The sequence below is a fragment of the Patella vulgata genome, chromosome 3 (genome assembly GCF_932274485.2).
Source record: "Patella vulgata chromosome 3, xgPatVulg1.2, whole genome shotgun sequence".
Taxonomy (NCBI): domain Eukaryota; kingdom Metazoa; phylum Mollusca; class Gastropoda; family Patellidae; genus Patella; species Patella vulgata.
Window position 1 is genome coordinate 64,260,216 of NC_065881.2, and position 262,083 is coordinate 64,522,298.

The window sequence follows — 262,083 nt, forward strand, 5'->3', positions numbered from 1 at the left end:
CTTGAAGGATCAACCCTATAGTTTTTGGTGCATGGCCCACCCCAGGGGCAAAACTACGCCCGTTTTTTCTTTGTGTGTCTGTGTGTCGCCTACAGGCCGCAATTCCTAATGGATTGCCTTGGAACTTGGCATATAGAACTTCCTTATAGTCTAAGGACGGCAACTATTGATTTTGGTGCATGTGCCGGACCTCTATTATTTTTAGTGCATATCAGATCCCATGGGACAGAGCCACGCCCAATTTTTGCGTGTGTCTTTGTGTCGCCTACATGCCGCAATTGTTAACAGATCCTTTTGAAACTTTGGAAAACTATTTGGCTGCAATTTTTAATGGATCGCCTTGAAAACTTTTCATACTTATTCCTTATACCCTAGGGATGACCTCTTTTATTTTTGGTGCATGTCCGACCCTCTGTTTGTGTCTGTGTGTCGCCTACAGACCACAATTCTTAACAGATCCTTTTGAAACTTTGCATTCCTAAACCTTATACCCCAAGGATGGTCCCTATTGTGTTTGGTGTATGCCCGATCTCAGTGGGCAGAGCCACACCCTTAGTGTGTCTGTGTGTTACCTTTTTTTTGTTATTTATTTGTCTACAAATATTCTAGAGGTTGCAATTATGAACAGATTTTGTTCAAATGCAGCATATCAATCATTTCAATAATAGAATTGTATATTATTCCATCTCCAACACTCAGGGGCAGAGCCACGCCTAATTTTTGTGTTCTGAATGGAACACCTTGGAACTTTGCATATTTATTCTTTATACTTATGTCTTTATAAAGACAGCAACTATTTATTTTCGTGTATGCTCCGACCCCCTCCAGTGGTGTCACGCCCACTATTTTGTTAATAATTAGTCTGTAAATTTTGGCAAAACAAACCCAACACCTCGCCTTCTTTGCCTCTTGTCATATTGCAGTCAGGGGGGGTGGATGGCTGAATGGCTGAATGGCTGAATGGTTAGCGTGCGCGCGCTGTATCATAAAGTCTGTCATTGAGACGACTGGCGTGGTTTCGAATCCCCGGTTGTACGTGACAAGGAGTAGGGTCGCCTGTCCAACCTCGTGGGTTTTCTCCGGGTCCTCCTGTTTCCTCCCACTGCTAAAGACCCCTACGCGCAAGCGAATTATTGAAATAAAATTAAACCATATGTTGGTCCCGGAGTGGCATATAGTTTGTGTCGAGTGGACGTTAAACCCCATTTCTCTCTCTCTCATATTGCAATCGTTGCAGCCATTTCATATTTCATTTTACAAAATACCATATCAATCAAAGCAAGAATGTGGACTTATATTGCAACGGTAGTGTTGCTCATGTCTCTATACTTTCTCACTATTCCTTTAATGGCGGAGTATCAACTACAATGTATTGAATTTACAAATTTTGTCAAGTTTTGTTGAATATTCATTATTTTGAAGTGAAATGACGATATAGTTTACAGGCTGGTTAAGCTAGTCTCTCATTGGGCCGCGACCATAGCAAACGGCATTCTCAATTCCTCCACCTTAGTCACAGGGGGGACACTGTACTTAGAGCGACTTGCCCTGGACTAAAAGGTTTCGGAGTTTGGCACAATTTTTGGAGAAAACGACGCAGCCTATAATATTTATAGAGATTTTTAAATTGTATTTCGGGATCCAACATCCAATGCATTTCCACCAGACGCAGATTAAGCCGGGTGCTGACCTGGCTACTTCAAGGGACCTCCGTATTAAAGAACCTGAATTGCCCCCCCCCCCCAAAAAAATAAAATATAAAAATAATAATTACGGGTCACAGATGGTAGTGCCGGTCGTCTGCGAGAGGCGAAGGATCAGTGCTAAACATGTAGGAACTCCTCCCCCCCCCCCCCTCCTGAGCTTAAAGATGATTTGGAAAATTTGAGAGTCGCAGACATGTTTTCCTGACGCGAATCGTGATAGTGGGAACCTTGCATTAAGACGGTTGTATTAACATCTTCTATTTCTGAGTAACACCTCACTGGTTTGCGCAAATAAAGTTAATTGTCAGATCGTTTATGCCCCTATGTTTAAAAATACAATAGATATTTGAGTAACGTCCTTGTTGAATAAGTATGTCAATACTTATATATCTACAATATAAAGAAGACGATGAGTGAATGTGTATAACATTATGGATAAATAAATTCATTATTTATACATTTGGAGCATGATGTAATTTTTTATTTTTTTAATAATCAGAAGCCTTTTATGAAGGGTGTTTCACATTTCGACGGTGTCTTTTTATCAAGATAAATATAGAAATAGAGAGAGAGAGAGAGAGAGAGAGAGAGAGAGAGAGGGAGATGGGGTTTAACGTCCACTCGACACAAACTAGGCCATTTCGGGACTAAAATATGGTTTAATTTTATTTCAATAATTCGCTTGCGCGTAGGGGTCTTTAGCAGTGGGAGGAAACCGGAGGACCCGGAGAAAACCCACGAGGTAAATATAGAAATATTAGATACATCTATACATGAAATGATCCCGTGATGCATAGGCGTACGAGCTCGATGAATGTTTAAAAATTTATCTGCAGCAAACGCTTTTTCCTGCTAGATCATCCCAGGAATACAGATACTTCAATGTGGTCCAGTATAGCCAGCTTAGGTGACTTACCTAAATCCCAAATCCCAAAGCCAAAGCGCTCCCCGAGAAAATTTAACCGCCGCAAATGCGTTTTTTTTTGCTTTTCTAACCCGTGAATTTTAAAAAGCAACTTCAAAGTTTTCAATTGATTTTTAACCGAAATCCCACTCTATGGGAGCGCGTACGTGCTAACCATTCGGCCACTCCCCGACAGTTAGAAGGGCAGCTTGGCTTGTAAATATGATTTATAAAAAATACCTAATTAAAAATTTATCGCCAAATGAGTCATGACAGATAAGATGATGTCAACTTGAAAGTAAATTACGCAATCGGAGTTAGAAATCATAGTCTGGATAATCTGGGATATATTTAGGCGCCTCAAACAAGTTGTACCGCGATTAACCAAATACTGAACAAGAATTTCGACAAAAATAGCTTTGGGGAATGGCCTTCGATCACAATAAGGATAAAAAGCCTCAGTTTTTCTACAGGTCAGGGTGCTGTTTCACGAAATTTTCACTAATGATAAAATCCAAATTTTTGTAGATACTTCAATTTTGATTGGCTAAGCTGACTAAGCACTACAATCAGTCTAATATTATCAAATCAAATTACTAAAATTTGGATTTTATCTTGATTAAAATTTCGTGAAACAGGCCCCAGGTAACTCGGCTGGTTTGGCATAATCATGTGGTGCAGGACTGAGGACCTGGCAAGGAACAGTGTTAATCGTTCGGGTGGAATGAACCATTAAAGAGAGAGAGAGAGAGAAATGGGGTTTAACGTCCACTCGACACAAACTAGGTCATTTCGGGACTAACATATGGTTTAATTTTATTTACATAATTCGCTTGCGCGTAGGGGTCTTTTAGCAGTGGGAGGAAACCGGAGGACCCGGAGAAAACCCACGAGGTTGGACAGGCGACCCTACTCATTGCCACGTACAACCGGGGATTCGAAACCACGCCAGTCGACTCAATGACAGACTTTATGATACAGCGCGCGCACGCTAACCATTCAGCCATCCAACCCCCCAGTGAACCATTAAAAGTTAGAATTACATGTGTATATGGCACGCTGTATGGTGTATGCCCGTCTTCATTATCCCTGTTGATGCAGAAAAGTTGGGATGTCAAACCCCATTTCATTACATTTTGATATTTTTAGACCCGTAGCATGTTCTACCCCTCCGCCCCCCCCCCCCCCCGTCATCCCAGCGTCTTACTCGTAACACACGGATTTTCAATATGCACCTGCCCAATAGACTTATTACATTCTGGAATGTGTCTCACCCACCTACTTTATAATTAGCTATCTATGTATCGGTATTTGTACTGACTGGCCTTAAATGTAAACCGGCTTGGATTTCTTTTTACTTGCATCGCTGAACAGTTAATCATGGAACGTTTAATATCTGTATAACCGGCATATAACCTAAATGCCCAGATATTATCACTATAATCTGAAAATCAAAGAGAAATCGTTTATTAAGAAACGATTGTTGATAAACTTAGCTTGAAGCGATTCTAATTTAACGGTTGGTGTATTTTAAGCTTGTTATATACGTGGAATACTTAATAAGTCACAGTCAACATATACCTACGGAGACAGACATTTTATATATTTTTTTAATATTTACTTAGCGGGAGTTTATTGCTTATATCTATATGTCCACTGATATACATTATCTTCTGTATGTAAGTATCAAAAGTTTTTTATATACAGTTAGCTGATTTGATATCTATTAATATATCCTAAATGCACAGATATTATCACTATAATCTGAAAATCAAAGAGAAATCGTTTATTAAGAAACGATTGTTGATACACTTTGCTTGAAGCGATTCTTGTGTAACGATTGGTGTATTTTAAGCTTGTTATATACGTGGTATACTTCATAAGTCACAGTCAGCATATACCTACGAAGACAGATATTTTATTTTTTTTTAAAATATAAACTTAGCTGGAGTTCATTGTTTATATATCTATATGTCTACTGATATACGTTATCTTCTGTATGTAAGTATCAAAAGTTTTTTTGGTTTTTTTTCTATAAAGTTAGCTGATTTACTGTCTATTAATATATCGATTATTAATGTATTGTTCTGTGTTTCTGGTTTACGGAGCTAAGTCTCTAACTCAATATTTTCCATAATGTTGAAAATTAAAAACACAATCAGTCATTATTGGTGTTGTTTTCTTGCCGTGAAACTAAAATATCCAATATCCAATATTTAAGACAGAATTAACATTTTAATAATCAGTACAAAAGTCGTGTACCCTATGGTTTCGGGTGCCATTTTGTAATGACAACAAAGAACAGCATATCCTACAACACAATGTGGAAGTTATTAGTAAAGGCTGATTCACAAATGAAAAAACAATAATTTTAAAAACGTGTAAAATACACCAAGCAGGCCTAAACGACTACCGTTCAGTTTGAACTGTTCACGTATTTCACCGAACATAGCTGATTAGAAAAAATATTATTTCTTTCAAAAATTGAATATAAATCACTTTACATACATTCATATTACGTTAATATGTGCTTTTAGAATCATTTTTTGTCTATTTCAAGGTTCCAAAAAATAGAGACATTATGCCCTTTAAGGTGTTAGTGCGAAACTGTCTATTCGATGACGCTTAATAATAATTTTGTATTACAAAAGGGTTGGAAATCCCCCCCGCCCCCCCCCCACACACACCACCACCACAGATCACTGTTTCAGACTCAGTCACACCACCTTCATTTAAATAATTCTATTTCTGTTGGGAATCTAATTTAATTTTATAAAAAAAAAACCCAAGATTTTTTAATTTTCTTATATAGACATTAAGATATTATTATAGAGAATCTGCGACGAGTCTTTTTTGATATAAAAAAAATATCAACACAAGTGGACAATAAAAAAGAACGAGGTTTATATCTGACCTATTTTCTTTGAAGACAGTGCTCAAATCATAGGAATTTATTAGCCAATCTGTAATTAGATTTCATTGGTTTGCAATAACAGTCGTGGGGTTCCCTTTTCCATTGGGTCTTTATGAAATTTGAATGGGTCGTTCAAGTTGATAACATAGACACCGTTTAATTGTCGAAACTTTATGAGAATAAATTTCCGAGTTATGCGCCTTGATTACCAAACATTATTCACCTTGGTTGTGATAAAACGATTCTCAACGATTTTGATAATAACTCATAAAGTTTCGCTAAGCCCCATGATTTTGAATTTTTGCAATGATTTACAACAGTAACTCCTAGAGTTATGCCCCTTTATTGTTGGATCTGTTAAAGTTGTGCAGATCGCACAACAAAACTATTATTAGTGGGCAATGTTTCGTTGCATGGTAAAAAAAGATCAAACAATCCCGATTACCATTAAATTTCTGAATGCAAATTTAGTTATAGGTGCATCTCCTGATTAATTTTTATGCATTTATATTTTAAAGCAAGTTCAATCAAATTTGTTTCCACATGGCCTTCCTTTAAACATTTGTAACACATTCAAATTCTTGAATCTGTTTTGTAGTTATGAATACAGCGTTGTAGCAATTTGTTAAAGACATTTACATGTCTTAGAACAAATCAGCTTTTTTCAAATATAGTATGTAGACAAATGGTCTCCAAATCTTTAAATAATTTCTATAATTTGCTATTTATTCGGAGGAAGCTTTACTTAATCTATGCGTTTTGTGAGATTATTAAATACCGCCTGCGGGTTTTTCAAGGAATTGTATAATTGATCAGTTCAGATAATGCTTAACGGTTCTTCACAATGTTTAATTCGCAAAGTACAATAAATTTATTAAAGGAGCTAAACCGCTAACACAATATTATCCCAGTAGACAATGTGGAAGTAATTAAAATGGCTGATTCCCAAACGACCAAAAAACGAAACCCTCGTATATAATTACTACTTCTATCAATCCGGACTGTTCGCGTATTTCACCGCGCATACTTGATTAGAAATGACTATAAAAAAAAATTGGATAAAAATACACTCATATTATATGGTTTTAGAACCATTTTCATCTATTTTAAGGTCCCGAAGAATAGAGCTATTCGCCCTTTAAATATAACATTATATTAATAATACACCCTCCGAGATTACTGTACAACGAAACAAAAAATCAGGACAAACGATAAAGAGAGGGTATAATTAGATATACGAGATCAAATTCAAGCAATAGACCGGAAAAGTCCGGGAAAAAATATTTAGGGATAATGTGTGTGGTCGTTGTTCCGGTCCACGAGTAAAGGAAACAATTTGTGTGAAACGGATATTAGTGCGGATATGTTTTTGCGGGTTTGGGAATTCGCTATACGTTGTTTTTCTGTACTTATACCAATAAAAGCTATTTAAAGGGGCTAAATCTCTAATCTTTGACACCTAGAAATGGACACAAATGGATCGCAACGCATTTAATATATGAATGCATATAAACTGATTTACATTCAATCGTTTTTATTGCAATTTCTAATCGGTTATTTTCGGCGAAATACACAAAAAGTCCAAATTGAATGGCAGTCTTTGGCGTCTGGTTATTCCGGTCTACACCGGTAATATTCTCCTGTGGGATATGTTTAGCCTCGTCCAGCGAGTCGCTTCAGTACAAATGGCACTCGAAAGCATTCTGACACACCATTCATCTGCCAATTTTATAATTTTTATTTTGGTTTAAATATTGGATATCCGAATCTCGTCTTTTCACTTTAAGATAACATCATCAATGTTGATTTAAATTGACCAATAAGTCGAGTTTGCAATGTCAAAGACTGTGGATGATATTGAGTTAGCGACTTGCCTCCTTTAAATAGTCGACATTTTAACTAATATATGAAACCAGTAATTTGTCAACAGACGTAATTTATACTAATAAGCCAAATCATGCCTATTGGACAATAAGTATAGTATTTACCTACTCTATATGGAATGGAAGCAACGTTGGTTCAACGAGAAGGCGATTGCTCACTAACCATGGGGTGTTCGTCGAGAAGGTTTCTAGGGATATTTCCTCGTAGTTTCCCATTGTCAGTGGTACGGGGCGGAGTGAGTGGCGAAGAACGGCATCTAGTCCTTCGAATGAAACGAAAAACTGTTGGAATGTACGTAACCGAACACTTGACCGTTGGAATGCAACGGATGTGGGAACACTGCTGTCCGTCGTCATTATTCCGATAGATACAAAATAACAGAACAATTAATCCCCAATTTCATTTCTTACACGAATTTCTACATTATTCTTAAGTGGTGGATACACTAGCCGTATGATTCGGCCGACTGAATCAATCGGCGTCCAAATTCGCCTATAATGTGTGCACTGACATGTTTGATATATTCGTCCGAATTATATTCGCCTATTGTAACAGCTTCGCCGAAGCATTCGCCCGATTGTGGAGTTCATTAGCCAATCATCACTCATATCGAAAAGTCAAGTGATAGTTTAAAGTACTAACATTTTTAACTATTTATATATGTAAAAGATTTGTTATATTTATTTTTAATTAATATATTTTCTGTGATATTTGTTTTTATTTACATGTATAAATTCAGTTATGTGATATTGTTTTAATTTGTCTCGATAGATTCACCATATGTTTGGCGCAATATAGCCCGGTTGGAGCTGACGTGCCTTTAAACAACCTTTCATTCATTTGAAGACATGGTCGCTGGCATGTTTAATCATGTGACCTAAAAGGTGATTCAATTGACTGAAGAATCGTGCGAAGGATTCGATTAGTGTGTCCACTCATTCGGCCGAAGCTCATTCGGCTGCAATTCTGCGCCGATTGATTCGACCGAATCATTTGGCTAGTGTGTCCACCGCTTTATGAAGAGATAGTCAAAATACTTGTTGGCATGATTGTGTCAAGTTCACTGCAGAATGAAAGAAAAAAGCACTTCTTGATTCGTGCACTATGTCCATCAGCTTGATCATAAGCCAGATGACTATTTTCTGCTTACTTGTTAAACAGGCATGTAAGAGTTGAATCTGCCTATTGCCTTCTTTCTTTGGGCCTTAAATTTTATATAAATGATTAATTAGACATTTATTAACATGACAAGACCGTAATCAACTGTCGATGCCACCGGATGGCTCCGATTTTAAGTAGATTAGAACGGTTAGACCATTTAATGATTTAATTTTAAAATTGGGAAGCGATGCTAAGACTCGAATGCCAGCACGGAGGTTACGATTTGCACACATCTTGTCAAAACTACAACTATTGATAACTTCGCTCAAAATAACGTAATTTGAATGAAATTTTCAAAATATTCAGTTTGCCTTATCTATTTTTGAAATATTATAGCGAAAAAGAGCAGCTCTTTATATAAATCTTACATAATGCATATTTAATAAGATGTGTTTTTCTAGGGTAGGAAAGGTGTAGTTTACAAATATTTTGGAGCAAAGAAATAATATACGAAAACGAATATTAAAACATATTTAATATCTTTGTTTTATTTTAATACTGCTAAAAGATATAAAATATACCGGGATATTGCCTTAAAAAATACAATTTGACTATAAAACAAAATTTATTACTATTTTATGGTTAGAAATACATATATTAAACTTTATAGGTCATGATTTATATCAAGTTATGATATCCGTTAACCTTCGATCATCTATGTAGTATTTTCTGACCCAAATCTTAAAAACATGTCATAATACGTGTACAGAGGCAAAATTCGAAGAAGAAATTATAAGTCTGGTTTTTGATTGATAAGAATGATAGTAATTAGAGTTGTCTTATACGTGCCGTGCTTTAATATTATTATAGCAATTGTTATATAAATTGGTAATCGATACCATCGTAAACGAACCTGTATGTTTTTTATATGCCACAGACGACTTTGATATACTTTGCGTGACTACAAGATATACAATTTTGTTACCAAATGCCAAGAAGTTGTAACAATCGTTTGAAAATAAATTGAATTTGTTTGAAGGTAAGTTCTTTACGGATATAAATAAGCTTTATTTCCTCGAAACTACTACTACTTGTTAGTTGTGTTTTACGTCCGCTTCCACCGAGGTGATATCGAAAGTCGGGGTGCTAAATACATTACTTTCTATTAGAAAACTAATAGAAGAATCAGGGGCGCACAACAAGTGGATTTTAGGGAGGGGGCGACCTCTTGAGCTTAGTCCAGATAGGTAAATGGGCCGATTTTTTGCTTTTGCCGAGTGGGCCAGTTTTTATGGGAAAATGGGCCGGTTTGCCAGAGTCTCTTACACATTCAATCAAACCAAAAGTATTGTCAAGTACTGGCCGGGTGAAATTACTCCGTGCTCATGAGGAAACTCCTGCACACCGTAGCTACCTTGCACACTACATATAAGTAGAAAGTGAACATGTAAATGATGATGATCACTGTTTGTCTTTTTGTACTTTGTTTTGGAAATACGAATTTTGAGATTATGCGGGGAGAATTTTCCTTTGTTGTTGTGTCGAATATCGCTTCAAGAGTGGGTGGCGTTTTATTTATATGGTGGGCCGATTTGATTTTCTAATGCTGAGTGGGTCGATTTTTTGATGGCGTCCCCGGGAAAATATGTTTTTCCACCCCCCTTAGAGAAGTATTAACGAAAAATCACCATTGTGATCCAAACAATGGATGACACTGTAATACGCATCTAATTTAATATATTGTGGCCGATTTGCTTTCTCCTTGTCATAAAATGTTTCAGAGAAAAATATAAAGCTAACTACAGTAATTTAAACAGCAGGAACACATCTTTAAATAGAGATAATAAAATCTTTATTCCGGATATAGATAATATTCTCAAAGTCGAAACCATCTATTTAGTTTGTAATGTTTGTTAGAGACAAATAAGGCTTCGCACTTTTTTTTCGTTTAAAATATCAAAAACGCCATCAAGACATATGTTAACGTACGTAATACTAGTATACATCTGCTCGTTGCATTGATTTTATTACAATCATTACTACAGTCCAAGAATAGAATCTGTAATTACATCTTATAAATCTTATATATAGGTAGGTGTATAAAGGTTACGATTAACATTTAAAGAGAGAGAGAAAGGGAGGGGGGGGGGGGGTAACGTCCACTCGACACAAACTAACACATGGTTCAATTTTATTTCAATAATTCGCTTGCGCGTAGGGGTCTTTAGCAGTGGGAGGACATCGGAGGACCCGGAGAAAACCCACGAGGTTGGTCAGGCAACCTTACTCCTTGTCACGTACAACCGGGAAATCGAAACCACGCCAGTTGACTCAATGATAGACCTTATGATACAGCGCGCACGTGCTTACCATTCGGCCATCCAATCCCGCAACTAGGACGAAACTTTTCCCTTACTCTTATATCGAATTCCAACTGCCAAGGGTTCTTGTACGTGCACAGCAATGTGTACACGGGAGCTCTGGTTTTTGTTCCACCCAAACGACTTTATGTTGTCCCTTGACAAGTTCCCCGTCCTGGCAAGGGGTGCCGCGTCACGAGCCTCTTTCTCGGTCAACACAGGAAACAAACTGGGGACCTGCAAGTGGCTCTCTGTTATAGTAGTAGCTCTAGTCACCACTATTCACCGGAATTCAATTGAAAACTACTACTACTCGGATCCAGAGATCTTGGATTATAAGGGGGCCGTAGGCACTAAGCGCTCAACACTGGGGTATAAGATAACAATTATTGGTTGCATGACTTACTTAGACCATATCTTTATACCAGATGAATAACAATATGTATCATTTGATGTAACACCAAAATAACAGGACGAGCAGATAAAGAGAATAGAGGAATATTTACGAAAATAACTGAACTCCAACTCAGTCAAATTTTCATAACCACAATGAAACCATATACCACAACAATCGAACAAGATTTTTCACAATCTCGCCTGCACACACCGCAAGGCCAAAAAGGGCCTACTGGGGCTAATCTTTCTACGAGCAGCCATGACTGTTGATAAATATATCAAAAGCAAAGATTCGCAATGATTATAGAAATAATTGCAAGTGAGGTGTAGGTTATATGTGAAATAGCTTTACTTAACGTCCGCTTCCACCGAGGTTAAGGGTGTAGGTAAATGTGATCGAACCATTTTTATCTTTTATGCCCGGGAGTCGCCCACAGACGAGCGTTCCTTGCATGTTTGTCTGTATTTTATGTGTAATGTGGTAGTTTCCTGTCTCTGATTAGAGACAATCAACAAACCGGGCCTGTCAACAAACAGGTTGAACATAAATCTGAACTTCATATCCACTGCAGATTAATTAATGCCCCCCGCCTTTAGAAGAAAGCAGGGGACTATTAAAATGGGTTCGTCCGTCTGTCTGTCCGTCCGTCCATCTGTCCGTCACATTTTTGGGGACACAATAACTCTCCTTCTAATTGAGCTAGAATGTTCAAACTTGGTGTATGTGTTTATTCGGTCAATGCTTTGGTGGAGTTCGAAGATGAGCATAACTTTAGTTCGAATTAAATGAAAGTGATGAAACTTGGTGTATCGTTTCATCACAACGATACCTTGACTAAGTTCGACAATGAACATTTTCTGCTGAGGGTAAGCAGAGCGATAAGCAATCTGATTGGTCGAGACTTTATACACAATAACTCTCCTTCCAATTGAGGTAGAATGCTCAAACTTGGTGCAGGCGTTCATTAGGTGAATGCATTGATGGAATTCGATGATGAACATTGTCTGCTTACGGTAAGCATAGATAGGCAGTTTTATTGGTTGAAGCTTTTGGGCATGATAACTTTGGTTATAATTAAGTGAGAGCGACGAGTATAGGTTCAATATATCATTACCTTGACTAAGTATGATGATGGAAATTTTCTGCTTAGGCTAAGGAGCGATAAGCCATTTGATTGGTCAAGACTTTGGAACATAACAACTCTGCTTTTAATTGAGATAGAATGTTTAAATTTGTCCTGACCCGACTGAGTTCGATAATTAACATTTCCCGCTAAAGCTAAGCAGAGCTAAGCAATTTCTTTGACTTTGATTCTAACTGATAGAGTGATGAAACTTAGTGTATAGTTGATTGCACGATACCTTTGAAAAAGATCAATGTGCAATTAGTTAATATGTGTCATCTATTTATTTCGGGATTTCGGCGGTAGACATCAGCCTCACTGTTGAAAGTGAATTCCGGTGTTTCTATTTTTTTTAAAATGTGAATTCCGGTGTTTTAAAGTAATTTATTATTTATGCAAAATATTAGTGAATAGGAATTAGTATAGCACTCTTGAGCAACTCGTTTGTTGGATATTCAGAGCTTTATAAAAAGATTATTATAATTATTATTATTATTATTATTATTAAAGTCTTAAGTGCGAATTCAGATATTTTGAAAGTAAATTCCGGTGTTTTCAAGGTGAATTTCGGGGATTTTCGGTGTTTACAAATAGTTCAATATTAATATTAATGCAAAATATAAGTAAATAGGAAGGCTTTCCGGGCGAATTCTGATATCTTCAAAGTGAATTCCGGTGTTTATAAGTGAATTCCGGGGTTTGTAAGTGAATTCCGGTGTTTATAAGTGACTTTCGGTGCATAAATATATCATGGAGCACGGAAGGATAGGAGTAACTTCTCACTCTCACAACCCGACAATCTTATTAACATCAGATGTTAACTTCGTTCCTTTTATTCGGATCTGACTCCGTCAAATAAAATGGAAGGAGCTGGTATAATATTAATTAAAATTAGACTGGGTGGTGCGACATGTGGTATAATATTAATTAAACTGGGTGGTGCGACATGCGGTATAATATTAATTAAACTGGGTGATGCGACAAGTGGTATAATATTGATTAGGCTGTCGCGACAAGTGGTATAATATGAATTAAACTGGGTGGAGCGATAGTTTGGAGAAGGGATTTAGACGACAAACGTAATTTGTATACAAAGTCTAATTCGAGATATCCAGTTTATATGTTTTAATTTGTGAGAGAGAAATGGCATTTAACGTCCACTCGACACAAACTATGTCATTTCGAGACTAACACATGGTTCAATTTGATTTCAATCATTCGCTTGCGTGTAGGGTTATTTAGCAGTGGGAGGAAACCGGAGGACCCGGAGAAAACCCACGTTGTTGGCTTTTAATTTGTTCAATTGTTTAAGAACGAAACGCGCCCTGCTCCTAGGGGATACCAGACTGGAAAATCCCGGGCTCCATCCGATACATTCTGGTTAGTAAGCCAGCTTAGCTACCATGGCTCCCCGCTTGAAAATACTGTTATTTTTCTGGTCTCACTAAGCTGATTAAAAGGTCGGTTTATGGTTAAGAATGTTACTTGAGATATAAATCGGTTAAATATAAATACATACCAACTTTAAAACCATTTTGCGTTAGAAAATTCATAATTTATGAGATTTTTCCCATCGAGGTGAGGCTTTTAGCCGCTGTTACTAGATTTTGCTGATTGATCCATAGACTCTGTGTTATCGACGTGGCTTGATTAAAGTATGTAGTTAATCGTCAAGGGTTTTCAAATCCTTCGCACGTAAACTTAGGGCCGAACTAACAGGAGGATAGGCTTGTGCTAAAAGGGTCAAAACTGGAAGAACCAAGTGTCCAACTCCCTTACAGCATGAATGAATTTAAAAGTTTGGGCTACGCGTCAGCTCTGAATGGGAAAATTCCCTTGCGGGGCCCAACACATCCTGATTCAGATCCGATGAGTCCTTTAATGCTAAGTTATCTGTAAATCATCCCAGCAGGAAAATCTGCCAGTTAACAATAAAGCTGACAGTGATAGAAACGCTCAGGCATCGCACCTTTAAGCCTATAAGGTGCAATTGCGGCACAGACGTATCTCCAGTTCATATTTTGTGGCTTCCTCTGGCAGCGGTGGCTGGTCCCTTGTTCGATCTCGTAAGTTGGTCGAGAAATTACGTCAGGATTTCCCGACGTGGTTCAATGGTGCAGGACGGTGGGTCTGGCAAGTGAAAGCGCCCAATCGTTCGAATTGTTTCGTGCACGCGTTTGAGTGCAATTATATAACTCCTGACACATGAAATTCGAAGAGTAGCTCGTTGTGCCGTTGCCCAGGCAAAATTATTCCCCTTAGTCTTCATTAGCCCGCCTTAAGCAGAAAAGTAAGAAGTTAAACCTCATTTTAATTCATTTCAGAAAATTTTCATTATTTATGTGTTTTCTCCACTCGGCATAGTTTTCTCTCTTCTTTAATCTTATTTATTAGCATAACTTGAGTTTTCTATGTAACCAGTTAAAAGATTCTCCCGTTTCTCTCTTTACTCAAACACTTTTACTTCTTCATAAATTATTCATAGCTAATGACAGGGCTAACTAAGGTCATGTTTTATTGAGCCGCGTGCTTTCCATTACTTTTTGAATAAAAGTAGCACACAACTATTTTGTGTCCCACAAATGGCTTAAATGAGCTTATGGGTACTTATACATTTAGGGGTGTATATCAATTAAGAAATAGATGTGACGTGAGCAAAACAAAAACAAATAAAAAACTACCCTGTCTAGATATTTAAACGGCAGAGTGTGTTTTGTGTGATTTTATATATTTGATCTACGTGAATTTAAAAGTCGCGACGCTCTCATATGGACAGGATTATGGGAATAGGACGGAAGAACATTCAAGATGTCGTAAGTTTATTAGTATCCATTAGTGAGTTCATTTAAGTAAAAGTGATACGGTATTTGCCTGGGGTCGATATTGTGTCCTGATTTCTGTCGTTCTGAATATGACACTTTAATGTTAGTTCTCTGGGCAAGAAGTTATAAAGGTCTATGGTAAATAGGTCTACGTGCATGTGTAATAGCATGCATTATGTAAATATCATTGGGTTTAAATAAATGTTCTTTAAAGTCTCGTAAACAGTAAATGTAGCTAATTTATCTTACAAATAGGCAATTTTTTTTATAAAGCTGACATGAGTTCCCAATACATCTAGTCAATAACTACAATTCATCACAAACTAGGTCATTCCGGGATTAAAATATATCGTACCTTTAACAACTGAAAGAATCCGGAGCACCCAGGTATAACTTACGAAGCTATCAGTAAAGTTGTCAATTAGAAGTACGGAATACCTATCTCATTATTGTGACAGTTAGCCAGTTTTGGACACTCGTTTATTAAAAGTACAATTTTAACTATTAATCCGAGTTATCGTAGTTAGTTTAGGAATAAGCCATATCCCCCCAGAAAACAGCACTACGACAAAAACAAGAAAGGACTTAAGTTATATTTATAGCTATGTCTAGTTATTGCACGGTTAAGCTCCACCCAATCTACTAGAGAGAAAACAATCTGCTTATTCAACGAAAAGAACAAAGGAAGATTTCCCGTCCATGTTACAAGTTTTTTTTTCTGACTACTCAGGGCAGCTAATTGATCTATTTACTAGCATGGACTCGGACAAAAAATAAAAAATTGAATAGTGCTGGGTTAATCAGTCATGTTCTTTTATTATGTTGTATTGAAATGTTCATATGAGTAGAACATGCACTTATTAAAGTATGGTTAGAAAAACCCAGGTATAAAATAATAATAGCAATTAATAAAAGCTAATGTCTTAGATGTTTATTTTTATCATTGATCAACACTGGATTTAGGAAACTTTACAACAGCTAGTTTGTCTTATTCAGTGTTTGCTCACCCATTTAAACATCTAATATGAGATAGTTTCTAATATTTTTTCCAGAATATTACATGGGGCTTTTTGGTATGGATATATTTCCAGATTCCAGATAAGTTGCCCCCCCCCCCTACTGTTGTATTTAAAGATGCATTATGTAAGAATTGGAGAAAAGAGCTGGTCGTTATTGGTATAACAGTACAAAAATAGATCATGAAAATATGAATATGTTGAAAATTTCTGTCAAATTACTTTAGTATGGGTGTTTGAAGCTTTGACAAAATGTAGCGTAGATTGTTTATAATACATCTACTTAAAATTGGAGCCATTCCATGGCCCAAAGAGCTAATTATGGGCTTGACATGTTAATAAATGTTTGAATAATATATTTTTTTTATCACATTTGAAGGCCCAGAAAAACCCGCAATAGGCAGCTCTTACATAATGCATCTTTAAACAAAGGTGAACAGCTAAGCGGGGGAAAGAACAATATTATTCCAAATCTGAAATAAAACTAAAGTTGCTGAAAAACAGCTAAAAAAACACTGCTAATTTATCAGAACTCCAATTTATATTTTCACACCTTCCGGAAGGGCCGAAAAAATATGTGATATTGTTTTGTTATTCATAGAAGTACAGGGCGGTTACAGCTACAGGGACGATTTTTAGCTCGGTGATAATTTCTCTGATTATGAAGTTTTGTTTGAGGATATCTGTTCAAACTGGAATAGCCGTCTGAATGCCACGAGATCTAAACGACGGTTTAGATCTAAAATTGTTTTAATTTTTTTAAAAACTGTAATAAAATAATAAATGCATATTTACTACTGGACACAAAACATTTTAGGCTTAATTACAGTATACTGCCACGGGTACGTTAAATACGTTTAAATAATATTGATGATTGAGACAAAATGAAATGAAATGGGGTTTAACGTCCTACTGTTCTACTCCTATGCTGGGCTAATGAAGACGGGCATACGCCATACAGTGTGCTATGAGGGAAATTTTGCCCGGGCAGCGGCACTATCGCCTACTCTTATATCGAATTCCAACTGCCAAGAGATCTTTTACGTGCATTCCAATGTATACACGAGACCTCTGGCTCGCTAACCTGGAGGTCGGGTGTTCGATCCCTGCATTGGCCGAGAAAGTTCATCCCGATTTTCCGGCGTGGTTTCCCCTTGTCAGTGATGCAGGACGGAGGGCCTGACAAGGACAGCTGTCTAATCGTTAGGACGAAAAACCGAGGTCCCGTGTACACATTGGCGTGCACGTAAAAGATCCCTTGGCAGTTGGAATTAGATATAAGCGTAGGCCGTAGCGCCGCTGCCCGGGCAAAATTTCCCTCATAGCACACTGTATGACGTATGCCCATCTTCATTAGCCCAGGTTAGGAGCAGAACAGTAGGACGTTAAACCCCATTTCATTTCATTTCATTTCCTATCGGTTCTTGCATAAGATTTACTGTTTAGCGTATCTTTGCTTTAGTGTGTTTCGGTTAATTTGATCGGGAGACGTGTTCGTCAACGTCAACCGACAAATTGCCCCAAATCGTGATTGAACGGCTGATTAGGAGCATGCCACGACGAATTGCTGAATGTCTGAGGTTTGGTGGGGCAATTACTCATTATTAAGACAAAAATCCAAGACGTCCATTTTCACATTTGTCAGTGTATCTCTTTGCGGTTGAAATGGGGCCGTCAGATAAGCCGCCTATATGAACTGTTTATGTTCATGTGTAGGCAATTGGCTTGTTACTAACATACACTGGTTACCTCTAATAAAAACAGCAGTGCATTTCCGCAGTTTTGTATTGTTTCTGAATACCCCCTTCTTTTTTTGAAGAGTATATATTAGTATAATATATAATACCCCCGTTTGTTAATATAAGTCTATCCATACAAACAATTTCTAGGCTAAATATAGGCCATTCTCAGCTACAATTCAACTCGCCGAAGCCCCTTTAATTCAGAAATGGGTCTGTTATTTCATTTCGAAGTTTGATCTTCATCTTAGAGATTTCCGTAATGACATTTTTGGCCATTATTAAGCGAAAATAATGAAGGTCCCTACTTTGAGGACCCAGTTGTGTATATTTAAGAAGGTTGTGGGTCTGTGCAAGTACATGTTTGGGGTTTTAATACAACTCCCTATAACTATAATTTACTTGTTAGCTACATTAAACTGTTTACAAATATAACAATATGTATATCTCAATATTACTTTTGAAGATCGATATTATTAATTGTTAATACTATACTTCAATGCCGACACAGAGATCAATTTACAGCCCACATTTGATAATTGCATTTCACATATATTAAATTGCCAATTAAATTACACACGACTTTTTTTTTTTTATTCTAGGTGACAATATCTAAACAGCTGTATATATCTGGTATTAGTCTGCATGTAGAGAGCATGATGGCCACCTATATTATATAGATTTTCACAGTAGCGAGATACACAGGCAGCTGTTTCATTGTTGTAGTCCGTGTTGCTGACTAACATCTATAGAATCTGAGATATTGATCAACATAACTACAATAGGTCTAATCAAATGTGATTTCATATATCGCTTGTGAAAGCAGGAATTCGTAATCTGTTGTTTTATTTGAACCATAACAGAGGAAAACAACTATGGCGGAAATATACATTATAGAGAAGTTCCACGTTAATTTGAATCCGATTTTAACCAATATGACTTCATATGATATTTTAAATGTGGCGATTCGAAGTGTTTTTATTTTGACGGGATGTTCCTACTTATATCATCTTTTAATGACATCACGACATGGATTGATGACGTCATTGCCAGCTTTGGCAACTCTTGGCGCTGGCATCGTCTTCAACTGTTTAGCCATTATAGACGTATTTTTAAAAACAAATCCGCTGGCAGCATCGATAGGATTTCAAATTAACCAGATAGGAGAGGTGTTAGTTGCGTTTATTATCGGTGCCTTGCTGTTAAGTTACTTGAAAAATCCAAACATTGACATCGGAAACATTTGGAAATGGAATTTATTTTTGGTACTTCTCTTAACCACTGTGTTAACGATATTACGATGTATACTGAATATTTCCACTGCCTTGGTGGTACTGAAAGACAACAATATGGTAGTGATAACCCACAGATCGTCAGATTGGGCTGTGTATATATGTGTTTATATGCCCCAGTACATCATATTATTAAGCCTTTTATGTTATGCGAACTCCCAAAATAACGAAGGTAAGCGTTTAGATGTGAATATAGAATGTTTTAAGATAGCCAACGGTAATTCCGACTAGTGTCGTGCAAATGTCAGGGTATGTCGAATCTACTTCGACCGTCGTCTTCGTCATTTCGAATAGCTCTGCTCGGATACATGTAGCTCGTTTCGGTCGGAATAAAGGACATCTGTTGAAAAATCGTATCCGTATTTTTGAGTAATTCCAACTCTCCACTGGCATGGTGTCACAAGGAGTCACGATGGCTCGCTAACCTGGGGGTCCCGTTATTTGATCCCTGTGGTTCCACCTTGTCATTGCAGCGTATAGTCGTTCGGATGGGACGAAACCCGAGATCCCGTGTACACATTGGCATGCACGATACATAAGAACCCCTGGTGGTTGAAATTTCCTTACTAGCACACTGTATAGCGTATGCCCGTCTTCAATAGCCAAGTTGGAGCAGGACAGTAGGGCGGTAAACCCCATTTCATTTCTTGTTGTCAAAAGACAACACAGATGTGGTCTGAGCTCATCTTGGACATTCAAACAATCTGATTAAAACGCAGATCCTATTTCATTTCGTTTTTTATTGTTCCAAATTTCGTTTTACTCGTTTGTACTACGATAGGATCTGGAAGAGTTGTTATACAACTCGCGTTCTCATTAATACAAGGGATTAACCAATGAAACGGCCCGTTCTTGGCGTGCAATGTTCGGAACTGTGGGTATCCTACTAGAAACATCGACGCTGATTGGTTAATCAAATGTCTGACGTCATAACGTCAAAAGCCGCTCGTGTGACCCCTAACGCGACCTCCCATTACAATTGGTCAGATCGCCATGTAGTAGAGGCTATCGAAAGTATAAAAAAAAACGGAACGAAACGAAATATAGATCTGTATTTTAATCAGATAGACATTCAAACAACACTGACATTTGGATGTCTGAGAAATGTGTATATAAATATGTACTGACTAGGAACAAAAAATATATGTCTAGGTGGTCAGCTTTGTTCTCGTGTTTTACAATCTTTTCATCCGGTCAGTCCGTTCAACTTGTATTCGCGTAGTTTAGTTCAGTGTTTGTCAGGTGTTAATCAGTTATTTACCTGTCGAGATCTTGTCAGTCTGATTTGTTAATAATTTTATCAGGACTTCGAAGCTTAAAATGTCAGTTGTTTTCTCTGGACCTTCTCAGCTATTGTCTGTGATGTACAATATTTATCAAATCAAATGTTAGGTACAATTGGTTACTTGTCTTTGTACGTAGGGAGGGGCCACGATGGCTCAGTGAGTCAGACACTGGTTCACTAGCCAAGATGTGCGGATTTCAATCCCGGTGTTGGGAGAGAGAGAGAGAGAGAGAGAGAGGGGGGGGGGGGGTAACGTCCACTCGACCAATCTAAGTTATTTCGGGACTAGCACATGGTTCAATTTTATTTCAATAATTCGCTGGCGCGTTTGCGTCTTTATCAGAGGGAGGAAACCGGGGGACCCGGAGAAACCCACGAGATTGGGCAGGCAACCTTGCTCGTTGTCACGTACAAGCGGGGAATCGAAACCTTGTGATTTCACGCGCACGCATTAAACCACTAGACCCTCCCCCATCATGTTGGCCGAGAAAGCGTTCGGGAGGATTAAAAGCCGAGGTCCCTTATACACTTTGATGTGCATATAGTCATCCAAAACTTAGGCTGCCTATCTACAGCTAGCTCCGGCTGAGAATAGGCCCTAAGCTAATTAACCGACATTTTAATTCCTACATCGACGATTTTAGTCGAAAACACTGAGTATGCTTTTAGAAATTTTTAAAAGTATTTATTTTTCTTCTATTGTCATATTGAATGAAATTAAATATGTTTATTTAGCCGCTGTGTGTATGAAAGATGTCAAACTAATCAAAGCCGAATCACAAAATAGTCCTCTAATTATTCAATATGGCGGCGCCCATGAAACATAATTTCACAGAGGCGGTTTTGTTTGCGAAAACAAATTTAGGAGTATCTAACCTTGTTTTGAAAGATAAACAGATTGAGATTCTAAAGACAGTTTACAATGGTACAGCATTTATTGCAATATTACCCATAGCACATATTATATATCGCTTTTACGCGAGTGTCAGCGACATGGCGTGTTTACATAAAACACACGTGCGTGGGTTATTTTTACTCTGTTGTCTAAACAAATCGGTGTTTAGTCGATAAGTCCCGCCCCCAATGGTCACGTGGGCGTTTTAAATGGCGGCTAATCGGGGCAGTGTCACATTCTGGGAAGTATGACGTAGATGGGTCGCTGCGTGCAGTATGGCATATAGTAGAACACTTGCCAGTGGTAATTCGGTATAAGATTAAGAGTAAGCCATGGACAAAAAAACTTGCATGACGTATGCCCTTCTTCATTAGTCTTAATTAGGACATTAAACCAAATTTCATTTATTACTATACGTTTTGTACAGTGTTTCATATAGGGGAAATATGTGTTTATTTTCATTATTAATCAATTATGAGTTATCGGTATATGTGGATATAATTTAGTTTAATAACACTAGGACATCTGTCACATAACAATATAACTGTTATTTATACACGTGCGCTTTAACCTACTATAACTGTATTTGCAGCGTGTTTCCCCTGGCAAGGAACAGCGTCTAGTCGTTTGGATGGAACCAGAAACCGCGGTCCCGTGTGTACGTTGGTATACATAAAATAACCCTTGGTATTTGGTATTCAAATAAGAATACGCCGTAGCCCAACTATACGGGCAAAATTTCCCACATAGAGAGAGATTTGGTTTAATTCCCAGTCACCCACTCGAATTGTATTCATTTTATTTCGAAAAAAAAGAATCCATGCGTTGAATCCATTAAGGAGACAATAACATGTTCAAACATTTTACCTTGAAAGAAAAAAAAAAGAAAAGAAATAGGGCTGAAAGATCGAAAGAATAGTTTTTTCAAGGGTTATGGTTAGGCATAAGCTTTTTTTTAATAGTAGTAAAGTTGTTTATTTCAGTGACGTGTTATACAAAGAAGACATGTGAAAATCAATATAAAATACTAACACCCGGCCCATTGGACCTATATGTCACTATTTAACATACACAAATAAGTCTAATATAATAAGAATTCATACGAATGATCGCTAAGTTGAGGATTTACAATAATTACAATGTCTATTCGAGCTCTGGCTAGGCAGTCCTTCTAATATCAATTGAGAAGTTTTTTCCTACGCCTTAGGTAAGCTCGAGTCAAAATTTGGCACATCGACGCGGTAACTTAATCATGGGGTATATTAATTTATGATTATCTTGCATTCGTGAGAATTGTAAATCTGATATGGCTTCATTAAACCAGTATTGTCGCATATCGCTATATAAGGAACAGTATAAAATAAAATATTTTTCATCTTCTGTACAGTTAATGCACACATTAATTAGTAGGTTCGATCTTCGAGCTTTTCACCTATTAACCGCCCTGTCTCAACACGAAGGGGTAAAACACCACATCTAAACGGTTCACTCCCATTTCGACTACACCCCATATCGACTACGCTGTAGCCTAAATGGGATGTTTTATGGAAGAATCTATTTTAGTTATAGAGAGGGTAAATAAGTAGGGATAATAAAACCAACAGATCATATAATCTGTTGTTATAAGCTGTAGTCGAAATGGGACGTAGTCGAAATGGGAGGGTACCATCTAAACTGCGCCAGAATTGACCGTTCATTTCTGGGCAGATTAAGAACTAAGTAATTCTAGGCTTTAAACTCGTTTTTTAAAGACGACATAGCTTCTGAGTTCGAGGGAGTTGCCTAATTTGACCTGCCATGACTACATTTGTCCACGTCTTTGATTTTATTACGTTGATATTTATCGTCAGTTTATTGGTATAGTATTCAGACAGACTGAGTTTCTCGAATAAGACTTTCATATCAGCACACCAGTTTTTATTAGAGGTAGCACAGCGGAAATCGTTTTCAAACACTTTCTTTGTCAGGAGGGGGGGGGGGGGAGGTGGCTGAATGGTTAGTACGTGCGCGCCGTATCATAAGGCCTGTCGTTGAGACAACTGGCGTGGTTTCGAATCCCCGGTTGTACGTGACAAGGAGTAGAGTCGCCTGTCCAACATCGTGGGTTTTCTCCGGGTCCCCCGGTTTCCTCCCACTGCGCATGCGAATTATTGAATAAAATTAAAAGCCATATATCTTTGTCTCGAACTGACCTAGTTTGTGTTTCGAGTGTATGTTAGAACCCATTTCTCGCTCTCTGTTTCGGTGTCAGCCTATCGTCTAGAATTAATAGTCTGTGCCAGAGTTGAAACATTTTAATCCATCTTCTTTGTGTGCAAGGCATCCACCCAATATCGCAACTTATTCCTAGCAAAGTAGTGAATCGGTGAACTCCTATAGTAGAAATCGCATAGCCCTGTTTTGTATCATTTCAAACGATTTATAGATTTATATCCCCATATTGCAGCTCCATATGTCGGTAATAGGTACGACACATACCTCGTATTATTTCGTAATGGTTTTAAAACCAAACTCTTTCAGTGTGTAAAATTTTGATATAACCGAACCAAGGGCTCGACCAGCAGCAGTGCTTATAGAGTATTGGCTGTGTTATCAAACTTAGAGTGTTCTTGAAATATAACACCCAAATATTTGTAACTTTCAACAGTATCGATTTCTTCCCGACCAAGATTAAATTTAAAGTCACTTCTTGTTTGTCGTGAAGTGAATCCATTTGGATTTCGATGTGTTGATGAGGACTTTCCGTCGCATGCACCATTCGTTAACCTTGTCAAGCAATGCAGACTCTTTTCGTTATCCGCGAGAAGCACTGTGTCATTTGCGTAGAGTAATATATTATATATTATATTTATGTAATTCCGTGCTAAAGCACTTTTCAACCATCCCAAATGTTTATTAATACAAATCTTGCTTCCTATATATTTACCGCGCACTAAAAATTTAGTGAAGGCAGAACGGGTCCTGTTTCACAAAAACTGAAACTAAAATCACTAAAATAGATTTTGACTAAAATCAAATTGAAATTTTAAAATTCTATGCGTTTCACGAAGATCGATTGTAATTTTAATGGATTTTAGTGAAAATTGCTTGCGCCCGCGCAGTGCACATTTCCAGTGCCTTCACTTAGGGTGTAAGCGAATAAGCTTCAAAACTGAAAACTGGTGATATATATGTTGAACGGTTACAATATCAATGGGGAGAGTTCCGTACGGTGTAGCAGTGTTTGCAAATGGTCAGACAGACTTAGAGAGATGAATAAATGAGTTTATAGATAAGATTGCTCTTTTTTCCATGACATTAGATATGAAGTTATTTTCTTTTCTTTTGGCCCCCGCCTTTCGTCTGTCTGTCTGTCCGTCACACTTTTTGGGACACAATAACTCTCCTTCTAACTGAGCTAGAATGTTCACATTTGGTGAAGGTGTTTATTAGGCGAATTCCTTGATGTAGTTCGAAGATGAGAATTGTCTGCTTAGGGTAATCAGAGATATTCAGTTTGATTCGTTGATGCTTTGGAACACGATAACTTTAGTTCTAATTAAGCGAGATTTGGTGTATAGTTTCATTACATCAATACCTTGACTACGTTTGATTATGAAACCAGAGTCACGGTAGAAATTATTAAAACTACAGGGAAGACAGTCGTTCTACTATATAACACAGAAACTAAACAAATTTGGGTCCATGAAAAGTAGATCTTGTTGTCATAATCATAAGGTCCATGTCATAATGTATTGTTTATAATAATAATTATGGTTATCTTGTTTTTTCAGTTAAAAAGAAAACGATGCCTGGGAATTGTGATATCTGTAAAGTCGTCAACCTTTATTATACACTAAATATTATTTATATAGGTATAATATTATTCATCGTAAAACCGCTGTCTCTTGTTAACGAAACATGTAGTAATGTGTCCCTGTGCGATAAAAACACAGAATATTTGATAGTGCCGCCTTTTTTCGCCGTGTCTTGTGTTTACTTGGGACGCAGTATCTGTGTAATGCGTCACAAAAAGTCTCCAGCCAGTGATCAAAAGATATTCCTTGTTTGAATTTAGATAAATGAGTTGGACCAACGGGGTGATTTTCCCGTGTGGAATTTTAAGTTTGTGTCGGAAACAAAGTGAGAGTGGGCCACGATGTGCTGATATGCCACACAACAGTTAACCAAAAGGAAAATCCTAGATTTATTTCAGTGAATAAAACTACTTAGTTCTGCGTGGAAGAGTACCTGTTATTCTAGCTGTCATTGATATTCAGTTGTCAACTGGAGCTTCTTGACCAGCAAACACCTGTGCCCGGATAAACATGTCTATAAGCTGGACGCATGTGCAGTAAAAGCTTCCAGGTACATTTCGTTTTGTGTGTTGTTTCCCAGCAAACAATAGAATTCACAGGATATTGATCGTTTTAATTATCTTTTTTTTGCAAAAATTAGAGTTATGTAGGGCAACATTACATATAAAATGTTTTGGTGATCAGATTTTGGGCTGAAAACTTTACGTGAAAAATTTGTGAATGTGCGGTTATGGTTTTTTACAGTTTCAGTGTACTGAATATTTATGGGACTGCAGTGGAATTGTATATTGTTATTAAAATAAATTTATTTTTAAATGTGTATTATACTGTTAACACGCAACTGAATAAAGACTTTATTATGGGTTTCATTTGTCGTTATGTATATTACCGAATATGAGTGCAATTATAATCTGTTTTCTAGCTTATCCAGTGGCGCAGCTTGAGCTTGCGCAAAGAACATTAATTGTAACACATGAAAATCCAATGACGAGTAATAACCCATGAAGTAATTATCAAAAAACATTAGAATTTGTTTCGATTGTTTGTCTCATGACCTTAAACAATTTATAGACTCTAGAGTGAATGAATGAATAAAATGGAGTTTTAGCCTCTAGTCCTAGAGCGGCCACAAGATTTTTCAAAGTGATCAAGGGCTTTAACTCTGGCAGTAATTATCTGAAATTGTAACATGCTTAAAGGTGAATCTTGCGTTTTGATTGGTCGATTAGACACTGTCTTTTGGACAATAACACCCCTCTAAATTAGAAAAATCACTGTGTATTAATATTATGCGTACTACTACTGGAGACACTCAATTTTGATTGTGTTGAAAATTAATAGGTTTCTTTGTCTCATGACCTTAAACACTGTGTATAAATTTAAAGTCCATCAGATATTAACATTAGCGTCAATAGCTTCTACAAGATATTTCAGAGATCAAGGGCCATAACTCTGGCAGTAACTATCGGAAATTGCTGAAGGATTCTTCGTCTTATGACCTCAAACACTGTGTATAAATTTAAAGTCAATTGGATATTAACTTTAGCCTCTAGAGCGTCAACAAGATTTTTCAAAGTGATCAAGGGCCATAACTCTGGCAGTAATTAATGGAAATCGCTGAAAATCAATAGGCTCCTTTCTCTCATGACCTCAAACACTGTATAAATTTCAAGTCAATCCGATATTAACTTTAGCCTCTAGAGCGTCCACAACCGGACCAACGACAATATACGACCACATAATAAGATTATCATCAAACATAGGTTTAAGTTAAAACCTGTTTTCGTGGTGCCTTATATATTGATGAGGTACATCCAAAAGTGCTGCCATTACCAACTGCAGAATAGCCAGCGAACAACCCACAAGGTTATTCATTATGGAATAGGACCCGTACCCTAATTCACTCCCGAATGTTAAATCCATAACCTATATTGGCCTATAACAATTTTTATAGCCAACATTTTCATGTCCACGTATTATCCCGTCACCACTCTATGTCTGTGTGTCCATTGACATTTTGTTTGTGAACCCTCTACAGGTCACAATTGTAATCCAAATTTGACCAAACTTGAAATATAGGTTAATATCCCAAAGATCTCTGTTTCTTTCGATGATCGTAACTTCATTGATTATGGACCCTGATTAAAATACAACAATACTCCAATATGGTGATTCAAAATTCTCTTTTTTTCAGTTGTTGTTAATCAATATATATTATATACACATGCTTGAATACAGACTAGGAAGAGATGAATATCTAAGTTATAATTAATACCATGGGAATAATATACAATGTAGGATGATACAATAATAATAATGTGATCAATAATCTAATTAGTTTTCACCTTAGACGAAACCCAAAAGTCAAAATCTTTGGTAAAGCTTTATTTTTTTTGTCTTGAAACTATTGTAATACCTAAATTAATCGAAACTTCAAAGGTGAAAACATAGTCAAATGTGCTCTTAATGAAAATATACCGGTAGTCCAGTGGGCTCTTAATTTTTTTGACTATATATAGCTGGAGTGTACAAGAATTCAAAGTTGTGTCCTTAATTCAAAACTAAACACTTTCATGAGAGACACTGATCATCTTGGAGGATAATTTTTAAGGCAAATATGGCTGAAATAAAAGTTCTGCTAGGGAACACAACTGACTATTTAATTATTAATAAAAATATGCAACTCTTGAAAAACACACAAAATAAAGTTTTACATTTTTTACTTAAATAATACTGATGATAAATCAACAAAAAATGAGAATTTAATTAAAGAGGTTTAAACAAAAAAATAAATCTATAGTAATAAGAACAAAAACACCTACTTATGGAAAACAGCTACTACTGTTTTCCATAAGTATGTGTTTTTGTTATTACTCTATCCAGTTACTAAATGCCCTTTTCAATAAAAGTAGATTGTAAACTGATATGTAACTAAAATTGTAGTTAAAATATTTATGGTAAAGTTACAGTTTAAATTAATCAATATCCCAGCTGTTTTAGCAGGGCTGTTTTTTTTATATCCTTGTATTGCAAAATATATCAAAGTTTACTGGATATTTTATTAATTATGGTCGCCTGTCACAGTATGAAATTATTATGTGAATATTATTAACAATATTCATTAAATAGAATCAATATAATGGATGATCACAATGCATAGTTTTATGGACAAAATTAGGGGTGTTATGATACAATGACAATACATGTTAAGTTTATAACGTCTTGTGTTTTCCATTTAAGCCAATGGCTTCATGTTTTGTAAGGGCTTCAGATAGGAAAATCATACTAACACTTTTCTTGGAAAAGAATGGAATGGGGTTCAACACAATGTGTGAAATGCAAGATGGGGAATTTTGACAGGAAAGCAGCATTTCTCCCCACTCTTCCTTGAATTTTATCTGCAAAGGTTACATTAACATGACCGCTAATGTGTACATGGTGTCCCTCAATTTTGTACCATCGGAATGACTAGGCATAATTTCTATAGCCACCTCTGACAACTGGGCTTGACCAATGCAAGGAATTGAACCCTGGCTGCCTGACTATGTGAACCCCACTTGAAAAAGACAGAAATATCAAAATTGATAAGAAAATCTATGATGAATAGTGCCTCTAGATCATATATTAATTGATGTAATATCTTGTACATGTATCTATTGTGGAGTAGAATATTGTGTTACAATATGTATCAGTTGATAGAAAGCAGTGAAGAATGAACTAAATTACTCTGAGAACATTTTGAGAATTGCGGTTTATACGAAAAATGTACAAACTATTATATACATGTATAAAGAGTGCTGGAATATAATTATTTGAAATAAACATTAATAATAAGTATGTGTAATGCATAGTTTTGTTTAATGATATAATTATTATTTTGGTGATTCACATTAAAACAAAATAATCTACTATAATATATTCTCTATAATATTATATACATGTATATTATCTTTATTTACAAGTTTAACGGGCACCATAAAACAATACTAAAAGAAAACAGAACCCAAATTAAACGTGGCGATCTGACCACTTTCACGAAACTTCCCAATCTAATTAAAACTTTAGAAAGTTTCTACTTTCTTTCCAATGATTTGGATCGTCGCTCAACAACCTCATGTTTAAGAAAAAAAACAACGCATTTTGGGCCCCAAGATGACGGCTAATATCATTTAATAGTACATATAAACGTTATTAAACAGCTAATAAAATGTCTGGATAATCCAAGCCATTCGAAACATTTCATAGAATTTTCTGTTTCGCAGGTTTTGATTGCTAGAACCACAATCAGTGCAAACATAAGATTTTAGAGATGAAATTGAGTAAAAAACCAAACAATAAAAGAGATCGAACTGCTGGTATAATTTTAATTAGACTGGAGACTTATTAGGTCTTTGTCGAGTCTCTACCCAAAGAATTGAGTTTTTTAATCATATCTTCATTCTGCAAAGCAAATTGTGTTAAAAGGGAGCAAATATGCAGGCTTGGAGTAACAGTTTTAGATTACCTGACAAAATGTCAGGAACTAATGAAATAGTTCCTGACATTTTCAACTTAGTGCTGGACATGTATTAATAATATCAATAAAAAAGGCAAATCAGTGCCAGACAAAATGACAGGCACCAGAGGTTTAGTGCCTGTCAAAGCCTGAATCTGTGTCTAACATTGTCTGTGACAGGTGCCTTATTTCCAGGCTTGCAAATATGAGTTTGAAATTAAGCAATTCAAACTTGAGTATGTGTCCCGATGAAAAGTTTCATAGTTTCTCAGTTAGATCTATTAGTGTCCTTAAGATCTATATGTTTTTATCACATCTTTAATAGTCTGTCTACAGATAGGGCATAGTCCACCTTTTTCTCGTTTAACAACAATGGCACAATCATAACACATGCACATATGTCCACAAGTATAAAGTACACAATTGACTTGTCTTTCACAACAAACAGAACACTCCTGTATACTGTCGTCCGAAAACAGAGTGTCCATGGATGTATCGGGTGTAGAGGGTATTGAAGAAGATGGGAGGGAAGGGGTTAATGGTTGAGATGGCGAAGGGGAGACAACCGATAATTGTGACTGATAGTTATTAATAGGACTTGCAGATTGTGAGGTGGCTGCTGGCACACTAAGGCTTCGTAGAACTTGCGGCTGTAGTGGCAGCATAGGATACGAAATTCCAGAGGAGGGTAACGTCGCTGTTGATTGAGCGAGCGATGCTGGTGGCGGTGGTCGAGGCGGTAAGGCCACCGTTAATGATGAATAACTAGAAGCTGATCGTGACCTGGGTAATCTAGACTGGGCACCAGGTACTGTTGATCCTGAAGAAATAGAAACATTTAAAAATCAATTAGACTTATTTTAAGATTTACACTTACACAGTAAGTAATGTATGTGCCATACTGTCATGGTGGCATGATATTTTATACCATTCTAATTTTAAAGCTTACTATAAGAATGGAGGTAATTTAATAGGTTTACATCCTTGTCTTCCATTCTAGGGATTAAAACTTGTATGTTCCCCAACAAGATATCATCTTAATTGTATGCTGAAGTTTTCTTGAAACAATAATAACAAAATGACACAATGAATACAAAAGATTACATCAACACACAAAATTATGCCTAGTACCAAAAGGGTTACACTACTATAAGACTGGAAAATGAAATGAATGGGTTTAACATCCTACTGTTCTGCACCGACCAGGCTAATGAAAACGGGTATTTGTCATGCAGTGTGCTAATACTGCTATGAGGTTTTACTAGGTTCTACAAACTGAAACAAGGGTCTTAACTCTGGAAATAATTGTTGAAATTCGACAGATTTTTTTTGTTTTACTAATTTAAATAATGCTATAAATTTCATACAGATCGGATGTTAAATTTTGTTGTTCAAGCGTTTACAAGGTTCAACAAAGTGAAACAAGTTATAACTCTAGATGTAATAAATAATAAATGCAAATTGCTGAAATTTATTAGGCTACTTCGTTTCACCAATTTAAATGAGGCATATAAATTTCATACAGATCGGATAATATCTTTTGTCGTTATAGCGTTCAGAAGGTTCAACAAAGTGAAACAAGGACTATAACTATAGACGTAATTAACAGAAATTTAATAGCCATCTTCGTTTCACTAATTCAAATGACGCATATAAATTTCATACAGATCGGATTATTACTTTTATCATTAGAGTGTTGACAAGGTTCAACAAAGTAAAACAAGGGCCATGACTCTAGATTTAATTAATGGAAATTACTGAAATTTAATAAGGGTCTTCGTTTCACTATAATTTAAATAATGCATATAAATTTGATACAGATCGGATCATAACTTTTGTCATTGGAGCGTTTACAAGGTTCAACAAAGATGATAAATGTTGTCTGTGTTCACAAGAAATTATGGACGACTGACGAACGGGGGCGACAACAATATACAACCACATTTCCATATAGGAGTATAAAAATTCTTACCAAGTAATCTGATTTTCTGAACATTGCCATAGACATCAAAGAATGCCCAGAGTGGTAGATTTCTATCAACATGCATCAAGGTTGCCACTTTATGATTATTTCTGGAATATCGTACTTCCCCTATAAAAGATGAGAAAATAAACAATCAAAATATAATCCTGGAGTGGTATTTAGTGACTGAGCACAATAAAAAGACAATCATTTATATGGAATACAATCACTTGTTTGAAAACAAAAAGAGAACATTTAAACATACATTATGCAAGAGCTAAATCTGATTATTGCAAGTCTTAATTTAGGCTTCAGATGTTATAGAGATCATAAATTAGATCTTTATTTAAACAACAAGCCCAAAATCAACTCTGTAGACCCATGGATGGCTCGGCTACAGCTTGGATTTAAATAAGATTTCACTGATTGATTAAATCATAAATGGCACCTCATGCGGAGATTATTAACCGTTACGTTGACGTCATGAGTTAGATCGAGGCTAAATGATAGAGTGTACGAAGATTGAAAGTTCGATATATACGGCCTTGATATTATGTTCAGTTGTGGTTAAAATGAGAGTTTGGATGTCGGTATTATATGCTCTTTTGTCACTTGCGTTTACAGAAACATTATGGAAATTGATAAACATCGCAGCTACATGTAACATCACCCCAGTTGAATTGCAGCCCCATTGGATCACTGTAGTGTTTCCTATTTGTCTGCTTCGGGAGTCACGTGGTCACCTTACAGTACAAGAGTACACGCAGGCTAACAAGAAGTCGGCTATAATTATGCCTCATTGATTTGGTCCATTCCTTTCAAACTTTCGCTTCTTATCTATATAATAAAAGTCTTATTTTTATTTTGTAGTAAAAATAAATGTGATACGAATTGAACTGCAACCCTGTCTCAATCCATTGAAAACGTTACTTGATAATCAAGATTATGTAGGTGGAGTTAACGCCTGTCAAACGATCGGCCAAGGTGAAGATACATTTGACTACCATTTCTAGTCAAATATTACAACGATGATAACTTTGTTCAGAATAAAGTAATTTGACTGAAATTTTCATTATATTCTTCTTTCATCGTCTACTTTTGAACTGTTATAGCAAGAATGGCCAACTCTCTATAAAAATCTCCCATAATGTATCTTTAATAAAGCTATTTCATTGAAATATTTGGAAAGAACTAGTTCTAAATGAAACATTAACAAACGACAAGGTGTTAGATTAAGTACGAATTATAAACGATGACGAACCCAGAGCATAATTTCATATTTGAAATAAGAGCAAATATCTATAGAGCTTGTTCAAGATGTAACATCTTGACCATAATATCATATTAAAATCGCAATATCATTATTAATTTATAAAAAAACAACCTCGTTCATCTATATTTTGTACAACCCCACAAGATGATACAAGCATAAGATTAATTTACAAAAGTGTTTCCCAACTGTTCATTTATAACAAATCAATAACAAAGAATAAAGTAGGTTGAAAGCATGAACTGTGCAGCTGGGCGAGGTGGCTGACTACAGTACAAGCACAAATGGGTGATTACCAGTATGGAAGGGCAGGGTTCCTCAGATATTTTAATGACTTTTGGGAATTGGTCAACTATCTACACTATTCACAAACTTTCTGATCAGACAAGTGAACTGGGACATGATGATATCCAATACACTATAAATATCATACCACTATATATATATTTTACATCATGCAATCTTTAAAACAGCTTATAAACATTCTCAGACTTCAGAATGAATAGTTTTGCTGTTTCCAAAGAAACAAGAGATATGTGTAGTAAGGAATGCACAACATTGATAACAGTTAAAAGAAGAAGAAAAAAAACAGTGTTATATTTGAAGCACTAAAAGCTAAAAATATACTGTTATCACTGATATAACACAGGTCATGGTTCAATTCGTACAATCTATATGTAAATAGTTTTGTTCTGGTAACTATATTGAGCATAAAGTTTAGAAATTTAACTTTTGATTAAAATTGAGTCTATTTCAACAGTTATACAAAATAAGCATTCTGGATAAAACTCATAAGTTTTTAATGTTAATTATTTTCCAAGGTTCTTAAAATAAAAGGCCTTTAACTGAATAAATATAAGCAAAATTAACATACATTTGAATTAAATGATTTTTCAGTTGGCCTTCTTTATGGTACATGTATAAGTTGACTTGTTGGATTATAAATGTTTGTTTTTATGAGGCTTTAATTTCATGGCACAAATATTTATATGTTTACAAACAAACTGCTTTACTACAGTATGTTACATTATTTTATTATGTACAAACATGTATTATATACATGTATAATGTTGTTTATATAGATGTTTGTTTTAGTAATATCTGGATCTGAAGATCATCTTACAAGCCTCAATAAACCAGAAAAAAAACGCTATAAAGTGTATAGTGTGTAAGACCACAAACAGTTAAAAGCATGCGTATTTAAAAAAAGAAGGACTAAAAATTGTAAACTAAGTTACAACAATTTTAATTATACATTGGTTTCTATGATTTCTTTATGTGTTACTAGCGGATGACCCAGTGCTGCACAGGTTGAAAGTAGTGTACATGTAACTCCGAAACCGGAAGGGATAGTCCAACGTCACCTGGCCCATGTTACTTCCCGGTCCTAGCTACATGTACTCATATTAACCAGTATGGCAGTATATTAGATTCAAAAATTCTAACATGCTATCGTCTAATTTCTAACTTCTATTCATGCAATTTTTAAATTAAGACAATGTGTAATCCAACTTCTTTATTTGTTCAGCACCAATTTTAAGTCTATTTCATCTTCATCTTATTGGTACATGTATTATTAAGACGGAAAATGTCTACTTCATTTTCGCTTTACATTGAATGTCAAACAAATTTAGGTTTAGATGATAGCACGTTAGAATTTTGAATCTAATATACATTGTACCACCATAAACCAGTGGTTTATTTCCCTTGTCTTTACGTTCAGATAACAAAGTTAGGCTAGCATCTTAAGACCACTGTTAACTTATCGCATAAATGACATATTGGAGAGCAAAAATGACAACTTTTGAGGAAATACAAGTGGGCCATTCCATATGAACTGGACCAATGGTGGGAACATGACCAACTCCTAAAATATTAAAAAAATATGTTATAGTATTATGGTCTTAAACTAACAAATCTGCAATTTTACATCTCTGGGTCAAAATTTCGCTGAGATATGGCCATTTGAAACGGTCCTTTACTTCAGTATATTTTTTTCAGTTTTTCAGGCGCCATAAACTCACATTTCTAATAAGAATGGAACGCTCTGACTTTGTAATCTAAGATAACTTTTGGTGTAGATTTCGAATTTTGCATCAAACTCAATCTGTGATGCATAATTTTTACGCCAACAGGTGGCAAAAGTTGAATAAATGAACTATTCAATTCTTTTTTTTTTCAGGATTTCCATAGCCTCTGGCAGAGTCACTATTGTATACACAACCTCCAAAATTGGTAGAGTTAATTTCAGTTTGTCTTATATCAATTTACAAAAGATTCTGCATCTATGTGATATATACTTTTCAAAATATTCAGTCCCGAAATTCATTGCAGACTGAAAACGTACAAATTTACCCATTTTCTTCTTCAATTTTGGTCATGTAGGACATGGGGTAAAATTCTGAAAAGGATTGATAATGAAACTTCATTTACCCTGCTATAACTACATTAAAGTCCATCGTGTGTATTTGATGGCTTATATTTTTAATTGGCACTTGAAATCTGTGTGGTGATGGAGTTTTAATGGCTTGTCATGTTAATTTTAAATGACCTACGTTGTATACCCCTCAAACATGTCTATTTAGTAGAGTGACTTATTGCGTAGATTACAAATATGGAATCATTTTGGATGCACATGGTTAATATGGTTCACGAATTGGAATATTGGGTTTTGACGATCAGATTAAAATTATTTCTGAAAGACTTAGATTAGACCCCTTATATTTGTCATTTAAGAGCAACTCTTAACATAGAATAATGACTCTTTTAGGCTCCTGGTAGTATCGTTTCTATTGAGTTTTGTTTTAAAAACTGGGGAAAACTTGTTTTGTCTGCTTAGAAAGTTGAAGTACAGTAGTGTTTCACTATCACTAGATGCCTGAAAACTACAGACCACAAGGCTACTAAGATATGTAGTAAGAAAACTTGCATGGGTCATACGCCGGAGGTGACGACCGGTTTGGCGTCCTCCACTCTCCAAGTCTGACAGAAGACCCATGGTGCTACAATAACCATTTTTTACTCATTTGTGAGGCAAAACAAATTTAGATCTAAAATGATTCCACTTGACACAAACTAGGTCATTTCGGGAATAACATGGTTCAATTTTTTTTCAAACATTCGCTTGCGCGTAGGGGTCTTCAGCAGTGGGAGGAAACCAGAGGACTTGGAGAAAACCCATGAGATTGGACAGGCGACCCTACTCCTTGTCACATACAAACAGGTGAATCGAAACCACGCCAGTTGACTCAATGACAGACCTTATGATAAAGTGCGCACATGCTAACCACTCGGCCATCCAACCCCTCATATAAGATGGACTTTAATATATGTTATAGTGGGATAAATGAAGTTTAATTTTCAACCCGTTTCAGAATATGACCCCCTGTCCCACATGGCCAAAATCAATCTGATTAAAACACAGACCCTATTTTGTTTCTTTTTTTATTGTTCAAAATTTCGCTTTATTTGTTTGTACTACACTAGGATATGGAAGAGTTGTTATATAACAGGCGTTTTGGATGGCGTGGGGGATTAGTCAATGAAAACATCTATTACGGCAACTTCATGGCGTGCCATGCACGGAACTGTGGGTAAACCACTAGAAATGTTGATGCTGATTGGTTAATCAATATCTGAAGTCATAGGGTCAAAAACTGCTTACACTACCCCTGATGCGACCTTCCAGTATAACTGGTCAGATCTCCATGTATAGTAGTGTAGGCCATGGAAAGTATAAAAAAACGAAATGAAATATAGATCTGTATTTTACTCAATTTATGATCCATTTCAGTACCCTAATTTCAAATCGCAGCGTGTTTTTCACTTAAAGGGTATAAGTTAGCTTAAGGCCATATACTATAAAATATATTTTTTATAATTTATTTGAAGTGGGTCATGTTCCCAACTTTCCGAAATTTGGTCCATTTGACATGGAATGACAAGTAGATTTATTGTGCTACAATTTCTTCCAAAAAACCTGGTGAGTGAAGCTCATAAAAGTCTATAAAAATTTTACTCCATCATGGTACATGTATGTACCAAGTGTCCCTGCTTTCAAAAATCATGTAGTCAGCTAGCTGGACATTGAAGTTTTAACAGAATTTGTTGAAACTTGCAACAATATACATGTATTTATATATGAGCTCTTACATTGTACTGGATTTTTCCCTAAAAGTTTAGTGACCAACACATTTTTGACCGAAATCACTAAGTCCATTAAAATAGTACATATATCCAAGATAAATGTAAACAATTTGGCTTGTTGTGCATTGAAGTAAACCTGTTAATAAACATATTACAGTTTGCTTCATATTTACAACTGTCATAAATTAATGAAACAATCCAGGTTCAATCATTTAAATTTTCTACAAATATATTTGACCTTACGTCTATTTACGACATTCAAAAAAATTACTTATCATAGAAAAAATACATGGAAAGTTTTTACACTTCAATGTCTAAATTTCAGGAATCTCACTGACATTAACATCTACATGTATGGGCAAAAAGCCAATTCACCTTATCCTACAATACACACTAATAGTAGCAGGTGTATTATTATTACTATTACAAATTACAGTGCTTCAATTAGATATTAGCAGATATAATTATAAATTATGAATAAAAAGAAATGGTATCTTTTTCATTTAATAAGACGTTAATTTAATACTTTTTGATTTAGGTGAAAATCAGGTGTTGATTTGATGTATGGTAATTTAACATCTATGATTAAATTTTCTTTTCCAAGACGATTACTAATATTATCAATATTACTTATGAATGATAAAATCAAATCATATGTCCTTAACTGACTTTGAAAAAATAAATTCGCACATAAAATACATCTAACAAATTCAATATTTCCATTTAGCACGGAAAATTAGAATAAAAATTTTCAATGAAATAAGAAAGTCATGTACTATTGTAGACTTTTCAATATATTATGTTGTCTCTTTATTGAGAAATAAAAAATGAAACACAAGGTAATTAAAGTCAAAACAAGAAAAAACACTTGTCAATGATTGCAATGGACTACATGTACATTTTAAACAATCTATGACTATATATTGTATGTTAATGCAATCTTCTTGAGGCTGTAATATTTGTGTTAATTTCGGTCATACACAGAACTAACATACAAGTAACTACATGTACTTAGATCCCTGGATGTCACAATCATACATTTTGTATTTCAAGTTAATTACGGTCATTTTACTGCAAGCCCAAAAAATTCACAATAACCTGAGAATATGATCTGTGTAAAATGAAAAGACTCTAGTAGATCATGAATTCTCTGAACCCGTGAAGACTAACAAAATACATTGCCAATTTTCAGAAATTCTCTTTTTTTTTGTTAGTCAATATCTCATCAATGATCAGTAATAAACTTAATCATGTGAAAAAAAGTTTCCTCAGTTACCTAAAAAATAAACTCATATTCTCTACAACAGAGTTCAAGTGGAATTTAGACTTGAACTACTGAGTTCAAGTAGAATTTAGACTTGAACTATTGAGTTCAAGTAGAATTTAGACTTGAACTGAGTCAAGAAAAATTACGGGTACCAGGTAGATTAATTCTCATGGATATTTTAAATGTACCAGAAATTTCTAACACACTCATCTGCAACTATACATTGTATGAATTTTAGATATTTTAGTATCAATTCCTTAGAAAGCTAATTTCTTTACATAACTTCTAAATATCCTTGAAACAAGTAAATCTGTTTATGTTTAACATAGATAGCAGTTTTCAACATAACAATAAACCTATTCACTTAACATAGAAAAAAAACCACAATGTGTAAACAATACAACATTTACCGGTTAATAATTCTTACCAGAACTACTAATATCTTCATGATGTACATGACACTCTTTAACCGTACTGTGATTCCATTCCATTTTGATATGAAAACAGTCTAGAATCTAATTACACCAATTAAAACAAATTACACTTTCAGGAACTACACATTTTGTGGCCATTGTAATCTTTCAACGTCTTAAAAGATTATAAATCTTTGTCTGGCTTCAGCAGACCTGGCAATGATTTATTTAGGCTAAAACCAGAACCATCTTTTTTGTGCCAAATATCATCTGAATGGAAGTCCTAAAATAGCTGAAAACCCAAGCCTGGTGTGGAGTTGTACTCTTGCCAAGAAAGCTGTTTTTAAACCTAAATCACAACTATTAGATGTAAGCAATATCTTACATGGTGAAGTAATATAAACAAAACCAAGAAGTTACCAATTGCAGCTGTCCAAGAAATACAGAGTTATCCCCCTTTACAGTAATTCACCCTACATGTAATTTTATTCTTTGAAGTTTACTGTAGCTGGCCTACATAGATTAACATTAACTATAAATTACTGAGAAGATGATAATTGAAACAAAATTGAAGAGACTTAAATGACTACTTCATCTCCTAGTGCCCCAGTACCGATACCCAATTTTCAAATCCAATATTGCCTGAACGGTTTTCTCTCTTTGAATCTTATAATTACTTAATTTTAGCACCATATAATAATATTAATTTAACACCTTAATTACACATATAGAGAGAGAAAAAGAGAGAGAGAGAGAGAGAAATGGGGTTTATCGTCCACTCGACACAAACATTGGTCATGTTGGGACCAACATATGGTTTATTTTTTTTATTTCAATAATTCGCTTGCACGTAGGGGTCCTTAGCAGTGGGAGGAAACCGGAGTACTCAGAGAAAACCAACGAGGTTGGACAGGCGACACTACTCCTTGTCACGTAAATTACGCATAGAACTGTTATGTGTTTTAATGTGTTCAATTACATAATGCCATTTAAATGGTGTGTGTTGTTTGAAATACTGTGACTGCATGAAATTCAATATTAACATTACATGTCTACTTTGTCCCTTTGGCATTGGTTTTGAGTTCAGTCATAAAGAATAGACTTTGAAAGAATTAGAATTTAGACAGGTAAACTAATTTAGTAATATTACTGGGCGATGTTTCGACTAGGCTTCTCTAGTCATTATCAAGCAATGATAAAATATGAAAATATACATGTACATGTAACAAGACAATATAGACATGTACACAACAATACTTGGTTAATGCTGATCAACCAGAGATTCCCTTCTAATTACCTTAAAGGTAACCTAACTTATTGTCTGATTAATTGTTTTCCATAGAACTGTTGTGTTTATTTTACTACACAGTTTCATGATTTGTACTAGTATTTTACTGATTAACTACAGTCCTGGAATACAATTTTCTTTATTAATGCACAACAATTCTGATGTATTTCATCATAATGCAAGAGCAACAAGGTGAACTCTATTATTATGCAATCCAAGATCTAAATCTAATGTTTGTTTTGTTTTATATATCACATGATTTGACTACATGTAAATATAAACTTTATGGTAATGTCAGTTCTTCAAAGACATGTACATGTTTACAACAAACAAAAGATTAACTTTGTGCAATCAACATACATAATAAAGCAATGTACTGTTTCTACTGAATATACTGTATATTATTAGATGCTTACATGTATGTTTACATATATATATGGACTTACTGATTTCGGTCAAAAGTGTGTTGGTCACTAGACTTTTGGGGGAAATCCAGTAGCATGTAACAGCTCATAAATACATGCATATTGTTGCAAGTTTCTATTAACCAGCAGTTGCCAGGCAAGATATGCCCACATTTTACATGAGATGAATAGAGAACAAGCTAAAAACAAAAGCATTTTTTCATACAATCAGTGGCCATTTTTCAGAAAGTTATGGTCTGAAATGAACAAATATCGAAAGGGACTGATCTTTGTGATGTAAAGATATAGGCCTATTTTAAGTTTCATAAAAATTGAATAAAAAATTGTGACCTTTGGGTTATAAACACACATTTCAAACAATTTAGGGGCCATAATCAAAAAGTGCAAATATCGAAAGGAACCGATATATTTGGGTTATAAACACACATTATATGATGTACACAGTTTTGCTCTCCAATATGCCGTTTATGCGATAATTTAACAGTGGTCTTGAGATTATTAAGCTAGCTTAACTTTGTAGTCTGACTGTTATTGTTAAGATGAGGCAAATAAACCAAATAAACAAGCCCCCCTCCTCTCTCCCCCCCCCCCATCACTTTCAAAATAAATAGCAGAAAATGTTCCTGATGGAACTCAGTCAAGGCTTTGAAGTACATGTACCTGGTAGTTAAAATCAAAATTATCTTGTCCCAAAGCATCGACCAATGAAATTGCTTAGCTCTGCTTAGCTTTAGCGGAAAATGTTAATCATTGAACTCTGTCAAGACATTCACCTAATAAACATCTACACTAAATTTAACCATTCTACCTCAATTAAAAGCAGAGTTGTTATGTTCCAAAGTCTTGACCAATCAAATTGCTTATCGCTACTTAGCCTACGCATAAAATTCTCATCATCGAGCTTACTTAAGGTATTGTGGCAAAGAAACTATACATTAAGTTTCACCATTCTCACTCAATTAGAATTAAAGTTATGGATCTCCAAAGTCTTGACCAACCAAATTGCTTAATTTGGACAGAGGATGCTTCATTATCAAATTTACTCAAGGTATTAATGTAATGAACCTATACACCATATTTCATCACTGTCACTTAATTAGAACCAAAGTTCGAGAAGGCTTCTGTTGTTTAAGAGATTGTTTATCTTGGCCGTATGAACAGGCATGCATTTCGCATTATCTTTTGTAGAAATCTATGGGTTCTTATATGCCTGTGTAATTAACTATAACCTCAGGCCTCGATGTCTGAACATAGTCTGTATGAATGCTCACTCTCCAAGTTTTATACACGCCAGCATTTACACTATCTTAATGTCATCTAAACATAAGAATATGGTCATTGGTAAAACGATTGCACTTACTAAATTTATTAAATATGGATCTTTTAAGATAACATTCTGAGAAAATAGATAAAAAACAAAACATGTAGATAGTAAAAATAGATGAAAATAAAATTCAAGATTAATTACCTTCACTTGTAAGATAAAAACTTAGTTCATCTCCTACATCCGGTTTACGACAAATATCTTTATTTACCACCCAATATTCTTTACGATCTAATAACCAATCAGAATCATCTGGTAAATCGTCCCCTGTTAATGTTGCCGGATCACATACCGTTAATCCGAAAGCTATCCCTCCAACATATAACTGCTCAATGTTCAATATTTGTATTACAATTTTTTCTCCACAATGTAAAGGCCGTGAAGTAAATGCATATGCATTACAATATTCATCGACTGTTCGTGTGGCTATTGTCATGTCACGGTTTAAATAAAGGTTTTTACCACACATGTTATGAAATGTCATTGGGACTAGGTCTACGTTTGCATGATATCGAATTGCAGGAGAAGAATCGTCTATCGATAAAGATTGGATAGACTGAAATAATTCTGCTGACTCGACTGTTGATGATGTTCCTACCATGTTGTTTAAAACAGGCGCTGCTTCTGAAATACATAAATAAAACATGGGTAAATGGTTTTGATCAAACAAAATTCCTGCACTAACATGCGTAGTACATGTATATACAACATGTTCATGGAAACATCGGCTGTATGTAAGGTACCAACCTGCAACAAATTATATTAATAATAAATAGTGAAATAACGAAATGAGTTTTTACTAGGTCATTTCTGGACTAACATTTGGAATGATGACAATTCAATAATAAGCTTGTGCATAGCAGTTCTTGGCAGAGGAACTTTACGAAGGAAAACAGGAAAGCTGAAGGAGACCCATCATTAGTATGTGAAAATATCATTTCACATTAAAATAGCTAAATGAAACATGAGATAAACATGGAAACAAATATGAATAATACATATCATTTCTTACATGTAGATCTCATGTTTTCCAAACAGCTGGGTTGAACAAAATAATCAACACAACTGACAAACTAATTGCACTAAACACACTCAAAAAACAAGGCAGAGACGGAGAACAACTTTTGAACACACAAACCCTTCTAAAGAGCAATCATAATGGCGACACAATTGAGAATGAATAATAGAAGTGCTTGAGACTCCAGGTGGCATTCCAGAATGCAACGTCAGTACCTATATTAACCAGCGGTTGCCAGGCAAGATACGCCCATATTTTGCAAGAGATGGATAGAGGAGGAAAAGCTTAAAACAAAAGCGATTTTTGTACAATCAGAGGCCATATTATTTATTTCAGAAATTTATGGTCTGAAATATGCAAATATCAAAAGGGACTGAGATCTTCGGAATATAAAGATACATTTTAAGTTTCATCAAAATCGGATAAAAATTGTGACCTCTAGAGGGTCCACAACCTTCGGATTACATACTTTAACTTTTACACACTTTGCGTACAAAGAGCGCCCATTTTGTCGGGCAGTTCGTTTTGATTTTCCTGTTCATTATGGTGGAATAGTGGTATATTTAAACGTTTTTCAAAATTGGATAAAAAATTGTGACGTCTAGAGAATACACAAAATAAAAAGTATGATTTTTCGTACAATCGGGGGCCGTAATCCAGGAAGTTACTGTCTGATATGCACAAATAGCGAAAGCAACCAAGGTCTTTGGGACGTAAACATATATTTTGAGTTTCATCAAAATCGGATTAAAATTGTGACTTCTAGAGGGTCCCCAACCTTGGTATGACATATTTTTACACTATTTGCGTACAAGGAGCCACCATTTTGTCAGGCAGTTTTGGTCCGATTGTCACGAAATTGGAACTCAACTGTCTTTAGCATATAACACAGATAAATAAAAACGTTTTTTAAAATTGGATAAAATTGTGATCTTTGAAGGATCCACAAGCTAAAACCGTGATTTTTCGTACAATCAGGGGCTATAATACAGGAAATTTTGGTCCGATATGCGCGAATATTGAAAGGGACCAAGATCTTTGGGTAATAAACATGCATTTCAAGTTTCATCAAAATCGTACCATCAGGGGCAATAATCCATGAAGTTATGGTCCGATACATGCCAATATCGAAAGGAACCAAGATCTTTGGGAGATTGACCTATATTTCCAGATAAAAATTGTGACCTGCAGAGTGTCCACAAACAAATTGACGGACAGACAGACGAACAGAGTCTGGACAGACAGACGAACAGAGTCTGGACAGACAGGGGCGACAGCAATATACGTCCACATGAAAATGTGGGCGTATAAAAATGAAATAATTAGGTTGAACACATATGTAATTACCATACTACATGTATGTAATATTTCCAAATTGTAATTTATTGAGATATTGCGATACAGCGAGTAGAAATATTGCAATGCACATGTATCACTGTAGGGATTTTGTCTGCAGTACTCAAACCTACATGTATTATGTACCGTGTATAAAAGGATGGCATGGTTCAATTCATTGTTTTTCTGTCTGTTAATTAAATATCCTACACAAATGTGTTAAGAAGTTAATTCTCTATGTATTCACTGATGTGGCCTGACCACGGTACTTTACATGTAGATAGGCCACTTATTACATATTGGTGTTCGATTTCCACACTTAATATTAATACACATCAAAGTATCATTTTCTTTTAATAGATCATTCTGATAAGAAAGTAATAATGTGTGGTTTAATATATCTAAGATAGACTTAGAAAATAGATCTACCCCTTAATTCAATTAGCAATCTTATCTCTAAGTACCAATAGTTGATATACTTGTCAAAAACATAAGCCTCCTCAAATCTAATAATATACTGTATGGTGAACAAGCAAACTTACTTTTAGACTTATCTTTTAACCTGGAAAGAAGTTTGTGTTTTTCTCTTAACTTTTTAAACTGGAACATGATCATTCAGAAAAAAATCCAGGTTGAAGATAAGCTTGGAGCATCAGAAGTAGCGTATCCTGATTGAACCCACTTTAAAACTTGTTGATGACAGGCAATAGTTTATACAAGACTCTACAAGTTATGTATAGTCATTTGGTAGCTTTAGTGTTCCGGTTAACTTGGTTTACCAGAGTAAAGAGGGTTGACAATATATAAGCTTACTCTGTAATTTAGGTCAGCTAGTCCTTGTAAATGTACTGTGTACAGCGAAATAATAGTCATCATATTCAAGTTTAATCTATTTATAAGGTTCAAATGTCCTGTTATCATGTGAATAATCCACTCATACTTGGACAGTAATCATAGTTATCAGTATTATATCAATTAATTAATCTAAGAAACAAAAGTGATGTAATATCCATTTATTGAAAACATGTAATCATGAGATTCACATAGTGTTGACTGATTGTCACACACCTATCTAAGGAACATCTGAGCACACATTTTTCAACAAACTCTCTGCCAATCAGAGAGGACTGGAGTACCATTTTTGTATGCAGAATGAACAAAGTGACCTCAGTCTTAACCACCGATGCTATTTCGCACATATATTCTGGACATGACCTACGCTATTTTCCAAACATCTGACCAGGAATATGCCCAATCATACGTCAAGATACCTGTATGGCAGGGATCATAATCGGCTGGTTTTTGTCGGCTTTTTCCGCTTGAAGTTCAATCAAGCCGATTGGTAAAACAATGAACTGGCCACTATGGTATCATAAATCAATCTACTTTCGGCTAAATTACAACGGGTTAATTATTACTCGTTAATTAAGAAGTCAGTCAACTTGCTTGTCGGCTACAATAACAATCATACCTTAGTAAGAATCGGCCACATGGTTCATAATCCCATTAATTAGCACAAGTAACGGCAATTTTGATAATCCGGTAAAAAAACAAAACAAGCTTGCTGATTATTCATAACAGGTTCAGTAAGTTGCCTTGAGGAAATAGGCCACGTGGCAATTGAAGGTGCACCGGTAAATAATAAAATAATAATTGGATCATAATTTAATGGTTTAACTGAACAGTTGTTAGTTAAATTTAAATCTTAGTTGAATATAATCCTTGGTTGGATAGAAAATCGAATACACCGAGAAACAGTGATTATTAATAAGCTCCAATGCCGAATCCCCGATGACCAGCGATGCTAGTTTTAGTTTTAAATAGCGTTTACCGTTGTGATTTTTTATTTTGTACACATGCTGACAGAGGTTTACTTTTTAAAATATTGTCGTTATTATTATTGAAACCTATATGGCATAGTCATATGGAATTTAATTTTAAAGCCATTTCATTTATGATTCTCACTGATCACTGTGCCTGTGTCTATCATGGACGAATGAATAAAAACATTTGCAAGTAATATGATAGAAAAAAAACCCCTACAAATTGTTTGCTTTGAAGAAATACATGGTTTTATTTCGGACATTTTGCTTTCATTTTCTGCTGTATAAACGAAGACATGTAATTTTGGAGGAATATTACTGTGAAATTGAAGCAATTGAGGGCCGGCACGCTTTCATTCTATCGTACTTGTATTATGAAAACAAGTTATTTTGTACAAATATTACTGACATAAATTTGAATACCGTGCGGGAATTAAATATGAAAACTAGCAAGGTGCACCTATTTATATTAGGTACAAATTTGAATATTTTGTTGACGCAAGAATTTTAAATATGGTCTGATTCCGTCTGCTTAAATAACAATAAGAGTTGTGCCCCTTTATTTTCGGTAAAAATGATTGGCAAGAACAATCTTGAAATAGCAATACTGATCTTGACACTTTTGGAGTGAGAGAGAGAGAGAGAGAGAGAGAGAGAGAGAGAGAGAGTTAGTTCAACATCCAGGCCAAACTAGGTCATTTCAGGACTAACACATGGTTCAATTTTATTTCAATAATTCGCCCACGTTTAGGGGTCTTTAGCAGTTGGAGGAAATTGGAGGACCTAGAGAAAACCCACAAGGTTGGACAGGCGACCCTACTCCTTGGGGAATCGAAACCCGCCAGTTGACTCAATGACAGACCGTATGATGTGGCTTGTTTGAAACTCTAAATTTTTTTGCAGAACTCACATTTTGACAAAATTAAGAAAGAATCTTCAATTCTAGAACAAAAGGCCCATGGACCTGAGCTGCAACCAGGTATACAAAACAGTACATAACTTTAAAGGGTCACCATTTCTGAAGTAATTATTTATTTTTGTATCTGTATTATAATATTGTTGCAAAACTAAATGTGAAGCTATAAAGAAAAGAATTTTGATGATATATTAACTTATAAAAACATACAGGAAGCAGACCACCATTAAATTTCACCATCTCGGTACCCACAAATTGTAGTTCGTCTATTTATATAGCAATTCTCTCTCTAGTGTCTTTTCTCCCCTTTGGCATGCCCATTGCTGTTGATTTTTTGGTCTAGAATGGATGACGAGGGTTTGAATTCACATTTTCTGCCAGGTTTTGGTAAATATTCATGATTTTGAGGCGGAAGGATAACAGGGTTATCAGGTTGGCTACAGTAATATGTACGGCAACTAGTTACATGTTTTTAGTATGCTTCTTCAAGTTTGTGTATCTCCAAATTTTTGTGGTTAACCTCATACAAATTTTAGTGCAAAGACATGACCATTTGCTCCTCTGTCTGTAGTGAAAAGCATTCAGCCCGACAAAAATTTGGGGAAAAGTTGGTGGTGGGCAAAGAGGCCAGAATTAACAGTGAAATCAATGGGGAAATTAATGGTGGTCTGCATCCATATAAGACACTAGTTATCTCCCTTTTGATTGTAAGTATACCTGTTGGTGAGAGAGAGAGAAATGGGGTTTAACGCCCACTTGACACAAACTAGGTCATTTCGGGACTAACACATGGTTCAATTTTATTTCAATAATTCGCTTGCGCGTAGGGGTCTTTAGCAGTGGGAGGAAACCGGAGGACCCGGAGAAAACCCACGAGGTGTGACAGACGATCGTCTAACCGGGGATTCAAAACCACGCCGGTTGACTCAATGACAGGTCTTATGATACGGCGTGCATGTGCTAACCATTCGGCCATCAAACCCCTGTACCTGTAGGTACACATGGTACATGTACATTGTGTGTATGTTTATGTGTCAATTTTGCTGGGTTTATTGTTCCTGTTTATTGATTGGAACACAAGTTAATTTAGCTTTTGTCAAGTAAATAACAATGGGAATGAACTCATTGACAAATATTATAATATAGATTGAAAATTGCATAACCTATTGTAAACTTCTAGACGATTTGAATTCAGTATGACTATGGCAATAGAGTATTTATTTGAAAATCAATTTTAAAGCCTTATTTACCGCAGTTGGAAAATCAAGGAAAATTAAACAATGAATAACAGAGTCATCAACATTTTAAGATATCATAACTCATTACATTGTAGCTACCCATCTATTGTAACCTCAAAGTTGACTTCAGAACTTGTGGAAATGACTTGGCATTTGGATGACTTGACCTCTCTAAGATAATGGGGTACAAGTGAAATGTATATAACGAGACTATACATGTTTTAGTGAAATTATTTTACAGAAGTTGTAATAAAATCATTAGAGCTTTACAAATAGAGCTCAAATGATGCAATACCAGGCGGTTCAGTTATACATGCATAAATGTAAGCATATAGAGCTGTAGTCCAATGATGCATAGAGTATTGACCTGTTACATATACATATACATGTATTGATATCATCAGATTTTTAATAGAATATTCATTGCATGTACATACATTATATATATGCCTATTCTCTTAAAATACAGATGAGATGTCATCCTTTGATGTTGGTGCACCATTATTTCAAATAATGTAGGGGCAACATGCCAATCGTATACTACATGAAATATAGGACTCGTGTGTCGATTTTATTGAAATGCATGTGTGGGATATCTGAATCAATTCAACTAAAATTCATTATTTTTCAGCAGCAAATAATGAAGCACCATGTATCTTTTCATTTCTGTTATGACCCTTAACGTTATACATCCTCTGATTAGCAAGTTATAGTCATCCACATGTCTGCCAGAAAATCAACTGCACCATCAAATATGGAAGTTTATTTATTCTCAAATCAACAAATCTGGTATAAAAATTACTTTATCTTCAAACTTGTTTACAGAAGAAAGAAGTTCACAAGGTTTTCAGCAAAGGGCCATAATGCTGGTAAGGAAAGTCGTAGAATGCTGAATATCAATAGGGCCTGTCTTCTCATGATCACAATGCTTCACACCCAATTTGAAAAAAATGCACAAAAAACTGAAGCCTCCATTGCATTCATAAGCCAATTGTTAAGAAGTGGCATCCAGTGTTCTAGTAAGACTAATGCTACCTGTCACAACTTAAAAAATTTGGAGCAAAGGAAGCTACTGAGAAATAGTAACCTTGAGGCTAAGGGCCACCAGCAGAATCTCAGCACTACATGTACATGTAACTTTGCATCTACCGGTACATGTAGTATGTACATGTAGATGTAGATGTAGGTTGCTGTTAATGTACATAGTTACATATTCAGACGTCAAGCTCAGAACAACCTGCTTTTATCAACGTCTACTGCTTTCATCAACGCCTACGAGGCTACAATACTATTTCAATATTATTGATTACATTTACATACCACCTATAAAATAATAACTAGAATACTGAAAGTGGAAGTCAGTATTTAATTAATATTATCTAATAAGATCTGATTAAACGCCCATATGAAGAGTACTATACATGTAGGTGAAGATATAATACATGTACCTTATGTCCATTGTGCAATTGACCAAGAAAAACATTTACTATACATGTACATGTATGTGTTGATAAACTTATTGTTTAACTTTAATTCCATGCTAACTTAGATGTACCTTCAAATGTACTGTATTAGGCTGACCTTAAAAATATCTTTGTTTCACCAAACCCGACCCACAATCGAGGAGAAGGGTCGGTAGGTCGGGTTTTTTTTCTGATTTTTTTTTTTAAGAGCTAATTTGACAGCTTGATAATTTTCCGGGTGCAAACATTCGTCTTCTTTTATTGGCAAACAAATCAATGACATCGGGATTTTTCTTGATGCACGACTCGCACACAAATTGCGACAAACTCACGTTTGAAACTCCCTCAACACGTTTTTAACGATCGTGCGGGTTGTGCCTTTATTTTTCTCGAAAACGGATATTGAAAATATCGTCGTCATGTTTAAAACGACGCCCCACAGACATAGAGGCAGAATCATTTCGTGGGAATGGACGTGCTTTCGTCTGCAACCATTTTGTTGAGAAGCGACACCTATGACGCTTTCGTCTTGATCAACCAGTTTCAATAATGAATCAAACCATAGCCATAGTAAAGGGAAATAACTCTCGTGATATATTTCAGGTTGACACACAAAATAAAATAAAAAGATCGCGGAAAAGTGCAATAAAATAATTTAAGTCGGGGGTGGTTTTAGTTAGTCGGTCGCGTTAGGCGAAACAAAGATATTTTTAAGGTCAGCCTTAGATTGTATCTTTCCTAAAATAGAATGATAATAAACATGTATAGTACATGTATCTAGACCAACTCTCGCTGGAGCTATTTTATGTATTACATTTTTCTGATAAATGTACATATATCTTGACTGCATTAATTTATATTTTTTTTCAGTATTGCCTTGGTGCACCATTAGTAAATAAATGTGGAAGCTGTGCAAATATCTGAATTTAAATATATATACAAATATTTTGTACTGTTGCTTCAGTTGGTAATCAGTTGTGACAATTGTGGTGGACAAGTCATACTCGATGACACTTCCGATTTATTTGAAAAGTCTACAGAACTAATTCTGCTGAGCAACTGCATTCCAGATATAATGTTTTCTGTATGTAATTAAAAAATTGGCATGATGAAATTGGCACCAACTTCAATGTACAACCTTGAGGAAAGATCAAATTTCAATAATGAAGAGAGAGAAATGGGGTTTAACATCCACTCGACACAAACTAGGTCATTTCGGGACAAACATGGTTTAATTTTATTTCAATAATTCGGAGAAAACCCACAAGGTTGGACAGGCGACCCTACTCCTTGTCAAGTACAACCGGGGATTACAATAATGAAGAATGTGACAGTATTTATGATTATATAATTATATATTTGTAGAGTTACTGTACATACAATACATAATTATTGATTAGATGTATGTATGTAAAATATATCTAACCCTACAAATGTAAGCAAATGCACTTTATGAAAAGCAGGTCATACAATTTGTCCTTTAACTGGTTTGTTGCTAGATCGAATGCTGGTTTGGTTTTACTAATTAAATATTATAAGCAATTATTCGATTCAATTTAAATGATCATGTATACATGAAGGATCTATTTTGGTGTATTTTCAGATTTTAAGAAATAATGATGCTTTGAAATCAACATATTTTCTGTTATCTGTTTATTTTTTAATATTAGTTGATTTCACAGAACTAATATTACATGTAGCAACTACATCTTATACATGTGCCAAAAAATCAGCTTGAACAAACCTTGAACAAATATTCCAATCCAAACATTACCGATCAGCTTATCTGATTAACACAGATAAGTGTATTGTTTTGAGGGGTGTTGTGTTTGGCAATACCACCACTGATTTATGCAAATAATTATTATATTTTATATACATGTACTTGGAGGGAAAAATATATTCTGAAATTAATTTGTCCTTATGGTGTACCTACTGTACACATTAACTTATTGAACTATTTGTGTAAGCAATAGCATTGGTAGTAATTAGTACGGTAGACCTGCATGTATATTTTCATGCAAAATAATCATATTGTTCTCTATACTTCTAGATCAGGTGATTTTACTATAAATATAAATAATATATGCCATTCATTGATCACTTTTATACACTGACGTACATTTGAGCGTAAATTTCTATTAGAACACCTGTGACAGGTTTTACTGATGTTTTAAACAACAGGCTTGTGGTATACCATCAACCTACACATCTACATCAAATACATAATCCATCATTTATAATATATAAATATAAAAATAGAATGCTAAAAAACATAAGCTTATGCATCAATAATTATGAAATAATTCAACTTTATTCACAATATGTTACATTTATTTACACGTCTTATTTAATGTAACTAGGCTTGGCTCAAATATCACTATATGGTTATCAGGTTTGTTCAGTTGAAGGACAATATGAAAATATTTTAATCAATGTGGAACAAATTTCCCAAAAGGGCAGAATGATCACAACCAGGCATTTATTTGTCTTGGGTCATACATTTATGCCATCCATGTACATGTATGAGCAATTAACCATATTTCATATTCTGTAGCATGTACGTTTTGCATATAAGTACATGTGGAAGTACAATTATTGAATTTATTTCTCTTCTTCTGTCAATTAGATACATGCTACATGTACTTCAACCCCCTTTCTGGCTTGTTACATGTATTTTCTACATCTCTGTATACCAACACATTGATTATCGAAAGGAATCGTCAAAGTTGACAAACAGAATGTGAATTGACGAACTTTCGGAAGGACAGGGACACAGAAAAATATACGTCCATATGAAAATGTGGGCGTATAAAAATAATTCAAAAAAGAGATGTAAAAATAGGTTGCCAGGCAATGAAACATACACCCACAGCAGCTAAGTCGTCTGGGCAGTCAACAAGGGTTGTCGGACATATTTTTTTCTTCTGTCAGTAATGAAAACATTTATAACACACTAAAATCTGACTATAACAACTCATTTGTAATTATCAGAAATCATTAGAATTTTTGGGGGCTTCTACTTCTGCCCCATGCTAACATTTAGTACTAAAAACATTTGATATCATGAAAATCACAAGATCTTAAATTCTGCGAATAAATTTAAAATCAATAGAATGATAACTTTGGCCTTTTGAGCATCCGTATGATTTTTCAAAGTATATTATTGGAAATCCTTAAAAATCAATAGTCAATTGGATATTAATTTTAGCCTCCACAGGATTTTTCAAAGTAATCAAGGGTCATAGCTCTGGCAGTAATGATCGGAAATTGTTGAAAATCAATATGCTTAAACATTGTGTTTAAATTTAAAGTCAATTGTATATTCACTTCAGCCTCTACAGTGTCCACAAATAATTGAGTATGCTGGACCGAGGAACATGTACGTACGGACCGACAGGGGCGATGATAATATACGACCACATTTCAATTAAATTAAAAAAATTAAAACACTAAGAAATTGCTGGTATCTAGTCATGTTTTTCACACCCGGAAAATCGTAAGTGTATAACCAATTTAGGGCTGAAACGACATGCCGTGCCACGATATGATACAGTATCATGTCATAGCCCAACGATTCCGGAGCATCACGATCCTTCATCGTTTTTATGGAAAAATCACGGTGCAACAGTTGACCGGTGAATTGTTTCAGCTCTATTAACATGCTATAAAATCGTTATCGTACAGCCATGTTTTTCATGCTAGGAAATCAGTAGCATTACATAACATGTAAGTATTTCCAGCACACGCTAACAGTAGGGTTGCGTACATAACTAACATACGAAAATTAATTGGTGGCTAGCTTTTTTTTTTCGCACGTACATGTATACAGTGAATGGCCATCTTGCTCAGTAATCCCAGCCAGAATTTGGCTATTTTCTAAATTTGCGTTAAAGTTTAAAATATTTGTTTTAGAACTGAAACACATTAACTATTAGTCAATCCCAACGCTAAAAACATCAACAGAATTGATTGTGTATATCTGAAATAGACCCGACCGACGCACAAAATAGTGCAATATGGCGGCCTCTATGAACAACCCTCGCAGACGCTGTCATTGAAGACAACGTCAATTCTATGAGTTGTAGATGTTATTTTTGTGAAAAATCATTGGAAGAAGAGAGAACATCTTGGGACTGTACGAATTATATAGTCTTTATGGGTGCAACGGACACAGTGCTGAAGATAAACCTATTGTTTACAATGTTGACCTCATGACCCATTGACGTCAATGTCATGACCTGTGATGTGTAGATCACGTGATATGGATATCATGGCTATTGACTGTGTCTGAGATACTTCTCCGCAGGTAGCGTGTCTCAGATGTTCAGAATGAGTAGGGTTGGTATTCCTTAAAGTATTTCAAAATGTTTCTATATCAGTATATGTATCTACATGTACCAATGTCTTGTTCTGGCATTGATGTGTTCTACTTGCTACTGTGAAAAATAACCTAAAATATTCACGCTGAACAAATGTTTTAATGTTTTTTAATCAGTAATACATGTAGATCTTCCTTCCCATGTACACCAACCTGTGCTGCTGAAACTAAGGAACTCTTTATTGAGTTATATGCAAGATAAGTAATGTAGCACATTGTGTTATTCTACATATACTACAGGACAATAAGATAGGTTGCCAGGCAACGAAACATACGCCCACAGCAACTAAATCGTCCTGGCAGTCGACAAGGGTTGTCGCATATTTTTACTTTTTTCGGTAATGAAACATTTATAATACACTAAAATCTGATTAAGAGCAACAACTCACGAAGTAATTATCAGAAAACTATTAGAATTTGTTTGGTTTTTTATAAAGTTCTGCCCCATGCTAACATTTTGTATGCAAAGCTTTTAATATCATGGATTTAACTGTTCAAGTCATAAAAATTCATTGAAAATCAATATACTTGTTCGTCTCAAGATCTTAAACTCTGTGACACCTGTGTATCAATCTGAAGTCAATCGGATGATAACTTAAGGGCCATGACTTTGGCAGTAATTATCGGAAATCGTTGAAAATCAATAGGAATCTTCTTCTCATGACCTCAAACACTGTGTATAAATTTAAACTTAAATTTGGCCTCTAGAGCATCCACAAGATTTTTCAAAGTGATCAAGGGCCATAACTCTGGCAGCAAATATTGGAAATCGCTGAAAATCAATAGGATTCTTCGTCTCATGACCTTAAACACAGTGTATAAATTTAAAGTCAATTGAATATTAACTTTCGCTTCTAGAGCATCCACAAGATTTTTCTGAGTGATCAAGGGCCATAACTCTGGCAGTAATTATCAGAAATCGCTGAAAACCAATAGGCTTCATCATCTTATGACCTTAAACACTGTGTATAAATTTAATGTCAATCGGATGTTAACTTTAGCCTCTAGATTTTTTGAAGTGATCAAGGGCCATAACACTGGCAGTAATTATCGGAAATCGTTGAAAATCAATAGGTTTCTTCGTCTCATGTCCTTAAACATTGCGTATAAATTTAAAGTCAATTGGATATTAACTTTGGCCATTAGAGCATCCACTCTGGCAGTAATTATCGGAAATCGCTGAAAATCAATAGGCTTCTTCATCTCATGACCTTAAACACTGTGTATAAATTTAAAGTCAATCGGATATTAACTTTGGCCTTTAGAGCGTCCACAAGATTTTTTGAAGTGATCAAGGGCCATAACTCTGGCAGTAATTATCGGAAATCGCTGAAAATCAATAGGCTTCTTCGTTTCAAGACCTTAAACACTGTGTATAAATTTAAAGTCAATCAGATATCAACTTTAGCCTCTAGAGCGTCCACAAGCAATTGTGGACGCCGGATCGACGGGGGCGACGACAATATACGACCACATTTCAATGTGGGCGTATAAAAACCCCTTTACTTTGTGAATGAATACGTGTACATGTATCAAATAAATCCAGTAATTTGAAAAATAAACATTATACAGTACTACAGTAACATCTCTGTGACCTTGGAATACTCTTGCACACACCTTGTTTTTATTGCTTTAGCTAGATCGTTTATGAGGCTAAAATGAAGGTTTCTGAGTGTCGTCTGCACAAAACTGCACTCAAAATTTAACCATACTTATTCTGGTTCTCAGACTGACCTTCCAAAAATCGTATGTGGGTTGGCAGTTTTTAAGTTTTGGTTTTTGTTCTATCAAAGGATCACTGGGTTAAATGCTTGATCACAAACATTGCATTTCAAAATTGACTTCTGTTACAATACAATTAGTCTAATGTATTGCTAGTCTTAATATGAATGATGCCCATTATTTCTTTCTCATGTACATGTACATGGTAGAATGCACTTAAAAGAACTTTAAAAAGATGGCGGTTACCATTTACTGGTAACTACATGCATGCATCAATTTACGATTACCCAATGTCATTTATTAGGCGGTGCACTTACTTGGTCAGTATCTGAGAATCAGAATAAAAAAAAAATTATGATTGTATATATATGGAATTTTACCATTAATAAAGAATGCATATCTTACCAGGTCTGTGAAGAAATTCCACTGACATCGTGTTGCCGTAGATGTCTAAAAGGGCCCACAGAGGACCATTTGTGTTGACTCCATTAAAAAACAGACCCTTATCTTCACCATTCACACTGAACATAACATCACCGCTACGAGTTACGAAAAAACACATCACAGTATTTGTTTTAGCAAAACGTTCAGATAAAGCCTTAGCAAATGTTCCAGGTTTGTTTGTGAGATCAGGACATGCATATCGGGGCAGTTCTGCTGGATTATAGGTGTCCGGATTCGTTCCTGTGAACCCGAACCGTAAAACACCACTCCAGCTTGTGGATACTTCAGCAAAGTTGATATAAACTTTTTCATTGACGGCTATTGGTCTATTACTGAAGCATATGCCTTTACAAAAACTCTCAACTCTTGTGGCACGGGTCTTGTCAGCACTCAACCTCACATTTTCACCATGAACTTTATGAAAATGTAGCGGCCAGTCGGACCTCAAGGAAGAGAGATCACTGCTCCCAGTACCTGAAATATATAATCAAAATGTAATGAATAGTTATATTATTTAATGGAATAAAATTTTGTAGAAAAAAAATAGTTTGAATTAAACAAAAAATACCACAGTTAACTAACACAGCAATTTGCCATCAATGAAATATATAAATTGAAATTGAAATCCTTCAGTTGAACCCTTGCATTCATGAGCTAATGTTTTTTTGTTTTAACCACGAATGCTGGTAAGCATGGTGTATCAGTCAATGGAAACCTACATTACAAATAACTGATGTAAATAATGTGCATTACTAACATGCTTCTAAGTATTAAAGCCACCTTGCATCATTTGCATTTTCATAAGATATCAAATTTTGAAAGGCTTTATCCAGGTTAAAATTGACTCGAATTGATTACCAGGTATTTAACATTCAATAAATAAAAGAGAGAGAGAGAAAAATGGGGTTTAACGTCCACTCGACACAAACTAGGTCATTTCGGGACTAACATATGGTTCAATTTTATTTCAATTATTCGCTTGCGCGTAAGGGTCTCTAGCAGTGAGAGGAAACCGGAGGACCCGGAGGAAACCCACGAGATTGGACAGGCCACCCTACTCCTTGTCACGTACAACCGGGGAATCGAAACCACACCAGTTGACTCAATGACAGGCCTTATGATACAGCGCACGTGTTAACCATTCGGCCATCCAACCCCCCTTCAATAAATAAAACCAAATCATAATCTCACAGGTTGGACTCAATCAGGTTAATAAGAGGCCCATCAAAAGTTAAAGATGGCTCCATTGTGTTTAAAAGTGTTATCGACAATAAACAGCCTTAACCCACAAATGGTTCAAAAATTATTATCATGTCCATAAATTCATGATATTGTAGTTTGCACAGAATTAACAACACCTCACAGTTGCCAAAGAGACAATAAAAGTAAACACAACTAAAATGCAATCTTCAGCTGATGGCACCATAAATATTTCAGGTTTTTATAAATTGCTAATGAGAAGAGACTGATGTATGGGTCTTCATACATTACTGGCACTGCTAATAGAAGAGAGAGACATGAGGATTAATGTCCACCTGACACAAACTAGGTCAGTTTGGAACTAACATATGGTTGGGGTCTTTAGCAGTGGATGGAAACTGGAGGACCCGGAGAAAACCTACAAGGCTGTACAGGCGACCCTACTTCTTATCACATTCAAGACCATCTGATTTTAGGAGGACACGTTAAACAACTACATCACCCAACCCCTCCTATTGCTAATAAATAGACTAAGATTTATTTTTTCACTAAAATGTTGATTCGATTCGGTATCAAAGTCAGCAACTTGGGGCTTGACTTGGACTTGACGTGCAGTGACTTGTTCCCACCTTTGCAAAGACAGACCTTATATGATCACTCAGAGACTTACCCCTCCCCCAACCCAACCCAAGACACAAAACCCCTCACCATTAATTTAGATTGTCCTAAATGTTCCAGCCACAAAGAGACTTACCCCCCCCCCCCCAACCAAACCCAAGACACAAAACCCCTCACCATTAATTTAGATTGTCCTAAATGTTCCAGCCACAAAGGTGAAAGCTACCCTTTAAGACATTAGCCTAGTATAATAAATACCAAAAAGTGTGTTAAATGTTCATTAAAATTGTGTTAAGTCTATATAGTGTAAGTAACAATGTACCAGATGGCTTTAAATGAAAATAAACATTTGATACTGTATATACGCAATAACTTTAATATAGTTTTATTACATTAATATATAAACGTAAGACTATATTACATTCAGATAACTCAGAACTAATCGAATTTTTGTTACTTTGTAAATGTTATAACTATTGTAACTGTATCTAATACATGTATAATTTTATAACTTTTATAGAGCATTAAAAAATGTTCTCTCTCTTTACTGTAGAAAGTTACCTTGTATTCTTGCAATATTAATGCAATATGTGCCACACATTGTGATCTAAAACCATTAACAAATCAACCACACCCAATTCACAACTATTATATTACTTTATAAATTAAATTTATGAACATTTTGTTACAGTAGACAGCAGAACACATACCTGTAGATGTAAATTTTTGAAAAACAGAATAAAAATACCTTGTGCTATAGAATGATGAGTAGACTCTTCTTGAAAAATCTTCTTTTTTGTTATAGTGAGTGTGTCCGAAAACATTGACTCAAAACTAAAAATACCCATTTCCCTTTTGATTTTGTTACCAGTCACAAATATATGGAGAATGAAGCACTAGATGCACATTTTAAACTCCTTTTTCTTAAACCAGTAGTTACTTTCTGGTATTGTTACTTGTCAATGGGATAAATTCTCCTTCAAATGATCTTAATGTAAAACACAATGCTAAATCTGACCGAGGTAAAGTCGTGTTTGTGATATTCAGCACTAAATCATTGTCTAATTAATCAAGAGAACCTTCCACTGACATCTTGTACTTGATATTAAACCTATTTTAAGTCACATCCCATCATTACAGAAATTCTTAAGACAATGCTTTAGTCAGGTACGCTAGAAATGTTGAGTAATTTATGACGTCTGTTGGTCTTAAAACTACAGTGATTAACTCACAGCTTTTTTACAGGTAGAGTAGTAATCCAATATTTACAACATGCACACATATACTGAAATATCTGCCCAGTCATCCATCCTACACCATCAAAATACAAAGCCAAGCTCACTAAAAGTCACAAACGTAAGATTTCTGATAGGTTTGTTTACACCTGTAAAGCTTAATAATTCCTACTTGCTAAACATCACTTCAAATTTTCTCCTGGTTCATCAGTTCACCTTTGACCTTTGAAATACATGTATATTAGCAGGCAGCTGTAGAGTATTCTTGCAACAAGCGATTACCAGGCACTCTATGATTGCCAGAAATAGTTTCATATACTATCAGCAATAACAGTAGAAGCTCGAAGGAAGTATAAAAATAACTTTATCTGTGAATATACCTGGAAACCTAATAAAAATTGACAAGCTATCACTCCATCTAGTAAAAAGTACACTACATGTATGTACCTGTAGACCATATTTTCACCTTGATTTCACCTACATCTGTTCAAAGTCATTTTAGTCGTTAATACATAAAGTTAAATAAATCTAAGGCTGCATACATGGATACACATAATGTGGGCGATACAAAAATATGTGTACATGATGTTTTGGAAAATGTCCTCAAGAAACCCAAATTGTCAAAACATTATACCTCCAAACATAGCTACATGTATGTATTATTATTAATTTATAAAAAAAAACAACCAATTCCATCCTTTTCTTGGAGTTAAAACATGCTATTTTATGGTCATCTACAAACTTATTGAACCCTAAAAACCACCATATTTCTCAAGTACAGCATTTGATAACTCTAATTCTTAAATTATAGGCTACCAAAATAAGGTTTGTTTACTGTGTAACTATGGAAAGCTTGTTGCAGCCCTTTTTTAACTAGACTTTCATAGCTGGAAGTTGAGGGATGAGATGTCTAGAAAAGGCAAGATAGCAAGAAGTCGAGGATGAAGGAGCATATAGGTAAGATTGCGAAAAGACCACAACAGGTTTCCATAGTTAAAAGTAAGCAACATTATAGACCGATACATGTACATAAACAATGGTCATTATTGAAGAAAAACGTTACAGATCTTAAATTGTTAGAATTTCTAAATTAATATGCATATTAAACAATTAGTATGATTAAAGTCTGATTTATGACGACAAATTATTCTGACTTACATAGACTTATTACCGCTTTAACATATTCGCTTCTCTAAGTTTTATGGGTTGGGGCAATAACCCCTCATAAAATTAAAGGAGGGCTATGAATTTTCATACAGTTGATCTTAGATGAACAAAATCTGAAACACTTTGACCTATACATAAATCGCATTGTCAGTCAAACAATCTCAGCAAGTTTGAATATAAACCGTCAGAAATTCTTCACCCGTAGAACCATTACTAGATTTTGGCAACAGCAACTCAACCAAATAATCAATAATAACTCAAAACTTTAATAAAATTAAAATGGGAATTGGTGTGCTACTACACCAGGAGCACAATTCCAAGAACTGGAGACAGCAAAATATGGGTTTATCAAAATTATGTTTCATGTTATAACATATTAACTGTGGGTGGCGTCAATCTAAAAACAAATCTGTGACTATTTTCGGCTATTTAATGGAGTTAAAACAAAACTCATTTTCATAGTAATAGATATACAACTTACTGACATTTAGAAAATAGAAACTCTCAGACTCTCATCATATAATTTAGAAAAGTTAAGTGACATTTAATACAGTTAGATTTATATAAATTGATCCTGAATAAAAGATAGCTATAGAAGTCAATGTAACAAGATAATATCTATATGAAACTGTGATAGCAATGTGAAACTCTTCAATATGGTCAACATGACCTCCTGTTTTCGCATTAAACATACATTATGCAAGAGCTAAATCTGTCTGTTGCATTTCTTTCTTTAGGCACGAAATGTTATATAACCTATTAATTAGACATTTATTAACATGAAAAAACCTTAATCAACTCTCAATGTCATCGCTAGTCTGCGATGTTTGTTGGATTAGGTTCCGATTTGCTGTTCGACTTCCATTCGTGATTTAATCATGAAATGGATAATCGTGACTATGTTTGTTATTGTACCGACTTTAGTAATTCAGAGTGGATCAATTTGACTAAAATTTTCAGCAAATTCCCTTTACATTATCTAGTTTTTAACTATTATAGTGAGAACTGCCATCTCTTTATCTAATGTATTTTTAAAATACAAATGTGAGAAAGGTATTGGGTAATGAATCTTAAAAAAACTTCTAAAAATTTTGTTTTGTTATTTTTTTTTCTTTTGACACACAAAATGCATTTGTGTTTCAATTGATTGGATAGAAAAAAGGGGATTGGGGGTTGTTTCACTGAACTTACATGTATTTCAATTTCACAATGGCATTTGTAAAATTATACTAAAAGCATCTACATTTGTATCCAAAAAGTCAGTACCTAAAGTGCAACTTAGAGGTACCCAGTTAGAGATTTTTAACAATTCACAGATGTCAGCGTAACTGAACAACAAAAATCAGATAAACACATAAAATCAAAACTGTTCACTTCACAAATCTATTATACACTATTATACACTAAGCAGAAAATTAGCAACATCAAACCTTTTCAAGGTACATGTATTTATGTAACGAAGCTAAACTCTGAGTTCACCACTCTCACCCAATTAGAATCAAAGTTATCGTTTTCCAAATTAAATTGCTTATCTCTGCTTATTCTTAGTTGACAATGCTAATCATCGAAGTCAGTCAACAAGGCATCCATCAAATAAATACATACATGTAACCTACACTAAATTTGGGCATTCTAGAAGTAAAGTTATTGTGTTCCAAGGTCTTTACATAGCCTATGCAAAAAATGCTCATCATCAAACCTGATCAAGATATTGATGGAATTAAAAGTATACAATGGATTTCATCCCTCTCACTTAATTTAGAATCAAGTGTCCCAAAACATCAACTAATGAAATTACTTATATATCTGCTTATCCTAAGTCAAAAATGCTCATCAATGAACTCGGCCAAGTGATTCACCTAAGTACTCCAAGTTCAAGCTTTCTCTAGCTCAATTAATTGCAGAGTTATTCACTTATTGTGTTCCAAAAAGTGTGGAGAACGGATGAAAAAAACATTTTAAAAATCCTCTGCCCAACATAAAACAACACAAAACATGGCTTCATTTAATTAAATTTGCATGTAAATGCACTATAGTAGATTAATCCAGTAAAATTAACGAAAAACTGGGACAAAATTTTTGAGACATCAGTGAAATTCACCATAATAAAAAGAAACATTTCCTTTTTATTAAAGGAGGTAAACCTCTAACTCAATATCATCCATAATATTTGAAATTAAAAACATGAATTAGCATTCAATATTGAACAATTTCAATAAATTGTTATCTTAATGTGTAAAAATATGAGTACCTAATATTCAATATTTAAGACACTTGTAATGAACATTTTAAAAGCAGTACACGACATTGTGTACTGTGGACATAATGATTCCAAGCACCATTGTAATGAACAGAGAAAAACATATACAATAGGACAATGCGGAAATAATTAGAATGGCTTATTTACAAATGACAAAACAAGCCAACAGTGAGGCTGATGTCCCCCGCCGAAATAGGAAAATAATTAGAGGACACATATAAATTTATCACAAATTATCTTTTACAAAGTATTGAACAATCAAACAGTATATCTTTACTTATAGTCTAACAATCAAAGTAGGAGAGTTATTGTTTTCCAAAGTCTCGACCAATCAAATTGCGTATCGCTCTGCTTACCCTGAGCAGAAAATGCTCATTATCAAACTTAGTCAAGGTATTACTGTAATGAAACTATACACCAAGTTTCATCAATCTCACTTAATTAGAACTAAAGTTATCGTGTCCCAAAGCATCAACCAATCAAATTGCTTATCTCTGCTTACCCTAAGCGGAAAATGCTCATCTTCGAACTCCATCAAGGCATTGACCTAATCAACACATACACCAAGTTTGAACATTCTAGCTCAATTAGGAAGAGAGTTATCGTGCCCCAAAGTATCAACCAATCAAATTGCTTATCTCTGCTTACCCTAAGCGGAAAATGCTCATCTTCGAACTCCATCAAGGCATTGACCTAATAAACACATACACCAAGTTTGAACATTCTAGCTCAATTAAAAGTTATCGTGTCCAAAAGCATCAACCAATCAAATTGCTTATCTCTGCTTACCCTAAGCGGAAAATGCTCATCTTCGAACTCCATCAAGGCATTGACCTAATCAACACATACACCAAGTTTGAACATTCTAGCCCAATTAGGAAGAGAGTTATCGTGTCCCAAAGCATCAACCAATCAAATTGCTTATCTCTGCTTACCCTAAGCGGAAAATGCTCATCTTCGAACTCCATCAAGGCATTGACCTAATAAACACATACACCAAGTTTGAACATTCTAGCTCAATTAGGAAGAGAGTTATTGTGTCCCAAAAAGTGTGACGGACAGACAGACGGACAGACAGACGGACGAACCCATTTTAATAGTCCCCTGCTTTCTTCGAAAGGCGGGGGACAATAACAATTAAACATGTGTAGAATGGAGTATGAATTAAGTAAACGACAGTCATTCTATTTGGGATGTTTGCGAATAGAAATTACAATAAAATTTGTAAAGATAACCAGGTCAATGGTGGAAATAAGCCCAAACAGCAGTTATGACTCAACAGCAGCTTATCTGAAATTAGAACTTGGATGTTGACCAAATTTGATAAGGATCCTTTATGCCTTCAAAATACATGTACATGTATCTGATCTCTGTCATGTTTACAAGCTTGAATAATTCTGTTAAAAACGATTACCTCGATCACATTCAAAAAGTTTTTAGAAAACGGGGCTAGCTCTGGAACAGAATGTTGTAGAATGCTTAATGTTTATACAGTTTGTAACCTAATGACCCATACACAAATCGATTCAAGAGTGTAGCCCTATCCCATTCACAAGGTTTTTGAAAGAGGCGTAAATTTGGAACATTGAATATCGATAGGCTTCGTACTCTTATTTCACACCAAACTTGAAACAAATCCGTTAAAATATGTAGACTATATCGCAAAAGCTGTATATCAATCGGGTTAGTCCTCTCATGACCACAATGCTTCACACCAAATATGAAAAGAATCAGATTGAAAGAGGGCAGAATGACAGGTTGACGGCAAAATGTGCCAACAAGGAAATGTGAATGCATAAAAATTTAATGTAAATCCCTTTACATACACTCATACTGTTTTACATTATGGGCTTTTGGATCCACATAACCAACTATATATACATGTAGTACAATGTATGGTCATAAAGAATAACTAAAATACATGTGCGTGCATGTGCATGTATATAAAATGTACAGTACCTTGTAAAATGATGTGCAAGTCTGATGCATATGTATTCGTTTTCATCGTTTTAAATAAAACATATTCTATGCAATGATAAAGTGGAAATTGCCTACATGTACATGTATTATAAATTAGTTTATTTGAGGTCAGGTTACAGATTGATAAGATATTGTTCAATGCTGAGTCCATAACCTTCATAACAATGAACTTTATAAAGGACATGTAGAACTTTATAAATTAAAGAGTAATTGTATATCTACAGGTATGATCTTATTTCAATGTTCACCGTCCAAAATGCAAATGTCAACAGTTCAAAATACTTATTTTAGTTTTAAAATAACTAATACATGACTCTCTAATAATATACTGTATTTCGTATTATTGAAAAGTGTATATACTGTATTTTAACACTGTGACATGTTGGTATTGCAGAGCAATGAAAATTGTAAAACCTAAAATAAGTATTTTGAACTGCTGACATATGCATTTTGGACTGTGAACATTGAAATAATATTAATAGCAACATTATTCCATAGAACACAAGTTGGACATTACCAGTATATCATGCCAATAAAATTTGTTGACCCACATGTTCAAAAATAAAAATTTGGTGACTGGTTCCTGAGTTTTTTTATATGAAGCTAAATCCTCACTTCAAATTTAATCAAAATCTTTTGTGAGAAGGGTCAACTCTAGAAATATTCATATTATCAATAAGCTAATATTTGTTATCACTGTAATCTTACACACTCAGTGGACTTATGATTAAATCATTATCTAATCTTGGTCCAGATACTAAGGTGAGCAATATGACATAGCTGCATGTATTAGCCAGACTTTATATACATGTATGTACCAGAAGGTCTACCCTTTATTACTAAACTTTCATACTTGCACAGGCATTGACAATCTATGAAAACATACTGATTGACACAAGGTGAGCAATACAAGTACCAAAAATTTACTTTAAACATCAGGATCGAACCCTGGTTGACACTTTGATATCTTACCATGCGTTCATAGTAGAATTTACTCAAATAGGGAATGTTATTGGGTGTGACATAGGAAACTGTAATTATTATTGAATTAGACACAGAGTTCATTTACTTTAAATCATATAAATCCCACCATTCTGTTTGAAGCACTGAATCACAAATAGTAATAGTGATTACATGTCATGTTGGTCCCGCGTCATTTCGGACTAACGACATTTCGGACTCTAAAAAATATGGCCTCGACGTTACGGACTCGGGCTGGTGACGTTACGGACTCGGGCTGGTGACATTTCGGACTCGGGTAGGTGACATTTCGGACTCGGGAATAAGTTGAAAGGAAAGTTTGAACACAACTGTCAAATGAATTTATAATAAGCCAAGAGCAGGTAAAATTTACCGTTCGCAATCAAGTACAGCACGTGGAATCGTGGATCAAACATCATACAGACCTCTTAAGTAACGGCAAAATTTCCAATGTTGAATGTTTATGAAAAGAATGTATAAAAAAAGTAGCTGATGAATTTATTAGAAATAGGCCAATTCAAAACATGAAAGAAAATATTAACGTGAAACACATGGTTATTAAAAGGCTCCAGAAAATGATAAAATATAAGATGCATTTACGGCTCTTTATCATAATTTCCAGTAAAAGAAATATATATTTTTAAAAAAGAATATGCTGTTGAATTTATTTCAAAATGACCTACACATAAACTAAAGTAAATATTTACTCGACATGCTCTGTTTTTACAAACCCCAAAATTTTTTTAACAATTGGTAAGCTACACGTTGACATGCATTCCTTGACAAGCTTGCCATAGATAGCGGTACTAATCGATAAATTAGTGCGTACAAAGAAAGCTCTTTTACGAAAATATTAGAAATGGCAATGATCAAAGTTGGATGATTAAAGCTGATTATCATATAATCCTGGTGTTATTGTAGTATGTGCAAAGGAACTTTACGTTTCTTTAGTGGATGAGGAAAAACGTGTTTTCAATCATCGATACTGGCGGCCATGTGTTGATTCGATTATTCCGACTCGCGTAAAAGACATGTAGGATTTCACAATTATAAAACCATTAGCAGTGATCAGTCAATCAAGCTGGTTTACTGTTTTTTTTTAAGGAAGAACAACGAAGTATTACTAAATATATACACAAATTTTCAACAATATTTTATTGTCAAGTCCAATACATGTACCTGCTGTTGAAACAAAACAAAATAGAACAAGCAGCATTAATTTTTTATTAATGGTCTCAAATGATCAATTAAATAAAACAAAAGACAACTATCGGCCTCACATAAAACAAAAACAACTGTTACAAATATATCACACAAATTTTCAACAGTCTTTTCATTATTCATCCGAGTCTGAAAAGACTTCAAGAGTCCAAAAGGTCGTTTCAGTTTATAAATCTGTGATTGGGAATAGGGGTGATAGCATGACATTTCTGACCATTCGGAATCAGCACAAACGATGTTTCAGACTCAGTTTGATGACAGTTTGGATTTACTTGACGACTTTTCTGATTCGGTTTAGGACTCGCTGAATAAATAAAAGACTGATGAAAATTTGGAAAAGTGGAGCTTACAGATTATAATAATTTCTAGGACTTGTAAAAACCATGCATGTCGTGTAAATATTTGCTTTTGTGTTTGAATATATATACATGTATTAAAGGTCATTTTCAAATCAATTCATCAAGATATTATTCTTTTCTTTAAAAAATATATTACCTTTACTGGAAACGACGATTATCAAAGAAAGGTACATGTAGGCAGGCCTAAGTGCAACTAAGTGTTTTATCGTTTGGTAGAGTCTTTTAATAACAATGTGTTTCATGTTAAAGATACATTTCCGCGTACAAACTGGGTGATTTGGTGATATATTTGGACTAAAAATATATTCAAACTAACTAATTTATCATAATTTTGCTTCATATCCTTCTCAAAACATTGTAATTGCCAAGGAATACCCTGCTATAAAAATCGATCAAAAGAGGTCGTGTTTGTGTCACGTGACTTACCTCTCTCGGTACCTATAGCAACGGCTGTGAAGTCGAAGGAGAATTCATTGTATACACAAGACGATGTTGTCTTTAATCGCTGACTATTTATTACAAATATTGAATCCCAAATTAAAATCATGGATTATCCATTGCCCGCGTCTTTTTCCGTGATTTTTATCTTAGAAAGTGTTGTACCTCTTCATAAAGTTTATCAACATGTGCACCAAGCGCTCAATCTTCGCATGCAACCTTCGACATCACACGTGCAGGTATTCCTTATCGTCAGGCTGTCGATTAGGTTCACCCTTACATTTTTGTCCTGTATACATACGCTCCATGAGTGTTTTTCAGGGAATCCAGTATTTTTCTAGTAGATTGGATATCTCTACACTGTAACCCAGATATCATTTAATCTTGTGTATTTAGCACTAATTTCTTTCGATTCGTTTAATATCAAATCTTTGTTTAAAAATTCGTAAAAATTGTTTAAAATCATCAAAAATCATCTAATTTGTACTTGTGTCCAGTTTAAAGCTGACTAATTAATTTTGATAATGAGTGTCCAATTTACAAGTATTTAATTTCCTGACCACTGTTCAAAAATTAATCATTATACATCATTAATTAATTGGCCATGTTGTGTATTTTTAACGGTGATTGAGAAATTAAACACTTGTAAACTGGACACTCATTAACAAAATTGAATGGTCAGCTTTAAACTGGACAGAATATACTATCCATAAAATTGTGTTTTTGATTATGTTCCAATTACTAAATGCCATTCAAAGAATATACTTTACTACAAAAACATCGGTGAACTGACCTAAAATCTAAAATCATAACGCCAATTAACAAACAATACGAATATACAGCGGTGAACTAATCTTGGTCGTGATCGGTATTGGTAATCAACAAAAGTCTAAGAGTAAAACTTATTTATTCCATACATTATTGTTTATATACATGTAACAATAAGTAAGTGTTTAACAGTTTATTTAACAATAAGTACAACTCAGTTAATTGACTGCTATTATAATAACAAGGGGGATGAAACAGCCTGATAAAAAAATAGGTTGGGATGAAACAGCCTGAGGTGAAACGGTTGTGGGATGAACTGACCCGCACCCCAAATTAGTACAGATTTAAAGAAATAAGTCATAATTTTCATGAACATTTATACTGCCTAATTAATTAAGAAGTCTACATGTATATGTTGCGTTAAATTTTACCTTCATTTTACTTTTATAAAATCATTTTTTGCTTTTTATAAAACTTATCAAACTTAGCTATCTTATAATTATCGGCCGATTCGGATACACTGTGTCATCGATTAACAGTTAATAATTGACCATTTCCCAACAATAATTTCAAATGGAGGGAGAACAATATAGCTCTAAAACCTTTTTCTAATAATTTGATATAAAGATTTAAAATTCTCATTACATGTGCATAGATCTAGTGTAGGTACATGCTATTGTAATTTACATGATCATATATATACATGTACGATACATGTACGTAGGAATGTTGCCCAATATTGGATTTACAGTGTATATTATTTACTGAACAACTTGAACTATATTATATTATATAGTCCGACTAAATTCAGGAGCAAGTAATTGAAGTAATGTTGAAATCGTCCTTTTTATATAGGTCTATCAATATACATAAACAATAACAGGGTGATAGTTGAATATCGAATATATGGTAAGCTTAAAATGACATTGGACACTTCAGTATTGATTGTTCGCATTCCAAGATAGGGAGAGAGAATGAGAATGATGATTGATTGAAAATTGTTTACGCCACACGGCAAATAATTTACCTCTGCCTGAATGTCCCGAACTGGAGTTACCCATTTTTTAAACAGAAGAAGGTCTTGATCTCCATGTAAGACTAAACATATCCGCCATTCTTCCGTTATTGAAATAAAGGGGAACCGATTGGTATCCTTATAAAATTACTGCAATATGAAATTCCACATCTGATAACAAAGTAAACCGGAAATAGGCGAACTATGCAATCGGGGTCCCTTGTAACATCAACAATAAAATGAACAACACCTGAAATTGTTAGTTGCAGTTCGGGTAAAGAAAATGTTATTGATGACAGAAGAAGTGGAACCTGCGTGTTTCAAAAATCCCCTATCTAAGTACGCAAATCTTATTACAATAATTTATAGTCGATTATTGTTAATGGTATTATCGCATGGGACAATTTTTGTTAAGGGAGATAACTCCATTTATTAAATTTTTGGAGACAAAAAAAGTTTTGCCTGGGCAGGTTGAACAACAAGGTACTAGAGGGTTTTTATATGTTTCAGGAATGTTTTTAGTTTTGTTTATGTTTGTTTTTGACAAAGTTAACACAGAGTCTCTGATCAAAATCACAATTTCAAATTAAATCAGTATATGAGTGGGATTGATGAAACTTAACGACTCGTCAGTCGTCAGGACTTATTTAAATACAAAAATGCAATGTGAATTTAAATTGGTTACTGTCACAGTCATGCCATTCACTTTTGTTTCATAATCACTTTACATATGTCATGATGCCAGGATTCATTAACACATAGAAGATGACTGACCTTTAAGTTCACAAGCAGTTTACATATAGGTCTACTTGTGACTCCAACATATAATATATACCGCCTCAATAATAGCATAGCCTACCAAGTACATGTATGTGCATTGTGATTGGTTAGGTGTGATGACAGACATACATATTGTAACACAAACTGATTTTAGCAGAATTAGTGCCTTTAAATGTTCGTCTTGCGTACTATTTTATGTACGGTACTCATTTCTAAATAATTATAATAATATCGTAATTTTTTTCTAAATAATAATAATTTAAAAAATTGTTTTAAAATTTAATTTGCAGAAGAAAAAGAATTAATATTGAGGGGTCCATAGATTTACCCGAAACAACCGCACATTATCATATTATTTTTATATTGGGCTCTTTGTGATTATAAGATTAAAATCAACAGAATGTTAAAGACAATGGGAAGAGAGTGGCTAGTCTGAATCTCTAATTATGGAATATTAATATAATCATATACAAAAAGAAAGAAAAAACATAAGCAACATACCGTTTATGGGGGGTAATTAAAGTGGTTTTTGGGTTGTTTTGGGTAAATCTATGGACTGGTCGATCATATTAAAACTCTTGATCTTGACTTTCAGGGTAGGGCATTTAAGCCATGCACATTTTTTTTACAAAGTCAATATACAAAAACATTCAAAGTCGTATCACAAAATGAGTTTTAGTCTGTTATTGATAACTAGTTTTTGACCGAGAATTGGTACTTAGACATGATTTTTATATTTGTTTTTTTTTAAATTATTTATAGATGGATCCAGTAACACTGTGGTGTATCGGTTTTACAGTGACACTGTTATTATTTATTGTTGCCATCATTTATGTACGTTTGAACTTTGGAAGATGTTTAAGTAAGGCTGATTTGTCTGGTAAAACCGCTATTGTCACTGGCGCCAACACAGGTAATTCCTATGTAGATATCAATTGAGACCATAAACTACCTTAAATGATAAGAGATGGTTTATTTTTCAATTAGTGGCTTTATTTGGCATAACTAAAGTTAAAACTATTGTTAAATGAAATTTAAGGTCTTTACTTTAGTCTGGCTCCTGACATTTGCTCTAATGGTTATGACTTGTTTATATTTCATTAATCGTTTACAAACATAACACATAATGATGTTTTGAAAACCCTTGAGAGGTTGCTGCAACATTCATATTTTTCCGTCAAAGTGTTCATGGCGTTCATGGTATATTAATGAGACAAAATATCTTATTCTAGGACACAAATAAAGATCATCCAGTCACATTGTCACAGATTAGCTTGGTATTCAATTTGCAGTTCCCCCCAGTGTTTAGCTGATTTGTTCCTCTAGGCAAGGCTACAGGCCTGTCAGCCCTGCTATCTGTATATGTCATGGACTTGCCTGCTAAACCTCATTCTGGGTTCCTCCCACTTCTACAGACCCCTGCACACAAGCAAATTATTGAAATATAAATATACTATATGATAGTCCTTAAGTGCATGGGTTAGAATTGTGTGGACGATCAACCTCTATTTCTTTTAATCCAATAAAATGAAATAGGGTTTAATGTCCTGCTTTTCTGCATTGATTTGGCTAATGAAGACAGGCATACACCATGCAATGTGCTCTGAGAGAAATCTGGCTCAAACAGGGACTTTAAGGCCTGCTGATGGCAATGGTTGTTTTAAGTGCACACCAATGTGTGCACAGGATCTCAGTTTTTGCGTACCATCCGGACGAGTATACAGTGTCTGTTGTGAGTTCTCAGTCTTGCACCACTGTCAAGGGGGAACCCCGCCGAAAAACCCTAATCAACTTTCTCGGCCAACACCGGGATCGAACAAGGGAACCTCCAGGTTAGCGAGCTAACATCCTACTTATGTATCTGTGTCAGTAGTGTTCCAATTCAACTCAGAGCAGACATCTTATTAAAGGAGAGTGTGTCATGTGAAGAATCTTGATTAAGCAATGAAAATGATCTTTCAAATCCTATGAACTAGTTCATACATATAGCATTAGAAATATATTATTATTATTATTATTATTGTTCGATTTATATAGCGCTTCATTACACGTGAAGTGTTTCTAAGCGCATATCACAAACATATACTTCAAACACACAGAAACAATCAAAATCAGGAGAACATAATTAAACACAGCTGCCTGTTAGGCGCTATTATTCAAAGGTTTATATCCAACAAATCAACCGGCTAATCTCAATATTGAACTCAGTCGAGGTATTACCTGATGAACACCTACACCAAGTAGAGTTCAAAAATAAAAACGAAGTTTAAAAGAATCAACTTCATTAACAAAAATTAAACAATCAAAAACTAAACAGATAAATCAAATTCAAACGAAACAAATAAAACAAAGAAAATGAAAAGAGCAGTTCGTTACCATTCTACATTAACAAAATAAAGGAAATCAACTTGTGAAAATTTTTTCAAAAAATAAGAGCAAAGTAACACTAATGTTAATAATTATCAAAAGGAACCAAGATCTTAATGATAAAAACATATATTTAAAGTTTCATCCAAATTGGATAAAAACTGTGGTCTCTAGAGGGTCCACAACCTTGATATACCATATCTATCTATTTCTTAATTAATTACAGGTATGTAAATTATTGTACCGGTAACCTAAATTTTATGAATATTGTTTACCTGTTTAAGATGAGTCAATAAAAATCTTTTCTTAAATATTTAGCACCCATGCCATTTAATTGGACCTACGGTATCCAAGACTTTGTTTAATATTATCATAGCAATCCAATAGTACATGTACCTATGCCTATTTAAAGATACATTCCTGTGTACAAACTATATACTGGTACTAATTGTTCCCTGCCTTTCGAAGAAAGCAGGGGACTATTAAAATGGGTTCATCCGCCTGTCCGTCTGTCCGTCCGTCCGTCACACTTATTGGGACACAATAACTCTCTTTCTAATTGAGCTAGAATGTTCAAACTTGGTGTAGGTTTTTATTAGGTCAATGCCTTGATGGAGTTCGAAGATGAGCATTTTCTGCTGAGTGTTTACAAGCAGCGATAAGCAATTTGATTGGTTGATGCTTTAGGACAGGATAACTTTAGTTCTAATTAAGTGAGGGTGATGAAACTTGGTGTATAGTTTCATTACATCAGTACCTTGACTAAGTTCGATAATGAGCATTTTATGCTCAGGGTAAGCAGAGCGATAAGCAATTTGATTGGCCGAGATTTTTGAACACAATAACTCTCCTTCTAATTGAGCTAGAATGTTCAAACTTGGTGTAGGTGTTTATTAGGTCAATGCCTTGATGGAGTTCAAAGATTAGCATTTTCTGCCTAGGGTAAGCAGAGATAAGCAATTTGATTGGTTGATGCTTTGGGACACAATAACTTTAGTTCTAAGTAAATGAAAGTGATGAAACTTGGTGTATAGTTTCATTACATCAATACCATGACTAAGTTCGATAATGAGCATTTTCTGCTCAGGGTAAGCTGAGCGATAAGCAATTTGATTGGCTGAGACTTTGGAACACATTTACTCTCCCCCGAATTGAGGTAGAATGTTGGTGTAGGCATTCATTGGGTGAATGCCTTGATGGAGTTTGATGTCTGCTTACGGTAAACAGAGATATTAGCAATCTGATTGATTGATGCTTTGGGGCACGATAACTTTGGTTATACTGAAGTTAGAGCGATGAAACTACGAATATAGATGCATTATATCATTACCTTGACTAAGTTCAATGGTGAGAATTTTCTGCTTAGGCTCAGGAGCGATAAGCAATTTGATTGGTCAAGACTTTGGAACATAACAACTCTGCTTTTAATTGAGGTAGAATGTTTAAGCTTGATGTAGATGTTCATTAGGTGAATGTCTTGACTGAGTTCAATGATTAACATTTCAAGCTGAAGCTAAGCAGAGCTAATCAATTTCATTGGTCGATGCTTTGGGACAAGATAATCTTGATTCTATCCGATAGAGAGTGATAATACTTTTGAAAAAAAATAAATGTGCGATTAATTAATATGTGCCATCTATTTATTTTGGGATTTCGGCGGGGACATCAGCCTCACTGTTGGATTGTTATCATACATAGTATTACATACTTGCAGATGAAGTCCTGTAAGTCCATGTCTAATGTTTCTTGGCTTTATTTTCAGGTATTGGTTATTATACTGCTTTAGATTTCGCCACTAGAAATGCTAGAGTTATATTGGCTTGTAGAAATATAAAGAAGGCTGTTGAAGCTCAAAAACGTATTATAGAGGAGACAGATAATGAAGAGATCATAGTAAAAGAATTAGATTTAAGTTCTATGAAATCTGTCCGGAATTTTGTTAGAGAAATATTAGATGAAGAACCTGAATTACATATTCTTGTTAATAATGCTGGAGTTTTAGGTAAGGATAAATAAACAGAATTTAAGATATTACGAGCCCTATCGATTTTTCCAGTTCTCCATCCATCTGTTGCAAAATGTTGGTATCTTGCATTGCTTTTTAATTTATCAGTAATAATAATAATGTCCATTTCTTGAGTGCCACATCCATCCATATTATGCTCATCCATGCTAAGCCTTCCTCAAAAGTGTCAGCTATATACAATAACTGAAATATTGAAACCAGTGTATGGTTAAGCTGACCGCTAGGATGCTGATTCTTATTGAGAGTGATGGAAGTTGGATTATAGTTTGTTTACATAAACAAATTTATGTCTAAAGGAACTAAAAGACTCCATTTTGTAAATATGTAAATTACCTATCATTCATATGTCATGTATTTGATCTGAGTTGTAAATAAAGTTCTGTTCTTGTCTACATCAATATTTTGACTGAGTTTGATAATGGACATTTTATCGTGTTGTTAATCAGAATGGTAATTTGATTGCTCAATGCTTTATAAAAAGACAAATATGCAAGTACTCAATGATTGTCATCTATTTTTGGTGAGGGAATTAATGGGGGAACATCAGCCTCCCTGATGGCATGTTTTTATATTTGCTTGTTATTTTTACAGGAATGCCAAAAATAATAACAGAAGATGGTTTGGAAAGTATGTTTGCAACGAATCATTTTGGACCATTTTTATTGACCAATTTATTATTAGGTAAATTGATTCCAATTCTTCTAAGTATATCGTAGATGTGAAAAAAGAGGTTGACTCTTAATATATATCCAAGAAGAGTATGTGTAAATAAAGGATGCAGCCTCGGTAAAATTCTCCCTGACATTGCAGTGCATAATCTTAGTAAATAAACTGTACATAGAGTAAGTCTCAAAATGTTATAGATTAATTTTAGCACCATTCAGCATCCTGGATCAGCATTTATCATGTTCAGGTAAATAATATTATTTACTTACTGGTATTTCAACTTAATTTTCAGATTTATTAAAATATTCAGCTCCTAGTAGGATTGTAAATGTTTCATCATTGGTCAACACCATGGGAAGAATAGAGTTTGATAATTTACGAGCAGAAAAATATTTTAATTATCATCGAATATATTTTGATAGTAAATTAGCCAACATTTTTTTTACGAGAGAATTAGCAAGAAGATTGGAAGGAAGTGGTAATAATGTTGATTTACTTGTTTATTTGTCTAATTCATTAATGAATTTTGTAATGTAACTCGAATAAATCTGTGCTAACAGAACTTGCAGAGAAAATTGCATTCGTCAACAAATTTGCCCCAATTGTTTGGAAATTTCCATAATTTAATCGTGTCCTAAAGATATTTCATATATATCTGATGTAACATGCTATTCTTATTTCAGATGTTCTTGTAAATTGTCTTCACCCTGGCACAATTCAAACAGAACTGTTACGTAATTTACCATCTATATTCCGATGGCCTATTACGCTTATTGGGAAATTTTTCTTTAAGGTAAGTCACTTGACTGGTTCATTTGCATTTCTTGTTTTTATTATAATAAGAAATGTATGTAATATTAATAGAACTATGAATAAAGGGGGTATGGTAACACTCTCTTAAAGAGTGACAGTGGCTGGACCCTCCATCAGAACTGTTATGAAGGTCAGTTCAGATTATACAATGGTATACAATGTTAATGTATAAAAGAGAAAGGCTGTTTGCTTGTGGGTGTGTTCAGTGTATGATTGCTTGTAGATGTGTTCAGTGTAAGATAGCTTGGAGGTTTGTTTAGTGTATGATTGCTTGTGGGTGTGTTCGATGTATGATAAATGATTGCTTGTGGGTGTGATCAATGTGAATTTATAATAACTGCATAATAACCTTTTTTTTACAAGGATATTGGCGGTGCTACTTTTTAAATATTTTTTTGTAGTATTTAATGATGAAATTCACACTTATATTGATGATTTTGTATGGCATGACAAGGGAAAAAAACACATTTTGAAATATTGGGGTTTTTTTTGGGGGGGGGGGGGGTATTTACGTTGTACCCTTGAGATGAAAGAAAAAGAAAGTGTATTTTAAGGGGGGCAATACTTATAATACAATACACATTTTAAAACAACTGGCTAATAGCTAATAGTGCTTTCAACATGAAATTTTAAGGAATTGTTCAAGTAGCCAAAAAAAAGGCTAAGCAAGAGTTCTGGGAGAGTTTGCTTAATAAGACTAAACAACAGTTTTGGGGAAATTTGCTTTATTTGTTACCATGGAAATAGGGAATTTAATTTTAAACTTACAGAGAATCTTTCTCTTGAAAAATTCAGTCCCTGTGTACATTTTGAAGCGCACATAAAAGATACCTTGACATTTGAAATTAAAAAAAGAGTACACTGTCTGGATAAAATTTCCCTCATAGCACACTGTATGATGCACAGTTGGTGCAGGAAAGTAGGACATTAACCCCATTTCATTTTATTTCATTTATTTCATTTGAACTCTGATGAAGGAAGGAACACAGATCAGTATTTTATTATTTACAACTGTGATGATGAAGGGACACAGACCAGTATATAATATATTGTATTTTATTTAATTAAAACTGTGATGAAGGGACACAGACCAGTACATGTATATAATATATTGTATTTTATATTAGAACAGACCAGGTTATAATATATTTTATTTTATATTTTTAGAACTGTGTTGAATGAGCACAGATCAGTATATAATATGTTTTATTTTATATTATTTTATATTATTGTCCCCCGTCTTTTGAAGAAAGCAGGGGACTATTACATTGGGTCTGTCCGTCTATCTGTCTGTCGATCAGTCACACTTTTTGGGACACAATAACTCTCTTTCTAATTGAGCTAAAAGGTTCAAACCTGGTGTAGGTGTTTATTAAGTGAATGCCTTGATGAAGTTTGATTAGTGGATGCTTTGGGACACGATAACTTTGGTTCTAATTAAAGGAGCTAAGTCGCTAATATTTGGGACCTAGAAACTGACACAAATGGGTCGCAACGCATACAATAATGTAATATGAATGTATATAAATTGATTTACATTCAATCGTTTCTGTTTTTACTGTAATTTCTAATCAGTTAGGTTCGGCGAAATACGCCAGTATTCTCAATTAAATTTCAATCTCTTCTGGTTATTCCAGTAAGTATTTATTGGGCATGCTCTCCAGATAAGAATATAGCGTCACCGTTTGACATGACTTGTGGAATATGCCTAGCCTCGTTTTTTGAGTCCCTTATTACAAAAAGCGCTGAAATGCATTATGGTACACGATTCGTGTACCAACTGTAAAATGTTTTTTTTGTCTTAAATATTGGATATCAGAAGGCCATCTTTTCCCGGTAAGATAACAACATCAATGTTGATTTAAACCGACAAATATATTGTGTTTTCAATGTCGAAGATTTTGGATGATATTGAGTTAGAGACTTAGCTACTTTAAGTAAGATTGATAAAACTTGGTGTATAGCTTCACCACATCAATACCTTGCGATAAGCAATGTAATTGGTTGAGACTTTGGAATATAGATAACCAGTTTGATTGCTTTATACTTTTGAAAAGATAAATGTGCAATTAATTAATATGTGTCATCTATTTATTTTGGAATTTTGGCAGGGGACATCAGCCTCACTGTTGGCTTAATAGAATTGTGATGAAGGGACACAGACCAGTATATATATTTGGTATTTTATATTATTAGAACTGTGATGAAGGAGCACAGACCAGTATATATTGTGCTGTTAGTGAAGAGGTTGAAGGTATCAGTGGAAAATATTTTGTTGATTGTGCATTGGCAGATCATGCAGCAAATAAGATATCACAAGATCCAGGAATTGCCAAGAAACTATGGGAAATTAGTGAAAAATATACAGGATTAGTGGCATAGGCATATGAGCCAGCGGGGCAAAGGTTTTGGGTCGGGGGGGGGGGGGCAGATAGCTTTTGGGCAATCTGACTTTTTGGGCAGACGTGTAAAGTGAAAACAAAAATTATTATTTCATCTAGTTGGTAAAATAAAGTGCCTGAAGTCTGACAAAACCACACAGCTTGGATTAGCAGGAAAAAATGTTTGCGGTCGTCAAATTTTCCAAATTATCTTTGTGGGGTGGGGGTGGGGGCTACATCGAAAGCTCTGCGCCTCTCGCAGATGACTGTAACCTGACATTTTGTCAGGCAATTCAGGTTCTGCCCCCCTCTGTACATTCATGGAGCCTGTAGGCCTATGTTTAGTGAAATGGAATACATATAATTTGTCAACTAGTAAAGGCCATAAATAAGAATTTACTTTGTGACAGGATTAGTGCACTGAAATAAACATAATTTGTCAATTAGTAAAGGCCATGTAAAGAATTTACATTATGAGAGATGATAGTTACCTGTTCAAATTCAAATACATGGAAATTATTCTATACCCATATTTGACTGGCAACTGGCAAGCCATGTTTGTTACATTATGCATTCCCTATATGTCTCGTGGAATATTTTTTCATTTAATTATTCGTTTTTATTATGGATTTTTCATTATTTTTTTTATGATTTGAAATCAAACCAGCAGTTGCCAGCAAGATACGTCCACATTTTGCAAGAGATGGATATAGAAAAAGCTAAAAAGTAATTATTTGTACAATCAGGGGAGATAATCCAGGAATTTATAATCTGAAATGCGCGAATGTCAAAAGGGGCTGAGATATTTGAGATATAAAGATATATTTTAAGTTTCAGCGAAATCGGATAAAAATTGTGACTTCTAGAGGGTCCACAATCTTGGTATTACATATTGTTACACTATTTGCATACAAGGAGCAGCTATTTTGTCTGGCAGTTTGGGTCAGATTTTTACCTACATTGATGTTTAGCAGTGATATATTTAAACGTTTTTTAGAATTGAATACAAATTGAATACAAATAGCAGGTCCACATCCTAAAAAAATGTGATTTTTCAAACAATTGGGGGCAATAATCCAGATAGTTATGATCCGATATGCACGAATATCGAAAGGAACCAAGATCTTTGGGTCATTAACATCTATTTGTAGTTTCATTAAAATCGAATCAAAATTGTGACCTCTAGAGGGTCCACAACCTTGATATACCATATACATGTATTTACACTGTTGAAGAAATGTAGTTCATTTGTTATTGTTGTAAGATATCAGGGATTTTAAAATTTTATACATTTAAACAACTATTCCCAACCCCTTGGTCAAGAAAGCTCCTCAGGTTTTTTTCTGGCATAGTGCAGGACGGATGGCCTGGCAAGGTGCAGTGTCTAGTCATCTAGATGGTACAAAAAATGAGGATGTTAAACCCTATTTTATTCAATCATTTATTCGTTGATTCCAGACCCTGATGTATGATTCTAATAAAACAGTAAATCTGGGGCCTGTTTCACGAAATTTTAACTAAGATGAAATCCAGATTTTAGTAATTTGATTGGATAATATTAGATTGATTTTAGTGCTATAGCCAATCAAAATTGAAGTATCTACTAAAATTGGATTTTATCATTAGTTAAAATTTTGAGAAACAGGGTCCTGGTCATTTTTACTGTGGTGAGTATATTTTTGTATGGTTTAATGTATAAATGTGATACGAAGAATATTTAGGATTTGTAGTATAACATTTAGACTGTATTACTATATTAGATTGTCATTTAAGAATCACCGAGCATTAAATATGTACCATAAACTGTGTTTAGATGACAATTGTAGTCTGATCCCAAATAAATTGTTCTGGTGTTATGTGTGCTTTACCCAGTATATGGCTTTTCGGTCCATAGATTAACCCCAAACAATGTTAATTACCCAAAACAACCTGTATTTTGAATGAAAAAATACATTCTAGCTTCTGTAAGTGTTTTTATTAAAAAAAAACAATATTTTTGGGGCGGGGGGGGGGGGGGGGATTTAGTCAGTTTGTGCAGCCAAAACTGTACATGGTGCAAAGATTCTGCCTACATAGATGTGGTTGGCCTTCGTGGATCTATTTATTAAATATAAATTGGGTCATTTTTGATGAACAGGAAGTGTTTTACGGATGGGACAAAAATAATTTCTGATTGCCCATATCTCGGTTATTTCTTAACGGATTTTCTTCAAGTTTTTATTTTTGGATTATTTGAGCAAATCCCATAAGGGCTCTAACTGACGGTTTTTCGAAATTCGAAGTTCGCTCGATTAATATTAGCATCACAGATCTGCATATCTCCGTCACTATTTGAGGTATCAAGTTGAAACTTGTTAGGATTAAGGAACACACCGATGCCTTCGAAATGGCATATTAAAAAATTTTGTGACAGCTGCCCGAAACTTCAGGAAATTACAGAGGCCTTCAGATTCTTCCCGAACATGAATAGTTCTCTCTATTTTAAAAATAGACAAAAAATGACATGGGGTGGTGTTAGCCCCAGATATTAACTTTTATTTTCAAAGACCTTGTTCCATAACATTTTCAACTGCATGGCCGCCATATTGGATTTTACAAAAAACATTAAAATCGATATTCAGCCGCCATTTTAATTCAGATTTTCGAAAAAGAAAATTTTGTATTGAACCTACTCCTCTTGGCAACAATCCTTAGGGAGCCGATTTTTGAATTTCGATTTTGTTTACTTCCGGTTTCACATTGGAGTTTGACTTTTCACCATCTAGATGGTGACCTAAACTTTCCATGACCCTTGGTCTTTGTATGTATGATGACCCTGATGTCTACTAACAATTAATATTAAAAAACGTTCGGTCATGTAAAGTACTGGAATCTGCTGAGTTTTGCCGAGTGAGTTCAAAATGACAGGTTTTTCCACTTTAATAGGTACTGGATATTACTATACTCAATAATTCATGCACTCGGCAAACCTCGGCAGATTCCGTAACTCTATATCTAGCCTCGGCTGTATGACGGTAAGTGATATGTACCTACGCCTATACAATTGCGATGCGACACCGGTTTACTTATTAGGAAAACTTGCCGCTTTTAAAAAGAAGTTATCAAAATTGCGTCGTTCGAAGCGTGTTTAGAATTTCCAGTGCAAATTTGTCCTTGGTTGAAGAAAATCGGATAAACCTGAAAGATAACAGCTACAGACTTTGAAATATTTGTATGATAAAACATTCTTCGAACGCGTCGTCATGGGCAACGCCGTTGGTAATCCGAGAACTTGAAAGTAGTTCCAATGGCGGAATTCGTCATACAGCCGAGGCTAGATGTGGGGTACTGTAATCTGCTGAGGTTTGCCGAGTGTAATGCTGTATTCATTATCGCTTGGAAATATCGTATTTCCCACTAGAAAATAGTAAATACCACACTTGTCGTGTTCGGGTGCACAAGTGGGAAAATCAACATGGCTGTCATTATCCCTTCAAGGATTCAGCTCATTTCAGTTTTTACAAAGATATGATGAATTGGAAATTTATCAACGTTCGGCATCTAATGCAAACGATATAAACAAGCCAGAGTTACCCTTAAATATTGGTCAATCTTTTGATGGGCCTCTTTTAAATCAAGCTAAAAAACATCTACATATTCCGTTGGTCTATTTTGGTTAAGTTTTCTTAATTATATGTTAAATAATCAATCTTAGAACAATTTATCGTACGGTACATTAAGAAGTGAAAAATTAGATAAAGTCGATTAGCGGCAACGGTCAATTAGCTTAGCATATGGCTACTGGTAATATCTAATTGTTACGGTATGTAGACATTTTAAATTTCAAAGAAACGTAGTACGTTAATCCTGAAAAGACCTAGTTACTGAAAAATGTTTGTTCATATAGACCGCACCGTCCTAAAACCTGAACTGTCGTACGGTACAAGAAGTTAGTGCAAAATAGAAAGCCGGGTATTTTTCTCGTTTTCTGTTTAATGTGTTTTTTGTCATTGTCCAGAAAATGTATACATCCCAAAATGTAAAATTCTATAAATCACGTATTCAGATCGATATGCACATCCACAACAAATATATAACTACAAAATAGTAATTACCGTTCAAAACGTTCAACTTTGTAACTTTGGTTGCCATCTTGTTACGTCATATGTTGTGAACTCGATATAATTTTAGCTACCCTAGTTCTCCAGTAGAAATCACGACTTCCGATCCAGTTTTTGTAGTTACGAACGCTATTTACCAATTCGTTAGTCGTATTTTCCATAAACCCGAGGAGTAACGAATACAGTATTATTCATGGTGTAACTTGAATGTTGACGTGACGTGACGTGACATACCGAAACACGTCAGTCCTCCTTAGGAGATCTAGTTATTATTGTTTTTTTCTTTCTTTTTATATGTATAGTTGATTCATATTCTCTAATCTTGACCCTCTTTTTTTAAATAGTTTTGAGAAAAAAAAGAGAACTGTGATGAAGGAGCACAGACCAGTATATATTGTGCTGTTAGTGAAGAGGTTGAAGGTATCAGTGGAAAATATTTTGTTGATTGTGCATTGGCAGATCATGCAGCAAATAAGATATCACAAGATCCAGGAATTGCCAAGAAACTATGGGAAATTAGTGAAAAATATACAGGATTAGTGGCATAGGCATATGAGCCAGCGGGGCAAAGGTTTTGGGTCGGGGGGGGGGGGGGGGGGGGCAGATAGCTTTTGGGCAATCTGACTTTTTGGGCAGACGTGTAAAGTGAAAACAAAAATTATTATTTCATCTAGTTGGTAAAATAAAGTGCCTGAAGTCTGACAAAACCACACAGCTTGGATTAGCAGGAAAAAATGTTTGCGGTCGTCAAATTTTCCAAATTATCTTTGTGGGGTGGGGGTGGGGGCTACATCGAAAGCTCTGCGCCTCTCGCAGATGACTGTAACCTGACATTTTGTCAGGCAATTCAGGTTCTGCCCCCCTCTGTACATTCATGGAGCCTGTAGGCCTATGTTTAGTGAAATGGAATACATATAATTTGTCAACTAGTAAAGGCCATAAATAAGAATTTACTTTGTGACAGGATTAGTGCACTGAAATAAACATAATTTGTCAATTAGTAAAGGCCATGTAAAGAATTTACATTATGAGAGATGATAGTTACCTGTTCAAATTCAAATACATGGAAATTATTCTATACCCATATTTGACTGGCAACTGGCAAGCCATGTTTGTTACATTATGAATTCCCTATATGTCTCGTGGAATATTTTTTCATTTAATTATTCGTTTTTATTATGGATTTTTCATTATTTTTTTTATGATTTGAAATCAAACCAGCAGTTGCCAGCAAGATACGTCCACATTTTGCAAGAGATGGATATAGAAAAAGCTAAAAAGTAATTATTTGTACAATCAGGGGAGATAATCCAGGAATTTATAATCTGAAATGCGCGAATGTCAAAAGGGGCTGAGATATTTGAGATATAAAGATATATTTTAAGTTTCAGCGAAATCGGATAAAAATTGTGACTTCTAGAGGGTCCACAATCTTGGTATTACATATTGTTACACTATTTGCATACAAGGAGCAGCTATTTTGTCTGGCAGTTTGGGTCAGATTTTTACCTACATTGATGTTTAGCAGTGATATATTTAAACGTTTTTTAGAATTGAATACAAATTGAATACAAATAGCAGGTCCACATCCTAAAAAAATGTGATTTTTCAAACAATTGGGGGCAATAATCCAGATAGTTATGATCCGATATGCACGAATATCGAAAGGAACCAAGATCTTTGGGTCATTAACATCTATTTGTAGTTTCATTAAAATCGAATCAAAATTGTGACCTCTAGAGGGTCCACAACCTTGATATACCATATACATGTATTTACACTGTTGAAGAAATGTAGTTCATTTGTTATTGTTGTAAGATATCAGGGATTTTAAAATTTTATACATTTAAACAACTATTCCCAACCCCTTGGTCAAGAAAGCTCCTCAGGTTTTTTTCTGGCATAGTGCAGGACGGATGGCCTGGCAAGGTGCAGTGTCTAGTCATCTAGATGGTACAAAAAATGAGGATGTTAAACCCTATTTTATTCAATCATTTATTCGTTGATTCCAGACCCTGATGTATGATTCTAATAAAACAGTAAATCTGGGGCCTGTTTCACGAAATTTTAACTAAGATGAAATCCAGATTTTAGTAATTTGATTGGATAATATTAGATTGATTTTAGTGCTATAGCCAATCAAAATTGAAGTATCTACTAAAATTGGATTTTATCATTAGTTAAAATTTTGAGAAACAGGGTCCTGGTCATTTTTACTGTGGTGAGTATATTTTTGTATGGTTTAATGTATAAATGTGATACGAAGAATATTTAGGATTTGTAGTATAACATTTAGACTGTATTACTATATTAGATTGTCATTTAAGAATCACCGAGCATTAAATATGTACCATAAACTGTGTTTAGATGACAATTGTAGTCTGATCCCAAATAAATTGTTCTGGTGTTATGTGTGCTTTACCCAGTATATGGCTTTCCGGTCCATAGATTAACCCCAAACAATGTTAATTACCCAAAACAACCTGTATTTTGAATGAAAAAATACATTCTAGCTTCTGTAAGTGTTTTTATTAAAAAAAAACAATATTTTTGGGGCGGGGGGGGGGGGGGGGATTTAGTCAGTTTGTGCAGCCAAAACTGTACATGGTGCAAAGATTCTGCCTACATAGATGTGGTTGGCCTTCGTGGATCTATTTATTAAATATAAATTGGGTCATTTTTGATGAACAGGAAGTGTTTTACGGATGGGACAAAAATAATTTCTGATTGCCCATATCTCGGTTATTTCTTAACGGATTTTCTTCAAGTTTTTATTTTTGGATTATTTGAGCAAATCCCATAAGGGCTCTAACTGACGGTTTTTCGAAATTCGAAGTTCGCTCGATTAATATTAGCATCACAGATCTGCATATCTCCGTCACTATTTGAGGTATCAAGTTGAAACTTGTTAGGATTAAGGAACACACCGATGCCTTCGAAATGGCATATTAAAAAATTTTGTGACAGCTGCCCGAAACTTCAGGAAATTACAGAGGCCTTCAGATTCTTCCCGAACATGAATAGTTCTCTCTATTTTAAAAATAGACAAAAAATGACATGGGGTGGTGTTAGCCCCAGATATTAACTTTTATTTTCAAAGACCTTGTTCCATAACATTTTCAACTGCATGGCCGCCATATTGGATTTTACAAAAAACATTAAAATCGATATTCAGCCGCCATTTTAATTCAGATTTTCGAAAAAGAAAATTTTGTATTGAACCTACTCCTCTTGGCAACAATCCTTAGGGAGCCGATTTTTGAATTTCGATTTTGTTTACTTCCGGTTTCACATTGGAGTTTGACTTTTCACCATCTAGATGGTGACCTAAACTTTCCATGACCCTTGGTCTTTGTATGTATGATGACCCTGATGTCTACTAACAATTAATATTAAAAAACGTTCGGTCATGTAAAGTACTGGAATCTGCTGAGTTTTGCCGAGTGAGTTCAAAATGACAGGTTTTTCCACTTTAATAGGTACTGGATATTACTATACTCAATAATTCATGCACTCGGCAAACCTCGGCAGATTCCGTAACTCTATATCTAGCCTCGGCTGTATGACGGTAAGTGATATGTACCTACGCCTATACAATTGCGATGCGACACCGGTTTACTTATTAGGAAAACTTGCCGCTTTTAAAAAGAAGTTATCAAAATTGCGTCGTTCGAAGCGTGTTTAGAATTTCCAGTGCAAATTTGTCCTTGGTTGAAGAAAATCGGATAAACCTGAAAGATAACAGCTACAGACTTTGAAATATTTGTATGATAAAACATTCTTCGAACGCGTCGTCATGGGCAACGCCGTTGGTAATCCGAGAACTTGAAAGTAGTTCCAATGGCGGAATTCGTCATACAGCCGAGGCTAGATGTGGGGTACTGTAATCTGCTGAGGTTTGCCGAGTGTAATGCTGTATTCATTATCGCTTGGAAATATCGTATTTCCCACTAGAAAATAGTAAATACCACACTTGTCGTGTTCGGGTGCACAAGTGGGAAAATCAACATGGCTGTCATTATCCCTTCAAGGATTCAGCTCATTTCAGTTTTTACAAAGATATGATGAATTGGAAATTTATCAACGTTCGGCATCTAATGCAAACGATATAAACAAGCCAGAGTTACCCTTAAATATTGGTCAATCTTTTGATGGGCCTCTTTTAAATCAAGCTAAAAAACATCTACATATTCCGTTGGTCATTTTTGGTTAAGTTTTCTTAATTATATGTTAAATAATCAATCTTAGAACAATTTATCGTACATTAAGAAGTGAAAAATTAGATAAAGTCGATTAGCGGCAACGGTCAATTAGCTTAGCATATGGCTACTGGTAATATCTAATTGTTACGGTATGTAGACATTTTAAATTTCAAAGAAACGTAGTACGTTAATCCTGAAAAGACCTAGTTACTGAAAAATGTTTGTTCATATAGACCGCACCGTCCTAAAACCTGAACTGTCGTACGGTACAAGAAGTTAGTGCAAAATAGAAAGCCGGGTATTTTTCTCGTTTTCTGTTTAATGTGTTTTTTGTCATTGTCCAGAAAATGTATACATCCCAAAATGTAAAATTCTATAAATCACGTATTCAGATCGATATGCACATCCACAACAAATATATAACTACAAAATAGTAATTACCGTTCAAAACGTTCAACTTTGTAACTTTGGTTGCCATCTTGTTACGTCATATGTTGTGAACTCGATATAATTTTAGCTACCCTAGTTCTCCAGTAGAAATCACGACTTCCGATCCAGTTTTTGTAGTTACGAACGCTATTTACCAATTCGTTAGTCGTATTTTCCATAAACCCGAGGAGTAACGAATACAGTATTATTCATGGTGTAACTTGAATGTTGACGTGACGTGACGTGACATACCGAAACACGTCAGTCCTCCTTAGGAGATCTAGTTATTATTGTTTTTTTCTTTCTTTTTATATGTATAGTTGATTCATATTCTCTAATCTTGACCCTCTTTTTTTAAATAGTTTTGAGAAAAAAAAGAGAAAATGAATTAAAGATTAAACCTTAGACGGGTGTCTGCTTGATCAGGATTAACCAATATAGGCGTACGAGCCGGGGGGGGGGGGCAATCTTACTTTTTGGGCAGACGGGTGAAGTGAAAACAAAAATTATTATTTCATCTATTTGGCAAAATAAGATGTCCGAAATCCAATAAAACACGAATTTGTACTAAATTGACTATGGATTAAAACATTTTGTGCCACATTTTTTCGGCATCGATTATTATTTGTGAATGCAGCCACAACAGTCTGATTGGATGGTTGTTACTCGGGTCGGCAAAGAGTGAGATTTCAGTTGGAAACCGATTGGAAACTTTGAAGTTGCTTAATTCACGGGCTAGAATAGCAGAAAAACGCATTTGCAGCGGTTAAATTTTCAAACTTTTCTCCGGGAGTGCGGGGCCCCTATACCCCACAACGATTACTTGGTTGTTTGGGATTCAGGTGAGTCACATAAGATAATCGACCACATTGAACTTTCTGTATTCATGGACTGGAATAGCATGAACGGGCGTTTGAGGCAGTTAACTTTTCAAAATTTCCTCCCGACGGCCACATCTCTGTGGACTGTAAATGATTGTTTGGTTGATTGGAATTCCAGTCATCCACCTAAGTTAGGCTATGTTAGACCATTTTGAAGTTGCTGTATTCACGGTCTGGAATAGCAGAAAAGTTTCCAAATTTTCGTTGGGGGGTGGGGGAGTCCTACACAGTAAGCTCCACTCCTTCGCCTCTCACAGACGACCGGCACCGCCGTCTGTAACCCGTTTTTTTTTTATTCGGGCATTTGAGGCCCCACCCCCACCCATAACATTCATCGAGCCCGTACGCCTATGTTAACCCAGTATTGTTTTTCACATGTATATATTATTGTCTCATTATATTTTATCATTGCTTGATAAAGACTAGAGAAGCCTGGCCAAAACCCACCAGTGGAGTAATTTTATTCCATAGAATTGTGACTTGTATATTCCAGTTCAATTACTAAATGACGTTTAGAAATTGGCCAGTCTTGCTACAAATATCTATGGGGGATCCTTTTCCAAATATAAATGACAGGGTTTAACTAAAATCTACGGTGGTTGGGAAAGGACATCCTATGATTTTATTTTTCCCAAATTATCCCGATCGATCGACTAAGTATCTCGATTGATTGATTTAATTATCTCGATCGATTGATTTAATTATCTCGATCGATCGATTTTTTCTATAATGGTCTCGGGCACCATCCTTCCCCTCAAACCAGCGACTCAAGGTAGTCGGGAGCTGCAGGAAACTCACTGCTTAGTTTTCACTCAACCGCTATGTACCGCGACTCGCTAGTGTCAAGCTTAGCTCTGCTTAGGGCTGTTCGGGCATGGTGGCGCCTGATTGGCGATACTCTCGTCCTTGGGAGTGATGGGAGTGCGTCCAAGTATCCGTCTCGACACCAGCTGTCGGCCAAGATGGCGAGTAAGTGCCAGTCTCTAAATTTGAGAGAGATTCGTAGAAGACATGACGGCACTACCAGGCCCGTGGAATTCATGGTGGCGGCTGATTTGTCACCAGGACCTAGCCACGCTATTGAGCTTTTCCCTCGACTGGGGGACTGGGGGAAGATACGGCTTGGACAGAATTCCTCCGGACGACTGTTTCGTCACCGGACGGAGCACTCGAGTTGTTTGCATGTCCTTCAATCCACGGCAGAGCGACGCGATGACGGATGCCGACCAGAATGAACACGTATTGATGAATTTGGAAGTAGTGAAAGCCCCTTCGAGCCGACATAATCCAGTCGAAACCTACTTTTGCACAAATAACTTTCAGACAAGTGCGAAACTTTTGACGGAGGTAGATGAAAGATACGAGTGCATTTTCTCCTATATAAACCCCTGTCACAATGTAGCGAATGGAGTTAGCTTATGCCTGTTGTATTGATTTTATTCTCGAAATTTGGAACGTCCAGATAAACTCAAATTCTGGGCCAAAATCTGTTTCTTAAAGGAGCTAAATCGCTAATATTTGGGGGTCACAACGCATATAATAATGTAATCTGATTGTATATAAACTGATTTACATTCAACTGTTTCCGTTTTGACTCTTAATTTCAAATCAGTTATGTCCAGCGAAATACGGCCTGTGTCTCAACCCTATAGCAATTTCTAGCGTCTGGTTATTCCAGTCTATTGAGCAGGCTCTCCAGTTGAATGTCTAGCCTCGTTCTTTCTGGTCACTTGTTGCAAATGACGCTAAAACGCACTATGGTACACGATTCGTGTACCAATGGTAAAATGTTTATTTTGTCTTAAATATTGGATATCAGAAGCCTGTCTTTTCCTGGTAAGATCACAACATCGTATTTTCAACGTGTATGACTTTGGATGATATTGCGTTAGAGACTTAGCTACTTTAACCCTGTCACATAGCGAATAGAGCTAATCTACGCCTACATTGCTATATTTTTCTCTGAAATTTTCGGCCGGAATCTGTTTCTTAGTGGATTTCCTACGTATAAGACTAATGCTCAACGAAAGAAGACGAATGCTGGGCGTATAACTAGTAACGAATGACAGCGTATGCATAGCGCCTTTACATGCTTGTTACCGGATGCAAGATGACGAAACGTCAAGGTCAACTTAAGACGAAGCTCTAAAGACTCCCGAAACTAGGTGTACTGCCCAGCGATTCTATGGCGAACTCTTTCAAGGATCTCCTCATACGAGGGATGTGGGGTCCTCGCGACGGAGCTCGACGAGAACTTAGTCACCCAAGCCGAGCTGTCGTCAAATCCTGATTCATGTTTTAGTCCGCATCGATATACAACATCTCGCCATATTCTTCTTCCTCGGATGTACTGAGTGATGGCAAGCTGTTTGAGCAGAAGTTATGAATGTGTGACTGACACTGAAAAACGGTAGCTATACTGTAGCTGTGCATGCACGTTACTATATCGCTAGTCTAGCATCGTGCACGTTGGATGGAGATCTGGTGAAAATTAGGTTGGACGTATATGAATGAAAACTGGACGGAGAGGCCAACTACACCCAACCTGTGAAACTTTCGTACAGCGAATGTTCTACGTCATAGCGTATTGGTCACTACATTGTCAAGGCTTAAAATCTTGAACATATTAAAAACTTTCTCAAGAACCCAACGAACCTCTGCTATCCGCTACGATTGTTAACTAATACAATATATACCAAATATTATATCCCGAACGAATGACACCCACAATTCTGAGCACGTTATCTCTGTTTGCAACATTGTGACGAAGGCGAGTCTCCTAAGACGCACGAGTTGCGGTGAAAGGCTGTCGTTCTCTTTTTGTCAAGCACTCCCTGTTCTCATGAAGGGAGCGAAGCGCGAGACGAGCAGTACGCATGACGTTCGAGTGAAGGCTCGGAAATGCGTTTCTTGCAGCTCTCGACTGCCCTTCTCGTCACCGTTGTTGAGCCGCTCTCTCTTTTCTTTCATTTGGCGGTTAGTCGAAGGGAGCGGAGCGCGAGACGAGTGGGTCGCGTAACGTACATAAGTGAAGGCTAGGAAGTGCGTTTCCTGCAGCTCCCATATATATTCCTAAAGCAATGTCCAGAGAAATCCATCTCTGGCCATCTTTTCCCAGCCATTGTAAAAATCAGTTATAAATTTTGGTAATATAGTGTGACACTATGCCGTGTCAAACTAACCTCCGTCTTCACTGCTGTGTACTTTAATATTCCAACGTCGATAATCTTCACATTGTGTACTGTTTTCAATTACTGGATTTCCAATCAAATCACGCTTTCTAGGTTGACCTTGCAAGCTAGTGGGCATCGTGACAGCAGACATCGGACTCTATCTGAGACTTCTACTATAGGGCATATAGATAGATACTTGTGTGAACGTCCACTGGATGAAGTGTATGTTGCTCTGTATATGTGATACCACATTTTACCGCCCACGATCAGTGCCGGACTGGTGGGCCGAAGGTCTACCTGTCAGGCCATTGACCAAGGCCCAAACAAGTACATGCCGAAGGCGCGTCACGAGCACGCCGAAGGCACGCGAACGTCCGAGGGTGGTCGGGGGGGGGGGGCGGTTTCCCCCCAAGAAAATTTTGAAAATTGACAACCGCAAACCCATTTTCCAAGCATTTCAGACCAAAGCAGAAGAAGGCAATTTTTTTTTCTTTTGTCATGTGTCCTGCCCTCTCCTTCCTTCTTTCTTTTCTCCCCCCCTCTCCTTTATTTCTTTTTTTCTTTTTTATTTTTTCTTTATAGGTTTAGGCCCACTTTTTTTTAATGAGCTTAGGCCCACCTGTCACGGACAGGTGAACAGGTGGGCCCAGTCCGGCACTGCCCACGATATCTTATAACTGAAGCCGAACAGTTACTAAACAGCCACGACCTTTGACCCCACCTTTCACTGTCATATATACGCCCTTTTCCCCAAAATCATAGAATTGGAATCGGTCTTCTTAGAAAGTACAATGTTCCTGAAGAACAGGAGAGAAAACGTGTTGGCTGAACAGAGTTGATATCGGAGAAAATTAAAAGAGAAATGGTGTATATTGTTTCTTCCATTCCAGTATCTTCACTGATATAGAAATGGATTCTTATGTCTGGATAACCTTCCATTTCTTTCCCATTTCTTTATCCATAAGTCTGGTTTAATGAAAACTCATTTCGCCGCTTATTTACCTTAGGGATCGGAGAATACCCCTTTAATTTTAATTTAAATCATTTACAGATTGGGTAGGCATGGCACTTGTTGGCATATTGTGTAACACATTTTTATTCCCCAGAATTAAGTTTGAGCAAATTATGCCGTCAACCGTGTCCGTCCGTCTGTCTACTGCACGTTAACGCGGTGGAGGCTATAGATGAGAAAACTGAACACTGGGTGTCTCGAGATGAGAGATGGTACTATATATACTAAACAGCAAAAAAAAAAAACGTCATTACGATTTCAAAATCAGAGAGGCACTTTAATCACATCATTCTAGAAAACGGCTTTCTAAATGGATCAAAGCAATTTTTTGTGAACAGTATGTTGACACATTAATGATTAATTCATCACAATTCCAAGACATTACGAGAAGGTTTAGAGTTTGTACACAGTCTATACATCAGTATCTGGTGTGTCCACCGCGAGTTTCAATAACAGCAGCGCAGCGTCTGTACATGGAGTGGATCAGACCATTGATGAACCCCATTGGCACTTGGAACTACACTCTCAGAAAAGCCTGGCGCAATCCATCGACTGTGTTTGGTCTCGGTACGACGTTATTAAGTCTCCCCTGAATTTCATCTCAAAGGTGTTCAATTGGGTTTAAGTCCAGACTAAGGGCTGGCCAGTGCATAACGTTGACACCGTTTAGTCTGGTCGGGGTAGAAAATTTGCGGGAAGAAATTCCTACCCAAATGATTTCTTCATTTTCTGAAACAACTATGTCCCTAGTGTTCCAGAAAAATTTTCCCCGCCGATCGGAGTTGAGCAAAAATTTTTTACAGCATTTTGAAATTTTGACCCCCTGGGTCAACATAATGAAACTGAAAACCATTTATAACTTCAAAAATATCAATTTTACAGCCTAGAAATATATTATCAACATAGGAAGGTGATACCAAGGAATCCAGAAATGACGTCAATAGTAATGTACGACGTCACTGTGACGTCAGAATACAAAATGGCGGAACTATGACGCCACTGTGATGTCAAAATTCAAAATGGCGCAGACGTGTTGTGAATAAAGCAATAACAGCAAGCAATTAGACAAGAGGAATAAAATATTCATTCGGATCATTTGTTCTACCCCGTACCAATTTCATCTTCTAAATCAATGCTGATTTGTTCGCTATTGAGACAACCCTCCCCGTGGCATCCTCCACACGCTTCAACATATTTCAAACCATTCTGTGTACAAGAACATGACGAGCATTGTTGTTTCAACGATTTACATTTACACCAGATGAAATTCAGAACGTTGTCTGGTGCTGATGGAAGAATAGTCGCGATGGGAACGTATCTATTCTCTATCACTTGCCAACCCAATTCACAGGATCGACGCCATCGTCTAGTTCATCCCAAATTCTAACCTGAACATGAATGCGGTGAGCATGCTGCTCGGCCGCAGCAGCTGTTGGGTGAAGTCTATTGATTTGAATGGAAATGTTTTCAGCGATCATAGCTTTGTACCTTAGGTACCGGACTTTAGTCGGAGATATCTCATTTTTGTGACCATACATTGACATTGCACAGAATAACCTTTCCCCAGCTTCAGATACTTCGAACTGGGAACTTCCAGGTGAAGCTATTGTCTTGCTAGCTTCCTGAAAGATGTCACTGTTCGTATGTTTAAGAAGTCCCAATTTACCGAATCCGAAACAACCAGATTTCCCTCACCAAATTGTCGTATTTGGTTCATAGCTGTCGAACACGACTATTGGCGAGGGAAATCTTTTTACAAATGACCGATAGTTTTCTAAGATGTTGGAGATAATCGTACCCTTATTCCACCTTACAAAGTTGATTAGCAGACCTCCATCAATGACAGTTATTTCACTGGCGAGCGAAGTGTTCGAAACGGGTGAAACGTTCTTGAGCAAATGCTCAGCGAGATCGGACTTGGTTACATGTCGCATGAAAGCTCCTGCAAACAGTGAGGACGGGAAGGCACTCAACTCATATTTGAAGAACTGTTGAATATCTGTACCTGTGCGCTGTGCCACCGTAATACATCTTTGGAAAAGAACTTCTGGTTGCACTCGCACTGTCTTGCCTTGAACTTTAACACCTGGCTTCAGGTCCCTCGCCAATCGTCGTGTTCAGCGTCTATAAACCAAATATTAAGGATCATGAGCACGAGCGCCGAGCTGCTACGTCTAAATATAGGAGCAGTGACATTTCTCTGAAATCGGACACCACAGTTATCTATAGTCAAGCCCAGTTTCTGGCCAACACTGAAAACAAAATCCGTCTTATCAATCAAGTGGTCAACGATCTTGAATTTTGACATCACATTGACGTCATAGTTCCGCCATTTTTTATTCTGACGTCACGGTAACGTCGTACGCAAAGCCCTGTATAGGGAAAGTTACGACAACTCATTTACAGGCGCCATTTTGGTGTCCCAACTATAACGCCATAAAAACTATGACGTCATGGCGTCATATAGCTTTACTTAACAAAACGTTTTATTTTTTCTTGGTATAACGTTTTACGGGCTACAGTTCATCATAAACAAATTGCAAAAGTAACCAATGCAGTTTGGTTCAATGATAAATATGTCAGACGAAATCATACTCAAATTCGGCCAAAATGACATGATTAACAGAATTCAATTTGGTGTTCTTCAGGAATTTTCGGAGAGTGGTTATGCAAGCGAAATGTGTGGAAAAAATCGAATTTGACAAACATCAATAAAAAAAATGTATTTGTCATTTGGTGGCGGGCATTTCTTTCAATATGACTGCCAAATTTGGTAAAAGAATATCATTTTAAAAAATAAAAATGAAAATGAAAAAAACAACATTAATTTGGTAATAAAAGGGCAGCGATAATTCATTTTAGGTACATTGAAATGTTGGCAATAAAGATAATATCATAGTTTTTAGTTACACATTGTTTACCAACCACCCATAGATCCTTTAATGACAATAAATCATATCCTTTATTCAGCTCGACGCTATACCGGTATTTAAAATGATTAGATGCAGTTCGTTTAACTTGAATGTAGATATTTTATATCTATGTTGCATATATAGGACTTTTCGGTTGAATCATATCTTAGAAGTATCTTATTTCATAGTTTTACGTATTTGTCGACATAATAAAGGTATACTTGTTCTATTGTTTCATTTAGCCTATGCGTTTTCTTGTTTCACTTGACTAAACAACTAAACACAAAATTTTGTAGGAATGTATGTCATAGGCTTTTATAGATTGAAAAAAAAGCTGATAAAAATTGAGATGTGTGGAACATGTTCGAGGCGATTTGTAACAAATCTCAGACACGATATATATTTGATACTAGTTGAGCATCAGAACAACATGATTATTTCATTGGAAATGGGGCGCAAATAGCCAAAAGAGTCCTTCACTGGGCCCCTTCAATATCTGTCTACCCGTGGAATAACATGTACATTATTTGTATCTGTTAAATTTTTGCGGTTTATATATTAGATTAATATTATTATTTACCCATGGGCGGGGAGTGATAACGTCTTACCCCAAACAAATTGCAAAAGAAACCAGAAAGTTTCGGAGAGCGATATGCCTGAAACACATGTCACGCTAGACACCTTTTATTTGAATTACACGGATTTTACACTGATTTTAAGTTACACTGATTTTAAATGTTTTATCCATTAGTCAATTTAAAGAAATTTCTATTTTCGAAAAATTGATGATACAATTAATGATTGATGACTGAAAACTGACACACAATCCGGAATGACTCCAGACCAAAAATCATGGAATTTGCCGGCTAGAAGGCAAAAAGGTTGTATCTCCCAAATTACTATTTAAATTTTCATTTTTCACTTTACCCGTCTGCACAAAAAATCTGATTTTTAAAAGCGTATGCAATTTAATTGCGCTTTTATTTGGTGTATCTTTTATTTCACTTTCTTATGAATTAGACTATTCTTATAACAATAATGTGCGCTTTCTGTATAATAATAATAATAATAGTTTGTTCAGCTGTACTTTTCGTTTAAAAAATGTATTCTATGACATATCTATATACATACTTGTCGGGGGCAGCCAACTTCGACACAACAATAAAATAGATAGTGAGTAGGTACAAATACTTGGGACCCAAGATGGCGTCTAACTACACTTGAGGTCATATTTTCATGACGTCATATGAAATTTCTGGCTTCACAATTGTCGCAACTTTATCTATAATATTATACGGCTTTGGTCGTACGTTACTTTTGACGTCATTTCTGGATTCCTTGGTATCACTTTCCTTTATGTTGATAATACATTTCTAGACTGTAAAATTGATATTTTTAAAGTTATAAATGGTTTTCATTTTCATTATGTTGACCCAGGGGGTGAAAAGTTCAAAGTGCTGTAAAAAATTTTGCTCAACTCCGATCCGCGGGGAAAATTTTTCTGGAACACTAGGGAAATAGTTGTTTCAGAAAATGAAGAAATCATTTGGGTAGGAATTTTTTCCCACAAAGCTGGATTTGTCACCTTCTCCAACCAGTCTAGTTCTGCTGTAGAAAGCCCCGAGTAACACTGGCGGTGTGGGTATGGGCGTTGTCATGCTGGAAAACGTTGTTTCGATGACGTGCGAAATGTGGTATGACGTGGGGTCTGAGAGCTTGATCGATGTAGCGCACTGCTGTGATGCCGCCTCCTCTCCCTGGACCAAGATTTTGGTACACCACAGGACCCACTCGTTGGTTCAGGCCGATTCCACCCCAACCATTATGCTTGGACCTCCCCATCAGTCTCGTCCCATGACACATTGGTCAGAATAACGCTGGTCACGTCGACGCCATATTCTGGTCCTGCCATCTGCAGTTGATACGCAATACTGACTCTCATCTGTGAACAGAACAGCCCCCCACTGCCTGTGTAGCCAGTTCTGGTGTTGTTGGGCAAATTGTAGACGTTCACGTCGATGGCGATGGGTGATAGACATGGCAAGGTTTGGGGGTGTTTGGAAAAGTGAACCATGAAAAATTTATGAAACATTTTCTTTTTATTTTGCTGGAACAATAATAGTTTATCCTATCATCTTGTAAGGTGTGGGGAAAATATATTCTACAAAATATTATTCTGTGGTGTTTTTCACCACAAGAGTTCCAGAATATATTGGACTTTATAAATATTGCACCGTTTACTATAAATGGTCTTCGGTTAAAAAAAACCGCTTGATTAACTTAACTGACAATATTTGCAGCAAGCGAAAGTTATGTCACTACACTGGGCCGGGTATGTTTAGTTCAATTAGTCCTAATAGTATACAGTTATCTTATAACATGCATTAATAAAGAAATTAAATTTGCCAGGGGAAACTAAAGGCATCCAATCTTAGCTAAATCAAACACATCAGTATATCTCGTAGGTAGCTATAGAGGCTGCAGTTTACAACAGATTCTATTTCAAATTGGGGTCATGAGAGGATGAATTCTATCAATATTATGAAACCTTGCCGAAATCCCTTTGCATGCGATAGAGGATGCAGTTTATAACAAATTATTTCCAAATTTGATGTGAAGCATTGGAGACATAAGAGGATGAACGCTATCCATATTCTGTTTTCTTTCCGGGGTTACCCCTTAATTGTCAAACGGATTTCTTTCAAATTTCGTGTGCAGCACTGGGGTTATGAGGTGGATAAACCCTTTCCATTTTTAGCGCTCTACGACCTTCGGTTCCGGGGTTACCGGTCCGAAATAATATTAAGATAACAGTTGTGTAATCCTTTCATTAAATATTATCATTTCTAGTTTGGGAAATATTCCCGTCAGACCGAGGTGGCGTCCTTACTGCGCTGCTACGGCAACGGAAAATGGTCGAAGAGCTCGTCAAGATCGCCATGTGCGTGGTAAAAGCGAGGTGGAAAAGCCAGATATCGTGGTCTGGTCTCCGTGGTCACGGCGTTTGTTTTGAACATGTGCAAAACAAACGCCAAGGTTCTGCGATCTCACCTGGAAAGTTCAAGTTCGTAATTTTTGGTACACGTTCTCGCGGTGTGTTCATGTTGCCGGCGACCTTGTTCACTTTCTGGTCGCCGTACGGTCGCATCAGCGCAGTAAGGACGCCACTTCGGCCTGACGGGGGCATTATACGGTTGTTAGTAACTGAAAAATTGAAAACATCTAAATCGACACGGGAATTAGTCACAACAACCCAGACGACATTGGTTTTCATAATTAACAATACTTATAGATATGTTTAAATGTTATGTGTAGCTGTTTATGTTGAGATGATATCGATGACCCGGCTAAGATTATCTGTGTGTACAACCTATCTATATAATCTTATCGTATGTGGGTCGGTTTTCTAATATTTATACAGGAAGTTTAAATAACCAGCCCGAAAATATAGTCTATTTTATAAAAATGTACAGAAGTGGTGTGCTTCATACATACCCATAATTGGAATATCGCAAGACAAACATCCACTACCATCAATTATCATATTACCAGATGGAAGTTTAAACGTATTGTAACAACGTGCATTAGGTAAACATAAGTTTTATTTCATGTATTTACTATTTAAAGATGAATTATTTAAGATCTAAGTCTGCTTATTGGCAGGTCTCTTGTTTCGCCACAAAATATAAACTATTATTTAGACATTTATTAACATCGGATGGTCGGGATTTTTAATAGATTGAAACACGATCGTCATTTAATAATTTAATGGGGGGTTGGATGGCCGAATGGTTAGCACGTGCGCGCTGCATCATAAGGTCTGTCATTGAGTCAACTGGCGTGGTTTCGAATCCCTAGCTGTACGTGACAGGTAGTGGGGTCGCCTGTCCAACCTCGTGGGTTTCTCCGGGACGTCCGGTTTTCTCCCACTGCTAAAGACCACTACGCGCAAGCGAATTATTGAAATAAAAGTGAACCATAGGTTAGTCCCTAAATGACCTAGTTTTGTGTCGAGGTGACGTTACCCCCCCCCTCTCTCTCTCTCTCTCTCTCTCTCTCTCGCTAATAATTTAATTTAAAACCCGACAATTGAGACTTTGTCTATCATCGCATAGCAATGAAATTCGAGACTATACTATTCTTATCAAAACGTTCAACATTCACTTAGAATAAAGTAATTTGACTGAAATGTTCAATATATTCCGTTTTCATTTTCTATTTATAAAGAGAAATGTCAGCTCTTTATCTAAATCTTACAGAATGTCTCTTTAAAGGGTTATATACACATAGCGTCTTTCAACCAAATCTTATGTAATTCAAGAATAGTCATTATTTGAAGATAACTATCCCATCAAAATAGTTAAAAATTGATGTATTATTTTGTTTTGAGATATAAATGTCTTTTAAAATATTTGGAAATATAAACTGTGTCCTATAGAGCCTGAGTCTGATCTGTCAATTTTAAACTGAAATTGGATTTAGGGCATTGTACACACGAAGATGTTTGAAATGCAAAATCTTTGTAATGAAAGATAACTATATACTTTAAATCCTCCAATCTGAAAAAATTATAAACGAAACCCTTAAATCAACTTTATTTTGCACAAGCACAGCCAATATTAGTATTGAATGACACAGTTTCATTTTAACCTAAGCTTTAGGGAAAATAGTCTTTTGATAAAACATCATCATACAATAACAGGGTTGTAGTAGACATCTGAATAAATAGGCCAACACTATACACTGTGTACGTTATATTGTATTACCAATATTGTATACAATATTATAAAAAGCATGGACTGGTAGTATCCTCTTCTTAAAGATCTACCAGTATGAAATGAAATGAGTTTAACGTCCTATTTAGTCCAGGCAAGATAGTGTAAGTGCGGATAGTTGCTACTATAAAAATGCCAACCACGGTTTATGATCGGACTAGACGTATATTACCGCCCCCCCCACCCAAAAAAGGCCCCAGCCCGAAATCCGTGTCCATATGGGTCAAATTGGCCAAAATCCAAAATGGCCGTCGGTTTTGGCTTGTAAATTCAAATTTCCACCAATTATCATAATAGGATCGAGTTAAGTATCAAAATATACGTAACTGAATCCATTTCCATACACATCTTTGTTATTAATTATACCGCGGAGTCAATAATGGGAATATATCCTTTTTTGGGGGTGATAATATACGTATAGACCGACCATAAACCGTGGTCGGCATCTCTATTGAAGTAACTGCCTGGAATGATGCGAAATTGAGTTAAAATGCCTGGACTAATGAAAACAGGCATATACAGTGTGCTGTTAATGTAATTTTTACCGGGCAGCGACACTACGGTTTATCTTATTTCGAATTCCAACTGTCAAGGGTTATTTTACGCGTACGCCAATGTGTACACAGGACTTCAGTTTTTCGTACGATCCGAACGACTAGATACTGTCCTTTCCAGCCCTTCCGTCCTGGGGAACCACATCGGAAACCTCGAGGAATTTTCGCGACCAACAGCATTAATAGTATGAATCTGAGAATGAATACGCTGGTATAAAATACAACATACCTGATACCACGTGTCCATGCATTGTATTCGTTCATTCAAATTCGTATACGTGGGACCTTACTAGATCATTTCGATAGAAAATTTGATATAAAAAAATGAACTTGATTGTTAACTTATAAGGACAAATCAAATGTTGGAAGGATGTATAGTATCTTTAAAGAAGAGAGAGAGAGAGAGAGAGAGAGAGGGGGGGGGTTAACGTCCACCCGACATCAAACTAGGTCATTTCGGGACTAACACTCGGTTCAGTTTTATTTTAATAATTCGCATGCGCGTCGAAAGACCCGAAAGACCCGGAGAAAACCCACGACGTTGGACAGGCGACCCTACTCCTTGTCACGTACAATTGGGGAATCTAAACCACGCCAGTTGACTCAATGACAGACCTTATGATACAGCGCGCACATGCTAACCATGCGGCAATCCAACCTCCCAGTATCTTTAAAGGACATTAATTTAGTGAAAGCAATATATAATAATACCGACACCTTTAAGTTTATTAGTAATGATGATATTTTCACCGTCATCAAACAATGATCTAATATAGTTTGTTAGGGAATATGCGCAGATTAAAGGCTCAATACCACTCTTGTTGTAACTGAATAATATGTCCCAATCTTTATTCTGGTCAACAAATTGTACTATTTTACAATATTCCAATTAATTGATGATACAAATTTCATCTTAACACACCTAATTTAAAAAATTGGAAAAATTCAACTAAATGATTTGAAAAGCCCGACGTAAAGCTTTTCAAATGTGACTTGGATTTAAAAATATTTTTGAACCCTTTGGACAAGTAAAATAGGATTTAATGGATAATTTACACAACAAGTAGGACACTAACATATCTAGTACTTAGAATAAGGCTATTTTTTATTTTCTGGAGCTGTCACGCCAGCAAGGGTGTTATTGTCCCTTTAAGTCGATGTTTTACTTTAAACAAGGTTTCTGAAAGAATTATGTCAACCTCTCCCTTATATACTGTGTTAATGATATCTTCCTTACTGAGTATAATACCATATGCCCATAACCATACCTTCCACATTTAAGCGTTGGTAACCTTTTGATAGAATGAAATTGAAAACTATAGAAAAGGTAATATTTGTATACCCTTTTGGGGCAATTATTGTTATGCAATGAGCAATCCTATATAATGTAACGGATATTGTTGACTCGATTTGAGTTTGTTGGACCCATTTTATTAGCTATACTGTAACTGATAACAAGTGTTAGAATATACAGAAATATCGAAGAAGAAACCTTTAAATTTTACATGTATAGCATTGCATATTCTAAGGTGCATATGAAAAATGCGGCTTTTTATAATTTACGCCTACTTATGTAAACTTCCAAGAGATTCGGAGCGATTGAATCTTTAAGCAAAAAGTACTAGGCTATATATTATGTTTCCTCGTTAATAATTGCACCTTTTTTGTGTAAATGCTGTATAATACTTGTAGGGTACCAGTTTATCCAAAACACACTTTTTAGCATCTACATTTTAAAAACGCTTTGAACATTATATTGACCACATTTTTAAATTTTTAATAAATCATTAATAATTACACCTCTTTGGTGTAAATGCTGTATAATACTTGCAGGGTGCCAGTTTATCGAAAACACACCTTTTAGCATCTACATTTTAAAATGCTTTGAACATTATATTGACCATTTTGATAAATTATTATATTTATATAACCCTGCACTCTAAATATTTTTTCTACGATTAATAAAACATATGTGTTCACTTTAAATTAGGCGATGAACACAAGGTATGTCGTACAAACGTCTCGGTCAACTGAATGTGAGACCAGTTCACTAACCACTAACTTTTTATCATTTATTTATTTAAGTGTTGAGTGTTATGTATGAATTACCATTCATTTTACTTGCAAAGAATGTCAAATCCACGGTTTAATAACCATTATATTGTACATTACCATCAAATTTAAATCTGAAAGCAATTCATTTTAAAATTAAATTTACCTACGTCAAGGTTGGATAAACATCTTTAACTCAAGTTTCCTAGCACATCGAAGGTGTCATGTAGTATAGTATTGTACCCGGTTCAAGCATTACCTAAAGGAGAAATAATGTCTAAGAGATATGAAATTTCGAGAGATACAGGACGGATAGAGAAAAATGGAGTTGAGATAAACCATAAATCACACACAGAAGAACAAACAGATGAACCAATGCTATATGGTGTAGAAGATAACCCCCCGTTTTATTTATTACCTGTATTTGGTTTTCAGGTAAGAATTACGTTATGTTAAGCGTGATTTTATACTACTGATCATAAATCTAAACTTTTATTTAAGGTGGATTGATTGTTCATACTGTTTTAGTATAGTCAGTAGTCGGGAAAATGCTTCAGAGCTGAAAACAAATTGACTAGCAGCAGTGGGTTAATACAGATGATGTTGACATTTGGGGGACGAAGTTGATTTCAGACAATCGGAACAGAGTCCTACTCTGAGAACTCCTTGCGTTCCTCCCCGGTTGAAACTCAGGTATACGCCAGTCGCTAGATTCTCACGCCCAGTACCCCAGTGATTCAGATTCCTTAAAATAATATAATATACCCTAATGATTAGGCATAGTTGGTCAAAGACAGAATGAAGCCCGATATATGTACTTGTTTTTCCAATAATGTGTAGGATCTCTATATTATTTTTGAACAAATTCTTGAAAGTTAAGACAAACTCTTCAGTATATTGGTCACCAAATTTGACATTCTTTTTACTTTTGTTGATTGGACGAAGCTTAACGACAACGATTTGTTATAGTCATGTAAACTCCTCAAATGAGAAGTGCTGTTGAATGTCCGGTTTAAAGTTGGGTTACACCCAGGGTCATACTATAGCGTTTGGATCTGATCAACTATTGTTTCCATTGTGATTGGGTTAAAAAAATGACCCATTGACCCACAAAATCTTTTGTAGAACTGTCATTCCATTTATTTCAATGACACTCAAAAAAGTTTGAGATAGCAAATTGGGATAAAATAAATACGAATAAAATGACCGTTAAAATATGTAAATCTAACCTTACACAACCATTAAAAGCATCGAATATAGGCTGCTTGGCCGCATTAGGAACTTTTCCTGTTAATATCGATATACTTCAAAGAATGACTAAGTACTATAAAAGGCTAAATGAAAATAGCAATACCTTAAGTAATTCGTTATTGAATTCTGAATACCAGGAAGACATAAAAATCTCGCAATCAAACCAAAAACTCTCTTGGTATAATATGCGGCTATCTAAAATATCTTCAAAGAATATAACAATTCTCTAATAACAATTTCGAGACAGAATATTAAAAGTTCAATAGAAAGTAAGTTTAACGATCTCCTTGCTGCATTTTGCGGACCGAACCATAAACCAGATATCTTAAGATACCACCCCAGGATCGCCTCTGTAAAAAAAATGCAATGCAAACAAAATTGAATCTGAACAACAATTTCTTATGGAATGCGAAAAATATGAAGATTTAAGAAAACAATATATATATTCAAACCTTGACATTATTGGTCTATAACCTTTTCATTTGAAAATCCACCGAGTATTATCACCACAAGTCTACTTCTATCTTTTGCGGAAATGTTAAATTGTATGATATTTTATTGTCTTTTATGTGCGCACGTCTTTTGTTTTTGTATTTTCATATTATTATTATATACCCTGTATTTGGGTATTATACCGTATGGTCATGTGCTTTTATACGTTTTACGTTTTGTTTCGTACTTTCACATAATATGTACCATGTATGCAGGTTTTATATATTTTTGTGAGTGCTCTGAATTTATGCCCGTCCATATTATTGTATGCTGTCCTGAGAAGACGTTTCGATGGAATAAAATTATATTCTATTCTATATATTGGGTAACAGAATGGCTATCTCTTTTATATGGCTCCAAAACTGGAGACCATAACGTATCATAAAATACATGATCATAAGTGATATTTGAATGTTGTATGCTACTATATAAGTGATGTCCTAAATCTGATTGAGGTTTAACCAATACAAACATATAAGCTACACATTTACCTATGTCAACAATGTGTATGTATATATACTCAGCCAAATTAAAAACTTGACACTCGGGATTTTTGGGACTAGATTTTTAATATTTGGTTTAAGGCAACTATTTTAGTGTTATGTTGTGCACAGACAAAGATGACATCAACAGAAAGCAAGAATACGTCTCGCCGAAAGTCCTTGACATTGATAACGTTCGTGATGTCACAGTACCCCCCAAAATGAAATTCACAGACTTGGAGAACAATCGGAATAAAGTGTTTAGTAACGGTTGTGGCCTCCTCTAGCGTCTCGTTCTGCCACACAACGTCTTCTCATGGATCTCAGAACATTAGTAAACACTACCCGAGGAAGACGTCGCCACTGCTCAGCAAGAGCATGTTGAAGGTCCTGCATAGGATTACGGTCGGGGCTAAGCGACGGCCAATCCAGGACTTGGACACCGGCATTTCTTAAAAAATTCTGGGTAGCAATTGCTGTATGGGGTCGAGCATTGTCTTGTTGAAACGTTAGTCCAGGCCCATGTCTCTGCATAAACGGAAGAACAGGTTGCAAAATCTGATCCCTGTACTAAACAGCATTTAAGTTCCCTTGGACAACAACAAGAGGAAAACTTCCATGTGCACAAAAAGAACCCCAAATCATGACGCTGCCGCCACCGAATCGGTCAACTTCTCTGACGCATACTTGAGTGTAACGTTCACCTCGTCTGCGGTATACTCGGGCTCTGCCATCGGCAAATCTCAAAGTGAATCGAGATTCGTCACTAAAGACAACCGAATTCCACTGTCTTTGAGTAAATCTTACGTGTCTTGTGGCCCACACAAGTCGGTTACGGCGATGAAAAGGTGACAATATTGGTCCATTATAGGGCCCCCGAGCTCGAAGACCAGCAGCCTGCAAGTGATTTCGAACAGTTTGTGCAGTTACCCTTTCACCAAACATCTCTCTACTTGTGGAGGTTGCAGTGACAAATCTTTTTCTAAGATGACGTAATCGTATTGCTTGATCTTCCTGGAGTGACGTCACACGTGGCGCTCCCGCCCTTGGGCGGTCGGCAATAGTTCCAGTTTGAAGCACTCTCATTCTAAGATTAATTATTGTCTGGCGTGAACAATTAAAGGCTCTTGCAACAGTGACCACAGACTGACCAGCATAGAGCCTACATATAGCACGTAGACGTTCTACATTTGAAAGGCGCGGCATTTTCTAACAAAGATGAAAATAACAATTTTAATTTGTTTTTCCAGTTCAAGTTACGTGTGCGTGTTCAGTTTAAGCAAACTTGCATCGATTGACCTCACGAGTTTGTGTTTGCACGTGTTTTTCAGGTTTTTCATCTTTATATGCTCAAAAGTCACGTGATCCACGTGACTTTACAATTTTATGAAATTAAAGGCTTCTTACTACTTACTATCGTTAGAAAAACTTTAAAATTTATTTGGCTTACCAGAAAAAAAAAAATTGTTGAAATTCATCAGTGTCAAGTTTTTAATTTGGCTGAGTATATATACATAAATAAATAAAAAATACTTCTAGATAAATGATCGAGCACTTTACTTACCGCATAACAAAGTTAGCTGTGATAAACACATACCTTCAATGTATATATGTATCTGCAAATAATAAAATGGTTAATTTAAAATGTTCCACAATATCATTCTAAGAAATTTTAAACATAACCTAATAATATTTTTGTTAGCTTCACAGTCTGCTAAAGAATTTAACGTAAAATATTACATATTCTTGACGTTTTGAGATATCTGGCTCATTGAGACTTTAATATTTAATAGATAGTGAGATTGAGCGCTAAAGAGTTGGTTTTAACTTTAGTTGTGGGGATTGTAAGAGTGTTCGGTAATAATTAGAGACTGGAATTAACGGGGAATTAATACACTAACGTTACTAATAAAACTTATAAGAGGACAGATTATAAAATATAAGACATTACAATAAAACAAAAAGAGAGTAATTAAATTCATTAAAGGTGTATTATTTAAGATTTATATATAGAGCTAATCGTTCTTGCTACAGGAGATCGAAATAGATAATACAAAAATGGATACATGTATATTAAAAATTTCATACAGATTACTTTATACTGAGCGAAGTTATGAGTGTTGGAAGATGTAGCTTATAGATTGTTTATTATCGTAACAAGGGTACTGAACAAACCAAACTTAGTCTCGAATATCCATTTCATCGTTAATGTTTTTGATACGCCCACATTTCCATGTGGACGTATATTGTCGTAGCCCCTATCCGTTACATTGATTATGGCCCCTGAGTGTGGACACTCTAGAGGTCACAATTTTTATCCGATTTTGGTGAAACTTTAAATGTATGTTTATAAATGTATTGTCCATATACGTCTTTGCCATCCGATGGTCTAGAGCGTTGATTATGGCCGTGTCATGTTATGAATGTCTACATTTGAAGCCAAAATAAAGACTTGCAATAGGCATATTTAGCTCTTACATAATGCATATTTAATGTGCTGGCTTTCAGATTAATAACGTCTAATTTATAATGGAGGATTAATAGAAACATAAGATTGATAGAAATGATTAAATGAATGAATGATTTAAATGAATGAATGAATGAATGAATGACTAGCAATTGACACAAATTTATCACCATTACATTATCAATGGAAAGCTGGAATATACCGTTAGCGGCATAACCAAATCCACCAATATGTCCCTTTCGGAAATTCCTGGTAATCCCAGAACATTAAAGAATTGTCAACAATAAATGAGATCAATTTCTCTCGAGCGATGAAAAAGACCTGAACACGTGTTATTCATAACATTGTATTTCTACACTGCATTTAATTTTTTGATCAATTATATGTTTCTACTTATTTTAATTTTATTTTATAGCAAGCAATAATATGTATAACGGGAACCTTATCGATACCTTTTCTGATCGTCAATCAGATTTGTGCAGAAGATCTACCAGATGTTCGCGCCAAATTTCTGAGTATAACTTTCTTCATGTGTGGTGTGGCCACTATTTTACAAGATGTTTTTGGCGTGAGGTAAGTTATGTTGGGTTAATTGTTGGGATCAGATGGTTGTTAGTTGTTTCTTGTAGGTTATTTCTGTTTTTGATAGTGGCTAATATTTACACACGTTTATTATCTGTTATTGTTAGATTTATTTGTCGTTTTGTTTTCAACAGATTGCCGATTGTTCAAGGCGGTTCGCATACATTTATACCACCAATCATTGCGATGATGGCTTTAGATCAGTGGCGTTGTCCAGCCGAAGGTAATTCTTCTAATATTAAATATTCAATTCCGCATTACCTTCAAGGGGCTAAACCTCTAACTCAGTATTATCCATAACATTTGAAATTAATAATACGAATTAGAATTCAATATTGGTTCCTTTCAATAAAAATTGATGTTTTTTTTATCTTACCGTAACAATATAGGATCCTAATATCCAATATTTAAAACAACCATGTAAATCACATTATGTACACGCATACTACATTAATATGTGCTTTTAGACCAATTTTTGTCTATTTTAAGATTTAAAAGAAAAGAGCGATACACCCTTTAACCGATAATGTGGATGTGACAGTTGTGTTTTTATTATATCTCCTTTAATAAGTACTACATGTATTCCGATGTTTAAACGTAAATCTATGCCCATGTCGTTGATATTTATTTTGATGCATATCAGGTTCTATAGAAGCCAATACAACAATCAGCGACCCTGCCTGGATGATCAGAATGAGAGAGGTACGATATTATTTATAATTAACTTTATCTGCAATACATCTTTCTTCTTTTTTTTCTTGTCGTGAAACGATACCGAATAAACGCAAAGTGTCGAACTGAATTAATGTGCATGTCCAACCATTCATTGAAGACACATGATGCGAGAGCTGAATTAGGCTATTGCTTTGCGTGTTTCTGACTTTAAATGTTAAAGATACATTATGTAAGATTTAGATAAAGAGCTGAGATGTAATGAAAAGGGAGCATGTTGAAAATTTCAGCCAAGTTACTTCATTCTAGACATAGTTACTGCTATTAGAATAAATACTGTAGTCCCGATTATCCATTTTTAATTAAATCATTAACTAGCAATCGTGATTAAATCTGCTGAAAATCAAAAGCATCCGATGGCCTAGTCGAGCTGTGACTATGGGCATGGCATATAAATATTGCCTAATTAATGATTTATATAACATTTGAGGTCAAACGAAAGATATGCATTGGGTAGATTTAGCTCTTACAAAATTATTGTTTAGACTATTCACATGATAGGCCCATAATCAACTAAAAGATTCTATTTCAGATACAGGGTAATCTGATGTTAGCCTCTTTAACGCAAGTTATTCTGGGTGGAACTGGAGCAATTGGTTTCTTGTTAAAATTTATAGGACCATTAACCATAGCACCAACCATAGCTTTAATTGGGTTATCTCTAACCGGCGTTGTTATAGATTTCTCACAACATCATTGGGGAATAGCATTTTTGTAAGTACATGTATATAGGACCTAAGAACATTAATAATTGTCCATATTTGAAACAGTCAGAAGGAGAATTTTCATATTAAACAGTAAAAAAAACGTCAGTACGATTTCAAAATCAGAGAGGCACTTTATTTAAATCATTCTAAAAAAACGACTTACTATATGGTATAGAGTCTGTACACAGTCTATACATCAGTATCTGGTGTATCCACCGCGAGTGTCATTAACAGTAGCGCAGCGTCGGTACGACGTTATTAAGTCTCCTCTGAATTTCATCCCAAAAATGTTCAATCGGGTTTATGTCTGGACTAAAGACTAAGGGCTAGTCAGCGCATAACGTTGACCCCGTTCTGCTGTAGAATGGCGGTGTGGGCACGGGCGTTGTCATGCTAGAAAACGTTGTTTCGGTGACGTGCGAAATGCGGTATGACGTGGGGTCTGAGAGCTTGATCGATGTAGCGCACTGCTATGATGCAGCCTCCTCTCCCTCGACCAAGATTTTGGAAAACCACAGGACCCACTCTCTGGTTCAGGCCGATTCCAGCCCAAATCATTATGCTTGGACCTCCCCATGAGTCTCGTTCCATGACACATTGGTCAGAATAACGCTGGCCACGTCGACGCAATATTCTGGTCCTGCCATCTGCAGTTGATACGCAATACCGACTCTCATCTGTGAAAAAAAACAGTTCTCCAATGCTTGTGTCGCCAGTTCTGGTGTTATTAGGCAAACTATAGACGTTCACGTCGATGGCGAGGGGTGAGGATCGGTCCACGGTAAGGATGTTCTCTCTAGTGAGTTGCATCAAAATCATGGAGAACACATTACCATCGAGAATGCTCATACCACCCCCACTAAAATGTTTATAGTGACCGAAAGATGCATTACTTACATTTCCTCCAATTGCGGATTATGTACCATCAGGATGGTAAAGAAAAAGAGAGAGAGAGAGAGAGAGAGAGAGAGTTTAACGTTCACTCGACACAAACTAGCTCATTTCGGGACTAACATATGGTTTAATTTTATTTCCATATTTCGCTTGCGCGTAGGGGTCTTTAGCAGTGGGGGGAAACCGGAGGACCCGGAGAAAACCCACGAGGTTGGACAGGCGACCCTACTTCTTGTCACATACAACCGAGGGAATCGAAACCACGCCAGTTGACTCAATGACAGACTTTATAATACAGCGCGCACATGCTAACCATTCAACCATCCACCCCCCTAGTAAAGAAAAAAATAGATTTTATTTATGTTCGTTTCCCTTTATGAGATGATTGAATTGCCATTCACGGATTGTGTTTCACTATCGGTGTACTTTCTTAATGTGCTCGGAAATGCTCTGATCGAATCATCGGACTAAACTCAACGTTGGGAATTTTAGTAGGAATATTCGTGATAATCGATTTGGTTATTTGTCCTTTCAGAACTCTGGTTCTTATAATAATATTTTCAATGTTTCTTGGAAATATCAACGTTCCATTGCCAGCTTATAGTAGATCCGACAGATGTCATTTGACAAGATATAAAATCTTCCAGCTAGCTCCTGTAAGTACAAATACAATTGTTTGAATGAGAAATGATATCTGGTACACCTCCTAAAGTCCACGTGTCACTACTTATAGCTAAAAAGAGCGAAAGCATGAACCTGAATTTGAACATCCCGATCTAGTGACCACCTCAGGAAACAAATATGTTACCTCCCTGTTTTACATGTACAGGGTAATTGGACACAGATAACCAAATATTCCTACGCCGACGTAACAAGGGCCAAATCTATTTTTTGTCTTCTCTCGCTTTCCCTTTTTCCCTCTTTTGTATGGCGATTTTTGTTGACTTTTTGGTGTAGAATCGAAGAAATGGGTTTGAAAATACATTTTCTGCCAAGTTTTGGTGAATATTCATAATTTTGATGCGGAAGGATACAAGGGTTGCGAGGTTGGTTAGGTTGAAATGTAGGGCCTGAAATTGCATGTTTACTTATCTCTACTTCCAGCTTGTGTATCTCAAGTTTTTCATGAAGAACCTCATTTGTTGCTCCATCTGTGGTAGAAAGCGTTCTACGCAACGAAAATTTGTGGAAACGTTAGAGCCTGTCTAGCTTCTGAGATAATAACTTCTATTTTTGTAAATTCATATAGGCTACATAATAAATTTTTTCAAGGTGCTGTATGCTATTGGTATATCCTGGTTATTCTGCTACATCTTAACAACAACGGATGTCTTTACTCCCAATACAGCTAACTATACAAACTTTGCTAGAACTGATACACATTTACAAGTTATACAAAATGCTCCTTGGTTTTACTTTCCGTATCCTTGTAAGTATTCAGGGGCGTAAATGTCCCCCCCCCCCTCCACCCCCGGGAAAAAAAGTTGTCGGTCGCAAAATAAGTGCAGTCGGTCTAAATATTATGCATCGGCGACTAAATGAATTATTGACGTCAACAAACAATGCCAAAATAGAACGGAAAAACTCCAAATAATGTATTTGCCTAAATCCGTGCACCTAAATTGCATACGTAACGCTACTCACGCAAAGCTATAGCATTAAATAAACTTGTCAACTTGTCATGCTTGAAAAAAAAAAGTTTTTTCACGCTTATTCTGTTGTGAGTATGTTGGCCTAAGGAATGTTTTCCCCCGAGGGGAACAAAATAGTCGGTCTCAAAATAAGTGCTCACTGCAGTCGGTCTCAGGCTCAATGAATTAATGAGGCAAACAAACAATGCCAAAATTAAAAGGGAAAATCCCAAATATTTAATATATGTATTTGTGTGAATGAGTGTACCTACATTGCAAAGGTATAGTATAAAATAACCTAGTCCACTTGGTATGTTTTTAAAAAATCCCTCTTATTCTGTTACGGGTATGTTGGTCTAAGAAATTGAGAGAGCTTGTTACAAAGATTTTGATATTTCAAAATATAATTTTGATTGTCATACGAATAATGTTTGTCGAACAGTTAGTAAGAAGTTATCGGAAGCATAGTTTTACTTTCTGGATTGGTAAAAGAATGTGGGGGGGGGGGGGTTGTTTCAGAAATATATAAAGAAAAATCTTTAAATTATGAAATGTTAAGGCGTCTATTGAACTTAAGAATTTTTACTTGTTGCATATTCAATCCCAGTAGAAATTAAAACGTATTTTACTCATGTTATAAGTGTTTTCTGACCATCGGAACTCTGCAAAATTTTTCCCCAAAGTCAAGGACATGGCATTTTAGGGACTCTAGAATCCAAACAATTTACAGGGGGAGGTGTGGGCGGTGTGGGGCAACTCGTCCCTATAAGTATTACGCACAAGAATATTTAATCTGGACAGATATTTAATCTATCCGCCGATCTGTTCAGTATGGAGCAAAAAAGAGGCTTCGAATCAGAAATTGAAGAGTTATCCCTCTCTTCAGACTGTAACCTCTTCAGTGTGTGAAGCTTCGAATCAGAAATTAAGGATTTATCCCTCTCTTCACATTGTAACCTCTTTAGCTTTAGAGCATTGGATATACAGGTACTACGGAAACTGCTACTATAGTGGTCTGGTGGTCATATATGAAATATGTTTTTTTTTTAAAGTTCAATTTGGAATGCCAACAATAAGTGGGGCCGGTTATGTTGGCCTCTTAGCAGCAACTATTTCATCTATCATAGAATCAGTTGGTGATTATTTTGCTGCTGCTAGAATATCTGGAGCACCACCTGTTCCTCCCCATGCCATTAACAGAGGTATTGCGATGGAAGGATTCTCCAGTATAATATCAGGAATGGTTGGTGCTGGCCACGCAACTACATCATACAGTGGTAATATTGGAGCTATAGCCGTCACAAAGGTACTGTATAAATTTCTTGTTAACATCTCATAGATTAAATCCTTGTATGTTTGTAAGGTCGTATTGTGTAAAAGGAAAATCGTGATTATGCTCTTTAATATCGAAGTATTGTTAATACCCATTTGCCACACCCATGTATCCCTTTGACAAACTGTTCAGCTTGGTAAATGGAATACAATTTCTGGTGAAAATTTCACCCAAGAGACACGTTTTCAAAACTGACTTTTGACGAATTCTGGTGGTTAATTCATCGCGATTCCCGGACTTTGCTATCATTAGATCTTTGTGAATTGTTAATAGATTGTTGAGATTTACTGGTTTTGAATATTCTACATTACCTCTAATTTTCTGACATTTTCATGTGGAACTAGGTGCCAAATTTTGTTTTAGATTTTCAGCAATATTAAAGAAATTGCTGATATTATAATAGGATTCTTATATAGCGCTAAAACTCCAAACAATAAATTCTGCTCAAAGCACACAAAGTTTTAGAGTTTGTTTTTAATATTTAGGAAAAGGGAGGGCATTCCACTTCAAAGCCGCTGAAACTTCAAATGATTTAAAAACACATTTTTTTCAGTTTCCACTTCGATACCGTAATATAATGTTGAGATTGGGATCGCAGAGCTCGTATTGACTGGTAGGGATTAACACGTTCATTTAAATACGAAGGAGCATTGATACAGAACTGTTAAACTTTTGAAATCTATCCTTTCACTTATGCGCAACCAATGCAGAGAATTTAGTATTGGAGATATACTAGAGCGTTTTGGGTGATTTGGAAACTAATCTGGCTGCAGAATCTTCTGTAGTTTTTGTAATAATTCAGATGAAATGCCAGTAAGAAGACGGTTATAGTAATCTAATTTTGATAAAATTAATGATCGTACAAGGGTTGCTGTGGATTCTGTCGTTAACATATGACGGATGCTGGTGATGTTCCTAAGATGGTACATTTAGTAGCATAATTTGGTTAAATGGTTTACATGACTGGGCATACTTTTGTTAGAGTCCAACTACACATCGAGATTTTTTAGTTTATCACAGAACGCAATCTGTACTTCACCAACCCCAAAGTGATCTACTGACATCTTGGAAATTCGTGATGATGGACCGATGAGTATGGCCTCTGTCTTGTCATCGTTCAGTTTTAATTAATTGCATGACATCGAGGACTTTACAGCAGCAATGCATGTTTGAATGTTATTCAGGCTTTGATAATGTGAAAGTACAGGCAAGCTCTCAATTAGGTGGGTGTCATCAGCATATAGGTGGTGTGACAGCTGAAAACATTTATAATCTGGCCTAGTTGACTAGTATACATGGTAAAAAGATTTGGGCCCAATACTGATGCTTGTGGCACGCCACAATTTAGGGAGTCAGACGAAGAATGCGAGCCTCTGATAATAACAGCTCCTGCCTGATAGATACGATTAAAACCAGTTTAATACCATACCGTCTAATCCACACTCATCACGGAGACCGGTGATAAGAACATTGAAATCAATAGTGTCGAATGCAGCGGATAAGTCCAGCAATATCAACAAAGCTACATTTCCTTGATCAGCAATTGTATTAACTTTATTAAGCACGCAATTCAGAGCAGTTTCTGTTCCATGGAATGGTTTATAGGCCGATTGAAATTTATACAACAAATTATTTGAGTATAAATGCTCCATAAGACGAACTTGGATATAAAAGACAGGTTGGATACATGTCTGTAATTCTTAAGAAGGTTGTTGTCTAAATTTGACTTTTTTAAAAGGTGTTTTACAACAGCAGTTTTAAATATAGCAGGAATAGTTCCTATTACGAGACTGATGTTTACAATTTTAGTAATGACAAGAATCATGGTATCAAGGAACTCCAGCATTAGTTTTGTCGGCAAAGGGTCCAACTGGCACCATGTAGGTTTATAAACTCGAATAAGATCTCTTAGATTTGACATGAGCACTAATATGTAGAGCATTTAATCTATTGAAAACATCTTGAGTGAGATGATGAAGTGAGTTGAAATGCAACGACTGTTCTCTAAAGTAAAATAGATGCATTGATTCACTGATGGATTGAAAGCTTGAACCGACCTACACAAGTAGCATGAGTAGAATTCACTAACCGAACATAAAGGAAAATATGTTTTCTACAGAATATACATAATCCAAACATTGAAATGTTATTTATTGTGTAACAAACTGATATAAGTCACCTAAAGCAATATGTCACAAATTTCCGTTTGCAGTAATCAACTAATTTTGAAGAAATAACACATTCATTGCAGAGCACAAAATTCCATGGCTGCCGGTGAGGCGCACTAGACATGTTATTCTCACAACAACCCTGTAACAATCCATAATATGTATTCTCTGTGTTTAATATTTATTCTTTGTGTTTTATCCGGATATTTGCTACTGGTTTTGTATAGTCTTCCTATATTTTCTATTAGCAAAGGAAAACACTAAACTTTAGTGCAAAATTGAAATACTTGGGTGTAAACCCCTAGTCCATTAGTAACAAATGGTCCAGATGATTCTCCCAGGATGCCATATTATTGAGTATTCGATAAAGTTGTTCACTCTCCCTATCTCTCTTGTTTCTGTGCATACAAATTATTGGCATTTGATAGGTCTACTGCATTACCAGATTAGGTGTCCGAAATTATTCTACGCTAAAGATTTCCCTATTTCTTAGGAACCGACGGCATTATAAGGTTTCATATCAACGTTTTACATTATTTTATAATATCGTTAAAACTGTTGCCAGTAGACGGGTGTTTATAACAGCTAGGATTACATTATATTATCTTTAAACATGTTGCCAGTAGACGAGTGTTGATAACAGCTAGGGTTGTATTTTATTATCTTTAAACATGTTGCCAGTAGACGGGTGTTTATAACAGCTAGGATTACATTATATTATCTTTAAACATGTTGCCAGTAGACGTTGATAACAGCTAGGGTTATATTTTATTATCTTTAAACATGATGCCAGTAGACTAGTGTTTATAAGAGTTGGGATTATATTATACTAGAAGAATGCCCGGCTTCGCTCGGGGGTCATAACCCCGAAACCGGAAGTGGTAGACTAACGCCAACTGGCCTATGTCACTCCTCGGTCCGAGCTACCCCTACACCTCAAATGTTAGACTCGGGGCAGACCTAGTGTAGCCGCCAACCCCGAACAGACAGACAAACGACAGTCACAAATATTAGTATAGATTTAAACACGTTGTCAGTAGACGAATGTCTATAACAGTTGGGATTATATTATATTATATTTAAACACGTTGCTAGTAGACGAATGTTTATAACGGCTAGGGTTATATTATATTTTATTTAAACAGGTTGCCAGTAGACGAGTGTTTATAACAGCTGGGATTATATTAATAATATGTGGTGTGATAGGGAAAGTTGGTGCTGTTTTTACCTTGATACCAGAGCCTATTGTGGGAGGAATAAATGCTGTGTTATTGGGTTTGGTCATAGCAGTTGGTATTTCATCCCTGCAGTTTGCTGATATGTCTTCTCCTCGAAATCTAACTATATTTGGAACATCTATAATGTTAGGAATGGCGGTACCACAATGGATCATAGCTAATCCTGATGCTATTCATACAGGTAGCACATTTTATACATCCCCTCGCCCACACACACACGTCCAAGAACAATGTAATTTATTGAAATAGTCTTTGTTATGAACAAGTTACCCTTTCACATACCAATTTTATAACATTTTGAGTTTTTATTAAGAAAAACTTTTCAATATTATTATAACATTTCGAATTCAAGTTAAACGAAAGGTTTAAAGCGCAAAGGGACTGGTTTGTATATGAATGAATGACTAAAGTTGAAACTCCCATTGCTTTGTAAATGTAATCTTAGTTGTGTTTTATTAGGCATGAGAGATAGACATTTGTACAAATAGAATATAATTTGCATACCATCAGATTTTTGCGGACACTAACTATTAAAAATTATAGGGAACATGGCATAGCACTAAAGATCAAGGTCTATATTAAAATGCTATTTCATGTTAATAGGTTCAACTGGTTTGGATCAAGTATGCACTGTATTATTGGGGACATCTATGTTTGTTGGTGGTGTTGTTGGGTGCATTCTGGATAATCTTGTTCCAGGTAAGTGGGAATTAATTATAAATCAAAGTATTTGTATTCCACAAATTTTAACAAATGTGTCAATACGAAAAAATGTATATTTTGCGCACATTTTATTGGGGCTGGGACTATACATTCTGTCATCACAGAGAAGAAGACCTTGGTACCAGTCTTGCAGCAATTACCAAAGGTTGTAATAAGTAACCTTGCCAAGACGACATGCTAAGATCCCTGCAGATGTTTTGCTCGAACTCATGCAAGAAGTATGGGCGATGAAAGTGGTACCGATGAAGGAAGACCATACTGTCAAAACTGGAGAAGACATCAGCTTCTATCGCTAATGCAATGCTCATATTATGCAGTTATCCGATGAACTCCATCCAAACGGGCCTGCTAATGGGGAAATGTAAACAGAATTTACCAAAACTTGGTTTAAAGTTTGTGGGATTTCGTGATCTGTTTAATTTTAAAACTAAATTATAATCCATTTTACTTAGGTACTCTTGAAGAACGTGGAATTTCAAAATGGCGAGAAAATCTTGTAAACAAGAACAAGAAAGGCTTTGAAGATAACAGTAAAATTTATGAACTTCCCTTTATCACCAAATATCTTCGTAAAATTAAATGTTGTTTTTATGTTCCCCTTTCACCAACATTTGATAAAGAATTCACATGTAACTGCTGTGTGAAATCTAAAGAACAATCGCCAAATCAGGAGCTATATGTTTATGAACAAGACGTTCCAAATGAAACTCAATAATATATTAATAGTTTTTTTATGAATATCAGTAACAGGGTACATTCTTCACACAGATTTCAAACTTCACAAAGTTTTAGAAATTTTTACAAATCCACTGCTGTACTTTGAAGTAACCAATTGTACATCATAATATACTCATCCAAATTAAAAACTTGACACTCGGGATTTTTGGGACTAGATTTTTAATATTTGGTTTAAGGCAACTATTTTAGTGTTATGTTGTGCACAGACGACCTTTGACATCAACAGAAAGCAAGAATACGTCTCGCCGAAAGTCCTTGACATTGATAACTTTCGTTATGTCACAGTACCCCCCAAAATGAAATTCACAGACTTGGAGAACAATCGGAATAAAGTGTTTAGTAACGGTTGTGGCCTCCTCTAGCGTCTCGTACTGCCACACAACGTCTTCTCATGGATCTCAGAACATTAGTAAACACTACCCGAGGAAGACGTCGCCACTGCTCAGCAAGAGCATGTTGAAGGTCCTGCAACGTCAGTGGTGGATTCACTTGCTGACGAACACGGCGATCCAGTTCGTCCCAGATGTGTTCAATAGGATTAGGGTCGGGGCTAAGCGACGGCCAATCCAGGACTTGGACACCGGCATTTCTTAAAATTCTGGGTAGCAATTGCTGTATGGGATCGAGCATTGTCTTGTTGAAACGTTAGTCCAGGCCCATAAACTTCTGCATAAACGGAAGAAGAACAGGATGCAAAATCTGATCCCTGTACTGGACAGCATTTAAGTTCCCTTGGACAACAACAAGAGGAGAACGTCCATGTGCACAAAAAGAACCCCAAACCATGACGCTGCCGCCACCACATCGGTCAACTTCTCTGACGCATACTTGAGCGTAACGTTCACCTCGTCTGCGGTACACTCGAGCCCTGCCATCGGCAAATCTCAAAGTGAATCGAGATTCGTCACTAGAGACAACAGAATTCCACTGTCTTTGAGTAAATCTTATGTGTCTTGTGGCCCACACAAGTCGGTTACGGCGATGAAGAGGTGTCAATATTGGTCCATTATAGGGCCTCCGAGCTCGAAGACCAGCAGCCTGCAAGCGATTTCGAACAGTTTGTGCAGTTACCCTTTCACCAAACATCTCTCTACTTGTGGGGGTTGCAGTGACAAATCTGTTTCTAAGATGACGTAATCGTATTGCTTGATCTTCCTGGAGCGACGTCACACGTGGCGCTCCCGCCCTTGGGCGGTCGGCAATAGTTCCAGTTTGAAGCACTCTCATTCTAAGATTAATTATTGTCTGGCGTGAACAATTAAAGGCTCTTGCAACAGTGACCACAGACTGACCAGCATAGAGCCTACCTATAGCACGTAGACGTTCTACATTTGAAAGACGGCATTTTCTAACAAAGATGAAAATAACAATTTTAATTTGTTTTTCCAGTTCAAGTTACGTGTGCGTGTTCAGTTTAAGCAAACTTGCATCAATTGACCTCACGAGTTTGTGTTTGCACGTGTTTTTCAGGTTTTTCATCTTTATATGCTCAAAAGTCACGTGATCCACGTGACTTTACAATTTTATGAAATTAAAGGCTTCTTACTACTTACTATCATTAGAAACACTTTAAAATTTATTTGACTTACCAGAAAAAAAAATTTGTTGAAATTCATCAGTGTCAAGTTTTTAATTTGGCTGAGTATATATATACCTTACGCAATGAAATAGTGTTTTTTTTTTGTTTTTTTGTCAGATCTTTAAACTTTGGGTACTTCATAAATTTTATATCTATGCAAAATTGTGTTCTTGTTAATAATATACATTTACTGTTGTCTGACCTTTAATTCAACTATGATTTCGTGCTATACAAAAACCCATATCTACCAATGTCGCAGCTTCTAAACCACCTAGGACTGCATTCTTGGTGACTAAACCTGTACCTTTTCCGAGTCGATGAATGCAGTTAAACCACCACGAAAAGGATCAGATTGTGTTTACTAAAAAAAAATCGCGCATAAACGTTGAAAGAAAAAAACATACTGTACTGTAGGGCTATAAATGTACTAAATGAAAATATTGCATGTCATATTTTCATTGACTACAGTACATTATAAGCGCATATTGATTTGTTTTTTGGCAACATAATATATGATTTGTTTTTTTCTTTCAAACTTTATTTGAATGTTCTCTTTTTTATGTTAATATAAGCAATCTGACTCTTTTCGTGATGATATAAATATGTTCCTTGATTATTGGCATTATTGTAGGAATTCATTACATCGTGCAAGAATAAATATAAGTTCAACAAAGATTTAGGATCAATGTCGATTAATGTAACCTTTGTTTTCCAAATAATGAAATCGTCACCAACAAGGGTAATTTATTATTGATATCATTCCGGTAATCTAGAAACGCAGCAGTAGAACAAAGGTTAGTTGGTATTGTTTTGATAGGGTGGTCATGTGAATATATCTCTTAAATCAATAAAATTTCTATTCAGATCGACTGCCTTATAATATTTATTTCCAACCCAGTTCTTATTAGGTTATAAATAATTAACAGACAAATCATATCAGTTCTTATAAGGTCATAGATATTTAAAAGACAAATCATATTACTTCAAGTTATCTTGGTGTATAATAGCACAGTCTCTTTGATGGTCTGATTGTAGAGGGTACTACCTAAATAAACCCTGTCATCCTTGACTTAAAATAATATTTCGTCCCGATTAAATTAATACCTATGTATATAGTAGTAGCGAAGGGCAGTAACGGCGTGGCTGGTGAAGAAAATAAATGAAATGGGGTTTAACTTAACGTCCTACTTTTCTGCACCAAGCAGGCTAATGAAGACATGTATACGGTGAGTTATTAGTTACATAGTCCCAGGACACCTAGTGTTTCCGCTCACTCTTCGTCAAATGTCCATTTTATACAGTCCATAAAGAGCATTCCGATTTGGTTTTTGGTCAACTGATAAATGAATGGATTTCCTTCCAACTTACTTGAATTCTCATCTTCCTTCTGTTAATAAAGCAATGGCGGTAAGTGTTGCTGTGATAAAAATATTGGTATACCGATTTTTTTTGAATGTTTTCTTTTTTGTGAGTTAATAATGCCCTTTTCCGGGTGGTATAATTGTATTTTTTATAAAGTAGGTTTAAAAACCAATACAGCGACCCTAAGTTGTTCAGAAACTGATATATTGGTAGATATAGCTGTTGCCTAGCCTAATCTTGAAGATTAAAATAAATACCAGTACTAGTCTATGATCTAAAACATCACTTTAAATATATGATCCTGCATGCTTGAACCACTAATCTTATTCTGAAAGTAGGCCCTTTTGTAATGACCAGGAGCACACATAATATTATAGAAACAAATTTCCTAATAAGGGCACAAGTTTATTGTTATAGAACATGGAACAGTAAGCACCAGGATACTATCTAAATGTGATCATCAATCACAAATTATTTATAGTAAATGCCAGCCCTTGGATTGTGTAAGGGGTAACAAAAAATTTTTCCTGGAAATTTTTTGCAATCAATGAATATGTATTTCGGATTTATCAAGGAATATCTTTAAATTAAAATAAATAATATATACTTCAAATATGTTTTACTTTTGTAATTAGCTGTATCATATACTACCGTTAATTTAGTTTGATCATCCAAGTTAACCCAAGCAGGTTCCATTATAATCAAAGTGATTAAGTAATCAGCCAGAATGGGTATTCCAAAATTAAGTATCTGGTTACAAAACAAATTGCACATATATATATAAACAGCATATTTAATACAGCAAATATATTAGCACAATTAAAATGATGTCCATCTTTTCACATACTTTAAAGGTATATGGACCTATTAATGGCATTATCGGTAACTAAGTGTGGTTTAATGGTCGAGAGCGAGACATTAAGTAATATATTGAAACAATACAGGGACTTTAGTCTTGAGCTGTTGTTTCAATATATTACCCAATGTCTCAAGCTCAAGACCATTAAACAACTTAAAATACAGACACTCACACATGCTTTGCAATGAAATATGTCATGCGGGTCCAAAATTTCACACTTGCTTTGCAATGAAATACGTCATGCATGTCCAAAATTTCAACTAGTATGAATAATGTACCCTTGGCACATTGCCATGTCCAACCAATATTCTAAAAATAATTCAGTAATAGTAACGTAATCACTCAAAGAACAGTTTGAAAGCTTGCTTCTCAGTTACAAAGTACTGTTATGGTTGTATGTAAGTAGAATCCAATTTGAAATTTCAGAATATATCTGAACGAAGGGTGTTTGTTTCTTAAAGGGACGTTAGGTAAGATTAGAGCTGACATTTCTCGCTATAATAGTTAAAAAATAGATAATGAAAACAGAATATTAGCAATTCAAGTTTAGGCTAGCCTTGATCTTCATTTACTAATGTTGGTACAATAATAAATAAACAAAGTCTTGATTATCTATTTATATGTTAAATTATCCATCACAAGACATATTGAAATCCACTAAACATTGCAGGCTAACGATGGCATTGAAAGTTGATTATGGTTTTGATAAATTAATTAATGTCTAATTAACAATAAAGTTGTCTACGATATCACCCTTGGTGGAAGTGAACGTAAAACTCCAGGAATGCACGAACCATTAATAATTTAACGCCTAAAGAAAGACCTGCAATAGGCAGTTTTAGCTCTTGATAATGAATGTTTAATACAACATAACACTTTGTAGCCATTATTAATACTTAATATAAATAATGCAAATTTTAATAATAGGTCTTCTTTTTGTCTGTTTAAATAGTACTAATAATTAAAGTAAAAACATCCTGTTAGAAATCTGACTAATTGGTAGAAATCAGGATTTTAGAAAATATATAGATGACATCACAGATAAAAGCTCCAACAAAGAAAGGCACATATGTAAACAATTAAAATATATATATGCACTATAACATTATAAATTTCTTTATACTTTTAAAGAATAATTTACCTCTAGGTTTAACTATTATGCTTGCGAAGAAGCAGATAAGCTATAGGACAACAATTGTTCAAAGTGATAACATACAAAGTGGTTTATCTTTTACATTACACAGTTATACTTATTATTTACCCATCTCATGATCACTATTCACATACTTCATATTAATTTCAGCAGACCCTCACATACCATAGTAGTACAGCATTATAGTGACTGTCATACACATGCAGTAATTATAGTGACTGTCATACACATAATTATAGAGAATATCCCACACATAATTATAGTGAATATCACACAAAAACATACCATATTCACTTCACCCATAATTTTATACTGCAGCACACAAGAATAATATAGTGACATATTAAGTTTACTCTTACATATAATATTATACTGACTGTCACACACAATATTATTGTGAAACTTACACAATATTATATTGTGATTGTCACACACAATATTATAATGATCTTAATATTGTATCTGACAGTCACTATAATATTATGTGTAAGAGTAATCTTATATTTTTTTTTGTGACTGTCAGACACAATATTAATGTAACTGTCGTGAAACCCATGACAGAGACTTCAACACAAACTAGTGACTATCACACAAACACACAAATAGCTTTGATGGTCCCAAACGTGAAAACAATGACTTATCATCACACACAATATTAAAGTCACTATCACAAACAAAATAACACAGATTGTCACATACTGGACAGTGTGACAAGTCACAAAATTAATAAACACAATGGTTATGCATTATAAGCATTCAGCAATTTGAATTGATTTTATGTCTCTTTTTTGACTTCAGTATCACTGGTCTCAGTGATGACTGTTGGACTAGGAGGGCATGATGTATTACGTGGTGACACTTCCTGTATCATCTGATCAGCACTACTCTCAGACAGACAACGTGTCCTAGAAGATGCATTCACTCTTTTTTTCACATGAGTATATGTAAATCTAGATCCATTCAGATCTGTTCTTGGTGAAATAATAACTTCTGATTCCAAATCTGTTCTTGACTCTGTCATTTGGGAATTATTCATTTCACTAGAGAGATTATCTATAGCAGTTGGTAGATTGCTGGTTTGATCAGAATTATTACTGACATTGAAAGTTAAATGATCAAAATCCGACCGTGGTTCAACATCTACGACTCCCACACTCAATGAAGCAAAATCTAACTTGTGTTCCTCTTGTTCATATTCAGATGACCTTTTATCTTTTGCTGGAATAACTTGAGAGTCTATCTCTCTTTCTTTATCAAATTGTTGAACATCTCCCTTTTCTTTTAAAAACTTGGATCCATATCCCAGAAGAACAATGCTAATTAATATTTTTGAAGTCAGTAGGCTGCAAGGATAATATAGTATATTATTAAAATTTAATAATACAACTCATTCATTTATCAAAAAACAAATTTGTGTCTGGCAATTTAACTTTCATGCAAATCATCAACAGTAAATTGAATAGAATTAACACACTTCAGCTATGTCAGCTAAAACCAACAAGAATGCATAATGGTTTAACCTGGCTAATGCAGATGGATATACACCATGCAGTGTGCTATGAGGGAAATTGTGCCCTGATAGCAGTTTTATGGCCTACTCTAATTTGAAGTCCACTGGACCTCGGTTTTTTTTATTCCATCTGAATAACTAGGTGCTTTTCCTAACCAAGACCTCCATCCTAAACTACTGATGATGAAACCACACTAATCAATCTGGAGACATCCTAGTTTTTCTCATTTTAGTTACTTCAAATATAGACATATTTCTAAGATTTTAACCTAACGAATTCAAATGAATCAATGAAAAAAATATGTAATTTGAACTTACCATAAATATAGACATATAAGTAATGCAATTCCTACAATTCCAGATATTTTAAATGATTTACTACATACTCTAACAAGCAAACATCCTAATGGTAGAGGTGTAAAACCCATTTTTCTGGACAGAAGATCCGAATGATCAGTAAAAGCCTGGAACAATAAAAAGGTACAATTAAGATGACACAATAAACATTCCATTAACTCTGGAAAACCCACAAAGTCATATATGACCCAAGTTAATTACGACCTCACCCAAATTAACTTATTGTTCCAAATTTTACAACAACAGAATCCCAGTTTTCTGTATTTAACCAGATGTAATGCTTTTGCAAGATATCAGATGTCTCCTAGCAATGACTCAGCATGGCTACCTTCTCTTCAAAGCTAACACACATTAGTACCTCTAGATTTTTCCAATTTTAGACCATAACTAGGTAAGTTACATGTTTTTCATTTGAATAAACAATAAGACTTAGATCCAAAGACGAAAAAGGAAAAGTTTTGGCTAAGTATAATTCCAGGGAAAAAAAAAATTGTTAACATAGGTGGGTGACCCATTGGGTGTTTTGGGTCGGTCATATGTGGCCCATTGGGTTTTTAGTTTTGTTAAAGTTTATATTCAGGATATTATATTTAGATATACGTTCATCAAACATTATTATTTTGTTTGAGTGGCATATATGGCAACCGAAATACATGACAGAAAAAAACTGACATGTGAGCAAGTTTTAGACCAAGTGACAGCAGATGACAGTGATTTTCTCTAATAAAAAACGCAAAAGTAGACATTTATGTTTTGTTGTTAGCTTTCTTGAGTTACATACTTTAGATCAACATGACCCAGTTGTCACCTACCTACAACCCATCTCAAAAGTCAAGGTCAAATTGCAATAAAACATACTTTCAGTTAAGCTTCTGAAGGCTTTGTTTTGCAAAAGGGTATAATTTTCATTAATATCCCTGTTGGTTTGGGTTTTCTTAAACAGTGTGTTTATAATGATCAATCTAGACAGAAGAACTACTGATCATCTACTGTTGTTTGGTCGTTTATCAGTAAAGCATGACGAAGGTGTGCAAAATGTACTTGGTACATAATAAAGTAGTAATAACTCTATGTTTTATACCCTATAAATGACAGTTTTTACATTAAAATAGCATTATCTTCAACTGTTTTTTGTATAGTATATATGAATACATAATATATACTTACAGATTTTTGTCTACTTGATATCATATCAGAAGCTAAATTATATGTAAATTCTTGATAAACCTGTAAGAAAAAAAACCAGCGGTTGCCAGGCAAGATACGCTCACATTTTGCAAGAGATGAACAGAGAACAAGCTAAAAACAAAAGTGATTTTTCGTACAATCAGGGGCCTTAATGCAGAAAGATATGGTCTGAAATGTGCAAATATTGAAAGGGACTGAGATCTTTTGGACACAACCATATATTTTAAGTTTCATAAAAATGGGATTAAAATTGTAACCTCTAGAGGGTCCCCAACCTTCGTATTACTAGGGTGGCCCATGCACCTACAGAAATACAGTCAACCGCTGATAGTTCGAGACTACCACTGAAGCGTGCACATTCGCCGTGTCGAGGCCAACTTTCTGACAGTATGATACTATAAATAGCCATGGCACGTGCAATTCTCTACAAATCTATCAACTATTACAGCCGTAAAAAATTTATTGTTGACGATTTTGAATAGCAGTAAAATTAAGCTTCTTGGTTATTACAGCAGATTTAGATATTACGTTCGTTTCATTTTTTAAATCGCTTTATCATTAACTGTACCGTTCAGAGCAGCATCTTTTGGTTTAGTACAAATAATATCTCTGAAGCACTCGGGTTAGACAGGAACATGATACTAGCAGTAGTTTCATTTTACTTTTACAAGCTTCTTAAAACAATTGTTGAGCTAGCTAACGTGCTCATTTCTAAATTCAATTTCTTGTTCTAGCTTTCTGTTATGTTTCGTAAAAAAGTAGTCTTGATTATCCCGACCTGTCAATCAGCCCTTGAATGGTCGATAGACTGGTTAAGCGAGACTAATTTCAAAACAAGGGCACGTAACCTATTTTTTACTCAAGAGTGTCTGGATGTTATGGACGACACATGGAACCAGTTTTCAGTCTATTATTTATAGATGATTAATGGTCATAGCTTATTAAGTACAACATGATCGTTTATTTAGTGACTATAATTGTGTGAAACTGATTTGAGGCTTGGCATATATATAAATATTGTGGCGAAATTGTCGAGATATATGGAGATATTTATTTATGGTGGGTCACCCTAGTATTACATACTTTTACACAATTTGTGTACAAAGAGCGGCCATTTTGTCGTGCAGTTTCGTTTCGTTTTGATTTTCCCGAAATTCGAATTCAATCTTCATTATGGTGGAATGGTGATATATTTTAATGTTTTTCAAAATCGGATAAAAAATTGTGACCTCTAGAGAATCCACAAGCTAAAGAACACGATTTTTCGAACAATCCGGGGCCATAATCCAGGAAGTGACAGTCTGATATGAGCAAATAGCGAAAGCAACCAAGATCTTTTAATTTTCATCAAAATATGATAACAATTTTGACTTCTAGAGGGTCCACTACCTTGGTATGCGTACAAGGAGCCGCCATTTGGTCAGTCAGTTTTGGTCCGATTTTCACGAAATTGGATATCAGCCGTCATTAGGGTGTAACAGTGATAAATCTAAATCTTTATTAAAATTGGATACAAATTGTGACCTCTAGAGGGTCCACAAGCTAAAAACGTGATTTTACATACAATCAGGGGCCATAACACAGGAAGTTACGGTCCGATAAGTGCAAATATCAAAAGGAACCACAATCTTTGGATTATAAACATACATTTCAAGTTTCATCAACATCGGATATAAATTATGAGTTCTAGAGTGTCCACAACCTTGGTATTACATACTTTACACTATTTGCATACAAGGAGCAGCCATTTTGTCTGGCAGTTTCGGTCAGATTTTTACTCATTGATGTGTAAGGGTGATATATTAAGACAGTTTTTAAAATTGAATACAAATTGTGACTTCTAGCTGGTCTACAAGCTAAAAATGTGATTTTTTGAACAATCAGGGACCATAATCCAGGAAGTTACGTTCGGATATCTGCGATTATCAATAGGAACCAAGTTCTATGTGATATAAACATAAATTTAAAGTTTCATCAAAATCGGATAAAAATTGTGGCCTCTAGAGGGTCCACAACCTTGATATACCATATGTTTACACTTTTTTGCATACAAGGGGTGGCCATTTTGTCCGGAAGTTTTGGATCCGATTTCGATTGAAATTCGAACTCAACCGACATTACGGTTTAACGGTGATAATCATATAATAACTGTGACCTCTAGAGGGACCACAAGCTAAAAACATGATTTTTTGTACAATCAGGGGCCATAATTCAGGAAGTTATGATCCGATATGCGCAAATATAGAAAGGAACCAAGATCTTTGGGTTATAAACAAGTATTTCAAGTTTCATCAAAATCAGATGAAAATTGTGACCTCTATAGTGTCCACAATTAAAAAAAAGACTTTCCGTACAATTAGGGGCCATAATCCATGATGTTATAGTCCGATGCATGCCAATATCGAAAGAAACCAAGATCTTTGGGAGATAGACCTATATTTCAAATTTCGTCAAAAAAGGCATATGAGTTTGTTTTTTTACATAATCAATTAAATATAAATTGAATATGAACATTTAGTTTATTGCTTGAACAAGATATATTGAATGGCAAGAATTGCTATATTTTGACTGTAAAGATTGATTAGTTTGAGGTAACATAATAATGCCCTGTTAAATCTAGAATTCACCTGCCTATTTATCATTAGACCAACTTGCCCTGGACTAAAATGTGTCGGAGTTTGTCACAATTTTTGGAGAAAATTGAAAACACCTACCTCTGATGATATTTTGTTAAATTTTAATACAAAAGCATGTTTAACCCAATCTACGATGAATTCTGATAATAAAACTAACAATGCATCTGGTAATATCACCCAAACATGATCTGTTAAAATAAAGCATATCAATAATTATAAACACTTCTAACAGAGCTATAAAATACCAAACAGAGAGATAGAAATCGGGTTTAACACGGTGGGGTCCTTAAAAAAGGGAGGAAACCAGAGGACTCGGAGAAAAACCACGAAGGTGTGGTCAAAACCATGGGCGTGGATTTGATGGGGACGGAGGGGACGCGTCCCCCCCCCCTTAGAATGGGAAGGGGGGGGGGACGAATAGGTCTCTGTCCCCCCCATGATTTTGATCGCCAGGAAAGATTTTCAGGTTTATATCCACATGATGGTGAGCTTGTTTCTACGTATCTGGAACTGAATCGGGACTTGGAACAAGAATTGACATTCTTCAAGCGCCAGTTTTTGGCCAAATCTATTTCACTTGTGCACGAAGTGTTCCTCATTATGTCACCTAAAGTGGGGCAGATGTTCCCTTATGTCGAAGCTCTTCTCATCTCACACTGCTGAACCTGGCTAGTTCCTGCTCAGCCGAGCGATCCTGCAGCACTCTGCGCCGTATCTAAACTTGGCTGCGCAACTCCATAACGCAAAACCGACAGAACCACTTGAGGGCGTGTGCGGTGCATAATGACCCCCTTCATGTTGCCAAGATATTCACAGAGAACAGTCCTGATCGTAGAACGATTCACTTAACTTCATGAACAATTAATATTTATGCAGCTTTGATGTAGGTAGTCAATTTTTCCATATCGTCATCATATTACCGATAGTTACAGCCTTCATCGAAATAACACTGGTACAGTAAACTATTCGTAATTATTTATTTCGTTTGGTAATGAAATGTTCCAGGTTCCAGGGTTCGTCCGTCCCCCCCCCCAAAAAAAGTTATGACAAATCCACGCCCTTGGTCGAAACTAAATGATAGACCTAATGATTTAAAACGCATGTGTTAGGTGTTACACCATTTCCCCCCCCCCCCCCCCTACAAAATACATAGACAAGAAAGATGGAACATGTTATTTAACTTTTTTTATTTAAGGCATAATTCATTTTTATTTCTGGCACAGATTATTTGAATTTATTTATTTAAGGCATAGACCACTTTAATTTAAGGTATAAATCATTTCTATTTCTGGTACAGACCTTTTTCATATAAAACATTAATCATGAACAGTTAGTATTGTTGGTATTTACCTGGGTTCCATGAAAATTCTGTCATATTTCTAATAAACACCACCGATAATAGAATTGCATAATGAAATCTTTCTTTAATATCACCACATGAGATATGAAAAAGATGATTTCTATCTAATCTTTTAAACAGATTACCTTTGATTTCAACAAACTGAAAAAAAAACTCAATATATATTCAAAATTAATTATTATTGTTTAATGCCTACAATTAAAGTATCAAATTTTCCATGGATTAATCTGAGCTATAATTAGTGATGGGTATCGCCACTGCAGTCACGATACGATATGTATTGTGATTCAGGTGCTATGATACGATTCATATCAAGATTCATAACCAGGTCAATATTTACCAAGAAAACAACAGGATAAATGAATAATTGATATTTTATTGGAGTCACAAATTGCAATTATTTTGACAGATCCAAATAAGGACCAAAACAATTTAAGGATGTTTGTGTACATATGGATAATGTGCGACATTGATAATTAAGAGTGACAGGTTAGTTACTGAAGCGACAAAAAAAAAACATAAAAAAGAATCACGATACATAGATTCTGTGTCTCGCGAGTCGATACGTGTGTCATAATAAAGTGAATTGCTGTACATCGATCCAACTATATGTCATGCCAGCACTAGCTTAATATACTCAAATCATCTATTTAACATTTAATAAATAAATCAAAATCTAAATATGAACAGTAGATAATATTTGGCTTGCATGGGTTCAATCAGATTAAAGAGGCCTATCAAAAGCTGTTGGTTAAGATTATCAGTAGCCCGTTTGTTTTTGGTTTTTTTAACCAGATCCTGTGCAGAGATTATCACGGGTGGTCTAATTTGCAAGTCAGCATGTCTTTGTAAATACTGAATATTTAATCATTCAATTAATATGTAAATAATCCACGGGTCTTTGTAAAGCCCTAGATGGAGTACAATAATACATGATAACAATTTCGATTTATTATTAATCCTTATATTAAAATTTTGTAAAATCATAAGGTTTCATTTAGATATTATTGCTGTCTTTATACATACTTACATTATTTGACATCATGATAGTCAATAAAGCTTTACTGTGAGAATTAAAAGCTACATTTAAAACTGCTGCTTGAAATAATATAATCAATGTATGAATAACTAAAACATAGTTAAGAGAAAAAACACATATAAAAACAAAGGTACTTCACAATGATCCAGAATTGAATCAAGTTCACTAATAGATATCACCTCAACAAATAACCCAATGATCACAGGTAGTGGAGAATAACTTCCCAGCAAATATACAAGGAACAGTACAAGATCACAGTCAGACAATTCAAAATGTCAAAATGAGTGGTCAAGTTAAACATTTCTTGTGAACACCCTACACATAATAGTTCAAATAAGATTTTTCATTTGGTCATAAGGAAGAACACTATGGAAAATTAAAAAGTTTTTGATGGCAAGGTAATCTCGATACAAACTTCTAAAACTTGGTGGAATGTTCATTTTGCAAATGGGGGGGGGGGGGGATGGCTGAATGGTTAGCATGTGCACGCTGTATCATAAAGCCTGTCATTGAGTCAACTGGCATGGTTTCGAATCCCCGGTTGTACATGACAAGGAGTAGGGCCGTCTGTCCAACCTTGTGGGTTTTCTCCGGGTCCTCCGGTTTCCTCCCACTGCTAAAGACCCCTACGCGCAAGCGAATTATTGGAATAAAATTAAACCATATGTTAGTCCCGAAATGACCTAGTTTGTGTCGAGTGGACGTTAAACCCCATTTCTCTCTCTCTCTCATTTTGCAAATAAATTAACCCAATCAAATTTTAGGATCGTGAATTTCTAACACCTAACTGTCTCAACACCTTTTGAGGACACTATACAGAAATAAACTTGATGGGAATGCTCATTGTGGCATAAGAAAGAATCTAATCAGGAGACTTAACAAGTCTTCTCTATCAAAGTTTATCAAAAGGATACTGACATAAATAATAGATAATATAAAATGTGGCAAAGTTCCAACATGTTCTCTTCTTCTACCTCTTGGTTCTGTAGCCGTCCAAAACATGGCATCTAATATATCTTGTCCAAATCCTGAAAACAATTTATCAGCTACCTGAAATACATTTTATATCACTCAAGTTTAAATAATATATAATCTTTATAGACAATTTGAGTTTCAGATCAATGTTAGATTTCCTTCTCAGGGTCCTTTACTAAAATCTGTTTCCAATGAAGTGTTGAAAACTTTCATTTTCTTAAACATACATTATGCAAGAGTTAAATCTGCCTATTGCAGGTTTTTCTTTAGGCTTGAAATGTTATATAAACTATTAATTAGACATTTATTAACATGACAAGACCATAATCAACTCTCGATGCCATCTGATGGGTCCGATTTTCATTAGATTTGAATCTGATCTGCCATCCAACAGCTGTTGATGATTAACCGTAAAAATGGATAATCGAGACTTTGTTTATTACAGTAACATTGAGAATCAAGGCTACAGTGTTTTTAAAATGAGCATTAATTTGACTAACATTTTCAAAATATTCCCATTACATTATCTATTTTTTAACTATTATAGTGAGAACTGTCAGCTCTTTATCTAATTTTCCATAATGCCACTTTAATAAATTAGGCCATCAAACCTGAAAATGTGGCCTGCAAAGTTTTTAGATAATAGATCTACTTACGTCTAACATATTATGAAGGACATAAAGTTTTATGACAGCTTGTCCTCGGACTAGATGATACATCATAGATGTATCTATATAGTTGACAATAAAACAACACATAACAAACACTAGCCCCTTTAACAAGTCACATATCTGAGCTGATTCCAAATATCTTCCAGATCTAAAAGTCAAAATATAATATCTATATGAGGCCTTTTGCTTCCATAACCATCACCGGTGTGGGGTCATTAAGGAGGTGTCCTCTGCTACTTTTTTTTTATGACATATCCATTACCAGATCAAACTACTTGAACCATTATCAAAAATTTTACAAATTTAAGGGCCATGTGTCAATATATTACCTTCGACCTTGTCCGTCAAACGTTCCCTGGACAGAGAGAGAGAGAGAGCGAGAGAGAGAGAAATGGGGTTTAACATCCACTCAACACAAACTAGGTCATATTGGGACTAACGTATGGTTCAATTTTATTTCCATAATTCGCTTGCGCGTAGGGGTCTTTAGCAGTGGGAGGGAACTGGAGGACCCAGAGAAAACCCACAAGGTTGGACAGGCGACCCTACTCCTTGTCACGTACAACTGGGGATTTAGAAACCACGCCAGTTGACTCAATGACAGGCTTTATGATACAGCGCACACATGCTAACCATTCGGCCATCCACCCCCCCCCTTCCCTAGACAGTGAGGACCAGAAAGAATGACTGTATTTGCTGTACTCTCCATATATTTTAATTGATTTACATACAGTAATTATCGTCTCATGGACATAAACATGGCATGTATAATTTTAAGTCAATCGGATAATGACTTATTAATGAAAATGAGGGGCAATTATAATATATAACAATGTGGGCATATAAAAATAACAAGTCAAAATTGTTCTTTAGATAGTGATAATCTTGACGATTAAAACTATAAACATATATTGGATACCAGTTTGGACTTGCTGTTAGACGATAGAAATTAAATATTGTTAAGGTGTCGGTTGACAATCTTAAACAAAATGATGGTAGTGGTGTAGTAATTCAAAATGAAAATTTGCTAGGTGAATATAATCATGTTTAAGATCATGTAAAGGGCTATCAAATAAAGGGCTATCAAACAAAGGGCCAGGCCAAAATAAGGTGATCAGATTTCAGCTAGTCGAACACAACTTCCAAGTCATTTTAGGAGTTGTACAGTTCCAAAATGAATATTCCCTGCCATAACATATCATCATATTGCAGTATGATATGAAGGTTTTGGTCCATAAATAGAAAATTAAACTATTCGGCAAGATAGTTGGGGCCAGATAAATTTAACTATCAGGCAAATCTGTTGTTATAAATTAGAGAAAATATGCATAATAAAATTAATGTTGATATAACACGTTCATTTCTTTCTCCCATTTCATGTTCATATTGAGTTGTTTAATAAGAGATTAATAATGTTAATACATTTGCTTGGTAAAATTTTAAATATTATTAATTATTGCATACATACAGATTAAATTTCTTACCCAGAAGAAAAGAAGCCACATGGGTGTGTAAATAGTCTAACAAGTGCCATAAATATTCTCAATGGAAGAAATGTGAATAAGAAGAGAAAGGCATCCACACATTGAAAGAAACCATATGCACAAAACTAAAAGAAAAATAATCATTTACATAAATAACACTGTATATGTCATGGAAAATTCTACTCCCTCACATTCTAGTCAATAAAAGTAAGTGTATAATCTTAGTTAGTAGCTATTCAATTGCTTTAATAATAACTGTACCATATATAAATTATAAATAACATTTGATTAGACGCCAAATTCTAGTTTTCCTGGGTCACCTCTGTGGGTCTATTCAAAGTACTGCTTTGATCTGGGAATTTTTGTGGTGATTTTCCAATGTGGTTCCTCCTTGTCAGTGGTGCGGGAAAGAGGGCCTGGCAAGGCACAATGCATAGTCGTTGGATGAAACAAAAACCGAGGTTCCATGTACACATTGACATGCACATAAAAGAACCCTTGACAGTTGGAATATGATATAAGCGTAGGCCATAATGCCGCTGTCCAGGCAAAATTTCCCTCATAGTACACTGTATGGCATATGCCCGACTTCATTAGCCCAGTTGGTGCAGAACAGTAGGACGTTAAAATCCATTTCATTTTAAAGTATTTCAAATTTATATATTTACGGTTTCCTTTAAAAGCTGTTAGAATCATGTACCTTTTCCAATTCTCTGGGAGTTTTCATAAAAGTATACACCCTTTCTCTTCTTTCAGCATATTTGGATTCATCTCTCTCCAGACGATACCCCCGTGTGAGTTCCGAAGTTATAAATCCAAACACAGACATTTCTGAAATACAAATATTATTAAGAGGTTACAATAACAAAGGGTACAACAGGTTTGTTAGCATTTTGACGTGAAAGTAACTACTGTTGATCATAGAGTGAATCGACAAACTCGAGCATTGTGTAATTAATTTATATGGTATGTATTAATATACTAGTATATCATTATTATTACTTATGTTACAAGACATATTCACCAAGGTTGCAATACATGTCATTGTAATTACATGGGTAGAGATCCCTCCCAGAAAATGAGGGCGGGGACCAAAGGATATAAAAGTCACAGACACAGACCGTTCAGAAACATTTAGAGACATGAAAACACCTGGTACCAAGGCCGCAGATCCCGGGAGGGATGGGGTGGGCCCCCCCTGGATTTTTACTGGGGGGGATTTCATATGCCTCGTCCCCCCCCCCCCCCCCCCCCCCGAAAAATGCATCGATAAAATTTCAAAAGTCTTATTTTTAGCCCGGGAAATGTAGCCTATATTTCCGAACATGCCGATGTACAATGTCCAGAAATGGTCTCAGATGGCATTTTGAGACATCCTAATTTTAAAAAATCTTCCGAGGGAGGCACCAAGACCCCCGCTAAATGGGCGCCTGTAGCGCACGTGGCGTATGCCTTCGCCCACCGTACTCTGTCAGCGTCTCTCAAAACTTGAGTCCTATTTTCAGACTGAGGATATTTCCCCTTTGTTCAAAAATGCCCGGTCTTTGATGTAACCCAGATCTGAGAATGATCTCTTCATGACCTCAGCAGCTTATGCTCAGAGCTGGCCACTTGAGAAATTATTCATCACATTTTCATCCGTGACCGGCAATTTCTCGGTACGTTCATCTCTGCAGAATGCTCAGAAATGGTATCAGATAGCGTTTTCAGGCATCCTGCTTTCAAAATTTTGGGGGGGAGGACCCCCAGAACCCCCCCCCCCCAGAACGGTGTGCGCCTACGGCGCAAGCCGTGTGTCAGGCTCCGCCCGCCACCTCCACCCCCCCCTAAAATGTAATAAGATCTGCGGCCATGCCTGATACCGATACACAATTTCAGAACGGTAGGCCTATACTACCTTAGAAGATTTACCACTCCTTGTATAAATTCATACTATATCTATATCGTATAGATTTTAATTTTTACCGGGGAACTGTTTTACACTCAGCTGTCATAACCTGACAGTGACAGATAATAAAAACTAGTTATCTCCATGATTGTCCCTTTAGTAAATAAATACCTTCCTCAATCAAGACTTTATAGAGGCAGTATGTGCTTCAAAATCCACAGAAAATGACAAGTCACCCTATCTATGCCGAAATTTTCACATATCATGACTTTTCATTGTAAGTCTATTTATAGATCTACATGGTAGGCCTACTTATTTTATTCGTTTACGGTACTCAATTTATTCATTCTGTGAAACAGCAAAGTTTGATTGTTTATAAATTTACTTTCATGTTCTCTTAATATATCATATAATTTTAATTTTATAATATACATTACAAGTGTAGTAAGGTAAATTTACTGGTGCAAGTGTGTGACATCCAAAACTTAGGCCGTCTGTCTACAGTTAGCTCTGCTTGTCTAAGTAAGAGGTAGATGGATCTCTGTGTGCAGTTGTGATTGTCGAATCTTACTGTAAAACAGTTCCCACCACGAACCTTGACTTTACCGACGCAGAGCACTGTCCTGGACAACCTAACCCAAGTCGGGTCAGCAGGCATTGTAAGTTGAAATGCATATGACAACTATCTTTTCATTTATAACACCCCATAAATTCTGCACACTTATCATAAATACCTTTATTTAAATGACTATATAAAACTATGCTTCATTACTAATCAATTAGAAGATCATTATGTTTATTGAACCTCTGTCACGGCTTTCAATTTTGAAGATAGGCCTAAATGACAACACATTGACAGGTTTTCCATATTTTCGTGAAGTAGGTAGTGCATTAATTTTTAAATATTCGGTATGTTATATTAATATATTTGAATTTTGTTTTAACTTCCAACTATCACATTGTTGATCTACAAGAAATAATTTGAGTGCGTCTTATTTGTAGCCTACTGTCGAAGACTCAAGAATCAAAACTATTTTACGAAGGACAAATTTGGTAGTGGCTATAGGCTAGTTATAAAAGAAACAGACAAAAAGAGACAATACAGCTTCCTTTGAAATTTTAAAGGCGGTTGGGGGATTTGACAGGAGATATAAATAAAGACCAATTTAAAAAAAAAAAAAAAAAAAAAAAAAAAAATTGGCTGTAGGCCTATAGTGTTATCTTGAAAATAAATTCGTCTTTTTTATTTGTTCTTTATTATATAAATGCTGAGAACTTAGCAAAAATATCATTTTCAACTTCAAATTCCAACGTTTGAAGGCAGCTCATGCAAGGAGGCAATAGGAAAACAAGAGAGGTAATTGTGTTATTATTTCCTGTGTCAATGATTTTTAAGGGTGGGAAATAATGCCCATGGTCGTATAATAGGCCTAGTGGGTTGATAACCTATTGAGCAAAAGACATAGAAATAATTATGTTTTGACTTTTTTAGAAAATATGAAATTATCGCTTTAACTGTCCCGCTGCAGGGTTTTTGATCATAATTATTTTAATTCATTTCAACATCGACCATACTGGCAATTTTGGAAAATGTGGAACTAATTAGAGGCACAACAGTTAAAAACTCATCGGCGGTACATGTATTTAAAAAAAACCGCGGGGTAGGGGGATGCCGCATCGAAAATAAACTGACGTAATTTTCTGAACATTAAATTTCTAATATAAAACTAACTTCTGTGGTAGAGCCACGACTCCTTCCGGGGGCTTTTAAAATCTCGATATTGAAGAGCTATTTTCTCACAAAAGAGAACTCTCCAATGCGTAATCAGACCACAGTTGATTTGAATAGAAAAGCGGCCCGACGGTTAATTGGCTTCCTAAATCACATTCTTCATAAGAAACAGACAGGTGTCGATCTCTGCCTTCGTCCGAGTGTTTACTTTTGGCCATGGTCTGTAGCCCTGCGCAGTCCACGGAGATTCTGGAATTTAAGGACATAATATAGGCTACTCTTTTCAGAGATTGTGGGTTTTTTTTTTACATATATTATCCCATTTCGCGATTCTTTATTATTTTCTTAATAATCGGACTATTGACCAGTCATAATTTAGAACAAGAATTTGCTTTGTTTACAGTAGTGAGTAGTGGGATTAGCTCTAATCAAGCGAAACACTGCGAGGAGTATGCCGGTCTAGGCAGGAAGAAAGTTCGGAAATTGAGGGTTTGCACGTTTGACGCAAAACTCCAAAACAACTATTCTTCCTATATGGGTATGAATAGGATGAAATTATAACCGTATCCAATTAAACATGCATTATGCATGCAAGAGCAAAATCTGCTTATTACAAGTCTTTCTTTAGGCCTGAAATGTTATCTAAATTATCAATTAGACATTAATTAACTTATCCAGACCATAATAAACTCTCGATGTCAAGGCTAGCCTTCGATGTTGGCTTTATTAGATTCCTATATGCCGCTAACGGCCGTTGATAATTAAATCAAAAAAAGCGGATAATCGAGATTAAGCTGTTTATATTAATGATTTTAGTAATGATGACCGAGACTATGCCAAAATTTCACCCGCTTCTTTCTCGGCTCATAGTGGATCAATTTGACTGAACTTTTCAGCAAATTACCTTTACACTATCTAGTTTTTAACTATTATAGCGAGAACTGCAATCTCGTTATCTTATCTCCCATAATGTATCTTTAATATTTAAATAAATGTTATAAATTAATGTTAATGTAATTGAATAATTAGTGGTCTAATTGAGTCAGTACACTGGTCGGTTACGGAAGTAATATACATGTACCTTATCTTAACGCACATCAACGTCGAACCAGACAGAGGAATTCCGGCATATATAAAGAGGAAATGAAAGAAGTGTTAACGGATCACCAAAATTTACAAACAGTGAACTTATTGACATAAGGACTTGAAATTTTAATGGACATATTTAGAGCTTTTAAGTATTGATATTGCATTGTATTTATTGCATGTCACATAATAGGCGTTAATAAAGCAACATTGCTTATTTAACGCATTGCAAAGGGGCGTGTTATAATACTATAGGGTTTATTTTATTATTAAGAAACGTGTTCTGTTTAGTATAGAAATTCTTTACTTAAATGATGTGTGACGAAAACTTGGGTAATGAAGTAGCTTGCATTATTCTACTACTATCTTAGACTAACTTACCGACGTTATGTCAGTATCCATTGCTGGAAGTAGGGTACTATAGTCCAGTCATCTCGTGCACGGATTAGTACAATTAACTAGAATAGGTTGACGTAAAATAGTGCCTATATGTATATAACACTTACCCAAAAATGGTAATTGTCCCGCCCTAATAGATGACGCGTTATACTTCCTCTTTAGGAGAGAGCTCATTTGATTTACCCTCAGACCATCATTCAGACCTCAGGGGAACATACCCATAGCCTCCTCGGCTTAGAGGCTAGGGTGAACACATCATCCTAGCGCAAACCTTATGTAGAACTAGCAAGAAGATTGTGGCTCTTGCCACGTTTAGGCCATTAGGTCCGAGTTAGAAAGGATATTAAACTCAAACCGTGGATAATTTAATAACTGGAAAAGTACTATCATAACTTGGTAGTTTGTTGTATTTGTTTAATTATAAAAACCTAGTAACAACATAAACGGTGTTCCAGAGTCAGTTAATTGATGATTGAAATAATTGATCCCACAACGTGAAGTCGAAGAAAGTCATAGACGAAAGTGTCACATCTATAATGTCACATCTGTCCCCATAGTGTCACTCTGGTACCGTGTCGAGAACGGCACGCTTATCGCGGCCAAGTGTAAACGGGGCCTAATTCATAAGGCTGTATAATAAATGAGAGAGAGAAATGGGGTTTAACGTCCACTCGACACAAACTAGGTCATTTCGGGACTAACATATGGTTTAATTTTATTTACACAATTCGCTTGCGCGTAGGGGTCTTTAGCAGTGGGAGGAAACCGGAGGACCCGGAGAAAACCCACGAGGTTGGACGGGCGACCCTACTCCTTGCCACGTACAACCGAGGATTCGAAACCACGCCAGTCGACTCAATGACAGACTTTATGATACAGCGCGCGCACGCTAACCATTCAGCCATCCAACCCCCCTTGTATAACAAGTACATCAGGCATTCTACCGGGTGACACAAAAAAAGCGTTCATCATCTAGATCTAGAAATGGGGTTTAACGTCCACTCGACACAACTAGGTCATTTCGGGACTAACATATGGTTTAATTTTATTTCAATAATTCGCTTGCGCATGGGGTCTTTAGCAGTGGGAGGAAACCGGAGGACCCGGAGAAAACCCACGAGGTTGGACAGGCGACCCTACTCCTTGTCACGTACAACGAGGGATTCGAAACCACGCCAGTCGACTCAATGACAGACTTTATGATACAGCGCGCGCACGCTAACAATTCAGCCATCCAACCCCCCCCCCCCCCCGTTCATCACCTAAACTTGAATAACTTTTGAAATAATCAATTCTTTTTATTTTTCAGATTTACCAAGAAGAATTAATGTTCTAAAAGTTTAGAAAATTTCAACTTCGAGATGCCATGGACTACTGAACAAAAGACATTTATAGTTGAGGCCTATTTTCGGCTGAATTCTATCCACGCGGCTCAATTGCAATTCAAAGAACGGTTTGGATGTCGTGAATTTCCTGCCTATACAATGATCAACAGATGGGTCAACAAGTTCCGAACCCATGGGACTGTTTATAACCTCAATCGTAAAGATACTAACAGACAATCACACTCTAGACAACCGAGCGATATGTTCAGGTGCTTGGCAAATTCTGGACAGCACTTGGTCAACGAAGAGGGGTCGTCAGGGACCTCCAGTGGTTCCAGCAGGATGGTGCCACCCCCCCCCCCACACACACACCTCAAACGAATCATTGGCATGGCTACAGCAGCGTTTCCCTGACCGACTGATCAGCCGCAGGTGTGACCCGGAGTGGTCGCCGCATTCACCGGACTTGAACGCCCCAGATTTTTATCTGTGGGGATACCTTAAGGAGAGGGTGTATGGCAACAACCCCCAGACTATCACTGATCTGAAGGCAGCAATCACAGCAGCAATAAAAGCGATCCCAAGGGAAGAATGTGGGAGGGTCATCGAGAACTTTGCCCGCCGGATCCAAATGTGCTTGCAGCACCGGGGAGCTGATTTAGAGCACATTTTTTGAGCGCCAGTTAAACAAAGAGTTTTTGTGGCACAGACTTGAAACTTTGGAGATGTCTGCTACATAGACTTAACCTAATGTAGCTGAATTTTCGTGTTAATCTAAATAAAATTTTGGAAGTTATTCGATTTTTATTGATGAACGTTTTTTTGTGTCACCCGGGTGTATCACTTTTATGCTGATGACACCCACTTCTCTGTTCAATGCTCCCTCGATAATCAGCATGGTATGCTTAACAAGGTGGAGCGATGCTTTATTTCTGGGAAGGCATGGATGACCAACATCTTGAAACTGAATGAAGTCAGAACAGAATCTATGATCATCGGTCCCTTAAAACTTCCGACAGAATGTAGAACGTGACTGTCTAAACTTTGATCAAATTAAAATATCGTTTACACTATGTGTTAAAAATATTGGAGTTTACTTTGATGCCTCCCTAACCATGAACAGACAAGTATCCGTCACTTGTTGGCGCAGTTCGATATACTGCGACCATAACCAGGTCACTAGTAATCTCCAGGTGCCTGTTTCACGAAATTTTAACTATGTAAAATCCAAATTTTAGTAATTTGATTGGATAATATTAGATTGATTTTAGTGCTTAGCCAATCAAAATTAAAGTATCTACTAAAATTTGGATTTTATCTTTAGTTAAGATTTTGAGAAACAGGGTCCAGATTAGACTACTGCAATAGCTTATTCCCAGCCTCAGTTGAAAACACCTACTCTCTCCAAAAGCTTCAGAATACAGTTGCACCAATCATCATCATTCCAAAAACTTTATTGGCTTCCTGTTCGACAAAGAATAAACTTTAAAGCTCTAACCCTGACTTATTATGTAGTCTGAAATTAATAATAATTCAATTGGTGTTCTTGTTTGCGTAATTCGTCCCCTGAGAGGTAAAAGGTCGCAAGTGACAAAACAGGCAAATTTGATATTTTTGCACCAAAACTTTATAAATTGACCCCTCCAGGCTATAACAAACAATGGTGACAATTGCAATGATACAAACTACAATATGGGTAATTAATATTAGGTAGTAAGTGGAAAACTTTACCAAGATGTCACCGGAGAAAGGTAGTAAGTACACTGATGGCAGTGTAACAAGGTCGTAAGTGACATTTAAATATGTGCAGTAGCAACTTCTTTCTGGCAAACTTCTTTCTGGCTTTCCCACAAAAGCCTGTGTACATTTCATTTTGCGATAGTAGTGTTTAAAATTGATCAACCCGTAGTAGACTTTAATCCTTGAGTGACATTTAGGGATTGGGCACATTAAAAAACACAATACAATTTATATGGAAAAAATAATCTCTGGTCTGTACACACATAGCACGACGTTTCGACAAGTATCCTCTTATCGTTGTCGTTTTGTGCTTGATAACAATAAGGGGATACTTGTCGAAACGTCGTGCTATATGTGCACAAAACAGTGATTGTTTTTTCGATATAAATTGTGTTGTGTTTTATTTTCACAGTAGACTACACAAAGAACGGGGCTGTAGGGGGGCCTTTTTGCGATACTGCATGTAAGAGACGCTTTTAATACCCCACGTTCGCCGTTTCAATGGACTGTAGTACGGTATGCGTACACACTAGAGCGAATGGGAACTAGAGAGGGATAGAGAGAGGGTTGTGATGCAATGAGACGCCCCTTGAGAGAGAGAGAGAGAGAGAAGGAGCGATGGGTGGGGGGTCTGAGAGCGAGAAAGAGAGTAAGAGAGATCCACATTGTAACTTAAAGATAGGGCTATAGAGAGCTAGAGAGGGGGGGGGGGTAGTTAAAGAGGTGGGCTAGGGACAGAGAACTAGCGGGAGTGAGGGCTAGAGAGAGCGAACTAGAGAGGACAAGAGCTAGAGAGCGAGCTTAAGAGTGGAGTAGAGAGAGAGAGAGGGGGTGGGGGCTGAGAGCGAGAAAGAGAGATCCACATTGTAACTTAGAGAGACAGGGCTATAGAGAGGGAGATGGGGGGGGGGGTAGCTAGAGAGGCGGGCTAGGGACAGAGAGCTAGCGGGAGCGAAGGCTAGAGAGAGCGAACTAGAGAGGACGAGGGCTATAGTGAGAGGACAAGAGCTAGAGAGCGAGCTTAAGAGTAGAGAGAGAGAGAGATGGGGATTAACGTCCACTTGGTTCAATTTTACTTCAATAATTCGCTTGCGCGTAGGGGTCTTTTATCAGTGGGGAAACCGGAGGACCCGGGGAAAACCCACGAGGTTGGACAGGCGATCATACTCCTTGTCACGTTCAACCGGGGAATCGAAATTACGCCAGTTGTTTCAGTGACAGACCTTATGATACAGCGCGCTCATGCTAACCGTTCGGCCATCCACCCCCACCCCCCACACACACACCCTGAGAAAGATAAGAAACAAGATGGAAAGAGCTAGAGAAAGAGAGAGATGGTGAGAGCTAGAGAGCGTAAGATAGAGAGAGACCTAGAGAGATAGCGACACGGAAAGTGAGAGCTACAGAATGGGCTAGTGAGGGACTTAAGAGAGTTATCGGTAAGGGGGGGAGGGAGCTAGAGGGAGAGAGATAGCTAGAGGGCGAGTGGGGAGGTCAAAAAGCGCTAGAGAGTTGGCTGCCAAGGGATGAGACTTGTCCCTCGAGAAGAGAGAGAGAGAGAGAGAGAAGGGCGGGGGTGGGGCTACAGAGAACAAGCTAAGGGGGGAGTTAGGGAGTTAGCTCGCAAAAGAAAGAGGTGAGGGAGAGCTTGTCCTCGAGGGAGAACAAGCTAGAGAGAAGGGCGAGAGCCAGAGAGTAAGCTTAGACTATTAGAGAGAGATAGAAAGAAAAAGAGAGAATCCATAAGATGAAGAACTAGAGAAAGAGAGCAAGAAGATAGGGAGAGAGGGCTAGAGCGCGTGAGATAGAGACCTAGGAAGATAGCGAGATAGAAGGCGAGAGCTAGAGATGGAGAGATGGGGCGGGGTCTAAAGAGAACTATCGATATGAGGAGAGCAATCTAGTGGGCGAGAGTGAGGGGAGGAGGGGGTGGGGGTAGTGATAGTGATAAGCCTTCGATGTGATGATACTATCAATCTACTGTGAGAAGGTTAGAGAGAGATCGAGAGAGAGAATGAGCTAAAGGCTGAGGGTGGTAGGGAGGGAGCTAGCAAGGGTAGGGAGTAGCGATAGAGAAGGGGGAGCGGGGGGTGGGGCACAGCAAGGGAGAGTGGGGACTAGAGCGAGATAACAAGTGGGCGAGATAGAGAGGTGAAGAGAGTGAGATAGAGAGAAGGTTGTACGATACCGTGAGGCTTGACAGGGAGGGTGTGCGCGAGAGCCAGAGAAAGCTATCAAGATAGCGTGAGGGATAGAGGGAAGAGGGGGCTGGGGTTAGAGAGGGGTATAACATCCACTGAACACAAACTAGGCCATAATTTTACCTTAATAATTTGCTGGCGCGTAGGGGTCTGTATCAATGATAGAAAGTCGGAGAAAACCCAACGAGGTTGAGCAGGCTACCATACTGTTAACCATGCCACTTAACTCAATTACAGACCTTAAGATCCAAAGCGTACCCGTAAGACCAATATAACTTCCACCCCATGGCAAAATCACATAAGGTCGTAAACAGCAATAAGTATGTATCTTTGGTTATAGGTAGAGAGTAGAAAAAGGTCGTAAGTGACTTTTCTGAGTTACCACACCTGATAACTGAAAACTTTATATTGCATTTCTAGCTATTCCCAATCATAACATACTGTACAAACTATTAGAAAAAACAATAAATAAACAATTTTACAGGACCATTTTCAAACCTTTAAACTCGATTTTCTCGAAAAGTGAAAAATGTCACTTACGACCTTTTTCCTCTCAGGGGACGAATTTATCTATACGATTTTTACTTTTTAACTCATGCCCGTATCGTTTGTATTGTATGTCGTGGACAAGGGTCGTCTCGGAGTTATCTACCCACCATACAAATGAGCTAGTCGACAAAAGATCACTAAGTATCTCTATACACTCGTCATAAGTTATCATTTAAGATCTAAATATAAATAAAATGTAAAATACAGTACACCCGCTATGGTAAACTAAAATCATTGAGCTCAAAATATGTAGCAATATTACGACACCGGCCTAATATTGGGTTGAAACTCGTAAACGAAAATTCGATACGTTACTTGCCAATATCGAAAGGAGCCGAGATCTTTTGGAGATAAACCTATATTTCAAGTTTCGTCGAAATTGGATAAGAATTGTGACCTGTAGAGTGTCCACAAAAAAAATTATCGACGGACAGACGGAAGTCGAGGGGCGACGACAATATACGTCCATATGAAAATGTGTGCGTATAAAAACCATTCACGTTCGTAGGAAGACAGCTATGCAGTGGTTTCAGAAGTTAGCCGCTCTCGGAAGAGCCGGTTGAGGGAAGCCAATTTTATTTTTGAGTCCATTACACATATTATGCTTGTTCTTATGTATCTGCAGTATCATAAACTTTCCATTTGAGAAGAATAGTGTTCCTTAGTACTTAATCATAATGGAGTTATTTGAAGTCCTATTGAGTCCAAATACATGTATAGAGCGAAGCAAAGATAGCACACGTGACGAAGGACATTATGACGGGGGATTTGAGTCAAAAGTCAGTGCTATGTTGTTAGTGCTATCACATGTCCAATGTTGCAAATGTTGAATGTAATGTGTAAATTGGACTAAGTCAAAAGTAAATAATCCTGTAATACTGACAAATACATCGTGTAAAATGACATCTACTTTTTGTCATTAAACATTTCACAAGCCGAAGTCCATCTACCCAGAACTTTAAACACTGACTGTATCTTTTTGGTGCTGTCATCTTTTGCATTATAATGCTATCCTGTTTATAAATTATATATAATACCCATCCATGGGCCATTGTTCATTCTTCTCCTTTTATTTGTTGAGCTATTATATTTTAAATTATGTATACTTCTCATGAAGGGCAGGGTGGTTGTCGTGGCAACTTTCTATGTCCACATTGCTCATGGACTGTCGCACACGTTCACACAAAACCCTGGCGACTTCAGAGTAAAATTCTTCGTAGGAAAGTCTATGAATTCTACGAACAATCTCTTGTGTTATATGTGGAAGCCGAGATATTTTATTTTTCTTTCTTCATTTAGGAAATCAACACCCGGTTGCAGGTCTCATGCCGGGGGAAATTATGTTTTCTTCACCCGAGATGTCACGTGATTAAAAATAGGTACCGTCTGAACTTATTTGCATACTGGCTAATTTCATGTCGTGAGTTCTGTGTTACGATGTAAAAGTGAAATGTTGAACGGTACAATACATAGTGCGCGTGTCATATGAGAAGATGTGAGAGTTCAGTGTTTAAATATCTGGGTAGATGGAGTTAGGCGTGTTGTGGAAATTTTGAAATGTCTAATGTGAAATGTTTAATGACAAAACGTAGATGTCAATTTACACGATGTATTTGTCAGTATTACAATATTTTGTTAAATTTAACGTCCTCCAATTTACACATTACATTCAACATTTGCAACATTGTAGATGTAAAAGCACTAACAACATATCACTGACTTTTGACTCAAATCCCCCGTCATAGGACATAGCTACCTATTCTTTTCGGAGGAGTTTAGCAGACAGTGTAACACACGATTGTGTTACAAGTAACGACTACACCCTTTCTGACTGTATGATATTGGGTGTTTCTGTGGTCTTCTATTACACGTCTCCTTTAAAGACAAAGATAAACTGACAACTGAACAACAAATTATTTGTTATTCAGTATTCAGATGTGTATGTGCAAACCTTTATTTATACAAACACAATTCAGTTTAACTCTTTTAATAGAAATTAAGGTAACATTCATTTTAATATAGAAATCGAACAATATGAATATAAAGATACAAAATGATTGGCAAAACTATAAACTCTAATATATATTGTCAATAAAGATATCTTTAGGTTAAATTCGATGCTAGCTCTGTTTCTTCGAGTAATATATGAACTTAAAAAAAAACCCAAACAAACTTGGATAATCAATACACATGTACATTTGGGCTTTTTCAAAACAGTCTTATTAATAGGCCGACAGGTATGATGAACTATCTTCTTTTTTTACCTGAAAATATGGTTTGACTATTTGAAAACAAGTAATGCAGCATCGACTTGATATAGATGTACAGCAAGGAATTTCATTTATATAGGTAGAAACTTGATTTTGTCCCATTTATAAAAATAGTATTGGTTACAAATTGTAAACCATAAATTTGAACTAATCACTGCCTATCTAATATGCCAAACTATATTCTTCAATGGGAGACCAGATGCAATAATAGACCTCATTACTTGAAACTAAATAAGCATTATGAATACACACGGCATTATGCATAATATGAATTATGAATACACTAGGTATCAGGCACGCACAAGGCATTAGGCTATGCATACACGAGACGTTATGCATACACTAAACATTACGAATACAATAGGCATTATGCATATACTAGGCATTATGCATACACTAGGAATTATGCCAGCAAAATAATAAACGTAAAGGATATTTAAAATTAACAAACTAAACAAAATAACAAACGCCATATCCAATTAATGATCACAAAGAACACTTATTTGAGTGGATAACCCAAATCAAAAGGATAGCATGCCAGGCAAAGAAACATACGCCCACGGCAGCTAAATCGTCCGTGCGGTCGACAAGGGTTGTCGCATATTTATTGTTTTGTGGGTAATCGGGGGCATTTACAAGACAATTTCATACAGACCAGATTATAATTTTGTCATTTGAAGGTTCACAAGGTTCTACAAACTGAAACAAGGACCCTAACTGTGGAATTCTAATGATTTTCCTATAGAACTTAAACACTGTGCATCAACTGACAGTTTTATAAGGAATCTTAAAACCCATCTTTGTAGAAATGGTCTCTTTTAACAGTTGATCGCGTACTCCTTTTAACTAGTGTTTTTCTTTTAACTGACCATAATGTTACCAAAGAGCAGCTTCGGTTGGATTTTAGGACATTATTATTTATTATTATTATTAACTCTATAAGTAATTTACATAAATTGTCGAAATTCGACAGGCTTTTTCGTCTTACTAATTTGAACGATGCATATAAATTTCATACAGATCAGATGATAACTTCTGTCAGAGCGGGCCATAACTTTAGACGTAATTAACGGAAATGGCTGAAATTCAATAGCCTTCTTCGTTTCACTAATCTAAAGTGGTGGACACATTAGCCGAATCATTCGGTCGAATTAATCGGCGCCGAATTTTATTCGGCCAAATGGGTGGACACACTAGGCGAATACTTCACATGATTCACCAGTCGATTGCATCACCTTTCACGTCACATGATTAATCATGGCGGCGACCACGTCTTCAAACAATCACGTGACTTCTTGATATGAATGGATGATGAGTGGTGATTGGCTAATGAATTCTATGTTCGGGCGAATGCTTCGGCGAAGCGGACACACTAGACGAATATAATTCGGCCGAATATATCAAACTAGGCGAATTTCGACGCCGATTGATTCGGCTAGTATGTTCACCGCTTTAATGATGCAGATAAATTTCATACAGACCGGGTGATAACTTTTGTCGTTAGAGCGTTCACAAGGTTCAACAAAATGAAACCTGGACCATAACTCCAGAAGAAATTAACGGAAATCAAATAGGATTCCTCATCTCACTGATGTAAACAACATATATATCAAAACAATAAGATGATAAATGTAGTCTGTAGAGTGTTCCCAAGAAATTGTGGACGACGGTCGTACAGATGGGGGCGACGGCAATATAAGAACACATTTCCACAAGGGTGTATAAAAAGAATTATGCGATAATAAAGCTTTATTGACATAGGAAAAAAAACAACCCGAGATTGAATGAAGATCTAACAGTAGTCATCTGCAGTCAAGTTCTTTCTTTTAATAATAATATTGTATTATGTTTAATCTTTAGATTCGGAAAACTGTCTACATTTGACCTTTAAAGGTACATGTATCATTGCAATATCCTTAATAACATTAACTGTATTTCGCAGATTGTGTCCTATATAGTATTCCACTTTTATTAGCTTACCACTGAAACCATGTTTCAAGAACATGTAATATGTAGTGTAGTAGTTTAAATATTGTTGTACAAGAAAAGGTTCATACATGGACATTGTAATCAATAAATATGTCATAAAACAGTTTAGAAGTTTGATTTTTCAAACAGGCATTAAAGATACATTGGTTTTAATTGAACAAGTACCTTACTGTATACATCTACTTGCCTTATGTACACCCAAACGGTCATTCCGTTCCATCCCTCCCTCCATTACAACAAACATTAATAATTTCATGTAATTATAATCTAACCAAAAACAAACAGATGTACCTGAACATATATCCATTCAAGAACCCACCAGCTATTTGGCACTGTATGTCTTATACTCATTTACCATAAATACTTTACTACATACTTTGGGTTGCTTATATTTTTAGCTGATTACTATGTACATGTAGAAATTAACATGTATTCATAATCCAATAATAATCATTGATATCTTTGACAATTTGGCTGATATGATTAAAATTGGGACTAGATCAAATTCAGTCAACTGAAGCTATCAGCTACATGAATTAAGGTCAATTTGTAAATATATTGTACATTTCTTATACCAACATGTACATATGGACAACTTTAATTTAAGTAACTATTTTAAATCTTATCTACCTACACTAAATAATCTATAACAAATCTGGGAATAACTAATTTGGATTTGTCTATCATAAGCAGATTAACATTATGCAGTTTCATTTACAATGTACATTGTAACTGGATTATTTTAACTTTTTAAAATCTTACTACAGTACCTATATATTTCTGTGTATATACATGTACATGTATAATCTGGGAAGAAAAAAAACAGATGTTTTGTTATTCCCAGAGGTAATGAAGTCTTAATCTTGAATTGTCTCTGATAAGCAGGTCAACATTATGCAGTTTTGTTCTGTTGCTTGGGATAACTCTGGAGCTAGTTGCTGAATATGTTGAAAGAACTGCTGAGCATCTAGTGGCAGGCTTGCCAGTCCACTTCTATCAATTTCTGTAAAAACTTCAGTATTGTACCTTTGATGCAATGGTTCGTAAAGTACTCCTTAAATAAATAAATACATGTATATATATATAATTGTTATATATGTAGTAATTGGAATTATTTGTCTTTTTAGTACATCTGCTGTAATGAAATGATCTGTGTTGCAGTTGACTATCTTCAAATATTAGAAATGCAACAGAACTAATGGTAACTTCAAACAGCTTTGTACATCTACAGTCAAGTCTATAGAATGTTGTCAACATGCAGGCTACTGAGTGCTCCACGACAGATAACTGGTATACATTGAAACAATTAGTACAAGTAATTGTAAACCAAATTTTTGTGATATTTATATAACTAATTGGTGTACACCTGGCTACATTTACCTGAGCCTATTTTAAAACTACGGTATCAAGAGGCTGCACACTATTCACAACTTTTGCCAAAACAAATCAATAAAAATACAATGTACAGAAAACAGGGGCAAAATTTTATTGTATAACTGTTTCAGTGGGTCTCTCTGTGACCCATAATGTCAATGTCAGGATAGGTTAATATACACAATATCTTGACCACTAAAACTTCAATAAAGTCAATACTGGCTTTTTCAGTACTGGCAACTGGTACTGCAAATCTCACCAAACAAAACTGAACAATACATATACATGTACTGATGCTGCTATACAAAATTCTCATAATAATGTGTAAACCCTAGTATTTTTATCCTTTTGAGCTTATACAACAATAACATTCTCAAATATTCTGTAGATAACAAAATATTTGATAATCAAAATTTTGTAATTTTTGTTTTCACTTCTCTTTTATGCCAATATCATATACATTGATTTATACTGTACATTACATGTATATGTGAAGCTTTGTGTAAGATGTGTGACATGTCTATCAACACTAGCACCATATAAACATAAATTTAAAGTTTCATCAAAATAGGATCAAAATTGTGGCTTCTAAAGGGTTCACAACCTGGATATACCATATGTTTACACTATTTCACGAAATTATAACTCAACCGACATTACGTTGTAATGGTGATATATTTAAACATTTTTTTTTAATCGGATAAAAATTGTGACCTGTAGAGGGACCACAAGCTAAAAATGTAGAAAAAAAATCTTACTTTTCCTGCATGCAAGGTAACTTTTTACCACATAAAACACAAGTAAACTCAGCTCTTCAACACACTCAGTAGAATATTGATTTAAACCATTAAAATCTCCATCATCTGAGGGAGACTGGGGTGGTGTACAAATAGGACTTCTTGGAGGATAGGCACTAAAATAAGATTGTTTCAGTCTATGAAATGAAACTGGAAAATCAGTAGAAGATAATATAGTACCATCACAATAGTCTTCCATTACCCTCTGTGTGAGTTTTAACATCAATAAATCAGAAGATATAAAATGAAGTAGCATCTTCTTGCGTTTGATATCCGATAAATATATGTAAATCTTCTCTAATTCACCAGCCACACGTTTGGCAGCTTCCACACAACTTCGACTTATTTCTACACCAAGATTTAACAATCTGTTTAAATCTGGAAGGAGTTTATATGGAGAATCAAATTGTAACAATTGTTTCTCTCCTAATTCATTATTTGGCAAGGGAAATATATTCATCTGCAAGAATCCATCTCCTCTTATTTCCGTAGAATTGATACAAAACTCAATCCACTTCACAATTTCTTTTAAATTTCTGAAAGCAGCATCAACAGACAGAAGTTTAAACACCAAAGTTTTTAACAATTTATCACGGTTTTTCAAGCTGTTCTTGTACAAGTTCACTTCCAATCCAAAAACATACAAATGAAGTAATAAACCACCATGTAAATTTGTATAAGATGATGAATTCTTTCTGTATGTAACTCCAGCAATAACATCACTAAGCAAATCCCATTTAATGTTGATCAAATCTGGGTATGTCTGCCAAACAAAACGTAATAAATTGTATGATTTTACACAAATTTCATCACCATGGTTACCAAGCAAGCCCTTTTCAAGCAAAATGTCTTCCACTACTGAAATTGTTGGCTTTTTTTGCCTCACAAAGCTCTTTAGCATATTAAGACTGTAATCAAAGAATGTATCTCCTTCTTCCATAGCTGCATCTAAGTTATTTAAATGCATAGCACTAAATGAATCTATAATGTTATTATCAATTGATGAAGGTGGAAATGTTATTTTACAAAAACTTCCTACATGTTGGCTTCTCCTACTGGTTTGAGGAATTATGTTATCACAGGGTTTCGAACTAGGGGTCTTAACGGACACTTTTCTTAAAAAAGTCATAGTTTTAGCACCAATCTCAACAGACTCATCAAATGGAAAATTTTCAGTTACCATGTCTCTATTTACAATATCCAAATGACTTTCAACCCATTTCGATGTATTCTTTTCAATGTCATCTGTATTGACACCGTTCGACCGCAGGGATTCAAAAGAACTTTCGTATGTTTTATTGCTCAGATGTTGATACCTGAGATCCTTCTTGTAACAAGATTCTCTGGTGTATTGTACAAAATAATCCGGCGATGATATATTTCCATCCAAATAAGGAGGGACTGATGCCAAAGAAACTGATGCATCAGACTGATCACTTTCATTGGGTAATTTACCTTTACTGTTTAAGCAATCTAAAATATCCATAAAATGTCTACTGTCCGAATTTTGACTTCTAGTTGGGCTTGATCCATCTGTTGGGCAGTTTTCCTTACTTATCTTTTCTTTGAATGATACTGTTGATAAAAGTTTTGCCAACTTGTTTTTGTGTTCTGGTGTAAAAAGTAATCCGGATGTACATTCTTTTACAGATAAACCTTTATTTGTTGATAATTTGATTTTTTTCATAGGACTATCACTACTTGCATGAGATTCTTTAACCTTTTCCAAGCCCTTATTAGAACTTGCTTTCAACATTTTCAAATGATCTATATTTACACCATCAAGGTCAGGTAAATCATCAGAGAATTCCTCTTCAGAAAAAGAATCTTTCCTTAGTTCTGTACATGTTAAAGCAGTCATTTTATTTTCCAAACACTTACTTGTATTGGCCTTTTCGAATTTAATATGAGACCAACTTTTTCCAGAACAATTCAGTTTTGTTAACAATTTTCTTCTTGAAAGTCCAGACGATTTTAGTGATCGAATCTCATTTTTTAATGTTGGTTCTGAGGATATCTTACTTTTATGTGCTGAAAAGAGGTTACTGTAATTCTTACCCTGAGAAATATTACTCAAATGCTTTTTTTTAACTGGATCCAAATTTTCATTTTTTATATGAATCTTGTTCCTATATGGATGAAACTTTTGTGGTGAACTTATCTTTTTGGCTTTGTATTTTGTTTCAAAAGACTTAAATGCAGGGTTCTTCTTGATCATATAGTCTTTAACTTTGAAACTGGAGGATTCCGGTCTCATTGATTTGTCACAACTATTACGAAATTGTTTTGGAGATGTGGACTTTGGTTTAAAAGGTTTTCTTTTGTTTGTTGAAATAATACACTTCCCTGAATTTTTTGAAGTTTCAGAAGTCATTTTGATTTTAGTATCACAATCTACATGTAAATTACAATTAATACTTGTGTTTTGAACAGAATTTTGTAAACTGGTCACTATGCCATTCCTACTGGGTTCCTCATCAATTGTCTTTGGTAGGTAATGCGGCTGAAAAAGAAAAGAAAATAATTGTAAAGTTTTACAATATCCATTATAAAAATAAATCTGAACTCTAAGAATTTTGTCTAAAATATTTTGAAAGATTCCAGAGGCATCTCAGATATATTTTATGGGAACACACCTAGAAATTATGCAGTGTTGAATTTTCACTTTCAAACAAGGAAAATAACTATTTCTTCCCATTTCAGTGCCTGATCTCTATACTTCATCCTATTTATATTAAAGATGCATTATGCAAGATTTATATAAAGAGCTAGCTGTCTTGTTGTGATAGTTCAAAAAAAGATGATGAAATATGAATACATTGAAAATTTCAGTCTTGATCTCTTATATGTAGGACAATCTTGTGGATGTTCTCGAGCTTAAAGTTATCATTCTATTAAAGATACATTATGGGAGATTAGATAAAGAGCTGGTAGTTATCACTATAATAGTTCAAAACTAGATAATATAAAGGGAATTTGCTGAAAACTGATCTACCCTGAACCAAGTATTTAGCGATTGAATTTTGAGTCTAGCCTCTATCATCATTACTAAAGTCGGTTGATAAAAAACATAGTCTCTATTATCCATTTTTTTATTTAATCAGAAGCAGCAGACCGGGTTCTAATCCAGTAAATATCAAGGTCTGGATATGTTAATAATTTAGATAACATTTCAGGCCTAAAGAAAGACCTGCAATTGGCAGATTTAGCTCTTGCATAATGTATGTTTAACTTGTAATCATAGGCGTACAGGCTGGATGATTGTTAAGGAGGGCAGAACTTGAAATGCCCAAAAAAATTTGGGTTAGTCCCCACCCCAACCCTCTAAAAAGAAAATTGGTAAAATTCGAAGACCGCAAGCGCATTTTCCTGCTATTCTAGCCCGTGAATACAGCAACTTCAGCAACTAATAAGCCTAATCAACCAATCAATCGCTTACAGTTCACAGAAATGGGACCGTTGGGAAAAAATTTTGAACATTGCGGCAAATGGGTTTTTCTGCTATTCCAGCCGTTGAATACAGCAACTTCAATGTGGTCCAATATAGCCTACCTTAGGTGGCCGAAACAAATCCCAAACAAACTTTTGAAAATTCTAGCCTGTGCATTAAGCAACTACAAAGTTGTCCAATGGTTTTGTAACCGAAATCCCACTCAATGCTGACATGAATTGAAACCATTCAATCAGACTTTTACAGCTGCATTCCCAAATAATAATCGATGCCTGAAAATGGTGCACAAAGTAGAGTGACTCCAGACAAAATTCAGTACAAATTTGCGGGATTCAATTAAAAGAAAAGTAAAATTGGTGTTTTAATAGATTTAGGGCACTTTATTTTGCCAACTACATGAAATAATTTTTTGTTTTCACTTGACCCGTCTGTCCAAAAAGTCAGATTGCCCGAAAGTTAGGGGCAGCTGCACCCCCTCGCCCCTCTGACCCGTACACATATGGTTGTAATCCATACCTAGATTTTACGTTCATGAGATAAAAAAAAGCCTGTTTAAGCTGAGCTTATGTCACCCTTGTGATCTTTTTGCGACTTTGTGTGATTGGGGTTGATGCAACTACAATGTATGAGAAAATGTTAATCTTTGAACTCAGTCAAGACATTCTCCTAATGAACATCTACACCCAAGTTTAAACATTCTACCGCAATTAAAAGCTGATGAGTTGTTATGTTCCAAGTCTTGACCAATTAAATTGTTTATTGCTAAAGGCGGGAGAAAATAAGCCCATAAACATTACCACTACCTCAAAAGGGATGACTTTAGCCAAGCAATTGTGGACGACCGACGGACAGATACAGAAACTCTGAAGACATCATAACGATTAAGTTCGAATGGAAAATGTTGCTACAACAACAACTCTAACATCTATCAGAAATCACTGAAAATCTAAGGTTCCTTAATCTTTTAACCCACCAATGTTAAATAAATGCAGTTTCTAGAAAAATGAGTGATCATGCGAAATTTTAATTTATACCAGAGGCAAGTGTTTTATCTTACTGGTCTATACCAATAATTTGCTGAAGTGAAACAGAGTTTTACATCCAGTTATCACAATGTAGACTGATTGCATCAGACTGATTAAATCCAAGCCCTGCCATTGTTGTCAATATATTTAACCAACTGAAAACTATAGACCACGTGTAGAGTGTGAAACTGAATCATGGATCATGTGATTTGGTTGATGTGATAAATCAATCATTTTTCTGAGATAATAGATTTCAATAAAACAGTATTTCCTACCCTAGAAAATACACAAATACTAAAAGCTTACCTTGACAAAACCATTTTTAAAATACACGTATCTGATCAAATACTATAAGCTAGCTTATATACTAAATAACGTCAATGAGCTACATCTAATAACCTCTGGCCACATGAACACAATTCTTAGCAATAAACAAATGACAACAAACTAAACAGCCAATAGATTTCCCACACATCATTGCCTGCTAAAAATCAATATGATTTTTATCATCAAGTTATTGTGGATGTACATGTACATACTAAGGTGCTATGAATCATATTTTATTATAAAAAAAAACAAACAATACACCACACTTCTTTTTAACATGAATATGTAAATATTTGAAGCATGAATATGTAAATATTTGAAGCCATCAATTTAGTTGGTAAATGAACTGTGTTACATTTTCTACAAATTAAAATTGTTTGGTTCAAGTATCAAGGATTAGTTTACAGTATTGATTGAGACAGAAAGGGGAGTAATAAATCCTGATTTATGAAATTTATTACTGTATCATATTTTATTCTAAATTAAGAGCATTTGAAACAAATATAATAAAGTTTCAAATTTATGATTATTATTATCATCCAGACATATAGACATGTGAGTCTATACATATATGTAGATGAAAATTATCCATTAGCTTCCTGACTTCTATTGAACAAAAACTCCATACATGTAACTATAATCAATACTGTCAATCATAGAAATACTGGTAAGAAAAGATACATTTCACATACATGTACTTATCGCATGTTCCCATCTGCATACTACTCCTTGGAAAATGAAACAATCTATGAGTATACTATATCACAATTTTGTTATAAACAGCACTATCTTTACAGTTAATGCACATGCCTCAACAGGACTTTTTAGATATTATACAATCAAGCTGTATTGCCTTTAGAAAGTATTCACTTAACTGCATAATGATAGCAGTACATTCTAACCACTGTCTCAGGAAAAAGCCTTTCTTATTGTATAAAATTGTCGGCCATAATAGTCTAATCGAGTTGTATTTCCTGCCTTATGCAAACCAACATGTGCGTACACATATAATGAAACGACAAGGATGTAATTTCCCAATAGAAAATATCAAACAAGCTCAAAAATAATTCTAAACGATAGAAAAGAAACTATCGACATCTCCTTAAGTATGTATATTTTCAGACATTTTATTAATTTTTAAGGATTCAAATGTAAGGTATCAAATACTACAATTAATCCATAAATGATCTATGGCTATTGAACAGTCATTGTTAAACATGTAGGATTCATAATCATTAATTAAAGATACATTATGGGAGATTAGATAACGAGTTGGTAGTTCTCGCTATAATAGTTAAAAACTAGATAATGTAAAGGTAATTTGTTGAAAATTTCAGTCAAATTGATCCACTATGAACCGAGATATCAGCTTTGTAAATTTCCACCTAGCCTCGTTCATCATTACTAAAGTTAGTACGTTAAAAAGCATAGTCTTGATTATCCATTGTTTTGATTTAATTATCAATGAGCGTTTGCAGCATATAGGATTCTAATCCAGTCGATATCGAAGGCTAGTCTTGACATCAAGAGTTGATTATGGTCTGGATAAGTTAATTAATGTCTAATTAATAATTTAGATAAGATTTCAGGCCTAAAGAAAGACCTGCGATAGGCAGATTTAGCTCTTGCATAATGCATGTTTAAGTTACAATGCTGAATTGTTAATGATACATGTATAATATATCTTATAATCAAATGCTGTTAATACATAAAGCCATTTGACTATTATTAGATTACTATGCTATCGATGTTATATAAATCACTGTATGTTAAATGTTACTTGAAATTACTAGATTATTATGGATGTATTTTGTATTAGTTTTAGTTGTTAGATTATTATGGATGTATTATGCTTCACATCGAATTTGAAAAAAAAAAAATGTTAACAATATACGTCCATATGAAAATGTGGGTGTGTAAAAATTGTAGCCTTTATCGCATTCACAATTTACATGGTTTTCGGAAAAGTGTTACAGCTCCAAACGGAGAGGTCCCAGGATGCTCAGTATTAATAGGGTCCATCCCCTGAAGACCCCAATGCTCCATTCATCCCCGACTGTTGTGTAACAAACATATATTGGAACGGTATTTAAAATCTAATAAAAATTGTGACCCGAAGCGGGCCCACAAAGGCAAAAAATCGTGCTTGTGGCTTTGCTTCGTTACGAGTCAGCAGCTCGAAGGCCAGAAATCAAGGTGAAGCTCTTGGCTTAGCATTGATTATTTCTTGCATTTTTGCCCTCGAGCATAGGTTGGAGTGACTGTGTTTGAAGCAACAAATCTATTTCCGGCTCTAGTGATAGAGTCAGTAGAGAGGCTTTATCCATATTTTCTATTTCAGGTTGTTTTAAGTGTTTGAATTTTCTTTTATTTGATTGAATAGTGGTAGGATATAAATCATCTGAAAAGTCATCTTTGTTCGAATTAGTGGTAATCAAGCTTGTCACTTCTGATGCTTGTAAGGCGTGGGGCGAATTATTAGCGCATGCATGTTGTATCATAAGGTCTGTCATTGAGTCTTAAACTGGCGTGATTAGGAGTGGGGTGGCCTTCCAACCTCATGGGTTTTTTCCTGGTCCTCTGGTTTCCTCCCACTGCTAAAGACCCCTACGCGCAAGCGAATTATTGAAATACAATTGAACCATTAGTCCTGAAAGGACCTGGTTGTGTTGAGTGGACGTTAAACCCCATTTCTCTCTCTCTGATGCTTGTTTAGCAGCACCGGCCATATTTACATGTATCTGATCCCTTGATAAGGCTTTTGACAATCTAGTAGAAATACTGATCATGTAGATTTTTAAAGAAACCCTTCAGATATTAAAAAGAAAATATGTCAAAATATCGCATCTCTGTGTTTTATTCACTGAAGCGATATAAAAGTTACCAGTATAGTTTATGTCAAATTATCGTATATCAGAATTTCACCCTAATTATATTACTTATCAGTGTATTATCAGTAAACGATGCACATACATGTACATGTATTACATGTTATTATATAATGATAGTATGAACTTAAATCTATTTTATATTTAGTCAATTTGAACAAATTGTAACAAAATAACACCAAACCACTGATATACATTAATCAAAGTATTTGTTAATGTAATCCGAAATATATGCAAAATAGTAACTTGCTGTTTTAAGAAATTAACGTTTTCGTTCAGGATTAGTTATGGTTTACTTCATACAGCAATTAAAAGTGACTCCAAAGTTCATCTGTGTCGTCTGCTTTTGCAACATGGTACAGAGATATGATATTTTGTCAGAGATACAATGTTTTGGAGAAATTTGTCTTGGCGAATCAGATTCCGAGAAATTGTCACATGCTCTAAAATTCCATTTCTAATTGGTGTAGAGGTACAAATGTTTGATAGATGATGCAAAACTGGGATTTGATTCTGAACAAGCAAAAATGTAAATTTGGCAAAAAAATGAGATACAAGGTCTGGATAGCGCTGTGACAATATACAGTACAATTATCCTCAGTTTGACTCAAGTCAGTCAATGTATTGATCATATCAACATTATGGTTTCAATCATAAAAACCTGGTTTTATTGTTTAAAACTAGGTTTTATTGATTAAAGTTTGGTTTTATTGATTAAAACCTGAAAAGTTTATTTTTTAGAACTAAATTCATTATCAACAATAATGTATGCATTAAGCACTAAACAGCAGTGGTTAACTGATGGAAAGATTGGATGACAAATAGTAAGCTTGTACAAAGAATCAATGGGTTACATCATTTCCTTTGAATATTACAAGATTTTTATATTGTGAAGGATCACATTTGTTGACACGATACCATTCTTCCTCTTTCGATGCAAGTATTGTTTTATTGTTTCAAACTTCAGTAATTAAATTGAAAATAATAATGTTTCCAGTGACTGGGGAATTAGTGATTATTTTGCAAACACCCAAGCTTTCTATGCATGGACCAAAGATTACTTTGCAAGATGGCCATCTTGAATGACAGCTACATGTACATGTAGCAGCATAAGCTCAGGCTTTACACAAATGATGGTCCCTTCACTTGTCTTCATTTAACCAATCACCTAATAATCGCCCATAGTTTGTGAGGATGCCCACACGGCAATTAAAACTTTTTCCGAAATTTCACTACTAAAATTAGTCATCCTAAAAGTACTTAGAAATCAAACAAAATATGAAAAAAATATCAATAATTATAATTTATACAGACATGGATAATTCTATACATAGAGAAAAATAGTATCACTTATGTGGCGAGAAATGATTCCTTTTAGCCAACAAAGAAGAATCGAAGTGCAAAATAAATGGTAATGATTCCAAAATAGCCTCTGAACAGGGTTGACAGTAGAGCGGTATTCTCATATTGCAGCTTAATAATAGGGACAAACACAGCCCCGGATTTACCATGATGAGCAGGGGCGTGGTGAAACATGATTTTGCATGTGGAACAAGATCCCATCTGGGCCTCCAAAAACAATATTTATATGTGTGTGGGGGGGAGGGGGGTGGGGCGGGTAATATTGGGCTGTGTGGAACATGCTAGAGCCGATTTGTAGCATATCTGACCCACAGCATATGTTTAACACTGGTTAAGCATAATAATTATGTTGTTGAAAACCACATGATTTTTTGCCATTTCCGAAGGGGCACAAAAACTCAAGAGGTGCAAAAACTCAAAACAATAACGCAAAGCGTGTCACTGCATCCCTTTCACTTAGCCCCTGATGCTGGGAGCCCTGGGACCTTGAGCAGAACACATGTGTCCAGAACTTAGGCAGTATTATTCCACACATATGAATGTAACTACATATGTACATCAAACCTAATTTGAAGTCGGACAGTGATAAATAACAGGGAGACCTTGATACAGAGAGTCATATCCGTGAAGGCCATAACCAACCAGGGTCGATTTCTCTTGAATGTCGAAAACTAAGAATAAGAACCATATATGTAGGCCTACAATAATACAAGGTTCAATCCAGCTAACTGTCAATCTAAGCCAAATTCCCTGTAACACTCCATCTTTCAATCGTCTGTATGAATATTATGGCATCGACAGGTTCCCCTATAAGAGTTCAAAATGATCAATGGAGGAACACTAGCAGATGGAGTCCTTGATCCGACCATGCTCATTGCTCACAGCGCTTTTTGCACAAATGAGATTTTTTGTGGGGGACCCCCACATGTGGGGAGGGTGGTCTTCACGCCCTGTGGTTCATCCGATGCTGAACAAACAGCAACGGTGAGTGGACATGTAGTCAGATCAGACACTGTTCCTACCTAAAGGAACTATTCCTGACGGACAGGGGACGACAATATACATCCACATGAAAATATGGAAGAATAAAAATATAAGGTATGATACAATGCCCAGTACCAATCTACAGTAATGAAATGAAATGAAATGGGGTTTAACGTCCTACTGTTCTGCTCCTAACCTTGGCTAATGAATACGGGCATATGCCATACAGTGTGCTGAGGGAAATTTTGCCCGGGCAGCGGCACTACAGCCTACTCTTATATCGAATTCCAACTGCCAAGGGATCTTTTTACGTGCACGCCAATGTGTACACGGGACCTCGGTTTTTCCGTCCCATCCAAACGACTAGACAGCTGTCCTTGTCAGGCCCTCCGTCCTGCATCACCGACAAGGGGAAACCACGCCTAAAAATCTGGATGAACTTCTCAGCCAATGCAGGGATCGAACACCTGACCTCCAGGCTAGCGAGTCAGTGTCTTACCCACTTAGCCACGTGATCCCCCCATCTACAGTAAAAAGACCAACAAAATAAATCAGTTTTTATAATAAATCCTGCCTAGCTTCACTCAACAGCCAGCAATTAATAATCTCAGGCAAGTCACCTATCCCACTGCTAGTTCCACAGTCTAGCCTGTTTACTACACTGGATGCGGGTCAGTTCATCCCACAACCATTTCACCCCGGGCTGTTTCATCCCAACCTAATTTTTTATCGGGCTGTTTCATCCCGGGCTGTTTCATCCCCCTTGTTATTATAATAGCAGTCAATTAACTGAGTTGTACTTATTGTTAAATAAACTGTTAAACACTTACTTATTGTTAAATAAACAATAATGTATGGAATAAATAAGTTTTACTCGTCGATTTTTGTTGATTGCCGTTATGATTTTAGATTAGTTCACCAATGTTTTTGTAATAAAGTATACGGTATTGTTTGTTAGTTTATAATGTCTAACATCATTTATCTTCTTTATAAAAAGGTACAGTGCACTCTGTCACATCCGACCTCTGATTACTCAGGCACTCTGTTACATCCGACACCATTTCCATGTCCCGATTTATTCCCTTATTACTTCAGCCAAAAAATCTCTGGGTAATTCGACCTCTGTACGTTCCGGATTACGACACCAATCAGCCGCCCTGTCATGCGATTTCCATTGAATCGACACCATATAATCCGACTTTCAATCGGTGGGTGTGAAGCAAACACTTACCGATCAATTATCTGTGAGATTAAAACTGGATCGGTGTGAAGCCACAAAAGATTAACAAGCAATCACCAATCAATTATCTGTGAGATTAAAACTCGCTACTGTGGGTCTTTGTTGATTACTTTGATAATTTTAATCTCTTGTACGACAGTTGTGACAAATACTCAAGAATATCCATGAATTTTCCCCTGAATTCAGTCGTAAAAATAATCCTAGCGCCTGTTGGAAACATTCGTTGCACATGTCGATTGAACCTGAATAACCTATAAGTTTGGTCACCCTACGGATCTCTTTGAACCGTGTGACGACGACCTGGGGATGCTCGATTCACAATCACAGTCCGGAACGTCCCGAATTGACAGAATTGCAATCAAGTGACGTGGAATTCAGTCCTGTCACAGTTCTGTCAGTCCTGACGACGGGGGTGGTGTGAGTAGAATTGTGACGTAATTAAACATGACAAACAGGTTTCGGCTGCATGGTTGGATGAGATATTTATATATCCAGTTGACGCATGCGTTGTAGCCGATGTACCCATTTTCACTCGATTGTCGCTATTTTTGGGATTGAGAGAATTCAATTCCGGAACGTTCAATTGAGTACGCCCATTATCAATGAACACGTGATAGCAAAGACAAGAGTGCGATCAACTGAAGACGGCGAAGAAGATAAATTAACGACAGACTTGACCTATTCAAAATGCCTACGCATGTTAAATGAAATAGAAATTAATGTAATAAAATTTTGAATATACAGAAAGGTTTATCATTTTTAAAGGGAATAACATTCTGGTGATTCAAAGTTCTAATAATAATAATAATAATAATCTATTTATAAAGCGCTGAATATCCAACAAACTGGTTGCTCAAGAGCGCTTCTATGTTCGAAGCTACATGATAATAATACTTCCGGTTTTCGAAGTTACAATATTTCCGGTTTTGAGAAAACTGGATATTCCGGCACTATGCATAATCCGACATATTGTAATGATCCCGTACGATGTCGGATATGACAGAGTGCACTGTATTTTATAATTACATATTGACAGCTTAATCACTCGCCAAAATACATCATGAACTCTACGTATTACCAAATAATCAACTAAATTGCGCGGGAGCCCCTTTTAAATAAGACAAATTAGATTGATATTATTTCGAAAACATAATTAATTTTAAAACTGATCGTTGATTTAATTTCCGTACACGAAATGAAACTAAACAACTCCAAATATAAGAATTCCGAATAAGAATTCATTTAGAATACCAAAATGCGAATTGTAACACATTGTGGTCTAAACTATGTGCTAAATTATAAAATAAATCGTAAACCAATGGAACCCTTTGTAAGGTGGACACTGCATGCTTTCTTTTAATGATGGGTTATTTGAGGTGCCAAGTAGTCTGAACATCTAAAGATAACATGTGTCGAAATAGTGACTACGTGGAATTTTATTCTTTGATAGACTGTTCTATCACTGGCAATCCTGTTAGGCATGAAAATGACTATACAGTGTATTACAAGTTGAGTGTTTTGCTATGAGCATCACTTGTAAGCGATGTAATTTTAGTGAAATTGATGTCGAGAAGTGGTGTGGATTCGGAAAATAAACTAAAACATATGCAAAGGAAGAAGTTAGACACTATTCATGTTAAAATTGCATTGACAATTGTATAAATAAAATATTCGGAAAATAAGCTAAGGTGTATGCAAAAGAAGGAGTTGGACATTATTCATGATAAATTGCATTGACATATTGTTATTGGTATTAATGTATAAATAAAATATTAAAAATTCATGTAATAACGGTTTTTAAATTTGTGGGGTGAAAGGACCCGGATGAAACAGCTCGGGATGAACTGGTAGTGGGATGAGACGACCTGCTTCCACTACACTTACCTGGAGACTTAAAACCATTGCAAGTTCAATATCATTTTTCCATATTTCTTCTTCAGTGCCAACTGCAGTGTCAGTGTCGCTACCAATATTAGGATCTGCAGTGTCTGTGTTGCTACCGATATTACTATTATTATTAGGATCAGCAGTGTCAGTGCCACTACCGGTATTAGCATTATCATTATGAAGGGACCAGAGAGAATTCTCCGAATTTTCCTTTTTCTCCACCTTTCTGGTTTTAAAATCTGACCAACACATTCCTTCAGATTTATAAGTTTCGATTTGTTTAGACTTTCTTGGAAAAACGTATTTTGATTTGTCTTTAGCATCGAACTTGTGCTCATTTTTACCGCCATCCCCATGCCTTATTTTGCGTCTCAACTTTCTTCTTCGACGAATAAAAGTTTCTATACATGCGTCGTCTTCGCTACTTGTACCGGAAGCTAGAATAATTATTGTATCATCTTCTTCCATTGACGACAGGCTAAATGTTAAAAAATTTGAATTCCATAAACTTTGAGCTCAGCGTTCCATCAACCTAAAAATGCGTAATGCAATTTGGGAAATTCCCAAAACACTCGCGATTATCAAGACCCTTTTTGTCACTAACCGACTGCGTACAACTCGGTTGAGAACTACTTTTTTAAGTGAAGACTGCATGCGCAAACCATTATTCAAGGGAGGGTGGGCAGTGTGGTGCTATTTATTTTGGATTTATTAAAGCCATATTTTATACCCATTCATTATACACATGTCATACGATGACCTAAATGTCAAATTTACTGTCCGCACTGTTAAAACCTTATTCTTGAGTAAATTCTTACGCGTTTAATAATGTCTTGGTATTATGTGTAAACAAATCTAACATGACTGTTCTTCTTTCGGTCAGCGTTTTACCTTTTCGTTCGTTTAATAAATGTGCCACTAACATTTAGTATAGTACCAAGAATATATGACACAAGCAGTATACTGAATCAAAATTACCTTATATCTCTAATTCATAGATATTGCTTGAAATAGTGAACTCTTTCTTAAGTGCGGTTTCACTTAAAAAGAACCCGGTCAGCTGACCCAGTTTACGCGAACATCCAGTTTTCTGGGTCTCGCTGGAGCCGTTCCAACACAAAGTGTTTAAAAGTCCGACAATATTGGTGTAGCCATTGTCACATGATAAAACTAGTTAAACACGTTCACAATATAATTTTAACACAGAGATCATTGCTACCCGTTTCTTGTTTTGGCCCGTCCCAACTTAAAGAATTGCTGAAGACTGTCGCATTAGCAGGCGTAAAACATCAACTAGTCAGTCACCAAGTCTGCCTGCAAAAATAATAATAAAAAAAGAGACTTTAACGAGTTATTACTTACTTTCCATTTGCCGCTAGAGCCCATTGGATTAGACCCGCGATATACAACGTGTGAACTGGACCAAAAAAATCGGTAATGCTAAGTTCCCACTGCCGTGCGATTCATTACGATACCTAGGGTTGTCCCATATTGAGTCCACGATCTGGTATACGTGCAGATACGTTCGGATACGTTTCGATACGATCAACACGATTGCTACGACTGAACTCAAAATAAGATAGGATCACCACGACAATCCACGATTAATCCACGATTTCAATGGTAGCGCGGATTGTGGGAGTGAGAACCTGGCATTAAAACTATATTTTGATTCCTGGTAGTTAAATCATAACGTATTTTTTTCTCATCGACAATAGACTGTTGTAACGTTTGGATCTTCAATTCTTTGTCGTTTGCTTTCCGCCTCGATATAAAGTTCACTTTGTCGGTCACATTCCATAAATAACAATAATAAAGTTCTTAAATTCCACTGTCAGATCTGTCATTACTTCTATGAAGCACTAATGGAGTCGACTCTGTCACTTCTTCACGCATGCAGACTCGGCATTACACGTTGCAACTATGGGCATACAAACGTCGAGCCATTAATTAAAATGTCAAAATATAGATAGTCCCCAGTGATCATATTACTTCCATTATAACAGTTAATTAAGATAAGCATTTAACTACATAACCTCAACACAACGATTTAAAGTAACCATCAATCCTCACTTATGCTCAAAATGTCTTTAGGTGAGGGTAATTGGCACCTCGTTATTTTTCTTTTAGCTTTACTTTAATCAACTTTTATTACAATAGTACAATTACTATGTCTAAGTAGATTTAGACCTATAAACCAGTCTCTCTCATCTAGCTTATGTTTAATTTAATTTTAAACGATTAATCTATTTTATAAATTAGTTATAGCAAATGCTTTGATTGACATCTTTTAATTAATACAAATGCTATTTTATGCTACACAAAATTTAAAAAAAACCCAAAAAACATTTGAAAGAACCATGAGTATTGATCGTCACGATCATAACACAATGGTCATGTTTTGGCTGTTTAGAGTTAACAGTGTCGCCGTCTTGTCTACAAATGCCCTTTTCCACATTTTTTATGTTAAGTCTATGACGCGGACAACCTTTTAGAACAATGATTGTAGGTTTAAAGATATAATAAATTGAACAATCCTTTAAACGACTAAGATTTTTATATATAAAAAATTAATATTGATAATATTAAACAATTCAATATTTTATTTTTGTGTAATTTATAATTAAATACTGACTTTGCTCGAATATTCATGTAAGCTTTAGCTGTTTATGAATTATATAAACTTATATCTGTCGAAATGTTTTTTTTCCAAAAATAACCAAACCTAACGTAAGTCTGTAAAATCACCCTTTGGACGATGCCAGACACGAGACGACTCTGTGATAAATTATTCTGTCTAGCAGAGAGAGAGAGTTTAACGTCCACTCGACACAAAAACTAGGTCATTTCTGGGCTAACACATGGTTCAATTTTATTTCAGTAATTCGCTTCGCTTGCGCTCAGGACCCGGAGAAAACCCACGAGGTTGGACAGCTAGGGGACCCTACTCCTTGTCACGTACTATCGGGGAATCGAGACCACGACAGTTGACTCATTGACAGACCTTATGATGTTCTTGAATTTAAGGTTTTACAATAGCTGATTTGAATGTCACTATTTGAACACGTCCGTCGTGACGAAATTTAAATGGATCGGGGGGGGGGGGGCATCGTAGCAATGGCAAAAGGTGTTTGTCTTTGTCTTTCTTTGTTTGTTTTCGTTTTCTGTTTTCTGTTTTTTTTTCGTAGTGAACACATTACCTTTATATATCCTCAATAGTGCAAGCCAGAAGAATGAAACCGCCACGTATATAGAATTTAAATCGGTTATTAAATAATCACCTTAATAATAATAAAAAGATGAAATCTATCAAATCCATAGCGATCAACATCCTTTATTTTCTAATGGCACTTCAATATTACTTTAAATTTGTAGTCATATAATAGTAAGTATGTTAACCAGTCGTGAAATTAGCTTATTCTCCTGAAAGGGCATGATAATCGAGACCAACGTTTACCTGACCTAATTTTCATTTTAACGGTAAATTTCACTCATTACCTGGATTGATAATATGACCATCTAGGTATTTTAATAACTTTATGTTGACTATATAGCCAGTTAGCCACCGGCATCAATAATGAAGTATAACAGAGGTAAGACTTAAACGGAGATATTGTTAACGTATACAATGTATATACTATTTTTTTATAATCATAACCTGTATATAATGTAGGTGTGTAATATGACATTCGATAATTGTTTATGCACAATTGAACATGATTATATATACATTGATGTACATTACAGTACATTACACTGAAATGTTGACATGTCATATGCATATAGATATGTAACCCACTGCGTGCTTGACATATTCATTTAAATATAGGTGTGTTCTGAAGTTACGGGACCGATACAAAGGAATGGGGTATTCTAACATTATCGTATTATGTCAGTTGTACAGGCGTATTGAATAGAGCCGTTCCCGTAACATTATAATAATGAAGGATTTTAATATGAGATCTTATACTAAAATGTCTTAGCAGCATATTGAGTAGAATTATGAACCCACATTTTAGACAGTCTGCAAAAATCAGATAACAAACTATTCGTGAAGGTATAGATGGGAGCAGCTTGTCGATGATTTTCTGAAAGGAGCAAATGCATGCAATGGGCAATATCAAACAAGTGATCTACAATGAATTTTGTACACGCCATGTCAGTGATAACAAATGAAATCATTTCAATTGACTATCCACGACCACGTGACTGAAATAAATGGCGGGAAATTGAAGCAATCCTTTGTTGTTATTTCGGCCAATAAATAAACCGCTGTCGGCCGACTACAATTCAGTCGATGGCTGTTTTCCTTCACATTAAAACTGACGTCAACAACCCATTATCTGCCCTTAGAACGCGACGATAAGATGAATAAGATAAAATGGCTGACCGAAGTTTGAAAATTTTAATCCGCTGAACAAACGAAAACGCACACTTCACACTCGTGTGATATCTGCTAGAACTTAATACCATCCAGCTTATCGATGATTTCATACAGCAGATTCACAGCTTATTACGTCACATGAGATATGATTTATCTGTAGGCTAGTTATCTGACATTGTCAGAAACGAAATCTTATAAACAATGATGAATTTGAGAAAATCGACCTCCTCATATGTTATGCCGAGGGTAAAGTATCTAAAAAATTTAAACTGTTCAAATATAACGTTTTCTGTTGATTATTTAATTGTTACTGAAGATATGCCATCTTGACTGTGGCAGTGCCCTGAGAACTAATGTAGAAACGGGGGTGGGGGGCATAATTTGCAATACTATATATATGGCATGGGTAGTTTCAAATATATGTCATGCGATATGCAGCTGGGTTCTTACAGTGCAAATGATTAAGGGGGTAGTGTATATAGAGAGCTTGCTTGACCTCTGCCAATCCTCTGCCACAACTATATGCAGGCCATCAGGACTTTGGGGGGGGGGGGGCTAAGTTTAAAGATATTCTCAGGGTCAAGTTGGAACCTTGTTATAAATATATTTTCAATCGGCCCAGTTTGGGAGATTCAAGGGGTGTTGGGGGGGGGGGGGATAACTTACATCATCATTCTGATTTTCAGAATATCTGACTCTTATTAACTTAACAGCAGGGATGGATTAGGATCAGTGCCCTGACATAACATGTACCTAACATGTAGCTTAGTCTTTAACTCAATATCATCCAAAGTCTTCGACACTGAAAACACAAATTATTTACCATTTTAAATCAACATTGATATCATGATCTTACCGTGAAAAGATGGGCTTCTGATATCCAATATTGAAGACAAAATAAACATTTTACCAATGGTACACGAATAGTGTACCAGAATGCGTTACAGTGCTATTTGTAACCAGGGACTCGAAGAACAAGACTAGACATATTCCATAAGTCATGTGGTGATGCCATATTATTATCTGGAGAGCGCGCACAATAAATACTATCTGTGTAGACTGGAATAACCAGACGCTAAAGATTGCCATCCAATTGAGACTTCTGGCTATTCCGCCGAACATAACTGATTAGAAATTACAGTAAAAACCGAAATGATTGAATGTAAATCAGTTTATATACATTGAATTATGCGTTGCGACCCATTTGTGTCAATGTCTAGGTCCCAAATGCTAGCGATTTGGCTCCTTTAAATATAATATGATTATAATGTTTCTTTTCATTATTCAGGTGAGAAGACTGTCATCTTATCATGGCTATCAAAAACAGAATCCAGTGGTCAAAAAAGAGAAGGCACATGTGTGGCAGAGCGTTCATTGGGCTGACTCATTTCCTGATGAAACATTTACAATGGATTCAACAGATATTACCCCACATTACTCCACCAACAAGATCTTGACCTTAGTAGAAACCAAACGATTTGAAGAATGTGCTAGATTTATTTCTAGATTGAATACTGATATTGTTAAGACCATTTTAGTTGAGTTGCCTATAAGTCATCTGCATCTTCATGTACCTCAGAGTTTAAATGTGTTGGATGCAATTTACACCCAAGTACAGCAAGCTTGTTTGACCAGTTTTCCTCTTCAGCAGTTAAGAACAGATGAGTTACTAAAAAACATGGTCATCTTGTTTTCGCGACCACCAAATTCTAATAACCAAGACAAGAACTGTAACATGTATTTTCCATACTGTCGAAATATTTTGAAGATTATCACTGTGGCAGAACCCCAGTTTTATAAAATGGTGAGACAAAAGAAACAGAACATTGACCAGTGTTTAAAAAATCTTGGTAAACATGGGATGGTCAATTCTGTATCTGGACGATCCAACAGCAAAATGATAAGTCTTCATGATGCACTGAAAGTTGAGTTTGAGAGAGTTATTTCCCTTTACAAAACTGCTTTACAGAAGTTGTTAGAATTTAGCCTGTCTGCAAAAAATCCTTCTGAAAGTAGTGTAAATTCTGGCCCTGCTCCTAGTGAAGCAAGTCATCAACGTATGCTGCAAGTTCACAAAGAAGATATTCAAGATCGATTGATCAAAAACAAAACTGTTTTTAATGTGGTAGAGCCAGCAGTAATGAATCAAGCATTAAAAAATCTAATGCAAATCCTAGAGAAAAGAATAGAATATGATAAAATGATTTTATTTCAAGAAACAGAACTACGTAAACTTTATGGGTGTGACAAATCAGCCTATGTTTCAGTGACTATGCGACAGTATTCTCAAGCTTACATGATGCTTATTCAGATGATCCATGATGGATGTGGAGAATTCCTGGATCTTGATGGTTTGGATGAAACTAGTTCAGGTGAAGATGATATATATGCCACACCTGCAAGTGTTTATTCTAAGATAGATCGACTACGAGCTGTTAGTTTGGATGCATTAAATGATTATTCAGGTAACTATAACTATTTCTGTCGTCATATTCATGTTATCATATATATCATTGGTTTAGTTTTACGAGCCAATATTTAGAAACCATACAACTATATGGATTTTACTATAAATTCTTCTGAATATCAGGTTTATGTGGAGCTGGTATTAAAGTATCAATGTATGATTTGCATTTTTTGAAAAATATCAAATTTCTCAAAGCTTAAACCATGCCATATTCTTCAAGCAACGCCCTGAGAAATCCCACTCTGGCCATTGCTGGATTGACTTGAGGTTTTGAGGGAGTGTGTCTATTCTTCCGGTTCAATTTAGGACAGTGTAAGGTATTAAAAACGATGAAAGTATTGTTCGTCTCCAAACAATATTATTTACTTTGTAGCCATTTACTTTGTAGCAATATTCTGCTATGCACTGGTTCATTTGGCGAAATAAATTTCTTAAGTCTTGACGTAACGTTATGTAAACAAAATTTGGGGCTCTGTTTGAACCCGAATGATATAGTTACGCAGTTAGGTATTGGTTGTTAGTGGAATATTGACCAGTCATAATTTGGGATAGAAATTTGCGTTAAGTATAGCAGTGCTTGAGTGGAATTTGGTGTAATCAAACGAAACACTGCAAGGAGTATGAAACCATGCTAATATGTACTCAGATTGATTATTTAACATTAGATAATCTGTCAGCATGGATTAAATTGGATTTAAAATAGGCCCATCAATTCGGTTCATGTCAAATAAAGATGGTTTCAGTCATTTTACATACATGGAATTTTCAATTTGTCATATCTTTGTAAATACTGACCAGAATTTCACATATTTGGACTGGTATTCCTTTTAGAGAGTTGTTGAAATGTTTATTTAATAAAACCAGTGATATCACCTCGGTGGAAGCGGACGTAAAATACAACTAACACTAACTAACTGTTTCCCATAACAATTGTATTCTGTTAAATGTCATAATGTATTAATGTAATAAATTGTTCAGAGGTTCAAATATAATGAAGAATAATAGACCATTAATTTTATTCAATATTGATAAATGATAACACTTTATTAGTTTTGTGACAGTAATAAAGTGATCATAGAAAATGAAATGTTATATATCTAAATGTATTATTAGTTTGGTTTGACATTAATGTGTATTGATGCAGGATTATGTTCCAATACTAACATACATTGTGACTAACATTTGCCTTGAGTGATATTATGTTGATATTCATGTAGATTTAAGGGTCTTGGGTTATTCTTGTGGGACCCCGCATTTCTAAAAAGGTGTACCACCCACATGTTTGTGTTGGATTCTCTGTCGTATTGTAAACTCATTGTTTGCTACTTCTTATGCGTTAAAATATATAGTCAAGGTGATTACGGTGAAGTAAAGTACTGTATATTTCTTTTAGCTAAAGAAATATACCTAATTTAATGCAAGTTATTTAGTATCATGAAAGGTCCAACATAAACTACATGTAAATAAATTAAGAGTTCTTATCAAGAGTTAACCCCCTTTAATCCCCATTGTCTGTTTTTGGTTGTGAGTTGAGAGAGAGAAATGGGGTTTAACGTTCACTCGACACAAACTAGGTCATTTCGGGACTAACACGTGGTTCATTTTTATTTCAATAATTCGCTTGCGTGTAGGGGTCTTTAGCAGTGGGAGGAAGCCGGAGGACCCGGAGAAAACCCACAAGATTGGACAGGCGACCCTACTCCTTGTCACGTACAACCGGGGAATCGAAACCGGACGTGCAGTTGACTCAATGACAGACGGTATGATACAGCGCGCGTACATGCTAACCATTCGGCCATCCAACCCCCGGGTGTGAGTTGATAATGAGCATTGTCTGCTTAGGCTAAACAGAGATAAGAAAATTCATTGGTCAAGACTTTGCGAAACAATAACTGTGTCTCTGAGATCAAATGTTCAAACTTGGTGTAGATGTGCATTAGGTAAATGTCTTGGACTGAGCTTGATGATTAGCATTTTCTTGGTAGAGTAGGCTATAATTACTTATAGTATAAGCAGCTGTGCGTTACACATTTTGGAAAAATTAATTTTGCTCCTAATAACTGAGGTAAAATAATTTGAAATCCCGGATTGATTAACATTTGTGTTCACAGTTAACAAGTTAGAAGAACTGTATTAATCTATTTGGTAGTATTGCAATATATCAAGTCAACTTGCATTTGACAATACATTGTGTTTTGCATTCATTCGTTGCATAAAATATTTATGTTTAGAGTTATCCCCCCTTTAGTCCTCAAGCATTTTACCATTATTGCAATATGTGTGATTGCAATTTATTAGTCAGTTATAGATAAGATAGTAATATGGTTAACTGAGAATATTGTGATCAATAAGTGTAAAATCATATAATTGGTAGGTTATTGAGTATATTTTGATAAGATAAATGAAGATAGTGGTGATATGATTAACTGCCGGTTTAATAGAAATATTATGATCAGTGAAGTGTGAATGAATTAATTGGCAGGTTAATGAGTATATTTTGGTGTAGTTTCTCGTCTTAGAATTCTTTTAAGAGGTAATACAGGATAAATCATAAGGATTGGTCCAATCACAACCGTTGGTCTTCGTCAAATCAATGTGTTAAATAGTTATATCTTGCCCTATATATTTTCATTTATACATACGTGGTACATAGTTTTTAAGATTTTGATCAAGGGAGCATTACAGATTGTACAAAAGTGAAATATGAAATTTCGACTTGACATAAATTATCAAGCTCCCCCATCCGTGCAATGGAATCGATTCGTCCAGGACTTCCTCCAGTTAATAAGCCTGTGCCAATTGTGACGCCTTTTTTTATTTAAAAGAAAAGATACAGAATACATGAATTTAGTCCGGTAAAACACTGCTTATGTCGCTCTTTCGATAGGATGCAATTGTACGCAACTGGAAATGCCGACCGCGCATGTTTAGCTGCAAGTATATGAAACTACTTGCAACTGGAATCTTAGAAGGCCACCACCAAACTATGGTCAAAGGGACCACATAATGGCTGGGGATGTGGTCAGTACAAAATGGTGACGCTATATCATCTATATATGGTTAGAAGGACGGTTGGGTTGCCGAATGGTTTGTAATTGAGATAGTTGGCGTGGTTTTGACTCCCCACTTGTACAAGACAAGCAATAGGGTCGCCTGTCCAACCTCGTTGATTTTCTCCGGGTCCTCTGTTTTCCTCCCACTAGTAAAACCACGTACATGCAAGGGAATTATTGAAATAAAATTGAACCATGTGTTAATCCCAAAATGACCTAGTTTGTGTCGGGTGGACATTGAACCCTCTCTCTCTCTCTCTGATTCTGCTATTGCATCTTATTATCTTTTCATTGAACAGAAATACACTTTTGTTGTCCAATGCTCTTTGGTAACATGTCGGTCATTTTTATGTAGGCTACACAAATGAGGTGAGAAAAACTACAATATACACTGAATGCTAAGGCATCTTGACGGCTTCCAAACAAAACTGCAGGAAAGAAGAATGTGCAACTATCTGCAAATGGCTTTTTTGCAATCGCATCAGATCTCAAGACTGCTTATATCACTTTTTTCATGCAACTTTCTGTTGCATTCAGTTGCATCAAACCCAATCGCATCAAATCACAAGGGAGACCTAAACCCCCCCTTAATGGGCAAATATACATGTATTTATGTACATTTAATAGAAACAATGACAACAGGTGAACTTTGACCTTTCATTATGTATGTAAATGGAGTCAGAATGTGTCAGCTTATCTGTTAGACATAACAATTAAACAACATTGTTATAACCCTTGACACCATCTTTTAATTGCCATGGTAACTTGTCATTTGATATTTTTATCAGGGGGAAGCCACTCAGGGAGAAGTGAAAGAGGGAAGACTTGTAGAATAAGTTCACCACTGCTAGCAGGTGGGTTTAACATGATAATTTACATTTTATATAATTTTGAATCTATAAAGACAAACGGTGCTATGTAAATAATTTATTTATCACTTACATTGACTTTTACAACATTCCTGTCAGATTTCAAGTGTTTGGTTTCACAACCAGAGAAATAGGTTAGTTTATCATAATGATAGCTAGAGGAATGTTTTAGCTTGTCAGCTCACTTATATAAACACACTGTGCAAAGTTATGGCTTGAATTCCATAGAAATAAACAATAATATTTTTCGTGGCTAAATTATTTTTCTCTTTGATGAATTTTCTAACAATATGTCGCACAATTATCTTTAAAGAGTTTTAATATTTTTTATAAAATATATCGGGATGGCATTTAATTTACTTGCTATGTTACAGGTGTGGACTAAATTATTTTTCTCTTTGATGGATTTTCTAACAATATGGCGCACTATTAGCTTTAAAGAGCTTTTCATAAAATATATCATGATGGTATTTAATTAACTTGCTATGTTACAGGTGTGGACATGACCCATAAATATAAATAATTATAATATGGTACTAACTACCAAGTTACAAACAATTATCTTTGAAGAGTTTGATCATAAAATATATCCAGATGGCATTTAATTAACTTGCAAGGTTACAGATGTGGACATGACCTATAAATACAACTTGATATATTCTTTGTAATGGAATACTGTAATAGTATATGTTTGATGTCCAGAGTTGTAGATGTATTGTGTTGAGATTACAAGACTCAATTTCTAACTTTTCTCCAGAATTAGTATCAAAATTGACAATATTCACTGTGTTAAAGATGCATTATGTAAGATCTAAATTTACCTATTACAGGTTTTTATTTTGGCTTCAAATGTTATATAAATTATTATTTAGAGATTTATTTACACAACAAACCTATTATCAACTCTCTAGACCATCGGATGGCACAAGGGTAAACAGATTAAAATACGATCACCATTTAAAGGAGCTAAGTCTCTTAACTCAATATTTTCCATAATAGTCGAAATTAAAAACACGAATTAGAATTCAATATTGATCAATTTCAATCAATATTGATGTTGTTATCTTGCCATGAAACTATAGGATCCTAATATTCAATATTTAAGACAGAATTAACATTTTATAATCAGTCTGGCGTCCACAATTGCTTGTGGATGCTCTAGAGGCTAAAGTTAATATTCAGATGACTTTAAATTTATACACAGTGTTTAAGGCCATGAGTTGTTACACTTAAAGGAGCTAAATCGCTAACATTTGGAACCTAGAAATTGACAAAAGTGGGTCGCAACGCATATAATACTGTAATATGAATGTATATAAACTGATTTACATTCAATGGTTTCCATTTTTACTCCAATTTCAAATCAGTTTTGTTCGGCGAAATAAGCCAGCAGTCTCAAGCGAGTGCAAATTTCTAGCGTCTGGTTATTCCAGTCTACATAAGCCGTTTGATTTGGTGCAATGTGTCTAGCCTCGTCCCTCGAGTCTCTTGATACAACTGGGGCTGAAGCGCATTATGGTACACGATTCGTGTACCAATGGTAAAATGTTTATTTTGTCTTAAATATTGGATATCAAAAGCCTGTCTTTTTCCGGTAAGATCACAACAAGAATGTTGATTTAATTTGATAAATTAATCGTGTTTTCAATGTTGAGGATTTTGGATGATATTGAGTTAGAGACTTAGCTACTTTAATCAGATTTTAGTGTACTATAAATGTTTCATTACCGACAAAAGTACAAATATGCGACAACTCTTGTTGACTGCCTGTACGATTTAGCTGCTGTGGGCATATGTTTCGTTGCCTGGCAACCTATCTTTGTCTATTTCAAGGTTCCAAAAAATAGAGCCATACACCCTTTAATCGAAACGATTACATATAGGTGTAAACACGGTGTATAAAAGCATCCACAACATTTTTAAAAGTGATCAAGGACCATAACTCTGACAATAATTATCGGAATTTGTTGAAAATCAATAGCCTTCTTCGTCTCATGACCTTAAACACCATGTATCAATTCAAAGTCAACCAGATTTTTAACTTTAACCTTTATAGAACATCCACAAGATATTTCAAAGTGATCAAAGGCGATAACTCTGGCAGTAATTATCAGAAATCATTGAAAATCAATAGGCTACTTTGTCTGATGTCTTTAAACCCTGTCTATAAATTTAAAGTCAAACGGATATTAACTCTATCCTCTAGCGCGTCCACAAGATTTTTCAGAGTGATCAAGGGCCATAACTCTGGCAGTAATTATCAGAAATCAGTGAAAATACATAGCCTTCTTTGGTTCAAGACCATAGAGACTGTTTATAAATTTAAAGTCAATCAGATATTAACGTTAGCCTCTAGAGCGTCCACAAGATTTTTCAAAGTGATCAAGGGACATAACTTAAAATATGCGACAATTCTTGTTGGCTGCCCGGACGATTTAGCTGCTGTGGGCGTATGTTTCATTGCCTGGCAACCTATCTTTATCAAACTGATCAGCAGTGAATATTCACTTGGCTGCTACAATCACTGAAAGGGATGACATTGGAGTGGGTTAATTAGTTCTCAATATTAACTTTTTTCTTCTGCAAATTATGTTCTAAAACAATTTTTTAAACAATGCACATACAATGCAGACACCTTTGTGCCATATGATGTGATGTCACATGTAGACCTACAATGCATATGACATTAAAGGTCAGTCATCTTGTACAGAGTTAAAAGAAGGCTTTTGCATTACCTCTGTTAAACAGATTGCACTTTTATATTAAGATTCTTAATGAACAAACATTTTTCCCATGGGGATGTCAAGCCAGTCATAGAGTATCAGCTGCTTTTGTGCAGAATAATGTATATATTATATACTTAACTGATTAATTGAATTGAGTATAAATTGAAATTAGCAAAAATAAAGAATCGGGGCATTGTTTTGTTCTTTTCAGTAAACTATCAAGAAATTTTTTAAATTCTGCAATGCAGTCTTTTCAAAAATACAAAAATTACACATTATTAAAAATGAACTTTCTGATTGAAAGAGTAATAAAATGGCAGTAAATATTTATTGTTAAATATTCTGGGTTTGTGTATTTTGATTTATTGTATAATCTCTATATTTATTTAAAACATTAAATATCAATTTTAATCACTAGACCCAGTTTCCTGTTTTAATAAACTAATTAAATAGTCAAGTGTTTTTGACCTTTGGTGTGGCTATATTTATGTTCATAAATTACATACTATACATGTAATGACACATTTAAATACATAGTCTGTACTAAACATTATTTGCTTTATTATGTTAGTCATTTATATTTTATTTAATCCAAAGTAGGTGTGAGATAAAACTGTGCATACCATTAAAAGAACAATATTTGTTTTGTTTTTTTTCAGGTGGCCTTTTGAGTATTCCCTTGCGTAAGCACAGCAGAGACAGTTCTCCACTTTACTACATACCAGAAACTGATGTTAAAGGTCGTAATAGCAGCACATCCAGTATAGGTCCACCGATCCCAAAACCAAGAAGTAAGGTCCTTTCCACGCAACCCGACAGCATGACCTCCTCGTACGTTAAGATGGTTGACAGTCCAGCTGATTCATCTGAATCAAGTTCTGTTCATACTTTAAAAAGAGAAGTAGAATATTTAACAAAAGAGTTAAACCAGGCCAGAGAGGAGATTAAAAGATTACAAGAAAGAGAAAAACAATTAAGAGACAGGTAGGATTCAAATTTTATTTCATTTAAAAATGTTTTCCATGCTACACAACAAAACAAAAAATCAGTTTGAGCAATAAATAAATGTGCCACTAGTCAAATTAATATGCAAAATAAAAAAAATAAATGGTAAGTTACTAAATATAAAAGAGTGATATATTCAATATAAAAGAGTGATATATTCAAACTAAACTCTGATCAAAACAGATTTTCAGCATGGCTTCCTCATGTCAGTGATGCAGAACAGAGGGCTTGGCAAGGATAGTTTCTTGTCATTTAGATGGGACAGAACATGACATTACATTTTGCAGATGACTTAAATTTCTTATTGAGTTAACATTATTGATGTTGAATAGAAGTATTAATTATTTCAGATTATCAGATCAAGTCCAGAAACAGTTTAACAGAAGTAATCAACATTTTGAAAATCTGAATCTTGGTACAAAGCGCCCAACAGAATTAATCCGTCAGTATGGTAATCTTTATACAGATGGAAGATTAGATGCTTTAGATGCCCTTGATGATTTAAAAGATTTAGAAGAACTCAGCATTCTTAAAACAAAGATTCTTTTCTCTATTATAGTTGTAAGTTATTGCTGTTATCTCCTGATCTTGATTATTGGGGGAAATTGGGCATAGAAACAGATTTACTTCCAGTCACAGATTATCTACACATTTCATGGAAATGGAATGGCTGCCAAACAGGCGGATTTAAATATACTCGAGTTCTGAATTACTGTAATGTATTGATAAACTTAATCATTAATTGGAGATCAAGTCCACATAGGATATTGTCTTGGTTATAAAATTTGAGAGTATAAACAATGCTATCTAGACCCAGGCCCTTTGAACAGGCTTTGATGACTGTTTTATAAACTGGTTTTTATGCGCCCACATTTTCATGTGGAGGTATTACGGTATTATCCCATCGCCCCTGTCCCAAATTTGTTCGTGGACACTCTACAGGTCACAATTTTTATCCGATTTGACGAAACTTGAAATATAGGTCTATCTCCCAAAGGTCTCGGTTCCTGTTGATATTGGCATGTATTGGGCCATAACTTCATGGATTATGGCTCCTGATTGTTCGAAAAATCATGTTTTTAGCTTGTGGACACTCTTGAGGTCACAATTTTGATCAGATTTTGATGAAACTTTAAATGCTTGTTTATAGCCCAAAGATCTTGGTTCCGGTCAGTATTCACGCATATTGGATCGTAACTTCCTGAATTGTGGCCCCTGTTTGTACGGAAAATTGAGTTTATAGCTTGTGGTCCCACTAGAGTTCACAATTATTTTCGGATTTAAAAAAACATTTACATACATCACCGTACACCGTAATGACGGTTGAGTTCCAATTTCGAGAAAATTAGACGAAAAACTGCTGGACAAAATGGCCGCCCCTCGTTCGCAAAAGTGTAAACATATGATATATCAAGGTTGTGGACCCTCTAGAGGTCATAATTTTGATCAGATTTTGATGAAACTTGAAATACGTCTTTATAATCCAAAGATCTTGGTTCCTTTCGATATTCGAGCATATCGGATAAAAATGTCCTGAATTATGGCCCATGATTGTACGAAAAATCGCGATTTTAGCTTGTTGTCCCTCTAGAGGTCAGAATTACTATCCGATTTGTAAAATGGTGTGAATATATCACTGTTACACCGTAATGCCGATAAAGTTCAAATTATGTGAAAATCGGACCAAAACTGCCAGACAAAATGACCGCCTATCATACCCAAATAGTGTAAAAATATGGTATATCAAGGTTGTGAACCCTCTAGAGGCCACAATTTGTATCTGATTTTAATGAAACTTTGAATTCATATTTATGTCCCAAAGATCTCGGTTCCTTTTGCTATTTGCGCATATCAGACCGTCACCTCCTAGATGATGGCCCCTGTTTGTATGAATTCTCTAGAGGTCACAATTTTTTTATCCGATTTTAAAAACCGTTTAAATATATCACCAATTCACGATATAAAGATTGAATTTGAATTTTGGGAAAATCGAAACGAAACTGAGCGACAAAATGGCCGCTCTTTGTAGGAAAATTGTGTGAAAATACGTAATACGAAGGTTGTGGACCCTCTAGAGGTCACAATTTTTATCCGATTTTGATGAAACTTAAAATATATGTTTATGTCCCAAAGATCTCAGTCCCTTTCAATATTTGCGCATTCCAGACCATATCTTTCTTGATTATGGCCATGGCCCCTGATTGTACGGAAAATCGCTTTTGTTTTTAGCTTGCTCTCTATCCATCTCTTGCAAACTGTGGGCCTATCTTACCTGGCAACCACTGGTATTTCCAATAGATAGATTGTATCAAATCTAGGTTTGTCCATTTCTTGACAATTGAAGCAGTTAAACAGAGAGAAGGAAGAATTGTAGGTTACATATAACAAACATACAGAACCAGAAATATTTGTCCCACAGTTTCATAATCATCAGGGTTCCAGGGACCAAAAGTATTTATTATATATACATGTATATTACACATGATTTCAGTTAGCATTCCGTTCAGCTCAAGAGATGATAGATTCAACCAGATCTCAAGTATACAAAACTTTGAATATACCACCAGATATTGCAGCTCATGATACACTTAGTCTTGATATACAGCAACATATTGACAGATATCTACAACAAACATTTGATAGAATAGATGTTACATCATCTGTTAAGGTAAGAGATAAATATCTATATAAAACATTTGATGCTAGTTGTTACATCACCTGCTAATGTAAGCATAAAGATAAATATGCACAAAACAAACATTTGATACATTGGTAGTTACATCATCTGTTTAATATGGAAAGCCAACATATTTTTCAGAAAATGAGTTTTACATTATATGTAGATGAAAAATTCAGTATTGGATAGAATAGATTTTACATTATCTATAAAGGTTGGAAAGTATCAGAAATTTTGTTCTTGATCACTTAGAAAAATAGTATGTATGCTCTAGCTGCTGAAATTGACATAAATATATATGTATGTAATGTTTATATTCATGAAATGAAGAGGAAGGCTGTTGATTTTGTAAGAACAGAGTTACCGTCCTTTATGGAGTGCTCAGATGGCATTGCTGCTGTGACCAATTGGTTCATTATATCACATAGTGTCATTTAATTAATCTCGTTACAATGTAACAACTTTTATGGACTGTCGGACGACTTATCTGCTGTGGACATATGTTTCATTGCCTGGCAATTTATCATTTTTTTGCTTAATTTTGATTTCAGAATGTTTGTGAACAGATTTATGAAACTTTATTTGATTATCCCTGTCTACGAGAATGTGAAGGTCTGGTACAGTTTGTTGACGAATGTGTGCAAATTGCACTGGGACTATTGATTCAAAACCCACCCTTTGTGATATCGTATAGTGATTTTGAATATAAGCGTGACAACCATGTGAGATTTCACACATCAGATCCGGGGTCAGAAATAATAAAAAACTACCTGTGGCCATGTTTGTTGGAAGGAGAAGGTGGACGCTGTGTATCTAAGGGTTATGTGGTCACATGATGTTAATCAGGAAACTGTTGTGTCATTGAATGACATCTAGCGGCCAGATATTCATGTGGTCATGCAGTTAACTGGACAAACAAATATTTGAATATATAAGCATGTGTATGGACATCAATCATTGGAGTAAATTTATGATATTAAAAATAAAACAAAATTTCATTGCTCGCAATTGAATACTGGTAAAACTTGACAGATCACAGAACAATGGGTAGACTGTAATTCATAATAATAATGAAAATACACCCATTTTCAATGACTGGTGATTAGATAGCCTTTTCTCAAACCCCTTGTACTGTTTCTAGAGTGACACCTGTCTGCACGTTCTCCCACTCCAAATGAGACCACTGCATGTCATCATATTGTCATTGAATTATTGGAATATCACTAGTCAAAATACTAAACAAAACCAAAAATACAAAAAAAGTATTATTCAATTAAGCCAACTAGTGCTAGTCAGCTCACAACTTTACAGTCAAAATTCAAACTACAAAATCCTTGGTCATGTGACAATAAACAGCCAAAAATATGATAATACCTCGGTGACAAAACCATTTCTAGTTATGTCACAATAGAAAAACGTCTTTGTAGATATATGGAGAAACAAGTGATGAAAAAACAGTGGTGATAACCTTACAATGGAAAAACTATACTTTGATTTTATGAAAGTTAAATTACATTGTAACAAACCAAACGAAAAGAAATATATTACCTTAGAGATTTCAAGCTGTGATACTTGATTTTAGATAGTTATTAACAGAATTAATCAAAATTTATGATTTTGTTTGATATGAATGTTAGATATTAAATACAAATGATGTCTATAGAATAGATCCTATTGGGTAATCAACACAAAAAAAACATTAACATATTAACACTTATCAATCACATATCACTTTACTGTATCACATAAACTTTTGAAATATTTAATAATCACCCATAATAATTACTATTTTCTTACTAAACACCAGTGTCTTTGTGAACACTGGGATAGATTGATGCATATTGTTATTACTTGATCTATTGATTATTATTATGTATGCAATTATATGTTATGCTTTCAGGGAATATAACTGATATATTATACTATGGATAATATCATTTTGCAAAGACATAATAGTGAAACAACAATATTGTAATTTCATAGTTATAGATAGTATAATATCTATTCTAGACAGATATAGACAATATTTCTATTCTAGATAGTTATAAATGATATAATGTTTATTCTAGATAGTTATAGATAATATTTCTATTCTAGATAGTTATAGATACTGTTTATTCTAGATATACATAGGTAATATGTCTATTCTAGATGTTATAAATAATATTATGTCTATTCTAGGTAGTTATAGATAATATTGCATCTATTCTGAAGCCTACATTTATATTTTCAATTCCACCTTATTCAATTGTTAACACTATCCCATTCTATAGTGTGTAAGCCAAAGTTTTGGCTTGGTTAATTACATGTACTTTAAATGCTAAGCTGGACTATCACACCAAAGAAGTATGTTAAAAAAAAATCACATGATTACCAGTACATTCCTTAAGATAATGTAGGCATTAGTGCTATCTCAAATCAAAATATGAATCTCTTTATATATAATCAGAAGATATGTCATGTTTGAGAAATAAATTTGTATTAGTTCAGGTAATTAAGGCATTCCAAGTGCTGAGAAACTGCATGATTCTACTCCCCTGAAATATTTTGTTTAAAGTTTGAATGTGAAGGAGAAACACCCAATTTTATTTCAAAATTGTCTCACCACTCACAATTGACTTAATTCAGTATGCATTATGTTATAACTATAATGTTATATTATCATGTAATTTTATTAAATACCTTCTCAGTAAAGTATTTTTGAAAAAAAATGAGAAACCCTGATATTTTATCACAAATCAAAAACTTTTATACAAAAATATCATTTATATGCTTATTTATATATACTGGGAGTTTATAAGAGTTTTTATTTGTTAAATGTATTTATAAAAACATACATTACAATTTATTCAGCTGTGTCAATTATTTCAATAACATCGACCTTTCTATTTGTTATCTTGCCAGCACTATATTTTTGTTATGAAAATATAAGTTTATATTAAGCCATGATGTGTTTGTTTTATAATTAACATGATAAAAAATTATAGATATCAGACATTCCATCCTATTCAAATTTAATACAGACTTTGAAATTAAAACGGATTTAAAGAGTCAAATGACTGGGGGATCATAAATATTTGGCCCCAAGGAACATCTTTAGAATTGACCTCTTGTCAATGTGATAGTTAGAACCAAACTGGACATGCAGAAAACCCCTTCAGGTTGCTCGCGCATATGTAGACATATGACCAATATTATACGCCCACATTGTAATGTAATCGCATATTGCCATATTCCTTATCTGTCTTTTTGTTGTCCACGATTTATTTTGATCTCTAGAAACTACATTTATTGCTTGACCTTTTTTAAATTCATATAAAAAATAAAACGGCTATTGATTATCAATGTAGCCAAACAGCTTGAAATTCAATGATATTAACTGATCTCGATGCACTGACCTTGCTCATTTCGTTGGATCATATAGAAGCTACGGGAACAAAGGTCATTGTCCTTGTTCACATTTAAGAATCATCTGAACGATCTTGCCACAAAATTGATCATCGATTTTCTACAATTTCTGATACTTCTCGGTTTATGGCCCTTGTTCACTTGTAGAATTTTGTGGGCACTCATCAATTTATCATAATATGATCTATTTCAAATTAATATGGATTTTTGAATTAGTAAAATTAAGAAGCCTTTTGAATTTCAATAACATCTGATAATAACATCTGGGTTATTGCACTTGTTGACATTTACCTGATAGCCTTTATCGACGACCAAGACAATGTATGTATGAATCGCTGTCTGAAAACATGTCTTTTTAATTTGAAAATAATGTTAAAGAGACCATAGAAGAGCAAAAGCCCATCCTGCGTCTTGATATAAATGGGGTTTCTTATTATGTCATTCCCCAAAGATAAAATACCCAAACTTCATCTTTCTTTAGGATTGTTGCCTATCATTGGGCTACTTGCACCGTCGAGTCTCATTTAGAGGCCAATCCCAAAACATGCACCTTGTTCTGAAATGCAAGACAACTCGTATCATCACATTCCGGTAAAAAAAAATGCGGAATGGGTGTGAAAGTTGAAATACAATGCAAACATATAATTATCTTCCTTATCTAATTAATATAAGAATATATTAAAAGCAAAATTAGTTTTCAGATGGTATATGTAACATAAACCTTCATTAGTTCACAGAGAGAGTTGAACGTCCACTCGACACAAACCAGATCATTTCGGGACTAAAATATGGTCGAATTTTATTTCAGTAATTCGGTAGTGCGTAGGGGTCTTTAGCGGTGGGAGGAAATCGGAGAAAACCCACGAGGTTGCACAGGCGACCCTTCTCCTTGCCACGTACAAGCGGGGATTCGAAACCCCGCCGCCTGACTCAATGACACCCCATTAGCTCGAAGCATTGTTGTATTAATCCACAGATTCCAGAAATAATTGAATGGATAATAGATCGAATGAATTGCGAAACAAAGAATACACGTATTATTAAAAGCATGCATATTTTGTGAGATATATTGTTGACAGGAATGAATAGATGTAGATATGACATGAAGACATGTAAATAGGTTAATATATTTATATATAAGACTAACAAATTTCTCGCATTGTTCTGGTTTACAAGATAATAGAAGGTAATCTGAAGACAAGAATTTCACGATCTGTCAACCAGGGTGGATAACTTTCTCCTATCTTATTACCCCAGTTCATCTAATTACTGTAGATTTGTTAACGATCACGATCCTATTAATGTGTACAGTATTTATATCAGGTTCTGACCAGCGGCATTCTGGCCACCATGAACCATCTGCACGTTTCGAGGTCTTGTTATTGTGTATATCCAACCATTACACGTGCCCCTTGTGGGTAATTTGTATACTTTTACATTAAAGTCCCCATTTGTATGCCAAGACGTCCTAAAATAGCTGTGAAATAAAAAACCGCTGCATAAGGTGTATGGACGATATATTTTTACTTCAAAGCTCCAAGCCAATTTAAATGGTTTATTGGATCTTTAAAATTAAATCTTATATACATGTATATGGGTATTAACTAAATAAAGATAAGTAAACAAATGCGTGTTACATTAATTAGGACTTACACAAAGTATTTGTAGAATTAGGTGAAAATGTCGCATAAACTTGATGGGATACTTTAATAATACTCCTTACTGAACGGTGATATTGAAATATGCATATCCCAGGGAATTTACTGTGTATTTCTTTATAAAAGTGAAAAGCGTCGTTACTATAATATCAAGGTCATTATTCATTCATAATCTTGTTTAATATTGTAACATTTTTTTATATTTCGGTCACAGCCTTTCGACTTAAACATAATCAACATTTTTTTCCCAAGCCGACAGGGTGTACAGGACTTTACACCTGACTATGTATCGTAAAACACGCTCATTTATTATACCCTTTTCTCATGTCATGTAGTCGTGGTATGTAGTTAGACCTATAATATTATAGTATAAAAACGCTATTGTTGCGATGTAGACAATGCGAATTATGTACATGTATTTAAAATCAATTGACACAATTCATTAAATATAATATTGCCTGTTACTAAGACAGCAAATAATACACATTGTTAACTCATAAATTTTCACGCGTTATCCATAAAATCCAATGTTTGAAAATGAAAATTAGGTAGACACTCATCCATTTTTAATCTTTTACGACCGTTAAAAAGTTATCTTAGCTGTTCATTTCATAGTAAAAAAAAACAGAATTCAGTAAATTCGGAATTATATGAAATATTGTATGTACACCCTTAACTGTTTAAACCATCATAAGTCCTAGGATTGCTCATGGTTGGAATTTAAAAAAAAAAAGAGACGGCAAAACTACCTGGACAACGCGTCACTTACAGTTTACGTATAATGAGAGAGAGAGAGAGAGAGAGAGAGAGAGAGAGAGAGGTGGTTTAACGTCCACTTGACACAAACTAGTTCATTTCGGGACTATATAATCATAGAAAATAATAGGAAGGTTTAAAGATGTCTTGTCTGTACTACTTTTTATTTAATAACAATTCGCGTGTGCAAAGTTTCTCAATGGGCAGAATACGGTACATACTTAACGTGGTGATGCGACCTATATGAGAATATCTGATGCAAAAATTATATTTATGTGCACTATCTATTTGCACATTAAAGATACCAACCTCGACATACCCGAACGCATTACACCTCATCAGATTGGCACGAACGAAATAAAATCGAACATTTTTCTCGGAGAGTAGGAATAGCGACTGGCAATATGTAAAGAAATATGATGATAATATAAATTCATTCCGTAATGTATTTTTGTACGGATATATTACATCAGAGTGCGTACACTATTTTAAATCTTTACCGTAAAGACTTGAGGTGGGTGTTTTATTTCATAACTGTAATTTTTTAGGTTGTGTGCATCTGTGGCCAATATGTTCCATTTTACAAACCACAGAAACCTGTAATAATGACAGAATCTGTACAGCTGTTAATCGTGCTTCATGTCTTACCACCACGTGGTAAACCGAAATGCATCTCACAACATATGTATTCTAAACTGATACGTAATACAATCCATTTATTTGACTTTTAGCTTAAAGAACAGAGGAATTTATTCTTTAAATATGTATAGCACATACGCCAATCGGATACTTTTAACCAAATATGTTTCGTGCACGGATTAATGATAAGAAACCTTTGTTATCTATCAAGGTTTATCGTATAAATGTAAATGTTTTTGTTATAATTAATAATTTATCAATACTCTAAGCAACTTATCCATCTATATGTTTATTTATTATCGAGATACAATAAATATTTCACCTTAGCAATCTGACCCGATTTCGTTCTCACACGTGGAATTTGTATAGTAATTCTTCTTTGATTTATGATCCAAATAAACACAAGGGCTTGATGGTGACCTGTGCCCATCAGAATATCCTTATAATCTAATCATATTTCATATCTTTTGTCACTGTGAGAACAAAAAGTGATTAAGTTGACGGGTTTGGAAGAAATAGGGTGCCCGAAGAAATATATGTGACTTGGAGATATATTCTATGTCTGATGTAGATATTAGACTATATTGACATAAATGCCTGGTTTTTAAGGTGTGCGTGAAGTATGGTCCCCTATCAAGTTACACGTCCGGGCGGCGTCAACCATACCTCTCGAAACAAGCCGATTGGTTCGTGAGTCTACGACTTCAGATTAAGAGAGTTAATTAAACAAGTTGGTAACATTGAATAAGAAGAACACCGCCCTATAAGAGTTAATTTCCTCTGTGTTTTCGGAAGGTTTAATGCGCAGGGTATAAGCCAAAGTTGTATATTATCACCAATGCTATTAACACAAATACATCCGACCTTGTAATTGGCGTTATGTGATGTGACTTTTTTTTTATAAAGCTCTATATTGTTTGGATTATTTTAAAACTGTACATAAACGGGAGACAATGCAATAGTGTGTGGAACTAGTTCACATGTGGTTGTGCGGCGAGGACTTCTGAAGAATCCTTTTGTAACTTACTGGACTGCACTGTATTTTATTTCAATCTTAAACACACTCTTTTCTGAATATACTTTGGATAGTTTAGGTAATGTATTACATGTCAAAATATGTAATATTGTTTAAATTTGGAAACTGGAATTTGAATATGTTAATCTAAAAGGGAAATAGTTTGTTTAAACACCCAGCTGTGAAAAGAGGTATTTACGGAGAACTGGATTTTTAAATGTACAAATATTACTATTTAATCACAGTTTAAAAGTGTAATGTATGGGTGCTTGAATGAGCAATGACATTGTTTTGGTAAACATTGTCACAAGCGATCAACTATTCATTAGTTAGGTTAACACGTGCCCAGTTATTATTCGTCACAAACAAAGCTCCATGTATGTAGGCATGGCTCAACTTTCGTACCTTGTGTGAAGAGAATTACTGTGAAAGAGTTTCGAACCCTTTTCGTTTCTTTCATATGTTTTGTTGGGAAGTAAACTGATACAGTACACAATTATCAAGATGTCGTTGCCACGTAAGTTCGATGCGAAACGCCATAGCGACAGCTTGGATGGGACCCCAGGAATTTATAGAAAACTAACTGATGCCGAAATCATGGAAGATTTTTTCAAAGCGAAAGAAGCTGAGCGTCTATTTCTAAACCATGAGGTGAAAATAGCTCCCGAAAAAGAACCTACAGACGATAACTCTGTTGAAAAACAGGAGGTAAAATCGACTATAAAATCGAGTTCCAGTGCACGGACGACAACACAGAAACCAGTTATACCGAGAAGAAAACAAGAGACAAAACCCGCCATTCCTAAGCGTTCTGCAACACTACAGCCTGTCGTTCCACAACGTTCTGGAAAAACTAAACCCATTGTTCCACAGAGAGCTGCAACGACAGCAAAATCGACACCAGCGTTGCGATTTTTCACAGAGAGAACCAAAAAAGTCAACGGAAATGCCACCAACAATGACAATAGTAATCTGAAACGAGCAGACGAGAAAAGATCATCCTCATCTTCATCTTCGTCTAGTTCAAGTTCGTCCGGTTTGAAGAAACCCAAAAGAAATCGCAGTTTGATTGTTGACAAGTCTTTCGTCCCGGTTAGTAATTACTATCATGAAGTTAATAACACAATTCCAGAAAGAGTGATAGAAGAAAAGGCTCAGATACGACGTAAGATGAAGTCAACCAAAGTAGAACAAGTACATCTGGAAAAAGTCAAACCTGAAATGAACGACTCAACCGAGTCGACACTCGAGAATCAGATAGCTTACTACGGCCCAGTCGTTCTAGTAGATTCACAAGAAGACCTTACTAATCCAGATCTAGTTACTGGTGGCCAATGGGAAATCGAGGACGAGATCATTCCTGCAAACAGGGCACCAGCGATGATCACGTTCAAACCACCTAGCCTTACGTCAGAGGTTGATACATCTGGAATACAAGAAAAAGCTAACGGAATGGAAAGTGGGGAAAATATTTCGATGAATAATAACAATTACATAGATGAGGATAATTATATAGAAATTCCAACTGTGCCAGTTTCGTCAAGGTCATTACAGGAACCCTCCTGTGGAGGTAACTTGACTGTTTCAAGCCCTAAAGGTGATATGGAATGGTGTTTATCATCAGAACGATCAAGTACGCCAGTTGAAAAGCCAGATGAAAACTGTAAGTAACATTTTCAGTTTTTAAAAATAATTACTAACTTGAAATTGGGTATATGAGTTTGGAAACTCATTGAAAGGCCATCTAGCTGATCGTTTAAAGTATTCACAAATTAATCATGTTTTAATCTGTTATTTATTTACAATTGAAGCTTGACAAATTGTATGACCAGAAGAAGGTGATATTATATACAGACATAGTGACATGGATTGTCTGTCCATCTTAAGAGAAATCTTAATCGTAAATCCTGTTGTAGTAGTGTCTAGGGGTAATATTGTAAGATGATATTTAAGGAATGCTGTAGTGTGTAAAACAAAACTAGAGTAAAAGTGGTGATTGGTGTACCTGGACATCAGATCTTGTACATTTCTTTTATATCTACATGTACGTTGTATTAACTTTCTTATACGTTTCTACAAGTCGGTCAGACATGGCATGCAAATATTAAAAAAGGAGATTTCAGGGTATTACTGTAATGACAACTCATTATTCATGAACTAGCTTAACGCAGATTGATAAGACAGTTTTTTTATGGTGTAGTTGATGTCCATTTATAATTATGATAGTAGGGTATAGACCAATTTAAAAGGTTATCGAGAATCTAAAAATCACATGCAGTTTGTTCATTTATCATTTTATGATGTGCCCTTGACATGCCATATCCAAGATATGGTAATGAACGAAGAATTTTCCCTACCTGTCAGAAATGACAGATCGATTAGAAAATTGAATTTCATCAACAACATCTTAATAACAAGAAATTAACATACCCCTATCACTTAAATTTAATAAACAGATATCTTATATAGAGACATGCTAGATTAGTTTTACGATTTTGTACCCCTCAAGTCCTTAATTTAAATTACATGTTCATCGTTGATTCAGATTTCAGGAGTAACGTGGAAATGAGCACTTATTCATTTTTATTTATTTATTTATTTATTTATTTATTTTTATTTTTTTTAAAAAATATTCATATTGCTTTAGTATTTCAAAGTCATTCTGGCATAAAGAAAATGCGATTTTAACTTTTCCTATCTTATGTTCACGAAGTCTTATAGGGTCAACAAACAGGCCGGTTTTACGTGATATAACCTGAATGTTTTGTGTCTAGAAGATACTAGCAACAATAGGATTGTTTATATATATAGAGAGATAACACAGTCCTCGATTCAGGTGGTCCTTTGTCTTTTATCATGCTAAAGGAACTAAAGCCAATGTAACCTGTTTGATAGTAACGATAATCTAACAGTTATCACAATACTAAACCTTTAGTGGTTATACTACAGACTAGTTGAAGATTGGTAATGTTAGCTTAAAGGACTTGGTACCATAACTATTATCTCGCCAATGATAATCTTTGACCAAACAACGAAGTAGACAGATTAATGAACTAATTCTCCTTAACCTTTCAAGCCTTGGTCAATATAAAATTGGGTCTGGGCTGTTAAGATTCTGATATATATGGCCAATAAAGAATTCTGCAGGCAGTTATAAACAATAGTATTATTGTAAACGTTAATAGTAACATAGTGAATTGTTATTGCCAGGTTGTTAGGCGGGGTTTACAGAAACCAAACATTTTACAGAACATTAATAAATGATGCGAAGGCGAAGTTTGGGTGGACGCTTTATTGCATGCGAGCTAGATTTTGTCTCTAAAAGCTTACTAATTAAAACCTGGGTATAAAATAGAACTGGCAAAAATAGAAGTTTCGTGAAATTTTAATTACATTTCACAAGAAAATGTTTTTCAAAATATGACTTCCAGGTTTAAGTTGGAATTATATTATTTTAATATATACCTATGATGAAGACATATATCCAGTTTAAAAGTATTGAGCTCATGGGGGCTTCTTCTTTACAGTTTCATGTAAAATGTCTTATTTGGATAGTAATTTAGACAAACGGATCAGGAAGAAACATAGGTTGGATAAATTCTTGACCTCGAAATATATTCAAACAATCACAAATGCACACAGATGGCCGCGCAAAAGCAATAGAAATTAACGTAAGGCTCGGACAGTGGTAACTTACGTAGGATTTACCGATTATCATTGTCCCATTAAAGATATATTACCTCAAGCATAATTAGTTTATCTGTTCGACCCTCTAAACTTATTTTATGTAATATAATGATATATTAAATTATAAACTAAAATGTCCAATAAACCCATGATATATTAAACAAGTGTATTATTACACTGGGTCTATCGTTGTTATCTTTATGCCCCGCTTTCACGTGGGCTACGAATGCCACGAATCGTCCCGAATCCAAACTTTTTTCCGATTCGTAGATAAATCGTAGACGGTTCTTGAAGTTCGTAAGTGATTTTTGAAACAAAACCTTTCGTGGTCGGCGTTCACGTGGGCTACGAATCGCCCCAAATCCAAACTTTTTCATATTTGTAGATATATTGTAGACGAGTCTTGAATTTCGTAAATGGAATTTGAAACAAAACCTTTCGTGGCCGGCTTCCACATGGTCTACGAATGCCGCGTAGTTTTATCATCATCATTCGGCATATTCGTAACTCATTCGCAACTGAATTTGTACCTTTATGGTAATCCTACTTTGACATTTGGCATATTTTTTCACCCGATTACTCACGAATTAAGGTTAATCTTTCATAAACTATTCGTAACTGCTTCGTAGCTACTCCTGATTCTCTACGATATTTTTTTTCCCGAATCACTAGGAATTTCGATTACTTTCGATTCGCCACTATGCTGGGCGATTCGTGGCATTCGTAGCCCACGTGTAAGCGGGGCATAAAGCGTGCATTACGTTGTCCGGTAACGACATCGCTTATCCATTAAATTATATTCTAACAAAGTGTACTACGATCGCGACTGAGTTAGAATTTGTAAATTGACAAATCTTTACTTGACAACCTATATATTTTTCGCGGTAGTTTGGACGTATTTCGAATTCATATTCATTTATTTAGCACCGAGGAAATATGTCTTTAAGAAACAGTTTCATATTTTAAAAACATGCAACTTCACATTAATATAAATGTGTTTATGCGAGTGTGAGCAAACATAGTATTATATTGCGATTGTGTTGAACTTGTTTTCTTGTAAATAGAAAATTGACAAAAGTCAAGAGGATATTTCAGCGATTAACATCATAAAAATCTCAACTCTCTCTTTAGTTTATAGTATGTACTTTACTTATATAGTAAATAAACACATAGATAAAGTAGGTATTAATTGTCCCACTTCAAGGCGCCATTCTAAGGGAAAGAAACAATATTAATTTAGGAATTGACCTTTGGGTAAAGGAATGTGACCTAATGGCTTTTATAAGATATACGAAGAAACAAGGCGAAGTGAGCGCTCCTCAGATAGCCCCTTGGAAGAAAGCCAAAATAGAGGTAGTCTATATTAGGAGAAAATCGGTCTACTACGTACTTCATAAATAATCATTCGTTTTGTCTCTTAAATCAAGGAATAAACGCTGTAGTATTTGTAAGCACATTTATTAATCCCAATTTTGACAATACACATACTTCAGATTTTAGGAATTTGGATATCTCAGTGACACTGAAAAGTGATCTGTCTTTTAATTAATGTATGTTAATACGTATTTATGTTTAATGAATATGTATATAAGCACCCGCTCTGATTTAATCATATTTACGCGGTGTTTATAGAATGTAAATCTATAAATCTCCAATTAACAACTATTCAACGATATTTCAAAGGGAAGTAGTATCGAGTGTTCTAGGGAAATTATACACAGTGTTTCTTCACGATACTCATCACTATTTATTTGATGATATTCACATAATATGTATATGAATATCACACAAATTATATTCTTCACGATACCTATCACTACTTATTTGATATTAAATATTCACATAATATGTGTATTCTATGCATATAACACAAATTATACCCAGTGTTTCTTCACGATACCCTTCACTACTGTTTTGATGATATTCACATAATGTGTGTATTATATGAATATAAGAAAACACACCTAATCATAAAGCTGTCTAAGTACATGTGGATGTGCACTTTACAATAATAATTCGCATGTGCGAATCCAAACTCAGGAAGTAGGTAGCATTCCTGTATGAGCTAATTAGGGAACCAGCCACTTGAAGGACGAAAGTAAAGCTAAAATGGTAATTATTTCTTCCCTTGTTACACGAAAGAACAGGAAAATGGCGTCAAATTCGCTTGATCTTTAAATTGTACATAACTTGACCTTTTATAATTCTACATTATAAACCATTCTACATGACATTTAAAGTGGATTCCATTCTTATAGAATTTAGAGAAGTCGAAATGGATTTAATTTAATATGGGAGAATACTCTACTGAGAGTGGTAATTACGTCATAAATCTTTGATAAACGTGAACATAATTCTATTCTGTCATGTTCCACTTTATATTAAGCACCGCTTCCTCCCAGAATTCTATGAAGTTGTCTTCAAAATCTAGATACGATGTTTTGCAAACTAAATTTAGTTTTCTCAAAGAATAGTCATTAATTATATTTTCGTAAATTGCCAGTTGTCATTTGTAGAATCACTTGAACTTAAGCTAGGTTCGATATGAAGCAAAGTTCATATATTTAATTACATGTGGGAGTGAGTATCTTAGATGTAAGTGACTGCATGATGATGAGATAATTTGAAATGTAGATGTAATGAAAGCAAGTGAGCGGTGTTTTAGAAAAATACTGAATATTATTTACATATTATTTTATCAGTTGGAATTTGGGTATAACATAAATTCCTCTTATTGTTTTAATTTTGACGTTCAACAATGAAAGCAATTTTCCCTGAGGTGTTGACATCCAATATTAATCATAACCAGGGTTTTCTTTTTCCAAATATTAGTTTTATGTTAACGCCTTTTACACGAATTTATAAATAGTCATATAGAATATAGGGGAAATTCGTTTTGGTTGAATTTACCTATTTTAGTTTAAACGCGCTTTGTAAATGACGATATTATAATTATTATTTTATTTCAATTACTGGACGATGTCCAGATCATAAACATCAATAATACGGGAACCATGATGCAATTTTCTAGGTTTCCCAAAATGCACATTCTAAATTGATGTCGACCAAATTTGTAAAAGTTCAATAAAACAAAAGTTTCTTGAAATTATCATGGATCAAATATATCTAGTTTTTAATGTGTGCCTGGGCGTAGCACGGTGCGGAATTAAAAGGCAAAATTAAAACTGTGTTTATAAGTGCAGGATAACCGCACCACATACAAACAGATTCCTTGTTTTATTCTATTGCATGTCATGATCGATCGTGTGTATACAAGAAATCTCAATTGTAGGAGGCTACATTGAAGAAAAGGGTTTTGAACTATTCAATTTATAGAAATGATGCAAACAAAATGGACTTTAATAATTAAATGATTATTTTAAGATTATGCTTCAAACATTATTTTAACCTAATGAATTTGGTTCTTGATACGTCCTTTGCATTACACTAACAAGGTTGGGATGCCCTTGAATTTTGTGCAATGTGTTTTCTACAGCTATACACCAATGTTATTAGATCGCCACAATAAACAATACCCTTGTTTTCATTAAAATTGGCCTAATTAATAGACGCCAACTGAAATCAAACTGATAACATAGATGAACATTTACTTCATATGACGGATGGGATTGCATGTTAAATATATGAAGGGTTTGTGTGGTTTGGTTCCAAAGCTGTAGATGCTGCATTATATGTAGGGTAGGCCGTATTAATTTAATATTATTTAATTTTCAAATGTTAGAGATATGTATACATTACGGTGTTTTGTTGTTGCATGCTCACAATCCACTAGAACATGAGATGCCAGTTTTAAATTAACCCAAAACTTCCTTCTGTGTTTAAATGGCTATGATAAACAGGGAGCGTGGTTTGTGCAGCTGACAGTTACAGTTTTGTGAGATTTCAGAAGGGGTGGCAAAGGCGGGGGTGGGGTGGGGTGTGGTGCTATGCATAACTATTTTTCATATTAAATGCATTATTTGGTCGATTTGAATCATTTATGGAGCGTGGTTGTTAAAAATAACGATTGAGCCCCCCCCCCCCCCTTATTTCTTAAGTATCATCAATCGCATGTATGCATAATATGATGACTTCTGGTGAATAAAACCCTGTCATGCATGATCTAGTAATATTTTCGATTTCTACATGCTGATTATTATCACCATAAGCGAAGTAATAACAAAGTCATTTGGTGACAATTAGCTCTAATTCTTATTAAAAATCCCCCTATAACTCCACCTCTTGTGCATGTCTTTAAAAATTCTCATACAGTTGGTGTAGGCGATATCTTCTTAAAAATGGTCAAGTGGACATAATCCAGTGACTATAATACTCTATTCTTGGATTGTCTTGAGTTAGAACATTAGTTTTATTTTTTTGTTTTTTCCAGATTGTGATCCTTATGAATTTGAAATAAGGACCAGACCAACAATCAATGATTCTTAAAACTGGTCAAGTGGACATAATCCAGTGACTATAATACTCTATTCGTGGATTGTCTTGAGTTAGAACATTAGTTTTATTTTTTTGTTTTTTTCCAGATTGTGATCCTTATGAATTTGAAATAAGGACCAGACCAACAATCAATGATTCTATACCAAGTGACAAATCGTCCACCCCACCGCCACTACCGTCCACCAATCCTCCACCATTAAGGAAAGACCTACCACCAGATTTTAACATGGAACATACAGTAAAGAAACTACCCGTAGATTGGAAGACGAACGAAACATCCCAACATGAAGGTGACGACGAAGTATTTGCCGTAGAGGCTAAGACGACACTTCCACCCCAATGTCAAGATAATCGTTATTTAGAAAATGGCTCCGATGAGATAACAGCTAGACATGAGAAACAATTAGAGGCCAATTTAGAACCAGGACAAGTTCAGATTATCAGTGCAATGGATATCAACAAACCATCAGGTGGCCACATAAATAAAAAGAAAACCCGAAAGCCAAAAGGCAGCCATTCTTCGGATAGTTCAAGTTCTTCAAGTTCCTCTGATGACGAAGAGAAAAAACGAAATATAAAGAATTCCTCGACACCTAAAGACGAAAATGTGTTGATAAATGGAGATGCTGATAGTACAAAGAAAAAACGTAAAAATTCGTCATCTGATGACAAAAGACGTTCTTCAGATCAAGGACCATCGCCGCCACCCAGAAAATCTAAATTAAATAAAACGGACAATCACGAAGTGGAATTGCCCTTAAACATTGATAGTATAAAGCTGCCGCAAGTTAACAAGGACAGACACAGCACTACATCTTCATCCAGTAACAGTGATACAGAAAAAAACAAACAGAATAAAAATATAACAACACCAAAGCCAAATTCCGATTTAAGATTAGATGTATCAAAAAACAAGGATGACAGTCCAGATGAAACAGGACCTAAAGCTGGTGATTTCTTGGATTTTTCTATCAGTACAAGTGATTCGCCGCCTGTCTATAGTACGCCTCGCGGTCCTTGCAATAAAATCAGATCTGTGTCTTCCTATTCCAGTTCATCTGAAGACGAACACAAAACACCTTATAAAATATCTGGAGGTGTTCCTAAATCTCCTAAATCAAATGAAAATAAACAGGAAATATCCTCCAGTCCACAGCGTTTGGACCTTAATCCCATTGAAAGCCCAACTAAAAATGTAGCATTGGCTCCCGAAAACCCCACAAAAGATGATACCGATAAAGCAATTATTCCTGCATTAGACAAATCAGTATCAAGTACGGATTCTGTGTCATCCGAAAATATAACATCTTATAATATTCACACTGAAAGCGAATCAGATCCCGATAAGAAATCTACTAAGAACAAGAACCCAGTATTAAAATCACCAGAAATAACCAACTGTCAACCTAAATTACCCGAAATATCGCACAAAATATCACCAAGTCAACCGACAGCTGAAACTCGTCACCCGAATAAAAAAGACATCGGAACACAAGTTTCCGTTGATGGTGCCAGATCTAAAACACCAGAAACTCCCAAAGATAAAAGTTCAAAAAGCATCACTGCCTCAAAGAATAAGTCCCCGAGCAATAGCACAAAGAAGACAAAAAATAGTACCACTTCTAACAGTAGCAGTAGCAGTAGCAGTTCAGATTCTGAAACAGGTGATAGCAAAAATGATAAGAAAATCAAAACATCAAAAAATAAGAGAAAATCCAAGCGAACCGACAGTTCAGGGGGTATCAGGGCGAAACTAGGCGAGTTGTTCAAGCGCAAAGAGAAGAAACCCAAAATGGAGAAAGAAAAGAAGAAATCGACAACTGACGAGGATAATAAAGAAGGTAAAGTCGACATCCCAACTCCGAAGGTATGTACTCCAGAGCAGGTTTACGACGAACTTATTGTTAAGAAAGCTCCTGGTGTTGGTGCTTCCGTTAATGTACCTGATGTCAATCATTGTCATAAGAAAACTAGCACACCTTCTCGTCCTTCTGCTGACATTAATATAGCGACCCCTTCGCTTCCACCGAAGATTAATAACGGAGGTGTCACTGTAACTGCACCTTCACTGACTTTGGGAAATACCGGAGACGTAAAAATAAATACCCCGTCACCCCCTTCTGTGGATTTACCCAAGTTGAAAGGGGGTGTTGATATAAACCCTCCCTCTGTGAATGTACCGGGAGACATCAAAATAGGAACCCCGTCGCCTCCTTCTGTGGATTTACCAAAATTAAAAGGAGATGTTGACATAAACCCCTCCTCTGTAAATGTACCTAAGCTGAATACGGGAAACATCAACATAAAAACCCCTTCACTTCCTTCTGTGGATATACCTAATGTTAAAACTGGTGATATTAATGTAGCAGGATTAGAATGCCATTCCGTGGATGTACCCAGTATACCAACTGGCCGTGTCAATATTGGGAAACCTAAAGTTGTTCCTGCCGATTTACAAGAAATTAATGTAAATGTAACGTCCCCATGCAATGCAGAGTTTAAGGACAAATCACCAAAGGGCGACGGCAATAACGATAAATTGAATACCTCTTCGTCGAGCAGCGACAGCTCATCCAGCCACAAGAGTTCTTCAAGCAATAGTAGCAGGAATCCAACACAGAACAATAGCATAATTATAGAAGAGAATCCCAACCAGCAGGCATTAGACAATTCACCAAAGGACGCAATAATTGATCAAATAAATCATGCTACAAGTTCCCCTCTGTGTGTATCGCCTTCATTAACAACACGCACCCCAGTTAAAGAGGAGATATCAACTCCATTGAAGCACCCAACAACCGACACCATCAACTCTTCCCACCAACAGTATTATACTGATGGACATCACTTTGTTGTTGTAGCAATCGACTTTGGTACAACATTTAGCGGTTATGCGTTTAGCTTCGTTCGAGACCCAGACAATATTCTAATGATGAGAAAATGGGAAGGTGGAGATCCGGGTGTTGTCAATCAAAAGACCCCTACAATAATCCTTTTGGATCCAAATGGAAAATTCAATTCCTTTGGTTTTACTGCTCGAGATACGTACAACGATTTAGACCCCAAAGAAGCTGCCTCCTGGCTGTACTTCGATAAATTTAAGATGGTTTTACACCATCAATCGGTGAGTAACAAATAGCAGAAATAAAATTTAGAAAAAAAACAATACCATTTTTATACCTAAATGATTTCGGTTCTCATGTTATGAATATTAATGTTTTGAAATTTATTTAATTTTCGTATGACAAAATGGACATTTAATTAAGTATTAATGTCAATAACAATGGTTGTGTAAGTATGTTTATCGGTCATCTTTATATGGCTTGTGTGTGTTAATTATATTTGGGTATCAGATTATTGTCATGCTAATTGGTCGTATAAACGAAGCCTTATCTAAAAACTAGACCAGAGAAATGATCAATCTAAGCACAGGTCACGTACTCGTAGCCAAACTCTTTAAGGGTCACAGCGTAAACAATGAAAAGTTTGTTTTATTCTGTGGAAAGTTAAATGTAAATTAGTGTCTTGTGGGTCATATATGTATATATGATAGGAATAAACATATCTCATTATTGAAATTCCTCGCATTCCCACTCGTACAATTAAGCTACTTTTGCTTTTATCTCACTAAAAACGTTTAAAATGATATTTTTTTTTTTTGAAAGCTTTAAAAGACTTTCACTTTTTATATCAAATAACCAGATCAATTAATTAAAATAAAAGTAATGTTAAAAACTATTTTGAAATATTACCCATTTTTCCTTATTTAAACTCTATGCTTTATGGTTTGTCACATTTTACAATATTTGAATACTTGGTTCTTCAATTAAACAAAGAACTAATCAAGCAAACAGGAAATAAAATTGTTCTGCAAACCAATGAATGAGCATCCCATAGAAGTTTTGTATGCACCAGCAAAACAATTTGGTGTTTGTTTTCAGGAGTTAACAAAAGACACAATGGTCGCAGCTAGTAATGGCAAGTTATTCCCAGCAATAAATATTTTCGCCTACGCACTTAAGTTTTTGAAGGATCATGCCCTACAGGAGCTGACGGATCAATCTGGATTCCAAATTATTAACGAGGATATCAGATGGGTTATTACAGTTCCTGCTATATGGAAAGCTCCTGCTAAACAGTTCATGAGACAAGCTGCCTATAATGTAAGTTGGGCTGATTTCATGCAGTTCCTTTTTGCAATTATTTATCATGGGGGAGCGATAGATTTGTGTAGTATTAACAAAATGTGGATGGGTAGTGGCACTGCAAGACTGAAACTGATGTCCGTGTTTGCGCGTTTGTAGGACGTGGTATTATTTTGAATTGGATGTGGCTCATGGCTACTAACATAAATAGTAAGCTTACATATTTCTTAACCAGGCTAGGATTTAGTTCAAACTCCCTGCACAGATCCTTAAATTATCAAAAATTAACTAGTTCTCCGATATCACCCTCGATGGAAGCGGACGTTAAGCCCCACGAACCATTGACCAGAAAATTATTTATCCAGAAAAGCGAAATAGACCTACCTTATGTGACATATTGGAAAATCTCAATTCACTGTGTTACACAAGGAACGGCTGAAGACGTACACGTCAACTTCCAACAGAAAACAATTGGTGTTTCCCCGAGTGGCGAGAAATCTTTTAATATTTGAGCTTTTAATATTTAATATTTTTGTTAAAGAACCGGTCTGCACATATTTAAAAAAAAGATATTGAATAACAATATTCTTAAATATTTTAATGCAGCTAGAAATCCATATAGCTAGCATGTATCTATATTAAATCAAGTAGGTTAGCGTATTTTCTGGTAGCTGTTTGTTCTTAAGTTACATTCTAAAACATCATATAATTATACCGCCAGAAGCACCAGATATTTGTGGTTAGTTTCTATTTTCGTATGTATTCATTGAAACCCCAGTAAATACTTTAAAATTCAACTGAAGTTTTATTTCAAGAAATGTTTTATTTTCTAGGCTGGTTTGGTATCTTCTGATTCTCCTGATAAACTCCTTATAGCTCTAGAACCGGAAGCTGCATCTATATACTGTCGGAAGTTAAAGATGCATCAGTTAATCCCCGAATACCCAATACAGCGACCTTTACAATCACCCAAGCATTCTCATCCAGAAGAAATAGACGACAACCCGGCCTGTACTAACGTCCATATAGGTAATATATCATTACCCAATACTTACATACATGTATTTCAGATTTAAAATGTTATAAACATAGCTCATAATATCATTTAAGCTATTGGAAAGAGATATCGTACATTATTTTTGCACTATTTCTTATTTTTAAGTTTGTTTAAGATTAAAGATGCCACCTTTAACACCCACGGACCGGAGCTATACAGATCTAATTGATTGTTTACTTTAAAAGCATGTTGTTGATTTGTGTATCAAATATCGTCGGCTTATAAAAATGAATATACTAAGCACAAAATCATGACTTTGATTCATCTGCTTCAAAAATAATGCTTTTTAATAATATATTACTGATATGTATTGTTGAAAAGATTTCCATAGCAACACTATTATATTAAAACAGTAGTAGATAGAGTATTTGTATGCATGAAAACCTGCCGAAAGACCATAATTAATCTCTATTGATTTCGTATAGGATTTCCTTTGTTTCTGATTACAAACATTATTATCCACGATATGTCAGGTTTTGTATCATTTTCAGGGGATTTTGCGTTACACATTTGCATATTGTTTTAAAACTAACTTACGGTCGAAACTTCTAATTTTGCATCCAGACGGCGGATATTTTGACATTGCAAACTCTCACTACGCCAATGTGTAGCACATAGATTATTATACACCCAATGTGGTCGTATATTGCCTAACAAAAACGTCCAGCTAACATTTATTTCAGAAGAACGCACGGCTAACATTTATTTCAGAAGAACCGGCAGCTAACATTTATTTCAGAAGAACCTGCAGCTAACATTTATTTTAGAATGTATTTAATATAAAGCTGTTACTATAGACAAAAACTCAAAACGAACTGTAACTATTTGTTCTTTTAACCGTTATCCGGGAAAATCCTAACACATTTTAACCCGTTATCGTTTCAGAGCTTGGGCCACTTGCTTGTACACAGATTGCTGTGAACCCGTCATCCCATGGTAATACAAAGGACAATTTTAAACCCTTTACCATTTCAGAAACAGACATGATATATTTGCTAAACGAGTTGTAAACCAATTATTCTTAGTTTCAGATAAAATTACGATTAGCAAATTCCGTTTGCTCCAGCTATCCCTAAGACCTGCTGTATTTTTAAACGCCCACATGGAAATGTGGTCGTATATTGTAATCGCCTCCGTCCGTCCATTGTTCACATTCATCAACTGATTGTTTTGAAATTGATATATCAGTGAGATGAAGAAGCCTATTTAAGTTCAATAATTTCATCTGAAGTTGTGGCCCTTGTTTCACTTTTTTGAACCTTGTGAACGCTCTAACGACAAAGGTGATCATCCGATCTGTATGAAATTTACATGCATCATTTAAATTAGTGAAACCAAGAAGCTTATTAAATTTCAGCAATTTCCGTCAATCCCTTCTAGAGTTATGGCCCTTGTTTTACTTTGTTGAACCACGTGAATGTTTGAATGACACAAGTTATCATCCGATCTGTATGAAATTTATATGAATTATTTAGATTAGTAAAACGTAAAAGCCTGTCGAATTTCAACAATTTCCGTAAATTACTCCCAGAATTAAGGCCCGTGTTTCAGTTTGTAGAACCTTGTGAACCCTCAAAGGACGAAAATTATAATCTGGTCTGCATGAAATTGTGTTGTAAGTGCGCCCAATAAACTACAAAAAAATGAATATGCGACAACCCTTGTCGACTGCCCGGTCGATTTAGTTGCTGTGGGCGTATGTTATGTTGCTTGGCAACTTATCTTTAAACAAATTAATTCTCCTTTCAGACGTAAGTCCTACAGAATACAGTTTTCCGTTACAATTATCACCCAACCAGACACTGGATTCCTCTATGAGAGGTGTGTTACACATCAATTTCTCTTTCATATCTATTTATTGTTGACAATCGCATTATCCAGAAACTTAATCCCGACAATGAAAAGTTGCTCTTTGTTCTTGCATGAAATCTTCAGGCATCTTACAAACATGTACACAAAGAATGTTCTTCTCACACTGCATTTCACTTATTAGAATTTTCTGAACTTTGTTGATTTAGAAGTTATGATGAATATTAATAAGTATTGTTCAAATTAATGTTAAATCAGTAATATATCACAAGCTCATGTTTCTCATTTCATATTATATACGACTATAATTCAAATTACATGCCTGGAAACATTTGGACTGAAAGAAATGTGGCCGTGTATTCTCGTCAACCCGGGGTGTCCGTACCACAATTGTTTGTAGACGTTCTGAAGGCCGACTTGTAATAACCGATTGAATTTATATTTTTCCACGTCAGACGGAGAAACATATTGATTGTTAACGATTTTCGATAATTACTACCAGAGTTTATGGCCTTCGATCAATTTGAAAAATTTGGTGGAAGGCTCTGAAGGCCAACGTTATCATCCAATTAACTTAAAATTTATACACAGTGTATATGTTCATGAGACAAAAATGATAAAGTTGTCTCACGAATGCCTTTGTATTTATACACGATATTTGATAATTGCTGCCAGAGTTATGGCCCTTGATTACTTTAAAAGATCGCGTGGGCGCTCTAGAGTCCAAAATATCACCCAATTTCTTTTAAATTTATACACAGTGGTTATAGTTATGGGTCGAAGACACCTTCTGATTTCTGAAAACTTTAACAGCTGCCTTTATCATCGTAATGGGTCGTTATTCTTAATAAGTTTTTGATGTCTTTTAAATGTTTCCATTACCGACAGCAGAGCAAATTATGCGACAACCCTTGTGCACTGACCAGATGCCTTGCAAACTATCTTTCCCGTTTCTTGTCTGGGGTATTTTCGCTAGGTGTTATTAATCTAAACTTTAATTATAAATTATTTGTCTAAATATAAAAGATAATATTTATCTTTTGCTACACATTAAATATATCTCTGATATTATTATTCTAACCGGTGAAGGATTTACTGATATTATATATATTGGTGTGGTTTATTTCCAGCTTCTGAATTTGGTGTGTATGGATGTATAAATATATAATTAAGCTTATTTATTATCTTTTGATACATATCTTATATTCAACTTTCACATCTTTTTGCAACGTTTCTGTTCTCTTTATAGCTTGACTTACAATACCAAATACTGGATTTATTCAGCTATTATCATTGTTCTTAAAGTGTATCGAAATCTGAAATTATAACGTTTTTTTCTTATTAGGTCCATAAGAACTATTTGCTATTTGTACATGTGAAGCTATTATTATATTGAAAATGTTAATTTAAATGTAATATCTTGTCTGAAATAACCTGATACTTTACAAATAATGCATCTCAATATATACTAGTGTATTCAATTCTCATATTTCAACAGTATCCCTTACTGCACGATCATTATTTATAGAATAATACTGTAAAATATTTCTTATTTGATGGCAAAATAATTTTTATACGCCCATGTATAAACACTTCGCAGAATACTATGACCATTTTACGGGCTAGAGTTTCCAAGTTTTTTTGTTCATTACATGATGCTATGACTCTTGGCATTGAGTTCACTTTAAAATGTATATTTTATTAATGTTTGTTTCTACCGATAGTAGAAATAGGCCCGATTTATTTTGCAGTATTATTTTGCTTGTTACTAACATAGTATACAACATGCACGATGGTATTACATTTCTATGTGTATAATGACGGTCAAAAGATCTATATCAAGTAAAACGTACTAAATGTCTTATAATTTGGATAATGGCGTGTTGTATTTTGAATTGTTCGTGTATTTTGAACATACAAGGATTTTACTCAGTAGTTTCTTGAAGACTTGGTATAGTTTCTTTTGGTTATCAGTATATCTATATGTACTTTAAATGCATGATTTGAATGAGGTAATTCCTTGCGATCATGAAATTACATCACAGTGAAAATGTTATTTTCTCACGCTGTCCAATTGTTACATATTACATGTATCTATATGTTGAATTCTGTAACTATTGTCATCTGGGCGGGCTGGTATCTGTAGTAACTCTGCTTGAAAATCGCAGAAGAATGGGGAAAAACGAAACTTGCAAGTGATACTATAATATTTAATCAGCCATTTTATCATCACTATAGGAACTAGATACATGGTGGTTGATTGTGGTGGTGGTACTGTTGACATCACGGTTCACGAACTCAGTTTGGCGGGAAAATTGATAGAACTACACAAAGCTACAGGCGGACCACATGGAGCTACAGGTATGTAAAATGGAGAATTCTATCGATTTTCAACAATTTCAACTATGGCCCTTGTTTCACTTTGTTGAACCTTGTGAATGATCAAATGAAATAAGTTATCGTCCGATCTGTATGAAATTTGTCTGCTCTGTTTAAATTAATAAAACGGAGAAGCCTATCTAATTTTAACAATTTCCGCTAGCAGCTTCTGGACTATGGCCCTTGTTTCACTTTGTATAACCTTGTAAATTCAAAAAAGATTATCCAATCTGTATGAAATTTGTATGCATTATTTAAATTAGTAAAACAATTTCCGTTAATTAATTCAAGGGTTATGTCGCTTGTATTACTTCATACATGCTCCAACAATAAAAGTTATCATTCGATCTATATCATTATTTGAATTAGTAAAACGGAAGTCTATTGAATTTCAACATTTTCCATTAATTTCACACAACAAAAGTTAGCATCCGATTGGTATTAATTGACACCAGTGTCTTGTAAACACTACCATTACCATTAAAAGTGAATGAAACCCGTCAGCGCTGCTACAATATTCTTTTTACCATTGTTATTTTCAGGTGTTGATCTAGAGTTTGAGAAGTTATTGGGTTGTATTTTTGGTCCAGAATTTATTACACAATATAAACAAAGATATCCTGTAGGTTGGGTTAATCTCATGACCAATTTTGAATCAAGGAAAAGATCAGCAAATCCGGCAAAACCTACTTCATCCAACGTTTCTCTTCCATTTTCATTTATAGATTACCATAAAAAACATAAGGTACGATTATTTATATAGATTAACCATATAGATTATATATTTATGTAAGGCCGTTAGAGGAGTGATACATTTTATTTAGAAATGTAACACTAGAACGGTAAATTGTAATTATAGATCTCCATAATACGCAAAGTTACCGGTATAATTTATGTTTCTGTTAGCGCTAGGAAGAACTAGAAGGCAACCAAATTTTAGTTATTTCTGATAATAACTTCATGAGCTTGTGTCCTTGATCAGTTGTTAATGTCTACTAAGATTAAAAAGGCGACAACCTCCATGGACTAGTGCGGACGACTGAGCTGCTGTATGCGTATATTTCGTTGGGTGGCAAGGTTCGTCACAGTTAATATATACATTGACAGGAGTATCTGGGGAAAAACTCAAAATAAAATATTAATGTAATTATATACAATTCCTTAATATATATTCTATAAGCTTATTAAATTGTACAGTTTAAAACAAAGATTATAGCATTCAAACTTCATACAGTCAGTAACCCGTAACCAAGGTGCCATGGTGTTCTTTTCTTGGGGATTACTTACAGTGTCTACCAAGTTAACTTACCGAAGACGACAGCCGTGTCCTAACATTCCAGTTAAAACATTATATTATATTTGGAATCTGTAATAGACCTTATGATTCTAATCTGGCCTTATTGTTCTGATTATTTTTATTGTCAATTTTATGTTACTAGGGTAAACAAGTAGAAGTGATGGTAAAGAAACATGGCGATCATGACGTCAGATGGTCAGCACAAGGGATGTTAAGACTGAGTCCAGAAGCCATGAAACTTCTCTTCGCTCCTACCCTAGATAAAATCAAACAAGCTATTGGTGATATCATCAATCATCCACATTGTCGTAGTAAGCTATTTCAATTTGTTATAGACCCAAATTGAACTGTGGCCATGTAATGTACTGTATCTCAGAAGGTAAATTTACTGGACAGTTGAATGCATCAACATAACAGACCGAATAACTGAAGTAGGCAGTAGACAGCATTTTGCAGTCGAGAGTCTAAATACATAACCATTGACAGGAAAATATATTTATTAAACATATCTTGGCGAACTATAAATGGAAAATCCTATCCAATTTCAAATCTAAGTATATCATTTTACGAACACAGCCGTTACTTAGCGATAGGTAAAGTATAGCTTACGAACCGCCTCTGCCGAACTTGCGTTTGTCTGTCTGACTAACTGAGCTAGAATGTTCGAATTTGGCGTAGTTATTTATTAGAAGAATGCCTTAACCCAGTTCAACGACGATTATTTATTTTCTGCTTAGGTTTAGCAGAAATCAGTAATTTCATTTTCGGGGCTTTGAAACAGGATATATTATCGTCACAGCCATGCCCATCCGAAGTTCACAATTCCTAACTCTTGGAGTTATCGCCCTTGGTCAATTTGAATTTTTTTGTGAACGCCTAGAGGCCACAATTATTATCCAGTTGACTTGTAGTTTTAAGAAGCTAAAGTTATTATTTGATTGACTTGGTATTAATACACGGTGTTTAAGTTCGTGATGTTCAAGGATTTCCGATAATCACTGTCGGAATTATGGTCATTGGTCAGTTTGAAAAAGTGTGATGGCGCTCTAATGTTATCCACTCGACTTGCAAGTTATATACACAGGAAGAATAACAAGGCAGTCATATTTGAATTATTTCTGTTAATTACTTCAGATTTTAGTGTCTTGTGAAAGCTCCCATTACTTACAACATAATAATTATGCGACAACCGTTGTAGACTGCGGACGACTTAGTTTCGTTACCCGACAACCTGTCTTTAATGTGTACATATGTCGTGTTGTTTAATGAATGTGCTGTACATTGTTTTGTAATATATTATATTTTGCAGGATTAAAGTATATGTTTTTGGTAGGAGGATTCGCAGAATCGCCTATTTTGCAACATGAGATACGTAAAGAATTCGACAGCGATAAAAATCATATCGTTAAAGTTTTAATACCCCAAGCCGTCAGCTTAGCCATTCTTAAAGGTAAATTTCAGCAATTTATACAGCAAATTTAATTAAGGAGAGATTAGAACTTTTGGGATATCATGATCGCCATGTTTCTTTGTCATTCCTTCTACTTAACAATAGAAGTAATTGGGAAAATCAAAACGGACTTAATTTGCGTGTTTTGACTATATACAGTAGTTCTACCGGGTATTTCAATTCAGACTGGATGTCAAATTTGAGATATATATGCTAGTCTTAATCCGTTGCTCTGATATAGACGTTTTTATACGCGTTACAACGGGTGGGTGGATGTAGTTCGTGTGACGTAATATCTGTTTATATATCAATTTACATTGTATTTTGTAGGTGCTGTAATGTTTGGATTGGATCCAATGGTGGTTAATGTTCGCAGATCCAGGGTGACGTATGGTATAGGTGTGCTTAACCGCTTCGATCCTGAGAAACATCCGGAATCAAAACTCGTCACAAGAGACGGCAAAGACTGGTGCACGGATGTGTTTGAAAAATTTGTCTGTACGGACGAAGCCGTAGCGTTAGGGGATGTAGTGGTGAAGAGTTATACCCCAGCAGTTTCGGGGCAAACCAAGAGCATCATCAATATGTATTGTAGTGAAAATGAACACGTCCAATTTATTACGGACCAGGGTGTGAGAAAATGTGGAACACTAACCCTTGATCTATCCCAGTATGAAATCCAGGAGTCAGCGTATCGGCGCGAAATTCAAATTCGAATGTGTTTCGGGGATACAGAAATTAAAGTGAGCGCGCAAGACATTACAACTGGCCAGGTAGTACGGAGTATCATTGACTTTTTAAACAAATAGCTCATGTTTACAAGAAAATAAATGTTATGATTGAAAACCGGTCGCTCATTAAGACGAGCAAAATATCTGATGAGATTTGGATATTTGATATTTCGGCGTACATTCTGGTCATTTGATGTAAAAGTTGGTGCTTTCTTATTTAGTGGAAAAAAGTTGGCTTGTTTCTGATAATCCATAATATGGCCAAAAGATGGAATACACATTGGGAAACACATGGTATTGAGTCGATCTGATCAAATATTTAACGTCAACTATCCCATGCCCACGGTTTAAAGGAGCTAAATCTCTATTCTTTAGAACCTCGAATTTTCATTCAATTTTTAAAATTTTGTTTGTAATTTCTAATCAGCTAATTGTAGTCGCTTGCTTCTTGTTTCTCCAGTCTACAGTGGGAGTGCAGTTTTGCATTTCACTTGTGTACTAACGTTTTGCCTCGTTCATCACCAATGGCGCGCGAGCGTATAGAGAACACTACGTAGAGTACTGATTTTGAAGTGTGTATTAAATATTAGATACCAGGGTCTAATATTTTCACATACTGATTGAAATGGACCAATATTAAATTCTTATTTCGAAGATTATTGACAATAAAACAGAGTTAGAGATTTAGCTACTTTAAGATGTATGCAACTTTGTATTACGTGATAGTATTACAATTTCGATAACGAATTATTTATATTTAATTATATAAGTTTGCTTTATACTCCTTATTTTAGTATTAAAACAATATATTTTTGTATGTATTAGGCTTTTTACATATAAGTATTATTACCGATGCTTGAATTTATAAAACCTATATCGCGCTGGCAACCTCATTCATACGATTTAGTGCATGTATTAATAAATGGTCACCAAACATTAATCAAGAACACTTTTAAACGAAACGATACAAAAGTCGTATTTACGATCTATTTCCTCAACTGACGAGAGCCTAAATTCACCAAATACTTTCATTCTATAATTTTATTTTTCTATATCATATACAAAAATAGTTAAAAATACGTTTTTAGGTTGCACAAGGTGGCCGGATTAACCTCGAGAGAAGATATTTTTATGAGGTTTTTCAGACGTTTTTGAGAAAGCCTCCTGAAATGCTATTTTATAAATCGCTATATACTTATTTTTTGTATAGAATTAAATAGTATATATTGTATAGATTTAAAAATGAAATATTTTATAAGATATAATCTAAATGTGGTTTAATGGACTTACGCCATTAGTTCATGTTGTCTGTATTAACTTTTATATATTTCAAGCATATTAAAGGGGTCAGTTTCATATACAGTTGTAGCTACTTTTGGATTTATTTAATATAAGCTTCTGTCTGGATTCAAATTATTTATTACCATAGAAGCCTTACCGTTCGGATCATTATTGGTTTAATTAATTCTGCTTATGATCCGTAGCGAGAGCAAATACATTGGCAAAGGATGAAGTACAGTCAATCGAATCTTTCGCCGAGCGGAGCGCACGTTAAATTTTTGATAAAATATTTACGGTTTCCTTTCAACCCATGATACATGGAACTACTAAACAAAATCCTTCGGTATTAATCTGGGTGGATTTAAAATGTACCTTCAGTGGTATCATAGACTATGATAAAAAAAGAATTTGGTTCCTTTATTAATTTTCATTATACATTGTATTTCTGTATATTTATACTGTATATTACAATATGTAAAACTGGAAATATAGATAAATAGTATTATACAATATGGTTGGTTTTATTATAGCTTTATTTGCCTACAAGTAAATATGGTCATTCGTAACCTCTCGGTTTGGATTAAAAGACGTTAATCGAAACGTAAAGATGGCGCCGGCTTGCTTAAGGGGGTTATAGACGAAATGGGGAAATGCACGCCGGAAAATCCCGATGAAATTTCTCGGCCAACGCTTGGAGCGAACCCGCGACCTCCGGGCTAGTAGACGAAAAACTCTTAAGCGGTCTCAATTCGTCATATCTTTGTAAATAATTAACGGAATTGAATCATTTTAGAGCTGAAATTCATTTTAAAGGTTCAACATTCTCAATTTTGTAGTCAACAAGTGATTCCTCAATCCTACAAATGACGTTCTGGGGTGAGTGCTGCCCGAAAAAGTTCCTCGGGATTTTCCATATTGGTTTTCATATTGTCATTGCCTAGTCGTTCGGATGGAACGAAAACCCGCACACACTGGCGTGCACGTAAAAGAACCCATGACAATTGGAATTCTAAGAATAGTACCGATCACAATTTCTACACATCAAACCCTATTTCATTTCACCAAAATCCTCCAAGGGGTTCTGCATTCGAATAAATTAAATTCTAAATTATACCACGATTCAGTTTTATTCTTGGAGGCTGAGCGGAGCGCAAATAACACGCTGTATTTGAAATGGAAACCGGGCTGAAGAAACATACATATGGTTACTATGGCAATCCTTATTTCCCAGTTTCAAATATCTGTGGTTAATATTTCCAGTGTCAGTGATAGGTCTGTTATATTAATAAGCATTTCTATTTCATATTAGTCGACATTTAAACATTGTCGGCTAGATACGAACAGACTTACCAAAATGATGGAACTGTTTTTACAACCTTCGACAGTGATCATAATAGCTATCTGTCTTGGGATAGCTTTGTTGATTACCCCCATTATTGTAATACTTCTTCTACGATACAAACAAGATGGATATTGCTGCCACAAATCTTCAAAATCGAATAGAAGTCAAACAAATAACGACAACCAGACAATTGAAAACAAAAACGGGCCACCTTTCGTTGGTTCTGGTTCGTCGTGCATTAACAGGAATATGCCGGAGTTGCTTCTGTCCATTCCACCTGTTGCAAGAGGTTCACCAGGAAGACGTCGAGTTGATATTAACCTCAGCCCAAGACATTCTCCAGTTATAACAAGAATTCGCAGTGGAAACGTTAATGTAAATTTTATAGTCAACAACGACGAAGATGGTTCAAATATTGCCAACGGACACGCGCCCTGTGTAACGGTGCGGGTGCCTGGAAGTGATCAGCGAGTGAGAGTGAGAAAAAATATTCGAAAATGGCGGATTATCACTAGGTTCAGGCAATCGTTAACCAAGAGATCAAATCCTAAATTGCAAATACCTATTATCAGACACCACACTGTGATCAGGGGTCGCATAGATTCACACAATCGAGGTAATACTAGTCCTGCCAATAGACCGCACCGGGAGAGGCCTAGCAATGAGTATGTAGCAGTGCCATTTGACCAAGCGTCACGTCTTACACCAACGGCACCGCACCTCGATGATGTATACTTTACTGAATAAAACTGGTTAATTAGCTACGTGTGGGTATATCCAGGTGTCTGGAAAACCCTGTCTTTTACTAACTGAAAATATGTGCTCATCGGAATTATACATCAGTTTGCCACTGAAAGACAATTTAATCAATAGACACCGCGGCGTAGGACCTTTTTTTTAAAAAAATGGAATGAGTTAAAATGAACACTCCGGAGTTATGAGTGGATTGGAAATTTCTGTCTAAAAATAGATACACTGTATCACATCTGGACAGGTCATCGGCTTCTGTAATGATGATATAACCTTCTTATGTGGACAACTTTTTGCAGGAAATTTAAAAAGCATAGTGACGAATGTGGTTTTAATCAACGTCAATTATGCACCTTTCCAAGGCGCCTTGACCAGTGCCGTTTTTAGAAAAGGCAGTAGGGGACCTACTAAATACGTCATTGCTACCAACAGTGTCATCTGAATTATACCAACATAATCAGTTGAAAACTGTGACCATTTATTCATTGTCCACTATATAACGACTCACGATCTAAAACATTGGATACACTTGATCCAAAATATCAAAACACCAAAGTAGTCCTACTGCTCTTTCGAATTGAAAATGTTCCTCCAGATATTAATCATTAAATATTCAACACCTTAGGAACCTTCATAAATCAAACTAAACGATTCAAATTGTGAGTTTACCTTACGTAATCCTTGTCCAGAATTAAACCATAGTAAAATGCTTACTGCCTGCTTTCCTCGACACTGATGACTACCCCGCACCATCTTTTTTTGAAATTTTTGTTTATTTGTTTTGTTCAATTATGTATATGTGTGTATATTCTAGATATCTTTCATATCCGCTTCATGCTGGTTTTCCTATCCTATATACTGTAATTCAGCTATAAAAATTGTAAACTTTGCAAATAAATATTGTTTTAACCAATCAGATTTTAGTGTATTATAAATTACCGACACAAGTAAAACTATGCGATAACTCTTGTTGATTTCCCGAACGATTTAGCGTCCACAAGATTTTTCAAATTGACCAAGGGCCATAACTCTGGCAGTAATTATCGGAAATCGTTGAAAATCGATAGGATTCTTCGCCTCATACCCTTAAACGCTGTGTATATTAACTTTAGCCTCTAGAGCGTCCACGAGATTTTTCAAAGTGATCAAGGGCCATAACTCTGGCAGTAAATAGCGAAAATCACTAAAAATGAATAGACTTCATCTCATGACCTTAAACACTGTGTAAAAATTTAAAGTCAATCGGATATTAACTTTAGCCTCTAGAGCGTCCACAAGATTTTTCAAAGTGATCAAGGGCAGTAATTATCTGAAATCGCTGAAAATCAATAGGCTTCATCGTCTCATGGCCTTAAACACTGTGTATAAATTTAAAGTCAATCGGATATTAACTTTGACCTGTAGAGCGTCCACAAGATTTTTTTAAGTGATCAAGGGCCATAACTCTGGCAGTATTTATCGGAAATCGCTGAAAATCAATAGGATTCTTCGTCTCATGACCTTAAACACTGTGTATAAATTTAAAGTCAATCGGATCAAGGGCCATAACTCGGGCAGTAATTATCGGAAATCGCTGAAAATCAATAGGCTTCTTCGTTTCATGGCCTTAAACACTGTATATAAATTTAAAGTCAATCGGATATTAACTTTAGCCTCTAGAGCATCCACAAGCAATTGCGGACGCCGGACCGACGGACGGACGGGGCGACAACAATATACGACCACAATTGCTTGTGGACGCCAGACTGACGGACGGGGGCGACGACAATATACGACCATATTTCAATGTGGGCGTATAAAAATATATATATATTTTTGAAGTTGGCCTGCATGCCTGCCTCAGCAAACTACAGGTGTCAGCAAATGATTCACCGCGCCTTGGCAGATTAATTTCTTGGTACTGGTAGCAACATATTGTCAGGTTTTTTTCTACTTCAGGGGAAATAACTCTATGAACTAATGAAATTTCTTCAAAAGCTAGGTTTCAGATATACTTTATTTTAGATACACAAAGACATTTGTTTTAAATACACAAAGACATTAAATTTTTAACAGTCAGTCACAGCCATGTTTGACACATACAATACTAATTACACATAATAAAATGCATTCACTAGTACAAGACATTCAATATACATTGTACTTTAAATGTATTCATTACCAAAGATATTTAAATCATTTAAAGAACATCTTATATACATGTACATATTATAATTAATTTCTTCAACATCATCTGTCATGAGGATACTTAATAACAGTTCAAATAATAAAATTGATGGCTGTCAGAATCATACCGCTAAATTTTGCATAAAAATAGCTAGATTTCTGTGACATCCAAGGAAGGCCCTACCACCAATCAGTGTATAAATGAATAGTACTCTACAATATATGGTAAATAAAGATCTATTAACAAAAGTTCTCTACATAAAATAGAAATTTTAATTTTATATACTCTTCAAAAAAAAGAAAGGCATAGTGATATTTCGGCGTCGGTATACCCTCGCTCTGCCATCGCTTCGTTGCAACAGGAACTGCGACTCGTCGCTGAACCAAACTGTTCTCCAGCGATGCTGTGGCCATACCCTGTGTATCTGAACCCATTGAAATCGGACTTGACAGTGGCGGCGTATTTCAAAACAGTTGGAGTTTACAGTCTGAGATCCTTAGATTTGGGCAGTTGTTAAACACATGTGTCTTGGTGCAATCAAGTGAAAGCAAATTTCGGCATAAAGTATGACCAGTCACAATTAGTGACCTTGCATTTAAAACCAATAATGAATTTCTTTTATCCTTACATAATGACATTAAAAACAAGTAACATTTATGGAAACAACGATCGTTCAAATAAAAAATGATGAAAAATGGGCTATGCGTTTCCTTTTTTTTTGAAGAGTATATTTTACAATGAATATTTTATTCTAGGTTACATGACATGACCAGATAATTGGAATTCCATTATATTCTCTCCTTGTTCATAATTCTTACTGAAAAATAGAAGAAGAGTAGTTCCATGTAGACTACAACTTTTACAAAACAATATGATTGATAAAGGGGAAGTACAAGAAATTCTTACTTTGCACAACTTTTTGTTGAGGGATTTTCAAGAAATATTATTTTTTCTTCCCTCATGTCAATACTCATACCATACAAACACAATACAATATTAAAATGTTACTACAGGTTGTGTTTGATAGGTTTATAGCCTATATGCCTAAGGCCTCCTTTATTCAATTCGTGTTATATTCAAAATCGTTTCTACAGAGCCCAGAATGTGGGTATTTATCATATTGTGGATGTCATTATAGTCACCTACAATGTTTGGATTTATTTTTCTATTGTTGTCTATCAAAAATATATTTTCTAAGAATTGACCCATAGATGTCTACGTGTACTTTCGTATTAACACATATATATATAATTTATTATAATTCTTTCCCAAGGTAATATAAGATATGTTACCATTATTTCCATTCCATCTGCATAAATCGAATCATATCTACTGATAATTGTGGTCCAAATAGTGGATTTAATTGACATAAATAAGCGGTCAACCAGCTGGAAAAAAGAAAATACACAGTAATATTAAATTCTGTTATTTAATTGAAAGGTGTGATCTTCTTCTGGGTGTGTCTTTTTGACAGAAGTAAAACGTACATTATGCAAGAGCTAATCTGCCTATTGCAGGTCTTTCTTTAGGCCTGAAATGTTATCTAAATTATCAGTTAGACATTAATTAACTTATCCAAACCATAATCAACTGCGATATTTACTGGATTAGGATCCGATCTGCTGCTCTACGCTCATTCATGATTAAATCAAGAAATGGATAATCGAGACCATGTATTTTATTGTACCAACTTTAGTAATGATGATCGAGACTAGCCCCAAAATTCAATCACTAAATTCTCGGTTCAGAGGGGATCAATCTGACTTAAATTTTTAGCAAATTCACTTTACATTATCTAGTTTTTAACTATTATAGTGAAAACTGCCAGCTCTTTATCTAATCTCCCATAATGTATCTTTAAAGAGGCAATAATAATTTCTGGTTTGACTACTGTATACTTTAACATTAATTGGAGATATTCAAATTAGATTACAAATATACTCTTAGACTTTACTTACATAATTGCAGTTATTTGAATCGTGGCATTTTTATTTTCATGGATTGTGATCAACACACTTTCTGGGAGGTGTTTTAAAAACTTGCAAATTGTCATAAATTCTGTTTATGGCTTATTACATATGCATAACAAAATCTAGAAGGCTGTTTTTGTTTTTTTTTATCCCACACCTACATGTATCCAAATTTACTGGTTCAATTCTACTAAGTGAAATGTGCAAATTATGTGAACAAGGGATTATGACAGAGTATGCTTTAATCATACGTCCATGTAATATGGCTGCATAAACTAAACAACAGAAGAAGAAACTTACAAAATATAACAACACACTGCTGTGAGAATTAACATAATTTGGTAGATCCTGAAAAAAAAATATGTAATAAATAAATATATATTCTCACATTACTTAAAGTTAGCAGATTAGCAGATCCATCTCAATTTAGCAAATGCACATGCTATTTCATGTCCATACAAAATCTTGTTCAATTCGCTACACTTTATTATTTAGACTATCGCTATTCAATAGACGACTACCATCAAGGATTACATGTCATTTGGGTCCTGTGTTATCTTGGACTTGGCCTCAACATTTCAGCTTTTGGCCGGTGACATTTCGGACTTGGGTAGGTGAAGTTTCGGACTCGGGAATAAGTTGAAACGAAAGGCTGAACACAACTGTCAAATCAATTTATAATAAGCTAAAAATGATCTTATAAAAATAACATTCAGGTAAAATTTACCGCTCGCCATCAAGTACAGCACGTGAAGTCGCTGATCACGCACTGTATAGATCTCTTAAGGAACGGCAAAATTTCCAAATGAAAAGAATGTTTTATTTCTTTATATCTGTAATATGTATATAAAAATGTAGCCGATGAATTTATTTGAAATAATTCAAAACATGAAAGAAAATATTAACATGAAACAAATGGTTATCAAAAGGCTCCACCAAACGATAAAACATTAGTGGCCCTTAACAGTTCTTTGATAATCATCACTTCCAGTAAAAGTAATATTTTTTTAAAAAAGGAATAATATGGTGTTAAGTTATTTCAAAATGACCTTACACAAAAACAAAAGTAAATATTTACACGACATGCACTGTTTTTACAGACCGTCTGTGTTGAATCAGTAAAAACGCGAGACCGAAATGTTGTGCTACCCCGTCAATATCAGTCGCATTATTTCTGTTACGTCTTTCTTGTAAATCATTTTTTTTTTTTCCATTTTGTTGAGTGAAGCTTGTATCAATCAATACAGGCCTGGTACTGTACAGTGCAGTGGACACTTACGGTTGGCCCCCCAAATCCATTCACTTGATTTAATAATTGTTGTTTATGGTACATAATTTAGGGATAAAATCATAAATACTGAAACATGTAATATTATATAGCATTGCCATTAATAAGGGCATATTGTAGAGCCTATCTTAATATTACTACTATATTTAATTCAGACTATATGATACACTGAAAATAAAGAGAAAATTAACAAGGTCATTGAATAACCTTTGTATGCTATATTATTTTAGTCACTACATTACTGTTCATTTTCATAGCGACGCAGGTATCTCAGCAATTTTTGTCATTTGACTGGCTTGTCACAAGACACTATTTTAGGATGAAATACGCCAACTTTACCATTAAAAGTAAATATGATTACAACCACAAAACATTTAAAAAATCTATGTTATCAATAAACCAACCCTTTATTCGGCGAACGCCACATAAAAAATTGTAAAAGGACAGGTAAAACTGCCCCAACGAAGAACCAAAAAGCAGTCACAATTCCAATAACAAGTGGAGTCTCCATTTTGTAAAGGCGGAAGTCAATATCATGTGACTTAATTTATGGTAGTCTCGATTTTATATGTCGCACCAACAGTCTGATCATATCGCCAACTCGTTGCACCCGATAAAACGAAATATAGCTCCGAAATTCAATACTATGAAGGTCTTATAATAAATAAATGATAACAAAGTAATTTTCATCATTCCTTGAAAATTTTAGAAGATTTTAAATTGTCTATAAACAAATGACAGGAAACAATAACCTGTTTCCAAAGACTGTTATAACCACATACGGACAACCCGTATCTTATTGCCGATAACAGCCGAACGTTCTGATCTCTATAAATAACAGAGATCAGTGCACCGAACGACAGAGTTTAGGTTTTGATTTAAGGGGAAGCAACTACATTTAGCAGCTGAGAAAAAAATCAATGCATGCAGACCACAATTTATTTCCCCATCTTAATTCTGTTCTTTTCCCGGCTCCAACTTTCCTCTAAATTTTCGTTGAGCTCAATATTATACACCACAGACAGATATGGTCATGTCTGTGCACCAACATTTTTTGAGGTTGACCACCAAAATTTTGAGATACATAAACTTGAATAGCATACAAAAAACTTGTAACTAGTCGCCGTACTTACCACCACAACCAACCTGTTAACCAGGCAGAAAATTCCATTCTAGACCAAAATGAATTTTTTTAAAAAAATGGACACGCAAAAGGGGAAAAAAGAGAGGGAAAGAGCATTGCAATTGCAAGTTGCTGTGTTTGTGGGCATGCGTCTCTATATTTGGCTGCTGGAAAATTTTAATATACTTTTTTGTAACAGACATAGTTTAATCAAGAAAAATTCTGTTAAGAAAATCCATGGACCGCAGCTTGTATGTATAATAAGATCTATGAAAAAGCATTAGACAATGCAGATAAAAATAAAATGACGCATTTGGCAACAGCACGTGTAAATGATGTACACAATTACAGAGACTTATTCGAGATGATCTTAAATACCCGGTGAGACGACAGAAAGGAAATTTAATTACACAGAATGAATAGATTTAATCAATAAAGCTGAATGATACTGGTTATTTCATAATAACCGTTGATTTTTTGCTTGTTTGTTTGTATTTTTGTATGATAGCCAATTAATTTTCTGACACTTTATCACCTTTCTCTTATATCAAACTGGACTACATAACCCGTGCAATGGACTTATATCGACCCCTCTATAATGTTGGAGATCAACAAGATATTTACCCGTTTTTCATACGCCTACATTTAGTTTGTTTGTATTAAAGGGAGCATGGCTCTATTTATTGGAACCTTAGAATAAACGAAATGGGTCTAAAAGCACAGAATAATAATGTATATAAAGTGATTTATATTCAATTTCTACTTTTTTTTATTGTAAATTCTAATGAATATTGTTCGGTGAAATATATGAATAATCCAAACTGAACAGCAGTCGTTTACTCCTGATTAGTCAGTTCTTCTACGCGTTTTTGATTACGATTTTATGGTTTGTGAATACTCCATTACTAATTACTTTTGCACAGTGTTGTATGATATGCATTTTCTTTTTGTTCATTATAAATGACACCCGAAACCGTAGAATACACGACTCGTGTACTGATTTTAACATGTTTATTAGGATCCCACATTTTCTCGGCAAGATAACCACATCAATATTGATTGAAATCGACCAATAGAGGGCTTCGACCAAAAATAAAAAGAGGTGTGACGGAGTAAGCCCATCGATCACCTCACCCCCAGACATAAGTATCTCCAAATAAATCCTAAATACCAAAATGTGATGGCGGGGCTAGCCCCACCCCCTTATTATCCCATATGCTATAATCCCGAGAATTCTCAGTGTTCCTGCTAAAGCCAAAATATGAAACATATAAATATCAGGACAAAACTTGAATACTTTTTCTGTTTTCGCATCTTTTGTGCGCAACTGTATACATTTTCCTGTTTCAAGACAGCCAATTCTATCTTTGAAAAGTAAATCTGGTCATACTTCCGGCACACATCGTAGTTTGTTCAACTGACAAAATCCAGTCGATTCTTGTCAGTATATTGGTGAACCGTTGTTAAAGATAAGTTCCCAGAAAAGTAGTCATCGGGTGGTTATTTCCAATAAAAGTATGGCAATTTTGGTATATATGGAAAGTAGAGATATCAAATCTTACTAGAAAAATACTGGATTCCCTGAAAAACACCCATATAGCGTATACAGGACAAAAATGTCAGGGTTCCCCTAATCAACAGCCCGACTATTAGGAATACACGTGTATCTGCACGCGTGACGTCAAATGTTGCACGCGGAGAATAAGCGCTTGATGTACAAGTTGATAAACTTTATGAAGAGTTAGACGTACAACACTTTCTGAGATAAAAATCACGGAAAAAGACGCGGGCAGTGGAAAATCCGAGAATTTAATTAGGATTCGTTATTTGTAATAAATAGTCAGCGATTAAGTGTATGCAATGAATTCTCCTCCGACTTCGCACCCGTAAGTCACATGACACAAACATGACCTCTTTTGATCGATTTTTTATAGCAAGGGTATTCCTTGACAATTACAATGTGTTGAGAACGATTTAAAGCAAATTTATGATAAATTAATTAGTTTGAATATGTTTTAGGCCAAATATATCATCAAATCACTCAGTTTCTACACGGGAATGTATCTTTAAGATTACTCAGCGTTGCATCAGCCAAATCGAGACCCAATAAACACGCTCTGAGATAAACGCTATTGAAAAGTGGCTCCGAATTAAGTGAACACCGTGACCTAGAAACGTATGATATCCAATACCCCCCAGCTTATATCTACTATCTATGTCGATGTCATTTTTAATTAGGCAGATAATATGGACGCTACATTATAAAGTAATTCAGTATAATAAGCCACGCCATGTATTTTCGAAATGGCACTTTTTTCCTGAATAGGTTTGGACAGAAAGTGTGCCATGTTGTTCAATGTAATGTTTCTACGTCTATCAAGTCATCGTATGATGCCCTTGTTATAGGAGCAGGTATATATTATACTTACCTACAATGTAGTTATCTATATATGTACATATATGTATTATAAAACTGCCACCTATTAGTGTACACGTTTGAGTAAAGTTTTAAAAAGTCAAAGGAGTGTTAGAAACAGTGAATCAAACACATTAATTCTACCGTTATTTTTGTTCGGCATTTAACAGTTGCCCAACAGAGAATGTTATTTATCTGGTCTATGTTGATGACGTATTGCCCAAATGGTTTGTTCACATCTGTGTTGCTGAATCACCGGTCAATTAAATCATTTATGTCCGTAAGACAGGTAATAAATAAAGATGCCAAAACAATAAAACCAAAATTCCTTCGATTAATAACTACTTCCAACATTGCTTTTTTTTACTCTGCTCATAACCATGCAATACCCCAAGTTTTAGCCAAGATTTTATTATATCATGTTTACGCAAACGGTCAATGTTGACAATTCGCCTTGAAAGTAGAAAAGCACATTATTTATCTATATGGCAAATATAACCAACCAAAAAAAGAAAAATTGACGTGGACGGATTGTCCGCAACAATATGAAAAATAGAGCTTACAAGTATTCACTATGAGGGAGCCACAGTGGATCAGTGAGTAAGACGTTGGCTCGCTAACCTGGAGGTTCCTGTGTTGACCGAGAAAGTTCATCGGGATGTTCAGTCGCGGTTCCCCCTTGTCAGTGATGCAGGAAGGAGGGCCGGACAATGGACAAGGAATAGTCGTTAATCGTTCAGATGGGACGAGGTCCCGTGTACACATTGGCGTGTGTTTTAAAAACAAACCTTGGCAGATGGAATTCGATATAAGAGTATGCATTAATTAGCACCGATGTCCGGGTAAAATTTCCCCCACAGCACACTGTATGGCGTATATCAGTCTTCATTATAGCCTAGTCAGAGCAGACTGTAGAACGCTAAACCCCATTCATATATTCTGGCTACAAATCATCAGGCCTAATTCACTACACAATCCACTGGACCAATCGTTTATGGACTGACCATCATGACGTAGATGGCGAACGGGGATCAAACCATAATACTCTAGTACTTTTATTTTTTTTTTTTTTCATAATTTCAGGACACAATGGGTTAGTGGCGGTAAGACTTCACTTCTATAAAATATAATAATATGCAATCTTTAGATACAGATAAGTCACACTTTCATCAAAAAAGCAAACATAATTTCTATAGGATTGGGGATCACGTGGGTAAGTGGGTAAAACGCTGGCTCGCTAGCCTGGAGGTCGGGTGTTCGATCCCTGCATTGGCCGAAAAAGTTCATCCAGATTTTCCGGCGTGGTTTCCCCATGTCAGTGATGCAGGACGGAGGGCCTGACAAGGACAGCTGTCTAGTCCTTCGGATGGGACAAAAAACCGAGGTCCCGTGTACATATTGGCGTGCACGTAAAAGATCCCTTGGCAGTTGGAATTCGATATAAGAGTAAGCCGTAGCGTCGTTGCCCGGGCAAAATTTCCCTCACATTACACTGTATGGCGTATGCCCGTCTTCATTAGCCCAGTTTAGGAGCAGAACAGTAGGACGTTAAACCCCATTTCATTTCATTTCATTTCATTTCTATAGGATTTTAAACTGGAGAGTCCTTACGCGATTTAGGGTTTGTCCCGAATATAAACATCGACCGGAAAGGGGCAAATTAGCCCATTTAGATTAAATATGACTAGCTTGGTATGAAAAGTTCATACATTAAATTTTTGACATTTTGTAGCCCACTTTCCCTGGGCCAACAAAACGTCGCCACTGCATTGAAACATGCTTTGAGTCACTTCAAATATTGATTGAAATCGACCAATAGAGGGCTTCGACCAAAAATAAAAAGAGGTGTGAAGATAAAGCCAAAATATCACATTTTGTTGGGAGTAAGCCCCTCGATCACCTCACCCCCAGACATAAGTATCTCCAAATAAATCCTAAATACCAAAATGTGATGGCGGGGCTAGCCCCACCCCCTTATTATTCCATATGCTATAATCCCGAGAATTCTCAGTGTTCCTGAAACATGCTTTGAGTCACTTCAAATATGAAATACATCTACTGGCACTGTTAAGACCCACTCGCACACTTTAGACAGAAAACTCTAAAATAACATCGAATCATACCTCTGGCGTCGGAACTGTGTTGAAACTTGACAGTAAATTAATCGTTTTAAATGTAAAGTAAATCTACTGTTAATAAGAAATGATACTCCACCAGACAGATAAGTCAACGGGGAATAAATATCGAAATGAGAAATATATTATAATATTAAATAATATTAAATATTAAATATTTAGTATACTAAATATTTAATATTATTTAATATTATTTAATATTATTTAATATTATTTATAGGCAGCGTACCTGCAGAAAGCTGGGCTTGATGTTTGTGTGGTTGAGAGACGCCATGTTATAGGAGGCGCTGCTGTAACAGAAGAGATTATCCCTGGTAAGTAAAATTTTATCATGTGCCAGCCTTTAATCATACCATGTTGTATATGTAAATTAGTTTGGAAATTCTAACAGTTTAAGCCTCGGTTCTTGCAATATTCTTGAATGATTCCCGTCACTTTGGTAGCCGGTCAATTTAAGAATTAGGTTTTTTTTGGTAGACTACCATTTAAAGAATTAGAGTTTAAAAACCTTGCATTTGAGAAATATGGAGGTTTGTAAGATTCAATAAGCTTGTAGATGACCATAATATGGTATGTTTAACTCTAGACGAAGTCTGGACGTCATATTATATAGAATTTATAAATTGATATCGATATACATGTAGTTACTTTAAGAATTGTCAAAGCCTTTCAGGAAAATAAAAAAATGGATAAAAAATAATAAAACTGCATAAAATATCTTGAGAAGAACTGAATAGTCTTTCTCTTATGATCAGCCAAACAGAAGGGAAATGATAGCCCGGGTAATCGGAAACAGAAAGGTTATTATTAAAGATCACTGAAAATCTTAATGTTTCTTTTATATTTTAGGTTTTAAGTTCTCAAGGGCGTCATATTTATTGAGTTTGTTTCGGCCACAGATAATGACAGATTTAGAGCTAAAGGTATGTTTTTTGTCTGTCAAACATTATATCACTTTGACAGCCCTTCTCTTCAAATTCGAATTATTAACACAAAAAAGACTTATATATCCGAAGACTTATAAATCTTAGAGGTCTAGTTTCATACATTACATGAGATAAACAGAAATTTTATCTCAATCTCTTTTTATATGTGTTTATGTTTCAAAAATATGATCCGTGTACACTATGACATAAATCATGATATAAAAAAATCACTAAATATCAAAGATATTGTTATTAATAACCATTTCACAGCTTTTGCATTTGCGACAACCATTCGTTTTTTGTGTTGAGTTTTAGTGGAACGAATTATCACTCTCACGAAGAAAGTAAAAGTAAATTCAATTAATTTTGTAGACTGAAATATTTCAATAACCATAGATTCGTATACTGACGTATTTTTTCACGAGCGTAACTTATTAGAAACCACTGAATAAAATTGTACCACTCGTAAAATAGAAGCTAAAGGCACTGTACTGTATATTTCAGCAATGGCTAGGCAAATTTGATTTGTCACCAATAGGCGAAGACTTCCAAAGAAATTGCCAATTCCCCCTTTAAATAGGTTTTTTTGGTTTTGTATATTTTCAGAAATATGGATTAAAAGTGTATCTTAGGAATCCAAGCTCTTACACCCCTCTCATCGAACCGGGAGGACTCAATGGTAAAACTACTTCACTGACTTTAGGCATGGATGAACAAATAAACCAACAACAAATAGCACAGTTTTCAACCAAAGATGCCAAGGTTTAATATTACTATTATTTCATATCGATTAGGTTTTGTTGGGTTTTTTTTAAAAAAGGTTGACCGAATGCTTAAGTTGTTTCATGATAAGAATAATCCTTATCGAGAACTATAGCTCAGTGTAATAAGAATGGTTCTTAAACGAATGAAAATCAGATCAGTTCTTGTTTAGCAATTTTCACGGGTAACATTGATTAATGGTTCTTAAACAAAGCATGATTATTGTGACAAAGCGAATATATTTTAGCCCATGTAAAGTTCAGTCTGATAAACAGTCGCATATTCTGGGGCGGTAAGGGCCTCGGACCGCCGGAAAAATTGACATATATTTTTTTTTAAAATAAATAAATTTCACCTTCACATCCACTAAAAAATATAATGGCCTAAATCCAAGGAGAAAAACTAGTTTATTTTCTCGTCATGTATTCGTCACCCGATGGGGGCCCAAAGGAAACCAGTTTGTCCGGGGGCACAGAGCTACCCAGAAATGGCCCCACTACTGACTTCTACCACTTCCTTTGAGCAGGTTTTGTAGTCATACAAAAGTTACAGGCTGTAGCTCCCTTAATTTTAAATTAATCCAGTCCTAAAAGTACTACGCTATATAGCTTAACATATAATTAACTAATCCACATTGAAATAAAATTGAAACCTTACCGCATAATTCTATGATTTTGAAAAATCCAACGGCTACGTGGGTAATGTCATGACCACTGTTGTACATAACTGTAAAACGCATTACCACAAAGAGAAACCGTTCGGTGAATATTTTAATGGCTCATACTATTTTTTTTTCAATACAAATTATGAAATATTTGTTGAAGATTATTGGTTTGAGGCTATTTTTACTTTGAATCTATAAAGTGTAGCGGACACCACGTCTTGTACGCCAAGCGGTGCGGAACGATGCAAAATTCTTTCGGAAACCCCTCCCCAAAATGCCAATTAATAACTCATCAAAAATGGTCATTTGCGATTCGAATATTGACAAATGGTTTGTAAATATTTTGTTATTTTTTTTTCTTTGGTTACTTTTATTTTTATACTATTCAAAAAAAGTAGGGGATATTTGATTTTTAAGTGTTATTAAAGTCACCTAATGAAACTGACGAAGAAACAAATGACAAAATGAAATGAAGTTCACATTCATCGATTTATTCCAAATGATCGTTAGACTAAGTAAGGCACAGACCGACCATTATAAGGGTAAAATGATACCCGGGGTCAAACAGCAAAGTTACCACAGCATCACAACCAAGTCAGTAACGGGTAAATCCTCCTCTGTTTGCCAAACAAGCATTGATCCGACGTGGCATACTCCTAATGAGACGTCTAAGGTCATTTTGGTCCAGATTGTCCCATTCCTGTTGCAAAGCAGCAGCAAGTTCTTGGACATTGGCAGGACGTTGTTGACGTTGACGTAACCTCTGTCCAAGCATGTCCCAGACATGCTCGATGGGGAAGAGGTCGGGACTCAGTGCTGGCCAAGGTAATGTGGTGATGTTCTGTTGTTGGAGGTAACCTGTAACGATCCTGGCCCTGTGACATCTTGCGTTGTCATCCTGGAAGATGAAACGGCGGCCTTGATGTCGTGCGAACGGCACAACATGGACTGCCAAGATGTTGTCCCGGTAGTACTGGCCTGTAACACGCCCTGCAACAACATGTAAAGCCGTTCTTCCAGCAACAGTGATGCCTCCCCACACCATAACAGAACCACCCCCAAATCGATCATGTCTGATGACGTTAACGTCTTGGAAGCGCTCGTTTCGACGACGCCACACCCTCCTACGTCTGTCCAAAAAATCAACAGTGAACCTTGACTCATCTGAAAACATCACATTGCTCCAGCGTCGATTATCCCAGTGTTGACGATCCCTACACCAACGACGTCTTGCCTGAATGTGATGATCTCTCAAACAAGGGATCACGCGAGGACGTCGGGCGCGAAGGTGACCCCTATGCAGTCGATTCCGAATCGTCTGGCCACTCACTCTCACACCAGTGTCTGTTTGAAGACGAGCGCTGATCTGATTTGCTGTGATGACACGATTTCTCAAGGCCAAGGTACGGATAAATCGATCCTGGGCTTGAGTTGTCGCCCTTGGTCGACCTGAGCGTGGTCTGTCCTGTACAGATTGTGTATCACGGTATCTGGACCATAGCCTGCTTATGACAGACTGAGAAACATTCATCGTCCGCGCCACAACCGCCTGTGTTGTGCCGATCTGTAGCATGCCAAGGACACGTAACCTTTCATTTTGGGTAAGCCGACGCATATCAAAATTTGTTTTCTGGTCACTAAAACAATTAAACTGATGTTTCCACCCTGGAATTCAATGCCACAATGACTGTAACATTCAAAGTCAGAGTCGTGCAAATCTTGGGTTGGACCCCCATGATGATCCCAAGCATCACCTGCATTCCATGCGGTAGTTATTGGTGCGTTTGGGCGTCACATGTAACTGGAAATGTTTCTTCTGTTAGGTTCTATAGTGACTTTTTTCGTAGTCATTTGCATATTTTAGTATTATGCCCCCAAAATCAAATATCCCCTACTTTTTTTGAATAGTTATAATCTTCCCCTGTCCATTTTTATGTGCTTTCATGACTACTTTTTAAAAAAAAAATATCTTATTTTTTATTAACTCCATTTAATGGCTATACATGTGTTTTAATAGTCCTATTGTGTGAGCACATAGTTAAACTAGGTTTATTTCATTGTCCGCCGTTAAAATCAGCCATAAGGAAGTATGAGTGTAAATGATTCTATAATCATTATCTGATTCTTAAGTTTGATGTGGACAATGGAGATGTTTAATTTAGAGTGACATTTTAAAGTTAATCGCCATCTCATCTTCAATGTGCTTGTCATCTTATCGGTGACATACTTCCTACTTCCTAATTAGTGTTGGTGCAGTGGGGGGATCGGAACAGGAGTGACATTATGAAGTTAATTAATGCCTCATCTTCACGGGCTTTATCGGTTTATCAGCAACACACTTCCTGCGTATAAGCGGCAGTAAACTATACATATGACGAAATTCAAATCCCCTTACTCTTCTGCGAATACCATCTGCCAAGGGTTCTTTTACACACAATGTCTGCACCGGTGGCTGTCGGATTTTCTTTTTTTTAGACTTTCCGAACGACTACACTGCATATACCTTGTCAGTCGATCGGGTGCCATCCATGAAAAGTGAGAACCGAGCTTGTAAAATCTCCAAAGTTCTTTTCGGACCATGCAAAGATTCGAACCCGGAACTTTCTAGTCAAGAGAAGTGTGCACTTCCGGTCGATGACCATGGCTACCAAGGCGACATCTCTTGCTTTAGCAATACTGTAAGAATGCTCGTTTTGTCTATATACTGGCTAGATTGAGCTACTGACACCGCTTGTATTTCTAGATATAACGAGTATCACTTTCTAATCAGTAAATTTTCCTAATGTTTAGATATTGTCTACATACTTTTCATTTGATATTTGATATCAAATTTTGTGAAACAACGAATTTCCTAACTTTGCAGAATTGAAAAAAGATAGAATCGTAGGATGTTTCCCAACAAGTAATATCAGTAAAAGACGAAATGTAATTAAAGCAACCGCAGAATATCTTAACTTGGATTTGATCGGTATAAGAGTTATAAATTGCCAAGATTACAAATTTGATATGACACTTTGCTTTCACATCGCATTCTACGTTTATGGTCTGGTCATCTGGCTTGGGGCTTTATTTGTTAACCTGTATTATTTTTGTAGAAGTTTGTTCTATATGAAGATATGTTATCAAGATTTGTAAGTTGTATAGAACCACTGTTAGATCGACCACCAATTAACTTACCTGGTCCATCTACGGCGTCTTGGTCTGAAAGAAGAGGCGATCTCGTTACATCTTATTCATTTTTATCAATGTGTAAGTAGTTTGTTTGATTTATGTAAACCTTCCGAAATCTAGCCAACAGGGATGAGTTGTGTAATTAGAACAATTTACCTACTTTTAAATGATTACTTCTCCAAAAATAACGTGTCAATAAAAGATTCTGTAGTAATTAATGTCTTCCGACTGTGGAAATAGCCAAAGATGTAGAAGTGCTATCTATGTGTGATTGGACAATTCGATCTTTACGCCCAATCTAATTGTAGCCCTTTGAATGACATACTATTTTTTCAAACTATTCTAAGATTTTATAGGTTCTAGTAATCGAATAAACTCATTATAAACATTGCTACATATAACGCGTTAAAGGCGATTAGTTAAAGGACAATATTGGTGCCAGTCATAGAACTTGTTAAACAAGTTCCAAATATTATTTTATCACAGATATCATTGCTACGATAGATGAGTAATCAATATTTCAACAATTGGCAGTGACGAACGTAAAAGGAAAACACGAGTTATCCGTCTATATAACTGGCTGAAGTGACGGGTGATAACAGATACATGGGCGAATTTCTGCTCACTAAAAATTCATTCGGAGACCAAAAGTTGTTATATGAGACTGTAAGAGTATATCTGACAATTCAAAAAAGTATTTGAATGTCATTAGATAAGAGAACACGAGAAAAATAGAAACAGTCCGTACATTCAAGGGTGTTTATTCATTCTATACCTATAAAAACATGATAATGCACGGACTTTTTCTATTTTTTTTCATGTTCTCTTATCTTGTGACAGTCAATTTTGTTTAATTATAAATTGTCAGATATCCTTTCACAGTCCCATACAACAACTTTTGGTCTTCGAAGGAATTATTAGTGAGCAGAAAGTCGCCCATGTATCTATCACCCGTCACTTCAGTCAGTTATATAGAGGGATAACTCGTGTTTTCCTTTTGCGTTCGTCACTTCCTATTGTTGAAACATTGATTACTCATCTATCGTAGCAATGATCTCTGTGATAAAATAATATTTGGAACGTGTTTAACCAGTTCTATCACATATTTGATAATGACTGGCACCAATATTGTCCTTTAAACATGCCCAGGGGTAAACGCAATCTTTCTCTATAATAATCAGGGCCATGTACCCTCTATATTTTGCTTCAAATGAAATTTCAGTGATACTTCTGCCTGGTATTGAAATGAACTACTGTATTATGAACCTGTCTAGATGCCCGTTTGAGTGATGTATAAAAGTTATAGGTTTAATAAGAAGGTGGTGTGGGCTGATTGGAGAGAGAGAGAGAGAGAGAGAGAGAGAGAGAGAGAGAGAGATGGGGTTTAACGTCCACTCGACACAAACAAGGTCATTTCGGGACTAACACATGGTTCAATTTTATTTCAATAATGCGCTTGTGCGTAGGGGTCTTTAGCAGTGGGAGGAAACCGGAGGACCCGGAGAAAACCCACGAGGTTGGACAGGCGACCCTACTCCTTGTCACGGGGCTGATTGGTCTAGCGGGTGTACTTTAGATCATAAGGTATGCCATTGAGTCAAGGAGTATGATCATCTGTCCAACCAAGTGGGCTTTCTTCGGGTTATTGAAATACAACTGAACCATATGGATTAGTTTGATTACTCTGCCAGCGACTCGATTCTTAATTAAAGAAAAGCTTTAAATTTGTATCTCTTTAAAAGTTTAAAGGGTAATAAATGTTTTTTATTTGTTGGGTAATAAAACACATTTCTTAAAATTAGTGTTTATTATATAAAGCAAAATTCACATAGATGTAAATCAAGTTGATATGAATATTTCCAGTGAAGAAGATCAGAAAAGATATACCAGACCTTTATGAATTACTTACAGCACCAGCACAGAAGGTATGGTATAATTTAGTGTAATCTAAGCCACCGTTTATCCAGAATAGTGTCCTTGGTTTAGATGAATTTAGAAAATCATAGAAAGAATTTCTGGAATAAATTATTTCATTTAATTGTTTTGTCATGGCAAACAATAAAATGCAAGCAAATTGACATAACAAGATTCTGTTTCAGGTTTTAGATAAATGGTTTGAATCGGAACCATTGAAAGCAACTTTGGCTACTGATTCTGTGATTGGTGCCATGTTGAGCCCTAATAGTCCTGGAAGTGGGTAGGTTTCTTAACATTCGCATTATAATTCGACCATGTTATCCAATAAAACTAGGCGTTTTCCTTGGTTTTGTTTAAGCTTACAGGTTGTGGGACTCTCCACTGAGCCAGGTTTGTGGATTTATCGTTACCGAAGAAAAGGGGCGTAGGGGGTAGAGCCCAAATACAGACAATTTGGTTGTCAATTAATTTATTTATCATTATATTTTTAACGGATATAATGTGTAGGATAAAGCACGAGACTGGGGTTATGCTGGGGAAAGAAAGACGGAACAAAATAACCCGAGATAAAGAAAAACCGTGGCCGATAGGCCGAGGTTTTTTCTGAAGTATTTTTTCCCGAGCATAACCGAAGTCGAGGACTTTGCCTTAAACCGCCTATGTTTGCATGTACGTAAAATGGGAATATCCTAGATTCCCAGTAAGAAAAACCTTTATATCATGGTTTCTTATAGAAAAAACGCTACCCTTGAAGAATAACCCGCTACAGGTTTAAAAAAAAACTTTCAGGAGAATAATTCCAAAATCCCCTGTATATATCCAAAGTCGCCCCGACTTTTAGACCGCAAGTTATTCCGAGCATAGAATATACCCCTAAGACCAAAGAAATTTACCGTTATAGGTTTATAAGATATTTAAAGGCCAGGAGAGAAGGTGTATTGTATCCGGAACATCGAAGATTTTGATAATTTTCCGACACCAATATGTTTCGACATCTGAATCATGTGCCGCATCGAAGATACACTCGCAACATAATTGTTGATATTGTTGGTTAAACTTGCTCCGAGTGATATAATACTACGCAACCGATTGAATACTCTTTCTACATAATGCTCGTTATTACTGCTTCTAGAATAGATATATTCATAACCTATTGAATCGATAACATTCATATTCGTAACGTATTGACACGCTTTCCCAATAATGCTCGTTATCATTGCTTCGCGAATAGTGATCTATTCGTAACCTATTGAAAAAGCTTTCCAGATAATCAGACATCAACTGTTGTTAAAATCTAGATATAATCAAATAAAACCATATTCTCTTTAATTATAGGTACGTGTTATTGCATCATGTTATGGGGGAACTAGAGGGCGTTAAAGGCGCGTGGGGATACGTTGAAGGTGGAATGGGAGGAGTTTCCAATGCTATAGCAAATTGTGCCAAAGATCACGGAACGACGATTTTAACTGACAAGGTAATGGTATACATCACAATTCTTCTGGCGTTATTTCAACTGGTCAGTGAGGTACCATCTACCCGTTGCTGTGCACGTAAAAGAACCTTTGGCAGTTGGAATTCGACGTAAGAGTAGGCCGTAGTGCCACTGTTCGGGAAAAGGTTTTCTCATAATATTGCACACTACATGGATTTCATTTCCTTTCTTTTCATTGATATCATAACATCTTCATTTCTTCATGTCAAAGGGGAGCCACGGTGACTAAGTCAGTAAGACGTTGGCTTGCTAACCGGAGGGTTCCATGTTCGATCCCTGCGTTGGCCGAGAAAGTTCATCGGGATTTTCCGGCGCAGGTCCCCCTTGTCAGTGGTGCAGGACCGAGGGCCCGGCAACGGACAATGTATAGTCTTTAGGATTGGACGAAAAACCGAGGCCCCGAGTACACATTGACGTGCACGTAAAAGATCCATTGGCAGTTGGAATTCGATATAAAAGTACGCCGTAGCGCCGCTGTTCGGGCAAAATTTCAGTCATAGCATATGCCCGCCTTCATTAGCCCAGTCGGAGCAGAACAGCAGGACATTAAACCCCATTTCATGTCAATGAGTGATATCCATTGTGTATATAGATTCGGTTCTATGGAATAAGGGAGGGTTGGATGGCCGAATGGTTAGCGAATGAGCGTTGTATCATAGGGTCTGTCATTGAGTCAACTGGCGTGGTTTCGATTCCCCGGTTGTACGTAAAAAGGAGTAGGGTAGCCTTTCCAACCTCGTGGGTTTTCTCCGGGTCCTCCAGTTTTCTCTCACTGTTAAAGACCCCAACGATCAAGTGAATTATTGAAATAAAACAGAACTATATGTTAGTCCCGAAATGACCTAGTTTGTGTCGAGTGGACGTTAAACACCATTTCTCCCTCTCTATGCAATAATACGACATTTCGACTAGATTGCTCTATGAAACACATATCATGAAATGAAATGGGGTTTAACGTGCTACTTTTCTGCACCGACTGAGCAAATGAGGATTGAGAATGCTAAATAGTGCATGGAAAAACGGGGTCAACCCCTCAAAAATTGCAAGACAATGTTTTTAGATGGTTGTTTGGAGTTTGGGGTGTACTGAATGACATTCTAAAAGTTTGATATCATACCTATGTTCATAATACAGGGTCTTCAACCAATCATTTAGGATTTGCTTGAATATTGATTGGGCGAATGTCGGCCATCTTGGATTTTAGTTATTTTTACCGCTTTCCGGTGCGCAAAATCTTGTAAATTTTGGGATGTTATAAAGTACATCTAACTAAACGCAAAAAGGCATTAAATCCTTTTCTTGCGATTAGAGTACATTCCACTTTATAAAATTTTATTTCAGACTGTAAAGGAAATAATTATAGATAACAATGAAGTAAAGGGAGTAGGGTTACAAGATGGTACAGAAATAAAATCTAAAATGGTTCTATCTAATGCCACAGCTAAAGTCACCTACCTAGATCTAGTTCCACAGGTAGGTTCAGGTTTAGCCTAGGACCAATTATTGTTTCTCGATTGCCTATTATGGTCGCATCGAACTAGTACAGGTAAACAAGATAGTCTCGTATATCATGAATTGTAATTTTTCAACGGATATTTTGGTTCTGGCTGCACTTTTTACAAATGTTGAAGACAGTTCTTTTATATTGATATTTGAGAAGTTTTCAAACCAACAAACCGTGTTAAATTATACACAACCATATGTCACTTTTAATAAATGACATACCGGTAAGATTAATGCTATAAGAACCTAAACAAATCTTGTTGTATTATAATGTCACCTTTAATAAATGACATAATGGTAATCTTATTGCCATAAGCTTATCTTCGTACTTAAGTATGTAGTATATAAAATTGTCACCCCGACTTTCCAGTACATTAAGGGGAATTACATTTTAATTCACTATGTAATAAACCGACATTCTTTCTGAACTAGTTTATAGTTAAAGCCCCCCCCCCACCACACACACACACACACACCACCAACACTAAAACAAAGATAAATACAACGAATAAATTAATAATTTCAGTTTGTATCACAATTTTTGTAAGCTTTCCGAACAAATGGCGTCCTTTGTAAATTGGAAAGTTAGCTTTCAGCTTTTAAATCATTGAATAATATGATTGAGAATTGAATAATGATTTTAAAAAAATAATCTCACTTTTTAGAAAGGGTGACAGACATTGTTGGATTGTGACGTCGAAGTCCGTCAATCTATGCGTAATTGTCCTAGTAACGAGCATATCATGTCGACCGTACATGAATTGGCGGAGCGTAAGGCTTTTTTTTAAGAGTGTCGCCGCCATAAATATCAAGAAGATGATGAGAAACGCTTAGGGAAGAGTCCCTGGTCCAAAAAAAAAAAATAAATAAAATAAATAAATAAAATAAAAAAAAATACAAGGTTGTGTATCTTTAATAATTAACGGATCAATCTCGATCGTTAAATAATGACATTTTCGACAGAATAATAACTTCCGTTTATATCTTTAATTGAAATGCCGGTTTCCTCCCTGCTAAAGACCCCTACGCGCAATCAGATGATTGAAATGAAATTGAACCATGTGTTAGTCCCGAAATGACCTAGTTTGTGTAAAGTGGACGTTAAACCACATTTCTCTCTCCCTCTCTTTATCTGAAATGTCAAAACCAGTTTCACATTGCAGCTAAAACGGGATGGTAAAAAGGAAAGAAATATATTCTTAATATAGAACAGATATTTATTATTGTATTGTCGCATGGGATTGTTTCATAATATACAGAAATCTAAATTTAATATATATCTTAATTAAATTCTGAAGAGAATATATATTTATTGCACTATACTGGTGTTTGTTGTCTTGATTATCAGCGGGAATCCTGTCCGATGGACATTGAAAAAATCTCTCTCTCCAAGCATCTTATCATTATTGTTTTTATGCAAAGAATGTCCCTTCGTAACAATGTATTAAGTTGGCACCATTTGGAGTAAGTGATGCTAATTGTTGTTGATTTAGATGTTAGGCAGTAATCGTTATTTTATAAGTAGAGCTATAGATAATTGTTGTTTGTATTGACAGGCGTGTTTACCTACATATCTGACATCAGCAGTAAAACAGATAGATTATAAATCACCAGTAACAAAAATCAATGGTAAGATATTAACCATATACAGCATTTTCCCCTGTTAGCTGGTTTGCAAATCAAAGCTATGATCTTGCTTCTAAACTGAAAAAAAATGCGTACTGAATCGGATAAAAACAGTATTTGAATTCGGGACAATCTAGCTAGTCGAGGGTTCAGTATCCTTACCGCTTGAATACTGAAGCCTCTCATGAAATGAAGTTAATCGTAGAAAATGTGTTATCTTAAACTGTACAGGGTAGTAGAGATACAATGGAACTTTGTAATGATATCATTATGTAATTAAATAGTAAAAGAGAATTTGATGGAGAAGTGAGAATTTGCATATCAGATGCTCTCAAAATGCATCTGCAAACCTTTTCTAACTGCCATATGTTACCGCGATACTGATACTGATATACTTATTTTCGGCACTTTCTAGTATAAACAGCCAGATTATGTTCTACTAAAAAATGTGTGAAATATCTTGATGTAACGTCCACTTCTATCCGGGTGATATCGCAGACAGGGCCTACTTTAGAATATTACGTAGTGATGTATCCACCCCTCCCTTGACCACTTAAATCTGGTGATATGTTGTCATCTTTGTCCGTCCGCCCACCCGGCGTTTAAAATTGCTTGTGGACACTCTAGATGCTAAAGTCATCATCTGGAATTTATACACATTGTTTAAGATTGGGAGAAGTAGAAGTCTATTTCTATTCGGCAATGGCCCTTGATGATTTTGAAAAACCTTATGGACTCTCTACATGTCAAATAATTACTCTGAAAATGAAACACACTGTTTATGCTCCTAGGCAAATAATCATATTGATTTGCAACAATTTCCGATAATTACTGTCGGACTTATTGCCTTTCATCACTTTTTAAAAACTCGACCTCGTAAATGGGTATGCATATACATTTTCATCGTTGAATCAGTGTTGGGGGGGGGGGGGTAATAAATTGCTGCTATGTCTACAATCCTAACACCCACTATGACTACACCCATAATAATCTCTAACACAAACTGTTAATACCACCCTTACTTATAATTGTGCGCGATTCGTCGCACCGGTACTTACTGCCATTCTAGTCAACGAGTCATCATAGTTGTACCAATTTATCTATAGGTTAGCCTATATGCAGTTTTGTAAGCGAACTAAATGGAAATGACCAGGGGAATATGTGGCGTTCAGAAATTAGTCCTATTCCTACTTTACATTAATCTATGGGCCACTACCTTTGTCCGCTTATTGGAAATGCTTTTCAATGGTATTATGACAGAAGTCCTGGAGATATACTACGCATGCGCAACCAATTATGATAATTATGTAAGCCACCTTGCCCTAGCAAAGCTTTAAACACCTTGTCATTATAAAGTTCAAATCTAAAAATAATACATGTTTCTATTTTCCAATCAGTCAATGTACATTTTCCTTTTCAGTTGCTGTGAACAGAATTCCAAACTTTACTGCAGATCCCAATACTACTGCTGATTCTGTGATGCCACACCATAGATCAACCATCCATATCAATTGTGAAGATAGTCTTTTAATTCACAGGGCTTTCATTGATGCTCAAAATGGTCATTATTCAAAGCTGTAAGTATTTAAAGGTTCCTTGGTATTCTGTCTCTCGAGAACCAAAATTGCAACAATTGTCTGTAAACCTTGTGTACCAATAATCGGTTTTGTACTCTTTCGTCGTTTTGTATTCTTTCTGTGCGTAATGTTTTTGTACTTTATGAACGTAGTGGTTTTGTACTGTTTGTACGTAGTGGTTTTGTAGTCTCCCTTTACTTAGTAATAAAGTAATCAACTATTAAAAATACATACTCGACAGTCGTGACCCTAAATACAATTGACATGAAACTATTTTCACACTAGTCACCGACAATAAAATATGTGCTGTTTAAAACATGATCACGATCTCTTGTGAGATATTTCAAGGCATGCACATTTTTAAAAAATACATAATTGAGTAATGCGCCTTAAGACAACAAGTGGACAGGTCCTCTGGTATGAATTCATTACTATACGATGTTAGTTTCGTACGTTCTAGCTAGCTTCAATGGTTACGTGCATTGTAGAAAAGTGTTAAGACTTGCATTTTAGGCTCGGGAAGCATTAAAAAACTGAATAATTCTTCAATTCGCTACCAAACTGGAATGGGGATTAACGTCTCATCAACACAATACTTCGCTCAAGTTTGAGCCAAACATACGGTCAATTGATTGTCTATGGTCAAATGTGCGATGCCAAGGAAGTGAATTTTGCCCGGCCAGTACCAGCGACATTTGCACATAGCACATATTCTTTATCCAAGTCCAAGTGTTGTTATACGTACACACCAATTTGTTCACCGAAAAAACAGGCAGCTTGTCAGACTCGGAGACGCATGGCCCTGTCAAGTGCCAATGGACTTGAAAGAAAATCTTGGGAGATTCTAGTCCAGTGCCTTTACTATTACCGCTGGAATACTGTGGTCTCTCATGTCGTATGGGCTGCAAAGTAATAATAGAAACTTTGTTACCTTGAACTGCGTGGATCCGCTTTACTTTATTCAATACGTAGAGAATAGATACAGGAAAACTTTGCTGATCTACTTGTTATTGCAATACAATGTAGCTATAACACTTTATTACGTATAACAATCATCTGGTAAATGCAAAGAAAAAAATGATACAGTTTATTATTTTCAGACCTGTAATAGAAATGGTAATACCTTCTAGTTTAGATCCCACCATTGCTCCACCGGGTAGCCATGTTGTTTTATTATTTACTCAATATACACCATATACTCTAGCTGATGGCAGACAGTGGGATACACAGACCAAAGACGAATATGCTGATTTAGGTAAGTTGTAGGTCAACAAAATGCGATTTTTTAGGTCATATTTAAATGCAGTCGCATATCGTGACCTGTCTGTCGACACTCCAGAGACTAAAATCCAGATATTCCAATTGTTTTTTTTTCTCACACATTATAAGGTATTTATATTCTAAGAAGAAGGCAGCATTTCAACCATTTCCGATAATTATGTTTAGGGTTATTGCCCTTAGTTACTTTGAAAAATCCTGTGGGTGATCCAGGGGCTTATCTTATCATCCAACTGACACGAAAAGTAAAATCTATTTTTATGAAACGAAGATTTTCAGTGACTAGAAATCTGATTAAATTCTGATGTCATTTGCGTTTTGTTTTATTTTGCTATGTTGTACCCCATTTAACAACTGGTATTTTCACGTGAACATATCGACCAATCAAACTGTGTGTATTGATAGTGTACTGCTGTGCATTGTGGTGTGGAGGGGGGGGGGTATGGGAATAGAAAACCCAAGATCGGATCTAATAGGGGTCTGACATGACTGGTTGATACAGAACTGTCACCTACATACCGCAACTATGATAGAAATTCGGTTAGATTAGAGTATAATATATTCCGACATTCTTAAAGAAATAAAGCAAATGAAATTGCAATGTACTTTTAATTAGACTGGAGTGGATAATTACCAGTACTTACATGGTTATAATTATTGGCCCCATTGACAGTGTAGACGCTGTAGACGATAAATCTATGATCCCATAGTGAGTACTAATGTTCATTCAAGTTGGGGTGCTCTTTATTTCCAATGATCTCCAACTGTTATTGCCTATATTTACACCCAAAAGTCATGGCCCCTTATTTGCTATACTGCAGGCATATCATTTTATCTATTCTTTATGTTACGGAGAAACATAAAATATATGGCAGACAAATTTTAAATTGGAAACAGAATTAATCTAGAAAAAAAATATAACGATCGCAGGCTAATAAATTACCCAATAAAAAGTTTTGGCAGAAGAGTAATTCATTTCTTATTTCAAGTTATTACTTCCCTTAATTCATTTTCCTTAAAACCAATGCCATTATTCAATTATGAGTTGAGTTTATAATATTTTAACACGGTATTGTGTAAGTAAATCTGTTATAAAACATTTTCTTTAGAATAATTATGGATCAGGATCGAGACTAATATCCTGTTTTTATTAAAAAAAAAAAAAAAAAAATATAATGAATGTTTTTGAATTGACATTATTTGTTGTATGCTTTGTTACAAAAGAAATTAGCAGGCTTTTAAACAGAAAATTTCAGCATCCAACCATTACATCTATTTAAAGGTAAATGGACAACTGCCAGGTTTGGCACAAGGATATATAACATGCATGAAGTCTGGTTTGATAATAATATATAATGCTTGAGTCCCATCTAATCGAAGTTTTGTTAAATGTAACATGGGGTACTAATAGGCAGAATCGTTACGTGGATGAAATAGAAAAATACTTTAATGGTTGCACTTTTAGTTTTTGTAACAGTTGTCTCACATTTTGCCTAATAAAATGAGAGACCACAAGTACTTTAACAATGGCTTACGATACAGAAAAATGGGTAATTATAATACCAAATAAGGTGGTACCATTTATAGGACATTTACAGCAACTACAAATGGGCAGCTTAGAAGTAATCCTGTTCGTGATATCAAATTATTTCTGAGATAAATATGGTGCCGTCTCTTCAGTTATTCAGACAATCACCAATTTAGATTTTTATTTGGCTTTACAGGCTTTTGTTTATTACATAATTTGATCAACCCGTATAATATTGTGGTGCATTTACAAATTCCGATTTTTATTTGCAAACAAAGTAAAACAACGGTCCGTTTTAATTAGGTCAAATCTAAAAGTGTAAATTTGATTGAAATTCATGTTTTGATTTATTTTTGATGAAAATATCTTGCAGTATATGACCGATTGGATTCTTTCGGTAGATTTTAATCCAATTTGACTGTCAGTGTTATCGTAATGTAGGTTTGTGTTAAGTACCATGTTAAGTAGTAATAATATGGAAAGGAATGCCAGGTGAAATAATAACGAAAAAGAACCAGGCTATGCATAACTAATATGAATTAAAAAAAAGCGCTCAAAATTAATATGCATAAATAAAGAAACTTGACAACATAAATGTGCATAAAGAATGCTGTCAACATTAATATGCAGAAAGAGCGCTGTCAACATCAATGTAGATAAAGAAAGTTGTCAACATTAATATGCATAAAGGAAGCTTTCAACATTGATGTACACAAAGAAAGTTTTCCAAATTATATACATAAAGAAAGCTGTCAACATTAATACCCATAAAAAAGCTGTCAAAATGAATGTACATAAAGAAAGTTGTCGATATGATATTCATGTACATCAATACTTTTTTTCAGTATTTGAATGTATCGAAAGATATGCCCCTGGATTTACAAATAGTGTTATTGGTAGAGATATTCTCACACCACCAGATTTAGAAAGTATTCTAGGATTAACAGGAGGGGTATGTTTGTTGTGTATTCTACATTGAAAAGTCATTCCCTCTATTTGAATGAATTACTGAATGAGTGAAATGCTTATACCGCCTCAACAGGATTTTAGATTATGTAAATATGATGCTACCAGTAAAATTTCACTCAATATCATGGACGTCAATAGCAAGTGTTGAATGAGTAGCCTGATTAATATTACAGAGACTGTCCACCCATCCGTCCGCCCACAAGATAAAGTCATCAATCAATGGTTTTGAAATGTACAACGATTTCCGATAATTACTGTAGGAGTTATCGCCCATAATCAATGTTTAAAACCTTGTGAATGCTCTGTAGGCTAAAGTTTCTGGTTTCCTCCCAAACTCTTTAAAGGTACGTGTGTTATATAATAATGCCAACTAGGAAGACAATCAAATTTATTAATTTCAAACAATTACTTCATAAATTAATCAGTTTTTATACGCCCACATTTTCATGTTGACTTATATTGTCGTCGCCCCTGTCCGCCCGTCCGTCCACAATTTGTTTGTGGACACTCCACAGGTCACAATTCTTATCCGATTTTGACGAAGCTTGAAATTTAGATTTATATCCAAAAGATCTCGGTTCCTTTCGATATTGGCATATATCGGATCGAAACTTCATGGATTATGGCCCCTGATCGTACGAAAAATCACGTTTTTAGCCTGTGGACACTCTAGAGGTCACAAATTTCATCTGATTTTGAGGTAACTTGAAATGCATGTTTATAACCCAAAGATCTTGGTTCCTTTCGATATTTGCGCACATCGGATCGTAACTTTTTTAATTATGGCCCCTGATTGTACGAAAAATTGCGTTTTTAGCTTGTGGTTCCTCTAGAGGTAACAATTATCATCCGATTAAAAAAAAACAACGTTCAAATATATCACCGTTACATCGTAATGACGGTTGAGTTCGAATTTCGTTAAAAATCGGACCAATACTGCCCGACAAAATGGCCGCCCCTCGTGCGCAAATAGTGTAAATATATGATATATCAATGTTGTGGACCCTCTAGAGGTCACAATTTTGATCCGATTTATGAAACTTGAAATACAGTTTATAAACCAAAGATCTTGGTTCTTTTCGGTATTCGCGCATATCGGATTGTAACTTCCAGAATTATCGCCCTTGATTGTACGAAAAATCGCGTTTTTAGCTTGTGGTCCCTCTAGAGGTAACACTTTTTATCCAATTTAAAAAAAAACAACCTTCGATTATATTACCGTTACACCCTAATGATGGTTGAGTTCGAATTTCGTGAAAATCGGACCAAAATTGCTGGACAAAATGGCCGCCCCTCGTACGCAAATAATGTAAATATATGGTATATCAAGGCTGTGGACCCTCTAGAGGTCATAATTTTGATCCGATTTTGATGAAACATCGGATCGAAACTTCATGGATTATGGCCCCTGATCGTACGAAAAATCACGTTTTTAGCCTGTGGACACTCTAGAGGTCACAAATTTCATCTGATTTTGTTGTAACTTGAAATACCTGTTTATAACCCAAAGATCTTGGTTTCTTTCGATATTCACGCATTATCGGAATGTAACTTCCTGAATTATAGCCCTTGACTGTTCGAAAAGGCGCGTTTTTAACTTGTGGTCCCTCTAGAGATCATAAATTTTATCCGATTGAAAAAACCGTTTGAATATATCACCGTTACACTATAATGATGGTTGAGTTCGAATTTCGTGAAAATCGGACCAAAACTGCCGGACAAATTGGCCGCCTTTCGTACGCAAATAGTGTAAATATATGGTATATCAAGGTTGTGGACCATCTAGAGGACACAATTTTGATCCTATTTTGATGGAACTTAAACTATAACTTTATATCCCAAATATCTAAGTCCATTACGATATTCGCGTATTTCAGGCTATAATTTCCTGGATTATGGCCCCTGATTGTACGGAAAATCGCATTTTTTTGTTTGTTTTCTACTTATCTTTTTCAAAATGTGGGCGTATCTTGGCTGGCAACCGCTGGTTAATAAATTGTACATACTCACACCAACTACAACGCAATAAATAAGCGACAACTTTTGAGGGTAGTCGGGCGGCTTAGCTGCTGTGGGCTTATGTTTCTTAATTTGCCAGGCAGTTTTGTTTTTAATTGGGTTCAAAGCGGAATTCCTTGGACACTGGTTCAACCGATAACTAGCGACTTTCCGATACACATCACATGTCATATAAGTAATCTGCGTCTTGTATCTGGTTTTATTATCCTATAAATCAAAGTCATTAGTCTGAAGATTTACAAACAATAACCTGAAATTAGCTTTAATCTAAATAACATGGAATAGAAGTGGGTTAAACACGGATTTAAAATTTCTAACAGAATGTCCACATCCGATTGTAGAATAAGAAAAGAAAAGAAAGTTATCTATCTATTTATATTGGTTTGATGTATGGATCATAATATCACTTATTCATATATATTTCCTTTAGTCATGAACCATGTGATTATAAGTACATGATGTAAAAAATATAGATAGAATATCATAAAATAATAAAATAAAAGTATTTGGTAAAACAAGATAAATTTTAAAAAAAATATATAAAATAGAAGAGAACAGGTACAGATGATATTCCCCAAAAACCAGAAAATTAATAAATATCGACTGATGTTTGGGGTATCTTGTCGGTCGTAAACAAAAGCTTGTAATGAATCCAATAATACTTCTACGATACTTGCTGTAAGTGTTTTCTACCAAAATAACCACAACTGATTACTATCTTGTTTAATTATCACCATGGACAAAAATTGGTTTTGATTGTAGGACTTAAAAGAAATTTATTTGTCATAGATTGAATTATTGGGTTGTTCACTGACAAGCCAAGTGTCCCCCATTTAGATTGCGACCAGATAACAATCTTAACCCCATTCTTCTGGTTCTTCTTGTAAGCCCTTGCCTGTGACTCCCTTTTATCTAATAATATTCATCTTGATTTCTTTCAGAATATATTTCACGGAGCTATGTCTCTTGACCAGCTTTATTTCGCAAGACCATTGTCTGATATATCTAATTACAGATCATCAGTGTCCGGTCTTTATTTGTGTGGAAGTGGTTCCCATCCTGGTAATTATATTTATCTAGTGTTCTATCGGAGACGAAGAGCTCCTCTTCTCTGGCTTTATCCCTTATTGTCCAACGTTAAAGAGGTAGATTGAATTAATTGCAACACGTCAAGTGTTCAAAGTAATCATAATAAGCTTTATTTTTAGCAAAAAGACGCTAGCTTTGAATACGTACTATCTTTTATTTTATCCGAGAACGAATACATAATGTTCTATTGTCTTTCAAATAATTCTAAGACTTAGTTGGAATCTTCTTCTTAACATGTTTACGTCTGGGGTTTTTTTTACCTTCGTTATAGACGAGTCTGGGCAATTACAGGAATTAGTAGAGTAACTTTTTTTTTCCATTCTGGAATATTTAATGTCACTTCACTACTTCCAATTACTTTTCTATCATATTTACAGGGAGAATTATTTCTTATTGATATTGTCTTTATTACCACCATTACTGACAAATTTGAAAAAAAAACCTAAATGAACCGAGATAAATAATGATATTTTGTACGGAACTAGAAAGCAAAATGTGAAAAGTCATCAATATGTAAAACATCATTGCTTGACCCATTAAGCACAATTGTGTTAAAACTCCCCCACATTATCACGATGGTAGATAACTTCCTGTGGTCGTGTCTTGCACAATAATTCCTTGTGACCAACCAGGAACTGGTCATTAACCGCTACTCATCTTGTTCTTCATCTTCTTTGGCTCCATCAATTCCAATTGGCATGTTTGTTCTTTGAACAATTCTGAATCTATTTGGTGAATTAGATTTTTTAAATTTCATCAAACAACATGGTCATTTCCTTGCCCATAGTACGTTCGTACTTGTATGGTTACATGCTATGTGGGTTGTTTATACGAAACCAATCAATAGAAGGTTTAAACAAAGGGTTCACGATGTTTTGTCGGCGATGGATTGTCTCTCACGTCAGGAGAATTCTATCGGGCAGTATCATTCTCCATAGTTCGACAAAATACTCTTTTAATGTGTGTGTGTCATCCTTTAGCATGGTGATATAACTACAACCAACTCACTAATGACGCAGTAAATAAATTAGCACTTACTGTGTTGTCTATTGACCTAAGACGACATACGTGTAATTTCGAGAATCAATATTTGAAGATGTGAACGTATAGAATAATACGAGAAACGTTGTTAATTCTATAAAAGTGCATGGGTGTTTTGCAAGGAACAAACATTGAGACTATACTCTTAAAGTAGCTAACTCAATATCATCCAAAATCTTCGACATTGAAAACACCATTTATTTGTCAATTTAAATCGGGCAAAAATGGACTTCTGATATCCAATATTCAAGACAAAATAAACATTTTACGATTGGTACACGAATCGTGTACCATAATGCGTTTCAGCGCTATTTGTCACCTAGGCATATTGCACAAGTCATGTCAAACGGTGACGTCATATTCTTATCTGGAGAGCATGCGCAATAAATATTATCGGTGTAAACTGGAATAACCAGACGCTAGAAATTGCCATTCTATTGAGACTTCTGGCATATTTCGGCGAACATAACTGTTTAGAAATTACAGTAAAAACAGAAACGGTTAAATGTAAATCTGTTTAAATACATTCATCTAACATTATTATATGCGTTGCGACCCATTTGTGTCAATTTCTAGGTCCCAAATATTAGCAATTTAGCCCCTTTCAAAGGTGTTCGTTTTCAATGGAATTAACATTGTTTACTCATATAACAAATATCTCACATATCGTCAATCATAATAAGGATTTCTGTGGGCGTGACAGATTGTATAGCCTGTGCGCCGTACCTCATAAAAACTGTTATCTATAAGTCACAGAGTCTATCCAAGGTTTCTAATGAAAAATGATTAATGAAACTGGTATGCGACTTTGAATCCATGAAATCTAGCACCATATTATACGGTTTCTGTCGCCCTAGTGAAAATACCTAAATAATTAGTGGAATCTAAATTCATTATCGATTATATGAAACTTAGCACCGAGTTTCATATTTATGAGATTTCGGATGAATACTAATGTAAACGGACCACGTTAATTATTCACTGAGTTATGGCCCTTGACTTAGTAAAACAAATTAGCTTATACTTGCTTTGGAGTGAATATGTTCTGTCCGATTTTAATTTCTTTTGATGGAACTTGGTATATACTTTTATATATCGACAATAAACCCAAGGATTGGTAAGTTATTCACCAAGGTATCGCCTGTAGTTCATTCCAATATGTCTAGATTAGTTAGTGAACACGCACGTCTGTTCAACAAATAGTTACTTTCCCCTGATACCCTAAACTAGTCCGTGTTTGATTACCACCTTTCTGAAATCTTGGGTGTATCTGTCGTTGCGATCTGTCGTTGATATATTTGAACAAGATAGCTTCTGCTCCTGTCTATATTATGTTATAAAGAATATAGAAGAAAAGGTCGTATTCGTGAGTAGCCCGTAATATTGAGTTGGTCGTTAATCGGGATTTCACGGTACTTTTGTATTGTCTTTTACCACCCGTGTGTGTATTAAGATTCTGATGTTGACTTTAGCTAATAAAAATCATGTAGATTTATTTGTATTTATTTCCTTTCCAGGTGGGGGTGTGATGGGTGCCCCGGGTCGATTAGCGGCAGAAAAAGTTCTGGCTGATTTCAAGAAATTGAGGAAATGAAATTTGGCCAATTTATGTTTCGTCTAGGAAATGTTTATTGTATTTACACAGACTAATAAAATACCTCCTCCGTCTTATATTTTAATATAGTAACACGGTTACACCAATCATGTAATATTGATTCTAGATTACATAGGCTAGGACCTTCCTTTAGGTTGTCATGCATTTACTATATTGGGAGCCGTGCTCGAGACGCCAAGCAACACCAACAATATGTTTGTATGACCCCATTAATTATATAACTTTTATTTTCTAAAGGTGACCGTCTTAGGATAGAAAAATGTCTCCTCCAAATTTCCACAAACATGATTATGCTTTCATAGAATCCAGACAATTTAACCAAAACAAGTTTTGAAAGCTAAATGCTGTTACAGACTACTCGATTGTTAAAGTTAAAGAGAGCGACAGCACTCATCTTTCATTGAGTAATTCAAAGGTCCGACAAATCTATATTTTATTACTGTGTTCAGAAACTAACGAAATGAAATATTTCGAACAGTCCGATCCCTCGTTGTATTAAAGACCCATTAATTCAATCACTTAACATACATACAGACAGTTTGATGATCGAAATAAATAGAGAAAATACTAATACAGTATTTGTGTAATCATTCAAATGCAATCTGTTTCATAGCGGTAAGGCGAAAGACTTTATTTATCTCTATAAATCATAACTGATGACTGACCTTTAAGGTCACGTGCAGTATAGGTCTACATGTTACGTCAGATCATGCGGCGTCGACGCGTACTATTTTATTTATCCATCTATCCAGATATTAATTTTAAAAGAGTGGAATACGTTGACATGGCAGCTTTGTCTCAACTGCAGCTTATCCGAAAGGAAAACTTGTATGTTGTTGAGCAGATTTGATAAGGATCTATGATCCTTGAAAAAATATAATCTCTTTCAACCTAATCTGAAAAAAAAAATCTATTAAAATCTCTTAACATATATCGCTTTCAGACTGCTTCAACCAAGGAAGGGGGTGGGGCGACCCAGGAAATGAAATGAAATGGAGTTTAACGTCCTACTTTTCTGCTCCTAACCTGGGCTAATGAAGACGGGGCGACCCAGGAACGGACGGCTGTGGATTATGAATGTTCATAGGAAGCGATGACCCTAATGCTTCACACCAAATTTTACAAAAAATCCCTTAAAAACTATAGTCTCGTGTTCACGATGGGGGTGACTCCGGAACGGAAAGTCTCAAAACGCTAAATATCGCTAATTGTTGACCGACGGACAAGGTGACGATATACTACGCCCACACTTAATGTGGGTGTATAGAGATGATTTAGAAATTAATATGCAGAGGGAAAAAGTTCATATTGAGAGCTAGATTAATTCGCCCCCATGTCATACCTCTCAGTGGTAGTAGTGGCTAATCGAATATTTACTGATGACCAGTTTGATTCAAATTGTGAGCCAGTCCAAATCTTACTTGTGTGACTTCATTTCAGGAATAGTAAAGATTATTATCAAATCAAATGGGTCAACGTCGACAGTTCGGCAATTACTGGTCCCTATATTGACCCGACACTCAATGACCGGACAATGGACTGACACAAGGGGAGAATCTGTCGTGTTATATAAATTCGCTGCAGATCAATCGCCGAATCAGCGCTATTTGCAGACGATAGCTACTTTTGGAAAGCATCTCAGGACATAGGAAAAATCAGAAAATCATTGCAATATACTCTAGAACATGACTGTTTCATCCGACTGATAATACATGTAATAGGAAAATTGATTTAAATCTAAACAGCACAAAAATCGAATTTAAAGCAGAGGAAAAATTCTTTGGTATGACGTCTGATTCAAGACTAACTTGGAAGCCACATATCGCTAGCATCGTAAGTCGCACATCCAAAACGCTCAACATGATGAAATATACTCTTCAATAAAAAGTAGGGGATATTCAGAAACAATATAATGCGGCGTATGTTAACAACAGGCCAATTGCCTACACATCAACATAAACAGTTCATATGGACGGCGTATCTGACGGCCCCATTTCAATCGCAAAGAGATACACTGTCAAAAGTGAAACTAGACGTTATTGATTTTTGTCTTAATAATGAGTAATTGCTCCACCAATCCTCAGACATTTAGCAATTCATCGTGGCATGCTCCTGATCAACCGTGCCAATCACGATTTGGGGCAATCTGACCCACTCCTCTTGCGGTGCCACGGCCAACGGTTGACGTTGACATCGACGAACATATCTCCCGATCATGTCCCAGACATGGTCTATAGGGGAAAGGTCAGGATTCATGGCTGGTGAAGGCATATGGACAATGTGGTGACGCTGGAGGTAGTCATTCACGACACCAGCGCGGCGGGCACGGGCATTATCATCTTGAAAGATGAAACGTCGACCTGCACGTTGAGCAAAGGGCAGAACTATCGGTGCCAGGATGTGGTCACGGTAGTACACACCAGTGACCCTTCCTTGAACAATATGCATGTCCGTTCTGCCAGTCATGGCGATTCCTCCCCACACCATAACAGACTCACGCCCGAATCTGTCATGCTGTCTGACGTTAACGTTAGCATGACGCGAGCACGCCTATCGGTGAAATCTAGAGTAAATCTGGACTCACCTGGGAACATTATACGATTACACCAATTAATTTCTACGCTGCCTACACCATTGACGCCTGTTTGCCATGTGCTGGCGAGTTAATGGAGGCACAACACGCGGTCGTCGCGCATGTAAATGGGCTGCATGTAGCCGATTTCTAATCGTTTGGGGTGTAACTCGAATTCCTGTAACTTGGTACAAGTTTACAGAAAGCTGATTGGTCGTTTGTCCTCGATTTCGCAGGACCTGTGTAGTGACTCTACGACGACCTGAACGAGGTCTATCATCAATATTGTGTATTTGTTGGTACTGGTTCCACAGTCTGTTGATCACAGACTGTGACACATTAAGCATGTTGGCTACTGCTCGCTGTGTAGAACCCATTTGAAGCACGCCAATAGCACATAGACGTTCATCATGTTGAATACGTCTCATTGCAAATTAAACGTAACACACTAAAGCAAAGATACGCTAAACAGTAAATCTTATGCAAGAACCGATAGGAAAGCAAACATGGATTGGATAAACAAGCACGCGGCAGTTTTCATCAACCTTCATTGAAGTGTCAAATGAACCCCTCCCACGTGTATGGCGCTATTGCGTGTCACACTTGCAGCTCAGTGGTTCTGTTAGTGCGATAAGTTCTTCATCTGTGAGCATACTCGCAAAGCATGTCAAGTTTCAATATCCCCTACTGTTTTGAAGAGTATACATCAGAGGAACTCCATGGGGAACCGACAGGTGTACTCTAATGCTAATATACAAAGTACTCATCCGCTCGGTAATCGACTGCGGATGTTTTGCTTATGCCTATGCCAACGCAGGTGATAGTCAACTAGGCAGGCTAGACAAAATACAGAGTAAAGGCGTAAGACTAGCGACTAGAGCAGCTATAGTTGCCCTTTTATACGAAATGGGAGAGATTCATTAAAACTGATTCCCTGAGTAGAAACAAATCTATAAAATCAAAAAGCAGACGACATAATCCTCGAAGCTAGGGATCTAAATCAAAAGATAAAAAACAATGGGGGGGGGGAGTGTTTGGTCCTTGCATGGATCACTTCCCACGTCAATATTTTCGGCAAATAACAAGCCCACAAACTAGCCAAGGAGGGGTTGCGACTAAATCAATTGGACAATTTAGAATATAGCTGTCAGGAATTTGCAAGCATAGCAAAAGAGAAGATCAAAAATGCATGGCAATACCGTCTTAAACAAGAGAACACCCATCGCTATCAAATAGATAGAAATCTTGTCTAAGATATCCTTCAAAATGTTCTTTTCATCCACATTATTTCGATTATTTCTCCACACACTCCAAAGTTTAAGTTCTCTGAACATGCCGAAAACCTTCACGGTTCACTGTCAGAATTATCTGAAAATATTGCCTTTTGTTCCAAATTTTTTTCTTCAGCCTTTGACTAGCAACTAGTAGATCCTCGTCGGAATTTGCATTCACATCTATTCCACCGCCAATCTGTTGGCTAAAAATGATTGATTATTCGTCTGATAACGTATTACTATCCATTTTGTTTTTGCTTTTCTTTCAATTGAACCTATATTTACTCCAAAATGGCGACAGTAGTTATGTGTAAACAATGCAATCACGTGATTAGTTCGGTAATTTTCATTATTTGGCGGAAACTATCGAACAATTATCCAATCATTGTTGACTTTTAATGGAAGAGTCTATTTAATTTAAGGCTTCGCCCGCGTGTTCTCTATATCAACCTCGGGTAGGTTAATATCCTGCAGAGAACCAATAACAAAAGGAACGAACAACAGAAATAAAGATGAAATCAACCACCATACCGGACAGGAAGGCCAAATGGAAGGAAGAATGGACCAGGCCCCACACTCACCAACAAGTCTCAACCGAACAAATCGACCAGGCTACTTATACAAATATATATGTACATTTTATGTTTATTTGCCTAAATCTTCGTCCATATTCATATTTGCTTTGTCAAATGTTCGTATTATACTGTACGACGTGTGCCTGTCTGTCTGTAAAATATCTATGTCTGTCTCTATTAGCTCTTCTTTTTATTAGCATTTGTTATATAACGTCTCGTCCCGTCATTTATTGTCTTTTTCTGAGCATTTATCTATATATTTGATAATCCCTTTAATTCTTTTCACTAATCACATTGTAAATAATTTCACTATGTACATATAACATTTACTTGTCTGCGATATCACCTCGGTGGAAGCGGACGTTAAATAAAGCTATTTCACACACAATCACTAGTCGTTGGTGGCGGAAGATTGTTGACAAACAGCCGAATTCTTGGTGTAATATAGAGACACTTACAGCCACGCAAATTTCGTTATATTTGAAGGAGTTGTTCTGTATTCTTTTAGTGATAATTCGCTGTGAAAGACTCTAGGAGTCTTCTATTCTGAGCTCACACAACCGTCGAAAATTCAATGACAGTTAAAATTATTTAAGACAACATGGAAATGGGAGGCGTTTTTTTAAGGTATGGACTAATTGGTTACATTTTAACATGGACGTTTGATAGAGAAATGGATATTTAGGACCTAAGAACAAGAAGCGAATCGTCTTACATATGATAGATCATCTTTATCCCAAGAATATGTTTGGGTACAGTGTTTGGGGATGAGAGGACTCTCTCTCTCTCTCTCTCTCTCTCTGAAAATGAGTTTCCGCCGGGATATGACATGCAGGCAATTTCACATAACTATCATAATAAACATACGACACCCTGCTGTTAACATAATTAGTAGAATCGTTATCATACCCTGGGTAAATCAACCACGAAGGACATTCATTACTAATGACAAATACCATAGGTAGCCCAATCTCTTTTATAATTGGAACTATATGCTGTGTGGACGAGATAATAGGCACTTAATTTAAACAGCACGCTATGGCGACGTAGTATTTGGTTTGCTTTCTTACAAAGTCGATTAAAACGAAAGTAGTTTGTTCGACCTAATTCAGATTAACGACGTATCAGTGTGAGCAGTATTAACCACTCTCTGGTTTGTCCATTATTTTTAGCTTCCGATTGCTTGCTGCGATAAGATTAAGATTGTTATGTTGAACCAGCTTTCGGCAACACTAATGTTACAATGTTATTAAGGCAAACTCAATCATTTGATGTAATTGTTTGAATTCTTCAGACACCAAACATTTACTTTCCATTGCAAGGTATTCTTATTAATAATCGGGACACCCCCTTTAAGTTTTCATGGTTATCGTTATTTCGAATATTAACATTCATGCCCTCTTTAAACCCCAGAAAACGTGTATTATATGTTATTCACTACATGTTTCAATATCTTTTAAACGTTTTATACTAATAGAAGTATGTGCCGGGTTATAAACTTGCATTAATCTTGTAAGCTTTCCAGCAACCACGGCGCCGTTTATGATTTCAGCAGTTCTATTTTATGGTAACTTGATTATAAGGATATCATAAATTCAATCTACTTTAATTCAAAAGTCAATATTATTTATGTAATTCAAACTAACGATTTGCTATTGAAGACCAATATTTTAGCTGGCTGTCAATTTAAATCAGAGCTTTTAAAGCACCTCGACACAGTAAATTACCAATGAGGTTAGGCAAGGGGATCTCACTCCTTGACTAATGCGAATGATGAATCTGATTCCGGGATTGCACTGTGCTACTAACAAGGGGAAGCCACACTGGAAAACCCCCGAAGAACTTTTCCGACCAACATCACTGACAAGGGGGAACCAACATCAGATCTCCAGGCTAGCGAGCTAGCCACCGTGATCCCCGGAATACGTCAAACTATTCGGCCACGCAAGACTAATTAACTATTATCTCTTTCAAACGCCCAGGCACAGTTACCTAAATAAATAACTCTCTTCGATACATATCAAGTGATTAGGTTTCCGTCAATATTTAATGTAGGTGTTATTTGTCATAAACCCTGTCCTTCCGCGCGCTCCAATGGTGTGGTGAGATGGTGGCAGAAAAAGGGGGTGGGGGAGAATTTGTAACTAGCTGGGTCTAGGGAACATTGTAAGACCGATTTCGGCAAATTGTAACGATCTTGCTGTTAAAATCCTTTCAATTATTATAATCCTGTGGCTGGAAATTATTTCTCATTTGTGTGATAGAGGGTTGTGGAAGTCGAAACAAACAGAAAAAACATTTTCATTGATGTTGATATCAAAAGCATCGGTAACCGTTTTCAACCCAACTTTGTGTTTTAATCGGAAGCCTTTTATTGTAGGTGTAATCGAATTTAATTCTGATCAAAAGGGCGAGAGAATATATGACCGCGATTTCGATTTTATATTTTAAAAATGAACACTAACCCTGTTTTCCATTCCTGCAACTAGTTTTTGCTTTTTCGGTGCCTCCGCCGAATCTTTGACACGGCAAAATAGCTTGTAACCGCCTCGGTGTCGACATTTTTCACCCGCATAGAGCTTGATATATTGTCAACTGTCGTCATCTATTCTCAAAATAGCTACTGTACGCTTTGGAGTGTACATGTTTCATCCGATTTCCAATGGAACATATCCGTAAGAACTCTAACCATTTCGAATTTAAATGAAGTTCGTCAATTATTCACGATTGGATATTCAACACTCACTTTAATATTCAATTCGCCCTTCTTTTATTCAAAAGCTGACACGCCAAAGCTGTACTTTTGGGGGTTTTGGTAATACCCTCGAATTCACTGGGTTTATCTGTCATTGCTATTTTGGGCAAGCTTTCACCTGCCTTATAGCCTACTTCTGTACTACCACTTGTATGTCTTAGAACATTCTGGTAGTGTTTTCTTATTGGAAATTGTTTAAAATCAATCGGCTCTTTTGTATCTTGAAAAGGGGACAGACGGGTTGACGACAAAATAGACCACATTTCAATGTGGGCGTATCAAACTCGAGAAAAATAAAATGAGATTCATATTGTATTCCCGAACATGTGGTTTTACCATTACATTTTGTTCAATATTTTTTGATGTATCGTGTCAATTTCTATGTTAAGGGCCTCCTAAGGTAAAATCCTACCCTGATTCAGGATAGAGGCAACTACTGACAATAGATACAATTAAATGCTGTCTAGACAGGCAGTTTAAAACAAATATCTGAAGGCTGTTGAACATACGACTAATTTAATTTGTCAAATTTTCACGTTCATTGCATTCCATAAATCTAAATGAGATATTGATCTATATCTTAACTCCATCTCAATAAACTATAAAACGATGTTATCCGTATAACTTGCCACATTTCACACTGTTCGAATAATTACAATCCATAGGGGACATGTTTTGCTAACAGTTTTAACCTATCTATACTTGTCGGAAACCATATTTTAAATGTCTAGCGACAGTTAGCAATACGTCAACTTCGTGTATTCTTCATCTTGTCAACCATGTTAATCTTAATAAACTTTAATATTTTAGAAGTTAATAGTTTACAGTCTGAATACTAAAAGAGCATATTTGAACATATTTCATATTTTTTTCATAAAAATAATAGTCTATAATTTCTAGTAGAATGTCCTTGAAACAATTCAAGAGTATATATAAAGTACAGGGGTTATTACCGTTTGAATGAAACCACCGAGGCCGCCCTATTCGGTTTTTATTCAAAACATCCATGCGTAAATCAAATGACTGGGCTAAAGAAGATGGGACATCAATGCGTAATGTGGTTATATGTTTTACTTTTTTAAAAGGTAATCGACGTGATTGTCAAGGTTTCTAGAAACACTATATGTATGTGCTAAAACATGCGAATGGCATATTTTTTCCTCTGTTGTGTACAATACCCCACCTCTTTGGATTGCCTAAAATGTACGACAAATAACTGACTCAAAAAACCAACGGGCATACAATGCCTCTCACACATTCCCGTTAACACCAATACATGGATCGACGGGTTGTACCTGGATTTCTTAAAGGCTCAATACCACTCTTGTCGTAACTGAATAATATGTCCTAATCTTTATTCTGGTCAACAAATTGTACTATTTTAGAATATTTCAATTAATTGATGATACAAATTTCATCTTAACACACCTTATTTAAAAAATTTGAAAAATTCAACATAATGGTTTGAAACGTCTAACGTAAACCTTTTCAAATGAAACTTCGATTTAAAAATATTTTCGAACCCTCTGGACAAGTAAAATAGGATGTAATGGATAATTTACACAACAGGTAGGACACTTAAACATCTAGTACTTAGATAGAGATATTATTTTTTTTCTGGAGCTTTCAAGCCAGCAAAAGTGTTATTGTCCCTTTAAAGGCCACCAATATAATCCCCGGTTGATAGGTTTAAATACAACGGTACCATACAAATTTGCTGGTTTTGTGAACTTCTTAAAGCTACGTTCCCAGAAAAGTATAAATCGGGTGGTTATTTCCAATAAAAGTATGGCAATTTTGGTAATATGAAAAGTAGAAATATCCAATCTTACTAGAAAAATAATGGATTCCCTGAAAAAGCACTCATGGAGCACATACAGGACAAAAATGTACTGGTTTCCCTAATCGACAGCCCGATTAGGAGTGTCTGCACGCGTTACGTCGAAGGTTGCACGCGGAGATTGAGCGCTTGATGTACATGATGATAAACTTTATGAAGAGTTAAACGTACAACACTTTCTGAGATAAAAATCACGGAAAAAGACGCAGGCAGTGGATAATCCGAGAATTTAATTAGGATTCGATATTTGTAATAAATAGTCAGCGATAAAGGCAACATCGTCTTGTGTATGCAATGAATTTTTCTCCGACCTCGCACCCGTTGTGTCACGTGACACAAACATGACCTCTTTTGATCGATTTTTTATAGCTGGCTTTTCCCTGACAATTGCAATGTTTTGAGAAGGATTTGAAGCAAAGTTATGATAAATTAATTAGTTTGAATATGTTTTTAGTCCAAATATATCATCAAATCACCCAGTTGGTACCCGGGAATGTATTTTTAAGTAAGAATTCGTAGTGAGAGCTAAAAACAATAAGCAAGCACACGTACAACATCCATTACTACATAATTATATCATATAGATGATGTCACTTCTAAGTTGTATATCAGTAAAATCAGGTGTTGTTTAACTGGTTATTATTTATATGTACTTTAATGGATATTTCTATCCTATTCAGTTTCGTGACTTGTATTAAAACTAATAGTTTATTAAATGTAAGTGTGATATTAAATCAAAGCAAGTTATATACAGAGTGCGACATCTGTTTATAAAGCACAACATGGAGACGAACGTACACTAAAATAGCAGATGACTTTTTTGCGGCAATACTATATACCGGAAAACAACCGGAAAACAACCGGAAAACACCATGTTATACTGAATACCGGAAAACCACTAAATATTAAATCAAAGCAAGTTATATACAGAGTGCGACATCTGTTTATAAAGCACAACATGGAGACGAACGTACACTAAAATAGCAGATGACTTTTTTGCGGCAATACTATATACCGGAAAACAACCGGAAAATACCGGAAAACAACCGGAAAACAACCGGAAAACACCATGTTATACTGAATACCGGAAAACCACTAAATACCGGAAAACACACTAAATACCTGAAAACACCATGTATAGGTAACAAAGAGTCTGGACCTCTGTTTGCGGAGAGTTGGGGTTATTGTTAGGGCTTGGGTTAGGTTTTCCGGTGTTTTCCAGAGGACCAGCGGTGAGTTAGGGTTAGGGTTAAGGTTAGGTTTTTCCGGTGTTTTCCAGAGGCCCAGGCTCCGAGTTACCTATTTAGGATGTTTTCCGATATTTAGTGTGTTTTCCGGTATTTAGTGTTTTTCCGGTTTTTTCCGGTATTCAGTATAACATGGTGTTTTTCGGTAGTTTTCCGGTGTTTTTCCGTGTTTTCCGGTATACAGTATAGCCCATTTTTTCGGTCAGTGGTCATAATGTATGACTAAGGTAAATCTTATTTCCTGGACTAAGTCTATCGGGTGCTGATTTAATACTTTTCTGTCCGATAAATGAATAGACCATAGCAATTATACGAGTCATTACTTCATCGCACTTTTCGTAAATAACATTTGTTTCTCACCCTGTTGCGCTCGTATGGTGCTGTCATTCCTTAATACTTACAAAGAGACAAGTTAATGGTTGAAAATGAACATTTATTAAATATTACATGAGGACATAATATATATCAATACAAAATGAATATTTTTGAACCAGGAACTAGTCGCTAATCGCTACTTATCTTGTTGTTCTTGTAGTGACGCTCTTCGAAAAAGTCTTAGGCTCCGTCAATTCAAGTCCGATCGACATGAAAATTGGCATGCTTTTTCTTTGAACAATTTTGCATCGATTTGGTTTTAAATTACTTAGCAAACAAGTACTATCGTACTATGGACCAGGAACTGGCCATGTTGTTGGATAAAATTAAAAAATCTAACTACATAATATGGAGGATAAAAATCTGAAACTTGGAGTTCAACAATGGTCTGTTTTGAACTCGTTTCTATTCCCTTTATACAGTAACAACCCTTAGAAAATTCAACTTGGTTATTAACAATAACAAATGATACATGTACATTCATTGAGAGAAACAAATGTTGCGAAAAAGAAAAGAAAGATTGACCGACAGATTCTAATCCCTTCAATACAAAAACTCCTTCTGTGGAATTTCACAATTTAAAACAAAAACACTCCAAAGTTCTGTCAAAATATTACCAATCATGATTTTCCGTGAACAGGTCGATTTCTTTGTGAAGAATGAATCATGACCCAGTTTTGACCATAGTAGAAACTCAAGTTTACTCAATTTCAATGTGCTTGAAAACGATAAGAGGTACTAGTGATTGTTCCCATAAAAAACTATGTTCTGTTAAAGTAACAGAACTGGCATTTTCTTTCGGTCAGAATTTTTAATGGTCTAATAATAGTACAGCTGCCGCCCATCGCTGCGTTTGCCATCTCTTCAAGTAGTTTTCTAAAATGGGTTAAAATGCCATAAATGTAATTCCTTCTAGCACATCGCCATGGTACGATGCTTAGTGCTTCGGTGCTCATCGGTCCGCTTTCTTGCCCTACGATCATTGGCCCGACGCATAGGAATACATTACAGCAAAATTATCTCGACAGCCAATTAATTTAAATATCGCAAAAATTATCGTTTATACAATAGAGACCGACCTGAATGCCACAAAGTGTAGGCAAATGGACCAATCGTTAAACTGGGTATTAATGAACGTGTCCTTTAAAGAAATGATATTAATATGTAGAGTAAAAAAGCCGAAAAATAAAAGGGACAAAAATGGTAGTAAAATTTTAATAAGGCTGTCCTAGTCGCCACTGGGACTTCAAATGGCTGTGTGGTACATCATCGCTCTAATGCATTCAGCCTGAAAAATTAGGAGATAAAGTGGATAATAATTTGAAGTTATTATACAGTTGGGTAAATCTGTTATATGTGATTAGTTCAGAACGGCTTTGTAGTTCAATAATAATCATTATCATGATGACCTTAGACTGACGTCCGCTCAGCTTCTGGGAATAATCTTAATCTAATGATTGCGATAGCCAAATACTCCAAATAATGGCGCCATTAACTGAAATCGAATCGCCGATAATCTCTAAATATATTGCGATGTATTATTTCGGTCAGCAGGGTATTGTATCAGGGTCTGGCATGTGCCTAAATAGGTTACAAAAGCCCCGACAAATTAAATTGGCTCCTAAATTAGGGATGAAATGTGTCAAATAATCGTGTACGCACTATGGATTCAAATTCTCCATTCCCATGATTATCAAATCAATTGTCCAGTAAACGAACATGTGGTTTCTGTTGCCTTCTTTAGACTAGCAAATAAAAACGGAGACCAGTTCTTATTAAACTTTAAATTTTAACCGCGCACCGTCTCTGAAGCAAAACAACATTTGTACTATACGTGATCAAAGTAATATTTCAACATCAATATAATACCATTTTGAAGACTATGTTTTTCTTTCATCCTCTATAATCAGAATCAGTGAGATATGCAAGAAATTCTTTACATATCTATCAATGATGAGTGACTAAGTGTAGGGGTGAGTGGGGTACCAAACACGCCCAAATTCGATTTAAGCCGACACAATAATGTTATTTCGGGGTGTTTTGCTCCCAACAAATCTGATTGCTCTCCGTTATCAGTTTTGTATTGCGCATAGTGCAGTCCTCCTGTACTTACTAATATCTAATATTAATTTAGGTAATTCGAATTTAGCGTATTCGAATTTTTAATATAAAGACATACCATGTGTTAGTTTTGGCTTGATCCCATTTATGTTGAGTGGACGTCTTCCAACCCCTTCCCTCTTATTTAATTCTAAGCTTGCAGTACATTTCATACCGCTAGAGGATGCGTGGGTATAGATATTAATCGCCATGGCTGTGTTTCTCCGAACGTGAACAAAAACAGCTAATAGAAATTATATGCCGTTACTTCCCTTTAGTGTTTTTTTTTCAAAGATAAATTACATGTATAGAGCATTGAACTTCCACCCACCTCAGAAACTACATGCTGTGAGAATGCTATAGACATTGCACTTATTACAGAAACGGAACTTGTGGGTGGTGAACAACTCGGGTTCAGTGAGAATATAATTACATTGGAATCATTTAAGAAGAATGTAATCGGCGAGTAATGGATCTTTTGGTATTAAAGTAGACCTATAATAACCCCACACCGATCATAGATGATCTGAACTACCAAGAGACTTGCCGTTTCAGTGTTCATCATTTTATGTCCCTCATGCTTGATCGCGATCATTGATGCATGTTATCATCTATTGATTCTAGCATGTTCAAGAATAATTCATTTATCACGAATGTTTATCAGGATGAGTGAGCAAACTCTAAATATTTTTAATGGCATTTCAACATCCATTAAATCACTACTCAGTGCACTTAAAGTACATGCACTTGTCGTCAGAACTAAAGTTGTTTCATCATTATTGCCTCCAGTTAAAACCTTGTATGGATCGAGTACATTTCACTGGGACAGAACGTTTTTTAAGTGACAAAACCGTATTATTAAAGGGACTTTGAGTTAGTCGACAAATATAGCACACAAACCAAAAGGTGTAGACACGTACTTTGCTAATATACCAAACTATAAGAATCGCGATACGTGTAACAAAGTGCTTAATTTTCTATTTTATAAAATACGAACTTATTGACCTAAGCTGGCTTTGATAATACAGTAGATATAGTGTCGACTTTTCAACTCTATATACTTCTGTTTAGTCGCGTTCTAATTAAACATGTAATTAATCCCTTATGTAATTTACAAACTACATATGATCTGTGCACACGCTCTGCATTAATTCAAAGGAAATGAAATGAAATGGGGTTTAACGTCCTACTGTTCTGCTCCTAAACTGGGCTAATGAAGACGGGCATACGCCATACAGTGTGCTATGACGGAAATTTTGCCCCCGGGCAGCGGCCTACTCTTAAATCGAATTCCAACTGCCAAGGGATCGTTTACGTGCACGCCAATGTGTACGCGGGACCTCGGTTTTTCGTCCCATCCGAACGACTAG

The 262,083-nt window shown here is 35.5% G+C and overlaps 9 protein-coding genes and 1 long non-coding RNA gene across 18 annotated transcripts; 6 read left to right on the forward strand and 4 right to left on the reverse strand.

Moving 5' to 3' along the window:
• The first annotated feature begins 15,099 nt into the window (after nt 1-15,099).
• Nucleotides 15,100-26,104, forward strand: LOC126815867 (uncharacterized). Its single transcript, XR_007678085.1, has 3 exons — nt 15,100-15,202; nt 18,569-19,430; nt 25,212-26,104. It is a non-coding gene; the product is annotated as an uncharacterized LOC126815867 (long non-coding RNA).
• Nucleotides 26,105-27,401: 1,297 nt separating this feature from the next.
• Nucleotides 27,402-69,593, reverse strand: LOC126814969 (protein neuralized). 3 transcript variants are annotated; one of them, XM_050540456.1, is made up of 5 exons: nt 69,421-69,593; nt 56,128-56,640; nt 41,971-42,450; nt 31,703-31,822; nt 27,402-30,550 (listed from the first exon to the last, which is right to left on the reverse strand). In XM_050540456.1, exons 1-5 carry the CDS (start codon nt 69,452-69,454, stop codon nt 30,021-30,023), a joined length of 1,677 nt encoding a protein of 558 aa, XP_050396413.1. In that variant the 5' UTR covers nt 69,455-69,593; the 3' UTR covers nt 27,402-30,020. The 3 variants fall into 3 exon arrangements, with proteins under 3 accessions (XP_050396413.1, XP_050396412.1, XP_050396414.1); XM_050540455.2 differs by lacking the exon at nt 69,421-69,593 and adding an exon at nt 58,733-59,409; XM_050540457.2 differs by lacking the exons at nt 56,128-56,640; nt 69,421-69,593 and adding an exon at nt 44,722-44,961.
• Nucleotides 69,594-69,840: 247 nt separating this feature from the next.
• LOC126815546 (retinol dehydrogenase 11) lies at nt 69,841-83,136 on the forward strand. 2 transcript variants are annotated; one of them, XM_050541240.2, is made up of 7 exons: nt 69,841-69,891; nt 70,951-71,101; nt 74,318-74,557; nt 75,173-75,262; nt 75,540-75,725; nt 75,931-76,040; nt 82,904-83,136. In XM_050541240.2, exons 2-7 carry the CDS (start codon nt 70,951-70,953, stop codon nt 83,087-83,089), a joined length of 963 nt encoding a protein of 320 aa, XP_050397197.1. In that variant the 5' UTR covers nt 69,841-69,891; the 3' UTR covers nt 83,090-83,136. The 2 variants fall into 2 exon arrangements, with proteins under 2 accessions (XP_050397197.1, XP_050397196.1); XM_050541239.2 differs by lacking the exon at nt 82,904-83,136 and adding an exon at nt 78,257-80,288.
• A 15,391-nt stretch (nt 83,137-98,527) lies between these two features.
• On the forward strand, nt 98,528-121,481 carry LOC126816402 (solute carrier family 23 member 2). The gene is made up of 12 exons (XM_050542889.2): nt 98,528-98,738; nt 102,708-102,966; nt 107,639-107,796; nt 107,940-108,028; nt 108,449-108,507; nt 109,070-109,251; nt 110,674-110,794; nt 111,411-111,567; nt 112,822-113,075; nt 116,416-116,689; nt 117,112-117,207; nt 117,684-121,481. The coding sequence occupies exons 2-12, from the start codon at nt 102,805-102,807 to the stop codon at nt 117,944-117,946; spliced, it is 1,815 nt and encodes a 604-aa protein (XP_050398846.1). The 5' UTR covers nt 98,528-98,738; nt 102,708-102,804; the 3' UTR covers nt 117,947-121,481.
• Nucleotides 121,482-121,687: 206 nt separating this feature from the next.
• On the reverse strand, nt 121,688-136,899 carry LOC126816401 (transmembrane anterior posterior transformation protein 1 homolog). Of its 3 annotated transcripts, none has more exons than XM_050542887.2 (11): nt 136,765-136,899; nt 134,843-134,973; nt 134,143-134,267; nt 132,644-132,806; nt 131,927-132,062; nt 131,004-131,101; nt 129,964-130,114; nt 128,692-128,801; nt 125,957-126,016; nt 124,751-124,896; nt 121,688-124,265 (listed from the first exon to the last, which is right to left on the reverse strand). In XM_050542887.2, exons 2-11 carry the CDS (start codon nt 134,969-134,971, stop codon nt 123,698-123,700), a joined length of 1,686 nt encoding a protein of 561 aa, XP_050398844.1. In that variant the 5' UTR covers nt 134,972-134,973; nt 136,765-136,899; the 3' UTR covers nt 121,688-123,697. The 3 variants fall into 3 exon arrangements, with proteins under 3 accessions (XP_050398844.1, XP_050398843.1, XP_050398845.1); XM_050542886.2 differs by lacking the exon at nt 136,765-136,899 and adding an exon at nt 136,490-136,600; XM_050542888.2 differs by lacking the exon at nt 136,765-136,899 and adding an exon at nt 136,468-136,591.
• Nucleotides 136,900-147,949: 11,050 nt separating this feature from the next.
• LOC126816397 (uncharacterized) lies at nt 147,950-165,235 on the reverse strand. Of its 2 annotated transcripts, none has more exons than XM_050542875.2 (3): nt 164,654-165,235; nt 151,454-153,995; nt 147,950-150,375 (listed from the first exon to the last, which is right to left on the reverse strand). In XM_050542875.2, exons 1-3 carry the CDS (start codon nt 165,122-165,124, stop codon nt 150,179-150,181), a joined length of 3,210 nt encoding a protein of 1,069 aa, XP_050398832.1. In that variant the 5' UTR covers nt 165,125-165,235; the 3' UTR covers nt 147,950-150,178. The 2 variants fall into 2 exon arrangements, with proteins under 2 accessions (XP_050398832.1, XP_050398833.1); XM_050542876.1 differs by lacking the exon at nt 164,654-165,235 and adding an exon at nt 156,988-157,089.
• A 3,669-nt stretch (nt 165,236-168,904) lies between these two features.
• On the forward strand, nt 168,905-184,779 carry LOC126816400 (uncharacterized). Its single transcript, XM_050542885.2, has 7 exons — nt 168,905-169,286; nt 170,329-171,505; nt 175,349-175,414; nt 178,815-179,139; nt 179,511-179,721; nt 181,652-181,828; nt 182,389-184,779. Exons 1-7 carry the CDS (start codon nt 169,242-169,244, stop codon nt 182,671-182,673), a joined length of 2,286 nt encoding a protein of 761 aa, XP_050398842.1. The 5' UTR covers nt 168,905-169,241; the 3' UTR covers nt 182,674-184,779.
• A 4,353-nt stretch (nt 184,780-189,132) lies between these two features.
• Nucleotides 189,133-212,116, forward strand: LOC126816396 (mucin-2). Of its 3 annotated transcripts, none has more exons than XM_050542872.2 (10): nt 189,138-190,976; nt 197,542-200,579; nt 201,397-201,618; nt 202,434-202,629; nt 204,407-204,478; nt 206,705-206,827; nt 207,388-207,590; nt 208,285-208,453; nt 209,452-209,592; nt 209,923-212,116. In XM_050542872.2, the coding sequence occupies exons 1-10, from the start codon at nt 189,818-189,820 to the stop codon at nt 210,399-210,401; spliced, it is 5,802 nt and encodes a 1,933-aa protein (XP_050398829.1). In that variant the 5' UTR covers nt 189,138-189,817; the 3' UTR covers nt 210,402-212,116. The 3 variants fall into 3 exon arrangements, with proteins under 3 accessions (XP_050398830.1, XP_050398829.1, XP_050398831.1); XM_050542874.2 differs by lacking the exon at nt 189,138-190,976 and adding an exon at nt 196,608-196,699; XM_050542873.2 differs by lacking the exon at nt 204,407-204,478 and having other exon boundaries at nt 189,133-190,976.
• Nucleotides 212,117-215,674: 3,558 nt separating this feature from the next.
• LOC126816405 (V-type proton ATPase subunit e 1) lies at nt 215,675-219,676 on the reverse strand. Its single transcript, XM_050542893.1, has 4 exons — nt 219,526-219,676; nt 218,134-218,181; nt 217,156-217,251; nt 215,675-216,680 (listed from the first exon to the last, which is right to left on the reverse strand). Exons 1-3 carry the CDS (start codon nt 219,630-219,632, stop codon nt 217,158-217,160), a joined length of 249 nt encoding a protein of 82 aa, XP_050398850.1. The 5' UTR covers nt 219,633-219,676; the 3' UTR covers nt 215,675-216,680; nt 217,156-217,157.
• Nucleotides 219,677-222,499: 2,823 nt separating this feature from the next.
• LOC126816403 (pyridine nucleotide-disulfide oxidoreductase domain-containing protein 2) lies at nt 222,500-248,540 on the forward strand. The gene is made up of 16 exons (XM_050542891.1): nt 222,500-222,656; nt 223,744-223,763; nt 225,016-225,109; nt 225,645-225,718; nt 226,328-226,483; nt 230,243-230,396; nt 232,182-232,243; nt 232,418-232,515; nt 233,571-233,712; nt 235,072-235,203; nt 236,790-236,862; nt 238,280-238,436; nt 239,537-239,691; nt 242,088-242,194; nt 245,172-245,292; nt 247,878-248,540. Exons 1-16 carry the CDS (start codon nt 222,536-222,538, stop codon nt 247,952-247,954), a joined length of 1,743 nt encoding a protein of 580 aa, XP_050398848.1. The 5' UTR covers nt 222,500-222,535; the 3' UTR covers nt 247,955-248,540.
• Nucleotides 248,541-262,083: the final 13,543 nt, after the last annotated feature.

Excerpts from the sequence above, each read along its gene's own strand:
- LOC126814969 (XM_050540455.2), bottom strand. The coding sequence starts at position 58,832 with ATGGGTATTTTTAGTTTTGAGTCAATGTTTTCGGACACACTCACTATA. Across the intron at positions 42,451-56,127 it reads GGAATTTCTTCACAGACCTG|AAGCAGCGCCTGTTTTAAAC; the intron begins GTAAGATATGCA and ends TATGTATTTCAG. Across the intron at positions 31,823-41,970 it reads TTTTTATCTTACAAGTGAAG|GGGAAGTACGATATTCCAGA; the intron begins GTAATTAATCTT and ends CATCTTTTATAG.
- LOC126815546 (XM_050541240.2), top strand. The coding sequence starts at position 70,951 with ATGGATCCAGTAACACTGTGGTGTATCGGTTTTACAGTGACACTGTTA. Across the intron at positions 71,102-74,317 it reads TGTCACTGGCGCCAACACAG|GTATTGGTTATTATACTGCT; the intron begins GTAATTCCTATG and ends CTTTATTTTCAG. Across the intron at positions 75,263-75,539 it reads ATTGACCAATTTATTATTAG|ATTTATTAAAATATTCAGCT; the intron begins GTAAATTGATTC and ends CTTAATTTTCAG.
- LOC126816402 (XM_050542889.2), top strand. The coding sequence starts at position 102,805 with ATGTCTAAGAGATATGAAATTTCGAGAGATACAGGACGGATAGAGAAA. Across the intron at positions 107,797-107,939 it reads CAAGATGTTTTTGGCGTGAG|ATTGCCGATTGTTCAAGGCG; the intron begins GTAAGTTATGTT and ends TGTTTTCAACAG. Across the intron at positions 116,690-117,111 it reads TCCTGATGCTATTCATACAG|GTTCAACTGGTTTGGATCAA; the intron begins GTAGCACATTTT and ends TCATGTTAATAG.
- LOC126816401 (XM_050542886.2), bottom strand. Across the intron at positions 130,115-131,003 it reads CTATCATGATGTCAAATAAT|TTTGTTGAAATCAAAGGTAA; the intron begins GTAAGTATGTAT and ends TTTTTTTTTCAG. Across the intron at positions 124,266-124,750 it reads CTTATATGTCTATATTTATG|CCTACTGACTTCAAAAATAT; the intron begins GTAAGTTCAAAT and ends TTATCCTTGCAG.
- LOC126816397 (XM_050542875.2), bottom strand. The coding sequence starts at position 165,124 with ATGGAAGAAGATGATACAATAATTATTCTAGCTTCCGGTACAAGTAGC. Across the intron at positions 153,996-164,653 it reads CAATGGTTTTAAGTCTCCAG|CCGCATTACCTACCAAAGAC; the intron begins GTAAGTGTAGTG and ends TTTCTTTTTCAG. Across the intron at positions 150,376-151,453 it reads TTACCTTGCATGCAGGAAAA|GAGTACTTTACGAACCATTG; the intron begins GTAAGATTTTTT and ends TATTTATTTAAG.
- LOC126816400 (XM_050542885.2), top strand. The coding sequence starts at position 169,242 with ATGATGAATTTGAGAAAATCGACCTCCTCATATGTTATGCCGAGG. Across the intron at positions 171,506-175,348 it reads TGCATTAAATGATTATTCAG|GGGGAAGCCACTCAGGGAGA; the intron begins GTAACTATAACT and ends TATTTTTATCAG. Across the intron at positions 175,415-178,814 it reads AAGTTCACCACTGCTAGCAG|GTGGCCTTTTGAGTATTCCC; the intron begins GTGGGTTTAACA and ends GTTTTTTTTCAG.
- LOC126816396 (XM_050542872.2), top strand. The coding sequence starts at position 189,818 with ATGTCGTTGCCACGTAAGTTCGATGCGAAACGCCATAGCGACAGCTTG. Across the intron at positions 200,580-201,396 it reads TGGTTTTACACCATCAATCG|GAGTTAACAAAAGACACAAT; the intron begins GTGAGTAACAAA and ends GTTTGTTTTCAG. Across the intron at positions 206,828-207,387 it reads CGGACCACATGGAGCTACAG|GTGTTGATCTAGAGTTTGAG; the intron begins GTATGTAAAATG and ends TGTTATTTTCAG.
- LOC126816405 (XM_050542893.1), bottom strand. The coding sequence starts at position 219,632 with ATGGAGACTCCACTTGTTATTGGAATTGTGACTGCTTTTTGGTTCTTC. Across the intron at positions 218,182-219,525 it reads TGGCGTTCGCCGAATAAAGG|GATCTACCAAATTATGTTAA; the intron begins GTTGGTTTATTG and ends TTTTTTTTTCAG. Across the intron at positions 217,252-218,133 it reads GCAGTGTGTTGTTATATTTT|CTGGTTGACCGCTTATTTAT; the intron begins GTAAGTTTCTTC and ends TCTTTTTTCCAG.
- LOC126816403 (XM_050542891.1), top strand. The coding sequence starts at position 222,536 with ATGTATTTTCGAAATGGCACTTTTTTCCTGAATAGGTTTGGACAGAAA. Across the intron at positions 223,764-225,015 it reads GACACAATGGGTTAGTGGCG|GCAGCGTACCTGCAGAAAGC; the intron begins GTAAGACTTCAC and ends TATTATTTATAG. Across the intron at positions 225,110-225,644 it reads AACAGAAGAGATTATCCCTG|GTTTTAAGTTCTCAAGGGCG; the intron begins GTAAGTAAAATT and ends TTTATATTTTAG.